The 288,358-nt window shown below is 43.4% G+C and overlaps 2 protein-coding genes across 4 annotated transcripts; one reads left to right on the top strand and one right to left on the bottom strand.

Annotated features, from left to right (window-relative positions):
* Positions 1–7,774: 7,774 nt before the first annotated feature.
* On the bottom strand, positions 7,775–9,936 carry helt (helt bHLH transcription factor). The gene is made up of 4 exons (XM_068028783.1): positions 9,910–9,936; positions 9,537–9,641; positions 9,302–9,398; positions 7,775–8,265 (listed from the first exon to the last, which is right to left on the bottom strand). The coding sequence occupies exons 1-4, from the start codon at positions 9,934–9,936 to the stop codon at positions 7,775–7,777; spliced, it is 720 nt and encodes a 239-aa protein (XP_067884884.1).
* Positions 9,937–80,486: 70,550 nt separating this feature from the next.
* LOC137368979 (long-chain-fatty-acid--CoA ligase 1-like) lies at positions 80,487–279,571 on the top strand. Of its 3 annotated transcripts, none has more exons than XM_068029399.1 (21): positions 80,487–80,591; positions 172,839–173,055; positions 195,998–196,112; positions 199,839–199,903; positions 201,503–201,604; positions 202,905–203,004; positions 208,281–208,459; positions 219,077–219,109; positions 224,287–224,338; positions 224,688–224,761; positions 227,119–227,196; positions 229,594–229,728; positions 239,467–239,601; positions 243,438–243,533; positions 247,644–247,716; positions 251,579–251,667; positions 260,091–260,207; positions 262,774–262,917; positions 266,524–266,625; positions 267,581–267,652; positions 278,051–279,571. In XM_068029399.1, exons 2-21 carry the CDS (start codon positions 172,861–172,863, stop codon positions 278,189–278,191), a joined length of 2,097 nt encoding a protein of 698 aa, XP_067885500.1. In that variant the 5' UTR covers positions 80,487–80,591; positions 172,839–172,860; the 3' UTR covers positions 278,192–279,571. The 3 variants fall into 3 exon arrangements, with proteins under 3 accessions (XP_067885500.1, XP_067885499.1, XP_067885501.1); XM_068029398.1 differs by lacking the exon at positions 80,487–80,591 and adding an exon at positions 167,877–167,984; XM_068029400.1 differs by lacking the exon at positions 80,487–80,591 and adding an exon at positions 168,062–168,085.
* The last annotated feature ends 8,787 nt before the right edge of the window (positions 279,572–288,358 follow it).

Here is a 288,358-nt window from a genome sequence, read left to right as displayed (position 1 = left end):
CCTCCTTTTTTAAATAGTGGGATTACATTAGCTACCCTCCAATCTTTAGGAACTGTTCCAGAGTCTATTGAATCTTGGAAGATGACCACCAATGCATCCATTATTTCTAGGGCCACTTCCATAAGTACTCTGGGATGCATAGCATCAGGCCCTGGGGATTTATTGGCTTTTAATCCATCAATTTCCCCAACACCATTTTTCTACTAATACTGATTTCCTTCAGTTCCTCTCTCTCACTAAGCCATGTGTTCCCCAACATTTCTGGTATGATATTTGTGTCCTCCTTTGTGAAGACAGAACCAAAGTATGCATTTAGTTGGTCAGCCATTTCTTTGTTCCCCATAATAAATTCCCCTGTTTCTCACTGCAAGGGACCTACATTTGTCTTCACCAATCTTTTTCTCTTCACATACCTATACATGGGCTGCTTCAGTAGCTGAGGAGTCACGAATGGTACTGAACATGGTGCAATCATCAGTGAACCTCCCCACTTCTGACCTTATGATGGAGGGATTGATGAAGCAACTGAAGATGGTTGGGCCTAGGACACTACCCTGAGGAATTCCTGCAGTGATGTCCTGGAATGAGACAATTGACCTCCAACAACCACAATCATCTTCTTTTGTGCTAGGTATGACTCCAATCAGTGGAGAGTTTCCCCCCTGCTTCCCATTGACTCCAGTTTTTCTGGAGGTCCTTGATGCCATACTTAGTCAAATGCTGCCTTGATGTCAAGGGCAGCCACTCTCACCTTACCTCTGGAGTTCAGCTCTTTTGTCCATGTTTGGACCAAGGCTGTAATGAGGTCAGGTGCTGAGTGGCCCTGATGATGTAGCATTTATAAAATTCATATACACGGTTCCTGATTCAGCACTCAAAGGCTGGAGCCCAGTTTACTGAGATGCATCCTGATGGCCGGATCTCATTTCTTAAGATCCAAAATCAGTTACATCTGGAAAACACAACACCTGACATCTACACTTAGTACACTAATATTAAATTAACTTTCCAAGAACAAGGGTAAATAATCTTTGGAGTAATGAAATCATAATCATCTGGTTTTCACCATTGTTCAGTAGAATACAGCTGGTACTTTTAATATAAACTCAAAATAAAACAGCACAATGTTATGATTGGTAACAGTTGCATTGACTAATGTTAGAATATTTTAAGATTATTTAAGAATTCAGTCTACCCAGCATTCATGTATTCTAGCATTTTTAGTGCTGCAGCAAATATGACAGAATGGGAACTTAATCTTGTCTACATATATATGAACAACAGGCCTAGGAAATGGGACAAACACTTGGCCTAAGCATTCACTGTACTATAAACAAAGCTTGCAGCACAAAGGCAAAGGCTGAAAAGATTATAAACTGAGGTCTCAGCCAAATGTACAAACAATATATTAAGTAAGCACAGGGCAAGGTTGTATTAAAGTATAATAGAACAACAACAATTTATATTTATATAGCACCTTTAAAGTAATAAAATGTCCCAAGGTGCTTTACAGGAACATTTTAAAACAAAATATGACACTGAGATACAAAAGGAGATATTAGGTCAGATGACCAAAAGCTTGATCAAAGAGGTAGGTTTTAAGGAGGGTCTTAAAGGAGGAAAGTGGGGTGGAGAGGCAGAGAGGTGTAGGGAGGGTATTCCAGAGCTTAGGGCCTAGGCAAATGAACGTGCGACCTTCATTGGTGGAGTGGTTAAAATCAGGGATGCACAAGAGGCCAGAATTAGGGGAATGCAGATATCTAGGAGGGTTGTGGGTCTGGAGGAGATTACAGAGATAGGTAGGGGCAAAGCCATGGAGGGATTTGAAAACAAGGATGAGAATTTTTAAATCAAAACACTGTTTGACGGGAAGCCAATGTAGGTCAAGAAGCACAGGGGTGATAGGGGACAGGACTCAGTGTGAGTTAAGACACTGGTAGCAGAGTTTTGGATGACCTCAAATTTATGGAGGGTAGAATGTAGGACACCAGCCAGGAGTGCAATGGAATAGTCAAGTCTAGAGGTAACGAAGGCATGAATAAGGGCTTGAACAGCAGGTGATCTAAGACATTTGAAGTCAAGTGATGTTACATAGGTGGAAATAGGTGGTCTTAGAGATGGCACAAATATGAGGTTGGAAACAGAGTAGCTTAATCTCAGACTGTTGCCAGGGAGATGAATGGAGTCAATAGTTAGGGAACGGAATTTGGAGCAGGGACCGAAAACAATGGCTTCAATATTCCCAATATTTACCCCTTTAACTTCATGGCATTCTCAAGGGTCAGGAGCAATGCAATGGAGGCAAGGATGCTTAGGTCCACTGAGTGGCTCCCAGTGCTATCCCATTTATCCCTCTTTGCCATTCGCCACAATGCCATCACCCTCCGTGAGATGGGAAAAAACCATGAGCAACACTAACCTTCCAATTCACAAAGACCTGAAAAACCCACGAAGAAAGTGTTTAACATTGCACTGGCCATTCTGGGAAACAGTAGCTAATATTCAGGCAGCTGATATCAATCCACTATCCAAATGGACGGAATCGTAGGATACATGCAGGAGAAAGAAGCCATACCTCATCACTGACCAAACAGCAGAGGTCCCTGGCTTTGACCCCACTCAAAGACAGTGGACAGCGCTCAAATGAATCTGCACAGGGCATGGACAGCGCATCTACCTGCTACATAAGTGGAAGGTAAGATGAGGGACAACCTGAAGTTTAACTGTTGCCATGAGTCCCAGACCATGGAACACATCACATCAACCTGCCTATTAAGATTGGTTACGGGAGGCACCTATTTTCTCTACTCAGGAGGCAATCAAATGGATAGTTGAGCTAGCCATCCATTATAAGCTTTTCACATCATATGAAAGTAGTTGTAGGAGCTGTGCAGCCACACAGAGGCCCTGGAGGGCACAGCTAGTCACTCCAGGACTTGTATTGTTCTCTGACATCAGAGAGTGTTCCCGGAGGTAGTCAGAGCCAGGGAATAAAGTTGTATTATTTGCATGTCATTTAATATAGATGAAGACCAAATTAGTCATTGTAATAAAGCTTGTTTTTATAAATACCACTCATGCGTGAATCATAAGCAGTTATTAGCCAGACTAACAACTCTTTATTGTGACAGTAACCACTAAAAAATCTATTATAACAACTAATGAATCTTATGACTAATACATCTCATGACTAATGTAGATGTGAAAACAAGTAGAACAACTTTTCAATTAGAGTGCACAGATATTAATGGTATTTAGAAGTAACTGTTGGTTCTGTGTTCCATTTATTTGTTTGCAGTTCTAATTATTGTAGGCCTTATAGTTTAAGCTTAAATATAGGTATGGAGCGAGCACAGTTGTGACTCCATAAAATATTATGTTTTCATTTACACGAACAGAAACCCTGATAATTGGGGAAGATGAGGGCAGAGAAGTGTCAGTTGTGCGCCCCTTGACAGGACAGAGCCCCAGCTCAGCCCAGCCTGTTCCATCTTTTTAAAAAGCCTGCAGAAGAAGGATAGAATTTCCAAGGAAGGTGAGAAGACCACAACCCAGCTCAGCTTTCCAGAATCTCTCTAAAAGACTCTGAGAAGTCCACTGTGTCAACTCATCTCGTCTCCTGTCTTTGAAGAAAAGTCTGCTAAATTAATTCTCAAAACTGCTTGAAAAGAACTGTCCTAAAAGATCTCAGGGACCCATCTACATGTACTCGGAGGCTAGACTGTATGTCAGTTTTGGAACACAACATACCTCATCTGCTGTTTTCTTCAAGAATTAGCAAATATTCAGCCCAAGTGTTTTTTTTGTCTGTAATCGAACTCTAAAAATCCCTTTTATTTTTTCCGGTTAACCGGTGTATGTGCGTGTGTGTGTGAATGTGAAGTGCTAAAGTAAAAAGGGAACTTTAAAATTTCAATCTGTGTGTTTATGCTTTACTTCATTACTGGTTAAGACTTGTTTTATTTATTTATTTATTTATTTTTATTTATTTAGAGATACAGCACTGAAATTATAATAATTTTATAATGAAATGATAACTTTGTTGTTCATTAAAGAAACCTGGTTAGTGTGTTTTATTCTGGGGAAAATAGAGTATATCATTGACCGTATCGGTAAGTGGGAAAATTTTAATATATGTTGTAACCTGTGGAGAAGTGGGATGAGAATAAACAGTGCACACCTCCCGCTTCGGTCGTAACAATGTACAGAAGAACCAATCACTGCATTCCTCATCCATCCTTTCCAAAGATTTTCTCTGAAATTATGAAATAATAGATGCCACCAGTCCTCTGGTACTTAGCCCAAATTACCATTCTTTGTTTATATTCTTCTTGATAGTGCTGCTGCAAGCTATTCTTCAACAAAAAATGGTCAGTTGACAAGGTGTTGGAGGGCTGCTGGTGCCTAGGGAATCATAGCTAAAATTAATTAGCATGTTCATGGAAGAAAATTGGGAGGGGTGAGTGAGAAATACAGCATGGGACTTCATTGTACATATTTGACTCAAGAACGTCCTTATCCAACAATCTACATGCACACTTTCCAGGAAAGGACACTAAACAGTAATTGAGGATGGGAATCTTGGTTAACTTTTCCCTCTCTAACCCTAGCTATAAACATAAATTGAAATGTCCTTTTGAATTGTCTGTGTTGAGATCAGCTAACTCAGATCAGGGATCAAACATAAGACCTTTTTGATCTCTATGGCTCAACACCACACCAAGCAATTTACTTTCCTACCAAGCCAAGAGAAAGAGCTTGTGTGTCACAATTAAAAAGTCCCTGATTGCTTGCTGTAGATGTGTGTATAAGTTGACTTCTTAGCACCATATAGTTTTTTGCAGTGCAATTTGTAACAAAGTCCTACCAATTTCAGCTGTACTTGAGATGAAACACAGTACTAGTCAGACAAGACTACCTTTTAGGAGCCCTCGACGTCAGGATCTGTGGCAAGGGGGCCTGAAGATGGCTCTGGATGAGGCCCACCATGGACCTCGACGCCAGCAGGGCCTGGCCCGATCTTCCCGGCAGTGGCGAGACACCGTGCCAGCACCCCCGCTGCTCAGCAATGGGACAACAGCACATGCAATTAATAAAAATAATAGATTTTCATATATTTATGTCTAATCTTGATGGCCTGCTGGGATCTTTGGCCCAGTGGCTGGCACCCCCATGCTTTTGGATCCCCGTCTACGGAAATGAGGCACCACACTGGTAGGGAGGGGGGAGGTAAGTTTATCAGTGTGAGGAGGAGGGGTAACGGGGTTAAATTAATGTCATGGGTGTAGGGGATGGTGGGAAGGGTTGTACTTTAAAGCAGCCCACTTGATTGGCACCCCATCCACAACCTTCAACATTCACTCCCTCCATAGTGGCAGCAGTGTGTACCATCTGCAAGATTCACTGCAGCAGCTCCCCAAGGCTCCTTCGACAGCACCTTCCAAACCCGCAACCTCTACCACCTAGAAGGACAAGGGCAGCAGTTGCACGAAAACACCACCACCTGCAAGTTCCCCTCCAAGTCACACATCATCCTGACTTGGAACTATATCGCTATTCCTTCACTGTCGCTGGGTCAAAATTCTGGAACTCCCTTCCTACCAGCACTGTGGGTGTACCTACACCACATGGACTGCAGCGTTTCAAGAAGGCAGCTCACCACCACCTTTTCAAGAGCAGTTAGGGATGGGCAATAAATGCTGGCCTAGCCAGCGACGCCCACGTCCCATGAATGAATAAAAAGATATAATTTTGCTCCGGTTGCTCGTTGAACTGAATGGCCTTGCATAAAATTGACAGCGTGGTGCCCTAAAGCTGCAGAACGTTATTTGAATTTAATTTTTCTTTGGTAATCGCTTCAAAAGATCGAAAAGATGCTTCCCATCTTCAAAGCAAAGACGTGAATAAAAGCAAGATCTATCTGTCGAATCTTTATCTCTAGGGGGCTTCGAAAGGTTGCTCCGGATAAAGGCTATTTAACTTAATTTTCTTTTACATGAGATTCCCTACCTGAAAGAGCCCAACATTCTGGCACCAAGAAGACACTTGGAGTCTGGATTGTCCTGATTCACCCACCTACAGATAAACTCTACCCCTCCCCCCGCTCCCTTCCCAGTGTCTTTTCAGGAAACTCTTTTAACTCTTGGAGAAGGGTTGATGCTTTGCATTTTGCCTGATTTTGTAAATATTAGTGGTGCAGCCTATCCAATCGTTGGTTCATGTGTAATGTTATCCATCAGGACAGAGTCAGACAGGTTAACTCCGATAATTATTAATTACCTAGGTCCACACACTCTTCAGGGACAGAGAGCGAGAAGAATTTGCTTTTAGATGGTAAAGCATGCAGCCCGCTTATCAAAGCTGCGGCCAGGCCGCTGAATGAGAGCAGGGTGCAAAAAGCAATCACCCTTTACCGGAGTGGCTGCACCAGATTTGCAAAGAGAGCTTGGATTTTTCCAGTATATTGCCACCCCTCCCACCCGCAAAAAAAAAACTCACAAAAATCAATCAACACGTAAAGTATGTTAAACGCAGACCTTGCGCGCTTTGGTTTGTTGGGGGGTCCAAACTAAATCGGGCGAGACATTTGATGTACTTCAAGAACGGCGGTGCTGTGGGGGGGGGGGGGGGGGGGCAACATCAAATAGAATGAGAATTAATCGTTGCCTTTGCCTTTAAAACTATGTTTCCAGTTATTAATTTCGTTCTGGACTATGTTTGCGTTATGAATGTCATTGAAAAGTGATTAATGGCCCCGAACGGTAATAGAGGATGTTTTATTTGTGTTTATCATGTCCATTTCCACAGTTCTGTGTTACAGAGCTGACCGTGTTGATCCACATTACCGCCGCAGTGGCTGTAAACTACATTATCTTTTACATGTAGATAAACCATTTAAATTCCGGAATACTTGAAGACTGAAATCGATTTATTTTCGGCAGTTGGCATCACAGACAGAAGAAAACGCTCTATTATAAGCGCGAGTTGGGTTTGCGCAAACATCCACCTTTCCTTCAGAGTTTAGAGCTGCACAGAATTGGGGGGAAATACAGCCAAGCAGGTACATGGAGGTCGGCAATACAGATTTTAAAATATCATGAGGAAAACGACAGTCTTTTACAGACATTCAAGTGTCCAAAGCCAACAATAAATAAAAACAAGTAAATAACTAAGACAGGGCACAATTGGAAGAATAAAACTGAACTCTTTAATTATTGTCCATTTTGCTATATTTTGTGAAAGCTGGTACGTGGTTTTTATATATGTATCTATTCAATGAGGCTTTCCCATCTCCAAATTCAAAGCAACGGAATTAAAAATATATTTCAGCCTTAAAGCATGATACATTTATACAAATTCAAAATAAGCAAGAATGACGTTTCAATTTTCACGAACATGCACTGAACGATATTAATTATCAAAATAGACATCACGGTATGGAATGTACAATATAACCTGTATATGCATAATAGGTACATGGGACGTCAGGCCGGAGATTGGAGACACTGCACCTGTCAAAAACCCATGTAAAACCCAATAGATTTCAGTGCTATTTCATAAATTGGCGTGCCATGACTCTGTAGGACCAATTCATAAACGGTTGATTCATACTGAATATGTATTCAACCTGATACCACGTTTTACAGGTGAACTCGAGAATAAATGGGTTTACCCCGGCTGCTTACAACTTGTGGTAGTCACAGAATGAATTTGATGGGTTCGAAGTGAGGAACTGCATTACATAGATCCATAGCACCGTCCCAAAGTCTTTTCTTTATAGGTTTGCATGCTGTGAGTTGTGTAGGGTAAAAGTATTTGGATGAGAATGTCCAATCAAGTTAATGTAATGGCGATCAATGCCCTGAACAGAGTGCAGGAAGTTGTGTTGCTGCCCTGGGTTTGCAATGGGCATAGTCGGACTCGGGATAAAAGGGAGCCCGGGACTCCGAGCTGAGCCGTGCCAATGCAATGGCTGCGTTCTTGCCATCCCGGCCCCTTGTTGTAATAATGATTCATTTAAACGCGAATTTGTAAACTCTGGAGCGGGGTGAAACTGGTACGAATATTCTGCGTCGTGAGAGGAGATTGGCCCGAATATGGGGTCTGTACATCGGCGAGCTTTGGACTGTAAGAAGGCGAGGATTCGGGCGTATTTGGTGTCCTTGGTCTCCATACGCTCCACCGTCGTCAAATAATGAACAAGGTTCTTCATACACTCGTGGTAACCAGCGTGGAAATAGTTCGCAAACTCTGCTAATAACTCGCCTACATTAAAAAAAAAATCCAGGTTCTGTGTTAACGCAACTATATTCTTACCATGAACGTCGAAAGCTTTGGCCAATATTGGACTTCCAAAACGCTGTCAGAGAAAACAGACCATGCTAATGTAACGACATGAACTTAGCTACATTGTTCGAAATGATGGTAGAAATATATACGCCGTCAAACATCAGTGCTATTCTTGAAAAATTATACCATGCGAATTATTGTTTCCAGCGGGGTGTATGGTAATTTAGAAAACGCATTCAAGTTCAGGAATGTGACGAAGATAGGCTATAGACCCATTTGAATTTGGACCAAGCCGCCTAATATTGATATTGCCATGTGAATTTTCTGATACTGGATGACAGCGTCTTCTTGTACTATTAAAGCAAGGCGTTGGCACAGAGTTTGTAAATGGCAAATGATATATTTTTTTTTTAAAAGGTACAAAGCGCAGATTTCAGGTACTTCCATCCAACGTGGAGTCTTGAGTAGTGGGGGGGGGGGGGAGGGCCGACTTTGACGTGTTTCACTTTTCCAGGTTGGAAACCTTGGTGAAATGGGGGTCGGAGAGTTCACCGACCACTAAAGTTTTTTTTAAATTTTATAAATCCCATGTGCTTAAATGCATCGGTAATCGGTAAATTACATGCGTAACGGCCCCAGAGCGCCACTTCAAACGTGCAGTCTGACGTTTCACTGAAAAGACCACCACTATCCTGTTTAGTCAACGTCGTTTCTTTGCTAGGAGAATGCTGAACGTTGAAGTTTTTTTTTGTTTGTTTTTGGAGTGGAAACACAGCGTTTTTTTTTAATGTGTACAGATACACACAGTGCTGACAAAGGTGAGAAATGGGCTTCAACAGTTGGGGGGGGGGGGGGGGGGGAGTGCTCACTTTTTTAAACTGATGTACACTTGTAAGCTTTCTGGCTCAAGCCTTGCAAGCACATTTCATACTTCACCCCCAGCTTACCAAAGCTAGTGCCGAAATGTTTTGAAGCAAGATTACTTTCTGATGTTTATAAGATGGCCCTTTACCTTTTTCTCTCCCTCTGGCGAAGTCAGCCGAGTGCAGAGCCCTTAAATACTGAACTGTCATTTCCAAAATCTCAGCCTTTTCCAGCTTCCCAGTGCCCTGAAATGAGATCACAACACAATAGCTGCAGGTAATAAACGTTCAGTCTGCTGTGCGCTGGGATGGCAACAGCACTGGTTTGAATAATTTACTGTTTTTCCCCCTTAAATACACGTTAAGAAAGTGTGGAGCAAGTACCTGCTTTGCCAGTGCCATTGGGACAGTTTTACCAAGTTCGTTCAGACAGCGATTGATCCGATCTCTGCGTCTTTTCTCAATCACTTTGTGGGACACTGGAGCAGTCTAAGAAATAACAAAAAAAGACTTGGTTACAGAGAGAAAAGGGGAATGGGAAGACGTAATTTTATTGGGGACACCCCTCCTTGAGAAGGTGGGCGAATTTTCATTGCACTCTACTAGAAACCTAGCTTTCAATAAAAAGGAGTGACAAAATGTACTGTATCAGCAGAAAAAAATAGGCTGGACTGTATTGTAATTTACACTGTTAAAAAACTGTTGCTGCAAAAGGCTAGGGAGAATGCACGAATTTAAAACATGGAGGTGCTCTTACCTTGCGCTGTTTCGTTTTGGAAGACATCTTCAGACAAAGAAGATAAACTGAGCAATTAGCAGCCAAACTTTTCCTCCATGTGTTTTCTGCAGTAAAATAAAACGCGACTGTGCTCCTCCCAGGCTGTAAGTGGCTCCTTATAAAGCGATCATTAAGGGGTCCAGTGCATTCATTGCCTAAATTATTCGACGGGATTAAAGAGCGGGGCATTGGGGAATATATGGTTAAAGAGGTGGCAGAAATCTGGGGCTGAGGTACTATAGACAGGGGTTAGCAGGGGGCAGTCCTGCTTTGTTAATCCACGTGGCTCTTCAAAAGACACGTGATCGCTTTCCGAATATCATTTGCATAGTAATAAAAAGGCGGGAAATGCGAACTAAGGCTGGTGTCTGTCCTGATCCATCAGGGCGCAGTGCGCACAAGAAAAGAAGAAAGGAGAAAGACAAAAAAAAAGTTTCTTTTTTCCCTCTTCCACCCCCCTCTCCCTTTCGATTTCGCCTGTTTACAAAACTCAAGCGAGCGATCCCAGCCCTCAAGCATGTCCGGAGTCATTAAAATAATTAAGTAAGCCTTTAATAGGCTGTTCCGCGAGTTCAAGGGAAGGGAAAGGCTCCCGTTTGTTCTCACACGACTTGGTGACACATCCATTTTATGGAAGATGGCAAGCTTTTGTTTCCACTCATTATTTATTGGAGACCTCGGCAGGTGTGGGACCGGGGCTGGCACACGAACATTGCCGGCTTCAAAACCAGCCCCAGCAGACTTTGGCACACGAGGCTACCCACCACTGGATTCGATTTGGTGGGCTCAATTTGTAGCCTATTATCCTATAAGAAAATGTCTATTGAAACGAATGAATAGTTTCGTTGGCCTAAATTTTAATAATGGGAGATCTTTAAGCATTGTGGGGGGAAGAGAGAGAAAGAAAAAAAAATCAAAGGGAAAATGCAGCTGGTCTAAAAGTGTATTATTCACTGTCACCTGCAAGAGGGAGAGCCTGGAGATCCCTATTCATTTGCCTAATTTTGATCAATTTAACAAACTTTGGGAAAAATTACTCTGGCATTGTTCAAGAGGGCAAAGCTTGATGATCGAATTAGCAGCATGTTCTGATCCGGTAAATGTCATTAGAGAGAAAGAGACAATCGCCTTTAAAATGGTCCCTTTAAATGCGCCAAGTGGAGAAGCCAGGGCGCTAATATTCTAAAGACAGCGCTTTGATATGATAGGCTACTTTGCATCCCGCTTTTGCAATATTATCATAACAAAAATATTTTAACATGCGACTAAGTTAAATGGGAACAAAGCTGCTTTTTTTTTTACAGCGGCCTTTTAAGCAAAGTTTACTTGGCGATTGTTTAGTCTGGTGGCGTTAGTTTAACAGACTCCCCTCCCCACCACATCATCACATCTTTGCGCAGGGGTTTTTTAAATTAAATAATAAAAATATGTTTTCACATTTTGTAAACAATAAACTTATAATTTGTAAAATGTGAAAGGAGCATTGTATTGTACCGCGGGCTGGCATCCGAGATTATGGATGACTTTTTAAAAAAAATGAAAGGAGATGAATATTTACACTCCTCTGTTTTAAAGTCACTTTTGGAGGTCACGGAAAAGACAATAATTTGGTTTGTTTCAGAATTAGCAAAACAAACAAACAATAAATGAAGATGTGGGCATATAAAGTTCAAGAAATACAGCGGACAAGAAAATAAAATGTGTTTCCAAATACTGTACATCTTAATATATAGATATATATATGATCAGATATCTGAAATAGTGGAGAGTCCTTTTATTGGTGATTTTAAATACTTCTCCCAAAGTTTAAAATTAAAATTAAAATCTACAGATTTGTCACATAAATGGAAATGCCCTGTGGAAAAATTCTGTACAATGTAAGTTGTTATTTGCAGAGAGTGATGCCCACGACCTTTTGACTTGCCACAATGTGGCTAGCATCAGTTTGTCAGACAAATCGGTTTAGCTGGGAGTAGTGGCCTTGGCGATGAGCTTTCAATGGGAAATTGTTCTGTTTGAATTAATCTTCAAGTGAAAAAGACGCAAGGTCACTCAAGCAACTCCGTCTTTACAATTATATGGAAAGCATATTTAATGCAGCGATTCTACCTATATACCGTTTACATTTCACTATACGTTAATGTATATTGCCTACTAACTCAAAAGCGAGCAGACTGCCCTAAATCACTGTCCCGTTTTGCTGAATATTTTGCAGTTTAAAAAAAAGACAGATCTTTGTTTTACTTTCATTCAGAGCTCTTTATTTTGCGAGGTACAAATTTCAGTTTTCGGTTTTGGTTACTACAGCCAACATTTTAAACATAATTTGGAGACGACTTTTTTTTTAATCTTTGCGCATGTGAATGCATTACCAGCTAAATTAAAAATATAGAATCCAATTTCTATTGTATATAAGTATGTCCATGACTATTTGTGAAGAAATAATCTATTGTAAAGTTCCCACAGACTGTTCCTTCTTTTTCACGCAGAGTGTGCTATGACAGTGGGACATACTCAAAGTGCAGCTAAATACAGTTTTTTAAGTGATGCTATTCTATTTAACGTGCGATGCACCCCGCGGGGTGCGTTTTGCTTTCCAAACTACACAGGATAAGGCGGCTGACAATTTTTAGCTCTCCAGTGTTCCTATAATTCCCCCATTCACTCCCATTGGTGCTTTTGGATTCTTTTTAGCAGTTGGAACTTTGCTTCAGCATGGCGAGAGAAAGCCACTTCGTTATAATACAGTGATTCTCAAGAGTTAGGACATAAAGGGCGCAGACGCAGGAAAAACTCGGTTGGGATTCACTCTGTTTTAGAGACAGTAGCGAAAGTGCATCTTAGTAACAGCAACTGCAATTTAGATTTATCAGTGTCCTTGTCAGCGCGTTTCTTAATGCAACGTTGAGATGATATCCAAAATGTGGAGCAGCGGAATGCCCAATTTATTCCACGGCTGATCGAGATCTCATAATAATCACAATAAAGTTGGATGGACTAACTTAGACACTCATGCTGTCATTTATGCAACTCTAAATAAATATAACATTTTAATATTTTTCATTAACAAATGTCCCTTTCTTTACAGGTTCCCCAAATCTCTTCCCATTCCATTCTGTGTGATGTCAATAAGTGCGCTGAAGTGATGCGAGACATTCAGCTGAACAGTTTTCCTTCTTTCCCTGTGAGGGAATGTCTTTCTCCCATGTAATACAACCCTGGTGCTCAGTTGAGATGATCTCATGAAAATCATGGAAGCAGACCGGTGTCGTATCTTTTCGTGGTGCAGAGTACCAGTTGCACAAATTAGCCAACGCTCAACTGTTTATGTTTGGCAGATGCAGCAAAGGCCGAAAGGGAGATAAGGAAAAAGGATCGTTCGTAAGTACAAGTAACCAAAGTAAGAATGGGGAAATAAAGCGTTGCATTTATATAGCGCCTTTTGTGACCTCAGGTCATTCAAAGCAGCTTTCTTTACAGTCAATAAAGTACTTTTGAGGTATAGTAATAGAAACATAGAAAATTTACGGCAAGAAGGAGGCCATTCAGCCCATTGTGTCTGTGCCAGCCGAAAAAGAGCTATCCAGCCTAATCCCACTTTCCAGCTCTTGGTCCATAGTCCAGTAGATTACCATACTTCAAGTGCATAAACAAGTACTTTTTAAATGTGATGAAGGTTTTGCCTCTACCACCCTTTCAGACCCTGACTTTCAGATCTCCACCACCCTCTGTGTGAAACATTTCTCCTTAACTCGCGTCTAATCCTTCTAGCAATTACTTTATATTTATGTCCCTTGGTTATTGATCTCTCTGCTAATGGAAATAAGCCCTTGGTACTCATACCATCTAAGCCTCTCATAATTTTATACACCTCTAGGCACTGCTGTAATGTGCACACAGCAAGATCCCATAAACTGCAAGGATATCAGATCATCTGTTTTAAGTGTTGAGGGATGAATGTTGGTCATGACAATGGGCCAGCTCCCTTGCTCTCATCTTCAAATAGTTCTGTGAGATCCTTTATGACTAGCTGAGAGGGAAGGTGTGCCTCAGTTAAACATCTCATTGGCAAGATGGTACCTCTGACAGTACATTGCTCTCTCAGTACTGGAACGTCAGCCTCAATTATGTGCTCACGTCTCTCAAGCTGGGTGTGAACCCACACCTTCTGACTCAGAGGTAAAACTGCTACTCTTGATACTGTGGATCGGAAGGACTTAGAGAGCCATAACCCATGGCTGACTCTAATCAATGTAAGGTAGAAACATAGAAAGATTTATAGCACAGAAGGAGGCCATTCAACCCATCATGTCTGTGCTGGTTGAAAAAGAGCTATCCAGCCCAATCTCATCTTCCAGCTCTTGGTCCGTAACCTAGTAGGTTAAGGAACCTCTAGTGCATATCCAAGTATTTTTTCAAATGCGATGATGGTTTCTGTATCTACCACCTTTTCAGGCAGTGAGTTCCAAACCATGATCAAGACGTTTGCAGATGCCACAAAGTTTGGCCTTGTGGTAGATAACAAAGAGGTTAGCTGTAAACTGCAAGAAACTATCAATGGACTAGACAGGTGGGCAGAAAAGTGACAAATGGAATTCAACCTGGAGAAGTGTGAGGTAATGCATTTGGGGAGGTCAAACAAGGCAAAGGAATACACAATTAATGGGTGAATACTGAGGAGGTGTAGAGGAGGTGAGAGACCTTGGAGTGAATGTCCACAGATCTCTGAAGGTAACCGGACAGGTTGATAAGGTGGTTAAGAAGGCATATGGAGTCCTTTCCTTTATTAGCCAAGGTATAGAATATGAGAACAGGGAGGTTATACTGGAACTATATAAATCATTAGTTAGGCCACAACTTGAGTACTGTGTGCAGTTCTGGTCACCTCATAGCAGAAAGGATGTAGTTGCACTAAAGAGAGTACAGAGGAGATTTACACGAATGTTGCCAGGACTGGAAAATGCAGTTATGAGGAAAGATTGAATAGGCTGGGGTTTTCTCCTTGGAACAGAGAAGGCTGAGGGGAGGTTTGATTGAAATGTACAAAATTGTGTGGGGCCTGGATAGAGTGGAGGTGAAGGACCTATTTAGCTTAGCAGAAAGGTCAGTGACTAGGGGGCATAGATTTAAAGTGATTGGTAGAAAGATTAGAGGGGAGATGAGGAAAAGTCTTTTCACCCAGAGAGTGGTAGGGGTCTGGAACTGAAAGGGTAGCAGAGGCAGAAACCCTTAACTCATTTAAAAGGAGTTTGGATATGCACCTCAAGTGTCATAACTTGCAGGGCTACGGACCAAATGCTGGAAGGTGGGATTAGGCTGGCTGGCTTGTTTTTCACCTGGCACCTACACAATGGGCCAAGTGGCCTCTTTCTGTGCTGTAAAACTTCTAGGATTCTATGATTCTGTAGTTTCTCCCTATCTACTCTGACCAGACCCCTCTTGATTTTGAACACCTCTATCAAATCTCCTCTCAACCTTTTCTTCTGTAAGGTGACTGGCCCCAGCTTCTCCAATCTATCTATTATCTGAAGTCCCTCATCCCTGGAACCATTCTCATAAATCTTTCCTGCATCCTCTCTAAAGCCTTCCCATCCTTCCTAAAGTGTGGTGCTCAGAACTGGACACAATACTCGAGTTGAGGTTGAACTAATGTTTTATATGGGTTCATCATAACTTCCTTGCTTTTGTACTCTATTCCTCTATTTATAAAGCTTTGGATCTTGTATGTTTTATTAACTGCTTTCTCAACCTGCCTTGCTACCTTCAACGGTTTATGCACATATAATGCCTGATCCCTCTGCTCCTGCAGCCCCTTTAGAATTTTACACTTTATTTTACATTGCCCATTACATTCTATTTACCAAGATGTATCCTTTCACTCTTCTCAGCATTAAGTTTCAACTGCCACATGTCTGCCCATTCCATCAGCCTATCACTATCCTCCTCACAGTTCACAATACTCTCAAGTTTTGTGTCATCCACAAAATTTTGAAATTGTGCCCTGTACATCCATCTAGGTCATTAATATATATCAAGAAAAGCAATGGTCCAAATACTGACCCTTGAGGATCCCCACTGTGTACCTTCCTCCAGTCTGAGAAACACTGTTCACCACTACTGTGCTTCCTGTCACTCAGCCAACTTCATATCCATGCTGCTACTGTCCCTTTTATTCCATGGGGCTTTAACTTTGCTGACAAGCTCTTGTCTTTCGGAAGTCCATGTTCACCACATCAACCGCATTACCCTCATCAACTCTCTATGTTACCTGTTACGAGTGCTTCCATTTTTTTGTTAAATTATGAGGATTTGTGTTTTAAAACTAAAAAAAAAATTCCACAGATGCTGGAACTTCGTGTTTTTTTTTTAAAAAGGTCATCAGAAGGTCTTTTGGACTGAGCTTGTAAACAACAGTTACTGGAAGGCACCTGTTTTCAGATAATTACCCAACAGGGTTTTTTTTTGACTTGGGGAAAGATGTTTACAAAGAAGTGACAGGCCAAGATTTATAGGGGTCAGGAGGCTTGATGTTTTTGGTTTCGCTTTGGACAAGCAGTTGGCGTATGGACAATGGTGTGAAAAGTAATTAAAGAATCAACCTGCCAAGGAAAAGGCCCAACTCAGCATGTTCAAGCCATTTGAAAAGCCTGCCACTTTTTCCATCTTTTCGAGAAACTCTGAGAAGCAAGTGTGAGAAACTGCCTGAAACCCCTATTGCTGAATTTTTACTGGAAAGCCTGCCCAAACTGATCTTCAACATCCCCAGACAAAAACTGTTCTAGGTGCATCCCAGTGACAGCAGTCTACGTGTATTTGGGATGCCAAACCAAAACAAAGGACATCTTTCCCTATCTTCTGTTTTTCTTCAAGAATTAGCAAGTATTTGGCCAAAATATTCTTTTTCTGTGATTTTTGTAGTAGAGCTCTAAAGAGTAAATCTATATTTTTGGTTAACCAGTGTATATGTATGTGTATGAGGAGCTAAGATAAAAAGGGAACTTTTATATTTCAATCTGCATGTTAATGCTTTGCATTGTTGCTGGTTAAGACTTCTTTTATAATAAACTGATAATTTTGTTCTTTATTAAAGAAACCTGGTTGGTGTATTTTATTCTGAGATAAAAATAGAGTCTATGATTGACTGTATCGGTAACTGGGAAAAAAATTAAATATATGTTGTGACCTGTGGAGAAGTGGAACTAGAAAAACAGTGCACTCCTCCCACCTCGATTGCAACATACCTCATCAAAAAATTCAATCATAGAATGGTTACAGCACAGAAGGAAGCCTTTCAGCCCATTGTGACCATGCCAGCTCTCTGCAAGAACAACTCACCTAGTCCCACTCCCCTGCCTTTTCCCCGTAGCCTTGCAAATATTTTCTGTTCAGATAATTATCCAGTTCTCTATTGAAGACTTCAAATGAATTTGCCTCCACCACACTCTCAGACAGTGCATTCCAGACACTAACCACGCGCTGAATAAAAAAGTTTTCCTCATGTCACTGTGGATTCCTTTGCTAATCATCTCAAATCGGTGTCCTCTGGTTCTGGATCCTTTGGCCAATGGGAACAGTTTTTTTCCTATCCACTCCAGCCAGCCCACATGATTTTGAACTCCTCTTAATTATCTCTTCTCTAACTGAACAGACCCACTTCCCCAATCTATCCAAGTAAATGGGCGGCACAGTGGCGCAGTGGTTAGCACCGCAGCCTCACAGCTCCAGGGACCCGGGTTCGATTCTGGGTACTGCCTGTGCGGAGTTTGCAAGTTCTCCCTGTGTCTGCGTGGGTTTCCTCCGGGTGCTCCGGTTTCCTCCCACATGCCAAAGATTTGCAGGTTGATAGGTTAATTGGCCATTATAAATTGCCCCTAGTATAGGTAGGTGGTAGGGAAATATATAGGGACAGGTGGGGATGTGGTAGGAATATGGGATTAGTGTAGGATTAGTATGAAAGGGTGGTTGATGGTCAGCACAGACTCGGTGGGCCGAAGGGCCTGTTTCAGTGCTGTATCTCTAAACTAAACTAAACTAAATGAAGTTCCTCATCTCTGGAACCATTCTCGTGAATCTTTTCTGCACCCTCTGTAATGCCTTAACATTCTTCCTAAACTGTGTTGCCCAGAACTGGACACAATACACCAGTTGAGGCCGAACCAGTGTTTTATACAGGTTTCTTGGTTTTGGTTTTGCTTGATTACTTGGTTTTGCACTCTATGCCCCTGTTTATAAAGCCCAGATCCCAAAAGCACTGAGAGGGAAGATGGGAGCTCAGTCCAGGAAGCAAGAAACAACAAGAGCAGCGGGGCTACAAACAGCGCTGAGAAAGAAGACAGGTGCTCAGTCCAAGCAGCGAGAAACAGCACGAGCAGTGGGACGAGGCTGTAACTAGGAGCCAGCCAGAGCCCAGATTCAGAAAGAAAATTGCGGTGTGATATCACAGTGAAGCAGGTGAGTATTTTGCTCGCTTATCTTTCAAAACTCAGATAATTTATTAGTAATTGTAAGGCTTTATTAAGTATTAGTAGGGATTATCAATATTAGTAAGGTTTATTAACAGCAGTAAGGTTTATTATTATTGGCAAAGCTTTATTAGCATTGGTAAGATTTATTCTCTGTAGCAAGGTTTATTAGCAGTAACAAGGTTATTAGTTAATAAATAAAACAATGGCAGGTCTGTTCCAACCTCAAGAGTGTATTTCCTGTGCAGTGTGGGAACTCCAGGACTCTTCCCAAGTCCTGGATAACCACTTGTGCTGGAAATGTCGCCAGTTGCAGCAGCTTGAGCTCCTTGTTTCAGAACTTGAGCAGCAGCTGGCAACACTGTGGTGCATCCATGAGGGTGAGAGCTTTGTGGATAGCACATTTATAGATGTGGTCACCCGACAGCATAAAGGAATGCAGGGAAACAGGGAATGGGTGACCATCAGACAGTCAAAAAGAAACAGGCAGGTAGTGCAGGAGTCCCCTCAGTGCATCCCATTCTCCAACCAGTATTCAGTTCAGAATACTGATGAGGATGTTGGTTCATCTGGTGGGTGTAGCCCGAGCCAAATCCATGGCACCACAGGTGGTTCAGCTGTACAGAGAGGTGCAAGGAAGACTGGGAGAACAATAGTGATAGGTGATTCTATAGTTAGGGAAGCAGACAGGCGTTTTTGTGATCACAGACATAAATCCAGAATGGTATGTTGCCTGCCTGGTGCCAGGGTCATGGATGTCACTGTCTGGCTGCAGAACATTCTGCAGGAGGAGGGTGAAGCTAGAGGTCATAGTCCATATCGGTACTAATGACAGGTAGCAAAAGGGATGAGGTACTCCAGGCAGAGTTTAAGAAGTTAGGAAAGACAAAAGCAGGGCCTTAAAGGTTGTAATCTCCGGATTACTCCCACTGCCACGTGCTAGTGATCATAGAAATAGGAGGTTAGAGCAGATGAAAGCATGGCTGGAGACAAGGTGCAGGAGGAAGAGCTTTAGATTCCTTGGGCATTGTGTCCCATTCTGAGGGAGGTGGGACCTGTACAAGTAGGATGGTTTGCAGCTCAATCGGGCCAGGACAAATATCCTTGCGGGGACGTTTGCTAGTGCTGTTGGGCAGGATTTAAACTGGTTTGTCAGGGTGATGGGAACCTGAGGGTGAATTCAGATGGGACAAAATCAGAAACGTAAATGGAAGGTAGAAAAGTAGTGAATGAGTCTGGAAGGTAGAGGAAACAAGGGTGAGAAAATGTTTTTAAAAGTTTGGCAGTGCTCAAGGGTATATACTTCAATGCAAATAAAACAGACAAACTGAGGGCACAGATAGACACGTATGATATCATAGCTATTACAGAAACATGGCTTAAAGAGGGACAGGAATGGCAGCTCAACGTTCCTGGTTGCAGTATTTTCAGACGAGACAGAAAGGGGGATAATAAAGGAGAGCGGTGGCAATTTTGGTTGAAGAAACAATTACTGCTGTGAAGAGGGATGATATGTTAAAAGGTTATCACATGAGGCCATATAGATTGAGCTAAGGAACAAAAAAGGGGCAGTCACACTACTGGGAATGTACTGTAGTCTCCCAAACAGTCAGAGGGAAATAGAAGAGCAAAAATGTAGACAAATCTCTGAGAAGTGCAAAAACAATAGGGCAGTAATAGTAGGGGATTTTAACTAACCCAACATTAACTGGGATAGTTTTAGTGTGAAAGGAATGGAGGGAACAGAATTTTTGAAGTGCATTCAGGAGAACATTTTTGGTCAATATGTAGCAAGTCCAACAAGAGAGGGCATGGTTTTGGACTTAGTTTTAGGAAATGTAGCTGGGCAGGTGGAAGGAGTAGTAATGGGAAGTATTTTGGGAGTAGTGATCATAATTCAGTTAGTTTTAACATAATTATGGATAATGACAAATAGAGAACAGGAGTTAAAGTTCTAAATTGGGGTAAGGCTAATTTTACTAAGCCAAGGAGTGATTTTTTAAAAATTCATTTATGGGATGTGGGCGTCACTGGCTATGCCAGCATTTATTGCCCATCCTTAATTGCCCTTGAGAAGCTGGTGGTGAGCTGCCTTCTTGAACCGCTGCAGTACATGTGAGGTAGGTACACCCACAGTGATGTTAGGAAGGGAGTTCCAGGATTTTGACCCAGCAACAGTGAAGGAATGGCAATATAGTACCAAGTCAGGATGGTGTGTGACTTGGATGGGAACTTGCAGGTGGTGGTGTTCCCATGCATCTGCTGCTCTTGTCCTTCGAGGTGGTAGAGGTCGCGGGTTTGGAAGGTGCTGTCTAAGGAGCCTTGGTGCATTGCTGCACTGCATCTTGTAGATGGTACACACTGCTGCCACTGTGCATCAGTGGTGGAGGGAGTGAATGTTTGTGAATCGTGTGCCAATCAAGTGGGCTGCTTTGTCCTGGATGGTGTCAAGCTTCTTGAGTGATGTTGGAGCTGCACCCATCCAGGCAAGTGGAGAGTATTCCATCACACTCTTGACTTGTGCCTTGTAGATGGTGGACAGGCTTTGGGGAGTCAGGAGGTGAGTTACTCACCTCAGGATTCCTAGCCTCTGACCTGCTCTTGTAGCCACGGTATTTATATGGCTACTCCAGTTCAGTTTCTGGTCAATGGTAGCCCCTAGGATGTTGTTAGTGGGGGATTCAGCAATGGTAATGCCATTGAATGTCAATTTAGCACAAGTGAACTGGAAACAGCTACTTCAGTGACAGAGCAGTGGGAGGCATTCAAAGGGGAGATTAAAGGCGTTCAGAGTAAACATGTTCCTAAAAAGAAAAAGGGGGGGACAGCTAAATCTAGAGCCCCTTGGATGCCAAGGAGCGTACAAGGTAAGATAAGGCAGAAAAGGAAAGCTTATGTCAGACACCAAGAACTCAATACGACATAAAACTGAGAGAAGTATAGAAAGTGGAGGGGTGAAATCAAGAAGGAAATTAGGAAAGCAAAGAGGGCATCAAAGAATATTGGCAAGTAAAATCAAGGAGAAGCCAAAGATGCTTTATCAATACATTGAGTATGAGGATAACTAAGGAAAGAGTAGAGCCTATAAAAGACCAAAAAGGTAACCTATGTGTAGAGGTGGAAGATGTGGGTATGGTTCTGAATGAATACTTTGTGTTTGTCTTTAAAGAGGGGGTGATGCAGATATTGCAGTGAAGGAGGAGGAGTGTGAAATATTGGATGTGATAAACATAGGGAGAGAGGAAGTATTAACGGGATTAGCATCCTTGAAAGTGGATAAATAACCAGGGCCAAATGAAATGTACCCCAAGCTATTAAAAGAAACCAGGGAGGAAATAATGGATGCTCTGACCATCATTTTCCAATCCTCATTGGATGCAGGTGTAGTGCCGGAGGATTGGAGGATGGCTAATGTTGTACCTTTGCTTAAAAAGGGAGTGAGGTAGAGACCAAATAATTACAGGCCAGTCAGTCTAACTTTGATTGTAGGCAAATTATTGGAATCAATTCTGTGAGACAGGATAAACTGTCACTTAGAAAGGCACAGATTAATCTAGGATAAGTCAACATGGATTTGTTAAGGGAAGATCTTGTCTGACCAACTTGATTGAATTTTTTGAGGAGGCAACAAGGAGAATTGATGAGGGTTGTGCAGTTGATGTAGTCTACATGGATTTTAACAAGGTCCCATATGGCAAACTGGTTAAAAAAATAAAAGCCCAAGCATCCAGGGGAATGTAGCAAACTGGATACAGAATTGGTTCGGGGGCAGGAAACAAAGGGTAATCGTTGATGGGTGTTTTTGCGACTAGAAGGCTGTTTCCAGTGGGGTTCTGCAGAGCTCTAATACTAGGTCCCCTGCTTTTTGTGGTATATAGTAACAATTTGGATGTAAATGTAGGAGGCATGATCAAGAAGGTTTGCAGACAACACCAAAAATGGCCCTGTGGTTCATAGTGAGGAGGGAAGCTGTAGACTGCAGGAAGATATAAACGGACTAGTCAGGTGGGCAGAAAAGTGGCAAATTGAATTCAACCTGGAGAAGTGTGAGGTGATGCATTTGGGGAGGTCAAACAAAGCAAAGGATTACACAGTAAATGGGAGGATACTAAGAGGTGTAAAGGAAATAAGGGACCTTGGAATGCATGTCCACAGATCCCTGAAGGTAGCAGGACAGGTTGATAAAGTGGTTAAGAAAGCATATGGAATACTTTCCTTTATTAGCCGAGGCATAGAATATAAGAGCAGGGAGGTTATGCTGGAGTTATATAAAATGCTGCGTGCAGTTCTGTTCACCTCATTACAGAAAGGAAGTGATTGCACTGGAGAGGGTACAGAGGAGATTTACAAGGATGTTGCCAGGACTGGAAAATTGCAGCTATGAGGAAAGATTGGATAGACTGGGGTTGTTTTCCTTGGAACAGAGGAGACTGACGGGAGAGTTGATTGAGGTGTACAAGGTTGTGAGAGGACTGAATAGCAAGGATGGGAAGGACCTATTTCCCTTAGCAGAAGGGTCAGTGACTGGAGGGGGGGGGGGCATAGATTTAAAGTGATTGGTAGAACGATTAGAGAGGAGATGAGGAAAGATTTTTTTCACCCAGAGGGTGGTAGGGGTCTGGAACTCACTGCCTGGAAGGGTGGTAGAGGCAGAAACCCTCAATTCATATGGATATGCACCTGAAGTTCTGTAACCTCCAAGGATGCGGACAAAGTGCTGGAAAATGGAATTGGGCTGGATGGCTCGTCTTTCATTAGGTGCAGACACGATGGGCAGAGTGGTCTCCTTCTGTGCCGTAAATGTTTCTACATTTTCTAAGTATTCCAAATATCGGTAGAGGAAGAATGTGCAGGGATGTGGGGAGATAGCAGGGAGTGGCAGTATGTGAATTGCTCCGTAGGAGGGTCAGCATGGACATGATGAATTGAATGACCTTCTTCTGTGCTGTAACATTTTTATGATTCTATGATACAACCTGCCCTGCAACCTTCAATGATCCATCTACTCCTGCACCCCCTTTAGAATTGCATCCTTTAATTTAATTAAGTTAGTTAAACAGATTTTTCCTGAACGAATCTGTGCTTACTTTCCTTAATTAATCCACATTTGTCCAAGTGACTATTAATTTTGTCCCAGTTGTTACGGAACTGTTTTTTTCTCCTCTGTTTAAAACAGTGTGCCTTTAAGATTCTGTTTAAAAACAGTGTGCCTTTAAGACTGAGCACAATGTGTCAGCAGCTGCACCCGTTTCCTAGGTCACAGCAGGAGAGAGAGAAGGTCACATGGTGTACTATAACTTTTAACTGTGGATAAAGACTGGCTTCAACCAGTCTGAACTAGAGACCGGCAAAGCGTGCTTCGCTGAAAGGACGGATCCCTCTCTCTTAGCAGGAAAATCTACATTTATCTTCAGGTTCTGTGTTGCCTAAGGAGAGAAAAAAAACCTGGAGAAAAAAAACATTTGCTTTCAAGAGGGACTCTCTGTCATTTGTTTGTGTTTGCTGCAATTCTCAGTGAAGTTTCTACTGAAAAACTACCAATTTTAGAATCCAAATAGACCTGTGGTTATACTCCTTGTTAAAAGAACTGCATGATGCCTGCTGCAACCAAAGTGCTTCGAATGACTATTAAAAAACTGTTTCGTTGAATTCACCTGGAGACTTTGAGTGGCATATGATTGTTCTAATCTGGGACACCTCACCTACCAGGAGTGTAACTCACCAGGACTTACAAATCAGCTACTTATTTATTTCCTAAGACATACTATTTTTAAAACGGGTTAACTGTTCTTAGTTTTTGAATGTATGTGTGTGAATGGGGGAGTAGAACCGGTTGTGTCACATCAATATTACAAACCTTATTGAGTTTTTCGAGAAGGTGACCAAACAGGTGGATGAGGGTAAAGCAGTGGATGTGGTGTATATGGATTTCAGTAAGGCATTTGATAAGGTTCCCCATGGTAGGCTATTGCAGAAAATACGGAAGTATGGGGTTGAAGGTGATTTAGAGCTTTGGATCAGAAATTGGCTAGCTGAAAGAAGACAGAGGGTGGTGGTTGATGGCAAATGTTCATCCTGGAGTTTAGTTACTAGTGGTGTACCGCAAGGATCTGTTTTGGGGCCACTGCTGTTTGTCATTTTTATAAATAACCTGGAAGAGGGTGTAGAAGGGTGGGTTAGTAAATTTGCGGATGACACGAAGGTCGGTGGAGTTGTGGATAGTGCCAAAGGATGTTGTAGGGTACAGAGGGACATAGATAGGCTGCAGAGCTGGGCTGAGAGATGGCAAATGGAGTTTAATGCGGAAAAGTGTGAGGTGATTCACTTTGGAAGGAGTAACAGGAATGCAGTGTACTGGGCTAATGGGAAGATTCTTGGTAATGTAGATGAACAGAGAGATCTTGGTGTCCAGGTACATAAATCCCTGAAGGTTGCTACCCAGGTTAATAGGGCTGTTAAGAAGGCATATGGTGTGTTAGCTTTTATTAGTAGGGGGATCGAGTTTCGGAGCCACGAGGTCATGCTGCAGCTGTACAAAACTCTGGTGAGACCGCACCTGGAGTATTGCGTGCAGTTCTGGTCACCGCATTATAGGAAGGATGTGGAAGCTTTGGAAAGGGTGCAGAGGAGATTTACTAGGATGTTGCCTGGTATGGAGGGAAAGTCTTACGAGGAAAGGCTGAGGGACTTGAGGTTGTTGGAGACAAGGAGGAGGAGAGGTGACTTAATAGAGAAATATAAGATAATCAGAGGGTTAGATAGGGTGGATAGTGAGAGTCTTTTTCCTCGGATGGTGATGGCAAACACGAGGGGACATAGCTTTAAGTTGAGGGGTGATGGATATAGGACAGATGTCAGAGGTAGTTTCTTTACTCAGAGAGTAGTAGGGGCGTGGAACGCCCTGCCTGCAGCAGTAGTAGACTCGCCAACTTTAAGGGCATTTAAGTGGTCATTGGATAGACATATGGATGAAAATGGAATAGTGTAGGTCAGATGGTTTCACAGGTCGGCGCAACATCGAGGGCCGAAGGGCCTGTACTGCGCTGTAATATTCTAATTCTAATATGTTAAAGCAATATTATCGCGGGGAGGAGGACAAGCCAGTACAGGTATGTCAGGTAATTGGGACTGTTGAGAAGGGAAAGGATAATGAGGATGAGGCAGAAGGAGGCCTAGGCTATTCTCAGATTGAACCTCCAACTATCAGATTCGCAAATACAGAATGGCTAGGAAAATTGGACAACATGCTTTTGCACTTAGAGGCAAAACAACGTGAAGACCTAACCAGGCTTTTCACAGCATTTCTAAGAATAAGCCAGGATGTACAATCTTAACTACAAATGATGGGGATAATGGGGAATCTGTTCCGTTAAAGCGACATCCTTACCGCTTAAGTCCAGACAAAGAGGCCCAAGTAAAAGCAGAAATCCAATACATGCTGGAAAACAGCTTGATTGACCCTAGTCAAAGCAGCCGAGTTCACCAGTAGTTCTAGTACCTAAACCTGACGGGTCAACCCATTTTGTACAGACCACAGAAAAGTCAATGCAGTAATGAAGGAAGGCTCGTATTCAATTCCACGTTTAGAAGACTGTACCGACAGAATGGGCAGTGCTAGATTTCTTACCAAGATCAACTTGTTAAAGGGATACTGGCAAGTTCCTTTGACTCCTCGAGCCAAAGAGATATCAGCTTTTGTAACACCTGACGGTCTTTATCAGTGCCGGATGATGCCAGTCGGCTAAAAAATGCCCCAGCCACTTTTCAAAGATTAATGAATTATGTGGTAGCCAGTGTTTGCAACTCTGTAGCATATCTCGATTATGTACGAATATACAGTAACACTTGGCAAGAACATTTAAACCAGCTAAAAATTCTGTTTAAAAAGTTGCAAGCAGCGGACTTAGTAGTAAGTCTGGCAAAAAGCAAATTCGGAAAAGCAAGAGTAACTTACCTCGGACACATAGTGGGGCAAGGACAGTTAACCATTGTTAGCTTTTGAATGTATGTGTGTGAATGGGGGAGTTAGGATAAATAAGAAGTTATAAGGTCTTTAGACATAAATTTATCTTAATAGTTTTTAAGACTTGGTTTATTAATAAACAATTAATTTGCTGTTGTCTAAAGATACCTGGTCTGGTGTATTCTGGGGTTTACTAAAGTGTTTAATTTGGCTAATTTCCGGTAGGTGGGAAAGCTTTAATAATATGCTGCGACCTGTGGAGTATTGGAATTGAATTGACAGTACATTACTCCCGCCTCGGTCGTAACACAGTCTATCTGTGCCTCAGCTCGTCTGCCTTATTCACTGGACTCCTTGCATCGAAGTATATACCATCAATCACTGAACAACTCCTTTGCTGTCTATTTTCTAGCCTTTCTTTCCTCAACATTCCATAGTTGCTTGTGAATTTTCTGCCTTCTATTTCCAGCTTTGTTTCTCTCTCTTCTGAATCTAAACTCAGGTGCCCAACCCCCTGCCAAACTGCTTTAAACCCTTCCCAACAGCACAAGCAAACCTCCTGCCACAATATTGTTCCCAGCCTTGTTGAAGCACAATTCATCTGGCTTTTACACGTCCCACCTCGCCCAATGCTCCAGGAATCTAAAGCCCTCCCTTCTGCACCATCTCTCCAGCCATGTATTTATCTGCACTATCCTTTGATTTCTGCACTCACTAGCATGTGGCACCAAGAGTAATCTAGAGATTACTACCTTTGAAGTCCTACTTTATAATCTCTTTCTGCCTTCATGTCAGTGCCAGCAAAAAAGAGCTATCAGCCTCATCCCACTTTCCAGCTCTTGGCCTATAGCTGTGTAGGTTATGGCATTTCAAGTGCATATCCAAGTACTTCTTAAATGCGATGAAGGATTCTGTCTCTACTGCCCTTTTATGCAGTGATCTTCAGACCCCTAAAACACACGTAGAGAAAATAATTGCTCCTCAACTCTCCTCTAATCCTTTTACCAATTACTTTAAATCTATGCCCCCTAGTTATTGATCTCTCTGCTAATAGAAATAGGTCCTTCCTATCCACTCTATTTAGGGCCCTCATAATTATATACAGCTCAAGTAAATCTCCCCGCAGTCTTCTCTGTTCGAAAGAAAATAATCCCAGCCTATCCAATCTCTCCTGATGGCTAAGATTCTCCATTCCTGGCAACATCCTCATAAATCTCCGTTGTACGCTATCTCCTAAGATCACATCTTTCCTGTAATGCGATGACCTTGTTAAATGGCCCTTACGCATTAGATGAGAAAAAGGAAGGGCCGTGGATCAATCCTTGGGTCAAAAGGTAATGGTGCAGTTATGGGAAGCAAAGCTATTGCAGGAAATTGTCCAGCTATGACTGGACAGATGACAATGGAACCAGGCGATGGCTTTCCCACCCAGCTGGATAACGGAGGAGAGGTGTTGCAAGAGTATGGTGTGGCAAACCATGTCAAAGGCTGCAGTCAGATCAAAAAGAATGAGGAAGGATAACTTACCTTGGTCACAGTTATATCGGATGTCATTTTTTAAAAATTCATTCATGGGATGTAGGCGTCACTGGCCAGGCCAGCATTTATTGCCCATCCCTAATTGCCCTTGAGAAGGTGGCAGTGAGCTGCCTTCTTGAACCGCTGCAGTCCATGTGGGGTAGGTACACCCGCAGTGCCGTTAGGAAGGGAGTTCCAGGATTTTGACCCAGCGACAGTGAAGGAACGGCGATATAGTTCCAAGTCAGGATGGTGTGTGACTTGGACGGGAACTTGCAGGTGGTGCTGTTCCCATGCATTTGCTGCCCTTGTCCTTCTAGTTGGTAGAGGTCACGGGTTTGGAAGGTGCTCTCTAAGGAGCCTTGGTGCATCACTGCAGTGCATCTTGTAGATGGTACACACTGCTGCCACTGTGCGTCGGTGGTGGAGGGAGTGAATGTTTGTAGATGGGGTGCCAATCAAGCGGGCTGCTTTGTCCTGGATGGTGTCGAGCTTCTTGAGTGTTGTTGGAGCTGCACCCATCCAGGCAAGTGGAGAGTATTCCATCACACTCTTGACTTGTGCTTTGTAGATGGTGGACAGGCTTTGGGGAGTCAGGAGGTGAGTTACTCGCTTCAGGACTCCTAGCCTCTGACCTGCTCTTGTAGCCATGGTATTTATAAGGCTATTCCAGTTCAGTTTCTGGTCAATGGTAGCCCCTAGGATGTTGATAGTGGGGATTCAGCGATGGTAATACCGTTGAATATCAAGGGGAGATGGTTAGATTCTCTCTTGTTGGAGATGGTCATTGCCTGGCACTTGTGTGGCGCGAATGTTACTTGCCACTTATCAGCCCAAGCCTGGATATTGTCCAAGTCTTGCTGCATTTCTACACAGACTGCTTCAGTATTTGAGGAGTCACGAATGGTGCTGAACATTGTGCAATCATCAGCGAACATCCCCACTTCTGACCTTATGATTGAATGAAGGTCATTGATGAAGCAGCCGAAGATGGTTGGGCCTAGGACACTACCCTGAGGAACTCCTGCAGTGATGGTGACTGATAAGGATTTGTGACTGATAAGGGCCATTTCAGTGCTGTCAACAGCAGACGGGTTCAAACGTGGAGATGCGGGAAAGATTGGCATGGATTTGGGAGGTGGCAGCTATTTTGAAGACTCTGAAGTGAGTGCACCCTCTAAACCAAGCCCTAATGAGTGAGAACAGAAAGTGCCAGAAATACTCAGCAGATCTGGCATCATCAATGCAGAGAGAAACAGAGTTAACATTTCAGGTCTGTGACCCTTCACCAGGCCCCAATAAACAGACCCAGCATCTATAAATTAAACCAGCTCGAATGGACTGGCGAGGCACTGATAAATTTAAAAAGCACCAATAAACTGACACAGCGCCAATTAACTAAAGCACCACAAATAAACTGACCCAGTGGCAATTAACAAAGCAAGCACAAATAAACTGACCCAGCATCAATAATGTGCCTTAGCATCTATAAGCTAAACCAGCACCATTAAATTCTCCCAGCATCAATAAATTATACCAGCACCAATAAACTAACCCAACATGTATAACTAAAGCAACATTATCCGAAACCACACCCAGCTCTACCTCACCACCATCTCTCTCAACCCCTCCATTTCCTCTGATTTGTCACATTGCTTGTGCAATATTCAGTATTGGATGAGCAGAAATTTCCTCCAGTTAAATATTTGATTCCTTGGGACCGACTCCATCTGTGCCTTTGTTACCTCCAAACTCAATTATTTCAGTGCTGTCCTGATCAGTCTGCCATTTTTCACCCTCCATAAACTTGAGCTCATCCAAAACTCTGCTGCACCAGGTCCCATTCACCTATCACCCCTATGTTTACTGACCTGCATTGGCTCCTGGTCTGGCAACACCTTGATTTTAAAATTCTCACCATATTGTCAAACCCCTCCATGGCCACACCCCTACCAATCTCTATAGCCTCCTCCAACCCTACAACCATCTGAAATCTCTGCGCTCCTCCAATTCTGGCCTAGTGGGCATTCCTGATTTTCTTCACTTCACTTTTGGTGGCCGTGCCTTCAGCTGCCTAGGCTCTAAGCCCTGAAATTCCCTCCCTAAACTTCTCCTCTCTTCCTCTCCTTCTTTCGAAGCCTCATTAAAATCTACCACTTTGACCAAGCTTTTGGCTACCTGTCCTCATATATCCTTATATGGCTCGGATTTGCTCAATATCACTCCTGTGAAGTGCCTTGGTTTGGATTACTAGGTTAAGGGCTCTATATATCTGCATGTTGCTGTTGACTTAGAATATAGTAGGTTTATGCTGATTCCGTTCACAAATACACCATATAGGCTGGAAATTCAGTGCAGTACTGAGGGGATACTGCATTGATGAAGGTGCCAACTTCGAATGAAATATTGAAACCAAGACCCTGTTTGCCCACTCAGGTTGATAGTGCTGTTGAAAGAAGAGCAGGGAGATGGCTGGGCCAACATTTAATGCTCAACTGGTCATTTTTTCTTCAACTAATAATTCTGTCCCATTTGTGCAACCTTGCTGTGTAATGCTTTTGACTGCATAACAATATTGAATGCACTTCAAAAAATGATTTATTGGCTGTAAGGTGCTTTGGGTTGTCCTGAAGACATGAAAGGGGCTATATAAATGCACATCCTTTCTTTAGAATGCTTGGTAGTCCTCTGGAAGTTGTACTGTTTTTGTATGGATGCACACCCAAAATCACTTTGCATTGTTGCAAAAGTGGCTGTATAAATGCAACCAGGGTGGCACTAGGTTGTCCTGTGGGATGGTGAATTCAAGAGATCAAAAACTCAGGGTTATCACTAGTTGCAAAGATTTTTTTCGCAAGGCAGGCAATTGGAATGAATGCTTTACTGCAAATGGCTATTGAGGAAAAGCTAAAACATAGTTGAAAGGAAATTAGATAAAGATTTGCAAATGAAGAGTGTAAAGTAGTATGAGGAAAGGGTAGGGAAATGGGCAAAAGAAAAACAGCTCTATATGAAGAGGATGGTGTCTGGCTTGGAGGGGAACTTGCAGGCGGTGGTGTTCCCTTGCAACTGCTGCCCTTGTCCTTTCGGGTGGCAGAGGTCGTGGGTTTGGAAGGTGCTGTTGAAAGAGCCTTGGTGAGTTGCTGCAGTGCATCTTGTAGATGGTACACACTGCTGCCACTGTATGACAGTGGTGGAGGAAGTGAATGTTGAAGGTGGTGGATGGGGTGCCAATCAGGTGGGCTGTTTTGTCCTTGATGGTGCCAAGTTCTTCAGTGTTGTTGGAGCTGCACTCATTCAAGAAAGTGGTGGTACCCAGGAAAGCGTGGGGAGCTTCACAGGAGCTTCTTAGGATAAATGCTGGCTCCACATCCCCTGCAAAATGATCTTTCAATGCAGAACATCCCATGAGCAGCTACATCCCAGAACAATGTTGTAAGATAGTATCAAATATAATCAGTTAACTTGGCATAGGTGAAGAGCAACATGGGATGGTTAGCATAGAGGAAACAGTAAAGGTGAAAGGGTGGAAATCACAGGTGTACATTAAGTGTGATTTGTTAGAAGGCTTCCAACATCTGGTTGGAAATAAGTAAAATACCTTAACAATACAGAAGTCAGTATTAACATCTCTGTATTATAAATTTATTCTGTGATACAGGCTAACACATGGATTCGACTAGGTTGTTAGAATTCTCTAAGCCAAAGCAAGGCAAGATTTGTTATAAAGTTTATAAAGCGCTGTGAGTGCCCCTCCTCAATGGGAGCACATGATTGGAGAATCAGCCCTAAAGTGCAAAATTCAAAAGTAAGATCTATCCTATCAAGTGGTGAGACAGAGAAAGCATCCAAGTAATTATTAAGAAAATCATTTGAACCCAGATCTCAGATATAGGAGGACAATGTTCTAACACTTTTCTCCACTCCACCCAATTCCACTTAGCAGTTGCCTTTAGCATAAATGCATGAACAAAATAACTATTGGAAAGTAGTGGGGGAAGTAAGATATATTAAACAGTTCCATTGTGAGTTTGAATAGTGCTTGCATAATATCTGTATAAATGTTAGTGTTCACTGGTTAAAATATTAACTGTTAAAGTATGTATAATCCGTTGCCTTTGTTCGCTCTAAACTTGACTATTCCAACATTCGACTGGCCAGCCTCCCATCTTCCACTCTCCACAAGCAAATCCAAAACTCCACTGCACACATCCTAATCAAGACGTAATCACCCATCACTCCTGTGCTCACTGACTTCCATTGGCTCCCGGTCCAGCAATATCTCAACTTTAAAATTCTCATCCTGTTTACAAATCCCTCTTGGCCCCACCCTTCCCTGATACTGTAACCTCCTGCTGATGAAGTGTTCTCATTGTAACAAACACCCTCTTCTACCAGAAGGAAAAATATAAAACCTCCTGGGTTATGTCATTGTTCAGGTCAAAGATCTAAGTGATGTCTGTATCATGTTCGCATGGCTGAAAATGATCTCCCCTGTCAGTTCCTGCTCTCACAACTCTCAAATGGCCAATGTTCCAGCGGAGGACAAAGAAAACGCTTCAAAGGCACTCTGAAGCTATCCTTGAAGCACAGCTGCATTAACCTTAACAATCGAGAGGAGCTTGCTACCAATCGCGCAGAAAGGCGATAACATGTCCATCAAGCTGCACCAGGCTTCGAGTCCCCACATCTTAATGATGAGGCAGAGTAATGATAGACAAGGAAAGAAAAGGAAGCAAATCCTTCACTCTGGACCCCACTACCTCATGGGACATCTTGCTCCATGTGCCCTACAATCTGCAGGTTGAAAATCAGCCTGCTCAGTCACATGAAGACCCATAGCATAAACTCGCGACACTGAGCAGGCGTTGTCCTCGAATCAAGGGACAACCAACACACTCACTGTAACTTCTTCTGGTCTTACAGCCCTGTGAGACCCCTGCACTCCACTAATTCTGGACTCTTGCAGATCCCTATTTTATTGCCTTCACCATTGGTCATAAGATCATAAGAACTAGCAGCAGGAGTAGGCCATTCGGCACCTTGTGCCTGCTCCGCCATTCAATAAGATCATGGATGATCTGATTGCGGCCTCAACTCCAATTTCCTTCCTGTCCCCCAATAACCGTTGACTCCCTTATAGATCAAAAATCTGTCTAAATCAGCCTTGTATATATTCAATGACCCAGCCTCCACTGCTCTCTGGAGAAGAGATTTCCAAAGATTAAAGACGCTCTGAAAGAAGAATTTTCTCCTGATCTTCCCTTCTTAAATGGAAGACCCCTTATTTTGAAACTGTGTTTCCTAGTTCTTGATTTTCCCACGAGGAGAAACATCCTCTCATCATCTACCCTGTCAAGCCCCCTCAGAATCTTATATGTTTCAATAAGATCACCTCTCATTCTTCTAAACTCCAATGAGTATAGGCCCAACCTGCTCAACCCTTCCTCCTAAGATAACTCATTCATCCAAGGAATCAGCCTAGTGAACCTTCTCTGAACTGCTTCCAATGCAAGTGTATCCCTCCTTAAGTAAGGAGATGAAAACTGTACACAGTACCCTAGGTGGGGTCTCACCAGTGCCCTGAACAGTTGTATCAAGACTTTCCTACTTTTATACTCCATTCTCCTTGCAATAAAGGCCAGCATTCTACTTGCCATCCTAATTACTTGCTGTACCTGCATGCTAACTTTTTGTAATTCATGTATGAGGACACCCAGATCTCTCTGTACTGCAGCATTCTGCAGTCTCTCTCCATTTAAATAATATTCTGCTTTTCTGTTCTTCCCGCCAAAGTGGACAACCTCACATTTTCCCATTATACTCCATCTGCCAAATTTTTGCCCACTCACCTAACCTATCTATATCCCTTAGCAGACTCTCTCTGTCCTCCTCACAACTTGCGTCCCTATCTATTTTTGTGTAGGAAAATCCGTATATGCCAAATGGGGCATATTAATTTCATCAGTTGGAAACTTACCTTAGACTTTGAATGGAAAAAAATCCTACAAGTTAACTTTTTTAAAAAAAATAGCAGCCAAGATGGTCACTGCAATTTACATTTGAAACACTGGAGACGATAGTCTAACAAGAAGCCCAGCCAGAACAATGCTTTGGCTAACTGAGTGGATTAGCCAAATGATCAACATTCGTGAGCCATTCAGTCATCCTGAGGCATTCATAAATGGAGACATCCCTTTGGGGGGTACACACTGACAACCACATAGGAGTTTTGGGTTTTAGACTTTGGACCTCATCAAAAACAAAGGGGATTGATAGAACCATGTGACTGCTTGCCCATCTCTGAAGAAACTGGAAGTTTTGTCACACAGACAGCAGACAGGCAATAACTGAGTATACAGCAACGAAGTAGGCAGCTGCTCCCCTATGTGTGTGCGTCTCTCTCTCCCCAGAAAATATCAAGAAAAGGACCGGCCACAACTGGGGATACTCCAAGCCTACAGACTACTACAGCCAGCAACCAAGAGAAGAGAATCAACTAGCAATTATGCCTTCAGGAAAACTCTGAGCAAAGCAAGCCAATCAAAGTGCATTTTGACCAATGAGGACTTTAAGAATACAGCTTCAGCCGATGACGACTAGATTCACAGACTGTATTTAACTTCCATTTATTCTGGACTTTATCCAACCACCAAATCTGTTTCTCTCTGTAATCTATTTGTGTGTGTGTGATTCTCATGTGAATACGTGTGTGAATGTGTAGCATATTTTTAGTATTTTTAAATCGGGTTAGAGCGCTAAGTATAATAAGCTTACCTCTTTCTTATTTAAACTCAATCACATTAGAGGAAAAAGGTAAAACACTCACTGAGGTGGTAAGCACAACCAGTGTTTTTAAAAAGGATAAATCCTGTTGCGGTCAAAGAAGAGGAAGGCTGAAAGGGAAGCCTGAGACCCTCTCCTCACCTTACCGAAACTTGGGGGCCATAGTCTGGGATCGTAACCCAATGACAAACGAGGAATTGGAAGTGGGAAACCAAATTGATCCCTATCAAAATTTTAAAAAACTTCAATACAGGTTTTCTTGTAGTTTTTGCTGCTAGAGTCTGACATATCCACATCTGAGGCCAGTACCTTCCCAAGCCAGGGTAAAGTAACTTGGGATGATGAGTTGAGAAATATAGTTGGGCAGTTTGGGATTACTTTCCGTGCAAAGGCTAATAAATCTGAAATCCTAAGATTTGTGGCCAACCATTTTTCACTTGAACCTGAAGATTCAGAAACAGAGTTAGAGTCAGAAACAGACAGAGTAATGTTAGCTAAAATTACAATTAGAACAGAGGAAACTCGAATTGGAATTCCAGAGGGAATATTGGGAAAAAGAGAGGGAAGAAAGGGAAAAGAGAGGGAAGAAAGGGAAAAAAAGAGAATTTTCCAAAAGGAGAAGGAGGGAAGAGAGCTAAGGCGGCTTGAATTAATTAGGGGGCAACGCCATACCCCCAGTGAAAGCATGGCCAGTGAGGGAGCTACCCCTAGCTCAGGGCCATGTGCTGAGCTCTTAAAGTTCTCCCAGTTAATTCCTAAGTTCAATGAGGGAGATGTGGAAGCATTTTGTTGTCACTTTTGAAAAACTTGCAAGACAGTTGAAATGGCTGGCCAAGAGCTGGACCCTACTGTTACAAAGCAAGCTAACAGGAAAAGCCCATAAGGTTTATTCACTATTGTCAGATGAAAGTTCATCGGATTATGAGTTGACTAAAAACGTTATCCTCAGGGTACATGAGCTAGTACTGGAAGCATACCGCCAGAAGTTCAGAACCCTCTGGAAGCAGCCTGACCAAATGTACCTTGAGTTTGAAAGAGTTAAATAGCTTGCTTTTGAACAGTGGCTAAGGACGCTTAAAGTACAGCCCACAGATGAAAACCTCAGAGAGGTGATTGTTCTCAAGGAATTTAAAAACTCACTTCCCCTTTCTATTAAAACCCATGTAGAGGAACAAAAGATTCACAGAGCCAGGCAGGCCGCAATTCTGGCTGATGAATTTGTTCTCATGCATAAGTCCTTATCCCAAGGAAAACTCTTCCCTAGTCACCCCCATCACCCTGAAAAAGATAAAAGGTGAGAGGGTGATAGGAGTCCGAGCAGTCCTGGGTCAGAAATGAAAGCTGGACACACAGGGGGCTCTCCTCAAGCCAAAAAGGATGGTGCTGAGAGCAGAAGTGAGACACGAAGACCTGTGTACTTCCACTGTAACCTCCAAGCTGACTGCTGGAAATTACAGTGAAAACCTATAGGATTAATCAGGACAGAAGATCATTCCTGACAGATGGATGTCTAACCAGAATATTCTGCATCAACACAACAAGCGTGCAGGAAAACATTGACTACTTGTGCAAGCAAAAAAAGGGCCAGGTATCTCATTATATCAGTTTCCAACATAGTGACCAGAAAGTAAGTCAATAAATTATTCTTCTCATTTAAAGCTTCTTCACAAAAATGCACCTGTGTTGTTATTTTGATTAATAGTAAGATATGAATTAGGAGCAGGAGTAGGCCACTCGACCCACTCGAGCCTGCTCCGCCATTCATAAGTTCATGACTGAACTGATTACTCCACATTTCCACCAACCCCCGATAACCTTCCACCCCCTTGCTTATCAAGAATCTATCTACCACTGCCTTAAAAATATTCAAAGACTTTGCTTCCACTGTCTTTTGAGGAAGAGAATTCCAAAGACTCACAACCATCTGAGAGTAAAAGTTTTTCCTCATCTCTGTCTTAAATGGGCGACCCCTTATTTTTAAAAAGTGACCCCTAGTTCCAGATACTCTCACAAGGGGAAACATCCTTTCCACATCCACCCTGTTAGGACCCTTCAGGATCTTATGTGCTTCAATCATGTCACCTCTTACTCTTTTAAATTCCAGCGGATACAAGCCTAGCCTGTCCAATTTTTCCTCGTAAGACAGGCCACCCATTCCAGGTATTAGTCTAGTAAACCTTCTCTGTACTGCCTCCAATGCATTTACATCCTTCCTTAAATAAGGAGACTACTACTGTACACAGTACTCCAGATGTGGTCTCGCTAATGCCCTGTATCGCTGAAGCATAACCTCCCTACTCTTGTATTCAATTCCCCTTGTGATAAATGATAACATTCTATTAGCTTTCCTAATTACTTGCTGAACCTGCATACTAACCTTTTGTGATTCATGCAGTAGGACACCCAGATCCCTCTGCATCTCAGAACTCTGCAATCTCTCACCATTTAGATAATATACTTCTTTTTTATTCTTCCTGCCAAAGTGGACAATTTCACATTTTCCCACATTATACCCATTTGCCAGGTCTTGCTCACTCACTTAACCTATCTCTGTCCCTTTGTAGCCTCCTTATGCTGTTATATGCCTCTTCACAAGTTACTTTCCTACCTATCTTTGTGTCATCAGCAAATTTAGCAACCATACCTTTGGTCTTTTCATTTATATAAATTGTAAAAAGTTGAGGTCCCAGCACAGGTCCCTGTGGCATCACCAGCCCACTATGTTCAGAGAAAAATTGTAATGTGGTCCCCCATGCGAAAACGTTGGACACCCCTGCTTCAAGCCTTTACCCTCATGTTTTAAAATAACCTGGCGGCTAGGTTATTTTAAAACCAAGTTTTAAAGGCTTGTTTTACGCTAACTCATTTTAAAAGAGGCAAAAGTCACTTAGGGAATGTCTCAATTTCTACTCTCTGGCACGCATTACCTTCACTTGGGACACAAGCTCAGTGACATGTTGAAAGTTGCTGGACTTTTACTTCTATATAAATGTTGCAATTCCATTGCTAGCCATTTGGAATCACATTGTTCCAGAACTTGTATTGAGAGGAAAACAGGCAAGAAAATCTAAGGAATCTCCAGAAGTCAGCACTGTAAGTTCCTCATGAATGCAAGAGTGTGGTGTAGTGGGGCTGAGTGATATTGGCAAAAACAGGATGCTGCTGATCCATATACAGTAATTAGTAGATGCCATGTTATGGGATAGTTTTATTAAACCTTAATCTATGATGAACTGGCTACAATTCCTTCACAAAATCTATGCTGCATTTGCAAGTTTTAGAAAAATGTTGTGAAGAAATAGTAAAAATTATCATGTTTCACTGACCATGTTAGAAACAGTCATTAACTGTTTCTTTTTTGCTGCAAATTGGATTAAAGGACAAGTTTTACAAGTATGTCAAAGATCAGTAACTACAATATGCATCATTTACTATCCAGTTTGAGGGCCTGAGTGTCATTTGAAAATTGTCTGTATCATATAATTACATTATGTTAAAAGTGCACTTTGCTAACAGATAGGAGATTTGGCTTGGACATAAATTGGTTAGTCTGGAGTACGTCTTACAGATAATGACTAAACATTTTGTAACCGAATAATACATACAGTAACAACTGCGCAACTTTTTGCTCATATTTTTATTAATAATTATCTTGTCAGAGCGGAATCAGAATCGACAGTGATAGACTGAGATATAGACATAAGTGAATTTAAGAGAATCACTTAATTGAAGGAACTGAAGGGCAGTCTTAATTTGTAATTGTGTTTATCTAATTCTGTCACCAGCTTTGGTGAGCAAATGACATTTTGTCCATGAGAGATTCTGTTGTTTTTGTATATTAGAATCCAGGACCTAGTTTAACAGCCTGTCAGGATGAATAAACTAGTCTACCTACCATTAATCTCTCTGTGCCTTCCTGTCACACTCTGCTGTTCTGTTTTACATGACTCTTCTCAAGTACTATCTGCTTTATCCTATAACATTCTCCTGATTTGGAGATCCCCACTGCCCTTTTGCTGACCGCCCTGTCTTCCGACACACATTACAAGCAGGTGGAGAAGTTGCACAAACATTGACCATCACAGGTTAAATTGTCTTGTGACAACAGCAGTGAAAGAAATGGCCTCACCTGAGCAACCACAATAACAATCCTCTCCTTGAGTTTCATGGTTTATTGGATGAATTTGCACTCTGAATACAGTGTGAATGCACAGAGGTCATCCGATAAGGTCCCTCTACCACACCGTGACATGATGTAGCTAGCTTAATTCTGCCAACAAAAATAATTGGCATTGGCAGTGCATAATATTTTGCATGCTAGCTAGCTAATACAGTTGTGCTGCTCTCCATTGACGTTTGTAAGCTTAGCTGCTTTATTTATAGGGAGAAATGTGTTTTAAATTGGACTGTGTTTTTATGGCATTAGATTGGCTATATACTTTAAATATCGGTTAATTGCCCCCATGTCCATGGCTGAGTCAATAACTTTGTCAAATGTCTGTGGTGCAACATGTCAGTGCCTATCCCTGACAGGACAGAAGAGCAGGTTGTGGGATCACTTAGCTTTGTTTATAGTGTGATGCTTCCCACTGTTTAGCATGAAACCTCGTCCTGCGTTGTAGCTTCACGAGGTTGACACCTCATTTTTAGGTATGCCTTGTGCTGCTCATGACATGCTCTCCTGCACTTCTCACTGAACCAGGGTTGGTTCCCTGGCTTGATGGTAATGGTAGAGTGAGGGATATGCTAGGCTATGAAGTTATAGATTGTGGTTGAATACAATTCTCCTGCTGCTGATTGCCCACAGCGCTTCCTGGATGCCAAGTTTTGAGTTGATAGATCTGTTCCAAGACTATCCCATTTAGCAAGATAGTGGTGCTACACAACACAATGGAGCGTGTCCTCAGTGTGAAGACAGGACTTCATCTCCACAAGGACTCTGTGGTGGTCACTTCTTCCAATACTGTCATGGACACTTGCATCTGCGACAGGTAGATTAGTGAGGATGAGGTCAGATAGGTTTTTTGCTTGTGTTGGTTCTCATATTACCTGCTACAGGACAGTCTAGCAGCTAAGTCCTTCAGGTCTCGACCACCTCGGTCAGTAGTGGCGCTACCGAATCACTCTAAGTGATGGACATTGAAGTACATTCTGTGCCCTTGCTACCCTCAGTGCTTCTTCCAATTGGTGTTCAATATGGAGTGGGGGGCGGTAGTTGGTAATCAGCAGGAGGTTTCCTTGCCTATGTTTGACCTGATGCCAGGAGACTTCATGGGGTCCGGAGTCAATGTTGAGGAATCTCAGGGCAACTCCCTCCCGACTGTATACCACTGTGCCATCATCTCTGGTGGGTCTGTCCTGATGGTGAGACAGGACATACCCAGAGATGGTGATGGAGGAGTCTGGGATATTGGCTGTAAAGGATGATTCATTCAGTATGAATATGTCAGGCTGTTGTTTGACTATTCTTTTGGACAGTTCACAATTTTAGCACAGGTCCCCAGACGTTGTGAGGCAGACTTTGCAGGATAGACTGGGCAGGGGGCGGGGGGCTTTGGTCGCTTCCAGTACCTAGGTGGATGGCAGGTAGCCCATTCAGTTTAATTCTTATTTAACTTTTCTGTAATGGTTTTCGTACAACTGAGTGGCTTGCTAGGCCCTTTCAGGCCAGTTAAGAATCAACCACATTGCTGTGGGTCTGGAGTCACACATAGGCCAGAATGTGTCAGGACAGGAGATTTCCTTCCCTGAAAGACATTAGTGAACCAGATGGGTTTTTATAATAATCCATTCATTTCATTGTCATCATTTATGAGACTGGCATTTTTAAAATTCCAGATTTATTAATAAATTGAATTTAAATTCCCCCAGCTGCCATGTTCGCACACCATTAGTCCAGGCCTCTGGATTACATTTATGGTATGCCACTCTGTGAACTGAGCACCAGTTCGGATCAGTTGCCTGTCAATATAGGACACCTTAGCACAAGCCAGTAATTTAAACATGAATACTAATCCAGGAATCCCCAAATTGAATTTTGTCAATCTTTTATACAATCTGTAAAAGTCCGTGATATATTCTTCCACAGAATGACCATCCTTTTCCCGAAAACTATCAAATTCTGACCACGCTGCATTGGCATTTAACAGATCATCTTTCTTGTCGACCTCATCTGAACTCTAATAGAAGGTGTAAATCTTCATTACTATGCAACTGATGTCCATCCAACAAAATACTTTACTTATGATTTTACTTCTTGTAGGAAGTGACAATGCCAAGGCCGTACCTTGTTTTCTCTTTGGTAGGGATGTAACCCGTGTCCACTGGTTATATGGTTCATACTTCGAGAACATTGCAGGGTAATCATAACCCGACAAGTTACACTTCCTTTCTGCCATTTTCTATAATGGCCACTAGGATTTTAGTTTTCTATCTTTTTTTTTCTTAGTTTCCAACCTTCACCTTTAGACAACCATTCTCTTCTTTGATAATGTTTGATAATGTGCATCCCGTGTAAATAAATGCTTAAATGTAAAGATTGATTCTAGCTCTATCCTTCAGCACCTTGCTTTCCGGAGTAGAACAACAATGCTATCCCCCATCTCTGCCAAATGTTTTCTGCTGAACTATTTTACTTATAAAGGAATGTTACCATCTTAGTGAGGAGTTTTCAAGAAGAATTACTTATTGGAAATTCTATGGAAAACTCCACTATGTCTGTTGCAGCATGTTACTTTAATGTATTTCTTTTTCTTGATATAAAAATACTCCTGGAGATGTGACCAGTTATGTCAGAATCAAACATGGCCACAGTGAAAAATAGTGGGAAGGGGACAAGTAATGTTAAAAAGACAAGCCTTAAGGTTTTGTGCCTTAATGCGTGGCGCATTCGCAATAAAGTGGATGAATTAATCGCGCAAATACGTGTAAAGGGGTATGATATCGCCGGAATTCGGAGACATTGCTCCAGGGTGACCAGGGATGGGAAATGAACATCCAGGAGCATTCAGTATTTAGGAAGGACAGACAAAAAGCAAAAGGTGGTGGAGTTGCATTGCTGGTTAAAGAAGAAATTAACGCAATCATGAGGAAGGATATTTGCTCTGACGATGTGGAATCTGTATAGATAGAGCTGAGAAACACTAAGAGGCAAAAAACGTTAGTGGGGGTTGGATTGGGAAACATTACTTAAAGGGATGATGGTGGATAGGCAATGGCAAACATTCAAAGAGTGCATGGATGAACTGCAACAATTGTTTATTCCTGTCTGGCACAAAAGTAAAACGGGAAAGGTAGCCAAACCATGGCTTACAAGGGAAATTAGAGATAACATTAGATCCAAGGAAGAGGCATACAAATTCGCTAGAAAAAACAACAGACCTGAGGACTGGGAGCAGTTGAGAATTCAGCAAAGGAGGACCAAGGGATTGATTAAGAAGGGGAAATAGAGTATGAGAGTAGGCTTGCGGGGATTATAAAAACTGACTGTAAAAGTTTCTACAGGTATGTGAAGAGAAAAAGATTGGTGAAGACAAATGTAGGTCCCTTACAGTCAGAAACAGGGGAATTTATTATGGGGAATAAAGAAATGGCTGACCAACTAAATGCACATTTTGGTTCTGTCTTCACAAAGGAGGACACAAATATCATACCAGAAATGTTGGGGAACACAGGGTTTAGTGAGAGGGAGGAACTGAAGGAAATCAGTATTAGTAGAGAAATGGTGTTGGGGAAATTGATGGGATTGAAGGCCAATAAATCCCCAGGGCCTGATCATCCCAGAGTACTTAAGGAAATGTCCCTAGAAATAGTGGATGCATTGGTGGTCATCTTTCAAGATTCTATAGACTCTGGAACAGTTCCTACAGATTGGGGGTAGCTAATGTAACCCCACTATTTAAAAAGGGAGGTAGAGAGAAAACAGGCAATTATAGACCAGTCAGCCTGACATTGGTAGTGGGGAAAATTCTAGAGTCCATTATCAAAGATTTTATAGCAGAGCACTTAGAGAACAGTGGTAGAATCGGGCAGAGTCAGCATGGATTTATGAAAGGGAAATCATGCTTGACAAATCTACTAGAATTCTTCAAGGATGTAACTAGTAGAGTTGATGAGGGGGAGCCAGTGGATGTGGTTTATTTGGACTTTCAGAAGGCAAAGTCTCACATTAGAGATTAGCGTGTAAAGGTAAAGCGCATGGGATTGGGGGTAGTGTATTGCGATGGATAGAAAATTGGTTGGCAGACAGGAAACAAAGAGTAGGAATAAACGGGTCTTTTTCCAAATGGCAGTCAGTGACTAGTGGAGTACTGCAGGTGTCCTGCTAGGACCCCAGTTATTCACAATATATATTAATGATTTCGATGAGGGAACTAAATGTAATATCTCCAAATTTGCAGATGGCACTAAACTGGGTGGGAGGGTGAGTTGTGAGGAGGATGCAGAGAGGCTTCAGGGTGATTTGGACAAGTTGAGTGAGTCGGCAAATGCATGGCAGATGCAGTATAATGTGGATAAATGTGAGGTTATCCACTTTGGTAGCAAGAACAGGAAGGCAGATTATTATCTGAATGGCTATAAACTGAGAGAGGGGAATATGCAAGGAGATCTGGGTATTCTCGTACACCAGTCGCTGAAGGTAAGCATGCAGGTGCAACAGGCGGTAAAAAAGGCAAATGGTATGTTGGCCTTTATAGTGAGAGGATTCGAGTACAGGAGCAGGGATGTCTTGCTGCAATTATACAGGGCCTTGGTGAGGCCACACCTGGAATATTGTGTGCAGTTTCGGTCTCCTTATCTGAGGAAGGATGTTCTTGCCATAGAGGGAGTGCAGCGAAGGTTTACCAGACTGATTCCTGGGATGACGGGACTGATGTATGAGGAGAGATTGAGTCGGTTAGGATTATATTCGCTGGAGTTCAGAAGAGTGAGGGGGGATCTCATAGAAACCGATAAAATTCTAACAGGACTTGACAGGGTAGATGCAGGAAGGATGTTCCTGATGGTGGGGGAGTCCAGAACCAGGGGTCATAGTCTAAGGATACGGAGTAAACCTTTCAGGATGAGGAGAAATTTCTTCACCCAGAGAGTGGTGAACCTGTGGAATTTGCTACCACAGAAAGCAGTTGAGGCCAAAACATTGCATGTTTTCAAGAAGGAGTTCGATATAGCTCTTGGGGCGAAAGGGATCAAAGGATATGGGGAGAAAGCGGGAACAGGTTACTGAGCTGAATGATCAGCCATGATAATAATGAATGGCAGAGCAGGCTCGAAGGGCTGAATGGCCTACTCCTGCTCCTACTTTCTATGTTTCTATGTCACTCATTGCATGATTTTCGGAGATAGCACACTCACCCCTGAGTCAGAAGGTTGTGGGTTCGACTCCCACTCCAGAGACTTGAGCACATAATCTAGGCTGGCACTTCAATGCAGTACTGAGGGAGTGCTGTCTTGGCGGAAGTTGTAAGTACATCTCTCCAGATAGCAATGATAAAGTAGAGGGATGCATAAATACGGAGACCAGGGAAACTTGTTGCAAAAACAGAGTTGTCATAATGGGAGATTTTAATTTTCACCAAGATTGGAAGAAGCAAAACAGCTCATGTACCAAAGGCAAGAAATTTCTTAAGTGCATCTGTGACACTTTTCTGGAACAATATGCTCTTGAACCAAAATGAGAACAGGCTACATTAAATTTAATATTGAGAAATGAGTCTGAATTAATCAATAATCTAATGGTAGAGGAACACCTAGCTAACACTGAGGGAATACAGGAAAAAGCTTTTGAGAGATATTATGGAAAAGACGAAAGGTTTTTACAAAGATATTAAGAGAAAGAGAGTGGATAAAAGTAATGTAGGCCCTTAATGACAGATGCAGGTGATACTGTAATTCAAAACCAGGAAAGAGCAGACATTGTATCGGGCCTCATAGCAGAGGATGAGGACAAAATATCGGAGATACAAAATAAACTAAAAATAAATCAAGGGGAATAACTAACCAGATTTAATATAAGTAAAAACATGATGATGAGAAACTAAAGCTAAGAGTGATAATCAAATCTCCAGGACCTAATGGCTATTAAAAGATGTAGGTGAGGAAATTGTTAGTGCGAACATACGTGTTAGGAGCAGGAGTAGGCCACTTGGCCCCTCAAGCCTGCTCCGCCATTCAACAAAGTCATGGCTGATCTGATTGTAACCTCAACTCCACATTCCCGCTTACTCCCGATAACCTTTCACCCTCTTGCTTATCAAGAATCTATCTACTTCTGCCTTAAAAATATTCAAAGACTCTGCTTCCACCACCTTTTGAGGAAGAGGGTTCCAAAGACTCATGACCCACTGAAAGAAAAAATGTCTCCTCATCTAAATAGTGACCCCTAGTTCTAGATTCTCCCACAAGGGGAAACATCCTTTCCATGTCCACCCTTTCAAGACTCCTCAGGATCTTATATGTTTCAATCAAGTCTCCCCTCACTCTTCTAAACTCCAGCGGATACAAACCTAGCCTGTCCAAACTTTCCTCATAAGACAACCCGCCCATTCCAGGTATTAGTCTAGTAAGCCTTCTCTGAACTCCTTCCAACTCATTTACATCCTTCCTTAAATAAGGAGACCAATACTGTACACAGTACTTCAGTCATGAACTTCCAAAACCCTTGCCATTCAAGAATTGTCCCCTTGGATTGGAAAATTGCCAATGTCAATCCATTATTTAAGAGGGGTAAGAAAGGTAAACTAGGAAATTATGGACCTATTTGTCTACTGTCAGTTGTGGGGTAAGTTACCAGAATCTGTTATTAGAGACACAGGGCGGAATTTTCTCACACCCGGGGGAGATGAGCTAGTAGGCGAGTGGGCCGACAAATAGTCAGGGGAGCGCATCAGGATGGAAGCCCGACATGCTCCCGCCGCTGTTGAAGTTTCCCGGAGGCAGCCATTGCAAGTATCAGCGTTTCAGTACACTGAGGGTGAGAGTGAATAAAGCAGGGAGTGACACAAGTTGGAGGCTAGGCAAACACGGCGAACACATCACAGGCATAAAGATTAACAGGTCACTCTGAGGCGCATCTTATGTCTGCAGAGTAAGTGGAGTAAGAGGCCTTAAGAGGTGAGCGCTGCAAGTTACATGCACTCCAGTTTTGAGACCTCCGGTGATGAGCATGGGAGAGTGAGAGAGGTGCAACCACAGGGAGTGGGGCTGCAGCACCAAGGGGCAGGAGGCTCATGATGGTGGAAGGGGGTATGGACTAGGAGGGCACAGAGGGGCATGCAACCAGCCTCGTGCTCAGAAGACACTACCCACCAGAGAACGTTTACCGACAGAGGTTTTGCTTCCTGCAGATGTCAGACCATCAGTGTCGCTGAAGCCCTCACCTGTCCAGGGAGGTGGTTACTGAGTTGTGTGTTATGATGGAGGAGGATCTGAATTCAATGGGAAGTGGTGGGCACTTATTGCCTATGGCTATGAAGGTCACAGTGTCCCTTACCTTATACCACTCAGGATTATTCCAGACAGCCTCTGGAAACATCTGTGCGTTTTCCCATTCTGCAGCCCATCGCTGCAGCAAGTTGGTCACAGATGCCTGTTCAAGAGGGCCAGCCAATATGTCTAGTTGAGAGAGAATAATAAATAAACAGTCTAAATTCTCTTCCTTCAGTTTAAATGGTCTGAGAATTCTCCTTTCAGGTGCTAACACACAGCTGTCTGTCAGTTTCTCTGTGAGTTAGAACAGTCTGTTTCCACTATAAGCCAGTTCAAAATTAAATTGTAACAACCTATCTCTTGATCTCTGGTCCTGAATGGCTGTATCCTGGGTAACGAGAATGCACTCTTTGTATCACAGTCTCCAAATGGCTGTATCCCGGGCAATGAGAATGCATTCTTTGACTCAGTTTTTGGAGCTTGCTGCCAAAAAGCAGTAGGCTCCTTTTCCAGCCTTAAAGGCACACTGCATTCTTCCAAAAAAAACTACAGGATCATAACATTTTGCACCGATTCAACCAGTCATGCAGAGAGGACGACAGGATATGGGACCATCACTGGATTACCCCAGGTGCAGGGTATAATCAACTGCACCCATGTGACCATCAAGTCTACTGTAAACCAGGCATCAGCCTGCATCAACAGGAAGGGCTTCCACTCGCTCAATTTACAACCGGTTTGCGACCACCACAAACAGTTCCTTCAGGACTGTGCAAAACTCTGGGGAAGCTGTCACAACTCCTACATTCTAAGATGCCAAAGCTTTTCGGCCACCTATGCACCTTTGGGGATGGATATTGGATCACAAGGGTTAGGCACTGAAGACTTTGCTCCTTATGCCTGTGCAGAATACCTGGCACAGATGCAGAGGAGGCACACAGCAGCTGCCATGCAATAGCAAAGGCAGCCATTGAGCAGGCCATAGGGCTTCTGAAAATGAGGTTCAGATGCCTTGATAGATCGGGTGGAGCCCTTCAATATACCCCAGCAAGGGTCTCACATATCATTGCGGTGTGCTGTGCACTGCACAACCTGGTGCTACAGAGGGGAAAAGCTTTGGAGAATGAGGACCTCCTTGAGCATGATGCCTCCTCCTCCAAGGAGGAAGATTTGGAGTGAGCTGTAGACCAGGTGGACAATGATGATGCACCCGAGGGACCACAGGCAAGTGGTAATGACTCGCGCCTGGGAGGCTTGCGAGTCATTTATACAGAGACATTTCTCCTGAGCTTTCCTTAGACACCCATGTAAACAATTCAGCCTTCTTGCTCCTGTAGCCCTGTTGGTCATTCCTTGCATGCCCTTACTATCTCATTGGACCTGTTGTAACATCAGGCCAAAGCATGTGTAACACATTGACCTCATGCAGTCCGTACCTTTCCATCACACCCTTCTCAAGAGCACTCCAGTTGTTAAGGGCCCGATAGTGCAGAAATGAGAGCTTTTGTGATGCTACACATCACCTTTCATTTGACACATTCAGACAACGATGTGACAGAACACAATAAACTATCACCCAGTGAAACCCAAGTGCAACTAGGTGGATTTAAGCGTGCACTTGTGGGTGCTCCTATGTTGTGTTCCCCTTACATAAGCAGCTGCTGTGGAGGCAGGCTGCTTGCCTGCCTACTTCATTGCTTCAGATGATTGTGGAGGTTGTCCTCTGGTTGCCTGACGCTTAGAGGGTCTGGCACATGGTGGGGCCTCCTGTATCCATGCAGGAGTCACCTCTGACTTCACAGCTTCATGAGGCGTGGGTGTCACAGTCAGAGGGTTGAGGGCCCACCATCTACCCCTGGAACAGCTTGAGAGGAGTCACCTGGGGCATCACACAGCCACTCCTTTACCCGTTCAGGGAACACTTGTCCCTCCCTGCTCACCTGAGGAATACGAGCACCTGGCGAGGATTTGAGGCCTCTCATGCCCCCCTCACCCAGCCATTGCTCCACAGAGCTCATGGATGAGGTGATGGCAAGCAGGTCAGCTTGCAGGTCAGCGCGTATCTCCCGTATCCACTGGATAGTATGCTGGATTTGGCTTTCCATAAGGGTTGCCAATCTCTCAATAGAGGAGGCCATCTGCGTATATGCCACAATTATGGCTGCACTCATGGATGGACTCCTCTGTCATCCGTGTGTGGGTGTGCAGAGTCTCTGAGATCTCTGACAGATGTGCACGCACATCACACTGCAGCTCCAGTATCTGCCAGCTCGTTAATGACTCCAGACGCATGCCACCAACCTAAACCTGAGCATCTCCGTGCCCTTCCACAGTCCTCCAAGTGGGAGTGGCCACAACTGTCACTGCCTCCATCAGCTGCTCGTGTGTGTCTGTGCTATGTTCACCAGATGGTGCCACCATTCCTAAGTGTGATCAAATGCCCACTAACATGAGAATATCTGTGCTGGTGGAGGGTGCACTGGAATGATGTGACACTGCCTCCTCCGATGTTGCTTCCTCCCTCTGAGGTGTCAAGTGCTTCCTCAGGCGTGGCTGCTGCCTCATTTTTTTACTTGACCTGCGAGAGAAAGAAGAGTGATGTGAGGACACTGCACGTTGCTACACTTCCTTCTGAGTGACCTATAACAGGAGCTCCCTGTGTTCAGTGTAGTGTTCATAGTATTGCTCGCCAGAAGGTTTAATGGCCTCTTCCATTAGGTTACTCAATGTCTCGGGGCTCCGCACCTGCCTCACCATCAGCAACAGGCTGTCTTGCTTCCAAGCCGCCTAGCTCCATTGCCTCCTCTTTCGCTGGAGTCAATTGGGTGAGAAAGGGCTCGCCTCCTCCTATCCATTGCCTTTCTCTGGCATTGTGAGTTCTCTTCTGCACACACAGAATACACATTGTCACTTGACCATCATAGCCATGTTGCACCCTGTGTTGGTGGCAGCCTCAATCTCCATCATAGCACCACCTGCTGTATTCGGCCATTCAGTATTGGCAATGCAGCGGACAACCCTGACTGACCGGGGTCCTCCACTGAGAGGCTGCCATGCATCTGACAGCAAAAGCTGGTGCCTGGTCATGGCCGATGCCTGGATGAACACTATGTTCTCACATTTCATATGCACTTTTTGTGACATTCAAGGCTGTTAGTGTTATGATTTCCACTCACTTTGCTAGACCGCATCAGATCATTGATCGGCTTCTGGGGCACTGCAACCACGTCTGTGGGACCACTCCGCAGCTGCTAACCTCCTCTGCAACCTGCAGCCATGCTCTCTTGGTCTGCCTTACAGGCCTCCTCCTGCCATCACATGGGAAGAGGACCTCCCTCCACACCTTGCTGCCGAGAGGAGCACCTCCAGGGAGGCCACCAAACCTCTAGCAGCTGCCATAGCATTACTGCCACCCTTGTCTGGCTTCCCTTTCAGTCTCCTCTGCCTCTGCTGCCTTACAACATAGTGCTGCCTCCCCTATAAATATGGTGCCTGCTTCTCAGGTGCTGGGGCTTACCCACACCCAGTCCCCATTATTGGCTGGCTCCCACTCCTGCCAGCCATTAAGTGGATGGCCCCGATAAAATTCCCTTTCACCTTCCGCTGCACGCCCATGCGGCCACATCACCCGCTTTGCGTCCCGACATCGGAACCCCGTCACTGGTGACAAGATTCTGCACAGTGACTGAGCAGTGGGATGAATATGAACTGACCAGAAGAGAGCTAACATGGATTTGTAAAGGGCAAGTCATGTCTAATGAACCTAGTTGAATTTTTTGAGGAGGTAGCTACAAGGTAGATAAGGAAGTGTATATGAATGTTATTTATATGGACTTCCAGAAGGCATTTGACAAGGTTCCACATAAGAGACTTACTAAAGTGAGAGCACATGGAATTGGTGGCAAACTGTTGACTTAGATAGGGAATTGGTTAGGAGGTAGGCAACAGACAGTAGGGAATAATGGATACGTCCTTACATTGGCAGGATGTGACTGGTAGGTCGGATTTTCATTACTGGGTCCCGATCTGGCCACCAACGTGATTTGTGGGTTGGGAACCCAGAAATCCTGGCAGCAGGACCCAAAAGGGCGCTTTTGGAAGAGGTGGCTAATTAAATGGCTGCCTCCAGGAGCCCCATCCAATTAAGGAGGGTAGGCGGGGCTCCTGAGTCTGGAGGGCCAATAGGAGGCTGTCCAGCAGTCATAGATTGCAGCCCCAATGTCAGAGGCGGGCGCTGATGAAGTATGTGGGGAGGCATGAAGGTGGTTTAATTTGTGGTCGCCGGCCATAAGAGTGGTAAATAAGAGAGCCAAAAAATTTAGGGCCATTGGACATGAGGGGGAAAGCCCCCCACAGTAACAGGTACTGCCACGGTTGAGGTCGATTTTTGAAGCGCCTCCAGCTCCGATGTCTACCCAGCCTGCCGCTGGGAGGCCGCCACTGTTTCACGGATGGCTTCCTGATGTGACAAGTACCCTGTACGTCGGCTGGAAAATCCAGTAGGCAGTGGGAGAGTGCCCTCAAGGGACTTAATTAGTTACCCACTGTTGAATGGATAACCATTCCCACCATCATCCCGCCTCCGGCATAATCCAGTGGAGGCGGAAACATGCCGTGGAGCCATCCCAACAGGATTTCCCTCCCATTTTAAGGACCATCCCCCTCCCCCCCACCTCCATGGGCCATTGAAAATTCAGCTCGTGGTGTCTCCCAGGAATCATTTTGGGGCCACTGCTTTTCCCTTCATTAATAAATGACTTGGGTGAAGGAATAGAGAGCCCTATCACTAAGTTTACTGATGGCACTAAGTTAGGTGGCACAGTAAATAGCGTAGATGGGAGCAAGAAATTGCAATGGGACATTGATACATTAAGTGTGTGAGCAAAACTGCAGCAGATGGATGTCGAATGTGGCAAGATGTGATATCATTCACTTTGGACTGAGGAAAGATCAGAGTATTTTCTAAGTGTGAGAAGCTAAGAAATTGATAATCAGAGAGATTTAGGGGTTTAAGTACAGAAATCACTAAAAGCTATTGGACAAGTACAAATTTTTTTTAAAAGGCTAATGGAATGTTGGCCTATATCTCAGGAGGGTTGGAATACAAAGGGATGGAAGTCATGTTACAGTTTTACAGAGCTTTGGTTAGGCCCCATCCGGAGCATTGCATTAGTTCTGGACACTGCACCTCAGGAAGAATATATTGGTCTTGCAGGGGGTGCAATGCTGATTCAGCAGAATGATACCAGGGTTAAAAGGGTTTAATTATGAGAACAGGTTGCAAAGACTAGGCTTGTATTCCCTTGTATTTAGAAGACTGAGGGGGTGATCCAATTGAAGTGTTTAAGATGATTAAAAGATTTGTTAGGTAGATAGAGAGAAACTATTTCCACTGGTGGGAGAGTCCAAAATAAGGGGCAGAACCTTAAAATTAGAGCTAGGCCATCCAGGGGTGATGTCAGAAGGCACTTCTTCATACAAAGGGTAGTGGAAATCTGGAACTCTGTCCCCTAAAAACCTGTGAGGCTGGGTCAATTGAAAATTTTGAAATTGAAATTGATAGATTTTTGTTGAGGAAGGGTATTAAGGGTTACGGAACCAAGGTGGATAGATGCAGTTAAAATACAGAACAAGCATGATCTAACTGAGTGGCTGAGAGGCCTACTCCTGTTCCTATGTCTTTCAGGTATGATATTAAACAGAGGCCTCATTTGCTTTGTCAGGTGAATGTCAAAGTTCCACGGCACCATCCCAAGAAGAGCAGGGGAGTTCTCTTGGTCAATATTTAGCCCTCAACCAACACCACAAAAAACAGGTTATCTAGTCATTTATCTTATTGCTGTTTGTGGGATCTTTCTATGCACACATTAGTTGTCACACTTTCTACTTTACAGCAGTGACTTCACTTAAACGGTACTGAATTGTCAGTGAAGTGTCTTGGGATGACCTGAGGCCATAAAAGGTGCTATATAGATGCAAATTATTTCTTGCTGTCTATAAAAATAAACTAGCAGGTTACTAATCACATTCTTTCACCTTACTTTAATGATCTTTCACTTAACTCTATCCAGCACTACAAATGGAGTAAGTCTGTAATAATATCAATTTCAATGTGGTCTTTGTGCATTTGTTAATTTTTTCAGTCAAGAAAAAGGACCCTCTTTCATGTGTTGCTCTGCTAACTGAAATATTACCTAACCAGAAACAGGAGCGACCATTGCAGCAACACAAGATGTGCCAACATTGAGCATGTTACCAAAAACCTCTGACCAAATTTGATGTTGGAAAACTCTATTCCATCAAAATAACCATAAACCCAGACTGTTCAATTAGACAGCCATACAAACCAAGTTTGATCCTGTTCTGACCCAATGCTAACTCAAAAGTGCCTTATAGTAGAAGTGTCAGTACCCATTCACGCATGGATCTCCAGAAAATATCGCAGGTCAAACCCATTTAGCTTTATAAGATACTGAATTGAAAAAAACAATGCTAAATTTCAAGCATTTTGCCTTTCTTCATGCCATGAGCTTGGAAGCAACATCATGTTTTTTAGATAATAGCCACAGACTCTATAGTGTGTAACTTCTGTGCACGAGACTATGTGAAAATGGAAAGAGTTACTCTTGGTGATATCAAAGTACTGCTGCAAAAAAACTTCCTAAAATATTTTTTCATCTGTTATTATTTATGTCAATTCATATTTCCAGTGCTCAGCAATGATCTTAAGCAGAAACCACTGCTGTGTTGTACAATTTAAAATTTTCAGTGATTTTGCATTATAAAGACATTTCTGACAGTTAAAAGTCCAAGTTTTGTTTTGGTACTGTGGCAGATTTACCTGACAGATCCAAACTGCAAGGGGGCTGGGAATAAAATGGAAAATCCACTTGTGTTACAAAGTTACAAATTCAGTGGAATGGGATTTGTGCACCCCCTTGTGGCATATATAAAATAGACCAATAGGCATGTCCAGCGTTGAAAGTTGCATGTCAATTACATTGCACACGTACATCAATGGTGTAACTTCTGCACACCATCACATCACCAGTTCCCCCAATAATAAAGCCACATAATCTCCTGAGAAAGCCAAAAGAAAAACTCAGGGGTAGGGGTGAGGTTGGGGGAAACCTTATGCCAATTAGAAAAATATTCTGGGAAATTTTTCTCTGATCCCCAAAGGCGAGAGGAGATGTCATTGGCTGGATGACAATCACCAATGACCCATCTTCAATCCATATGTAGCTATGCTTGTCACAAATTGAAAAGATTGAAGCATCCACCATTAAGATAAGGTACCAATTACACCATTTTCTTTTTGAAGTTATGCTATCTTTGCATTAATGTAAACTGTGCAAAGTAATTCAGGTGTAAAGTTACCTGAGTTGCATTTAGACAGGTGCCATGGAGGTAAGGAAGTATCTTAAGGAAGTAGTCTCATGCTACTTCAGCTTCACACCCGCTCCATTATAAAACTGTAACTGTGTAAAATTTAAACAGGTCGAAGGTGGTCCTTGAAACCACAGAGGTCCAACAAGGTGGCAAAGTTTTAAACCTTATTTTTTAAAAAGCACAGCATGTTGGGGAAACCATGGAGTGAAAGGGAGCTGGCCACTGAATTCCTGATCGCAGCCAGGTTGCGGTCCAGGTTGGATGGAGGGAGGAAAAATCAACCAATATCTGCGCCTGACTGTTTTTAAGTAGCTCCTGCCAGCTGGCTCTGAGGCAGAGGGGCCACACCATGCAGCAAGAGATAAGGGAAGGAAAATGGAAAGAAGATGCCCCCTATTGGAGAGTAACATAACTTAAGGGAGAAAATGGTGGGACCGGTACTTTATCTTATTGGATGTTTAGATTTTTTCCTCTTGTGGCAAACAAAGCTATGGGTTGTAGACGAGTCATTGGTGATTGTCACCCAGTCAATGTCATGTAAATATAATGATCTTTGGGGATCAGGGAGGAATTTCCCAGAATGTTTTCCTAAATTGGTTTAAGGATTTCTTTTTTCCACCTTTGCTTAGGCCCTCTCAGGAGATAGCGTGGCTGTATTGAGGGGGGCGGGGAGATGGTGTGAGGGTGTGCAGAAATAACCTTCTCAAGGCCAATTAGGGAGGGGGCAACAAATGCTGGCCTTGCCAGCAACACCCACATCCCGTGAAAGAATTTTTATAAAAATAGACTGTTTCGATGGCCAGCCTCTTACTGTCCTTTTGCATATGTTTATATACAATCTTGTATGCAAGAATTAAAATAGCCCGGTAATTTCCTGTGCCCACTAGTCTAAAATTGATGGATGCAAGGTACAGTTCACAGCTCATAAGACAATCGATAAACTGCATGGATATCAGTTGCTAAACCAGGACAGAGCTCTTGTGCATGCCAGTTTACATGCTGCCAGCTGATAAATTGTTAATGCTTTAAAAGCGCTGATGGGAGCTTCCATTGAACAGTGGGGTGGGAGGGGATGGGGGAGCCTGATAAATTTACAAAGTGCCCCCTGAAAATATTTTAAATCCAGATTCACATTGGACTGGAATTATATTTTTCACAAGTCAAAGCAGGGATTTCACACCAAGGCAATCCGAAGTTAGATGAGGACTTAACTTTGACATTATGGTGTAATTTTTATTGGAAACTGCTGGTGGTTCACTGTGCAAGGTATAACTGCACAATAATAGTGACTGGGGTATACTCAGGCTATTGACTGTGCTACTATATGAAATCAAATAATTTTACCATAAACTTGTACATATAGCAGGCTAACATGTAACATGCAGGGTAGGACATAAACATCAATCAATGCAGTTACCATATGGCCACTAGGGGCTGTTATATACTTTAAAAAGTACACTTAATCTCAGTTGGGAGTCAGTTGCCAGCGTTCGCCAGAGCTGGCGGGCAGCCATAAAGGTGGGGCTAAAGTGTGGCGAGTCGAAGAGACTTAGCAGTTGGCAGGAAAAAAGACAGAGGCGCAAGGAGAGAGCCAACTGTGTAACAGCCCCGACAAACAAATTTTTCTGCAGCACCTGTGGAAGAGTCTGTCACTCTAGAATTGGCCGTTATAGCCACTCCAGGCGCTGCTCCACACACCACTGACCATCTACAGACGCTTACCCATTGTCTCTCGAGACAAGGAGGCCAAAGATAAAATCTCAATAATTTACCTGGTAACATTTTCTCAAGTATAATTTTATCCAGTTTCAAGATGGTAACAGTACAAAATGTAAAAGAATATCTATTTGCATGCTCATCTCTTTCAAAGATGAAAATTCAAGTATAGAAACTAATTCCATCTTAGCGTTTGACTGCTTTCTTTTCATAATTTTCCTACGACATTCTGAAGATTTTAGTCAACCATTCATCTCTCCCTGTCTCATTTGAATAAATTAGAATTTATTTCTGGACACTGCAAGTACATTAATGGGTGTTTAGGAAATTCTTTTGTTTGCAATTTGAATTAAGGCACTAATCCATTTATGAACATTTTTATAAATATGTTTATTTATATCACACAATTTCACCTCATTTCAAAAAGGTAGACCACATTTTGACATTCTGACAAGAATTCCACTTTATGCCATTTTACATATTGCCACTGACTGTCCCACATGCTTTCTATCAATTGTTTTCTTATTTACCCCCTTCTAAAATGATGGCTTCAGACCTAAAGTCCTGAATTTATGGGATACTCATATATGGACTGTCTAAAATTCCTGTCTTATCTCACTTATCAAAGTAAATGAATGAACATTTTGACTAAAATACAAGGAATATAATTACAACATTACACAAACATATTAGCCTCCACGCACCTGTATTCTATAGTGTGATTTAAGGGCCAAAATAGTCATAATTTTAAAATACTTTATTAAAATATTTAATATTAATATGTAATACAATATTAATATTTAATTGTACTGGCACTAATCAAACAGAGGTGGCTTCAGTGGATCGTACATGTCTGCAGGATGGAAGATGGTCGCATACCCAAAGACTTTCTCTATGGTGAGGTAGCCGGGGCCAGATGACCAGTGTGGCACCCAAAGCTCTGCTTCAAGGCCCTAGATGTCGACTATTGGACTTGGGAGTCACCAGCTGATGAAAGAGGGAAAAGGTGACAAATCCTGTGGACTGATGTGCACTACCACAACAACCAGTTGCTACAGCAGCTTGGCACAGGTGCCAACGTCAAAAACAACAACTCACAGCATCACTTTGTAGCTTCACATGTGGCATTTGTGGCAGAACCTGCCTCTCAAGGATTAGCCTTCACAGGCATCAGCAAAGGTGCACCAAGAGAAGACACCCTACCTAAATGGATTAGTTGCTGCAGGTCTATTATCTTTTGTAGATGGAAGGATGCCAACCCCATTAATATTTAATATTGTATAAAAGGTTTCCACACTTTTTCAGGTCATGTTTTGACAGAGCATATGGTAAATCACAGATAACACAATACTTGCAGACATACAATGAGCATCATTTACAGTTACACCATTCTACACAGTAGTCCTCTGTAGTCACGCTGCATTTTTCAATGCACAGTGACAGAAGGAATTTCTCCACCTTTTTTTTCTATAATTCACTGTTAATAATAACTTGCTAATGCGGCAAGTCTGATGTCACAAAGGTCTTACATCACACTACAGCATTGTGATTACGGAGAATGCACTGAACTCCCCTCACACCCTCAATGTCAACAGGAAAATGCACTGTAAAGGTAAGAATGTATTTTATAAGAAAAGAATCAGTATTCTGTACAATGAATAAAACTTGATACTCCCCAGCGAATTTAAAACTTGTCTTGGTGATCAAATGCCTAACTAAATTGCTTCAGCTTATAGTTCATGACATTAGAAGAACTTCTTTATTGGATTGTTTTTTTGATTCATTGAGAGGCACCTAGTATCTTCAATCATTAACTAGAATATTTGATATTATTGTATTTTAAGAAATAGATTAAACATCAACATTAATGTTGTGGTCATTAGTAGTTTCTTTTATTTCATACGTGACCGAAGTTAAGTTGTAAAATGATAATCAACCCAACATAACGGGCAGTTAATGAGACTGATTGTGTCTCCCTTTGGTCACATCCCCAGTAACTCATGGAGCATTAACTCTAATCTAAGCAGTCATGGATAGAGATAAGAGCATATCTCCAATAGCGTTGTTCACAAGTAGTCTGGGATCTGCAGCACAGCTGCCTTTAAGGATCAGGACTGTGGCTTTGATTGTGCTCCACTGAAGACTAGAGCAGGGCAATGGAACTGATTGGATTGCTCTACTGAGAACCTGCATGGACTCAATGAGCTGAATAGCCCCCTTCTGTGCCACAATGACTCTATGACCAGGGACACCAGCGGTGCTTGGCTGCGCTGTGTTATCAGGAGTTTCTTGAAATTGAGGTGGTTTTCCTCCTGGGAGAACTCTTCCACAGGCTGCAATACCACTGCTGGTGGGTGTGGGTGTGTAGCCTGGCATCAACAGGTTCAACAGAGAAGATGGTTTTATGAAAGCCATGCTGCTTGTGCTGGGTCCTGGATCTGAGTGTCCATTGATCACTGGAAGTGTAGATCTGATTGTATCAGTTATATCCTGCAGACCCTGACAGTTTGTTCTCCAAGATTCTAGACAGAATCTAGAACTAGGGGTCACTGTTTAAAAATAAGGGGTTGCCCATTTAAGACAGAGATGAGGAGAATGTTTTTCTCTGAGGGTCATGAGTCTTTGGAACTCGCTTCCTCAAAAGGCGGTGGAAGCAGAGTCTGATTATTTTTAAGGCAGAGGTAGATAGATTCTTGATAAGCAAGGGGGGGTCAAAGGTTATTGGGGGTAGGCAGGAATGTGGAGTTGAGGTTACAAATCAGATCAGCCACGATCTTATTGAATGGCAGAGCAGATTCGAGGGGCCGAGTGGCCTACTCCTGCTTCTAATTCATATGTTCGTATTCTCGGAAGTCAATTTCCATCATACGCTCCAAATGGTTCCGCCCCTCCCCAGGACTGTAGGCTAGTGGTCAATTCATCATCCGCTTTGGATGCATTGACTGGTCTGGAGGCTTCTCAAGCAGAGATATACATGTGGACATCCCTCGTGCCACATCTCACTTCAGTTAATACTGCATTATGTTGTATCCTTCTCTGATATTGGCACTGTGGTTGGCAGTGGACTCCATCCTGAGCTTAGCCATCTGTCTCAGATCCTTCAAGGGGGTCCACAGTACCTACATGTGAGTGTGATGCTCAGCCAGCATCTTTGTTTTTAGGACAGGACACCAGAGATGTGAGTCCACCGGCTCTACAACCTGTGCAAAGTTTCCACTCCTCGCTGTCAGGTCTGCCTTAACATCTGACTTCTCCATCATCCTTGTGTGTTGAGCTTCGTATAGTGATAAACCCTCATCAGAACTATCTATATCCCTCCTGGGAAGATTCTCTGGCCTGGTAAGTGAGGAAGAGAAAGGGTAAAAATGTCATTTGTAAGGATGTGGCTGCTTCAACAAAGCTGAAGGCACACTCACCTCTTTTGTCCTCAAAGGCATCTTGTTGAGATTGATAGATTTTTGTTATGCAACAACAACTACTTGCATTTATATAGGCGCTTCACAGGAGCATTACAAACAAAAGTTAGCTACATAAGGAGATATTAGGACAGATGGCAAAAAGGTCGGTCAAAGACAGGTTTTAAGGAGTGTCTAAAAGGAGAGAGAGGCGAAGAGGCAGAAAGGTTTAGGGAGAGAATTTCAGAGTTTAGGCCCTTGGCAGCTAAAAGCAAGGCCACCAATGGTGGAATGATTAAATAGGGAATGCATTAGAGACCAAAATTGAATGAGCACAGTGATCGTGAAGGGTATAGGACAGGAGGAGGCTACAGCGATAAGGAGGGGCAAGACCATGGTGGGAATTGAAAACATGAATGAGAATTTTAAAATTAAGTGGAGCGGGACCAGGAGCAAATGTAGATCAGCAAGCAATGGGTGAACGGGACTTGTGTGAGTTAGGACACAGCTGACAGCATTTTGGATGAACTCAAATTTATTGAGGGTGAAAGTTGGAGCAGTGCCCAGGAGAGCATTGTAATAGTCAAGTCTAGAGTAACAAAAATATGAATGAAAGGGCTGATTTTTATGAGCTCTCTAGGGACAGGCAAGATGGCAGGGGGACCCCATAAAATTCCAAGGGAAGGTGCAGGGTGGAGTGCCTGTTGCCTTCCTGATGCCATTGAATTTAGTGCGGGACAGTGAAGGACAAGGATGGGCTTCCCGCCCAGAGGCCAATTGAGGTTTTACTAGCAGCGGGAGAAGGCCCTCCGCCACATGTGGAGGCCACCCAGTAACTTCAGGCGGCCTCCATATGGGCTGGTGGGAGGGGGCCCTCCTTCATGGGCAACCTGTGCACCACGGAGGGTCCCCAGCAGCAAAGACCACCCCTGTACCACCACCTACCCCACCCCTTGCCCTTAACTACCCATTTCCCCCGCCACACCCCACCCCCCCAACCATTCTCTCCTCGCTGAGGCCTGCCTGATTTACCTGCAATCTGAGGCTCCAGTGACTGCTGCAGTTCCAGCTGTGGCCATCGCTCCTGGTGGCGCTGCTGAGACTGCTGAGCTGCTGGTCCTCTGATTTGCCAGCAGCTCTTGGAGGTGAGATCCCCTTTCTGGACTCTGGCACCGGGCAATTAATTACTTGAATGCTGAAAAGTGCAGCTGGTGGTGCCGCAAATGACCGAGGTGGGGTTCCCCTTGCCTTTTCGGTCTGGCTTCAGGATTCCCACTGGCTACATAAAATCCAGCCATAGTTTCAATCGCAGAGGAACTGAGGCAGGGGTGGAGCCGGGTGATATTACAGAGGTGGAAATAGGCAGTCTTCGTGGTTGGAAGCTCATCTCACGTTCAAATATTGAGATTGTGAGTGGTCTGGTTCAGACTCTTGACAGTTGCCAAGGAAAGGGGTGGAGTCAGTTGCTAGGTACTTTGTGGTGGTACAGATCAGCCTTGATCTAATTAAATGGGGGAACAGGCTGGAGGGGCTGAATGACCTACTCATTTTCCTATGTCCTTACATTCCTATTTAGCAGAAAACAAAATGAAGAGATGTTGTATTAGGTGACTACCATAATGGTTCCTTTGAACTTTTTGAAGGTGCCCAATTATATTTCTTTCTAAAGTGTTTGCACGCCCAAAGCATTGTGGAGCCAAGCATAGTCCAAACAAATCTATAGCTGCTACTTGTTTCTATTGAGCACAGAGGTATAACTCTCTTAAGATCTCCAGTGCTTCTTCCTCTTGAGGAGTCAGATGTCTTGTGTGAGTGAGACCACCGTTTGTGGCTTGAGATTCCCGGACATTATGGGCCAACTTGTCCAGTGAAAGTGGATAAAAGTTTTTTAAATTCTTTCATGGGATGTGAGCATTGCTGGCAAGGCCAATATTTGATACCCATCCCTAATTACCCTTGAGGGGGTGAAGCTGGTGAGCCACCTTCTTAAACTGCTGCAGGTAAACCCACAGTGCTGTGAGGAAAGGAGTTCCAGGATTTTGACCCAGCAACAGTGATATAGTTCCAAGTCAGGATGGTCTGACTTGGAGAGGAACTTGCAGGTGGTGGAGTTCCCATGCATCTGTTGCCCTTGTCCTTCTAGAGGGTAGAGGTTACAAGCTTTGGAAGGTGCTGTTGAAGGGGGCTGGGTGAGTTGCTGCAGTGCATCTTGTCGATAGTACACACTGCTGTCACTGTGTGCCAGTGGGGGAATGAGTGAATACTTAGGTGGTGGGTGGGGTGCAGGTCAAGCAGGTTGTTTTATCCTGGACAGTGTCAAGCTTTTTGAGTGCTGTTGGTGCTGAATCAGCTACTGAGACTAGCTTTTTTTAAAAAAATGAATTGAAATTCCACCAGCAACCACAGTGAGATTTGAACGCATATCCCCAAAGTATTATAATAAAAGCAAAATACTGCGGATGCTGGAAATCTGAAACAAAAACAAGAAATGCTGGATTCACTCAGCAGGTCTGGCAGCATCTGTGGAAAGAGAAGCAGAGTTAACGTTTCGGGTCTGTGACCCTTCTTCGGAACTGCTGAGGGAAGATCTCCAGAGGAGATGAGGTCAGTGACAGTCCTTTGGACGGTGGCTTGATGTTCGGTGGTGGGGTCATGGTCCAGAGGGAGGTAGGAAGAGGTGTCTGTGAGTTGGCGTTGAGCTTCTGCAAGGTAGAGGTCGGTACGCCATACAACAACAGCACCACCCTTGTCTGCAGGTTTGATGACCATGTCGGGGTTAGACCTGAGAGAACGGAGTGCCTCAAGTTCAGAGGGGGACAGGTTAGAGTGAGTGAGGGGGGCAGAGAAATTGAGACGACCAATGTCTCGCCGACAGTTTTCAATGAAGAGATCAAGAGCGGGTAAGAGGCCAGGGTGAGGGGTCCAGGTAGAGGGAGAATGCTGGAGGCGGGTGAATGGGTCTGCTGGTCGGGGGGAGGACTCCTGGTCGAAGAAGTGAGCCCGGAGGCGGAGGCGACGGAAGAAGAGCTCAACGTCATGCCGAGCGCGAAATTCATTGAGGTGGGGGCGTAAGGGGATAAAACTGAGACCTTTGCTGAGTACAGAACGCTCAGCATCAGAGAGGGGGAGGTCAGAGGGTATAGTGAATACACGGCAAGGGGTCAGATCAGAAGGGGTGGGGTCAGAGGGAAGTGAAGCGGAAGGAGGATCTGGAGGGGCATTAGTCCCCATCAGCTGCTGGAGCTTGCGTTCCTTAACACCTGAAAGGAAGAAAAAAAGTTTTTTGTTAATGCGTCGGATGAGACGTAAGATGAGATGAAACTGCGGAGTAGAACAAATTTGAGATAAGGTGAGACGGTGCTGCTGGAGAGAGAGGTCCAGTGTGTGCATATGGCGGCGCATAGCACTGAGTGTGGATCTCAGGATGCGGCGAGAGTAGCAGTCCGAGGAACGTTGTATTTCTCGGAGATACCTGTGATCCTGGGTGGTTTCAAAGCATGATGGGTGAAACTGCAGTTGGAATCCACGTGGAATCAGTCGGAGCCGGAGACAGTCACTGAGGAAGGAGATGTGGCTGTGAAAACGGGTTTTGGTAGATACCTTATCAAACACCAGGAGGGAAATAGAAAGCAATGAAGGTGAACAAGGTAAAAGAGACAAACGAAAATCCCGTCGGAGAGAAGAGCAGAACTTCTTCAAGGTAGGCATTCCTGGAAGAGAAGTGGCAGTGAATTAAACACTAAAATAAAAGCAAAATACTGCGGATGCTGGAAATCTGAAACAAAAACAAGAAATGCTGGATTCACTCAGCAGGTCTGGCAGCATCTGTGGAAAGAGAAGCAGAGTTAACGTTTCGGGTCTGTGACCCTTCTTCGGAACTGGAGTTCCGGACCCAGTTCCGAAGAAGGGTCACAGACCCGAAACGTTAACTCTGCTTCTCTTTCCACAGATGCTGCCAGACCTGCTGAGTGAATCCAGCATTTCTTGTTTTTGTGTCCCCAAAGTATTAGTTGGATTTCTAGTCCAGCAACTTTATCACTACACTAACACCCCCTGCAAGAAGTGAGCCACCTCTTCTACAAAACCTTCAATTCTGGGTACTGCCTGTGTGGAGTTTGCAAGTTCTCCCTGTGTCTGCGTGCGTTTCCTCCGGGTGCTCCGGTTTCCTCCCACAAGCCAAAGACTTGCAGGTTGATAGGTAAATTGGCCATTAGCAATTGCCCCTAGTATAGGTAGGTGGTAGGGAAATATAGGGACAGGTGGGGATGTGGTAGGAATATGGAATTAGTGTAGGATTAGTTTAAATGGGTGGTTGATGGTCGGCACAGTCTCGGTGGGCCGAAGGGCCTGTTTCAGTGCTGTATCTCTAAACTAAAAAACTAAACAAATTTGATTCATAAAATTATATTGGGGACAGAAAGCAAGATTCGCATGGCGTTGTTAGGGAGGCTTGTTCATGCATGGCACACTCTGGTAGCATGTTAAATAGGATCAGAGAAGGAATCAGTGATTCAGAGAACAGCCCTAAAATACCGTGAGGATAATGAATGATTTCACATATCAAGAGTGTTACAACCAGGTGAAAAAGGTGTCTAGGGGTCCCTCTCAGCCTTCACCTGGTCTTACCGTAACAGTGTTTAATTTTAAACACATCGTGTTTTTAGCTCCCCCTTGGTAAATCCTTGTTCACCGCTTTCCAAATACACAGCAAAGATTTCAGCACAAACAGGTTTTCTTAGATTTAAAGAAGAAAAGTTGAAATTTATTAAGCTTGAACTTAAACTCTAATTCGGTTGACGCCTACGGATACACGACACGCCCACGCTAGCATGCATACGCGTCACACACATGCACATAGAGACAGGAAAGAGCAGAAGAAAAATAAAGTGGAAAAGTTTGAGGCAATATCTGAAGAGTTTTTGTTACGGTTTTTCGAGCTCACGGTAGAGTCCTTGATTGTAGGTAGATCTTGCTTTTTGTTGGGGCCCAGTATTCTTCTTAAACCTTGTTTGCTATAGAGACTTTTCTCTCTTGGGGTTCATGTGCCTTCAGTGGATTCAGAGGCTTGTGAGAAAGAGATGGGAGAATACATGAGAGATCTTCTCAGTCCAGGAGCAAACAGTCTTTCTCAGTTCAAACTCTCTGTGGCCAGTTCAAAAAACCCTGGAACAGCCAGTTAGTCATGTGACGAGCTGGTCCAACCAGTCCTGGACCCTGTGGATTGCATCACCCCAGCAAACCCTGGAATGCGCCTCCCCACCTCCTTCCTGCCCGGTGATCAACATCCATTGTGGGTTGAATGTGTCAGGGAATGGTCCTTTGTCTACACAAGCACCGTCTGTTAGTATGCAAATGTTTTTTCAGCCACAGCTGATCTGTTCAACAAGTCATTTCCTCACTCCAGCAATAGTTCAAAACCAACATCCATATGACAAAACCAATGTGCCTCGTTCTTGGCAGGTGGGGGCCCGCATGACAAGAGACCACCAGATAGGGTCATGGGGAGCAGGAACTTTACCTTGATTAATTTGGTGCGTTTAACTGAATTGGTAGGTGCTGTGCAAATGAGGTGGGATATTGTACAAGGGGGAAAAAAAGTTTATTTTGGTTCTCACAGCCCTTTGATTATTAGATTACAGTTACTGTGGTTCCTAATAAAACACTGGTTTATGTAAGATATTCCCTCTGAGCTCCAGAGATACTGGAATGGAAGTAAAAATCCAATCGGCAAACTTACTATTACTGCCCTACATCAATTATAACCCCACTGTTTACTTAGTTCCTGCCTGACTGTGGCTGTGAATCAGGATCCTATGATATCATTAAGACCTCAAAAGAGTTTTCCATTATGGATGCTTCACTCAATAAAACCTGATGGACACCCAATGAAGCTCATAGCAAGTAAATACAAAAAATATTTTTGTGGGGGCAACTGAAGTCCTCTTCCAGGCCCCACAAAGGAAATTTGAGCCATTCCCCCCACCCTGCCCCCACTCCACCCATGCCACTAAACCCACCTAAATCCTTCCCCCTTCCCAGAGACTTAGCTGGGTGCCTGTTGGGTGGCCACTAGTGGAATGGCTGTGATCCACTCCACATTGCAACAACAGAGAAGGACAAGTGTTTCTGAAGCATCCCTGCATGCACTATAGGCCAGTCTAACCATGCAGATGAGTCCATCTCCAATATTTGGGAATGACTTTACATCCTTGTGCATGGACAGCAAGGAGTTCTCTTCCATCACACTTCAAATAATGGAACGGACTCCCACAATTTCAGGCCCTTTGTTGCTGAGTCATACAGAGTAGGAAGGTGCCAGGTTCAAATCCAATCTGAGTCAATTAATCCAGCCTGCGTTATTGTTAGGGTGCTATAATTAGCTCCTCATTTAGGGCGAGGGATATAAGCTCGGGTTTCCACTTCTGAAATCTGACCCCTAATAGAAGTGCGTATGTTTGTACATCAAGTGAGAACATGCTTATAGTCAGCTGTAATACCAACATTCAGTGTTAAGATTCACAGATGAATGATTACCAGTTATTGAGGTGTACAAAGCCTGTGCAAATATAGCCCCATGAAGGACTTAATACCTTTAGCAGAAGAACTGGGTAGAGGAAAATTGGTAGGAAAATATGGTTAACTTAATCTAAACAGGAGCAATATTCAGTAAGTAATTGGCAGAAATTGAAACATATGTTCCAGGATTTAAATATTATCTAAATATAAGCAGACTGTGAATGTACCACCTGTTGCAGATAATGCACTGATCTTACATTATTCAAGTATATTTTCTTTTCTGAGGACAAATGCAAAAATTCTTGGTGACACTCAATAAATTTTGTTAGCAAAGAGAAAGATTGGAAAATTGTCTTTGGGGTCATTATTCATGTTTACCCCTATGTTAAGGATATAGATTCTGGCATCTGTAGGTTAGTTCCTAACAAAGCAATGACCGCACAGTCCTCCTCCCTTAAATTTCTGCATCTGTGAAATTTGTGGTGCCTCAACCATTTATGTAACAACAGAATGCAAATATTTCCTATGAAGGTTCCCAGAAGATCTCAACAGTAACCTTAGGACAGCAGTAGCAAAGAATGCCTCTGTGGATTCTGTTGCTGCAGTAGAAATGGAAGCCGATATGAGCAAAGCAGTGGATACCTGAGAAATAATTCTGGACATTGCTGACTTGTTTAAGCTTGTGGCTGCTCTGATTGAGGGTTGAAATGGAACACTTAAAGGAAGGCGGTTAGAATCTGGAATGCACTGCTTGAGAGTGTGGTGGAGGCAGGTTCAATTGAGGCATTCAAAAAATTGTTATCTGAAAAGGAAGAATGTGCAGGGCTACAGGGAGAAGGCTAGGTCGTGGCACTAGGTAAACTTATTTTTCGGAGAGCCAGCGCAGACATGATGGGCCGAATGGTCTCCTTCTGTGCTGTAACAATTCTGTGATTCTGTAAACTCAATGTGATATGGTGTGATGTGCATGAACCTAAGACTCGAGGGCCTAGAAATACAGTTGCCTAGTGTTCTCACACAGGGTGTGTAGAGTAGCAGTGACACTGCGGCTTCATGGAAGAGGCTCATGCTGTCCTTTCCTAGGATAACAACATGCTTGCTGCCCTGCCAGCCCTAACCCTGTTTCTTTATTGGTCCCACATTTTTGTTTTAATTTCCAAAATACACCTTATTCATAAAAAAACTGTAAAAAATACATTACCAAACAGTTCCAAAAAGCACAAAGTCAAAAAATACAAGGAGTGCGAAAGGGATCAGTTTCCTTCAATACAGGAGTGAGTTGCCTCACAACCCTTCCATTTCATTTTACATGCTATGTACATTTTACAGCAAAACAAATATTTCCTGGATACAGTTGAGTCCAGCCCCTCAGTTCACCTTGGTGGGGGTGCTTACACAGTGGTCTTTCCCCATTGAGCCTTTGCCGCGGCCGCCCCAAGCTTTAGTGCGTCCCTCAGCACGTAGTCCTGGACCTTGGAATGTGCCAGTCCACAACATTCGGTCGTGGACAACTCTTTGAGCCGGAAGACCAGCAAGTTTCGGGCAGACCAAAGGGCTTCTTTCACTGAGTTGATAGTCCTCCAGCAGCAGTTGATGGTTGTCTTGGTGTGCGTCCCTGGGAACAGCCCGTAGAGCACAGACTCCTGTGTTACAGAGCTGCTTGGGATAAACTTCGACAAAAACCACTGCATCTCTTTCCACACTTGCTTTTCAAAGACACATTCCAGAAAGAGGTGGGCAACCGTCTCTTCCCCATCACAGCCACTTTGAGGGCATTGTGCAGAGGGTGTGAGACACTGGGCGTGCAGGAAGGATCTGACAGGGAGGGCCTTTCTCACCACCAGCCAAGCTAGATCTTGGTGCTTGTTTGAAAGTTATGGTGATGAGGCATTCTGCCAAATGACTTTGGCAGTCTGCTCAGGGAACCATCTAACCGGATCCACCATCTCCTTTTCCCGTAGGGCCTTGAGGACATTCCGTGCAGACCACTGCCTGATGGATTGGTGGTCAAAGATGTTTTTCCGTAGAAACTTTTCCACAAAGGATAGGTGGACCAACTGGATGCAGCGTTCCGCAACAATGTGACTAGACCCATCCTTCGCAACACCGGGGACAGGTAGAACCTCAGCACGTAGTGACACTTGGAGTTTGCGTACTGGGGGTTTACGCACAGCTTGATGCAGCCGCACACGAAGATGCTCATCAGGATGAGGGCGGCGTTGGGTAAATTTTTCCCGCCCTTATCAAGGGGTTTGAACATTGTGTCCCTCCGGATTTGGTCCATTTTGGATCCCCATATAAAGCGGAAATTGGCTTGGGTGACCGCAACGGCGCATGAGTGGGGTATGGGCCAGACCTGCACCACGTACAGCAGCGTGAGTGCCTCGCACCTGATGACGAGGTTCTTACCCACAATGGAAAGAGATCGCTGCTCCCACATGTTCAGCTTATTGTGTATCCTGGCTACTCGCTCCTTCCATGTTTTGGTGCACGCCCTGGCCCCTCCAAACCATATCCCCAACACCTTCAGGTAATCTGACCTGACGGTGAAGGGGACAAAGGACCGGTCAGCCCAGTTCCCAAAGAACCGTGGTTAGCTTTGGCTCCCGAAGCCAGCTCGAACTGGTCGCAGATGCTCATCAGTCTGCGCACGGACAGCGGATCCGAGCAGAAGACAGTGACGTCATCCATGTACAGGGAGGTTTTAATCTGAGTGCCTCCACTGCCTGAGATTGTGACCCCTCTTATGCTCGCATCCTTCCTAATAGATTCAGCAAAGGGTTCAATACAGCAAACAAACAAGACAGGGGAGAGAGGGCAGCCCTGTCTGACTCCAGATTGGATCGGGAAACTTTCTGACTCCCACCCATTGATTGAGACTGCAATACTGATGTTGGTGTACAGCAGTTTGATCCAATTGCAGATTCTCTCCCCAAACCCCATTTTGGAGAGCACGTCCATCATGTAGGTGTGCGATATCCTGTCAAAAGCCTTCTCTTGGTCCAGGCTGATGAGGCAGGTAGGTGAGCACCCTCCTGTCCCGTACATAGGCGATCGTATCCCTGAGTAGTGCGAGACTATCAGAGATCTTCCTGCCGGGTACAGTACAGGTCTGATCAGGGTGAATCACCAACTCCAGAGCAGACTTGACTCGACTGGCTATGACTTTGGACAGAATCGTGTAGTCAACATTAAGCAGTGAGATAGGCCGCCAATTTCTGATTTCTGCCCTCTCCCCCTTCTGCTTGTAGATGAGGGTGATGATGCCTTTCCTCATGGATTCTGACATGCTGCCGGCCAGGAGCATACTCTTGTATACTTCCAGCAGGTCTGGGCCGACGCAGTCCCACAGGGCCGAATACAACTCAACCGGTAAGCCATCGCTTCCGGGAGTTTTATTCGTTTCGAAGGACTTGATGGCCTTTGTCAGCTCGTCCAGGGTTAACGGCTAGTCCAGTCTCTCCCTCATGCTGTCATCCAAGACCTCTGTGATAGATGACAGGAAGGACTGGGAGGCTCTGCTGTCTGTGGACTTCGCGTCATACAGCCCAGCATAAAAAAATTTGCTGATCCTTAGTATGTCGGACTGCGAAGACGTTACCGAGCCATCTTCTTCCTTCAGGCTGCTGATAACAGAGCTCTCTCTGTATACCTTTTGAAAGAAGTAACGTGAGCACATCTCATCCTGCTCAATGGAGTGGACTCTGGACCGGAAGATGATCTTGGAGGCCTCCGTGGCAAAGAGCGAGGCCTGTTGGCTCTTCACCTCATGGAGGTCCTCCTTGACCTCGACCCCCATCGACTGCAGCCGGAGCAGATTTTGCATACGTTTCTGGAGTAGGGACATTTCTCTCTGTCTCTCTCTCATCCTCTGAACACCTTTGAGGATAAAGAACCTCTTGATGTTCTCCTTGATTGCTTCCCACCAGTGAACTGGAGACTCAAAGAGGGGTTTCACGATTCTCCAACCTTTGTAATCCCTTTTGAGTTCCTCAATGTTCTCTTGGATTAGCAGTGTAGCATTGAGCTTCCATGTCCCCCTGCCAACCCGTTGGGTTGGTCCCACATGGCCAGCTGGCCCAGACTGCCCCGGCTACGCAGAGACACAGCAGCCAGGCCCTGAAGGCCCAGAGCTGCTCGAGGTCACTCATTATGGTCATCGCAACTGCCATCAATGGATAATCAGCAGCTTCTGACTTCCTCAGCTGTAGCCAATGAGGAAACACACAAGCACTGAGGCCAGACACAAAGGGATTGCAATAAGGAGACTTAATTTCTATACAAAGACAAGGGAAATGTTCTAAAATGCACAATGCACACAATGTAATGAGTTTTTGTTAGTTAGTCTTCATATTTGTAGTTAGGCAGCAGGAAGACCAATGAGATAGTGGTGTTGGAGGGTGTCTGATTGTATATCCAATGCTGAATTGGCGCTTGAAAAATTGTCAACACATAAAGGAATTTTGTACAGTGTTCACTAACACTGCCCATGTAGAGTACAAAACAATTTTCCAGTTTTTCACTAACATTCGTGAATAGAGGAAAATATATCTCATGGTAATTATTGTCAATTAACTAGACAATTCAAAATGGCAGCTTTAATGCTGCTATTCTTTGTCCTGCTTCTTGATCAGGCTTTTAGAATCCCCGGCCAGAGAATGTGAAAGGAAAATACAGAAGTCCATTTACTCATTTCTCATTAGGTTATGGGACTTGAGTGCTTCTCTAAGCCTTTTCAGCTGTTCAGCAAAAATCGATCCTCTTTCTTTGTCCCATCAGTCTAGCTATAGGTGGATAAAAGGTCAGAATTAATTGCTAGAAGCAGCACACTGGTTAAAAAAAGATCCGGAATATTGGAGAGTGATACTGATTGGATTAAACAGAAGATTGTGCGAAGGTGCACTTTGAAGTTAGGGAGTGGTACGATTTTTTAAAAATGTGGTAATACAATTGGCTCTGCCTGCAACATTTCAATAAGGTAGAGCTCACAAAGTTTCAACATGGATGATTATTATTAAAGTTCTGAACTGCAATTATACAGGTGAGTTAAATACAAATAATATAAACAACTTATAGAGTTAACGGTCAAATTAATTTCTGCTGCTATTCACATGGGCAAGTATATGTTTCTTTTACACAAAATGTATGAGGAGAAATAAAAATCACTTTATAAAAATAGGGCAGCATGGTCACAAGGTACTGAGGTACAGAGTGTTTTACTACAACTTCAAGGCTCAGGTTCAGGAACAGGGTCAGACTTGGGTTCAGGATCAGGTTCTGGTGCCCAAAATTAACTTTAAGTTCTTTAAAGCACTTACCCTGATAGATGTGTTATAGAACTCGATATTGAACCAAAAGCAAAATACTACCGGAAATCTGAAATGAAAACAGAAAATGCAGGGAATATTTAGCAGGTCAGGCAGCATCTGTGGAGAGAGAAACAAAGTTAACCATAACTGAAAGGTCATTGACCTGGAATGTTAACTGTGTTTCTCTCTCCACAGATGCTGCCAAACTTGTTAAAAGTTTCCAGCATTTTCTGAAGATGTTGAACCATATCTTAAGTTACGCATAAGATGTGGCTCGATAAATGAACCCTAGTTTTAACTCAGGATGTGAGTGCGGCATTGAAAGGGAGGGGGCATGCGGAGGAGGAGCAAAGAAGTGCCATGCCAGCGTGAGGTCCGGGCCATTTTAACTCCCAGACCTCATTGCCTTGTTTGACGTGAAGTTCCCATTCAAACCCAGCTAGAATCACTAGTCTGGCCTGCTGATAGGAGAGATATTTCTGGTGGCCGATGGCTCCAGATAACAGATCGTGGGAGGCAGATAGGTGGGTCGGCCGCATGGAGGGGAGTTGGGATGGAGAGGTCCAGTGTCATTTGCAGTAGTTGGGTAGGTTGAACAGATTGGGCCTGTACTCATTGTAGTTTAGAAGAAAGAGAGATGATCTTATTGAAACATTTAAGATTCTGAGAGAGCTTGACAGGATCGATGCTGAGAGGATGTTTCCCCTCATAGGGGATTCTAGAATTAGGGAACACAGTTTCAGAATAAAGGGTCTTCCATTTATGATGGAAATGAGGAGGAATTTCTTCTCTCACAGGGTCGTTGACCTTTGGAATTCTCTACCCCCAGAAAGCAGTGGAGGCTGAGCCATTGAATATAATCAAGGCTGAGTTAGACAGATTTTTGATGTACAAGGGAGTCAAGGTGTATGAGGTTGGGGGAGAGGGAGGAAGGAAACAATCAGATCAGCCACTATCTTAAGAATGGTGAAGCAGGCTTGAAGGGCCGAATGGCCTACTCTTGCTCCTATTTCTTATGTTCTTAAGGCAAGACCAGGGCAGGGGAGGCCCATGTTTTTTATGGAGCTCAAAAGAACACACCAGCCCCTCCTGGCCTACAAGGAAACCATTAAAGAAATGTAAAACTCTCTGGCCTCAATCATGCTTTCTGCCAACTTTCTCAGGATAGTCCAGCACTCAGCAAGGGTCATGCGACTGTGTACTAAAGTTGCATTGAGGTCCTATTTGCCTGATAGGTTCCCGATTTTTGCATATTTGCAAGGCCTTCGCCAGCATGCGGTGAGCGACTCACACTTCTCCTGAAACCCTGAAATTAAATTGGATGTGAGCGGGAGTGTGGCTCATCCCCTGCTTTAACCATTCGCACATCCTGTTCATCCTGCACATCTTGGGTGCGGGGAGTGGAGGGTTAAAATCGGGGCAATATTGTGGGAGGGACAGTTTCAAATTCTTGGCTCACTGGGGCTACTTCTCGAAGAAGAGTAGGATTTCTCCCAGGTGCAGCTTTCACCTGAACCAAGGAGGCATATTCACCTTAGCTGATAACATAATTAACAACAGCTAAAAGGGCTTAAAATTAGGGAAACTGCTGGAGGGATTAACACTGTTGATCATCGAATAGGAAGGAGTTACGTAAATACAGGAAGGATGAATTACGATGTATTGATATGAATACCAGCAGCATAAGAAATAAAATGGTTTGGTTTGATATGATGGTGCAGAGGGAGGTAAAATATATTAGTGACGGTACTAAAATCATGGCAGGGGGGAGGAGGGGGGAGTTAATTTTTGACTTTACTGTCTGGGCAACAATCTAGGTCGAAAAGAATCTGTTGAATCTCTTGCTTAAAGGAAGAACATGAGCGAGGCACAAAACTGCAGGGGGATGTGTGCTCCAAGAAGCATAACTTCAGGAAGCATAAGTTCAGGAAGGAAAGAATATGGGTTGGTAACTATTGATCATGAAAGGTTTATATGCTGCTGGCAGGAAGGATCTGAGTATTGGCTCAGAGTCTGCATGGGAGAATTTAGAAGATGGAAAGAAGGGAAAGGCAGTGTAGGATTGTGTTACAGGGCACCATCAAATAAAAAGAAGGTAGATGTACTTCTTTGGGAAGCAATTAAAAAGATCATTGCTAAAGCTTAAATCGTTTTGAACTATAACCGTCCTGACATGGATTGCTAGTTAAATTGGGATAATCTGTATCTGTGAGGGGTTTATTGAAGTTCTCTAATACAATTTTCTTAAACAAATGGGGAGGGAACTCACAAAAGGGATGGCAATATTAGATGTTTACCTAAATAATGAGTAAGTAATAAGCTGAATTGAAGTAGGGGAACATTTGGGATCTATTCATCATAATGTTGTTAGCCCCAAAAATCCCACAGCTAGCTGAGTGGACAGTAACCTTGATAGCAGTCTGCCTGACAGCAGGAAACTAGGCCAAGAACCACTTAGAGTGAGCCCTACCTCGTGCAGGGGGAGCCTTCACCTACTCAAGGAGGAGAGAGACAAGGTGAAGTTTAGAGAGGGAATTCCAGAGCCTAGAAATTCAAGGCATGCTAGGGTAAATGAGTATTAGAGGGCACAGATGGAGAAAGACAGAGGTTTTTAAATTCTTTTTTATGGGATGTGGGCATCACTGGCAAGGCCAGCATTTGTTTCCCATCCCAAATTGCTCTTGACAACTGAATGGCTTGCTAGGCCATAGTTAAGAGTCAACCACATTGCTGTGGGTCTAAGGTCACATGTAGGTCAGACCAGGGAAGGAGGGCAGATTTCCACTAAAGGACATTAGTGAACCAGATGGGTTTTTACGACAATCGACGATAGTTTCATGGCACCATTACTGAGACTAGCTTTCAATTCCAGATTTTTATTAATTAATTGAATTTAAATTCCACCAGCTTCCCTGGTGGGATTTGAACCCGTGTACCCAGAACATTAGCCTGGACCTCATGATTACTAGCTCAGTGACATTACCACTACACCACCATCTCCCCCATGTCCTTGGAGGATTATAGGGATGGAGAATTTACAGAAATAGGGAGGGGTGGAGACATGAAGGAATTTGAGCACGAGGATGACAGTTTAAATTTGAGGTGTCGAGGGACTGGGAGCCAATGTAGGTCAGTGAGCACAGAGCTGATGGGTGAGTGGGACTCTCAGAAGGTGAGAATATGGGCAGCAGAGTTTTGGATGAGCTGAAGATTACAAAGGGTAGAGGATTGAGACTAGCTAGGAGAACATTGGATTAGTCAAACTTTGAGGTTTTTGGCAATAGATGGACTGAGACAAGGGTGGAGGCAGGCAATGGTATGGAGATTAAAGTTGGCAGTCTTTGTTATAGCGACACTATGAAGTCAAAAGTCCAGCTTGGCAGTGAATAGGACACTGAGGTTATAAGCAATTGTCTTCAATTTGAGACAGTATCCAGGGAGGTGGGTGGAATTGGAGGTGCGGGTATAGTGTTTGTGGCAGGGTTGAAGACAATGACTTCAATTTTCCAATGTTTATTATGAGTGAAATGTATTGGAAAGTATGAGACACAATAGCAAAGTATTTTTAAAGTATACCAGGAGCAAGAGAAGCGTACAGTGGAATTCTAGACCATTCATCAGTGGCTGTGGGGATCTGATGTCTAAGAATAGAGAAGTGGCAGAATTTTTAAAAATCATTATTCTGTGACTGTTTTCATCATTAAAGAGAGATGGAAGAGATAAGCCTGTTGAGAGAAAATCATAAAGGAGAGCACAGATTGGAAATGATTAGTATCATAAGGGAAAGCACAGTGGAAAGTTTACATGGTTTAAAAGAGACAGCCCTGGTAATTATAGACCTGTGAGCCTTACTTCGGTTGTGGGTAAAATGTTGGAAAAGGTTATAAGAGACAGGATTTATAATCATCTTGAAAAGAATAAGTTCATTTGCGATAGTCAGCACGGTTTTGTGAAAGGTAGGTCGTGCCTCACAAACCTTATTGAGTTTTTCGAGAAGGTGACCAAACAGGTGGATGAGGGTAAAGCCGTGGATGTGGTGTATATGGATTTCAGTAAGGCGTTTGATAAGGTTCCCCACGGTAGGCTATTGCAGAAAATACGCAAGTATGGGGTTGAAGGTGATTTAGAGCTTTGGATCAGAAATTGGCTAGCTGAAAGAAGACAGAGGGTGGTGGTTGATGGCAAATGTTCATCCTGGAGTTTAGTTACTAGTGGTGTACCGCAAGGTTCTGTTTTGGGGCCACTGCTGTTTGTCATTTTTATAAACGACCTGGATGAGGGTGTAGAAGGGTGGGTTAGTAAATTTGCGGATGACACGAAGGTCGGTGGAGTTGTGGATAGTGTCGAAGGGTGTTGTAGGGTACAGAGGGACATAGATAGGCTGCAGAGCTGGGCTGAGAGATGGCAAATGGAGTTTAATGCGGAGAAGTGTGAGGTGATTCACTTTGGAAGGAGTAACAGCAATGCAGAGTACTGGGCTAATGGGAAGATTCTTGGTAGTGTAGATGAGCAGAGAGATCTTGGTATCCAGGTACATAAATCCCTGAAAGTTGCTACCCAGGTTAATAGGGCTGTTAAGAAGGCATATGGTGTGTTAGCTTTATTAGTAGGGGGATCGAGTTTCAGAGCCACGGGGTCATGATGCAGCTGTACAAAACTCTGGTGAGGCCGCACCTGGAGTATTACGTGCAGTTCTGGTCACCGCATTATAGGAAGGATGTCGAAGCTTTGGAAAGGGTGCAGAGGAGATTTACTAGGATGTTGCCTGGTATGGAAGGAAGGTCTTACGAGGAAAGGCTGAGGGACTTGGGGTTGTTTTCGTTAGAGAGAAGGAGGAGGAGAGGTGACTTAATAGAGACATACAAGATAATCAGAGGGTTAGATAGGGTGGATAGTGAGAGTCTTTTTCCTCGGATGAGGATGGCAAACACGAGGGGACATAGCTTTAAGTTGAGGGGTGAAAGATATAGGACAGATGTCAGAGGTAGTTTCTTTACGCAGAGAGTAGTAGGGGCGTGGAACGCCCTGCCTGCAACAGTAGTAGACTCGCCAACTTTAAGGGCATTTAAGTGGTCATTGGATAGACATATGGATGTAAATGGAATAGTGTAGGTCAGATGATCGGCGCAACATCGAGGGCCGAAGGGCCTGTACTGCGCTGTAATATTCTAATTCTAAAAAAAAAATAAACAGGGCTCCAAGATCTGACAGTTTCCTTTCAAAGGAGTTGGCTGAAGATATTTCAAATACCTTCAGTTAATTTTTCAAAGCAGATAATATCTGAATTGTTTGGAAAGTACAACCATTATCCCCACCTCACGCATCTTTCCCCCTCTCCCCCTCTCCCCTCCACACACTGCCCCATCATTAAACAGTGGTAATGGACTAACAACTGAGCCAATTGTATTAGAAAGTGTTTGAGACTTTGATGTGGGATACCATAAAGCATCATCCAGTAGGGCAGGTTCTGATTCGAAAGAGAGCCAAGCTGGGTTAAGGAGGGACTGGTCATGTTTGTCTAAACTCTTGTATTTCTTTAAGGAGGTTTCAGTTCTGGTCAATAAGGGTAAGACAGTGGATGCTATCTGACTGGATTTCAAAAACACATTTGATAGTAAGTTATGTATGTATTAGTTTATTAGCTCCTCTGAAATTAGACTCCTGTGTCCCTGTTATGCATTCCCAACTGTGCTGCAAACAGTTCAAGGCTCAGTGAATAATATATTGTACCTTTTTTGAGAAGCAGATAGCACACAGCTGCTATGCATTACACAGTTGTGATCCATAACTGGATCCATAATGATATTATAGCTATTACCATATTCAACTCTAAAGCGAATTAAGGGATGCAGCCCTTGGCAGGGATTGGAGGGGAGCAGGAATTGCATCTGCAATATGTTGATGGGTATCACTGCAATAGCAGTTCAAAAATACATTTTAACCTTTAGCCTACTGAAAATTCTATTTGAGTACACAGTAAAATATTTGTGTGTAGCAGGGTATGATTTAATATGGCACACAAGTTTTACTTTGGTGCTTCCTTGTGCACCTCCTCCTCACCCATGTATCCCTATAGAATCCCAAAACATTAAGAAGCGTGTTGTCTATTCTTGAAAATTGATATCCTTTCCCCATCTTGGGTGCGAATGCTTTTGCAATATTGCTTACATACCCTTTTGGATTTTAGCTCCCTGATATAGTTCTCTCATGTGTTTTTTCACCTTGCTACATAAATGAATTAATCTGTCATGAAAATCAACCAATTAAGAAAACCTACTCAATAATACATTCTTAACAATTCTAACAGTAGAATAGTGTAATAACAGCTAACATTTTCAACTTAACTTAGAATTTTTTCATTTTCCCATTACAATCTAACCTCATTAGTCTTGTTACACACGCACAGTACTGTAGGCTGGTTACGATGTTTGGCTCTGAATATGACTTTAATCACGAGACATAGAAGAGTTCTACTTTGTTGACTGTCAATTCTGTAAAGATATGTAAGTGAACTTGTTACTGGTATATTTATAAGCATTGGGCCTCAGTTGGGTAAAGATCAAGGGGCCTATTTTTGGACTTAAGGCACTTCAAACAGTTACGCAGCAATGAGTGCACATACTTACAGCACAGCCATTAAAACTTCATATTCCACGAGATAGCATCTTGACATACCAGTGGTAAGTCAAGTCATCTACTCAAATGGTTTTTTATATCAAGTTGAAGCATTAGTGCTAGGGAATGGATGCTTTCCAGTTCAGGTGCCCAACAGCAGCAACAAGGCCCTTCTCCGTGCAACCCCCTGATAATCTCAGTGTACCCTCTCCCCTCACTTTCCACTAATCACCACCCCTCCCATCATCCCCCACTTTTGGGAACTGTTACTTGCCACTTATCAGCCCAAGTCTGAATCTGGTCTAGGTCTTGCTGCGTATGGACACGGGCTCCTTCAGTATCTGAGGAGATGCGAATGGTACGGAATATCATACAATCATCAGTGAACATCCCCACTTCTGACCTTATGATGGTGGGAAGGTCATTGATGAAGCAGTTGAAGGTGGTTGGACCTAGGACACTACCCTGAGGAACTCTTGCAGTGATGTCCTGGCACTGAGATGTCCTGGGGCTTAGATGATTGGCTTCCAACAACCACAACCATCTTCCTTTGTGCTCTATATGACACCAACCAGTGGAGAATTTTCCCCCTGATTCCCATTGACTTCAATTTGGCTAGGGATCCTTGATGCCACACTTGGTCAAATGCTGCCTTAATATCAAGGGTAATCACTGCCACCTCACGTCTTGAGTTTCAGCTCATTTGGACCAAGGCTTTAATGAGTGTCTTAAAGGAATAAAGTGAGGTAGGGAGGCGGAGAGGTGCAGGGAAGGAATTCCAGAACTTAGGGCCTTGGCTACTGAAGGCACAGCCACTAATGGTGGAGTGATTAAAATCAGGGATGCTATACAGGTCAGAATTTAAAAAGTGCAGATTTCTCAAGGGGGAAGTGGGGCTGGAGGGAAATTACTGTGATAGAGAAGGGTGAGGCCATGGAGCGATTTGAAAACAAGAATGAAAATTTTAAAATCAAGACGGTGCTTGGAAATGTAGATCAGCGAGCACCGGGATGTTGGGGAACAGAAATTGGTGTAAGTTAAGAACTATTTCTGCATTGAAGGCCTGCTACTGCTCATTTAAAAAAATTCATTCTTGGGATGTGGGCTTTGCTGGCTAAACCTGCATTTATTGCCGATCCCTAATTGCCCTTGAGAAGGTGCCTTCTTGAACCACTGCAGTCCATGTGGGGTAGGTAGACCCACAGTGCTGTTAGGGAGTTCCAGGATTTTGACCCAGTGACATTGAAGGAACTGCGATATAGTTCCAAGTCAGGATGGTGTGTAGCTTGGAGGGGAACTTGCAGGTGGTGGTGTTGCCATGCATCTGCTACCCTTGTGCCTAGGTGATAAGAGGTCGCTGGTTTGGAAGGTGCTGTCTAAGGAGCCTTGGTGCGTTACTGCAGTGCATCTTGTCGATGGTACACACTGTTGCCACTTTGCATTGCTGCTGGAGGGAGTGAATGTGGATGGGGTGTAATCAAGCGGGCTGCTTTGTCCTGGATGGTGTCAAGCTTCTTGAGTGTTGTTGGAGCAGCACCCATTCAGGCAAGTGGAGAGTATTCCATCACACTCCTGTCTTGTGCCTTGTAGATGGTGGACAGGCTTTGGGGAATCAGGAAGTGAATTACTCGCCTCAGGATTCCAAGTCTCTGATCTGCTCTTGTCGCATGGTATTTTTATGGTTACTCCAGTTCAGTTTCTGGTCAATGGTAACCTCCATGGTATCTTGACAGTGATGGTTAGATTCTCTCTTGTTGGAGATGGTTGTCACCTGGCACTTGTGTGGTGCGAATGTTACTTACCACTTATCAGCCCAAGCCTGGATCTTGTCCAGGTCTTGCTGTATTTCTACACGGACTGCTTCAGTATCTGAGTCGTTGTGAATGGTGCTGAACATTGTGCAATCATCAGCGAACATTCCCACTTCTGATCTTATGATTGAAGGAAGGCCATTGATGAAGCAGCTGAAGATGGTTGGGCCTATGACACTACCCCGAGGAACTCTTGCAGCGATGTCCTGCAGCAGGGATGTTTGGCCTCCAACAACCACAACCATCTTCCTTTGTGCTAGGTATGACTCCAACCAGCGAAGTGTTTTCCCCTGATTCTCATTGGCTTCAGTTTTGCTATGGCTCCTTGATGCCATACTCGGTCAAATGATGCCTCACCTCTTGAGTTCAGCTCTTTTGTCTATATTTGAACCAAGGCTGTAATGAGGTCAGGAGCTGTGTGGCCCCGGTGGAACCCAAACTGAGCGTCAGTGAGCAGGTTATTGCTGAGCAAGTGCCGCTTGATAGCACTGTTGATGACTTCTTCCATCACTTTACTGATGATTCCCTTGGCATTTCTTCGCCGACGAAGATTTTGGGAAGGTTGGAGTCATTGGTTGCAAGTCTGCTGGTGGCTAGTCAGGCCTATCCGTGACCAGCAGATTCTCCCACAGCAGGTACAAGTGAAGGTGTAGTCGCTCCGGGGGGTAATTGGATCTATCCTTTCCCCCCTTTTCTCTTTCATGCCGGTTCTTTGCTCAGTCTCAAAGGTGTCTGTAGATCATTGAAAGTAGGCTGATGGGGCGGTAATTGGCTGGGTTGGACTTGTCCTGCTTTTTGTGTACAGGACATACATGGACAATTTTCTGCATTGCCGGGTAGATGCCAGGCATCATTTACTGTTTTCTTGGCCAACCTTTGCTTCCATCCCACCTGAGCTTGATCCTTTCTCAAATCCCTGAAATTGGCTCTCTTCCAGTTAGAATTTTCAGTTTTGGATTATCTTTGTCCGTTTCCAAGTACTTTAAATCTAATTATATTATGAGCACTGTTACCCAGATGTTTTCTCAATGGCATACAGTTTACCTGCCCGACTTCATTCGTCAGAATTAGGTGCAAAGCTGATTTCAATCCTGTTAGGTTAGAAACAGACTGACTAATACCAACTTTAAAATCCCGAAAAACCAAAAAACAAAATGCTGGAAATACTCAGCAGGTCTGGCAGTATCTGTGGAGAGGGAAGCAAAGCTAACGTTTCAGGTCAGTGACCTTTCATCAGAAATCTCGAGTTGGCTTCTGCGCAATATTGTTCATCGCGCCAGAGGAAGTTCGCGCGTGGAACGAAAGTGTTTTTTTTTTACCACTTCCTCACTCAGAAAATGTTCTGCTCTCCGGAGAGTGAAGGGACTCTTAAATGAATACATAGTATTCAACTGAACATGCGCAAAATTCTGCTCCCCCTAACTTCGTACCGTCATTGTTAACAAAAACAGCGTTGCCATCTAAAATTGTATTTTGTTGTTGCATCAAATAAAGTTGACTCTTGCATCGCGGCGGAGAGAGAAAATGTTCCTTTAAACTGTGAAAGATATTAACCAAAATACATAGGCATTCGGATGCAGAGAGGCAGGGTGAGAACTTTGATCTGTCGGGCAGCAGGACCGCGCGGAATCGTCTCGGCGCTGAAGCAAGCGATTGGTTGCAGCTGCCTGGAAGCTCTGTGAAGAGTATCAGGCTGAACCCTAGCGTGGATAAATAATTGAGGTGCCGGAGTGTTGTTCCAGTGAGCAAAGGTCTGTGTGTATGTGGGGATTCAAAAAAGAAACATTTACAATTCATGATTAGAGCCGTTAGCAACTGGTAGGGCGGCTGAACGTTTGCTCCATTTTCTCCCGGTAACTCTACGCGTGAAAGTAGACGGCGAATCCGGTGGCGGTTTGTTGCCTTCTGCGCATGTGCTGGGGAGTTGCAGTGGCCAAGTGGACCACTCGAGGTCTATGACGTAGGATTCGGAGCGGATTGTTACTAATGTATCCGACAGCCATTCAGAATGTGAAGTAATCAAATGTTTCTTTTTCAGAAGTATTAAAATTCTTGTCCTTGTTGAGACAGAGATAGCGGGCTGTAGATGTAGCAGAATTGGCACTAGAATGCTCTGAGACTGTCGACCGTTTTTGAACCCTCTCCTATTAGATGAGTCATAGACGAGAAAATCCCATTCGTCTAAGGGAACAATTCCAATTCCCTAACTCTCCCGTTATAGTATCCAACCTCATTCCTGAATATTGGTACAGTTTTGTGTCTGCTGCTGGACATGTAAGATTTTCAAACATAAACTATTTAAGCTGAGAAATTTTTCCCCATGTATCCAGTTTACACTTACTTTCAATGTGTATCCGCATATCTTTCCCCGGCTTAATTTGAAGTGAAATTATGGGTTTACTTTATGTCTTCCATTTTATATTTTCTATAATTGAGATGCTCCCCTTTAGTTGTCCAGAAAAAAAAGACTAGAGCAGAATTACTGAAATGGTAGGTAGTAAATACGAACTTTGTGATTTATTTGGTCTTGGCTAGTTTTTCTCTGTGGCTGCTGCCCTCAAACAACAAAAACTTGGATTTAGATAGCCTAGTAAAATAATGCCAAGATGCTCCACAGGTGCATTAACAGACAGAATTTGACACAGAGCCACATAGAGAAATGCCAAAGTGCTTCAAGGTAACATTAAAAGACGGAATTTGACTTCAAGCCACAAAGAGATATGAGGATATATGACCAAAAGCTTGGTCAAAGTGAAAGGGTTTTGAGGAGCTGTTTAAAGGAAGGGAGAGAGGTGGAGAAGTTAGGGCCTAGGCAACTGAAGGCACAATTGATAATTAAAGAAATTGGGGATGTGCAAGAGGCCAGAATTGTAGGAAGCCAGATTTCAGAGGGTTGGAGGAAGTTTTAGTGATGGAGAGGGATTTGAATGGAAAGATGCAATTTTTTTAAATTAAGGTGTTGCTGGATTGGGTGTCATTGTAGGTCAGCAAGCACAGAGGTAATGGGTGAGTGGGACATGGTGCAATTTAGGATAGCAGAGTTTTTGATGTGGATGGTAGGTGGGCAGCCATAAAGACGGGGCTAAAGTGTGGCGAGTCGAAGAGACTTAGTAGTTGGCAGGAAAAAAGACAGAGGCGCAAGGGGAGAGCCAACTGTGTAACAGCCCCGACAAACAAATTTCTCTGCAGCACCTGTGGAAGAGCCTGTCACTCTAGAATTGGCCTTTATAGCCACTCCAGGCGCTGCTTCACAAACCACTGACCACCTCCAGGCGCTTATCCATTGTCTCTCGAGATAAGGAGGCCAAAGAAGACTGGTAGGTGGGACTCAGTGGCCTCCTTCTGTGTGATTATCATTTTATGATCCTGTTGTCACATTAATTCATTTTAAAAGTACTAAATGAGGATTTTGAGTTTGATGCATTTTGGGAACAGGTTCCCAGTATTAGTCAATGGGGAAGTGGGTAATGGGCAAGCAAGACAGTGAGGGACAGGATACAAGTGGCTGAATTTTGGACAAGTTTGAGTTTGAGGAGAATGAGAGACTGGCAAGGAGGATAAGACACTTGAATAACTGAATAGAGGCGATGAAAGGGTTTCATGTGGATACGAGTTTTAGTGGCAGTGGGAGAGAAGTAGGAGCACCTGTGAGCAATATTACTGAGGTGGAAATGTGTTCTTGGTGATGGGTAGGATGTTTAAAATGAGTGCAACATGACCCCCTAGGTTTTGTGCACTCTGGACAGATGGCCAGGGAGTGACAGAAAGCAAAGGCTTTGGTCTTCTGAAAATTTCTGCTCATTCACGGTGATGCTAGAGAAACTATTGGACAGCGTCGAGATGATTGATGGAAGTAGCGGAGAGGAAGTTAACACTATGTTATTGTGCAAGTTGTTGTTGAAGAATTCTAAACTGAAGTGGAATCTTACAGTTTGAAATGTTATAAATAGTTAGGTTAGACTCAGACCAAACAGGTTGCAACATTCCAAGCAGAAGGGCCGCCCGCGCATCAACACGAGCAGAATTTCTCATCCACAGCTGTTACAAAAATTTCTAAATTCACTTGTAACAGCCATTCAAAACACTCCCACAGGGGATACTGAGACCAAGTGGGCCCACATCAGAGACGCCATCGATGAGTCAGCTTTGATCACCTACGGAAAATGTGCGAAGAGAAACGCAAACTGGTTTCGATCTCACTTTGAAGAGCTGGAACCTGTCATAGCCGCTAAGCGCATTGCACTGCTGAACTACAAGAAAGCCCCCAGCGAGTTAACATCCGTAGCACTTAAAGCAGCCAGAAGCACTGCACAAAGAACAGCCAGGCGCTGCGCAAATGACGACTGGCAACACCTATGCAGTCATGTTCAGCTGGCCTCAGACACCGGAAACATCAGAGGAATGTATGATGGCATTAAGAGAGCTTTTGGGCCAATCATCAAGAAGATCGCCCCCCTCAAATCTAAATCAGGGGACATAATCACTGACCAATGCAAACAAATAGACCGCTGGGTTGAGCACTGCCTAGAATTGTACTCCAGGGAGAATGTTGTCACTGAGACTGCCCTCAATGCAGCCCAGCCTCTACCAGTCATGGATGAGCTGGACATACAGCCAACAAAATCGGAACTCAGTGATGCCATTGATTCTCTAGCCAGCGGAAAAGCCCCTGGGAAGGACAGCATTTCCCCTGAAATAATCAAGAGTGCCAAGCCTGCTATACTCTCAGCACTACATGAACTGCTTTGCCTGTGCTGGGACGAGGGAGCAGTACCTCAGGACATGCGCGATGCCAATATCATCACCCTCTATAAAAACAAAGGTGACCATGGTGACTGCAACAACTACCGTGGAATCTCCCTGCTCAGCATAGTGGGGAAAGTCTTTGCTCGAGTCGCTCTAAACAGGCTCCAGAAGCTGGCCGAGCGCGTCTACCCTGAGGCACAATGTGGCTTTCGTGCAGAGAGATGGACCGTTGACCTGCTGTTCTCCCTTCGTCAGATACAGGAGAAATGCCGCAAACAACAGATGCCCCTCTACATTGCTTTCATTGATCTCACCAAAGCCTTTGACCTCGTCAGCAGACGTGGTCTCTTCAGACTACTAGAAAAGATCGGATGTCCACCAAAGCTACTAAGTATCATCACCTCATTCCATGACAATATGAAAGGCACAATTCAACTTGGCCCCTCATCAGACCCCTTTCCTATCCTGAGTGGCGTGAAACAGGGCTGTGTTCTCGCACCCAGACTTTTTGGGATTTTCTTCTCCCTGCTGCTTTCACATGCGTTCAAGTCTTCAGAAGAAGGAATTTTCCTCCACACAAGATCAGGGGGCAGGTTGTTCAACCTTGCCCGTCTAAGAGCGAAGTCCAAAGTACGGAAAGTCCTCATCAGGGAACTCCTCTTTGCTGACGATGCTGCTTTAACATCTCGCACTGAAGAGTGCCTACAGAGTCTCATCGACAGGTTTGCGGCTGCCTGCAATGAATTTGGCCTAACCATCAGCCTCAAGAAAACGAACATCATGGGGCAGGACGTCAGAAATGCTCCATCAATATTGGCGACCACGCTCTGGAAGTGGTTCAAGAGTTCACCTACCTAGGCTCAACTATGACCAGTAACCTGTCTCTAGATGCAGAAATCAACAAGCGCATGGGAAAGGCTTCCATGTCCAGCCTGGCCAAGAGAGTGTGGGAAAATGACGCACTGACACGGAACACAAAAGTCCGAGTGTATCAAGCCTGTGTCCTCAGTACCTTGCTCTATGGCAGCGAGGCCTGGACAGCGTATGTCAGCCAAGAGCGACGTCTCAATTCATTCCATCTTCGCTGCCTCCGGAGAATACTTGGCATCAGGTGGCAGGACCATATCTCCAACACAGAAGTCCTCGATGCGGCCAACATCCCCAGCTTATACGCACTACTGAGTCAGCGGTGCTTGGGTTGGCTTGGCCATGTGAGCCGCATGGAAGATGGCAGGATCCCCAAAGACACATTGTACAGCGAGCTCGCCACTGGTATCAGACCCACCGGCCGTCCATGTCTCCGCTTTAAAGACGTCTGCAAACGCGACATGAAGTCCTATGACATTGATCACAAGTCATGGGAGTCAGTTGCCAGCGTTTGCTAGAGCTGGCGGCCAGCCATAAAGGCGGGGCTAAAGTGTGGCGAGTCGAAGAGACTTAGCAGTCGGCAGGAAAAAAGACAAAAGCCAACTGTGTAACAGCTCCGACAAACAAATTTTTCTGCAGCACCTGTGGAAGAGCCTGTCACTCTAGAATTGGCCTTTATAGCCACTCCAGGCGCTGCTCCACACACTACTGACCACCTCTAGGCACTTACCCATTGTCTCTCGAGATAAGGAGGCCCAAGAAGAAAATAGTTTGAGATAATGATTTGTCCTGTACAAACATACCTATTTCCCAAAACTCTCAGCAATGGCCCACAGAAATTCTAAGAAAATAATAACTGGTTAAATGCATGCTGCCTCCTGGAAGCTAATTCCACATCTACGGACCATGTCACCAGAGGGCAGCGTGGAGAAGGGGAGAACTAAGTTATAAATTTTGGTGTCAATTTAATTCAAAATGGTCTTTTTTAAAAAAAACTCTCATATTATAAATTGAGATTCTATCTGCACAGTGACGCAGTGGTTAGCACCGCAGCCTTACAGCTCCAGCAACCTGAGTTCAATTCTGGGTACTGCCTGTGTGGAGTTTGCAAGTTCTCCCTGTGTCTGCGTGGGTTTTCGCCGAGTGCTCCGGTTTCCTCCCACAGCCAAAGACATGCAGGTTGATAGGTAAATTGGCCGTTATAAATTGCCCCTAGTATAGGTAGGTGGTAGGAGAATATAGGGACAGGTGGGGATGTGGTAGGGATATGGGATTAGTGTAGGATTAGTATAAATGGGTGGTTGATGGTCGGCACAGACTTGGTGGTCGAAGGGCCTGTTTCAGTGTTGTAGCAATAAATATAAATATTTCAATGACTCAATACACTAACCAGGAGGCAGCATGCATTTAACCAGTTATTATTTTCTTAGAATTTCTGCGGGCCATTGCTGAGAGTTTTGGGAAATAGGTATGTTTGTACAGGACAAATCGTTATCTCAAACTATTTTATAACATTTCAAACTGTAAGATTCCACTTCAGTTTAGAATGCTTCAACAACAGCTTGCATTTATATATGCCTTTAACCTAAAAACGTCCCAAGGCACTTCACAGGAGCAAACACAATTGGACACCGGGCCACATATTGAAATATTAGGACAGATGACCAATGAATTGGTCATAGAGATACATTTTGGGGGATGTCTTAAAGGAGGAGAGAGAGGTGGAGAGATTTAGTGAGGGAATTCCAGAACTTGGGTCTGAGACAGCTGAAGGCCAGTGCTGCAGCGATGGAAATCAGGATGTGCAAGAGGCCAGAATTGGAGGAGCACAGGGATCTTGGAGGGTTGTTGGGCTGGAGGAGATTACCGAGGTCAGGAGGGGTGAGACCATGTAGGGTTTGTACACAAAGAGAATTTTAAAATCGAGACATTGTTGGACCAGGAGCCAGTGTATGTCAGTGAAAAGGAGTGATGAGTGAACAAGTCAGTATATGGGCAGCAGATAAGATCAGGTTTAGGGAAGCTGACCAGGAAAAGGTTGGAGTAGTCAAAACTAAAAATAGCAAAGATATGGGTGAGGATTTCAGTAGCAGATGAGCTGAGGCGGGGTAGAGACGTGTGATGTTACAGAGGTGGAAATCGGAGGTCAGTGGTCGGAAGCTCATCTTGGTCAGATCTCGCACCAAGCTTGTGATTAGTCTGGTTCAGCTTCAGACTGTGGCCAGGGAGAAGAATTTGTGGGGTGATTGAAGTCAGTGGCTTTGCTCTTCCTCATGTTTAGTTGGAGGAAATTTCTGCTCCTCCGGTACTGGATGTTGGACAAGCAGTGTGACAAATGGAGAGGTTGAGAGGGGTGGTGGTGAGGTAGAGCTGGGTGACATCGTGTACTTGTGGAACCTGATGTGTTTTTCGATGTTTACATATGAAATCCAGAGATATAAATTTGTATTAGCCAGCTGTCAAAAATATTATGTAGGCTGGTAAACTTAAAATATTTTAAGCTTGGATTTCAGTCACTTTCATCATGTGGAGATTGTTACTGTTGCAAGAAAGATTTACTTGATATTTCATTGAATCATAGACATTTTGGCAGAGAAAGGGGCCATGCAGCCCATCCTACTGTGTTTGTTCTACATAGAAGCTAATCCACTCTTATCCCATTTTTCTCCTCTTTACGAACACTTAATTTTTTTGTGTTTATCTATTTCCCTTAATATCTTATAGCTAGTTGCAGTAATTCATTTTGTTGAATAGCCATTGGCATTCTGTTTTAAGATTATTGCGAATCTCCTCCTTCATGCCTCGAGTACTAATCCTAAAATAGTGCCCCTGCCAAACTAACTATACAAAATCAAGTATCTTGTCTGGTGAGTCTGTGTGGCAAGTTGTGAAATATCTGATTGTACTGGTATATATGTACTTTGGAAACAGATTCCTTCGAAGGAGACTACATTTTATCTCTTAACTTTAACACAGTGGAATGCAATAAGCTTATAAACACTTGAAAGAAAAGCTATTTAAATCCCCATGTCAGTATGAACTTCTAACAATATTTACACTTTCAAAATAATTGCTTTGCTGCACTCAAAAAACCGGCAAGCCTTGTTGGCTTCTGTGACCTTGCAATCAGGCCGATGACCTATTTTAACGTGGTGTTGTATTTGTTCTTGCACAATGGTCAAGGATTAATAGTTTAGTATGTAAAGTTAAATATTTGGACTCTGAGCCCCAGGACCACTAATGTTAATGGTCTGTAGTCAAAATAATTGATACTGGTTTTACCATAGCTCTTGGGGATTAATTGTACAAGTCCAGTGAGTTGGGGAGGGGGCAGGGGTGGGGGGGGGGGGGGGGGGGGGAAATTTCAACAGACCTTGTTTCTCCTTTACAAAGTGCATGGGGTGGGGACTAAAATTTATCATTCCCGGTGTGGTTGCTGGGGTGTTTATCCAAGGAATTACAATCACACCATGCAGCCTCCCCATCAGGTGGGATATCTCCCAGGGGGATGGACAGCCAAATGGTTTTCAGCCCCAACAACAAGGTGGGCAGGCAATCACTCGAGCTATACTTTCTTTTCTGTAAACATTTTCACCTTTTATGCTTCCCTCCTCTCCTGTACATTGTCCAACAGGTCTTCCTTAACATGTGAACACAGTCACTGAAGAGCCAGCAGACCTTTTGACTGTGGTGACAGTCAGTGGTGACTCTGATCATTATTGTCGTTTCTGTTGATATGCACTCTTCAGATGCAGTCAGGTACAGCTATCTGCAAAAGCATGGAGTGAAGGGAAGAAGGATTGGTGTTGGAAGTAGGGTAGAGAAAAAATGCAAGTTTGGAGGTGTATTGCCCACTTATTGGGAGGACCCATTTTGGTTTTCCTTTATCCTTGCACCATTCCTCTATTGAGTTGATAACGGGAGATTCTCTCTCATACTCTTCCTGCACCAATGCTCCCTCCAGACACTGGGACGACCTTGTAGGATCATACAGTGTCCCTGAGAGATGTTACTACCTGAGCACAATGTGAGGCCTGTTGAAAGCCCCCATGCCTCTTTCTCAGTCATTCTCTTTGATCATTTATGTGGCTTCTTGACTAGGCCACAAGTGCACATGCTGCTGGAAACAATTTCTCTGCTGTTTGCTGCCTCACTGCTTTTGGCCAGTGTGTGTGTGTATCTGTGTGAGACCTGAAACCACCTGTGCAGGCAGAGCTGTCCTATTGAGCAGCTATCACTGTCATCCAATGCACCTCTCAATCTCGGTTATAACTATCAGGAAATACTAAAAAGGCCACCAGGCTTCTTTTTTTCCAGAAAAGAGAAGACTGAGGATTGACCATTGAAAATGGTAAAGGGGTTTGATAGAGTAGATTTAGGGAAGATGCTTCTGCATGTGAGAGAGACCAGAACTAGGGACATCAAATGTAGGATAGTCACTAATAAATCCAGTAGGGAATTATTAACTTGAGTTTACAGAAGGTGGAACCCGAGCCAGGAGAACATTAGAATAGTTGAGTCTAGAAATAACAGATGTGGGTGAGGGTTTCAGCAGCCGATGAGCTGAGGCAGGGATGGAGATAGGTGATGTTACAAAGATGGAAGTAGGCGGTCTTGTGATGGGGGAAGATATGGGGTCGGAAGCTCAGCTTGGGGTCAAATGAATGCCAAGTTTCCAAAAGGTGGTGTCAGCTACCTAAAGGAAAACGGTGTTTCTGTTGCCGTACACATAAGAATATTTAGTCCCAATAGTAATGTACTATCAGCAAGATATTTGATATTGCTTGGACTCCTGTTTGATAACTTGAGCTGTAAAGTTGTGTTTGCAGCCTATTACTTCAAATCATCTCTTATTCTCCATAATGAAAAGTTCAATTTATAGCGCTCCCAACTTCTATTACAAGTCTGATGATCCTGCTGCCTGTTTTGCTGGGTTCTTTGTTGAGCATTCCTAACTGCAGAGTAGCAGCTGAATCTTACGTAATGTGTCAGGAAGTAATTTTACTGGAAGCCTGATGGTCACATGCATTTGACTGGTTCCTTTTGTTAACAAATACATTTTACCATGGTGTTTTTGATTTCCATTTTCTTTTGGCATTACTTCATTTTTTAAGTTGCACACTGATTCATAGAGCAGATCTTTTGCTGCATGTTTTGAAGATAGAACTTCTGACTATTAATTGCAAATAATTTTTTGATTTCGCCTCCAGGAATGTCTATTTCTTATACCTTTAGTGCGAAGATCAGATGGAGAGCAATTTGTAGTTTACACTCAACTGCTGTAGATAGTGCAACAGAAAATATACTCTTCAGGTTAAATTAAAGAAGCCAAACAAAGCATTTTTAGCTGCTGATTGCTTGACCTTATTTTTGAGCATATTTGTTCACGAGTGGTGCCTCTGCTTGTGCACTTATCTAAAAAAAATGCCGTAAGGAATTAAACTAGCAGGCCAGCATAGCAGATTGAAAAGCGGAAAGGCAATCCCAGAGGCTGCTTCCAGAACACAGCATTCCTTTCCAAGCATGGGTGTGGTTGTGCAGTGGTTATGTAATCCACTAGAGTCTGGTCTGGACTAATATTCTTTGGGGTTGCAAGTTCAAATCCCACCATGGCAGTTTGGGAATTTGAGTTCAGTTTTCAAAAAAAATCTGGAAATAAAAAGCAGGCGTCAGTAAAATGTGACCATAAAGCTGTCATGTCATGTTGTAAACAACCAACTGGGTCACTAATGTCTCATTTAAGGAAGGAAATCTGCTATCCTTACCTGGTCTGGCGTATGCTTGAGTCCAGTCTCTCACCAATGTGGTTGTCTTTTAACTGCCTTTCTGAAATAGACTGGCAAGCCAATTCCATTGTATCAAGCCACTATGAAGAATTCAATAAGAAGGCTCACTAGATTAGCAACTAGTGATGGGGAGTAAATGCCAGTCTTGCCAATGATGGCCACATCCTGCGAATGAAGATGAATAGAAAACACAAACTCCCTCCTTCTGGCTACTTCTACCTGAAGGGCAGGGTGACCGTCAGCAATCTTTGCCTCTTGCAAGCCAGCATGCCATCTTAAGTTTCACAGAATTTTCGAAGTTGACTGTTATAGAACATAGAACATAGAACATAGAAAATACAGCACAGAACAGGCCCTTCGGCCCACGATGTTGTGCCGATCCTTTGTCCTCTGTCAAGGACAATTTAATCTATACCCCATCATTCTCCTTTATCCATATACCTATCTAAAAGCCGTTTGAAAGTCCCTAAAGTTTCTGACTCAACAACTTCCCCAGGCAAGGCATTCCATGCCCCGACCACTCTCTGGGTAAAGAACCTTCCCCTGACATCCCCCTTATATCTCCCACCCTTCACCTTAAATTTATGACCCCTTGTAACGCTTTGCTCCACCCGGGGAAAAAGTTTCTGACTGTCTACCCTATCTATTCCCCTGATCATCTTATAAACCTCTATCATGTCACCCCTCATCCTTCTCCGTTCTAATGAGAAGAGGCCTAGAATGTTCAGCCTTTCCTCGTAAGACCTATTCTCCATTCCAGGCAACATCCTGGTAAATCTCCTCTGCACCCTCTCCAAGGCTTCCACATCCTTCCTAAAATGAGGCGACCAGAACTGCACACAGTACTCCAAATGAGGCCTTACCAAGGTCCTGTACAGCTGCATCATCACCTCACGGCTCTTAAATTCAATCCCTCTGCTAATGAACGCTAACACCCCATATGCCTTCTTCACAGCCCTATCCACTTGAGTTGCAACTTTCAACGATCTGTGCACATAGACCCCAAGGTCTCTCTGCTCCTCCACATGCCCAAGAACCCTACCGTTAACCCAGTATTTTGCATTCGTGTTTGTCCTTCCAAAATGGACGACCTCACACTTTTCAGGGTTAAACTCCATCTGCCACTTTTCAGCCCAGCACTGCAACCTATCCAAGTCCCTTTGCAGACGACAATAGCCCTCCTCGGTATCCACAACTCCACCAACCTTTGTATCATCTGCAAATTTACTGACCCACCCTTCGACTTCCTCATCCAAGTCGTTAATAAAAATCACAAACAGGAGAGGACCCAGAACTGATCCCTGCGGCACGCCACTGGTAACTGGGCTCCAGGCTGAGTATTTACCATCTAAGACCACTCTCTGCCTTCTATCAGTTAGCCAATTCTTAATCCAACTGGCCACATTCCCCACTATCCCATGCCTCCTGACTTTCTCCATAAGTCTACCATGGGGGACCTTATCAAATGCCTTACTAAAATCCATGTACACCACATCCACTGGTTTACCCTCATCCACTTGCTTGGTCACCTGCTCAAAGAATTCAATCAGGCTTGTGAGGCAAGACCTACCCCTCACAAAACTGTGCTGACTGTCCCGAATCAAGCAGTGTCTTTCCAGATGCTCAGAAATCCTATCCCTCAGCACCTTTTCCATCAACTTGCCTACCACCGAAGTAAGACTAACTGGCCTGTAATTCCCAGGGTTGTTCCTATTCCCTTTCTTGAACAGGGGCACAACATTTGCCACCCTCCAATCACCTGGTACCACCCCCGTCAACAGAGAAGATGAAAAGATCATTGCCAGCGGCTCTGCAATTTCATCCCTTGCTTCCCATAACATCCTTGGATATACCCCGTCAGGCCCGGGAGACTTGTCTATCTTCAAGTTATTCAAAAACCCCAACACATCTTCCCTCCTAACGAGCACTTCCTCGAGCTTACCAGTCTGTTTCACACCGTCCTCTTCAGTAATACACCCCTTCTCATTCGTAAATACCGAAGAGAAGTACTCATTCAAAACCTCACTTATCTCTTCCGGCTCAACACACAGTCTCCCGCTATTGTCCTTGACCGGACCTACGGTCCCCCTAGTCATCCTCATATTTCTGACATACGCGTAAAAGGCCTTGGGGTTTTCTTTTATCCTACCCGCCAAGCATTTTTCATGCCCTCTCTTAGCTCTCCTAATCCCTTTCTTCAGATCCTTCCTGGCCATCTTGTATCCCTCCAGAGCTATGCCTGTGCCCTTTTTCCTCAACCTTATATACGCATCCTTCTTCTTCCTAACAAGACTATCAACCTCTCTTGTCAACCACGGTTCCCTCACATGACCATCCCTTCCCTGTCTGACAGGGACATGCTTATCAATGGCCCCTACTATCTGCTCCTTGAAAAAGTTCCACATTTCGACCGTGCCCTTCCCTGCCAGCATATGCTCCCAACTTATGCTCCTCAGTTCCTGCCTGACAGCATCATATCTACCCTTCCCCCAATTGTAAACCTTGCCCTGTTGCACATACCTATCCCTCTCCATTACCACAGTGAATGCTACAGAATTGTGATCACTATCTCCAAAGTGCTCGCCCACCAACAGCTCTATCACTTGCCCTGGTTCATTACCTAGTACCAAATCCAATATTGCCTCCCCTCTGGTCGGGCAGTCTACATACTGAGTCAGAAAAGCTTCCTGGACATACTGCACAAACACTACCCCATCCAAACTATTCGATCTAAAGAGTTGCCAATCAATATTTGGGAAGTTGAAATCCCCCATAATTACTACCCTGTGACTTCTGCTCCTTTCCAAAATCTGTTTCCCAATCTGCTCTTCCACCTCCCTGCTGCTATTGGGGGGCCGATAGAAAACTCCCATCAAGGTGACTGCTCCTTTCCTGTTCCTGACCTCAACCCACAGTGCCTCAGTCGGCAGATCCTCCTCGAAAATTCTTTCAGCAGTTGTTACACTATTTCTAACTAACAATGCCACCCCCCCACCTCTTTTACCACCATTCCTAATCTTATGAAAACATCTATAACCAGGTACCTCCAAGAACCATTCCTCCCCCTCACCTATCCACGTTTCAGTGATGGCCACAACATCGTAGTCCCAAGTGCCCACATGACCTTGGATAGTTCCAGACTGCACCCTTGAGGGCCCCAATGCTACTTGGCCTTCTTCAGGTCTTAGTTTGGAGCAAGCACTTCCCACTGCCTCTCTCCAGAGGTGTTCCTAAAGCAAAGTTTGTATTCACCAAAGTTTTCCAAACTCTCCATACACATGAACTGAATCTGTTATATTCCCTTCCACACATATTTAGTTGCTGGACCAAACCTGAGCTTCTCTGCCTCTCCATATGCCTCTTTGCTGTTCTCATACATTGACATCTTCAGCCTTAGTGAAACTTGGTTTAATGACTGGTCCTCTCTCAGGCCAACCTGACAGGCAACCAGTTACAGTTCTTCATCCTCCATAAAGGTGTAGCACTCTTTGGTTTTTATCTTGGGCCTGTCCATGTAATTCCTCTGATACTTCACTGTGTTCAAACACTTCTCTCTATGACACTTCCTACCTCTTTCAAGATCCTTCATTTTTACCCTCAATGTCCCAAGGTCGTCTTCCTGAAATCTCTTCCCTACTGTCTTTTCTTGGTGCTTGTATTCAATATCTCATAAACGTCCCAGCCAGAGAATCTCCTGCAAAAGTTTATTTTCCCCCTCCCACACCATTACCTGGTGTACTCCAAAGATCCATCCTTGGTCCTGTCTTATTTGACCCGAATCTGAACTGGCTGGGCAACAGGAGACAGAGAGTAGCAGTGAAAGGGAGTTTCTCAAAATGGAGACGTGTGACCAGTGGTGTTCCACAGGGATCCGTGCTGGGACCACTGTTGTTTGTGATATACATAAATGATTTGGAGGAAAGTATAGGTGGTCTGATTAGCAAGTTTGCAGACGACACTAAGATTGGTGGAGTAGCAGATAGCGAAGGGGACTGTCAGAGAATACAGCAGAATATAGATAGATTGGAGAGTTGGGCAGAGAAATGGCAGATGGAGTTCAATCAGGGGAAATGCAAGGTGATGCATTTTGGAAGATCCAATTCAAGAGTGAATTATACAGTAAATGGAAAAGTCCTGGGGAAAATTGATGTACAGAGAGATTTGGGTGTTTAGGTCCATTGTTCCCTGAAGGTGGCAACGCAGGTAAATAGAGTGGTCAAGAAGGCATACGGCATGCTTTCCTTCATCGGATGGGGTATTGAGTACAAGAGTTGGCAGGTCATGTTACAGTTGGATAGGACTTTGGTTCGGCCACATTTGGAATACTGCGTGCAGTTCTGGTCGCCACATTACCAAAAGGATGTGGATGCTTTGGAGAGGGTGCAGAGGAGGTTCACCAGGATGTTGCCTGGTATGGAGGGCGCTAGCTATGAAGAGAGGTTGAGTAGATTAGGATTATTTTCATTATAAAGGCGGAGGTTGAGGGGGGACCTGATTGAGGTGTACAAAATCATGAGAGGTATAGACAGGGTGGATAGCAAGAAGCTTTTTCCCAGAGTGGGGGATTCAAATACTAGGGGTCACGAGTTCAAAGTGAAAGGGGAAAAGTTTAGGGGGGATATGCTTGGAAAGTTCTTTACGCAGAGGGTGGTGGATGCCTGGAACGCGTTGCCAGCGGAGGTGGTAGATGCGAACACGATAGCGTCTTTTAAGATGTATCTAGACAGATACATGAATGGGCAGGAAGCAGAGAGATACAGACCCTTAGAAAATAGGCGACATGTTTAGGTAGAGGATCTGGATCGGCGCAGGCTTGGAGGGCAGAAGGGTCTGTTCCTGTGCTGTAATTTTCTTTGTTCTTTGTTCTAACCCCATATCCTCACCACCAAGACTGCCTACTTCCATCATCGTAATATCTTCTGTCTTCTGCCCCTGGCTCAGCCCATTTGCTGCTGAAATCTTCATCCATATTTTGTTATCTCTAGACATGTCTATTCCAGTGCTCTGCTGGCTATCCTCCCATCTTCCACCCTCTGTAAACATCAGCTTATCGAAAACACTGCTGGTCATATCCCAGCTCACTCCAAGTCCTGTTCACCCATCATCCCTGTGCTCGATAACCTACATTGGTTCCCAGTCCAGGAACGCCTTGAGTTTAAAATTCTCCTTCTTGTGTTCAAATCCCTCCATAGCTATGTCCCATCCCATCTCATTTATCTCCTGCAGCCCTACAACTATCTGAAAACTCTGCATTCTTCAAATTCTATCCTTCTATGCATCCCCAATTTCCTTCCATCCACTATTGGTGGTTGTGCCTTCAGCTGTCTAGACTCTAACCTTTGGAATTCCCTCCCTAAAACTCTCCGCCCTTCTTTCCTCCTGATGAAAGGGACCTGGAACATCGACTATTTCTCTCTCCACAAATGCTGCCAGACCTGCTGAGTATTTCCAGCATTTTCTGTTTTTATTTCTGCCCAAATGGAATTCTCTCCCCAAATTACTTTGCCTTATTATTTCCCAACCAGCCTTCCAAAAGATCTGAAGATGTTTTCTTTTACAGTGCCTTTCGTCTTCTCCCTTCTTAGAATTTTCCTGTTTGAGGTTCACCTTAAGTGTTCTTGGGCGTCTTGACCAACGTAATGACTAGCTCTCTAAATACACTTGCTATATTTGGATACATGGGAGTGGTTACAGGGCTGTGGTCTAATATTGGGATTTGGATAATTGCTTTAAACTGCTGAAGTGGTTTCATGGCTAATGATTGATGTCCTCTGAAACCCTGAATTGGATTGCACTGTAATTTCTTCCATATATCCATTGAAAGCAGATTACTGATGTATTGTAGTATCAGTGTGCCCAATTTTAAACATGCTTCATAAGTATCTAAAGATGTTGGAGAAATGTATCTTTTAACTTCAGAAGAATTTTAATTTCATTTCCAATGTACTATGTGCACATTTCCTTTGCTGGAGGATTAGGACACCCTTTTTCAGCTTTCCAAACTCTTGAATTCTGTTTTTGTTGTACCCCTGAAAATGGTATATATCATAAGGAATTTTTAAACTACAGTGAGCACTAAAGTGGTGTAGACCACATTAAATTGATTTAACCAAGCTATGCAAATACTATTTTCTCCTTTTGAATGTTGTAGCTGGTATTGTTCTTAAAACTAGACCTCCTTTAAGTGCACTGTTCAGAAGACTGATGCTTTGACTCTAATGATAAATGATACTTCCATTCAGAGTTGTTGGCAGCTGTGAGTGATTCATCAGATGATGTGTCAGACTGTGCTACTCTTACACATTGGGCATGGTGTGAATTAGATGCAAGAGGTTGAAAAAATCACATGTTTGAACCTTTGAGAAGAATGTGGAGAACACAATAGTAGTGTACCTGGAGCTCAGTGCTCCAGAGTGATAGTTTACAGGTTCAGGTTCCACTTCAGATACTTCCTTCATGGGGCCTGGGTCGAAAAAAAACAACCCTTGTCACCAGCATTCTTGCAAACTACCGTCCCATCTCCAGACTTCCTTTCCTCTCCAACATCCTCCAATCAGGTTTCTGTCCCTGCCACAGTCACAAAATTGCTCTCAAAATCACAAATGTCACCCTATGTGATCGTGACAAAAGTATGCTATCCTTCTTCGTCCTTCTCAACCTGTCTGCAGCCATTGACATGGTTGACTACACCATCCTCCTCCAACACCTCTCCACTGTCGTCCAGCTGTGTGGGACTGCACTCTTTTGGTTCCACAACTATCTATCTAATCACAGCCAGAGTATCACTTGCAATGGCTTCTCTTCCTACTCCTGCACTGTTACCTCTAGTATCCCTAAGGATCTATCTGTAGTCTCCTCCTATTTCTTATCCATGTGCTGTCCTTGGGTAACATTATTCGAAAACACAGTGTTAGTTTTCACTTGTACCCTGACGACAATCAGCTGTACTTCCCCACCACCTCTCTGGACTCCTCCACTTTTGCTAAATTAGCAGACTGCTTATCTGACATCCAGTACTGGATGGATAAAAATTTGCTCCAATTTGGGAAGACTGAAGCCATTGCCTTTGGACCCGCTACAAACTCCATCCCTCTCCCTGGCGACTGTCTGAGGCTGAACCAGATTGTTCGCAGTCTTGGTGTCATATTTGACTCTGAGATCTGTGCCATCAGTAAGACTGCCTATTTCCAACATTGTAACACCACCTGACTCTGCCCTTGCCTCAGCTCATCTGCTGAAACCCTTATCCATGCCTTTGTTACCTCTAGATGTGACTATTCCAATACGCTCCTGGCTGGCCTGCCACATCCTACCCTCCATAAACCTGAGGTGATCCAAAATTCTGCTGCCTATGTCCTTACTCGCATCAAGTCCCTTTTACCCATTATTCCTGTGCTCGCTGACCTACACTGGTACCCAGTCAAGCAACACTGCAATTTAAAAATTTTCATCCTTCATTTTCAAGTCCCTACAAGGCTTTGCCCCTTCCTATCTCTCTAATCTCTTCCAGATCCACAACCATCCGAGATATATGCATTCATCTAATTCTGGTCTCTTGAGCGTCCCCAATTTTAATTGTTCCACCATTGGTGGCTTCATCAACGACCTGCCTCCATCATAAGGTGAGAGGTGGCGATGTTCGCTGATGTTTGCACAGTGTTCAATTTCATTTGCAACTCTTCAGATAATGGAACAGTCCATGCCCGCATGCAGCAAGACCTGGACAACATTCGGGCTTAGGCTGCGAGATGGTAAGCAACAATCCCATCAAACAAACGTCATGCAATGACTGTTTCCAGCAAGAGAGAGTCTGACCATCTACCCTTTTATATTCAATGGCATTACCATGGCTGAATTCCCCACCATCAATATCCTGGGGGTTACCATTGATCAGAAATTGACCTGAACCAGCCACTACATGTGGCTACAAGAGCAGGTCAGGGGCTGGGTGTTCTGTGGTGAGTAATTCACTTCCTGACTCTCAATCCTTTTCACCATCAGATGGCACACGTCAGGAGTGTGATAGAATACTGACCAGTTACCTAGATGAGTGCAGCTCCAATGACATTGAAGCAGCTTGACACCATCCAGGACACAGCAGCCCGCTTGATTGGCAACCCATCCACCACCTTAAACATTCACTCCCTCCATCACTGACATATCATGGCTGCCATGCGTACCCTCTACAAGATGCATTGCAGCAACTTGCCAAAGCTTCTGTGACAGCACCTTCCAAATCAGTGACCTCTATTGCTTCAAAGAATAAGGACAGCAAACACTTGGGAACACCACCACCACAAATTTTCCTCCAAGTCATGCACCATCCCAACTTGGAAATATATCGCCATCCCTTCATCATTGCTGGATCCAAATCCCTACCCACAAGGGCTGCAACAGTTGAAGAACATTTGAACATGCGAATTAGAAACAGGAGTAGGCCACTTGACTCCTTGAGCCTGCCATTCAATAAGTTCATGACTGAACTGATTACTCTACATTTCCACCTACCCCCAATAACCTTTCGCCCCTTTGCTTATCAAGAATCTATCTACCTCTGCCTTAAAAATATTCATAGACTCTGCTTCCACTGCCATTTGAGGAAGAGAATTCCAAAGACTCATGACCCTCTGAGAGAAAACATTTCTCTGTCTTAAATGGGTGACCGCTTATTTTTAAACAGTGACCCCTAGTTCTAGATTCTTCCACAAGAGGAAACATCCTTTCCACATCCAGCCTGTCAAGACACCTCAGGATCTTATATGTTTCAATCAAGTCACCTTTTTTCTAAATTCCAGCAGATACAAGGCCTAGCCTGTCCAACCTTTCCTCGTAAGACAGGCCACCCATTCCAGGTATTAGTCTAGTAAACATTCTCTGAACTGCCTCTAACGCATTTACATCCTTCCTTAAATAAGGAGACCACTACTGTACACAGTACTCCAGATGTGGTCTCACCAATGCCCTGTATAGCTGAAGCATAACCTCCTTACTTTGGCATTCAATTCCCCTCATGATAAACAATAACATTCTATTAACTTTCCTAATTAAGTGCTGTACCTGCATACTAACCTTTAGCGATTCATGCACTAGGACGCCCAGATCCCTCTGTGGCTTACCACCTCAATCAGGTTCTGATGAAAGGTCTCAGACCTGAAACATTAACTCTGCTTCTCTCTCCACCGATGCTGCCTGACCTGCCGAGTATATCCAGCACTTTCTGTTTGTAAATGGAGTTAAGTTGCAGATCAGCCATGATCTAAATAAATGGTGGAACAGGTTTGAGGAGCGGAATGGCCTCCTCCACTTCCTATGTGATAGATTATGTTGGGGACTTCAATTGGTTTAATTTGAAGTGATGCTTAAAATTGCCCTGGTATGTCCTGTACACGAAAAGCAGGGCAAATCCAATCTGCCAATTACCATCCCATCAGCCTATTCTCGATCATCAGCAAAGTGATGGAACTGTCATCGACAGTGCTATCAAGCGCTACTTAAACAGCAACAACCTGTTCACTGATGCTCAGTTTGGGTTTCACTAGGGCTACTTGGCGCCTGACCGTATTACAGCCTTGGCCCAAACATGGACAAAAGAGCTGAACTCAAGAGATGAGGTGAGAGTGATTACCCTTGGTATCAAAGAAGTATTTTACCGAGTGTAGCATCAAGGAGCCCTAGCTAAATTTAAGCCAATGGGAATCAGGAGGTAAACACTCCACTGGTTGGAGTCATACCTAGAACGAAGAAAGATGGTTGTGGTTGTTGGAGGTCAATCATCTGAGCTCTAGGACATCACTGCAGGAGTTCCTCAAGGTAGTGTGCTAGGCCCAACCATCTTCAGTTGCTTCATCAATGACCTTCCCTCTTCATAAGGTCAGAAGTGGGGATATTCGCTGATGATTGCTCAATGTTCACCATTCGCGACTCCTCAGCTACTGAACCATGTCCATAAGCAGCAAGATTTGGACAACATTCAGGCTTGGGCTGATAAGTGGCAAGTAACATTCATGCCACACAAGTGCCAGGCAATGACCATCTCCAACAAGAGAGAATCTAACCATCTCCCCTTGACATTGAACGGCATTACCATCGCTGAGTCCGTCGCTATCCACATCCTGGGGGTTACCATTGACCAGAAACTGAACTGGACCAGCCACATTAATACTGTGGCTATAAGAGCAGGTCAGAGGCTGTGAAAGTTGCGGTGAGCAACCTACCTCCTGACTCCCCAAAGACTGTCCACCACCTACAAGGCACAAGTCGGCAGTGTGATGGAATACTCTCCACTTGCCTGGGATGAATACGGCTCCAACTGCACTCTGGAATCTTGCCGCCATCCAGGGCAAAACAGCTCATTTGATCGGCACCTCATCCGTCACCTTCAACATTCAGTCCCCCACCACTGATGCACAGTGGCAGCAGTGTGTGCCATATACCAGCTGCACTGCAGAAACTCACCACGCCTCCTTTGTCAGCACCTTCCAAACCTGCAACCTCTACCACCGAGAAGGAGAAGGGCAGCAGACACATGGTAACACCACTATTTGCAAGTTCCCCTCCAAGCCACACACTATCCTGACTTGGATAGATCCTTCACTGTCGCTGGATCAAAATCCCAGAACTTCCTCCCTAACAGCATTGTGGGTGTACTCGCACCAGATGAACTGCAGCAGTTTAAGAAGGTAGCTCACCATCACCTTCTCAAGGGATGGCTTTGCCATCTCATGAAACAAATAAAAAATGTACAGTTGCTTTCAGTAACTTAAGCCCTTGCACTATTGTGATTATGTGTAGGGGTTTTTTGTGCTGCTGTTTAGTTTAGACTCATTAAGAATACATTCATTGTGAAAATCTAATTTTATGGAGCTGGGTGAATCTCTCGGTTTAGCTTTCTTGAGAACAGCCGAGATGATAGAATAACATTACTTGAACTCTTGTAGAGGAGACAATAATGTAACACCAGCATGTCTCTATGTAGATTGAAACCCCCTATTTATTTTTATTTTATTTAGAGATACAGCACTGAAACAGGCCCTTCGGCCCACCGAGTCTGTGCCGACCATCAACCACCCATTTATACTAATCCTACATTAATCCCATTATCCTCTCACATCCCCACATTCCCTCAATTCCCCTACCACCTACCTACACTAGGGGCAATTTATAATGGCCAATTTACCTATCAACCTGCAAGTCTTTGGCTGTGGGAGGAAACCGGAGCACCCGGCGAAAACCCACGCGGTCACAGGGAGAACTTTCAAACTCCGCACAGACAGTACCCAGAATTGAACCCGGGTCGCTGGAGCTGTGAGGCTGCGGTGCTAACCACTGTGCCGCCCATGATTCTGACCCTCTGCGTCTTTGATATGAAAAAGAACAAAAGATTTGCATTTCTATAGCACCTATCATGACCTCAGGACATCCCAAAATGCTTTACAACCAGTTAAGTACTTTTGAGGTGCAGTTGCTATTGTGTGTTGGGGGCTAAAGATGAAAGGTCTTGTGCTGACTGCTGCAGTTGTGGTTACGTCTGTGCACATCCAGTGAGGCTGTGTGGACTGGTGTACAGCAAGTAGAGTTTACCAGCATGAATTAGATGTCCCTTTCTTATTTTTTTCTTTTGCTTCATTTTTCAGTCTCTTTCTGAAGGCGTTGGTTTGTGCTGGAATTGAATTTCATGGTTGCCAACTGCCCTCCATGTTTTAATCAAATAGCCGTTTTTGATATGTGAGCCTGGATAGTGAGCATCAATCCTGTCCTCCTTGATCACCTGGAATCACTTTTTTTTAAAAAAAGATCAGAAACTAAGATCTAGGCCCCGATTTTAACTCCAGGCAGATTTTGGATCATTAGAACAACTCTTCCCCCAGTTCTGGAAATGATGCCATTATTTTAACTCCATGGCCTCACTTAAATCCTAAAATTAAAGCAAAATACTACAGATGCTGGAAATCTGAAATAAAAACAAAGTGCTGGAAATACTCAGCAGGTCTGGCAGCATCTGTGGAGAGAGAAGCAGAGTTAACGTTTCAGATCAGTGACCTTTTATCAGAACAGGGTGGCGCAGTGGTTAACACCGCAGCCTCACAGCTCCAGCGACCCGGGTTCGGTTCTGGGTACTGCCTGTGTGGAGTTTGCAAGTTCTCCCTGTGACTGCGTGGGTTTCCACCGGGTGCTCCGGTTTCCTCCCACAGCCAGTGACTTGCAGGTTAATAGGTAAAATTGGCCATTGTAAATTGCCCCTAGTGTAGGTAGGTGGTAGGAGAATTGTGGGGATGTGGTAGGGAATCTGGGAATAATGTAGGATTAGTATAAATGGGTGGTTGTTGGTCGGCACAGACATGGTGGGCTGAAGGGCCTGTTTCAGTGCTGTATCTCTCTATGACTCGAAATGGCAAAGGTTAGAAATGCAATGTATCGGTGCCGGTTCCTGCTCCTGCCCCGAACTGGAAAACTTTATCAACTTTGCTTCTAATTTCCACCCTTCTCTCACCTTTACATGGTCCATCTCCAACACTTCCCTTCCCTTCCTCGACTTCTCTATCTCCATCTCTGGTGATAGGCTGTCTACTCATATCCATTATAAGCCCACCGACTCTCACAGCTACCTCGACTGCACTTCTTCACACCCTGCCTCCTATAAGGACTCCATTCCATTCTCCCAGTTTCTCCGTCTCCGACGCATCTGCTCTGATGATGCTACCTTCCTTGACAGTGCTTCTGATATGCCTTCCTTTTTCCTCAACCGAGGATTCCCCCCACTGTGGTTGACAGGGCCCTCAACCGTGTCTGGCCCATTTCCCGCACCTCTATCCTCACCCCTTCCCCTCCCTCCCAGAACCACGGCAGGGTTCCCCTTGTCCTCACTTCCCACCCCGTCAGCCTCCATATCCAAAGGATCATCCTCCGTCATTTCCGCCACCTCCAGCGTGATGCCACTACCAAACGCATCTTCCCATCCCTTCCCCGTCAGCATTCTGAAGGGATTGTTCCCTCCGTGACACCCTGGTCCACTCCTCCATTACCCCCACCACCTCGTCCCCTTCCCACGGCACCTACTCCTGCAATCGCAGGAGGTGTAATACCTGCCCATTTACTATTCCAGGCCCCAAACACTCCTTTCAGGTGAAGCAGCGATTTACTTGTACTTCTTTCAATGTAGTATACTCTATTCGCTGCTCACAATGTGGTCTCCTCTACACTGGGGAGACCAAACGCAGACTGGGTGACCGCTTTGCGGAACACTTCCGCTCAGTCCGCAAGCAGGGCCCCGAGCTTCTGGTTGCTTGCCATTTCCACACTCCCCCCTGCTCTCATGCTCACATCTCTGTCCTGGGATTGCTGCAGTGTTTTTAGTTTTAGAGATACAGCACTGAAACAGGCCCTTCGGCCCACCGAGTCTGTGCCGACCATCAACCACCCATTTATACTAATCCTACACTAATCCCATATTCCTACCACATCCCCACCTGTCCCTATATTTCACTACCACCTACCTATACTAGTGGCAATTTATAATGGCCAATTTACCTACCAACCTGCAAGTCTTTTGGCTTGTGGGAGGAAACCGGAGCACCCGGAGAAAACCCACGCAGACACAGAGAGAACTTGCAAACTCCACTCAGGCAGTACCCAGAATTGAACCCGGGTCGCTGGAGCTGTGAGGCTGCGGTGCTAACCATTGTGCCATCATCCAGTGAACATCATTGCAAGCTCGAGGAACAGCATTTCATTTACCGATTAGGCACACTACAGCCTGCTGGACTGAACATTGAGTTCAATAATTTCAGAGCATGACGGGCCCCCCATTTTACTTTTATTTTTAGTTATTTTTCCTTTTTCCTTTTTTAAACTTTTTGTGTTTGTTTTATTTTATTTCATCTTAGTTTGTTCAGTTTGCTTACCCACTTTTTTTTTCATGTTCTTGCGGCTGTTCAATATTCAGTCCATTAACACCCTATCTGTACTAATGCTTTGTCTTTCAGCACACCATTAACATATTGTTTGCCTTTGCTCCACGACTTTCTGGTCAGCTATTCTGTGACCTTGTCCTATTTACACCTCCTATGTTATCTCTTGCCCCACCCCCGCTTTACTTGCTTATAACCTTTTACATTTCTAATATTTGCCAGTTCTGAAGAAGGGTCACTGACTGACCTGAAACGTTAGCTCTGCTTCTCTCTCCACTGACGCTGCCAGACCTGCTGAGTATTTCCAGCATGTCTTGTTTTTATTTCAGATTTCCAGCGTCTGCAGTATTTTGCTTTTATTTTAGAAATGCAATAGGTTTTAAGCAAATAAAGCGGGGGTGAGGAAAAGAGAACAAAAGGGAAGGTGTGTTGTAGGACAGAGGGTCACAGAATAACAGACAAGGAGGTCATGGGGCAAAGGCAAAGAGAGTGTGCTAATGGTGTGGTGAAAGACAAAGCATTGCTGCAGAGAGGGTGTTAATGACAGCCAAAAGCACAAGCATGAAATAAACAGCGGGCAGGCACACGGTAAAAACAAAATGATGAAACAAAATAAACTAAAAATAAAAAAGGGCCAGTCATGCTCTGAAATGATTGAACTCAATGTTCAGTCCGGCAGGCTGTAGCGTGCCTAATCGGCAAATGATGTGCTGTTCCTCGAGCTTGCGTTGATGTTCACTGGAACACTGCAGCAAGCCCAGGACAGAGTGTGGGCATGAGAGCAGGGGGGGGCGGGCGGTGTTGAAATGGCAAGCAACCGAAAGTGCAGGGTCATGTTTTCAGACTGAGTGGAGGTGTTCTGCAAAGCGGTCATCCAATCTGCTTCTGGTTTCCCCATTGTATAGGAGATCGCATTGTGAGCAGTGAATACAGTATACTAAATTGCAAGAAGTACAAGTAAATCGCTGCTTCACCTGAAAGGAGTGTTTTTTGGGCCTTGGACAGTGAGGAGAGAGGAGGTAAAAGGGCAGATATTACACCGGCACTGATTGCAGGGGAAGGTGCCGTGGGAAAGAGACGAGGTGTCGGGGGTAATGGAGGTGTGGACCAGGGTGTCGCGGAGGGAACGATCCCTTCGGAATTGACGGGAAGGGAGGGGAAGATGCGTTTGGTGGTGGCATCACGTTGGAGGTGGCGGAAATGGTGGAGGATGAGCCTTTTGGATGTGTAGGCGAATGGGTGGAAAGTGAGGACAAGGGGCACCTGTTGCGATTCTGGGAGGGAGGGGAAGAGGTGATGGCAGAAGTGCGGGAGGGCTCTCCGCTTCGTTCTGAACAGAGGCCCAACCAGTCTCCATCCACCACCACCCTCCTCTGCCTGGCTGAACTTGTTCTTTCATTGAACAATTTCTCCTGCAACTCCACTCGCTTCCTTCAAATAGAAGGTATTGCTATGGGTAACCGCATGGGTCCTAGTTGTGTCTGTCTTTTTGTGGGATATGTCGAACGTTCCTTGTTCCAGTCCTACTAAGGCCCTCTTCCCCCAACTTTTTTTTCTGGTAAATTGATGACTGTTTCAATGCCATTTCCTGCTCCTGCCCCGAACTGGACAACTTTATCAACTTTCCAAGCTTCCAATTTCCACACTTCTCACCTTTACATGGTCCATCTCTGGTACTTCCCTTCTTCGACTTCTCTGTCTCCATCTCTGGGGATGGACTGTCCACTAATATTCATTATAGGTTCACCAACTCCCACAGCTACCTTGAATACACTTCGTCACACCCTGCTTCCTGTAAGGACTGTATTCCATTCTCCCAATTTCTGCCTCTCCGATGCATCTGCTCTGATGATGCAACCTTCCAGAACAGCACCTCTAATATGTCTTCCTTTTTCCTCAACCGAGTATTCCCCCCCCCCCCCACACTGTGGTTGACAGGACCCTCAACCGTGTCCGGCCCATTTTCTGCACTTCTGCCCTCACCCCTAATGCTTTGTCTTTCATCACACCATTAGTGCACTTTCTTGTCAGTTATTCTGTGACCCTCTGTCCTATCAACACCTTCCCTTTTGTATTGCTGAAAATAAGGACATGTTGTTGAAGCTTTTCATCTTGCACTCATCAGGACAATTGTAAGGATAACCAATGTAAGGGAAAACGACAACGTATCCTGCATGAGAGGAGAGTGCTGATTGGTTGGCAGGTAAACTCTGATTGGTAGAGGTGTTGCCATGGTGAATGCACCAGTCTATGGTGACTAACAGTTAACTGCCAAGCTTTGCTTAAAATTTTAAACCAGGCAGCTTGACTCTGGTCAAGGCATTGACCTGAGGAATGAACCAGCGAATGGCTGTCAGTTATTTTGTTCAGCTGAAACAGGTGCAATGTTTGTACATATTTCTGTCGGCAAAGAACAGGGCCCTGTGTATTAATATATGTCGCTTCTAGTACGCACAAATGCACCACAATGCGAGCCCTACTGACAATCTTAAATTGGTTGGAAATGTGTCTTTGATGGAATGACACCTAACCTCCTAACTCTGGCATATTTCTGATATGTAAATGTTTGCTATATTTGAATCCACAGCTGCAAGCAATAATTTCCTTACACGTCTTAATGGGCTGCAGCCTGTGCTCAAATTCACCTTTGAAATGAGCTCCCTTTCTTTGACCTACTAGTTGAGAAATCTGTTCAGGAGTTCTCTAATATAAAATAAAAACAAGAAACGTTGGAAATACTCAGCGGGTCTGGCAGCATCTGTGGAGAGAGAAGCAGAGTTAACGTTTCAGGCCAGTGACCCTTCTTCTGAACCCCTTCTGTTCAGAAGGAGTTCTCTACCTTGGTCTACCGCAAACCTACCTTCACTGGTCAGTACGCACGTTGGGGTTCTTAAAGCTCCACACGATATAGGATTTGCCCTTATTGGCAACCTCATAAATAGGCCCTGAGCCATTTGCTCACCATGCAAGCTTGATGCTGAAATAGGGCGAATCAAAGACATCCTGCATGTCAACGGCTACCCATATCAGATCATTTCTCGCTGTATATTGTGCAAACTTATGGGCCTAAGGCCGTCTTTTTCGGCCCTGAAAAGTGCCCAGTCTACTTCAAATTACCCTGGAAGGGTAGTGTATCCCAAAAATTTGAGCAACGAGCTGTTTCACGTTGCTACTTTGCAGTAGCAACACATGTGGTGTTCACCACTAACAGGATGCTGCCGTCAAGCCAAAAAAACATTCTGCCTATCACAAAAGAGTAATGTGATACATCAATTTCGATGCCAGTGTGATTCTAGGTATATAGGCCGTACACCCAAAGACTGGCTGATCATATCAAGCAACATGTCCCTTCTGCTGTTCGCAACGGGCAAGGTACAGGCCGTACCCAACCAGCTTATGCTTGCAAAACTAAAAACACAGTGTCCAACATTAGATGTGATTCCTCAATTGGGTTAATGCACAGTGAGATGTTGAACTGAACCATGTTGATGATGCTTGATCCATGGTCTTTACTAAGTTAACCAATCTCAGCCAGGATCATTGCCCTGGGCTGGGTTTGGGTGAGGCAGAAACTGACTAGGTTACCAGTTGTTGATCACTAATTGTAACCCCGCCTCCATTTGTGTAAATCTTGGGTCACCATAGGATCAGGCTCATTTACGATGGTTCCTCATATTTGAAATAGCCCAGGATATCCACAGTTTAGGTTCCAACACGAAGTATGTCCACCGAGTTTGGAAAAAACTGCCCAAGAATGATTGTCGTCGTGTTGCAGCCTTCAGCTGAACTGTGGTTTTGTTGCCTTTCCTCCGGAGCAGCACCACCTGTTCTACAAAACTAAATAACTCTTTCCGAAGAAGGGTCACTGACCCGAAACGTTAACTCTGCTTCTCTCTCCAGATGCTGCCAGACCTGCTGAGTATTTCCAGCATTTCTTGTTTTTATTTCAGATTTCCAGCATCTGCAGGATTTTGCTTTTATTTAATTAAATAACTCTTCTGTTGTTCAGTATGCCACAGGATCTTGCCTTTCTTTGCTAAATGATTGCCCCTGCTGTCTGTCAATTTACACAGTGGTGACAATATTATTGCAACCCTGGCTAAGGTAGTACAAATGGACGATTAGTCACTGCTTTTGGGGTTGGGAAGCAAGAGAAGAGTCAAGAGATTCGATTTACTTTGTTATCCTACAAAATGTGCACCTGTTCCCAAGTCAAGAAGGCAGGTGCAAGTGACTTTCTTAAATGTGCAACGCTGATCCAACAGTAATTATCTGGTCAACGTTACTGGAGGAGTTATTACATTTGCTAGCAAAAACTGAAATATATGCAAAACATAGGGGAAGGACTTGCTTGCGGCATGTTACGGACAGAATTGAAAGAAACCTCAGTTCTTTTGCCTTTACTGTTGTCATGCAGGCCCAACCTGCCAAGAATGAGGCACATTAATTTCGCCACGTGAACATTAAGTTTCAAATTGTTGCTGGGAAGAAGAGAAGGCCTGTTCCAAGGGGTTGCCAGACCCCTGGCCTGAAAGACATTTTTGCATATTAGCAGACAGTGCTGGAACAAAGGAGCTATCCCCTGCTCCAATACAATACACAAACCGACCTGGTCAAACCAGTCGGTCATGTGACTGGCCTGCTTGGCAGTCTAGGTGTTTTTCTGAGTTATATAGTAGTTTGAACTGAGAGCCGAGCAGAAAGCTGTTTGCTCCTGGATTGAAAAGACCTCTCCTGGCTGGCTCACCACAGCCTCTCCTGTCTGTTCCCGTCTCTTTCTTACAGAACTCCAAAAACTCACTGGAGACACATGAACCCCAAGAGAGAAAAGTCTCCTACAGTGAACAAGGTTTAAGAAGAATACTGGGCTCCAACGAAAAGCAAGAACTACCTACAAAAGGACTCTACAGTGAGCTCGAAGAACCGTAACAACTCTTCAGATATTGCCTCAAACTTTTCCACTTTAATCTCTTTCCTGTCTCTATTTGCATATGCGTATCGCTTATGCATGCTAGCGTGGGGCACGATGTGTATCTGTAGGTGTTAACTGAATTAGAGTTTAAGTTTAATAAATTCCAATCTTTCTTCTTTAAACCTAAAAAAACCTGTCTCTGTGTGTGTGTGCGCTGCTTTCTTTGCCTTATAATTGGAAAGCGGTGAACAAGGGGGAGCTAAAAACACGGTGTATTTAAAATTAAACCCTGTTAAAATAAGACCAGGTGAAGGCTGAAAGGGAACCTTAGACCTCTTTCTCACCTGGTCGTAACACTGTCCATAACCAGTGTGCTTTTGGCAAGGAAGATGAGTGTGTTTCTTAACCATTGAGTGTATGGCCAATTTGAATAACCAGCAACAAGCTTTTTGTGGGTTTAAATAAAGAGGATTATCATTTATTCACACATTCAACCAGAAAGTCTAGCACTACGATACGCACTCACCACTGGCTCGCTCACTCACTCTCTCACTCTCTTGCGCACACACACACACCCACTGGGCTGAATTGTACTAGCCGTCTGGCGGCAAGGATCGTGGTGGGGGGCCCGGAACATTCTTCTGGCCCCCGACGCTGAGAAGGCCCTGCCGTATTTTACCAGCGGCAGCGAGTCCTCGGTGTGGCACCCCTGGCGATTGGCGGCGGGGCCTTCATTTCAATATGTTAATAAAGATTGATTAATGCAGATGAACTCACCTTTCCCGGCGGCTGTCCCACGCTGATATTCCGGCTGCCGGCCGGAACTCCCGCGCCTTCAGAGCTCCGTTTGGCGAGACACTGGTGGGGAGAGAGGAGTGAAATTATCAGGGTAGAGGGCGCAGGAAAAACTCCTTGTATTGGCTGTGGGGATGGTGGAAAGGCGTAGGATGGTAGGGCAAATGTGATGAGGTTGGTGGGGGGGGGAGTTCGGGTTGGGAATAAAGTTAATTTTTGTAATATAGGCCAAAAGAAAAACATTGTGGGGGAGGTGTTGGGAAAGGGCCTCCAGCAATTTTTTTTTAAAGAAAAATATCATTTATTTTAATAATATTTAACTTTTTAAAAATTCAATTTTTTTCTAAGGACTTGAAGCCCTTTAAAAATGGCGCCTGATTGGTGGTGCCGGACGCCGTTGCTGGGGACGGAGCTGCTGCCCCCAATGATATCATCGAGGGCGGCCGTTCCACCCCCTCCAATTAAATGAGCCCTCGCGTGAAATATTGCAGGGGCTCAGCAGCGCACCTTTTAAGCTCGCTGCCGACAGCAATACCCTGGGTTTCTGGGTTACTAGTCCAGTGATAATACCACTACGCCACCGCCTCCCCCAGCTACAACCCAGGACTACTTGTGTGCCAAACTGCGTAAGCCCATTAGCAAGAATTGCTAATGTTGTCCCCTTGTTTAAAGAATTGCTAATGTTGTCCCCTTGTTTAAGAAGGGTAGCAGGGATAATCCAGGTAATTATAGACCGGTGAGCCTGACGTCAGTGGTAGGGAAGCTGCTGGAGAAGATACTGAGGGATAGGATCTATTCCCATTTGGAAGAAAATGGGCTCATCAGTGATAGGCAACATGGTTTTGTGCAGGGAAGGTCATGTCTTACCAACTTAATAGAATTCTTTGAGGAAGTGACAAAGTTGATTGATGAGGGAAGGGCTGTCGATGTCATATACATGGACTTCAGTAAGGCGTTTGATAAGGTTCCCCATGGCAGGCTGATGGAGAAAGTGAAGGCGCTTGGGGTCCAAGGTGTACTAGCTAGATGGATAAAGAACTGGCTGGGCAACAGGAGACAGAGAGTAGCAGTGGAAGGGAGTTTCTCAAAATGGAGACGTGTGACCAGTGGTGTTCCACAGGGATCCGTGCTGGGACCACTGTTGTTTGTGATATACATTAATGATTTGGAGGAAAGTATAGGTGGACTGATTAGCAAATTTGCAGACGACACTAAGATTGGTGGAGTAGCAGATAGTGAAGGGGACTGTCAGAGAATACAGCAGAATATAGATAGATTGGAGAGTTGGGCAGAGAAATGGCAGATGGAGTTCAATCAGGGCAAATGCGAGGTGATGCATTTTGGAAGATCCAATTCAAGAGTGAACTATACAGTAAATGGAAAAGTCCTGGGGAAAATTGATGTCCAGAGAGATTTGGGTGTTCAGGTCCACTGTTCCCTGAAGGTGGCAACGCAGGTAAATAGAGTGGTCAAGAAGGCATACGGCATGCTTTCCTTCATCGGACGGGGCATTGAGTACAAGAGTTGGCAGGTCATGTTACAGTTGTATAGGACTTTGGTTCGGCCACATTTGGAATACTGCGTACAGTTCTGGTCGCCACATTATCAAAAGGATGTGGATGCTTTGGAGAGGGTGCAGAGGAGGTTCACCAGGATGTTGCCTGGTATGGAGGGCGCTAGCTATGAAGAGAGGTTGAGCAGATTAGGATTATTTTCATTAGAAAGACGGAGGTTGAGGGGGGACCTGATTGAGGTGTACAAAATCATGAGAGGTATAGACAGGGTGGATAGCAAGAGGCTTTTTCCCAGAGTGGGGGTTTCAATTACTAGAGGACACGAGTTCAAAGTGAAAGGGGAAAAGTTTAGGGGGGATATGCGTGGAAAGTTCTTTACGCAGAGGGTGGTGGGCACCTGGAACGCATTGCCAGCGGAGGTGGTAGATGCGGGCACGATGGAGTCTTTTAAGATGTATCTAGACAGATACATGAATGGGCAGGAAGAAAAGAGATACAGAACCTTAGAAAATAGGCGACATGTTTAGAGAGAGGATCTGGATCGGCGCAGGCTTGGAGGGCCGAAGGGCCTGTTCCTGTGCTGTAATTATCTTTGTTCTTTGTTCTTTGTTCAACATGCAATAGACAGAGCTAAGCGATCCCATAACCAAAGGATCAGATCTAAGCTCTGCAGTCCTGCCACATCCAGCCATGAATGGTGGTGGACAATTAAACAACTAACTGGAGGAGGTGGCTCCACAAATATCCCCATCCTCAATGATGGAGGAGCCCAGCACATCAGTGCAAAAGATAAGACAGAAGCACTTGCAACAATCTTCAGCCAGAAGTGCCGAGTTGATGATCCATCTCGCCTCCTCCTGAAGTCCCCAGCATCACAGATGTCAGAATTCAGCCAATTCGATTCACTCCTTGTGATATCAAGAAACGACTGAAGGCACTGGGTACTGCAAAGGCTATTGGCCCTGACAATATTCCGGAAATAGTATTGAAGACCCATGCTCCAGAAGTTGCTGTGCCCCTAGCCAAGCTGTTCCAACACAGCTACAACACTGGCATCCACCCGGCAATGTGGAAATTTGCCCAGGCATGTCTTGTACACAAAAAGCCAATTACCGCTCCATCAGTCTACTCTCAATCATCAGTAAAATGATGGAAGGTGTCATCAACAGTGCCATCAAGCGGCACCTACTTAGCAATAACCTGCTCAGTGATGCTCAGTTTGGGTTTCACCAAGGCCACTCAGCTCCTGACCTCATTACGGCCTTGGTTCAAACATGGACAAAAGAGCTGAACTCGAGGTGAGGTGAGAGTGACTGCCCTTGACACCAAGGCAACATTAGACCGATTATGGCATCAAGGACCTTAGCAAAACTGAAGTCAATGGGAATCGGGGGGAAACTGTCCGCTGGTTGGAGTCATACCTAGTGCAAAGGAAGATGGTTGTGGTTGTTGGAGGTCAATCATCTGAGCTCCAGGATATCATTGCAGGAGTTCCTCAGGGTAGTGTCCTAGGCCCAACCATCTTCAGCTGCTTCATCAATGACCTTCCTTCAATTATAAGGTCAGAAGTGGGGATGTTTGCTGATGATTGCACAATGTTCATCACCATTCGCAGCTCCTGAGATACTGAAGCAGTCCGTGTAGAAATGCTGCAAGACCTGGACAATATCCAGGCTTGGGCTGAGAAGTGGCAAGTAACATTTGCGCCACACAAGTGCCAGGCAATGATCATCTCCATCAAGAGAGAATCTAACCATCTTCCCTTGACATGCAATGGCATTACCATCACTAAATCCCCCACTATCAACATCCTAGGGGCTACCATTGACCAGAAACTGAACTGGAGTAGCCATATAAGTACCGTGGCTACAAGAGCAGGTCAGAGGCTAGGAATCCTGCGGCGAGTAACTCATCTCCTGGCTCACCAAAGTCTGTCCGCCATCTACAAGGCACAAGTCAGAAGTGTGATGGAGTACTCTCCACTTGCCTGGATGGGTGCAGCTCCAACAACACTCAAGAAGCTCGACACCATCCAGGACAAAGCAGCCCGCTTGATTGGCACCCTGTCCACAAACATTCATAGAAAAAAGGAGCAGGAGTCGGCCTTTCGAGCCTGCTCCGCCATTCATTATGATCATGGCTGATCTTCCAACTCAATAGCCTGTTTCCGCTTTCACCCCATACCCTTTGATCCCTTTAGACCCAAGAGCTATATCTAACTCCTTTTTGAAAACATACAATGTTTTGGCCTCAAATGCTTTCTGTGGTAGCAAATTCCACAGGCTCACCACTCTGAAAGGTTTACCTCGTATCCTTGGACTATGACCCCTGGTTCTGGACTCCCCCACCATCGGGAACATCCTTCCTGCATCTACCCTGTCGAGCCCTCCACCACCATCGCACAGTGGCAGCAGTGTGTACCATCTGCAAGATGCACTGCAGCAACGCACCAAGGCTCCTTAGACAGCACCTTCCAAACCTGCAGCCGGATTGTCCAGCTGCGTTAATGGTGCTGTTGAAGTCACTGCCTAGAATGTTGCAGTCAGCCGCTCGCAGCATTGAGCCGGAGCGTAGACGTTGATAAACCGGAGCAGAGCATTGTTGTAGATTACATCTGCTACGAGGAGGTAACCGCCTCCCACCTCCTTCGGAGATGATGAGATTGCCTCCCCGCAGCAGAATACCCAGGCTGGAGAAACGGGAATCATTTCCCCCTGATGTTACAGTCTCCAGTTCTTTTAAGGCACAATGGTACTGCTTTGTCTGCTTTCTGCTTTTTTTCTGCAGTCTGTATTTTCAAGATTTTTAAAAGGAGACCATCATGATTGCCCCACCATGTGACATCTCACAGTTCCTTTTCCAAGTATGGTGGGGGTCTAGATTGATTAGCCCCATCCTGGTTTATTGTTGTAAGATGTTCATCCTGAGAAGGGTTAAGACAATCACCTTCTTTGTTTCAGGAGGAACCCATTCAATTCAGGAATGTCTCCTGTTGGTTTCAGGATTAGCATTGATGAAACCTCTTAGTCTGGGAGGTATTCTTTTGTCCTTTCAGACACTGAGTCAGTTTTTGAATACACAAGTCATCTGACCTTTGGCAGCCATCTTTACAGCCCGTGTCCACTTTTAATGTTCATTGTGGTTCATTTAAAACAAAAGGAAAATTAAGTCCCAGAAGATGCTGAATATAGTCCATGTTTAAAATTATGAATAGGTCATACCTGTACTGGGCATGACCAGCACTTGTGTAAATAACGCTATTCTTTCTGTACATCTTATCACAGCTAACTTAAAATATGTAGGGTGATACAGTAATTGTAAAATTCCATGCAATACCTGGAAGATTGCTTGTAATTTTACACCATTAAATTATTGTAATTAGTACTAAGCCAAATAGATTGGAAAGGTGCTAGGTTCAATTCCCTGGTCAATGCTGTGTCATCAGTGTTGTGTATTCAGAGTAAAACTACATGATGTCATAACTAGGAACAGCCATGTTGGAAACTTTATTTACCTCCCAATAGAGAGGCAGTATACAGAAGATAATACAATCTAATTGCAGTTTAATACAGTATACTACACTTCCTCCCCACTTTACCATTTTACACTTACTGTATAATTTTTTTAATTTCCCAGAATACAATAACAATTGAAATTTAATATGTTGCGTTGCATACTTGTTACTGTAATCACAAGTAAAACATCTATAACCAATATTTCCAGAGTCATTTACATGTTGATTCACACATCGTAATTCATACTAGTATGTCTTTATTTCTTGCCAAAACTTGCAAAAGCAACAACTTATTTCTTAGAATCATAGAAAGTGTAAGGTACAGAAAGAGGCCACTTGGCCCATCATGTCTGTGCCGGCTGAAAAACAATTCACCCATTCTAATCCCACCTTCCAGCATTTGGTCCGTAGCTCTGCAGATTACGGCACTTGTGGTGCATATCCAGACTTCTTTTGAATGAGTTGAGGGTTTCTGCCTCAACTACCCTATCAGGCAGTAAGCTCCAGATCCCCACCACCCTCTGGGTGAAAAACCTTTTCCTCAACTCCCCTCTAATTTTTCTACCAATCAGGGCGGCACAGTGGCGCAGTGGTTAGCACTGCAGCCTCACAGCTCCAGGGACCCGGGTTCGATTCCGGGTACTGCCTGTGTGGAGTTTGCAAGTTCTCCCTGTGTCTGCGTGGGTTTTCTCCGGGTGCTCCGGTTTCCTCCCACAAGCCAAAAGACTTGCAGGTTGATAGGTAAATTGGCCATTATAAATTGTCACTAGTATAGGTAGGTGGTAGGGAAATATAGGGACAGGTGGGGATGTTTGGTAGGAATATGGGATTAGTGTAGGATTAGTATAAATGGGTGGTTGATGTTCGGCACAGACTCGGTGGGCCGAAGGGCCTGTTTCAGTGCTGTATCTCTCTCTCTCACTTTAAATCTATGCCCCCTCGTCACTGACCTCTCTGCTAAGGCAAATAGGCCCTTCACCTCCACTCTATCCAGGCCCCTCAAAATTTTGTACACTTCAATCAGATCTCCCCTCAGCCTTCTCTGTTCCAAGGGGAACAACTCCAGCCTATCCAATCTTTCCTCATAGCAGCATTTTTCCAGTCCTGGCAACATCCTCATAAATCTCCTTTGTCCCCTCTCTAGTGCAATTACATCCTTTCTGTAATGAGGTGACCAGAACTGCACACAGGACTCACGTTGTGGCCTAACCAATGAGTTATACAGTTCCAGCATAACCTCCCTGCTCTTATATTCTATACCCCGGCTAATAAAGGAAAGGATTCCATATGCCGCCTTAACCACCTTATCGACCTATCCTGCTACCTTCAGGGATCTGTGGACATTCACTCCAAGGTCCCTCACTTCCTCTACACTTCTCAGTATTTTCCCATTTGTCGTGTATTCCTTTGCCTTGTTTGACCTCCCCGAATACATCACCTCACACTTCTGGTTGAATTCCATTTGCCACTTTTCAGCCCATCTGATCAGACCATCAATATCTTTCTGCAGCCTACGGCTATCCTCCTTACTATCTACCACACGGCCAATCTTTGTGTTGTCTGCAAACTTCTTGAACATGCCCCCTACATTTACGTCCAAATTGTTAATATATGCCACTAAAAACAGGGGACCCAGTACTGAACCCTGCGGAACGCCACTGGGAACAGCCCTCCAGTCGCAAAAACACCCGTCAACAATTACCCTTTGTCTCCTGCCATTGAGCCAGTTTTGTATCCACCTTGCTGCACTTCCCTGGATTCCATGGGATTTTTTTTTAACCAGTCTGCCATGTGGGACCTTGTCAAAAGCCTTGCTAAAATCCATGTAGACCACATCAACTGCACTACCCTCATCTATCTTCCTTGTTCCTTCTTCAAAATATTCGATCCTGTTGGTCAGACAAGATGTTCCCTTAACAAATCCATGTTGACTATCCTTGATTAAGCCTCACAGCTCCAGGGACCCGGGTTCGATTCTGGGTACTGCCTGTGTGGAGTTTGCAAGTTCTCCCTGTGTCTGCGTGGGTTTTCTCCGGGTGCTCCGGTTTCCTCTCACAAGCCAAAAGACTTGCAGGTTGGTAGTAAATTGGCCATTATAAATTGTCACTAGTATAGGTAGGTGGTAGGGAAATATAGGGACAGGTGGGGATGTTTGGTAGGAATATGGGATTAGTGTAGGATTAGTATAAATGGGTGGTTGATGGTCGGCACAGACTCGGTGGGCCGAAGGGCCTGTTTCAGTGCTGTATCTCTAATCTAAACCTGTGCCTTTCTAAGTGACCGTTTATCCTGTCTCTCAGAATAGATTCCAATAATTTGCCCACTACTGAAATTAGACTGACTGGCCTGTAATTATTCAGTCTATCCTCGCTCCCTTTATAAACAGCGGTAGAACGTTAGCAGTTCTCCAATCCTCTGGCACCACACCTATATTCAGTGAGGACTGGAAAATGATGGTCAGACCTTCTGCTACCCTGATTTTTGACTTTGACTTCCAACTCCCTGTAATGGTTCAGACTGTGAAATTGATTGATTAGTATTAATCAAAGACTCTGACTCACTTTGCTCTACCGGTGGATTCTGTGATACCGGCAAACTTTCAGTTCCTTTGTGACTTTCACCTGGAACTGTAGGAAGTTTCTCATGCTCTTCCTTCATCAGATTTCCTCTTTCAAGCAAATGATCGACATGAGACTGACTGAGTCACTCATCAATTCTCACCAGATATGTGAGGTACACCTCGTCTTTTTTTTACAGCAACTCCAAACACGTACTTCTCCTTATCACCTCAGTGGTTTTTCACCATTACTTTCTAAGTTTTCTAAGCATTGAACTCTCTAAGTTTAATGCCCAGAGTATCATGACTCATCTTCACTCTGCCTTGCTTTTCTCTTACCTTGCTATTGATGTCTGGCTTAAGCAAACTAAACTTGTCCTAGGAGCGTGTTTAAACATTAACTTGTAACCTGAACTTGCTGTAGATTGTGGGGTTATTCTGTAAGAAAACTGAAAATTATCTAGCCTGTGTCGAAGAGAAAATGGACTTTACTGCCTAGCTTGTCACCAAGTAAATACTTCTGCAAAGACCTCTTCACTTTCTGCAGCACCGTTCAATGCTGGGTGATATGGTGGTGTTAGGATGTGTTTAACTCCCATTCTTACTCAGATATTTCAAACTGTTGGACGTAGACTGTGGACCATAATGTGACACCAACACTTCTGGCAGTCCATAAATTGCAAACCAGCTTCTCGAAAGCGCAATAGTTTTGGCACTGGTGGTATTGGGCATAAACTGAACATTTATTCTCTTGCTGTAGCTCTCGACCAAAACAAAATATTCTACTTTCCACTTGAAAGAAATTGACATGTACTCGTTCCCAAGGTTTTCTTGTGTTTGACCATGGAATGAAAGGAATCTTGGTTGGATCATTTCTCATTCTGAGACACACTTTACAACTTTTCACCAACTCTTCAATATCTCTATCTACCTTTTGGATACCAAAAATAGCTTCTCGCTACTGCTTTCTTATGAACTATCCCTGAGTGCCTTTGAAGTTCCTTCAACAATCTCTCCTTAAACCTTGGCAGAATAATGACTCTTAAACCCCATAGGAGACAAACTTGATCTAAACTTAGTTCATTTCTTTGTGTGAAATACTCCTGCAATTTCTCAGTATTGCACTCTTTAGACCAACCATTCATGATGTAATTTAGTACTTTATTGAGCACATATCCTTGCAGTTTCCTTCACAAATTTCTCTGGCAGACATTGGCCTGTCATTTGTGTTTGTGAAGTAATTTATAGGTACCACATGGGCTAAAAATGAATCAGACTTCACTTCATCAATGTCAGATGTATTCTTACTGATCCCTACTGTAAATAACTCAGCCCAGTTTAAATGTATGTTCTTAAGCCAATTTCTTCCCATCGGGAGACTTTGTTCTCTCCTGTTACTACCAATGGCAAATAAAAGGATACATCATTGTATTCCACCTTAACACTCACTTCACCTAACACTGGAATACGGTTGTTGGAATAACTAGTTTTTCATGAGGGAATGTGACTTAGAGACTTCTTGTATTCTCCTTCCTACAGGTGCGGCTATATCAACGACAGAAGTAAATTGTGAATCTCCGATTTTCATTTTTACTGTGGGCACTGGAATTAACTCAGCCCTTTTTCTCTCAACTTCTATATTCTGTTTTTCTTGCTCTCTGAGTACAACACTTGATCTTCCTGCTCGATAACATCATCATCTGTGTCCACATCTATCATATGCATATTTGAGGACTTCCAGGAGCCTGATCTAGCTTTAGGTCTTCCATGAGCTCAACCTGGTGCATTTCTGCGACCTGGAGCATTACTGTTTACCTCAACTCCTGCATGCAGTCTGGACATGACCGACTTTCCCACAGGCATAGCACTTTGACTGGAAATAGGAGCATTTAGATGGTTGGTGGCTACCATGGCAACGATAGCATCTAAATTTCTGACTCTGAATCTGTGATCTTGGTTGCCTAGATCCTGCTGAAATCCAGTGGACCTCCCCCGCCAGCTCAGGAAAATAACCTCCTTGCAATCTTCAGCTATCTCTTCCTGCATTTTCCATGGCTGTGGCCTTATCGCAGGCCTCCTTCAAAGTTAGCTTATTGCCTTTACACAGAAGCTTGGCCTGAATTATGCTGTTCTTCAGACCTCCAACAAACGTGTCTCTAAAGTAGACTTCTAAATTGGCACTATAACCAAAGTGACGAGACAGTTTCTTTAATTGAAGATTATAATCTGCCATAGACTCATTTGGCAATTGCTTCCTTCCACGCAATGTAACTCACAGTGCAATTTCGTTCTTAGTCGAGCCATAATATGAGTCCAGAATCCCATTAATTTCCGAATAGTCCAAAGTACTAGGGTCTCATGGGCAGCATTGGTTAAACACCACCTCAAAAGCATCCGGCCCTACCATGGTGAGGAAAAAATTCACATTATCCTGATCTCCAGTTTTTTCAGCTTTCAGCCAAATACAGTCATAGAGAGATACAGCACTGAAACAGGCCTTCAGCCCACCAGCTCTGTGCCAACCAACAACCACCCATTTATACTAATCCTACATTAATCCCATATTCCCTACCACATCCCCACCATTCTGTGTAACTTTAGTTCATAATTGCACCAGTTCTCTTTGTTAGGGTTGAATTCCTCCATTGTCCCAAAATATGTTTTCAGTATCATATTTTTAAATTACGTACTCGTTGAGTTGTAGCTGAACACGAATTGCAGACACGTGAAGCAATCTTTCAAATCGGTCAAGTTTCCTCAAAATCGTCTTTGGGAGTTCCAAAAAGTGTGCCCTGAAGAATATTCTTCAGACTGTAATCTCTGGAATGAAATGTAAACAAAAAAAATCAATCCCATCCTTTCGTCATCATGTTTCTGTTGCATATTCAGAGTAAAACTACATGAGGTCTTATCTGGGAGCAGCCATGTTGGAGACTTTATTTACACCTCCCAACAGAGAGGGCAGTAGAGAGGCAGTATAAAAAAAATTATTACAATACAATAAGCCAGTATACTACGATTGGAGCTTAGCTCGGGCAATGGAGGAAACACTACTGTTAGCCTCAGTGCTTCCTGTGCTTTTGGGAAAAAAACAGCTGGGGCTCATATGTCAATCTGCACAGGAAAGTTTAATCTGTGATGTTCCTTACAACTGACTAGCTTGTGTACTCACTATTCAGTGTTACAAATGAATAATGGTCAATTGGACATGCTAGCACAAGGCAGTCACGAGTGAAATACATAGAAGCTACAACACGAGAGCAGGCCATTCGGCCCCACCAGTCTGAGTTGGCGTTTATGCTCCAGTCGAGCAAATGGTCCCAATCACTCTTACCTGTCCATATACTTTCATCTCCTTTTCCTTCTTTCCCTTTGTGCCTGGGGCACTAACTCCTGAAATACATTGCACAGCCTCACAACTCTGTCTAAAGAAATGTCTCTTGCTATCTGTCTTAAACCTCTTGTATTGGTGGCTTTTCATTCTAGACCTCTCAACTACTATCTATCTTGTCAGGCCCTTTCATAATTTTAAAGACTTTTAATCATATTGCCCAATAATCTGATTGTTCTAACAGAAATACTTTGCACTCCCCAGGAATGTGCACTTTCAGGAGTAAATGGGTAATGAAAACCAGAAAAGAAAAGTGTCACAATAAATAGGAAAGAATTGAGTAATATGTGCGTATGTTAATTTAGTAAGTTTTAGAAATGGAACTTGCACTAATAGTAGCTGTTGGGGATGGGGGAGGCATATTTGGAGTGCAGTTCCAATGTTTGCACTTGTCATAAATGTGTGGACATTGCTCATTGCATTTTAATTAAAACTCAGATGGTGACAGCAGATCAAGAGACCTAAAAGACACTTGGATTCTTTGTCATATTGCCTTATTGAAATAACTTTGATTTTTTTTTAAAAGCTAGGATTTCCTAATTGGATGAATGAGATTTTTGTTTTGCTTTGTGCATTTATTATTTTTACATATATCTGGAAATACAGAGGAAAGAAATATATTTATATCGTGCCTTGTATAATGTTTGGACATTCCAAAGTATTTCAGAGCCAATGAATTACGTTTTCAAGTGTATTTACTTTAGTTATGTTAGGGAAGTGTGGCAGCCAATTTGCACACAGCAAGTTCCCACAAATAGCTATGAGATAAATGAATAGATATTTTAGTGATGTTAGTTGAAGGATAAATGTTGGTCAGGCCACCAGGAGAACTCTGCTGCTCTTCCTCGAATAAGTGCCATTGGGATCTTTTATGTATGCCAGAGAGTGCAGACAGGGTTGATTATGAATGAAAGTTTGAACAATCCTGGAGTTGATCAGATATTCTGGTGACTATTTTGGTTTTGAAATATATTCTAGAAATGATGAGTTGCAAAATATGTTACTGAAAGTGGTATGAGAGGACAAAAACAAATGAAATTTGTTATTCAGTGGGTATTTTTCAGTATCAATAACTTTCTATACCTCATAGTTAGATTACTAATGTTTTATATTGTAGGAAACTGAACTTCATATTTTAATTTTGTTTGTTTTAGCTTGTGAAGTCTGGGTTTGTTACCTGCTGTTTGTAGTAGGCTTGTATGAGACATAATCATTCACAAGCACATTATTGCAAGTATAATAACTACTAATCCTAAAGTCTCTCAGCTCTGCAACCACAGATTACTGAAAAAAAGTTTCTGAATTACATGGGCCAAGGTCCAGTTTATAGGATTTGCTGTGAAATTATCAGAGAGAGAGAGAGTGAGCAAGAGAGAGAACCTTTTTTTAAAAATTAGAAGCAGAAGACATGGGGCCAAATTCCGACAGCCAGCTCTCTCTCTCTCTCCATCAGCTCTCTCGACCGTCCACTGCCTCTGTGCTGTCTGACTGCTCGCCTGGCATCTCTTCTTGGATGAGACCAGTTTCCTCTGTTTCAAGCATAGTCTTTGACCCATGCTACAAACTCTGTACGTTTGCCACCGACTTCTTCCTCCCCAGCAGCTGTCTCAGGCTGAACCAATCTAGTTGCATTCTTGGTGTCCAATTAAATTCTGAGATGGTCTTCCTCTCCAACACAAAGACTGTCAGCTGCACCTGCCTTTGTCCCCACAACATCAATAGTTTGTATTTATATAGCACCTTTAACAGAGTAAAATGTCCCAAGGTGCTATCAAACAAAATTTAGCACCAAGCTACATAAGGCACTACATAGGGCAGATGACTGAAAGCTTGCTCAAAGAGGTAGGTTTTAAGGAGCGCCTTAATGGAGGAAACCCCTTGCACATCCCCTAAATTCCACACCTACCCCAATTTCAGAGCTTCCCTTTTTAGTGCATTGGAACTTCAGGCTGCCCAGTGTTTATAGCCTCTGGATGCCCCTCAGCTAGTCCTGTCGTAATACTACCAGACTCTGGGTCCCCTTCCCAATGTTCTCTCATCCCAGGGATGCACGCCCCTCAGTGAATCAGTGGCATGACATTTCTATTTATAAAACCTCTGAATTGCTCTGAGTCATCTCCTTGAGGGATCTTCTGGCAGAAAATATTTTAATCCAGCACTTGTTTGGGTTTGATATTGGCAAGCTTCCAGCAACTAATGTACTCTAAATCTTTGATATTGAGTGAATGTTAGTACACATAAGCAAAGGTTAATAACTTTCTTTGCAATTACATGACTAGTCCATATTGATATAATATGAATACAAAACAAGTTTGCAGTGCAATACTGATGAACAATAAATAATTATCTCTCAAAGTGTGGAACTATAAGCTCATGTTTCAGGAAGCTATACTACATTTTTATAATGAGAGAGTTTAAGGCTACTTAAATCTTTTGCATATGGCATTTTTTCTTGATAGACTAGCAAAGGTTAAATGGAGATTTAGTCGAGGTGTTTGGAATCATGAAAGGTTTTGATTAAGAAAGGAGAAACTTGAGTATTGCTGAAAATAGAGACCTGTTGTCGAAGCTTTGGGTCCTTCACTCATCAGGACAATCGCAAGGCTAAAGGCCTGCTCAGGTCGGGAAAAAGAACCCGACCCGAAACCAACCGATCCGCAGCGGACCCGAGCCTGCCCCAACTCGACTCGACCCGACCCGAGCCCGACCCAATCATCCCTTTACTTACCTTCCGACTGGGAAGCTCCACGAAGCTGCAGTACATGCGTAATGACTTCATAGTGACATCACTCACTCACTGCGCAGACTCAGTTTCGTCCCGAAATCCCAGCTCAAGTAAGTTTTTTTTTAAAGGATAACAACAACTTATACTGCATGAGAAGAGAGTCCTGATTGATTGGCCAGTGAACTCTGATTGGTAAAGGCATTGCCATGGCGAATGCAGTAGTTTACAGTGACTTAAGGAGTGTCTTACAGGAGGAAGGTGAGATAGAGGTGGAGAGATTTATGGAGGGAATTCCAGAGCTGACGTCTCGGGCAGCAAAAGTCATGGCCACCAGTGGTGGGGTGATTTACATTCGGGGATGCTTGAGGCCAGAATTAGAGCAGCTTCCATATCTTGGAGGGTTGTGGGGCTGGAGGACATTACAGAGATAGGGAGGGACTAGGCCATAGATGGATTTGAAACCAATGATGAGAATTTTAAAATTGAGACACTGCTTAACTGGTAGCCAGTGTATATCAGTGAGCACAGGGTGTTGGGTAAACAGGATCTGGTGCGAGTTAGGACATGGGCAGCAGAATTTTGGATGATCTAATACATTTTTTACATTTATGGAGGGTGGAACCTGGGAGGCAGGCCAGGAGTGTGTTAGAATAGTCAAGCTAGAGATAACAAATTCATGGCTGTGGGTTTCAGCAGCAGATGAGCTGAAGCAAGGGCAGGAGTTGGGCAATATTATGGATGTGGAAATAGGTGCCTGGTCTTAGTGATGGGAAGCTCATCTCAGGGTCAGATATAACACCCAGTTTGTGAACAGTCTGGTTCAGCTCAGACAGTTGCCAGGGAGAGAGATGGAGTTAGAAGCAAGGGAGTGACGTTTGTAGCAGGTACCGAAAGGAGATATGGGCCGAATGGACTCCTTCTGTGATGTATTGTTCTATGATTTGAAGAAACCAACCTTTTTTAAAAATCTGGCAGATGAACTGCTTAAGAGGTTGGATTTACAGTGCTGAGTGCTGCTACAATGACGCAACTGTACCACCAAACACTGACCATCCTTCATTTTAGAAGGGATTATGGGGCGGGAGCATTGACTTGCATTCTTTTGGCTGTATTCCCATTTCCTGTGAACTGCTGGTATCTAAAATAAGGCAGTTTTAGCACACATCAACTGGGGAGTTGATTAGCTGCCTGTCTTACTGTATTGTGACTTCTTAAGCTGTGTGATGTCATGTCTTTCTGTATTTGTGTGTTCAAATTTGTGAGTAATCATGAAAGAAACTTTAAAGGTGGAAGTTTGAGGTGGTTATGCTAAGTGTTCGTTTCAAATGTTTGTTGTAATACTCAATGGTGCAAATGAGAGTCTGTACACGTAGCAGCATTTGCACAGCCCAAATGGGTGTATTATCTTTTGATTTTAAGACATAGTATAATTACACCTACGTATTCTCTCAAAACCCAATAGATCATAAAATACCTTGTTTATTAACATGTCCTAGACCCAAACATTTACCTGCAACACAATTGCCTTTTAATCCTCTGTGCAAGATTGAGATTTTGTGCATTTGCATTGATTGAGTAGTGAGCTGGCATTGAAAGAAAGACTTGCATTTTTGTAGTGCCTTTCAGTACCTCAGGATGTCCCAAAGCACTTCACAGCCAATGAAGTACTTTTGAAATGTTGTAATGTAGGAAGGACAGCAGCTAAATTGCATAATGCAAGCTCCCACAAACAGCAATTTGGTACTGACCAAATAATCTGTTTTTATTAATGTTGATTCAGGGATAAGTATTGGCCAGGGCACTGGGGATAACTTCCCATTCCTCTTTGAAATAGTACCATGGGATCTTTTACAGCCACGTGACAGCAGATGGGGCCCCGCTTTAATGTCTCTTTGACAGTGCAGTGCTCTGTTGGTACTGCACTGGAATGTCAGCCTAGATTTTTGCGCTCAAGTCTCTGGAGTGAGACTTATAAACCTACAACTTCCTGACTCAGTTGAGAGTGCTACACACTGAGCCATGGCTGACCTTCTGACACTATATCATGCTTCTGTGGTATCCTAGGTTACAGCACAGAAGGAGGCCATTCAGCCTGTCGAGCCCATGCAGCATTCTGCAACAGCAGTTTAGCTAGTCCCGCTCCCCCTGTCCTTTCTCTGTAGCCCTGCAAATCTTTGCCCTTCAGGGGCTTGGCCAATTCATTTTTGAAAGCCACGATAGAATCTACCTCCACCACACACTCAGGCAGTGCATTCCAGATCGTAACCACTCACTGCATAAAATAAGATTTTCCTCATGTTACCTTTGGTTCTTTTGACAGTCACCTCAGATCTGTGTCCTCTGATTCTTGACCGTTTCTGCCAATGGGAACAGTTTCTCCCTATTTACTCTGTCTAGACTCATGATTTTGAACACCTCTTATCAAATCTCCTCTTGACTTTCTCTTGCACAAGAGCAACTGCAGTCTCTCCAATCTATTCACATCACTGAAATCTCATATAAAAACAGTTTTGTTTCGCATACCCTATTTTTATGAAATCCCAGACCAGCATAAAATACTGTATCACTGTTAAAAATGGATCCTGCTGCAAAGATGAAATCTCTGAAAGTCTTTACAGCACTTTGTGATTCTACAGGTGAATTCCTATAGATAATGTGCTTCTACATAACATTTTATTACTCTATTAGTCCTTAATGTGAGCTATCATTAACTATAGGCCTGTCTTAAATGATGGCGGTTTCTTCACAGCTAGTGTAACTAATTGGATGCATCGAATGATGATAGCAATGAGGCCTGAAGTATTATGTTAGTTCCTGTTAGTCATACTTTGGACAGAACAAGAAGGCAGGAAAATCTCATGTGTAGCAATTTCAAAAAATAAAAGCCCATCTCAATCATTGTAATTTACAAGGCATGAAGGAAAAAGAAGAGAGAGGTGATTCACATCTTCTAGAAGGAAGCAGTTTCTGCAGAAATCCTATTTTTTTTTTTGAAGAAAATTTACATGGAGAAGGCAGGAGCAGTTAAGGATCTACACCCCTTGAGATTCTAAAGAATATTTATTCAGCAGCTGAATCCATGTCGTCATACTTGGTGCAGGAAGAAAGTATCAATCATCTCCTCCTTGGTCGTGGGGAATAGCCTTTGACGGTGCAATGATGTGCTTCGACCCTTGAAACTTACTTGGGCAAGGTTACATTAAATAGGTTGTGACTATCTGTCCTGATTGTCAGACCCCTTGCTGCTTATAGAATGAGATGAGATGGCATCTTTGCTTGTTTGGGACACTCTCGTTCAGCTGCTTAGGTTTTCTTCGCTGATGTAAGGAGGGACATATTAAATTCCAAGGGGAGGACCCACCACCTGTGGTTAACTAAAAAAGTTAAAGATAATATCAAACTTAAAGAAAAAGCATATAATTCCGCAAAGATGGGTGGCAGGTCAGAAGATTGGACAGTATATAAAAAGCAGCAAAGAACGACTAAAAGATTAAGAAGGAGGGAGAAATTAGAGTACGAGAGAAAGCTGGCGAGAAATATGAAGACAGAGTTTTTATAGATATTCAAAAAGAAAAGAATTAACAAAGTAAGCATTGGCTTATAGAAAGTGAATCTGGGGGATTAATAAGGGGAAATAATGAGATGGCAGATTAATTGAACAGGGTATTTTGAATCGGTCTTCACCACAGCGGATACAAGTAACATTCCAGAAATAGCTGTAAATCAGGAAATGGACGTGAGGGAGGAACTCAAGAAAATTACAATCACCAGGGAAGTGGCACTGAGCAAATTGTTGGAGCTGCGGGCTGACAAGTCCCCGGGTCCTGATGGACATCATCCTAGGTTCCTAAAAGAAGTGGCTAGTTAGATAGTTGATGTGTTGGTTTTAATTTTCCAAATTTCCTAGATTTGGGGAAGGTTCCATTAGATTGGAAAATAGCGAATGTAACACCTTTATTCAAAAAAGGAGGGAGACAGAAAGCAGGAAACTACAGGCCAGTTAGCTTAACATCTGTCTCAGGGAAAATATTGGTAGCTATTATTAAAGACGTTAAAGCAGGGCACTTAGAAAAATTCAAGGTAATCAGGCAGTCATTGTGGTTTTGTGAAAGGGAAATCATGTTTAACCAATGTATTGGAGTTCTTTGAAGAAGTAATACATGCTGTGGATAAAGGGGAACTGATGGATGTACTGTACTTAGATTTCCAGAAGGCATTTGATAAGTTGCCACATCAAAGGTTATTGCAGAAAATAAAAGCTCATGGTGTCGGGGGTAACATTGGCATGGAAAGAAGATTGGCTAGCTAACAGGAAACAGAGAATAGGCATAAACGGGTCATTTTCTGGTTGGTAGGATGTAACGAGTGGTGTGCCACAGGGATCAGCATGGGGCCTCAACTTCTTACAATTTATATAAATGACTTGGATGAAGGGACCGAAGGTATGGTTGCTAAATTTACTGATAACACAAAGATAGGTAGGAAAGTAAATTGTAAAGAGGACATTAGGAGGCTATAAATGGATATAGATAGGTTAAGTGAGCGGGCAAAGATCTGGCAAGTGGAGTATAATATGGGAAAATGTGAAATTGTCCACTTTGGCAGGAAGAATAAAAAAGAAGCACATTATCTAAATGGTGAGAGGTTGCAGAGCAGAGATCTGGGTGTCCTAGTGCATGAATTGCAAAAACTCAGTTTACGGGTATAGCACGTAATTAGGAAAGCTAATAGAATGTTATAATTTATTGTGAGGGGAATTGAATACAAAAGTAGGGAGGTTATGCTTCAGCTATACAGGGCATTGGTGAGACCACATCTGGAGTACTGTGTACAATATTGGTCTCCTTATTTAAGGAAGGATGTAGATGTTTTGGAAGCAGTTCAGAGAAGGTTTACTAAACTAATATCTGGAATGGGCAGGTTGTCTTATGAAAAAGGTTGGACAGGCTAGGCTCTTATCCGCTGGAAGAGTAAGAGGTGATTTGATTGAAACATAGAAGATTCTGAGGGATCTTGACAGGGTAGATGTAGAAATGATGTTTCCTCTTGTGGGACAATCTAGAACTAGGGGTCACAATTTAAAAATAAAGGGTCGCCCATTTAAGACAGATGAGGAGAAATGCTTTCTCTGAGGATCGTGAGTCTTTGGAACTCTATCTTCCTCAAAAGGCTGTGGAAGCAGAGTCTTTGAATATTTTTAATGCAGAGGTCGATAGATTCTTGTTAAGCAAGGGGTGATAGGTTATTAGGGGTAGGCGGGAATGTGGAGTTGAGGTTACAATCAGATCAGCCATGATCTTGTTGAATGGCAGAGCAGACTCTAGGGGCAGAGTAGCCTACTGCTCCTGATTAATTTGTTCATATGTTCTAATACTATGGAAAGCTACTGGAGACTTAATGGACTATAACTTGTAAGGCCTTGGGTCAAATATAACAACAGTTGGGATGAAAGTATCCTTTTCTGGTTGTAAGGGTCTCAAGAAACGTCTCTGCATTTGGAGTTTGGTGGACATAATGTAAAAACTGTCCCTTATTTAATTCTAATTGCCACTAAATGGGCGGCACATTGGCGCAGTGGTTAGCACCACAGCCTCACAGCTCCAGCGACCCGGGTTCAATTCTGGGTACTGCCTGTGTGGAGTTTGCAAGTTCTCCCTGTGTCTGCGTGGGTTTCCTCCGGGTGCTCCGGTTTCCTCCCACATGCCAAAGACTTGCAGGTTGATAGGTAAATTGGCCATTACAAATTGCCCCTAGTATAGGTAGTGGTAGGGAAATATAGGGACAGGTGGGGATGTGGTAGGAATATGGAATTAGTATAGGATTAGTATAAATGGGTGGTTGATGTTCGGCACAGACTCGGTGGGCCGAAGGGCCTGTTTCAGTGCTGTATCTCTAAATACAAAAAATAAATAAATAAATTGCCAACTGCCTTAATTGCTCCAACTTAGCTAGTGTGAGGAAATGGGGAAAATGGCACTCTGGTGTAGCAGAGATAATGAGATTATGGAAGTGCTCAATACTGATACTGGATGCTTGAAATGCAAGTCATTGCTGAGCTCTTGCATCTGTCACCTGACAGCATAAAACGTATTGAGCTTTTAATTTTGTTATGATCATGTCCAGACTGAAATGGCCATTAATTGCAAAAATCAACAATTTAAAAAAAAACTGGATGTTTGGGATGAGCATTTGTCAAGTTCCATAAATGAGATATTCTAGCATCTTGAAGCTGTGAAGTGAAAATGAACTTCAAATACAAAAGCAGCTACTTATTCGTTTTAAATGTAAATCATGCCAAGAAATGTTTTAACTTGCATCTTGCCAAGGTTGCCGATGCATTACTTCACTGGATAAAGATGCATGTAGGATGGAGACCTACTTCTGCATTTTTCAAATGGTTTAATGTATCATACATAACAAAGCATCATAATTTTTTCTGTGGTCTGTTATGCTTTGGAATGTGGAAAACAATTTTTCTCAAAGAAAGGAAGGATTTCAAGGGGGTGAGGGGAAATGTTACATAGAGTCATGGAGAGATACAGCACTGAAACAGGCCCTTCGGCCCACCGAGTTTGTGCCGACCAACAACCACCCATTTATACTAATCCTACATTAATCCCATATTCCCTACTACATTCCCACACTTCTTCTACCACCTACCTACACTAAGGGCAATTTACAATGGCCAATTTACCTATCAACCTGCTAATCTTTGGCTGTGGTAGGAAACCGGAGCACCCGGCGGTCACAGGAAGAACTTGCAAACTCCGTACAGGCAGTACCCAGAACTGAACCCGGGGTCGCTGGAGCTGTGAGGCTGCAGTGCTAACCACTGCGCTGCCCGTTTAAGGATTGTGTTTTAAGCCAAAGTGCATTCACATTCTCAAAAAAGCTGCTAAGTTGGGAGGTGGTTAAATGCAAATTATACTTGGACTGTAAAAGAATATATAATTAATTAGTCAGTAATCATTGAAATGCCACACCCATTGCCTGGCACAGGCTCACCCCTTGGGTTGTGAGCCAAGAAAATTGAAATAGACAAAGGCAGTAAGTAACAGGAAGCAGCAAGGACAAGCTTGACTTGCGTCACGTAAGATGGCACACTGATGCGGGGAAGCATAGTGTGTTCAATATTTTGTATTATTACACAACAAGTTGTGAATATGATCATAACAGTTGGCTCAGTGTGTTCACTTATTATTGTGAAAGAAAGTAGCTTCAAGATTCTATTCTGGCCCCGTCTTACCAGCTGTTTTCTTGGTCAACCAAAAAGGATTGGAGAGAGATGTGCAGACAGATGTGAAAGTCACAAATATCCCAGATCGCAAGGGGTTAGATTACTATTATTACATTATGGTATACCTAAATATTGGGTACCAAAAGTCTACTCTGGCATGTAAGGAGCACGGAATTCACTTATATAGGAGAAACTGATGCCATTGAATTTGAGAATGTGCCAATGGCACACCCTAAGCTAATGACGTATATTATAGTGGGAATGGCAGCATCATGATTATGTTACTGGACTAGTAGTCCAGAGGCCTGGACTAATACTGCAGAGACATGAGTTCAAATCCCAGCTGGGAATATAAATGCAATTAATTAAATAAACCTGGAAAATAAAAAACTTGTCTCAGGAATGGTGACCATGAAACTACTGGATTGTTGTAAAATCTATCTGGTTCATTAATGTCCCTGAAGGAAGGAAATCTGCCATCTTTACCCAGTCTGGCTTACACGTTACTGCTGGATGGTCTCCCACATTCTACCCTCAATAAACTTGAGGTCATCCAAAACTCTGCTGCCCATGTCTTAACTCACACGAAGTCCCGTTTCCCTATCACCCCTGTGCTTGCTGACCTACATTGGCTTCTGGTCAAGCGATGTCATGATTTTAAAACTCTCATCCTTGTTTTCAAATCCTTCTATGGGCTTACCCCTCCCTATCTCTGTAATTACCTCCAGCCTTGCAACCCTTTGTGATATCTGCACTTCTCTAATTCTGGCCTTTTGAGCATCCCTGATTTTAATCGCTCCACCGTTGGTGGCCGTGCCTTCAATTGCCTCGGCCCTAAGCTCGGTAATATCCTCCCTACAGCCTCTTTACCTTAATTTGGGACACTCTTTAAAACCTACCTCTTTGACCAAGCTTTTGGTCATCTAACCTAACATGCCCTTAGATGGCTCGGTGACACATTTTGTTTTATCGTGCTCCTGTGAAGCACCTTGGGACATTCTATTATGTTAAAGTCACTATGTAAATATAAGTTGTTGTTGGTTGTTGATGTTTTGACTGTTGCTGCAGGCTTTTTAAATGTCAGCTGTGGCACATTTGCAAGCATTCTATCCTCTTGTGGGTTCAAGTCCTACTCCAGGACTTCACAGAAATCTCGGCTGACGCTCCAGTGCAATACTGAGGAAGTGCTGGATGAGACATTAAACCAAGCCCCTGTCTGCCCCCTCAGGTGGATGTAAAAGATTCCATGGCACTATTTTGAAGGAGAGCAGCAGAGTTATCCCTGGTGCCCTGGCCAATATTTATCCCTCAATCAACATCATAAGAACAGATTATCTGGTCATTATCACATTGCTATTTGTGAGAGCTTTCTCTGCACCAAATTGGCTTCCGTGTTTCCTACATTACAACAGTGACTGCACTTCAGAAGTGCACCATTGACTGTGAAGTGTTTTGAGAGGTCCTGCAGTCATGAAAGGTGCTATATAAATGTAATCTCTTTTTCTTTGCGGTCAGTTTTACTATATTCCCAATTTAGGAGGAGCATGCATCATAAAAGATGGACATAAATTCTTAATAAAAATTAACCCATGTGGGGGACGCAGAGGGGCGCTGAGGCTCACCAGTACATTTCATGCTTATTGGCTATGTTCAGTTTTATATTGTGCTACTATTTCCTAAAACTTTAAAGTAATTGCCAAGCTGAATGTGGTTTTTATATTCTGAATAGTTGTGTATCTTTTCCTAATCATCTTGGCTTGTGAAACCTGGTGCGTTCATTGCATCTTTTTATGTAGTGCCTTTCGCGACCAGCGGAACGTCTCAAAGTGCTTGACAGCCAATGAAGTAATTTTTGATGTGTAGTCACTGTTGTAATCCACGAAAAGTGGCAGCCAGTATGTGTACCGCAAGCTCCCACAAGCAGTAATGTGATAATGACCAGATAGTCTGTTTTTGTGATGTTTATTTGAGAGGAAAGTATTGGCAGGATACTGTAGATAATTCCCCTGCTCTTCTTTGAGATAGTGCCATGGGATCTTTTACATCCACCTGAGTAAGCAGATGAGGGGGCCTCGATTTAACGTCTCATCCGAGAGACAGCACCTCCAACAGTGCAGCGCTCCCTCAGTATGGCACTGAAGTGTCAACCTTGATTTTATGCTCAAGCCCTGGAGTAGGACTTGAACCCGGAACCTTGTGACTCAGAGGTGAAAGTGCTACCAGCTGAGGCACAGCTGAGAGAATAACAGTGAAACTACCAATTAGAATGCCTTTAGCAAAGTGGCAGCTATCAACTAGGCAGCGATTTTAAGGTAACTTGCCTCTTGCCAAAATAAATTTCAGATAAAATTTTGTAGAAGAGTGAAACAGTTTAAACTCATTGATTCCGTACATGACTATGTTATCATATCAACTGTAATTCCCTATTTCTCCTGGGCGGCACCATGGCGCAGTGGTTAGCACTGCAGTCTCACAGCTCCAGCAACCCGGGTTCGGTTCTGGGTACTGCCTGTGTGGAGTTTGCAAGTTCTCCCTGTGACCACGTGGGTTTCTGCCGGGTACTCTGGTTTCCTTCCACAGCTAAAGATTTGCAGGTTGATAGATAAATTGGCCATTGTAAGTTGCCCCTCATGTAGGTAGGTGGGAAGAGAAGTGTGGGAATGTAGTAGGGAATATGGGATTAATTTAGGATTAGTATAAATGGGTGGTTGATGGTTGGCACAGACTCTGTTTCAGTGCTGTATCTCTCTATGACTCTTGTGTTCTTGTTCCCAGTGTAAATTCATTGCATGGTATTTGCAATATAGTCGGAGTAGAGACAGCATTCCTGCCCGTGTCTGGAACTTTGAAGCTAAGCTGTCGGTACTTGTAAACCCTCACCTGGGAGGAACTGATCTGTTGACAAAATCTCAATTACACATTTTCTCCCAAGAATTCAGTTAAATTCTTTCAAGCCTACGTATATAGGCTTGTATGAACTCAAAAAATGAAAAGGATTTGACTTGCCTGGCCTTCCCTCCCCATGAATAAAGCAGCTGATAGTTGTGTGGATAGAAACCCCAAATCATTAATAAGGTGCAAATGAATACCTGCCTGGTCTAGAATAGGATTAAACAGTATAAATAACTGTTATTACTAAGTGTGGTTAATGGTATTGTATTGGGTAGATTAAAGGAGGTTTTACACTGTGGCTGACTTGGCAACACGTGTCCTTTTTTTTTATTTGTTTCATAGAATGTGGGTGTCGCTGGACAGGCCAGCATTTGTTGCCCATCCCTAATTGCCCTTGAAAAGGTGGTGGTGAGCTGCCTCCTTGAACTGCTATAGTCTCATCTGGAGCGAGTGCACCCACAGTGCCATTAGGGAGAGAATGCATGAACATGGAACACAAAATTCAGTTGTTCCACCCCTTCCCCACACAAAAAAAATAGTTTGAGGCAGCTGTCATGGATTTTTGCCTGTCACACAGTTGTTCTGTGATCTATATGTTTACATCAGTTATGCTGTGGAACAGAGACCAGGGAATGATAGTGTGGAATTCAGCCAGTCAGAGTTCAGTACTGCAATTGTAACACTAGATTGATATCGTGAACCTTTTCTTTTTTTTTTAAGTAGGTCAGGGAGAAATTTCACAACAGCTTCTATTGGATGTTCTGTGTGTAGTTATTCATTTGTCAGAAATGGTTTAATTAGTGAGGTAAAGGTCATCGCATGGTCAACTGTACATGGTGTTTGAAGGAATAGGCCTCATTGGTCAAATGCAGTGACAGTAGAGCACATTTTAATGTGTTGTCTTTACCTTGAAAGTGTCAATTAGAGAAATTTGTAATATGCTGGAGTTCAGTCTTAACCAACGCCTATATACAGTGCTGCCAGTCTATCTTTTGCAGTTTGCCAACTACGTTCGGTACTCCAATCATTAATTTAGCTGTTGCCAAATGATGCAAAATCCTCGGCATTGTCTTTTTAGCTGCTTCCTGTAGCAGGCATGGTTGAGCATGACCTAAGACGCATCTGTCATCCTAATGCGAAGTGGTCTTGTTTCTTTTGTTAATCTGAAGATTAGTCAGAAGAACTTGGCACTGTATTTTCTGCCACTTACACAGCACTTTTCAATTGAGTTTCTGCCCCTGCTATAGTAACAAAACTTCTCTTATCAAAGACACAAATGACTGTTGTGTGACTGTGACAAAGGTACGCTATCCTTCTTCATCCGTTTCAACAAGACTGTTATCTTCGATATGGTTGGCTGCACCATCCTCCTCCATCCCCTCCCCACTGTCATCCAGCTGGGTGGGACTGCACACGCCTGGTTCCATTCTTATCTATCTAACTGTAGCCAGAGTATCACTTGCAATGGCATCTCTTCCCACTCCCACACAGTCACCTCTGGTGTCCCTCAAGTATTTATCATTGGCTTCCTACTATTTTTCATCTACATGCTGCTCCTCGGTGTCATAATCTGAAAAAACATTAGTTTTCATGTGTATGCTGACAACACCTATCTCTTAATTCACCACCATCTTTCTGGGGAGAAAGTGGGAACAGGTTACTGAGTTGGATGATCAGCCATGATCATAATGAATGGCGGAGCAGGCTTGAAGGGCCGAATGGCCTGCTCCTGTTTTCTATGTTTCTCTTGCCCTAGCTCTCACTCACCATCACTTCTCTCGCCTTGTCCACTGTTGCTAAGTTATCAGACTTCTTGGGCTGAAATTTTCGCCGCCCCAGCAGGTCGGATGGTGGCATGGGAGCGGCATAAAATTGAGCGGGAGGCTCCGGGAGCCTACCCGCCCCGCTTCCGCCTCCGGCCAAGTTTACGGCATCGGGCGGGGGGTGGGAGACGGCCCGTCTGCCTGCGCCCAATCAAGGCCCTTAAAGTGGCCACTTAGCTGCCACTTAAGGGCCCTTGCACGCCTCCACGGGTATTTTACCCATGGCAAGTGGGCATGCTGGGGACAAAAGGCTGTGCAGCAATAGCTGCCGGCCTTTTCGCGGCCCGAGGGTGGGGGTGTGGGGGGGGGTGGCATTGCAATCAGGCAGAGGGTGCACGATTGAGGTCCAACCCTGCCTCCCAATCCACCCCCAGACCCAAGACACCTCCCTCCCACCCACCCCCCGCCCCCACAAATGACTACACCAGCCTCACCAAGGAAGGACCGATCCCCCTAGTGAGGCATGCCCCGACTTGCCTTCCCTCCTGGATTCATGGCTTCGGCTGGGCTGCAATCCAGCAGTGGCCACCGCTCCCGTTGGCGCTGCTGGGACTAAGAGCTGTTGGCCCGCTGATTGGCCAGCAGCTCACTGAGGCGGGACCCCCTCCCTCAAGTGGGTGGGTTCCACCTCAGGACAGTTAAAGCCCCGGGAGCCGTAAAATGCGGGACGGATCCCTGGGCTAGGCGGAAGCGGGTTCGCCACCGACTTTCACGGTGGCAAATTCCCGTCCGCCTAAGGTAAAATCCAGCCCTTTGTCTGTCATCCAGTATGAGATGAGCAGAAATTTCCACCAGATAAGTATTGGGAAGACTGAAGCCATTGTCTTCGGTCCCCGCTACAAATTCCATTCCCTAGCTACCGACTCCATTCCTCTCCCAGATAACTGTCTAAGGCTGAACCAGACTGGGCGGCACAGTGGCGCAGTGGTTAGCACTGCAGCCTCACAGCTCCAGCGACTCGGGTTCAATTCTGGGTACTGCCTGTGTGGAGTTTGCAAGTTCTCCCTGTGTCTGCGTGGGTTTCCTCCGGGTGCTCCAGTTTCCTCCCACATGCCAAAAGACTTGCAGGTTGATAGGTAAATTGGCCGTTATAAATTGCCCCTAGTATAGGTAGGTGGTAGGGAAATATAGGGACAGGTGGGGATGTGGTAGGAATGTGGAATTAGTGTAGGATTAGTATAAGTGGGTGGTTGATGGTCGGCACAGACTCGGTGGGCTGAAGGGCCTGTTTCAGTGCTGTATCTCTAACTAACTAACTTTTCATAATTTGACCCCAAGATAAGCTTCTGACCCCATATCTGCACCATCACTAAGACCCCTCTTTCCACCTCTATAACTTCACCCGACTTTGCCCCTCCCTCAGCTTGGCTGCTGCTGTAGCCCTCAATACTGCTGTTACCTCTAGAAATGACTATTCCAACGCACTCCTGGCTGGCCTCCCACATTCTACCCTCCATAAACTTGAGGTCATCTAAATCTCTCCTGCCCATGTCCTTACTTGCACCAAACGCCGTTCACCCTTCACCCCCTGTACTTACTTACCTACATTGGCTTCCGGACAACCAGCACCTCAGTTTTAAAATTCTCCTCTGTTTTTAAGTCCTTCCATTGCCTTTCCCCTCCCTCTTTTTAATCTCCTCCAGGTCCACAACCCTCAGATATCTACACTCATCTAATTCTGGCCTCTTGATCATCCCCAAATTTTATTCTTCCACCATTGGTGGAAGTGCCTTCAGCTGTCTAGGCCCCAAGCTCTGGAATTCCCTTCCTATACTTCTCTGCCTCTCTTTCCTAATATCTGCCCTAATATCTCCTTATGTGACTCTGTCGTATTTTGCTTTATAATGCTCCTGTGAAGTGCCTTGGGTCGTTTCATTACATTAAAGGAGCTGTTGTGAAACAAGTGGGTTTCAATCCTGCCTTTTTATCCTGGATGGGATATTGAAGCCATCTTTTATTTTCTGGTTGAGCTTCTTTTAATTGAAAACATTATCAGCATTTGGAAGCTGATAACTTCTACTCTGTGCATGAACTTGAGCACTGATTGAACTCTGTTCCACCAACCTCCTCTCCACCCCCCCCCCCCCACCCCCTGCCAAACGGGTCTCATTGGTGGACTGTGCAATTGATGGCATCCTGCATGTATAGTTGCTTTGATGGCATCAATATTGTCCTGGCAGCACCATATGGAGGCAGATTTGCAATGACTCAATACACTTCAGCTTCATTATGTTATGAAGATTTGAAATCCATAGTAAATTATTTGAAATATCGAAGCATTGACTTACTGGCTGTGAAATAGAATGTTGCAGTTATTGGTTTTGTTTTAGTTAATGCAGCCAACCAGTCCAGCTCCCAATGATGGCTCATTTGATTCAATACAGCCAAGAAGATCCCAGGTTTAACCTGATGACAGCTGGGACAGCAAAGAGGACAATAAACGTCAGTTGACTATTTGATAACGGGAATGTCACAAGCGTGCCCAATTATTATCCTTGCCTGATAATTGTAGGTGAACATTTGAATTGGATTGGAAATCCTATCTGATAAATTCCCCTCCCTCTTCTGTCATTCTCCCTGAGCCTGTCAATATAAAGGCCAGTCAGTTGTTGTACCTCCCATGGCCTGCCTTGTTCAGTATCACACCATGTGGCGTGTTTACTCATGAGACATTGCTAAAATGTAAGTTTGAATCCAATAAAAACTCATTGTGTCTCATTAACATTCTTTTTAATCTTTGTTGTGCTCTTTGTAAGAACAATGTCCGTGATATCTAATGGCAAAGAAACTGGTCTGCACTTTGAGAACAGAAGATCAGTGTTATTTGACAATTGGCAATGCATGCCTTGCAATCTGCGTAAGTTGATTTAAACCAAACAGTTTTGTGTAAGCAGATTTAAGCAGTTTTGAATTTCCAAAACTTTGTTGACTCTTTAGCTCTGTGTTCCAAGAGTTCAGACCTTGAAATTGCAAAATGATGCTTTGATTAGTGGTGGCGCTTCCTTCACATCAACCCGCACCACCATCCCCCAGACATTTAGACACAGGAGCAGCTTGTGAGCAGTGTTCATTTCTGTGCTTGTATTTTAGAACAACACCACATGCAAAACCAAATTTTCAAGCTATAATCCAATTCTCACCGTATCGCTATAGCCTCTCCAAATTTTCTAACCCCTTGAATGGCGTTTTGTTATAATTGTGTGGCATTCTTCTGCCAAATATTTTGTGCTTCAATTACCTCATTCGTTTAAAATGCTTTAAAATCATATAAGGATCGAAAAAGGCAGGACAGTGAACCATTTCCAATTTTGCACTTAACTGTACTGTGATCAAAGTGTATAATGCTTCCGGTGATCCTGATTAATGCTCATTTGCAGTGCTTTGCTTCATTAGCTCCTTTTGAATGGACTGTCTTTTGGAAACTGGAGGGTGTCCTGTTTTCAGTGTGAATCCAGTTTCTCTTTCCATGCATTAATGCCTGAAGTTTAGCATTGGCTGTGAAGTGGTTTTGGACTTGCATCAACACAAAAATTGTGGTGGATAATCTGGGTGTGAAGGCAGAAACTGATCCCTTCCATTCTCAAATTGTTAGCTGGTCTCACAAAATTCAAATGCAATTTGAAACTCGGGATAGCTGCAAGTTTAAGGAATCCACCTTATTTGTGGGTGGGGGATGGGGGGCGCATTATATGACAAGTTGTCATAACGATTAGAGCTATCGTGGTGATCTATACCATGTATGTGTGAAATTCAGAATGTGATTACCCCCGGAAGAGTTTGCCAGCAGCACAACTCAGTAAATTATAGGCAGTTTAAGGCAGAACATGGGCTGAAATAAAACTATCTTTGATGACTTGCCCCTCCCAGCAGTTGTATAACTAAGGAATTTGATTCTAGAGTCTAGTGCAATCATCTCACCGGCCATACTTCACTGCAGAGCAGTACATTACTGCAGTAGAACTCGCTTTGTGTTTTGAAGAAAACGTGTGATAGGCTAAGGTAGTCAGACGACTTCTCATGGATGCAAGTTTTTTTTATTGTGGTAAGAGGAAGGGACTTGCACAAAGTCAAAGCGTATGTGCTATAAATACCTCTTTGATTTCAAAAAGCACAGGGATCTCTCTGGACTGATAATGTTCTACATAAGTTAATGTGCTGTGAAAAGTAATTAATTGTTTTAAGTGCTTTGACATGTTTCCCTCTCCCTTTTTGTTTTGGTCTAGAAATCATTAGATGCAGTAGTTGTTTGTAAGATTGTTACTCTGGAAACATGCACGGTAGCATAGTGGTTATGTTACTCGGCTAGAAATCAAGAGGTATGAGTTCAAACCATGACAATTGGGGGACTCGGAAAGGTTCTGATGAAATGTCACTGATCTGAAACGTTAACTCTGCTTCTCTGTCCACAGATGCTGCCAGACCTGCTGAGTATTTCTAGTATTTTTTGTTTTTATTTCAGATTTCCAGCATCTGCAGTATTTTGCTTTAATTAAAGGATTCCATATGCCTTCTTAACCACTTTATCGACCTGTCCTGCTACCTTCAGGGATTTGTGGACATTCACTCCAAGGTCCCTCACTTCCTCTACACTTCTCAATATTTTCCCATTAATTGTGTATTCCTTTGCCTTGTTTGACCTCCCCAAATGCATCACCTCACACTTCTCCAGGTTGAATTCCATTTGCCACTTTTCTGCCCATCTGACCAGACCATCAATGCAGCCTACAGCTATCCTCCTCGCTATCTACCACAGGGCCAATCTTTGTGTTGTCTGCAGACTTCTTGATCATGCCCCCTACATTTACGTCCAAATCGTTAATATATACCACAAAAAGCAAGGGACCCAGTACTGAGCCCTGTGGAACGCCACTGGAAACAGCCCTCCAATCGCTAAAACAGCTGTCAACAATTACCCTTTGTTTCCTTTCACTCACTGAGCCAATTTTGTATCCACCTTGCTGCATTTCCCTGGATCCCTTGGGATTTTATTTTTTTAACTAGTCTGCCATGTGGGACCTTGTCAAAAGATTTGCGAAAATCCATCTAGACCACATCAACTGCACTACCCTCATCTATCTTCCTTGTTACTTCTTGAAAAAATTTCATCAAGTTGGTCAACCAAGATCTTCCCTTAACAAATCCATGCTGACTATTCTTGATTAACCTGTGCCTTTCTAAGTGACAGTTTATCCTGTCTCTCAGAATAGATTCCAATAATTGGCCACCACTGAGGTCAGGCTGATTGGCCTGTAATTATTTGGTCTATCCTTCGCTCCCTTTATAAACAGCGGTACAATGTTAGCAGTTCTCCAATCCTCTGGCACCACAGCTGTCTCCAGTGAGGACTGGAAAATGATGGTCAGACCTTCTGCTGTTTCCTGTCTTGCTTCTTTTAACAGCCAAGGGTACATTTCCTCTGACCCTGTGATTTATCAACTTTCAAGGATGCTAATCCCATTAATACTTCCTTTATCCCTATGTTTATCACATCCTATACTTCACATTCCTCCTCCTTAACTACAATATCTGCACCATCACCTCTTTTGTGAAGACAGATGCAAAGTATTCATTGAGAACCGTACATACATTTCCAGCATTTTCTTTCTTCCACTCCTACACATAGGTTACCATTTTGGTCTTTTATGGGCCCTACTCTCTTAGTTATCCTGTTACTCTTAATGTATTGATAAAACATCTTTGGGTTCATCTTGATTTTGCTTGCCAACATTCTTTCATACCCTGTCTTTGCTTTCCTAATTTCATTTTTGATTTCACCCCTCCATTTTCTATACTCCTCTCGGCTTTCTGTAGTATTGAGTTCTCGGTGTCGGATATAAGCTTTTCTTTTCTGCCTTATCTTGCCCTCCAGGCTCCTTGACATCCATGGGGCTCTAGATTTGGCCGCTTCACCCTTTTTCTTTGTGGGAAGTATGTTTACCCTGAACCCCCTGAATCTCCTCTTTGAATGACTCCCACTGTTCTGACACTGATTTACCTTCAAGTAGCTTTTTCTAGTCCGCTTTCGCTAAATCATTCCTCAGTTTAGTAAAATTGTCCCTGCCCCAATTGAGAACTCTAACTCCTTTTCTATCTCTGTCCTTTTCCATAATTATGTTAAAACTGACTGAATTATGATCACTACCACCAAAATGCTTTCCCACTCCTTCCACCTGCCCATCTTCATTTCCAAAAACTAAGTCTAAAACTGCTCCCTCTCTTGTTGGACTTGCTGCATACAGGCCAAAAAAGTTCTCCTGCATGCACCTCAAGACGTCTGCTCCCTCAATTCCTTTCACACTAAAACTATCCCAGTTAATATTGGGGTAATTAAAATCTCCTACTATTACTGCCCTATTGTTCTTGCACTTCTCAGAGATAGGGCGGCACAGTGGCGCAGTGGTTAGCACCACAGCCTCTCAGCTCCAGGGACCCGGGTTCGATTCTGGGTACTGCCTGTGCAGAGTTCTCCCTGTGACCGCGTGGGTTTTCGCCGGGTGCTCCGGTTTCCTCCCACAGTCAAAGACTTGCAGGTTGATAGGTAAATTGGCCATTGTAAATTGCCCCTAGTGTAGGTAGGTGGTAGGGAATGTGGGATTACTGTAGGGTTAGTATAAAATGGGTGGTTGCTGCTCGGCACAGACTCGGTGGGCCGAAGGGCCTGTTTCAGTGCTGTATTTCTAAATAAATAAATTTGCCTACATATCTGCTCTTCTATCGCCCCTCTGATGGTTTGTTTGGGGGTCTATAGTACACTCTCAGCAGTGCAATTGCCCCTTATTTGTTCCTTAGGGCATTAGGGATTAGATCATTCTCACAATGACTTTATACTTCCCTGAGGTTGGTTTCATAAATTAAACAGAATTGTTAGTGGTGGATAGCTATTACCATTTGCATCTTATGTGATTAGTTATCTTTATGCAGTAGTTTAATGTTTATTGCAGGAATTGAACTAACTAGTTTTTATATTGAGCTTATTGTCAATACTAAATTCAATAACTTTACCAATGTACTTTTTCACATTACAAACCAAGAGGAGACTTATTGTAGAATCCATTTCAGTATTCCTGTCTACTGATTAGCTATGTTTTTTTTTGAAAAAATGTATTCTCATTTGGTGGTGAATTAAATCAGTCTGTAAAATTACAGAATGCTTTCAGTTTCCTGTGTAATGACATTTAGTGAAACTCTTGGAACTATTAATTGAACAAAAAGCAAATTATTTGATGGATCCTTGCTGAAATCTAACTTGACGAACAGCAGTACAGTGCAGTGCAACAGTACAATTCAGTCTCTGCTCTCTATTCATGCAGCCTTGGCTCCTCTGCGCACACGGGTAGCACATAGCAATCACCAGGCGTACTCGCTGACCTTTTACCACACTGAACTGAGTTCATTGTGAGTTTTGAGAAGAGTGGGAGGAGCACAGCCACCAATCTGGCTCCTAGCCAAAGAGACAATTAAGTGGTTGACTTCAGGGTTACTACAGTGCACAAGCTCTGGTTTGAAGTGTTGAGCTCGAGCTGTATAATATGTCTTTGAATTGAACAGCTGTCTCTGTTACCAAAGTCCTGTTGCCCAGAAATTCCTGTTTTCAAAATTCCATTGACAAATATTACTATTATTGAGAAGATAGCGTGTTGAGAAGTCACAAAGATGTTGTCTGGTGCTCTGTTTAATATTCTTTTAGCTGTTGAATTCATCAGATATATTTCATTTGTGGCCCTGTTGGCTTATGAAACTGTGTGTGTGTGTGCCGTCCTTTTTGTTTTAGTCTCTTTCATTAAGGCTTCCCAAAATGTGCAAAACTGGCCACCTGAGAATGTGATCCCATTTACGCCTGGATCAGTGGCTAGTCGTCTTTCCAGATGAAGAAAGAAGCACCAAGGAAAATGCATCATTCCCTGGGGAAATCAAGGGGCGTGCCACTCTTGTACACCTTTGCGTTCTGGCCGAGTGAGAGAGGCCTCGAAGATAACAACTAGCCCACCATAACAGAAAATGCTAGAAATACTCAGCAGGTCGGGCAGCACCTGTGGAGAGAGAAACAGAGTTAATGTTTCAGGTTAATAACCTTTCTTCAGAACTGGAAGAAGTTAAAGCTGTAACAGTTTTTAAGCAAGTGCAGAGGCAGGGGAAGGAAGAGGGAGGGAAAGAACAAAAGGGAAAGTCTGTGATAGGATGGAAGGCAGGAGAGATAAAATGACAAAAGGGATGATTTGTGCAAGGCAAAAGGAAATAGAAATGGGACAAGACACAAAAGATGCGTTTAAAGGAGATGTAAATGAGATAACAATCATCACTAGCTGCTGTCGGCAAAATGGGGCAGTGGCTGTCATCTGAAATTGCGGAATTTAGTATTGTGTATGGAAGGTTGTAAAGTGCCTAATCGAAAGGGGAGGTGCTATTCCTCCAGCTTCTGTTGAGTTTTATTAGAGGAGGCCAAGTTCAGTGAAGTCAGAGTGGAAGTGGGGCGGGATATTAAAATGACAAGTGACTGGAAACTCAGGATCGTGCTTACAGATTGAACAGAAGTGTTCTGCAATGTGGTCACCCAATCTGCATTTAGTATTCCTCATATAGAGGAGACTGCATTTTTTTTGGTACATTTCCTGCTCTCGCTCTGAACTGGAAAATTTCATCAACCTTTTTCCGATTTCTATTCTTCCCTCGCCTTCTTTAGGTCCACCTCAAATTCCTCCTTTCCCTTCCTCGACATGCCCATTTCTGGGAATGGGCTATTGACTAATATCCATGATAAAGTCCACTGACCCCCACAGCTACATTGATGACACTTCCTCACATCTCGCTTCCTGTAAGGACTCTCTACCATTCTTCTATTTTCTCCATCACCTCTGCATCTGTTCTGATGACTCCAATATGACTTCCTTTTTTCCTCAACCCAGGATTCCTCTCCACCGTGGTGGACAGGGCCCTTGACCGCGTCAGCCCCATTTCCCACACTTCTGCTCTCACCTCTTTCCCTCCCCACCGCACCCCCCCCCCCCCCACAGAATCACAATAATGTTCAATAGTGTTCCCCTTGTCCTCACTTTCCACCCCACCAGTCTCCACATTTAAATGGATCATCCAGCACCATTTCCACCATCTCCATTGTGATACCATGACCAAACACATCTTTCAGCATCCCAAAGGGACTGTTCCCTGTGTGTCACCTTGGTCCAATCCTCAATCACCACCAACACCCCTTCCTAAAACACTTTCCCTTGCAAGTACAAGAGATGCAACACCTGCCCTTTTAGCTCCTGCCTTCTCACTATCCAGGGCCCCAAATACTCCTTGCAGATGAAACAGTGATTTACTTGTGCTTTGTTTAGTTTCGTATTCACTGCTCATGATGCAGTCATGGAGGTCAACATAAGCTCAAGGAACAGCCTTCCTAACTTTTTCTGGTGAGTTTTATTTAAGATTATAGGTTTGTGTGGGGGAATTAATTCAACATGCTAATTACTCTGCATTCAAGAATTTTTTTTCTAATCTCTTGGCGGAATGAAATCTATCAATTTTTTGACATCTGTGCAAACATATTAGTATTATTAGCACCCACAAACACATTTAGTTTATGGTTGTTTGGTAGTACAGAACTTGAGCATTGCTGAAAACAGATATTTTGCCGAAGCTTTTCGTCTTGTACTCATCAGCACAATTCGCAAGAATACCAATGTAAGGGAAAGCAACAAATTTATACTATGTGAGAAGAGAGTGCTGATTGGTTGGTTTGCAAGTGGATTCTGATTGGTAGAGGCGTTGCCATGGAGAATGCACTCAAATTTGTTGCTTTCCGTTACATTGGTATTCTTGCGATTTGTCCTGATGAGTGTAAGACGAAAAGCTTTGACCAAATGTCTCTGTTTTCAGCAATACTCATTTAGTTTGCATAAAGTTATCATCTGAATCAAAACTGATTCCAATACTGCCAAAAATAATCAAGTATTTGTTTTCATGTAATTCATTTAGTTTTTTTTGTTCGATTGCTATTTAATGCAGCAGCTGAGTGAGACTGTCCTGGCTGGGTTCCGCTTCGACTTATCAAGTGGTAGCCAGAGAAGCTCTTGCAATCATTTTTCTTCCTGTCCCTGCATTGTTACCTCTGGAGTCCCCCAAGACCTCTTGGTGACATCATCCAAAAATACCCTTCCCCCTCTCTGATCATTCTTTCTAATCTGAGGTACCCAGAATTGAATACAATACTCGATTTGTAGCCTAATCAATGTCTTTTACAAGCTCAACATAATTTCCTTGTATTTAATAAACATCTATTAAAAGCTCAAATCACATTTGTATTTTTATGCTCTTTTAAATCTGCCCTCCCACCTTTGAAGAATCACCTGCAATGGCTTCTCTTCCTAATTCTGCACTGTTACTTCTGGTGTCCCCAAGGAGCTATCCTTGGCCCCCTCCTATTTCTCATCTACATGATGCTCCTGGGCGACATCATCCAAAAGCACAGTGTTAGTTTTCACATGTATGCTAATAACACTTAGCTCTACCTCCCCACCACTTCTCTCAACTCCTCCACTGTTGCTAAATTATCAGACTGCTTATCTGACATCCAGTACTGGAAAAGCAGAAACTTCCTCCAATCAAATATTGGGAAGACTGAACGAATTGTTTTCAGTCTGCACTCCAAACTCCATTTTTTAGCTACTGACTCCATCCCTCTACCTGGCAACGATCTGAGATTAAGCCAATCTGTTCACAACCTTGGTGTCACATTTGACCCCGAGATGAGCTTCCGACCTCATATTTGTGCCATCTTTAAGACCGCCTATTTCCACCTCCATAAAATCGCCCGACTTTGCCCCTGTCTCAGCTCGTCTGCTGCTGAAACCCTCATTACCTCTAGACTTGACTATTCCAATGGATGTCTGGCTGGTCTCCCAGATTCTGCTCTCTCTAAACTTGATATATCCAAAACTCTGCTGCCCATATCTTAACTCGCACCACGACCTGTTCCCCTATTGCCCCTGTGCTCACTGACTATATTGGCTCCCAGTGAAGCAAAGTCTTAATTTCAAAATTCGCATCCTTGTTCTCAAATCCCTTCATGGCCTTGCTCCTCCCTATCTCTGTAATCTTCTCCAGCTTCACAACCCTCTGAGATATCTGTGCTCCTCTAATTCTGGCCTTTTGAGCATCCCCAATTTTAATCTCTCCACCATTGGCAGCTGCACCTTCAGTTGCTTGGATCCCAAGCTCCAGGATACCCTCCCGACACCTCTCCACCTCACTTTCCCTCTTTAAGATACTCCTTTAAACCTACCACTTTGACCAAGCTTTTTGTCATCTGACCTAAAACTCCTTTTGTGACTCGGTGTCGTACTTTGTTTTATAATGTACCTGTGAAGCACTTTGGGCAGTTTTATAACATTGAAGGTGCTATATAAATATAACTTAAGAACTGTGTATTTGCACTCTAGGTCTCTAGTTTCCTCCAGTCTATTAGGAATCTTGCTGTTGAGGGTGCATTCCTTTCAACGTTGTTACTTCAAAATATTAGTTTTTTTCTACATTGAACTACATCATGCACCTGTCTTCCCATTCTGCTAATCCGTTTGTTTTTTTTGTACTTTTCCTCACAGTTTGCCATGCTCCTGAATTTGATAGGGTCAGTCTTCAAATCCTTTGTACCTGTATCCAACGTCATTTGTATAAATAGAAAATAAACAGATCATTTTCAATCTGAAAAAAATCCAGTTACCCCGACCCTTTGCTTTCTGCTCCAGAGCTATGTGGCTGTGTTCTCTTTGTTATAGTGTGCCTTAATTTTTGTAACTAGTCTTTTACCTGACACCTTAACAAGTGAAAATTGATATATACAATGTACTTTGCAGTTCCTCGTTTATATACTCTGAATCTTTTGGGGGAATTAAAATTAAATTTTCTTCATTATGTGCTGAATATTTCTGATTTATCCCACATCATTCTAATCTCTTATAGTAATATGGACTCTAGGGTATAGAAATTGTATTATTCAAAGTCTGCTTTTTAGGCACTGCATGGACACCTAAGGCCCCAAAATGGTAGGCAGGAACTGCGTGCACAACCATGGTATGAACTAAGTGCATTTATAATTTTTTGGCCTCTTCTTTTCCCCTTTCTTGAACAGCTTTTGACGTATTTCCCATTTAAAGTCATAGAGTCATAGAGTTTTACAGCACAGAAACAGGCCCAACGCGCCTGCGCCGACCATCAAGCATCCATCCTAACTAATCCCATTTCCCTGCACTTGGCCCGTAGCCTCGTCTGAGCTCCAGGACATCACTGCAGGAGTTCCTCAGAGTAGTGTCCTAGGACCAACCATCTTCAGCTGCTTCATTAATGACCTTCCTTCAATCATAAGGTCAGAAGTGGGGATGTTCGCTGATGATTGCACAATGTTCAGCACCATTCGTGGCTCCTCAGATACTGAAACAGTCCGTGTAGAAATGCAGCAAGACCTGGACAATATCCAGGCTTGGGCTGATAAGTGGCAAGTAACATTTGCGCCACACAAATGCCAGGCAATGACCATCTCCAACAAGAGAGAATCTAACCATCTCCCCTTGACATTCAATGGCATTACCATCGCTGAATCCCCCACTATCAACATCCTAGGGGCTACCATTGACCAGAAACTGAACTGGAGTAGACATATAAATACCGTGGCTACAAGAGCAAGTCAGAGGCTAGGAATCCTGCGGTGAGTAACTCACCTCCTGACTCCCCAAAGCCTGTCCACCATCTACAAGGCACAAGTCAGGAGTGTGATGGAATACTCTCCACTTGCCTGGATGGGTGCAGCTCCAACAACACTCAAGAAGCTCGACACCATCCAGGACACAGCAGCCCGCTTGATTGGCACCCCATCTACAAACATTCACTCCCTCCACCACCGATGCACAGTGGCAGCAGTGTGTACCATCTACAAGATGCACTGCAGCAATGCACCAAGGCTCCTTAGACAGCACCTTCCAAACCCGCGACCTCTACCAACTGGAAGGACAAGAGCAGCAAATACATGGGAACACCACCACCTGCAAGTTCCCCTCCATGTCACGCACCATCCTGACTTGGAACTATATCGCCGTTCCTTCACTGTGGCTGGGTCAAAATCCTGGAACTCCCTTGCTAACAGCACTGTGGGTATACCTACCCCAAATGGACTGCAGCGGTTCAAGAAGGCAGCTCACCACCTTCTCAAGGGCAATTAGGGATGGGCAATAAATGCTGGCCTGGCCAGTGACGCCCACATCCCATGAACGAATAAAAAAAATGTTATCGTGTTTCAAGTGCTCATCTAAATATTTCTTGAATGTTGTGTGTTGCTGCCTCTACCACCCCTTCAGGCAGTGTGTTCCAGATTCCAAACACCCTCTGGGGGAAAAAATTCCTCCTCAACTCACTTCCTCCTTCTCTTCCCCTTGCTGTGTACTCTTCTGTTTCTGAAGCCCTTCAATACCTTCCCAAGCTGCCATCCTCCATGAATTAGCCTAGACAATGTGTATTTGCAGGCTACTCGACCACGCTGGTTGAGGGTTGAGAAGAGTTAAGCATCACAGCTAAACTGGATCTTGCCTGACCTGACTGCGTTTCCAACAAACAACGCTTATATTTATAGAGTGCCTTTAACAAACAAAAATGTCGCAAGGCACTTCACAGTGCTACTGAGTCACGGAAGAAGATATCAGAGGGATGACCAAAGCCTGATCAAAGACATGGATTTTAGGAAGGCTCTTAAAGGAAGAGAGGGGAGTGGACAGGCAAAGGGGTATACGGAGGCAATTCATAAACCTAAGTGGCCGTAGGCATAGTCACCAAAGCTGGGGTGAAAGCGAGGAAACAGAGAGGCTGGAATCAGTGGCCTAGAGAGTTCAGGTGGGATTAGTAGCAGTGAAGGAGGTTACAGAAATAGGGAGCCTCCAAGGCGATAGAGTGATTTAAACACAAGGATGTAAGCTCTAAATTTTATGGTGTTAGGGGACTGGCAGCCAATAGGGGACAATTAGGACAGGCATGAGGAGTGAGCATTTTTTGGTGCAGAGTAAGATACTGGCAGAGCTGAGGGACACCATGTAGCATATAGGAAAATATGGTTAGAAGTGGCTACCAATAGTGGAAAAGATGTATGTTTTATGAAGAGAATTCCAGAGTGTAGGGTCTGGTGGCTGAAGGCAATGCTGCTTATGGTGGGATGGATGGGGACTGAAAGATAGTTGTCATGCTCATGGGAAGTGCTGCGATGGAAATATAAAATAAACCAGAGTTATAAAAAAAAAAGAACAATTTAAAAAGACTGGTACACTTGCCTTCAACAAGATGGAGGACAAAGTCACATGACACATACCTCCTCCTCCAGTGAAATACACATCCATGTTTGCTAGACCTGAAACTCATTAACCCCATCTGCATTGAAATTAAACAACATCACTCCTGGATGTGAGTTATCCACAAAGTGAACTAAAACAAGGCATTAGCAGACTCTCTGTCTTCAGCTACAATCACTACAATGAAGTGTGAACATCCCTCATCTTATCAAAATGGGCTGAGATCAGAAGCCATTGTACAGCCCAGTGGTGTCCACCTTTTCGCATGGGGAGCCACATTACAATTTTTGTCCTACATAGGGGGCTGGGGAGAAAATTTCAGAAAGATAAAGGCATTAAAAATTTATCTTGCTATTAATCAAAGCATTCTAAAATGCAGTAATAACAGCATCTCTCATTGACGATGTCATTTACTCACCAAAGCTAGTGACAAAATTAGATAAACACAATTACAAATAAATATTTCCAAGATTTTTTTGGAAAGTATCAGAAACATAAATGATAAAAATAGGAGAATTATTTTCCTGATTAAAGGATTATTAGAATGGTCTAAAATAAAAGCAAAATACTGCAGATGCTGGAGATCTGAAATAAAAACAAGAAATGCTGGAAATACTCAGCAGGTCTGGCAGCATCTGTGGAGAGAGAAGCAGAGTTAACGTTTCAGGTCAGTGACCCTTCATCATAACTGAAGAAGGGTCACTGACCTGAAACGTTAACTCTGCTTCTCTCTCCTCAGATGCTGCCAGACCTGCTGAGTATTTCCAGCATTTCTTGTTTTTGTTATTATTATTAGAATGTTCACCGCCTTATCACAAGTGGCTATTGAGGTAGAACTAATCACTGCATTTAGGAGGGATTCAGAGAAATAGTTGAAGAAAAATATGGCTGGGTGTGGAAAAAGAGGAAATTAGGTTTATCATTAATAACTCCAATGGTGGTGCCTGCAACAGTCCAGATATGATGAGCCAGAAACTCTCCTACTGTACTTAAATTCCTATGCTTCTATGTGAAAGAATAAACAAAACTAGACAGTGTGGGACCCACACTCTGATTTTTTTTTTTACCCCTGAAGCATTTCAGTATGTAAATTAGACAGAGGTACATGCTTTTTTAAGTTGCAATGTTTAGAAAGTAGTGCACTCAAATTCTTGATTCTAGACATCTTCAGATTGGATTTAACCATTAATGTGAACAGTTGTGTTGCAGAGTTTCTCCTTTTGAATTAGGCTCAGCATGCTGCATATAGTATGATTGCCTTTAAGAGTGATGTCCCCTTAAGATCCTAGTATGCTAATGAGCCAAGTACCAGGATGCAGTCATGTGCCACAAGCCTGAGTCACACTGTAACTGAGGAAGGTTCTGTAAATAGTTAGTTCTAATATGTTTGTTAGTTTATCTGTAATAAACCTGTTTGAGATCTTCAACCAACTGGACTCCATGCATCCATTTATGTTGCATCAGACAACACAAAAAAGAACTCATTATATGGTAGCAGCTCCTTATTACATAGATTAAATGCAAACTGAAGGAGGATGGAGCAACCAGTGTATGTCTAGATCTGAGACATCAAAGCCTCTCCCTGAAGAGATGCTCCCACAAGATTCTGACAGAGGAATTGAATCCCAAGTTCACAGGAGGTAAATTCTTCTCCAATTTGGAGGTGAAACATGGATATTGGTGCACCTAGCTAAGGAATCTCAAGAAGTCACCACCTTCAGGACACCATTTGGTTCCAGATACTACCCTTCGGCTTGTCTGTCAGTCAAGATCTGTTTCAGCAAAATATGGACAGAATTATAGAAAACGTGCCTGGTCGCATTGTCGATTACGTTATAGTAATAGGCAAAACCAAAGAAGAACATGATCAAAATCTCCATTCACTGATGGCAGTTTTTAACAGCAAGAGGTGCCAGGTGAATGTAAGTCAGATCAATTTCTTTGGCTCCATCTATTCAGATTGCAGAATCTGTCCTGACCCAGGCAAAGTTGAAGATGTAGGGCATAGATGGGCGGCGCAGTGGTTAGCACCGCAGCCTCACAGCTCCAGCGACCTGGGTTCGATTCTGGGTACTGCCTGTGCGGAGTTTGCAAGTTCTCCCTGTGACTGCATGGGTTATTGCCGGGTGCTCCGGTTTCCTCCCACAGCCAAAGACTTGCAGGTTGATAGGTAAATTGGCCATTATAAATTGCCCCCAGTATAGGTAGGTGGTAGGGGAATTGTGGGGATGTGGTAGGAATATGGGATTTGGGGATGTGGTAGGAATATGGGATTAATGTAGGATTAGTATAAATGGGTGGTTGTTGGTCGGCACAGACTCGGTGGGCCAAAGGGCCTGTTTCAGTGCTGTATCTCTAAATAAATAAAATAAATATATGCCTACCCCACAAGACAAGGAAGCCCTCCAGAGATGTCTTGGATTTTTCAACTTCTTGGTTGCATACATTCTAAATTTTTCTGACAAAGCATCATCACTGAGAGAGTTCTTATAGAAAGACGCACCATTTGTATGAAAGGAGAGCCATCAGCATATGTTTGAATCTTTCAAACAAGCGTTGTCCGCAGAAACCTGTACCCTGCAGAACTATGATCCGAGGAAGAAGACAATCCTGGAAGTCGACGCCTCACAGAAAGGTTTAGGAGTGTGCATCCTACAGGATGGCAAACTAATTGTATTCGGGTCCAAATGTTTATCCTCAGCACTGTCCAGTTACTCAAACATAGAGCGTGAAACACTTACTCTGGTGATTGGGATCACAAGGTTCCATACTTACCTGTTAGGTAAGCAGTTCACTGTGGAAACGGACCACAAACCACTGGAGATGATCTGGCACAAACCATTGACAAGTGCACCACCTTGACTACAGCGACTTTTAGTGAAAGTACGTGGGTACGACTTCAATATCTGCTACAAACCAGGTACAAAAATGGTTGTCATGAGTACGCTGAGCAGATTGCCAAACTCGAGCAAGAATGAAGAAGTTCCACTGGATTTACAAGAAGACAGCATGGACATCAAGGTGGAAGATGTGTTCCAAATCGATTTATTGCATTTTGGTTAGCATAAATATGACCAACTACAATCAGAAACAGCCAGTGACCCACAAGTGAAGGCCTTCTGGAGAGTTATCATACAAGGTTGGCCTGACACGGTAAAAGAGATGCCAGACACCCTCAGATGCTTTTGGCCTTATAGAGATGAACTCGGTGTCACGAGAGGCGTCACCGTCAAGGGAAAACAAGTGATTGTGCCCAAAGCTGTCCGACAGGACATCTTGGCACTACCTCACCAAGGCCATATGGGCATAGAGCGAACAAGATGACTGGCACGAGATACTGTTCATTGGCCAGGGATCAATAATGAAATAGAAAGGTTAGTGAGGATGTGCGAGGAATGCCAGAGCCATCAGCCACAACAACACAGAGAGCCTCTGCACCCTCAAGAGATTCCGTCAGTCCCTTGGTCCAACATTGCCACTGATCTATTTTCTGTTAATGGAGAAGACTTTATCTTAGTCACTGACTATTTCTCCAAATTTCTAATTGTCAGACAGGTAAAAGACACTTAAAGTGCCGTTGTCACAGGCACATTGAGTGCTATATTCAGTCTATTCATTACACCTGAAGAAATAATTTCTGATAATGGACCACAGTATATGGGCAAACCTTTCAGAGATATGTGCGCCAAATGGGGTGTAAACCATGTGATGTCCTCCCCACATTACCCTAGATCTAATGGTCTCGCTGAGTGAATGGTTTGCATAGTCAAAGCACTTATCCTGAAGTGTAGGACAGCAAAACAAATTTTCGTGTTGCAGTGCTCCACCTCAGAGCTACACCTATGGATACGGGCTTACCATCACCAGCACAGATCATGTTTGGCAGACAAGTATGAACAACTCTGACAAGCCATCGTCTGTCCAAATTCTCTGAGATGCAGCAGACACTGGGAGATACAGGGGCGAATGAAGATGGTGCATGACTGACACACGGGTGGTACTACTTCAGCTACATGTAGGACAAAAGGTCAGGGTCCTACACCCCGCAATGAGAACATGGTTACCTGCTGACTTATCCAAAGTATGCAGTGAGCCTAGGTGCTATGAGATTACAACATCTAGCGGAGCGGTGTTGTGAAGGAACCAAAGCCAACTGAGAGAGGTGTGCAGCACTCCAATTGCGCGTGGCAGACTAGAGGGATCATGCTTCAACGGTGGGAGTGTGACAGAACAACAGGATGGCAGCCGATGCATTGACAACATGCCTGCAAAGCCAGGACAGCCAAGAATGAAATCCACATCCCCAGTAGGTTATACCATAACCAGATGTGGAAGAGTTGTCAAACCACCAAAATGATATATGGATTTTTAAGCTTCTGTATTTGTAAAGTTTATAATCTCCATCCTTGTATAAATAATTTTGATATCAAATTTTATGTGTTTTTATGTAGAGCATAAGAGACATATCTTTGGAAAGAAAGGGGATGTTGTATGATTGCCTTTAAGAGTGATGTCCCTTTAAGATCTTGGTATGCTGATGAGCCAGGTACCAAGATGCAGTCATGTGACCACAAGCCTGAGTTATTCTGTAACACATAGAGGAAGGTTCTTTATAGCTCTGTACTGTATATATTAGTTTAGCTGTAATAAACCTGTTTGAGATCTTCAACTGGACTCCACGCATCTAATTTATGTAACGTCAGACAACATAAAAAGAACTCATTATGTGGTGGCAGCTCCTCATTACGCTGCCTTTCCATTTGCTCACCAGGATTCATCGCAGAAATGTTTGATGAGAAAATTATTTGAACTTGTTACATTGTGCTTGGTCAGACAGCAGGAGAAATAACAGTAGACTGTTTTCAGAACATGCAGCATTGTAGAAAGAACTTGTATCCATATTTTCTAATTGTAAAAATGATTTGATATAAAGGGGTGGTGTATCTTGCCATTGGTATACAGCACTTTTGCCTTGCAATAACTTGCACTTTGAATGTAAATGCAGCCTGTAAGCGGAGGCAGGATATAACCCAAAGCAAGTATCCTTGGAGAGGGATCTTGCAAGAGGGATTTGGGCCTTAACTCTGGATTTGTATGACACCAAGATTTAGTATAAATCAATAGTGAATTTTTTGTCCGGGATTAGCCTTCTGTTCCAATCTCCCACCCTGTCATGACTTACCTACTTGCTAGTTATGTCTCTGAATTGCTAATATAACCAGCAAATAATTGAAACTGGAGTCTTGCTTATACAAGCACTTAAACACATAAATGTGATGAAAACACGAGTGTTTTATTGCACCTTTTTAACTTCCTCCATTTTCAAGACAGCACATGGTATAGTATAGAGAAACAAAAATCAGTCTGTCACCCATTTGGGTCTTCTGCTTGAAACATTGACTGACTTACTGACTTCTGTTTCTTCAAAGAAGATGTCTGATCTGAAAATGCATTGCTTATTCTAACAGTACTATGGTTGAACACTACTTCAGAGCATACGTTTTCAAATGATGGTATATGAGAAGATGACAGAGTCACTGAGATCACTAGGTTCCTGCATTTGCTCGCTCCATAGCAGGTTATTTCTGTTTGAAAACCATTGCTCATGTGTAGATTTGCTCAGTTGCTATAATGTACAGACCACAACAGATATTAAGATAGTTAATTATAATTAACTCATTAAAAAGAAACATTATTGATATAATGTAAAGTATCCATTTCAAATTTAACTGATTTTTGAGTTTGTGCTTGTAAATTGTACTTTAAAAAGCATTTTTAAAATGCAATTTGTTACGACCGACCGCTCCTGTCAAAGCCCCCAATCAAAATATACGATTCTGATTGTGGTGGGACCAACACATTGTTAATTCAATCCTGTTGTTCCACAGGTCGGCTAATATATCATTTAAAACTTTCCAAATTAAAGAAAGACCCAACCAAATTGTACCATCTATTAACCCCCCGAATGAGGCTAATCAAACCAGGTGTCTTCAAATCAACAAATTAACTCTTTAATTAGAAGAACTAAATTCTTAAACACTATGAAGATATAAACAACATTTACAATAGAAAAAATTAGAGTCCTTGCAAATTTACAGTCCAGTGTTGCTCGAAGTTCTCACAGTATGTTGCTGGAAGTCCTCACAGGATGTTGCTTTCCTTCTCCAGCGAATTTCAACAATTAATGACTTGCAAACAGTTCCAACAGAATCAATTTGACTAGAGTTTTTGAGGGTTAAAAGATTGTCACAGTCTGACTTCCCTTCTTCAGTTTAAATTACCAAAGATCTCTGTCTTGGCTTGACTTTTTAGAGTTTTGAGAGATAATAATTAAACAGACTAAAATCCTATTCCTTCAGTTTAAATGGTCAAGAGCTCTTTTTCCAGGCTCTGACAGCACAGCTGTGTCCTCTGTCTGTGTGTTCTGTTAGGACAAACTGTCTTCAACTAATAGCCAGTTCAAAACTGAATTGTAACAAATGTATCCAATCAGGCTCACTCCCAGTGGCTATATCTATGGTATCGAGAATGCACCCTTTGAAACGCAGTCTCCAAATGGCTGTTTCTGAGGCAACGAAGATGCACCTTCCTATAACTCCTGAGGCTTGCCGGCTCTTAAAGCAATACTGATCCCTTGCAAGCCTTAAAGGCAAACCACATATTCCGAAAAAAAAAACTACAGGACCATGACAATGTAAATGATTCAATTTAACTTACTCCTGTGTTGTTTTATTTTTGTTTTCAGCTTTCCAGCACCAGCAGTATTTTGATTTTTTTTATTACATTTTGAAGTATCCTTCAGAAGGATGGGGGTACATTTGATTTATAAGTTAAACATTTCATGATTTTGCCTAAGGATGTTCCTTAAGGCTGGTTTTGTACAGTGCCTTAATTATAGATATCCTTATCGTATATGTAAACGAGATGCCATTTGTAAATTTTTCCAACAGTTCCCAGTAAAGCAATTTCAATCCAGCTTCATATGTAAGCCAGCAAATTTTAATAGCATTTGAGTCATCCTACATTTAAAAAAAAATGCTCCTTGCAACATTCACAAGCACAATCTAAATAAAGAATGGGCTAAATTTGAAACTGATACTTTGCATTGCCACAGCAATGGATTTTGTTTGAAATGTGTTTGTAAATTATAACAGCTTCTGTTGTTATTCGTGTATACAACAACTGAACAGAGTTATGTGTTAGCAGTGGTTTTCAATCTGAAATAATGCGCTGTGAAGTCAGCAAATGCAGATAACTGGTGACCTCACTGGCCATTGTCATCCTCTTGTACACCATAATTTGAAAACCAATGCTCTAGAGTGATCCTTAGCCATACTACTGTTACAGAGTAAGGAGTGCATTTGCTTCTTGGATGCAAGACTTTTATCCAGCCTTTGACTGACTGACACTGATTTCCTGGGATGAACTCGGTGGTATTTCTTCTGCTGCTGGGTGGCCTGCCTCATTGGGGTGGAAGGAAATTTCCGGCGTAGTGTGGTTGGTATTATAGACCACATGATATTGTTTTTTAATAAATGTTTACATAGGATGCAACCCTGGTGTTGTATTTGACCCCGAGATGAGTTTCCAACCACATATCCACCGCCTATTTCTACTTCCGTAACATAGCCTGACTCCGCCCCTCAGCTCATCTGCTGCTGAAATCCTCATCAGTACCTTTGTTACCTTTAGACTTGAGTATTCTAATGCACTCCTGACTGACCTCCCACATTCTGCCCTCCTTAAATTTGAGGTCATCCAAAACTCTGCTGCCCGTGTCCTAACTCACACCAAAACCCGTTCACCTATCACTGCTGTGCTCACTGACCTACATTGGCTCCTGGTTAAGCAATGCCTGTTTTTAAATTCTCATCCTTGTTTTCAAATCCTTCCATTGCCTCAGTCCCTCCCCATCTTCAGCCCACAACCCTTGAGATTTCCACGCTCCTCTAATTCTAGGCTCTTGAGCATCCCCGATGTTAATTGCTCTGCCGGAACCACTCAGCAGGTCTGGCAGCATCTGTGAAAAGAGAAGCAGAGTTAACGTTTCGGGTCAGTGACCCTTCTTCGGAACTCCTCCTGATAAAATTCGGAACTCCTCCTGATAAAATTCGGAACCCTCCTGATAAAATTCAGCACGTGCCATCTATTTCTGATAATTCAAAGTTGTTTCATGCTTTTAAAAAAAAGTTGATGGACATTTGTATCAAACAATGCAAATAACACAGTAGGAGTGGGTATTGGTGCTGAGCACATTATTTCTATTTAAAAACTTGGAACTAAGAGGTACAATAAGGGAAAGATACACATTCTGAAACCCCAAAGTAAAAACTAACTACTGGAAATAGAGAGGTGGTTAGTCAGCACTTTTAAAGAGAAAATGAAGTTTATGGCATTTTGGGTGAAGGGTACACACCCTGCAATCCTTCAATTCTGTCTTTTTACAGACACAAACTGATGTATTGTGTATTTCCAGCATTTTGTTTCTTTGTCAACTAAGAGCAACAGACTGTATTGCACCAAAAAATGATATTTGATCAAGAATTGACGGAGAAATTAAAAAAGGAGAAAATAGTAGCAATTTGTGCATGTCAATTGTAATGGGTTACAATGGTCATTTTACCCTTGCTCATAATCCCAAATGTTTGCGCTATGAGCATGATATATCCTTGAAAAGGAAAATTACAATACTGAAATGAAAACACACCATTTAGAAATATAAAATGCCAGTCAACATCCATTATAGATAATGCAGATGCTGGAAATCTGAAAACAAAAATAAACAAAATCCAGAAATATTCTGGTCAGACTGCACCTATGGCGAAACAAAAGTCAGTCAAATCAACGTTTGAAGTCTCAGGACAGGAAGGAAGGGTCTTGGAACTGGACTGTTGACAGACTGGCTTTTGTTTCTCCACACTTTACCATGAACTGGCTGGGCAATGAAGGCAGATAGTCGGTAAAAGGAATTTTAAAATGCCTTTTTTATCGTGCTTGCATTTAAAGTGCTAATATTGGCAAGGGTAGCAGGACTTCAGTTTCAGTCATGTACTAATTATCATGTTAGCAACTCGGGCATAACAGGTAAACAAGGAACGTAGTGTCTTAGGAGAGGGCAGATGAACAGAATAGATAGCGAAGTACAGCAATAATATCTTACTCCAACTTTGGAGGCTACAACATTCTAGGTCACTGCAGACTTTGAGCAGTGATGCAAAAATGGACTTTGCCTTAAACTGTAGCCTAACTTTCTGACAAAAAAAACACTTAAATAAGCATTATTTGGATAAATATTTGAAAGACATTAAAAGGCACAGGGAAATTAGATTGTAGTAGTTGGCTCTGATGGTGAGCAGGAACTGGTATACAATGGGCCTCGTACATTGGAGTACGCTGAATTTTAAGAGCGTTTTCTAAGGCATGGGTAATTGAGATCACGATGTTCCTTATGAAGTTTAATATTCAAGTTGTTGGTGCTGGGACACATGCAATGACCTCGTCTGATTGGATTTAAAATAGGAATACATGCAAAAGTATTATCTGGTGTATACAATTCAGATGTCTGCTTGTGGCCATCGTGTAGTACATGTGATAAATAATTGTGCGGAGATGCGTATTTTATTTTAAAAGACAAGTTGACCATTGGCCACCATACACTGTAAAATAGTTATTAATTATTCTGCTATCTTGTAACATATGGTTAAGACGTCAGCCATTCCTAGTTTGAGCTAGGATGCTCGGCTTGCTCGCTCTCCCTCCCTCCCCTCCCCAGTTATCTTTGTATAACCCTAATGGTCTGTCTGTAAATGTAAAACAAACATCTGCTGGTTTCACTGTTTGGCCCAGGGGAGTATTCTGGGTACAGAGTTGAATTATAACTGTGGGGAATTTTGAAGGCTATAATCCAGTCAAAGTGTTTTGGTGTTGTAGCTATTAGGTGAGCCTCACTGGGTTGAAAGTACTGGCTTGCTGCTAGATGTGATTTCTGAGATTTAGTCTAATCACTGCTGTAAATCAATCGAACGTCCACTGCCTTGTGATTGCCATCTGAACTCCTTGATTAGATTATTGCTAGCTAACTGCATGCCAGTAATATTCTTCATCTTTCTACCTGCTGGCTGCTCATTCTAGCAAACGGTTTTCTGCAGGTTTTGCCGCCTTTTATTAAAAAATAACTAAAACTGTCCTAAATAGGATTACATTGAAAAAACATAATAAAGCAAGTTCTTTTTAAGTAATTTAAAGTATAATTACACTAAACATCTATTGGGAGTATATATTTTGGCTCCAGAAATCCATGGACCATTGATCCTGACCACTGACTCTGACAAAGTATCTGGGGTCAGAGGGAGGTTCTTGTCTTAAGTATTTTTGGCGGGTTCTCGCGCTACTGGGCATATCTAAGGCAACCACTATTAGCATGGAAGAAACTGGAGAAGCCACAGAGGCCCACTGCTGCTCCTGCTGGCAGTGACAGCCTGGCAACACTTCAAAGAGCTGATCGGCCTGCAGGCTTTGAAGATTCGAGTCAGGACACAGTCCTGGACTCCCAGGTGGACCCTATGTCTGTGGGTTGGGAGGGTGGTATATTGTTTTCTTGGACACAGCTGCTGCCTGCAGACTCCATACCAGCGCCAAGGAAACTTGGCTTGGGAATCCTTAACAAACCAGCCTTCTCCTCCATCAGGACCCACTGCAAAGTCCGTGAACTTTCAAGGCCTAGAATAGGAGAGGGCAGTGTAATGCAATCTCATTAGAACTAATGTAAAACTTGAAAATAATCTCCAGAGAGGTGATTAGAACAAATTCTGTAGGTGGATTTCTTTAAGTGACATGAGAACATAGGTAATATGGCAACCTTTTTGTTTTTAAAAACTCGTGGAGAAATTGTGTACAGAATGATTTGACATTTCTGTTGAGTGTGAAACACATGATTGTAAAATGGGAGGAGGAACTTCCTGGGAAATATAAAGGGAGAATTGTTCACTACTTGCAAAATCCTTCATTTCCGAGCACAGTTTCCACATTATACATCCAAAACAAAGTATGCTGCCAAATTCTAAGTTAAGAAACCAAGATGATCAAATGCCACTTTCTTAAAAGCCTATAGTGCTGCAGTTTCAAACGGGGAAAACTTGGTGACATTTCAAACTTGAAGAGAAGGCCCAATCAGAAGTGTGTGCTGCTTCTTTGGTGAGTTCCTCATGTCATCTGGGCGACCAGGTGGAGGGTATCCAATAATTTTTTCCCATGCAAAATGGGCAACTGGCATTCTTTTGTTCACCTCCCAAAATAATTGGCAGAAACTCTGGGGATTGGATCAGAGGTGCTTAAGAGGGGAAAAATCATCAATTCAATCCGATCATGGCTGATCAGTACCGCAACTCCATTTACCTACCTGCTATTCCTTGACACAGGTATATCCTCTACACAAAAAGCAGGATAAGTCCAACCTGGCCAATTACTGCCCTATCAGTCTACTCTCAATCGTCAGTAAAGTGTTGGAAGGTGTCGTAGATAGTGCTATCAAGCGGCACTTGCTTAGCAATAACTTGCTCAGTGACACTCAGTTTGGGTTCCGCCCGGGCCACTCAGCTCCTCACCTCATTACAGCCTTGGTTCAAACATGGACAAAAGACCTGAACGCAAGAGGTGAGGTGAGAATGACTGCCCTTGAAATCAAGGCAGCATTTGACCGAGAATGGCATCAAGGAGCCCCAGCAAAACTGAAGTCAATGGGAATCGGGGAAAACTCTCCATTGGTTGGAGTCCTACATAACACAAAGGAAGATGGTTGTTGTTGGAGGTCACTCATCTTAGCTGCAGGACATCACTGCAGGAGTTCCTTAGGGTAGTGTCCTAGGCCCAACCATCTTTAGCTGCTTCATCAATGGCCTTTGTTAAATCATAAGGTCAGAAGTGGGGATGTTCGCTGATGATTGCTCAATGTTCAGCACCTTTTGCAACACCTCAGATACTGAAACAGTCCGTGTAGAAATGCAGCAAGACCTGGACAATATCCAGGCTTGGGCTAATAAGTGGCAAGTAACATTTGTGCTACCCAAGTGCCAGGCAATGACTATCTCCAACAAGAGAGAATCTAACCATCTCCCCTTGACATTCAATGGCATTACGATCGCTGAATCCCCCACTATCAACATCCTAGGGGTTACCATTGACCAGAAACTTAACTGGAGTAGCCATATAAATACCTTGACTACAAGAGCAGGTCAGAGGCTGGGAATCCTGCGGCAAGCAACTCACCTCCTGACTCCCCAAAGCCTGTCCATCATCTACAAGGCACAGTCAGGAGTGTGATGGAATACTCTCCACTTGCCTGGATGGGTGCAGCTCCAACACTCAAGAAGCTCGACTCCATCAAGGACAAAGCAGCCCGCTTGATTGGCACCCCATCCACAAACGTTCACTCCTTCCACCACTGACACACAGTGGCATCAGTGTGTACCATCTACAAGATGCACTGTAGCAACGCACCAAGGCTCCTTAGACAGCACCTTCCAAACCTGCCACCTCTACCAACGAGAAGGACAAGGACAACAAATGCATGGGAACGCCAACACCTGCAAGTTCCCCTCCAAGTCACACACCATCCTGACTTGGAACTATATCGCTGTTCCTTCACTGTCACTGGGTCAAAATCCTGGAATCCAAAATCCCTTCCTAACGTCCTTGCCTGTCAAAAATCTATGGATCTGCCACATGGAGTCTTTTTTCCTTCATTCTACCCATGGTGTTTTCACTGCCAAATTACTCTTAATAACCTTTCTTTCTATTGCTGTGGTTTTTTAAAATCAATATTGTTATCTCTCCCAATTTTGCTGTACTTTCTAAAGATCCTAGAGCTTGGAAGATTTAGTTCCATCATGCCCAGCTTTTAGTCAGGTCTCTCCTAGTGGCTACTCCATCACACCCTTTAGGTTGAATACCTGCTTCCAACTCATTTGTTTTATTTCTTGTGCTTCGAATGACTGTCCGTACCCTACCCAGATAATGCATTTCTCATTCATTGACTTTTGCACTTTTCCTTGCTGTTGTTTTATATAATTTGCTATACAGGCAACTTAATGTTATTTTTCACATCAGATGCTTTATTTTTAACAGGTATTACATCCGATAACAGATACTGCAGCAGCAGAATAAAATTATCACATTTTGTACACTGACCTTTGTTCTTATCCCTTCTTTATCTTATCATTTACATAGGAACATAGAAAATAGGAGCAGGAGTAGGCCATTCGGCCCTTCGATTTGCTCCGCCATTCATTATGATCATGGCTGATCATCCAACTCAGTAGCCTGTTCCGGCTTTCGCCCCATACCCTTTGATCCCTTTAGACTCAAGAGCTATATCTAACTCCTTCTTGAAAACATGCAATGTTTTGGCCTCAACTGCTTTCTGTGGTAGCAAATTCCACAGGTTCACCACTCTCTGGGTGAAGAAATTTCTCCTCATCTCAGTCCTGAATAGTTTACCCCGTATCCTGAGACTATGACCTCTGGTTCTGGATTCCCCTGCCATCGGGAACATCCTTCCTGCATCTATCCTGTCAAGTCCTCTTAGAATTTTATAAGTTTCTATGAGATCCCCTCTCACTCTTCTGAACTCAAGCGAATATAATCCTAACTAACTCAATCTGTCCTCATACGTCAGTCCCGCCTTCCCAGGAATCAGTCTGGTAAACCTTTGCTGCACTTCCTCAGATAAGGAGACCAAAACTGCACACAATATTCCAGGTGTGGCCACACCAAGGCCCTGTATAATTGCAGCAACACATCCCTTCTTCTGTACTCGAATCCTCTCGCTATGAATGCCAACATACCATTTGCCTTTTTTACCACCTGTTGCACCTACATGCTTACCTTCAGCGACTGGTGTACGAGAACATACAGGTCTCACTGCATATTCCCCTCTCTCAGTTTATAGCTGTTCAGATAATAATCTGCCTTCCTGTTTTTGCTACCAAAGTGGATAACCTCACATTTATCCACATTATACTGCATCTGCCATGCATTAGCCCACAGTACAGGGCCAGCTACCAAAATTTATCACTTCACACTTCTCTGCATTAAATGCATCTACCATGTATCTGCCCATTTCACCAATCTGTCTACGTCCTCCTAAAATCTACTATCCTCCTCATTGTTACTATATTTCTGAGTTGCCAGTCATCTGCAAGCTTTTACATTATGTCCTGTATACCCAAGTATATCAAAAAGAGCAGTGTGGAACATCAATGTATACCTTGCTCAAGTCTGAAAAACATCCATTCACCACAAAACTCTGCTTTCCATCTCTTAACCAATTTTATATCCATGCTTCCACTGTCCCTTTATTCCCCATGTGCTTTAATTTTGTTGGCATGTTTATTATGCGGTACTTTGTCAATCACCTTTTCAAAATCCATATCAACACAACATCAGCTGCTCTAACCTCATCAGCCCTCTCCATTACTTCATCAGAGAATGTCTTTGAATCAGTGCTGTGGGATATTTTGCATCCACCTGAGAGAGAGACAGGGCCTCAATTTAATGTCTCATCCGAAAGACGGCACTGCCAACAGTGCAGCACTCCCTCAGAACTGCACTGGAGTGTCGAACTGTATTTTGTGCTGAGAATGGGGAAGTAGCTTGAGTGTGAATTAAGGAAGTAATTATGAGAGGAACTGCAGGTTCTTCATTGACACCAGGCGAGTTGAGCACGCTGTTATTGGAAGCACTGAAGCCAGTAAGGCGCAGGTAAAAGGCTTTATATAGCACCTTTCACGATGCAGTGTGAAAATAAGCAGATCGTTTTTTTAATATAACGATGTTGGTTGTGGACATCGAGGAGAACTCCCCTGCTTATCGGATTTTTTATGTTCACCTGAGAGGATAGTTGGGGCCTCAGTTTAGCGTCTCATCCAAAAGCTAGCACTCCTTCAGTACTGCACTAGTGTCAGCTTAGGTTTTTTTTCAATATTTCATGGATATGTGTGTCGCTGGCAAGGCCAGCATTTCTTGCCCATTCCCAATTCCCCATGACAGCTGAGTGACTTGCTAGGCCATTTCAGAGGGCAGTTAAGAGTCAACCACTTTGCTGTGGGGCTGGAGTCACATGTAGGCCAGATCAGGTAAGAATGGCAGATTCCCTTCCCTAAAGGACATGAGTGAACCAGATGTTTTTTTTTTAAGACAATCAATGATGGCTTTGTGACACCATTACTGAGACTAACTTACAATTCCAAATTTTTTACAAATTAATTAATTGAATTTAAATTCCACCAGCTGCTATTGTGGGATCTGGACCTGTGTCCCAGGACATTAGCCTGGGCCTCTGGATTACTTGTCCAGTGACATTACCATTATGCCACCATCCCTTGGAGTGGCTCTTGAGGTCATGATTTTCTGGCTTAGAGGCAAGAGTGCTACCCAGTAAAGCCACAGCTGACACTGAAATACTTTTCGGGGGGGTGTGTGTGTGTCTGTCATTGCCTCCTTTGGTGAGAGCTGTGATTTTATTTATTCGTTCATGGGATATAGGTGTCACTGGCTAGGCCAGCATTTATTGCCCATCCCTAATTGCCCTTCAGAAGGTGGTGCTCAGCTGCCTTCTTGAACCGCTGCAGTCCATGTGGTGTAGGTACACCCACAGTGCTGTTAAGATGGGAGTTCCAGGATTTTGACCCAGTGACAGTGAAGGAACGGCGATATAGTTCCAAGTCAGGATGGTGTGTGACTTGGAGGGGTACTTGCAGGGGGTGATGTTCCCATGCATCTGCTGTCCTTGTCCTTCTAGTTGGTAGAGGTCGCAGGTTTGGAAGGTGCTGTCCAAGGAGCCTTGGTGCGTTGCTGCAGTGCATCTTGTAGATGGTACACACTGCTGCCACTGTGCGTCAGTGGTGGAGGGAGTGATTGGCATCCCATTCACAAACAATCAAGCGGCTGCTTTGTTCTGGATGGTGTCGAGCTTCTTGAGTGTTGTTGGAGCTGCACCCATCCAGGCAAATGGAGAGTATTCCATCACACTCCTGACTTGTGCCTTGTAGATGGGGTGGACATGCTTTGGGGAGACAGGAAGGGAGTTACTCGCTGCAGGATTCCTAGCTTCTAACATGCTCTTGTAGCCACGATATTTATATGACTGGATATTGTCCAGGTCTTGCTGCATTTCTACACGGACTGCTTCAGTATCTGAGGAGTCGTGAATGGTGCTGAACATTGTGCAATCATCAGCGAACTTCCCACTTCTGACCTTATGATTGAAGAAAGGTCATTGATGAAGCAGCTGAAGATGGTTGGGGTGCAGGGGTGATAATGGCTCTGAAGGTTGGAGGAGGGAGCCGAGGGACTGAGACCAGGTGCAGCGTAAGAAATGGAGATGGGGAAAGGAGGAGCTGTACTCTCCTTTTCTGATCCTTTGAGTTCCTTGAATCTCCTGCACTGTATCCAGCTCCTTGGGGAGATGTTTGTGAAACTCAGTTGATCTGCCCCTCTCTTTGGGTTTTTTGGGTGAAGCTATTGAGCATCTTCTTCCCACTTAGTGTGAAAAGCAACTCCCTCCTGGTTCTATGGTCCTAACCTCTGCCAACAACACCTCCAGAAATTCATCTGAGAACTTGGGGGCAATCTTTCCCTCTCATCACCATGTTCACCACACCCAACAGAATCAAATTCTGAACTCAATGTATTGATTAAATTCAATCAATGCAACCTCCCTTTAAATGGCGCATTTGCCATTTGACTCCAGTGTCCCATGGGAAATTCTGCAGAAGGGCTGGGTTGCTGATGTGATCAGTGTGGGCTGTCCCCGGCCATATGATAAGTAGATTCGGCAGTTAAAATTGGCCAGATTTCATGCCAGTGATGTTCAGGTGTGCTGCTCAAGCCACCTGCGTGGATCTTGCTCTCTGTTTAAATCAGCATTCCACCCCTCACCCCCACAACACCACGGCCGAGAATGTGTAATGGAGAAGAAGCTATAATTTATATAGGGGAGCCAGAAAATCTTAACCAGGAGCTGCAAAAAACAATATTACTAATGCAAGCCACATTTTTGTCCAATGTTGACTTAGTCTTGGTAATGCTTCATTAAAGTTCACTTTATTGTGCTGTTATCTTGTGCAGAGCTGCTTGAATTCATAGTGTTTAAACAATTTTATTTTGCTTTTATTTTTATGGGTCAGTATGGATACAAGCACGAAGCATAACTTTGTTTGGAGTGTTTCTGTATATTTGGAGAAAAGTGACAACATATTTGTTAACCTATGCTGTAAAACATCTGACAGGTGCTTCCTGCTGAATTTTAAAAGTGAAGAAGGTCCTGGCAAGGCTTCAAGTTTTCAGAATCTAACAATGTTGGGCGATTTTAGTGCATTACATTTACCAGACACACTTCTAAAAATGGAGTGACATTGAGATGCCAGTCTGTTTTTCTATTGGTATCTTGTCTGCACAGGCCAACTAAGGCCTGTAATTTGTAGGCTTTCACCTTTGTCCCGCTAAGCTGGAGCTTGGGCACAGAGTGACTAATTCCCTCCAAGATCTTGGCTACAGAAAACTCAGCAGCTCATAGAACAGGATTTTCCACCCTTCCACTGTATGCTTGGTTCTTGAGAGTGAGGAATTGTACAGGCCGATGGTGAGTGGGTTCCGAGGGATTCTTTGTACTACGTGCTTAAGCATTTGCTGCTATTTACTCTATTTGCTACTGCATTTGCTGTTCGGGTTTTCTTAATTCTGTTTTTTAAAATTTTTTGAAACCATTTAGATATCTGAGCTGAGTTGATACCCTGGAATGTTATCATCACTTGTAAACCTGCTAATATTTGCCTCCAGTGCACTACATATTTCAGGAATCTGAAAGTAAGTTTTACTGCTATCTGGTGAAAGGTCTGGAAATACTATTAGATACAGTGAATTGCACACCAGTTTTGCTAGTGCTATCTCCTAATATTAACAAAGAATAGTTAACCTGCAGTATGACCTTTGAAAATGACATTGTTGACTCTAAAGTGGTCTCATGATTTGGCTGCGTAGAAGGTGGTGGTTGAGTACACACTGGTCAATTTTTAAAAGTTCTATCTAGCCTTCAGGTTCATTATAAGCTTCTGATAGTCTGCTGTACAGTAAGTTTACAGGACAGTGTGTACCACAGGTCAGTGTTTTTAAAGTGCTCATTTTGATTAGTTTGGTGGTGAAATGACTTGACGCTCCAGCAGTTCATAGTAGTTTGATTATTATTTTTACCTTTCAGCAGTGAGTCTGAAGTTTTGGATCTCAAAAGTTACTGTCAGTTTTTTCATGTGGTCAGAGTTGTTCTTTTAACTTCTGGTTCAGTGTTTGCCAGAAGTTAGACAGCTAATGTGTCATTTTAGTTTAGAAACTGGCAGCTGCACTACTTTTTGCAGAAGGTGGTTAAATTAATCTAGGCAGTATTGGCACCGTGGAACATTTGATAAATTCTGCATTTGTCTGATCGCAGTTACAGGAGGACGTTTTAATGAGCACTTTTTAAAATTAATTCCTGGGATGTGGGCATCACATATATTGTCTGTCCCTAATTGCCCTTGAGAAGGTGGTGGTGTGCCACCTTCTTGAACCACTACAGTCCGTGTGGTGAAAGTATACCTACAGTGTGCTGTTGGGTAGGAAGTTCCATGATTTTGACCCAGCGATGGTGAAGGAATGGTCAGTATGGTGTGTCACTTGGAGTGGAACTTGCAGGAGTTGGTGTTCCTATGTGCCTGATGCCCTTGTCCTTCTAGGTGGTAAAGATTACGGGTTTCAGAGTTGCTCTAGTGCATCTTGTAAATGGTACATGCTGTAGCCACTGTGCGTAAGTAGTGGATGAAGTGAATGTTTAGGGTGGTGGATGGGGTGGCAGTCAAGTCGGCTGCTTTGCCTTGGATGTTGAGGAGCTTATTGAATGTTGTTGGAGCTGCACTCATCCAGGTAAGTGGAGAGTATTCCATCACACTCCTATCTTGTACATTTTATAGATGGTGGAAAGACATTGAGTCAGGAGTTGAGTCACTTGCTGCAGAATTCCAAGCCTCTGACCTGCTCTTCTAACCACAGTATTTATGTTTTTTTAAATATTTGTAAATGGGATGTGGGCATTGCTGGCTAGGACAGCATTTATTGCCCATGCCTAATTGTCCTTGGGAAGGTGATGGTGAGCCACCTCCTTGAACCGCTGCAGTCTTTGGGGTGTAGGCATACCCACAGTACTGTTAGGAAGGGAGTTCCAGGACTTTGACCCAGTGACAGTGAAGTGGCTGGTCCAGTTCAGTTTCTGATAGTGGTGACCTCCAGGATGTTGATGTTGGGGGATTTGACCATGGTAATGCCATTGAATTTCAAGGGGAGGTGGTTAGACTTCCTCTTATTGGAGATGATTGTTGCCAGGCACTTAGGTGACAAGCAACATTCGTGCTACACATCAGCCCAAGCTTGAATGTTGTCCAAGTCTTGCATGGAAGTTAAATGGTCAGAGTAGCAGTTTGCACCTGGCATTGTTATTGGGCTTTGTCCAACACTCATCCTATTAGGGAGGTGTCATTATTTTATTCCCCTCCCCCACTCCGTTGCCATTGCGCGAATGAATCATATGAGGGACGTCTCCATATGGAATCTTGGTCCAATGCTGTCACTGACAAAATGTTCCATTGTTTACTTGAAGGCTACTTCTCAGATTCTACATTGCTTTGTGTTGCAAATTGTAGCAACAGCAGTATTATTGAAGCTAATTGCCATACTGAAAGGGAAATTGTTAATTTTTTTTTAGGGGGGGAAAGGTGAAGATGTGAAGACTCACATGTGTTAACCTCCTTTATCAACCAAAAGGTGGGGCAGGAAGCCTTTTTGTGAATAGTATTATGTCAAAAGTTGCAAAATAACTGGCGTCGAGGGGTTGATTTATTCACGAGAGAAATTTTGTATTATTAGTGAGCTGAAAATATCAGTTATATACCATACTCAATCTAGATCCAAGAACTATGTATTCCTCTTACTCGTCACACTGGCAGGCGGTCTGCTTCCTTGGTGTTGAGCTGTTTTCTATTCCTGGCTGCTGGGGAGCCTGCTTTACCTTTTCGTTTTTCCCTTTTTCACTGTACTGCCTCACTTCCCATGCCCTACTGCCTCAGCTATTCACAAATTCTCTATTTTGTAACTTTCTTGAATTTTCCTCCTTATGCCTCTAATTTTCTCTGATGTTACTTCAGACATTTAACCATCTCCTGTTTTCTACTTGAGCAGCCTTTCTGCTTCTCCTGTGTGCAAGCACGCGTGTGTTCCTCCTGCCCTCCTCCCCGCCCTACATTTGTTTTGTTGCTTTTTTCAATGTTCATTTGCACTTTTTTCCTATATTTCTGTCTTCCTCTTTTGCTGTTCTTCCAGTTCTGATGAAGCATCTATACTTGAAATAACTTGTCTCTTTAGGGTTGATGACTGATATGGTCTGCGTTTCCAGCATTTTCTGCTTTTGCTACCTTGAGGGTTTTTTTTACTCTGCTGCAACCCCAACACGGCTCGTAGCGAGTGTTACGACCGAGGTGGGAAGAGTGCAGTGTTTATTCTTCAATAAATAGTCCCACTTCTCCACAGGTTACAACATATATTTAAATTTTCCCACTGACCGATACGGTCAATCATATACTCTTATTTTTCCCAGAATAAAGCACATCAACCATAATAAACAACAAAATTATTATAAAAACTGCTTTAACCAATAATGAAGTAAAACATACACACCCATTGAAATATTAAAGCCCCTTATTTATCTTAGTCACTCACACACTCACATACGTACACCCGGTTAACTGGAAAAGTAAAAGGGATTTTTGTTTCTAGCGCAGTTAGAAGGAAACAAAAAACGACACTTAGGCAGAATACCTGTCCTTGGTTTTGGTTTGATGTCCCAGATGCATATAGACAGCTGAAACTGTGGATCTTCCTAGAACAAGTCTTTCGAGGCCATGTTGAAAATCAGTTTGGGTAGGCTTTCCAAGAAATGAAGCTACAGAGGCTTTAGATAGGTCTTGCAGCAGAAATGTGGCAACAAGGTTTCAGTTCCCACACATTCGATACACAGGGTTTCTTCAAATACACTTGGAACTAGGAAATTGACATACTGTATGCAGGATTTCTTTTCAAGAGAGAGAGAGAGAGCTGGGTCATCTTCTTCAGCAGGCAAAAACCAACTGTCTGTTGTAATAGTTTAAACTGAAACTAAAAACATTTCAGAAGTCGAGCCTCCTGACCTCTATAAATCTTGACCTGTCACTTCTTTGTAAACATCTCCCCAAGTCAAAAACAATCCTTGCTGGGTGATTATCCACAGACAGGTGCCTTCCAGTAAAACTTGTTTGCAAGCCAAATCCAGGAACCTTCTGGTGACTTCTTTGAAAAAGAAAACACAAAGTTCAACATCTCTTCAAGATTCCAGATGAATCCACAATTCAACTATAAGTCCTTTAAAATATATTTTGCAAAAAAAAAAAGAAGCAATCTTGTAACACAAGTATGGGACAAATCTGTTCCAGATCAAGTTTGCTTAGTTTTGGGTTTCAGTTTAATGGTTAGTACAAATTAATGTAACAGACCTGAAGAGCCTGGTGCTAGTTCTGTTTTGTAATTTCATATTGTACAGTTGCCATTTGCTGCTGCACACCATATAAATGAAATGCCATGTCCATTATTGCAAGAAAGGATTGTAACATTGGAAATGGTCAATCAAAGTTACTGCATGAAAAAATGTGAACTCGGGGAAATTTTTACCAGTTAGAATGACTGACCTCTTTCACTTGGGAGGCTATTTGTGAGGGAGGAATGGAGAATATAGTCGTCCATCTGACACGCTGCAGTTACACACTTTAGCAGTACTAATTTGTGCCTTAATTACATCATTGTCAAGTATGTGGTTGTAGCTTGACAAATTTCAATGCAGAACTTTCAAAGAGTTTGTGTAAGGTCTCATTGCTTGGGTGGGTGGTTTGAAATGTGAGAAATCTAAATCAATTTGGGCAGAAATCGTTCACCAACATTACAGCTCCCACCCAATCTTAATGTTCTTGTACAATTGTCTTAGGGAAAGAGAAGTCTTGATACCACTCCACAGCGGACTGATTCACCATGCAGACTTGCCAAGGAAACTTGGGAAAATTTGAGTGTGTTTTTCAAATCGTCTCTGATAATCATGTCCTACTTTAAAGTTACCATGCAATATATGGAAACAAATTCATTGGCATTCTGTACGAAACAAAAGTGAATGGTAATTATAACAAATTTGCAACTGTTCCTGGTACTAATCATCGTCTCCTCCAAATGTGTGTGGGGAAATGAAAATGCCGCAATGATGCAATAGGGCTTGGGGCATGCTATTGAAGCTGGCATGTGGAAAGTACGTTAGTTGATGTAGATTTAGCTTTGCCCCTTTAACCTGTAATCTATTGGAAGGGCTTGATGGCTAAAGCGCGGCTACGCGACCCGAACCAGACCAGACCCGACGACATCTGTCGGGTTCGGGTTCGGGTCGGGTCTCTCTTCCGGGTCCAGCATTCGGGGTCGGGTCGGACTGGATGTGGACAGTGCTGCCTTGCTCCAGGAAGTAATCTTCAAATGAACATTCAGGTCCTCAAGGTGGGATACTTGCAGTCCAGACTCCACATTCTGCAGCAAAGCCTGGCTATCCGACCAAACCCAAATACATGTGTCGGGTTCGGGTCGGGTTGGGCATTTAAAAAAAATTAAATGACTCGGGCCTGGGTCGGGTTCGGGTTGGCTGTTGTCAGGTCGGGCCCAGGTCGGGTTTTAATTTTATACCCGAGCCAGGCTTTAGTACTGGCTACCAAAGGTGAAGGACAGAGTAGAACTTCTGTTTCTTCAGCAGTGTTTTTTTTATTGAATTTCAATTCCTCAAGGAATATAGTATTGAAGAATGTCAGTTGCATTTCTTCTTCCATCCAGTGGATATTACTTATGTCTGTTCTGCTTTTCACTGCCACAGAAGTGAAGATCCCGCGACAACTATGCAAGCACATGAGCTGTTGACACATCTGCGTATTCCAGAACTGGGGGAAGTCCGGCAGTTCATACACTCTCTTCCACCATCCACTCTAATAGGCATTGGCACCATTGCAGCACTTGTAACGTACTGGTATGCCACAAGACCCAAGGCACCGAGACCACCCTGTGACCTGTCGATGCAGTCCGTTGAAGTGGAGGTAAGATTTGAAATAGCATTGCTTTTAGAGTATTATGAAGTAATGATGAAGTTTGTTTGCAAAACAACTTGTGTAGATTGATAACTTTGCTTCTTATTTGTCAGGACGAGTTGCTTCCAAATGATAAAACAAAAGCAAGATCCTGCAGATGCTGGAAACGTGAAAAACAAACAGAAAATGCTGGAAACACTTAGCAGGTCAGTTCTGATGAAAGGTCATCAATCTGAAACATTAACACTGTTTCTCTACGGATGCTGCTCGACCTGCTGAGTGATTCCAGCATTTGCTGCTTTCAAATAATGTTGATGTGGATTTGCAAAGAGCTTGTGACTTTTTTTTGGATGGACTGGAAATGCAAAATAAAGTTGATATCCATTGCATTAAATCCAACCAGTAGAGAATGATACTGAAGGATTTGCTTTTTATTGTTGTGATTGCTTTTTTTAGCTAGGGTATCTGTTCTGTGTGGTTACAGCAGAAATTTCATGAGGCGCATTGACATTTTTTTGGAATATTCTACATTCCTGACTCTATAAGCTACTGGGTCCTGCCAATCTTATAGATTGATATAAATAACCCAGTATGCTTGGAAACCTTGCTTCAAAGCTTCTGTTCAAAGCTAATTGCTTTCTGCTTTGGCACCATGGCCACCAGAGGAACTTATTGTGTGGGACAGTCCTATGCAGTTGCAGTGCTATGTATTTATGCACCATCATTCTTTATTTTGTTCTTTACAATCTTCTACTGTGTGCTTTAGATATAATTTATTCTAAGCTTCATCACACCCATGTAAAATGAAATACTGGGCTGAATTTTACCAGCCCTTTGACACCGTGGGTCATGGCGGGGCTCCTGTAAAATTCAGCGGGGAGAGACCCGCCTCGATCCCCGACGTCGAGAAGGGCCTGCTGCATATTACCAGCGGCGGGGGGACCTCAGTGCGGCCCCCCTGCCGCTTGACGGCGGGGCCTTCATATAAATACTTAAATGAACAATAATCAGATTTAAATTAACTTACCTGCAGGCGGCATCTGTTGCACGCCGATTTCATGGTCACCTCACGCCTTAGTTCCTAGGTGCGAACCTGGTGGGGAGGGGGAGAAATAAAATTTTCAGAGCAGAAGGCGTGGGGGAGTGGGGAAAGCAATTTTTATTGGCTGTGAGGTTGGTGGGAAGGGGTTGAGGGTCAAAGGGAACAAATTTCAGGGGGGAAAGTTCAGGATATTAATTAAAGTTTATTATGGGGGGAGAGGGCAGTTACTATATAATTTACCCATTGGGGGGGTGGGAGATGGGATTTAGAGTTAAAATTAAATTTAATTTCATTTCCCGGAGATCGGGGCCTTTAAATTTTAAAATGTTACTGAAGGGCTTGAAGCTCTTTTAAAAATGGCGCCGCGCTTGCGCAGTTGCGCCAGATGCCCTCGCCGGGGACGCAACGACCGCCCCCTCTATGTCATCGGGAGCGGCCACTTCGCCCCCTCTATTTAAATCTGCCCCCGCGCATAATATCGTAGAGGCTGTGCGGCGGCACTTCTGTGTCAGAAGAGCGTGGCGTGCGAATAAAATCCAGCCCACTGTGTCCATCCATGGATACATTTTGGCTGCCATTCCGGATCCTAAATCGTTTCTTGCATCTTCCCTTTTTTACCCCCTCTTCTCATTACTCCTATTGAACCCACCTCCACTGTCTCCTCCTTTCACTGTCACCCCTTGAAGAATTTTGCCCACTCGCCATATCCTTACCTCAACCTTTCACTATCCTTTTTCTTCCGGCGCCCCTCAGTGCCTTTTCTGGTATTCCACAAAGGGCTCATTGAGAAGCCCATCACTGTCTCCTTACAAGCTGCAACATCAACCACCTAATCCTCTGTCTCCGATCTTGCCACACAGCATACCTGCTGCGGGAAAATTTCTCTGACCTCCAATCCTTCCTGTGCATGTCCTACCACTGACTCTTGGGGCCTGATTTTACCTCACTCTACCACCCTTCCCAGCTCCTGCCCAACTTCTCTGGCACTTTTTCTTCCTTTGAGTATCTCATCTTGTTCTATCCCTCTCACCTCTCCTTTCCAATCCTCCTTTTCTACCACTCAACCAAGCCCCACCCTTAGTTTCTCCTTCATTGCCTGACCTCGTGACCCACCTCTTTTCTTTGCCCTCACATGGCTCTAGTTCAATAACCTACATTAGCTCCTTGTTCCCCAAAGCCTCCAAATTGAAATTCACATCCTCATGTTCAAATCATTTTATGGCCGGGGTGGGGGAAAAGAATCAAATGATCGAAGTATTAGTTTTTCTAAATTGGAAATCTGCTGTGACTAGCTCAAAGTTAGAAATCATTTTTCCTGTAATGTGGGCCAATAGTTGAGGAGTTTAATTTACACATTCAAATCAGAGGTTGGAATGGATAAAATACCCATAGCTGATACACGCACGCAGTCAGTAAGCACAAGTATCTGCCATTTATGCAGATCAGATATTCACTGGTTATGTAGAACTACATAGTATTTATGCAATAAGTTTGATTCCTGACACCTGAATAAGGTTTACAATGTTTCTCCATTTATTGTATCTGACCAAGACCAAATATACACACAATCTTTAAACAATAGACATACAGAGAAATAACCCATACAATAACCCATATTCTCTTTCCCCCAGTAGAGGTGTAACCTTGTGATTGTTCCTTTCCAATTCGGACTCAATCTACAACTTGTTAAGAAAATAGAGAGATCTTTACACTCTGGTTTCTCTCAAACCCTGTCATTGCCAGTTCATTATGGCATAACAAGTGTTATTTTGAACAATGTATTTCCTTCAAAACAACAGATTTTTTTCATCATGTTCTCCCATTGTTCCATTTCTTATCTCAAAACAGCCTTGCCTAACTGTTTGCCAATGGGGCCATGAAAAAAATGTTGAGAGATGAATTTTATACGTCCTGTCATTTCAGCAAATGCCTAAATCACAGTGCCAGCTAAAAGCCCTAATCAAGCCCTCAAGCACCATGGGAATTGAACAAGTTTTAATTTCATGAATTAAAAAGAAAACAAATCTTTAATCATAGGAGATCCTACATATATATATATATATATATATATATATATATATACACACACAACTAGGGTATTTAACATTTATACCACAGAAACAGGCCATTTTATGTGCGCACACACACCTCCTCCCATCCATCTTCTTCTAACTATATCAGTATAATCATCTATTATTTTCTTGTGCACTTATCCAGCTTCTCATCGCATGCATTACATATTGAGTGGAATGGATAAAACTGTAAAACCAGGAGGGGAGCACAAAGTCTCCTGAACTGTCTGGATAATAGCAACAAACTGCAGAGTAGGACAGCAATCAAAACCCCTAACTTTGATTGTGTTGCAGCAACAGCTGCTTTCTTAATTAGAACAAGAATTCAGAATTAAGGAAATAATGGCACTTTTGAAATTTATTCCAGAAGCAGAATATTTGCTGTGGGCAGGGTGGCCTTTGTAACACATTGTCTATGTGCTCTAGGACAAGCTAGCCTCAATTTTATAGAATTGCGTAGAAAGTACACCACAGAAACAGGCCATTCAGCTCCACACGAGCCTACTTCACCCAACCCTATCATCTGTTTCTTTCTCCCTTGTGTTTTATCTATCTTGCCCTTAAATATGTCTGTGCTATTTGCCTCAACTGCTCCCACGTGGTGGCTAGTTCCACATTCTCACCACTCTGGGGAAAAAAAGTTTATCATGAATTCCTTTTTGAATTCATCATTAATCACTACCTTACATTGCATACAGTCCTGCAGCAATTGGAATTATTTTACAGCTGGCTGAGATTCTCTTAACGTTGTCCTCCGTTTTATTGTAAAATGTCTGCTTTAAGGAGAGCCGTTCTAAGTGATCTGATGTGAGCGGAACATCAGCTAGGTGCACTGAGGAGGAGCTAGAAGCATTAAATCGATTGGCTGAAGCAGACTTGCTGAGCTGGGGTGATTTTTAAAAAAATGATTTCTTCCACAGGTTTGTCAACACCTTGTTTATCACGCTGTGTATCTTTTCACTTAAGGTGAAATGCAAATTCAAAAGAATTTCTGAAAAGTAGCAATATAACTAACTTGTATGCAACAATGTCACGAATAAATGTCATCGAATTTAAGGTTCGATGCTAAAAGTTCGTCATCTCAGGATGGTTGGAGTAGTGTTTTTGCAAGCAATGTGCTTGTTCTATGCAGATCCTGCAGTCAGAGCTGATGAAAGGTATTTAGCTGTTTGAGGAATGAGCGACTTTGCATTCGTTGAATCTGCATGATACTGTCATAATTTCTGCCAATGTGTCTTGAAATGTCTTGAAACAGTCATAGGTGTGTGGTACTTGCTGTCTTTACCCTTTACATAGCCAGAATTGTTCAAAGTAGTTGATGAAATCAAATCAGTAGAGAAACCTGTTTAAGACACCCACACCTCTTAATATCTGAAAAGGTGTGTCAATTTTTTCAATGATTAATACTCCTGGTCTCTGGATTTTGTTGCTGAAAAGCTGCAAGTCACTGATGCAATGTAAAACGAAACTAATCCTTAATTGGCTAATTACATAAGACACAATGCATATAGAATTTGATTTTTAGGTTTGAATACAAATAATCAGTGCAAGGTGGACAATAAAAAAAAGTTTCAAAGAGCTTGGGGTGAAATCTTATACAGTGGAAATTCAGACCATTGTTAATGGAGATTATGTATAGAATAACAAAATGTGAATGCCTCTTAAATTAGTACCGCAAACTCACCACAGATTCTTTTCATTGTGGGAGTGAAATTCAGGTGGTTTACAGACCTTCACACCCCAGGATTGAATTCCAGCCTTGAATTTTCTTCTTTTTCCCTCTTTGCTTACCCCAATAGGCTTTGTTCATTTTTGTATTATGTGAGTGCTTCTATTTTTCTCTGTAATTGATTGTAATGGAACCATTGTAATGGACACTGGAATCTTGAAGAGGCTGAAATTTGTAATTGTTTTTAAAAGAAGTTACCAGAAGGGTTGGACTGAATGTAAACAAGTTTTACTGGAAGGCACCTGTTTGCAAAGAACCCAGCAGGGGGTTGTGTTCTGACCTGAAGGGACAGATATTTACAAGGAAGTGACAGTCCAGGATTTATGGTTGTCATAGGACTTGTTTCGGGAAAAAGTTAGTTTCAATTTGAACTGTTAAAAAGCCAGTTGGTATTTTTCCTGAAAAACAGAAGAAGTTTGCTTCCTGACCTGCCAGAAGAAAAACAGCTAGTCTTTCTCTTGAAAAGGATTCCTGTGTCATGTATGTTTCTTGTTGCCTCCTGTGTTTGAAGAAATACTGCCTGTTTGTGGTAACCTTGCATTTTTGAAGGAACTTTGCATCAAATGTGAGAGAATTGAAACCTTTGTTGCTGCACGCCTGATGTAAGACCTATGTGAAGCCTTCCATAGCTGCATCTTGAAAGCCTACACAGACTGATCTTCAACATTGCCTGGAAGGGATTGTTCTGGGAAGATCCTGGAGGCAGCCGCCTATTCGCCTTTGGGACACCTTAGCGAAACAATGGACTTCCTTCCATACCTTTTCTTCTGTCTGTTTTTTTTATTCCTTCTATTTCTTTGTAACATCCGTAAACAAAAATCCCTTTTTTCCCCCAGTTAACCGGTTGTGTATGTGTGTGTGCGCGTTAGGGCTATCACCAGTAAGGGGCTTTATGATTTTAATTCGCTCGTATATTTACTTTATTATTGGTTAAGACTTGGTTTATAATGAACAGATAATTTTGTTGTTTATTGAGGTAACCTTTTAAGAAACTGCTTTATTCTGGGGAAAAGTAGAGTATATAGAAAGATGGAAACATAGAAAAATAGGAGCAGGAGTAGGCCATTCGGCCCTTCAAGCCTGCTCTGCCATTCAATACGATCATGGCTGATCATCCAAACTCAGTAACCTGTTCCTGCTTTCTCCCCATATCTCTTCATCCCTTTAGCCCCAAGAACTATATCTAACTCTTTCTTGAATATATTTAATGATTTGGGCTCAACTGCTTTCCGTGGTAGAGAATTCCACAGGTTCACCACTCTCTGGGTGAAGAAATCCCTCCTCATCTCAGTCCTAAATGATTTACCCCTTATCCTTAGACTGTGACCCCTCGTCCTGGACTCCCCTACCATCAGGAACATCCTTCCTGCATCTAGTCTGTCCTGTCCTGTTAGAATTTTTTGGTTTCTATGAGATCCCCTCTCATTCTTCTAAACTCGAGCGAATACAAGCCTAATCGACCCAATCTCTCTTCATAAGTCAGTCCTGCCATCCCAGGAATCATTCGCTTCGCTGCACTCCCTCCACAGCAAGAACATCCTTCCTCAAATAAGGAGACCAAAACTGCACACAATACTCGAGGTGTGGTCTCACCAAGGCCTTGTAAAACTGCAACAAGATATCCCTGCTCCTGTACTCAAATCCTCTCGCTATGAAGGCCAACATACCATTTGCCTTCTTAACTGCCTGCTGCACCTGCATGCTTACTTTCAACGACTGGTGCACAAGGAAACCCAGGTCTCGTTGCACGTACCCCTTTCCCAATCTATTGCCGTTCAGATAATCTGCCTTCCTGTTTTTGCCTCCAAAGTGGATAACCTCACATTTATCCACATTATACTGCATCTGCTATGTATTTGTCCACTCACTCAACCTCTCCAAATCACACTGGAGCTTCCCTGCATCCTCCTCACAGCTCACATTCCCACCCAGCTTTGAGTCGTCTGCAAACTTAGATATATTACATTTAATTCCCTCATCTATATCGTTAATATGTATTGTGAATAGCTGGGGTCCGAGCACTGATCCCTGTGGTACCCCACTAGTCACTGTCTGCCACTCAGAAAAAGACCCGTTTATTCCTACTCTTTGTTTCCTTTCTGCTAGCCAGTTCTCTATCCATGTCAGTACCTTACCCCCAATCCCATGTGCTTTAATTTTGCACGCTAATTTCTTTTGTGGGACCTTATCGAAAGCCTTCTGAAAGTCCAAATACACCACATCCACTGGTTCTCCCTTATCTATTCTACTAGTTACATCCTCAAAAAATTCCAGTAGATTTGTCAAGTATGATTTCCCTTTCGTAAATCCATGTTGACTTTGTCCGATCATGTCATTGTTTTCCAAGTGCTCTGCTATTCTTCTTCTTCCTCTTCCTCTGCCTCCTCCGTCGTGGTTTCTGCAGCAGTGCCTGGAGTGGCTATAGAGGCCAATTCTACAGTGACAGACTCTTCCACAGGTGCTGCAGATAAAATTGGTTGTCGGGGCTGTTACACAGTTGGCTCTCCCCTTGCGCTTCTGTCTTTTTTCCTACCAACAGCTAAGTCTCTTCAACTCGCCACTCTTTAGCCCCGCCTTTATGGCTGTCCGCCAGCTGTGGCGATCACTGGCAATTGACTCCCATGACTTGTGATCAATGTCACAGGACTTCATGTCGCGTTTGCAGATGTCTTTAAAGCGGAGACATGGATGGCCGGTGGGTCTGATACCAGTGACGAGCTCGCTGTACATTGTGTTCTTGGGGATCCTGCCATATTCCATGCGACTCACATTGCCAAGCCATTTCAAGCGCCACTGGCTCAGTAGGGTATATATGCTGGGGATGTTGACCGCCTCTGCTATTACATCTTTTATAATGGACGCTCGTATTTTCCCCACTACTGATGTCAGGCTAACTGGTCTATAATTCCCTGTTTTCTCTCTATCTCCTTTTTTAAATAGTGGGGTTACATTAGCACCCTCCAATCTGTTGGAACTGTTCCAGAGTCATAGAATTTTGAAAAATGACCAGCAATGCATCTACTATTTCTAGGGCCACTTCCCGAAGTACTCTGTGACATAGATTATCAGGCCCTGGGGATTAATCGGCCTTCAATCCCATCAATTTCCCGAACACCATTTCCCTGCTAATACTGATTTCATACAGTTCCTCCTTCTCACTAGACCCTGTGTTCCCCAGAATTTCTGGGAGGTAATTTGTGTCCTCCTTTGTGAAGACAGAAACAAATAATGTGTTTAATTGGTCTGCCGTTTCTTTGTGCCCCATTATAAATACCCCTGTTTCTGACTGTAAGGGACTCACATTTGTCTTCACTAATCTTTTTCTCTTCACATATCTATAGAAGCTTTTACAGTTAGTTTTTATGTTCTCTGCAAGCTTACTCTCATATTCTATTTTCCCCTTCTTAATCAATCCCTTTGTCCTCCTTTGCTGAATTCTCAACTGCTCCCTATCCTCAGGTTTGCTGCTTGTTCTTGCCATTTTCTATTTCTCCTCCTTGGATCTAATACTGTCCCTAATTTCTTTTGTAAGCCACAGTTAAGCTACCTTTCCTGTTTTATTTTTGAGCCAGACAGGAATGAATAATTGTTGCAATTCATCCATGCGCTCTTCAAATGCTAGCCATTGCCTCTCCACTGTCAACCCTTTAAGTAACGTTCCCCAATCTATCATAGCCAACTCGCGCTTCGTACTTTCATAATTTCCTTTATTTAGATTCAGGACTCTGGTCTCAGAATCAACTCTCTCTCTCTCTCCATCTTAATGAAGAATTCTATCATTTTGTGGTCGCTCTTCCTCAAGGGACCCCGCACAACAAGATTGTGAACTAATCTTTTCTCATTAAACAATACCCAGTCTAGGGTGGCCTGTTCGCTAGTTGGTTCTTCAATGTATTGGTCCAAAGAACCATCACGTACGCACTCCAGGAATTCCTGCTCTACAGTATTATTGCTAATTTGGTTTGCCCAATCTATACGTAGATTAAAGTAACCCATAATTACAGTTGTACCCTTATTGCATGCATCTCTAATTTCCTGTTGAATGCCAATTACACCTTACATCTATTTATTTATTTTATTTAGAGATACAGCACTGAAACAGGCCCTTCGGCTCACCGAGTCTGCGCTGACCAACAACCACTCATTTATACTAATCCTACATTAACCCCATATTCCCTACCACATCCACACCTTTCTCCTACCACCTACCTACACTAGGGGCAATTCACAATGGCCAATTTACCTATCAACCTGCAAGTCTTTGGCTGTGGGAGGAAACCGGAGCACCCGGCGAAAACCCACACGGTCATAGGGAGAACTTGCAAACTCCGCACAGGCAATACCCAGAACTGAACCCGGGTCGCTGGAGCTGTGAAGCTGCGGTGCTAACCACTGCGCCACTGTGCAGAGGTCGATAGATTCTTGATAAGGAAGGGGGTAAAAGGTTATCGGGGTAGGCGGGAATATGGAGTCAAGGTTACAGTCAGATCAGCCATGATCTTATTGAATGCCGGAGCAGGCTTGAGATGCCGAGTGGCCTACTCCTGTTCCTAATTTGTCACTTGTATGCTCTCTGGGGAAGAGAATTCCAAAGATTAACGACCCGCTAAGAGAAATTTCTCTTCCTCTCTGTCTTACATGGGAGATCACTTATTCTGAAACTGTGCCCCCTAGTTTTTTTATTCTTTCATGGGATGTGGGCGTCAGTGGCTGTTAGGGAGTATCTATAAATAGCTGGGTGAGTACACTACTGTTGGGGTACGTGTGTAAATAGCTACAAATTTTTTAAAAACTTCAAATTAAAATTTATGTAATTACCTTATAATTAATTTAGGCACACAAGCAGAAGGGAAATGCTGGTGAGTTGACTTCTGTTTTATTTTAAAGCAGTAATGTTTATAACTGAGGTTAGTACTACTATTGGTAATATTTTAGTATTAGTAGGGTATATTTATAGTGGTAAGGTAGATTAGTTTCGGTAAGTAGACATCAGAAGGAAGCAGGTAGGTGATTGGCTGGGTGAGACTTTGGAGCTACAAACAGCACGAGAGCAGAGAGAGAGCAGCGAGTCACAGGGAGCTAGTTGGTGAGTATCTGGTGGGTTTTTTCTTATTTTCTTCTGCTGAATTTTATTTTTTCTCTAACATTTAAGTCTATCAACTAAGTAGAAGTTAAAATACCAGTAGTCGATATGTGGTTACCCATTTGTTGGTTCTATTTATAAGCCTTTTATTGTGTTTATTTAACTTCCAATTTTTAGTGCAGTAAATATATAATTTGAGGTATGGCAGGGCTACTCACACCCATCCTGTGCCGTGTTTTTTTTTTTATTCGTTCGTGGGATGTGGGTGTCACTGGCTAGGCCAGCATTTATTGCCCATCCTAATTGCCCTTGAGAAGCTGGTGGTGAGCTACCTTCTTGAACCGCTGCAGTCGAGTGAGGTAGGTACACCCTCAGTGCTGTTAGGAAGGGAGTTCCAGGATTTTGGCCCAGCGACAGTGAAGGAAGGGCGATATAGTTCCAAGTCAGGATGGTGTGTGACTTGGAGGGGAGCTTGCATGTGATGGTGTTCCCATGCATTTGTTGCCCTGGTCCTTCTAGTTGGTAGAGATCGCGGGTTTGAAAGGTGCTGTCTAAGGAGCCTGGTGCATTGGTGCAGTGCATCTTGTAGATGGTACACACTGATGCCACTGTGCATCGGTAATGGAGGGAGTGAATGTTTGTGAATGGAGTCCCAATCAAGTGGGCTGCTTTGTCCTGGATGGTCGAGCTTCCTGAGTGTTGTTGGAGCTGCACCCATCCAGGCAAGTGGAGAGTATTCCATCACACTCCTGACTTGTGCCTTGTAAAGTGGTGGACAAGCTTTGGGGAGTCAGGACGTGAGTTACTCGCCGCAGGATTCTGAGCCTCTGACCTGCTGTTGTAGCCACAGTATTTATATGGCTACTCCAGTTCAGTTTCTGGTCAATGGTAACCCCTTGGATGTTGATAATGGGGCACTCAGCAATCGTAATGCCATTGAATGTCAAGGGGAGATGGTTAGATTCTCTCTTATTGGAGATGGTCATTGCCTGGCACGTATGGCACAAATGTTACTTGCCACTTAACAGCCCAAGCCTGAATATTGCCCAGGTCTTGCTGCATTTCTACACAGACTGCTTCAGTATCTGAGGAGTTGCGAATGGTGCTGAACATTGTGCAATCATCAACGAACATCCCCACTTCTGACCTTATGATTGAAGGAAGGTCATTGATGAAACAGCTGAAGATGGTTGGGCCTAGGACACTACCCTGAGGAACTCCTGCAGTGATGTCCTGGAGCTGAGATGATTGACCTGCAACAACCACAACCATCTTCCTTTGCGCTAGGTATGACTCCAAGCAGCAGAGAGTTTTCCCCTGATTCCCATTGACTTCAGTTTTGCTGGGGCTCCTTGATGCCATACTCGGTCTAATGCTGCCTTGATGTCAAGGGCTGTCATTCTCACCTCACCTCTTGAGTTTAGCTCTTTTGTCCATGTTTGAACCAAGGCTGTAATGAGGTCAGGAGCTGAGTGGCCCTGGCAGAACCCAAACTGAGCTTCAGTAAGCAAGTTATTGCTAAGTAAGTGCCGCTTGATAGCACTGTTGATGACACCTTCCATCACCAGGCTAAGAAATACCAAGGGGCAGAAAACATTGGTGGGGGTTGTCTTTAGGCCCCCAAACAGTAGTGTAGATGTAAGGGATAACATTAAACAGGAAGTTAGAGATGCATGCAATAAGGGTACAACTGTAATCATGGGTGACTTTAATCTACATTTAGATTGGTCAAAACAAATTAGCAATAATACTGTGGAGGAGGATTTCTTGGAGTATGTACATGACGGTTTTTTAGACCAATACGTTGATGAACCAACCAGAGAACAGGCTATCCTAGACTGGGTATTGTGCAATGAGAATGGATTAATTAACAATTTTGTTGTGCAGGGCCCCTTAGGGAGGAGCGACCATATCATGATAGAATTCTTCATTAAGATGGAGAGTGAAGTAGTTGAATCCGAAACTAGGGTCCTGAATCTAAATAAAGGAAACTACGAAGGTATGAGGCGCGGGTTGGTTGTGGTAGATTGGGGACCTTTACTAATAGGGTTGACGGCGGATAGGCAATGTATAATATTTAAAGAACGTGTGCATGAATTACAACAATTGTTCATTCCTGTCTGGCATAAAAATAAAACAGGAAAGTTGGCTCAACTGTGGCTTACAAAAGAAATTAGGGATAGTATTAGATCCAAAGAGGAGGCATATAAAATTGCTAGAAAAAGCAATGAGGATTGGGAGCAGTTTAGAATTCAGCAAAGGAGGACAAAGGTTGATTAAGTGGAGGAGAGGAGAATATGCAACGAGACCTGGGTGTTCTCATACACCAGTCACTGAAAGCAAGCAGTTAGGAAGGCTATTGGTATGTTGGCCTTCATTACAAGAGGATTTGAGTACAGGAGCAAGAATGTCTTACTGCAGTTATACAGGGCCATGGTGAGACCACATCTGGAGTATTGTGTGCAGTTTTGGCTTCTTCTCTGAGAAAGAATGTTCTTGTTGGAGGGAGTGCAAAGAGGATTTACTAGGCTAATTCCTGGGATGGCAGGATTGACATATGAGGCGAGATTGGGTCGACTAGGCCTATATTCATTAGAGTTTAGAAGAATGAGAGGGGATCTCATAGAAACCTATAAAATTCTAACAGGACTAGACAGGCTAGATGCAGGGAGGATGTTCCAGATGGCTAGGTAGTCCAGAACCAGGGGTCACAGTCTCAGGATACGGGGTATGCCATTTACAGCCAAGATGAGGAGAAATTTCTTCACTCAGAGGGTAGTGAACCTGTGGAATTCACTACCGCAGAAGGCAGTGGAGACCAAGTCATTAAATATATTCAAGAAGGAGATAAATATATTTCTTAATGCCAAAGGGATCAAGATATATGGGGAGAAAGCAGGAACAGGGTACTGAATTAGATGATCAGCCATGATATTTTTTGAATGGTGGAGCAGGCCGAATGGCCTATTCCTGCACCTATTTTCTTTGTTTTCTATGTTTACTGATGATTGAGAGTAGACTGATAGGGCAGTAGTTGGCTGGGTTGGACTTATCCTGCTTTTTGTGTACAGGACATCCCTGGGCAATTTTCCACATTGTTGGGTAGATGCCAGTGTTGTCGCTGTATTGGAACAGCTTGGCTAGGGGCACGGTAAGTTCTGGATCACAGGTTTTCAGTACTATTGCTGGAACATTGTTAGGGCCCATAGCCTTTGCAGTATCCAGTGCCTTCAGTCGTTTCTTTATATCACGTGGAGTGAATCGAATTGGCTGAAGTCTGGCATCTGTGATGCTGGGATCTTCAGGAGGAGGCTGAGATGGATCATCCACTCAGCACTACTGACTGAAGATTGTTGCAAATGCTTCAGCCGTATCTTTTGCACTGATGTGCTGGGTTCCCCCATCACTGAGGGTGGGGATATTTGTGGAGTCACCTCCTCCAGTTAGTTGTCTAATTGTCCACTACCATTCACAGCTTGATGTGGCAGGACTGCAGAGCTTAGATCTGATGCGTTGGTTATGGGATCGCTTAGCTCTGTCTATTGCATGCTGCTTATGCAGTTTGGCACGCAGATAGTCCTGTGTTGTAGCTTTACCAGGTTGACACCTCATTTTGAGGTATGCCAGGTGCTGCTCCTGGCATACCCTCCAGAACTCTTCATTGAACCAGGGTTGGTCTCCTGGCTTGATGGTAATGGTAGTGTGGGAATATGCCAGGCTTCTCTCACACACTCAACGGGCAAAACAATTACAGATTGTTACAGATTGTGGTTGAGTACAATTCTGCTGTTGCTGATGGCCCACAATGCCTCATGGATACCCAGTTTCGCATTACTAGATCTGTTCAAAATCTATCCCATTCACACAGTGGTAATGCCACACAAGACGATGGAGGGTATTTTCAATGTGAAGGCGGGATTTCGTCTCCACAAGTACTGTGCGGTGGTCACTCCTACCAATACAGTCATGGACTGCTGCATCTGCGGCAGGCAGATAGGTGAGGACAAGGTCAAGTATGTTTTTCCCTCTTGTTGGTTCCCTCACCTCCTGCCACATACCCAGTCTAGCAGCTATATAGTGGTGCTGCCGAGCCAATCTTGGTGATGGACATTGAAGTCCCCCACCCAGAGTACATTCTGTGGCCTTGCCAGCTTCTGTGCTTCCTCCAAATGGTGTTCAACATGGAGGAGTACTGATTCAGCAGTTGAGGGAGGGCAATAGGTGGTAATCAGCAGGAGGTTTCCTTGCCCATGTTTGGCCTAATGCCTTGAGACTTCATGGAGTCTGTAGTTGATGTTGAGGACCCCCAGAGCACCTCTGTCTTGACTGTATACCACTGTGCTGCCACCTCTGCTGGGTCTGTCCTGCCAGTGGGACAGGACATACCCGGGGATAGTGATGGCAGTGTCGGGGACTCCAGGACCCTACCTATGTCCTGGACAACTCCATGTGCATAAAGTGTCACAAAATGCAAAAACCTGAGTGCCGAATCTTGGAACTCAAGGAGCAGTTGGTGTCACTAAGGTGTATTCACGAGGATGAGAGATACGTGGATAGCACGTTTAAGGAGGTGGTCACCCCACAGCTTAGGAAAGCGCAAGCAGCGAGGGACTGGACTACAGACAAGAAGGACAAGGCAGGTAGTTCTGGAGTCCTCGGAGGGCATCCTACTTTCTAATCGTTATTCAGGTCTGAGAGAGAGTGCAGCAGTAGTCATGACCAGAGCACCATGGGTGGCTCAGCTGTGCAGGGAGGGAGGAGAAAAGACAGGAGAGCAATAGTGGTAGGGGATTCTATAGTTAGGGGAACAGATGGGTGTTTCTCTGGTCGCAGACGTGATTCGAGGATGGTATATTGCCTACCTGGGGCAAGGGTCATGGGTATCACCAAGCGGCTACAGGGCATTCTGGAGGGCGAGGGTGCACAGCCAGAGGTCGTGGTCCACACTGGTATGACCGATGAGAGGTATAAAAAGGGATGGGGTCCTGCAGGCTGAGTTTAGGGAGTTCGGAAAAAGATTAGCAAGCAGGACCTCAAAGGTAGTAATCTCCAGATTACTCACAAGGCCCTGTGCTAGTGAATATAGAAATAGGAGAATACACCGGATGAATGCATGGCTGGAGAAATGGTGCAGGAGGGAGGGCTTCAGATTTCTGGCACATTGGGACCAGTTCTGGGGAAGGTGGGACCTGTACAAGCCGGGTAGTCCTGAACAGGACTGGGATGAGTATCCTTGCAGGAAGGTTTGCTGGTGCTGTTGGGGATGGTTTAAACTAGTTTGGCAGGGGGATGGGAACCTGAGGGCAGTTTCAGATATGACAAAGTCAGTGCAGGGAACGAGAGGCAGAAAATTAGCGAGTGACTCCGAAAGACAGAAGCAGCAAAAGTTAACAAGTGTGCAGCACAGAAATTTGGCAGTGTTAAAAGGTATTTCTTTAAATGCAAAAATATAGCAAATCAAACCGATGAGCTGAGGGCATGGATAGACACTTGGCAGCAAGATATCATTGCTATAACGGAAACTTGGCTTAAAGAGGGGCAAAAATGGCAGCTCAACATCCCTGGATATAGAGTTTTCAGGCGGGTTAGAGAGGGAGATAAAAATGGAGGGAATGTAGCATTATTGGTTAAGGAATCAATAACCGCTTTGAAGCCATATGGGTGGAGCTCAGAAATAAAAAAGGGGCAGCCACACTACTAGGAGTGTACTATAGACCCCCAAATAGTGAGAGGGAGATAGAAGAACAAATATATAGGCAAATTTCTGAGTGCAAAAACAATAGGGCAATAATAGTTGGGGATTTCAACTACCCTAATATCAACTGGGATACAAGGGCACAGAGGGCACATATTTCTTGAACTGCATTTGAGAACTTTTTTAGCGAATATGTAACAAGCCCAACGAGAGGGGCGCAATTCTAGATTTAGTCTTCGGAAATGCAGCTGGGCAAGTGGATGAAGTATAGTGGGTGACCATTTTGGAGATAGTGACCATAATACAGTTAGTTTTAGCATTATTGTGGAAAAGGACAAAGATAAAACAGGAGTAAAAGTTCTAAATTGGGGGAAGGCAAATTTTATGAAACTGAGAGGTGATCTGGCGAAAGTGGACTGGATATGGGTACTTGAAGGAAAATCAGTGGCAAACCAGTGGGAGGTATTCAAAAGCGAGATACTACTACACAGTGTAGACATGTCCCCACAAAGATCAAGGGTGGTACTGCCAAATCTAGAGCCCTCTGGTTATCTAGAAGCATACAGGGTACGATAAAGCAGAAAAAGAAAGCTTATGTCGGTCATAAAAAACTTAACACTTTAGAAAGCCTATAAAAGTATAGAAAGTGCAGGGGTGAAGTAAAAAAGTAAATTAGGTAAGCAAAGAGAGGATAAGAAAAATTATTGGCAGGTAAAATCAAGGAAAACCCAAATATGTTTCATCAGTACATTAAGAGCAATAGGATAACTAAGGAAAGGGTATGGCCTATTAGAGATGTACAAGGAACTTATGTGTGGGTGCAGAAGATGTGGGCAGAGTTCTTGATGAGTTTTTTGAGTCTGTCTTCACAAAGGAGAGGGGTGATGCAGACATTGTAGTAAAAGAGGAGTGTGAAATATTGGATATGATGAGTGTAATGAGAGAGGAAGAACGAGAGGGTTTGCCATCCTTGAAAATGGATAAATCACCATAGCCGGACGGATTGTTTCCCAGGTTGTTAAAGGAAGCCAGGGAGGAAATAGTGGCGGCTCTGAGGATCATCTTCAAATCTTCATTAGGTACAGGCAAGGTACCAGAGGATTGGAGGTCTGCGAATGTTGTACCATTGTTTAAAAAGGGTGCGAGGGATAGGCCAAATAATTATAGGACGGTCAGACTGACCTCAGTGGTGGGCAAATTATTAGAATCAATTCTGAGAGAAAGGATAAACTGCCACTTAGAAAGCCATGGATTAATCAGGATAGTCGGCACAGTGGCGCAGTGGTTAGCACCGCAGCCTCACAGCTCCAGCGACCTGGGTTCAATTCTGGGTACTGCCTGTGTGGAGTTTGCAAGTTCTCCCTGTGTCTGCGTGGGTTTCCTCCGGGTGCTCCGGTTTCTTCCCACATGCCAAAGACTTGCAGGTCGATAGGTAAATTGGCCATTATAAATTGCCCCTAGTATAGGTAGGTGGTAGGGAAATATAGGGGCAGGTGGGGATGTGGTAGGAATATGGAATTAGTGTAGGATTAGTATAAATGGGTGGTTGATGGTCGGCACAGACTCGGTGGGCCGAAGGGCCTGTTTCAGTGCTGTATCTCTAAATAAATAAAAAAAAACAAAAATAAATTTGTTAATAAAAATGTCTTACTAACTTAATTGAATTTTTTGAGGAAGTAACAAGGAGGATTGATGAAGGTAGTGCTGTGGATGTTGTCTACATGGATTTAGTAAGGTACTTGACAAGGTCCCACATTGCAGACTGGTCAGAAAATAAAAGCCCATGGGATACAGGGGAATGTGGCAAGTTGGATCCAGAATTGGCTCAGGGACAGGAAACAAAGGGTAGTGGTCGGATGTTTTTGCGAATGGAAAGCCCTTTCCAGTGGAGTTCTACAGGGCTCAGTGTTGGATCCCTTGCTGTTTGTGGTATATATTGATGATTTGGACTTAAATGTGGGAGGTGTGATTGGGAAGTTTGCAGATGACACAAAAATTGGCTGTGTGGTTGATAGTGAAGAGGATAGCTTTAGACTCCGGAATGAAATTGATGGTTTAGTTAAGTGGGTGGAAAAGTGGTAATTGGAATTCAATTCAGAGAAGCGTGAGGTAATGCATTTGGGGAGGGGAAACAAAGCAGGGGAATACGTAATAAACGGTAGGATATTGAGAGAGGTAGAAGAAGTGAGAGACCTTGGAATGCGTGTCCACAGATCCCTGAAGGTGGCAGGGTATATAAAGTGGTGAAGAAGGCAGATGAAATGCTTTCCTGTAATGGCCGAGGTATAGAATACAAAAGCAGGGATACCATGCTGGAACTGTATAAAATGCTGGTTAGGCCACAGTTGGAGTATTGTGTACAGTTCTGGTCACCATGTTACAGGAAGGAAATAATTGCTCTGGAGAGAGTACAGAGATTTACAAGAATGTTGCAGGGGCTTGAAAGTTGCAGCTATGAGGAAAGATTGGATAGGCTAGAGTTGTTTTCCTGAGAACAGAGGAGGCTGAGGGGTGACTTAATTGAGGTGTACAAAATTATGAGGGGCCTAGATAGATTAGACAGGAAGGACCGGTTTCCCCTAGTGGAGAGGCCATTTACCAGGAGAAACAGATTTAAGGTGATTGGTAGGAGTCGAGGAGACATGAGAAAAAAACTTCTTCAGAGGGTGGTGGTGTCTGGGATTCACTGCCCGTATCAGTGGTGGAGGAAGAAACCCTCAACTCATTTAAAAGATACCGGGACCTGCACCTGAAGTGCTGTAACCTGCAAGGCTACGGACCAGGTGCTGAAAGGTGGGATTAGATTGGGTGACTCATTTTTTCAGCCAGCGCAGACACAAGGGGCTGTATGGCCGCCTTCTGTGCTGTAACCTTTCTATGGTTCTACAATTTCCCTTTCATAAAATCATGGTGACTCTGCCTGAATGCATTATGATTTTCTAAATGGCTTGCTGCTACTTCCTTAATAGTGGATTCTAGCATTTTCCCAATGACACGTTAAGCTAACTGTGGCCTATAGTTTTCTGCTTTTTGTCATCACCGCCCCCCTCCCCCCCCCCCCCCACCGACCCTTTCTTGAATAGAGATGTTAAATTTGCAGTTTTCTTATGGTGGGACCTTTCCAGAGTCTAGGGAATTGTGGAAGATTGCAACTAATGTATCCACTATCTCTACAGCCACTTCTTTTAAGACCCTAGGATGCAGGCATCAGGTCCAGGTGACTTGTTAGCCTTTAGTACCATTAGTTTTCCCGGCACTTTTTTTCTAGTGATAGTGATTTGTTTTAAGTTCCTCTCTTCCTTTTGCCTCTTGATTTTCTGCTATTCTTGGGATGCTTCTTGTGTCTTCTACTGTGAAGACAATTACAAAATACTTGTTCGAAGACATCCAGCCTGTTTGTACTTCCTTGATAAATACAACCTCACAGTTCTGCTATCATCTTTGTAAATCTTTTTTGCACCCTCTGCATTGCCTCTACATCCTGTTGCGCAGTGGTTAGCACCGCAGCCTCACAGCTCCAGCGACCCGGGTTCAATTCTGGGTACTGCCTGTGTGGAGTTTGCATGTTCTCCCTGTGTCTGCGTGGGTTTCCTCCGGGTGCTCCGGTTTCCTCCCACATGCCAAAGACTTGCAGGTTGATAGGTTAATTGGCCATTGTAAATTGCCCCTAGTGTAGGTATGTGGTAGGGAAATATAGGGACAGGTGGGATGTGGTAGGAATATGGAATTAGTGTAGGATTAGTAAAAATGGGTGGTTGATGGTCGGCACAGACTCGGTGGGCCGAAGGGCCTGTTTCAGTGCTGTATCTCTAAACTAAACTAAACTAATATGACATCCAGAACTGTACACAGCTCTCCATGTGTTTTTGAATTAGATTTGGCTACACCATGGAATCTAAGGGGTGAGGGAGACTACAACAATTACTGAGGTCACAATAGTCGAAAGCTGGGAAAGAACAATAAATCTCAGCTTGTGCTTGATGAGGGATAATCTTCATCCAGCAGCGTAACATTATGACATGGAATCTATATATCAGTTGTCAGTCAGGTTGTCAGCATTTTGTAAGAGTAGTCAGTTTTTCTCACTGAAATTGGAAATTGGATTGCTTCATTACCAACATACCATCCTGACTTGGAACAATATCGTCATTCCTTCACTGTCACGAGATCAAAATCCTGGAACACCCTCCCTAACAGCACTGTGGGTGTACCTACACCACAAGGACTGCAGCGGTTCAAGAAAGCAGCTCCCCACCACCAACCCAAGGGCAGTTAGGTATGGGTAACAAATGCTAGCCTGGCCAGCACCGCCCACATCCCATGAAAGAATTTTAAAAAGCAATCAGTTACAAATTCTTTCGCTTGCTGTTGGCTGTGCATGAGCTTGAGGTTAATTGTTTTAAAATAAGCAGGTAATTCCTGAGCATCACAGTTACAGGTGTGTTTATTTCGTGTTTGTCCTCCAATAAGTTTTTTATATATATATATATATATATATATATATATATATATATATATATCATTCTTTTTGAAACTTGCTTTACTGTGGGACCTGTTCTGCAGCCTGCCTGCCTGTTGTCTTATGTCAAGGGTTATTTCCTTCAAAAGCTATTTGCAGCTGGTATGAATGAATTAGCTGGCTTCACATGAGCATTGCTCTCACTAGACCTCTGGAATTATCAGAGATTGACTTCTGCACAGTCCAGTATTGTGCTTTCCAGTTGACCCGTTGTGTCCGTGCCAGCTCTCTGAAAGAGCTGTTCAATTAGTCCCGCTCCCTTACTCTTTCCCCATAGCTCTGCAAACTTTTCCTTTTCAAGTAATTATAATCTGGGGTTCTCAACCAGGGGTTCTATGATCCCCTAGGGGTTTGCGACTCCCTTAGGGGTGCAGGAAAAGGTTTCAAGCAGTCTGCGAAAAGTTTAGCCCATTGTCATCGCGTTTCCGCCTATTCTCAACGTCAGCATCATGAGTGGATGACCACATGGCTTGGTTTCAAGAAAGAAAATAAATAATGACCATGCAACGATGGACATCTGTGAAGGAAGTATGTGTGAGAAAATGGAGGAAGACGCCAGCAAGATATGGGAGATGAAACGGACAATAACATGGATCTGGATGAACCTGGGCCGGATGGGTTTTCCTCTCTCTAACAAGATAGCCAGAGGGTGAACGGATCCAGGGGTGGATCAGAGGGGCCCTACACAGCAATGGAGGTCCTGCATGTTGAAGGAGAATGTGGTATGTGGCTGGACGGGCTAGGGTACATCTGGAGATTCCAAAGATACATTCACGGCTTGACACAGTTGTTGCACAGTACCAGCAACAAGTTTCACATTAAGTAAAACAATAAATACATATGTTTAATTGTGTAATTAATTTTATACAGAAAAGAACTTTTGTTACAGGGATTCATGGAATTTTCATAACATGGAAGGGAGGGTCCCATGAGCAAAAACGTTGAGAGCCCCTGATTTATCCAATTCCCTTTTGGAAGTGACTATTGAATCTGCTTCCATCACCTGTTTAGCTGTGCATTCCCGATCATTACCACTCACTGCATGTAAAAATAAATGAATTCCTCATCTCTCCTCTGGTTCTTTTCCTAATTGTTTGCCCTCTGGTTACTGACCCTTCTGCCACTAGAAACTATTTCATCTTACTTACTCTATAAAAACCCTCCATGAATGCCTCTATTCAATCTTGCCTTAACCTCCTCTGCTCCAAGGAGAACAATCCCATTTTCTCCAGCCTCTCCATCTCGCTGAAGTCCCTCTTCCTTGGTCTAGTAAATCTCCTCGACACCCTCTCCAAGGCCTTGACATTCTTTCTAAAGTGTGGTCCACAGATTTGGATGCAATAATCTAGCTGAGGCCTAACCAATCATTAATAAAGGTTCACCATAATTTCCTTGTTTTTGTGCTCGATGCCTTTATGAATAAAGTCCAGGATTTCGTATGATTTTTTAACAGCATATCAACTTGTTCTGCTGCCTTCAAAGATTTGTTAATGTGAGCTCCTAGGCCGTGAAATGGATTTGATTTAGAGTGTGAACAGAGCACTGCCCACAAAGATAAATCATGTACCTTAATTGCCACTATTGCCCTTAAATAATTTCTAAAATCCCCAATATTGCAAACTCTGCTTTGACATCCTTTTCCGCTCCAAAAATTGATTGAGAGTTGGGGATAATTTGCAGCTTCATTTATAATGACCACTAGATCTTCAGTCTAAATCCTTGTCTCCACGTGTCATAGAGGGCAATCTGTGGCCCACAGAGGACCCCAGCTGAAAACAATCCACTTCCCTGAAACCCCCTACTCTGCACTCAACGTCCACCCTCCCTCCCCCCATTGCTGGGGCCTGCTGGACTGGTCCTGGCAACTCTGCCTCGCGTACCTTGGGTTTGGGTCTCCGGTGCTGGGCTTCCAGTGATGCTGCTAATACTACTGCCCTGTGGAGAGGCTCACCCTCCAGTGAACATACCCACTGGCCATAATTGGCCAATTCAGGGAATATCACTGCCAGTTGACTGCTCCCAACACAGCATGGGGTCAGGACCCCCATTTGACTCCGATGTCTTGGTCCCAACTCAAAACCCAAAGTCCTGCTCCAGATCTGTGTAGAGTACTCCAAGTGTGGTCTAACCGAGGTTCTTTACAAGTTTATCATAACTTCTCTGCTTTTCAATTCTGTCTGCCTAGAAATGAATCAGAGTTTGTTTGCTTTTATTTTAATGGCCATATTACACGCCCATTCTGTGAGTTTGTTAATGTCTTCTGGCATTTTTTTGCAGTCATCCTCTGTGTTAGCTACACCTCTCAATTTGGTGTCATCTGCAGATTTTTAAATAGTACTTCCAATTCCTGAGTCCAAATAGTTTATGTAAATGTTGAACATCAATGGTCCCAACGGTGATCCTTGTGGAACATCACTTCCCCCCATTTTCAATTGAGAAACTATCTTTAATCCCTTCTCTCTGTTTTCTGTTTTGTAACAAGCTTGCAGTCAATTCTGCTACTTATCCCCTGACTCCACATGTTCTGACCTTAGTCAATATGCATGATAAAGGAAAATCTGTGAGCTATGGGGCAAGAGCAGGTTAGTGGGACTAATTAAATAGATCTATCAAAGAGCTGCCACAGGCAGGATGAGCTTCTATGCTGTTAGATGCTGTCATTCTATAATCATTCTCCAATCTGAAACTTCTAGAAATCAACCCAAAAATAATGGCTCACTGTAACTTTGTTTTTAAATGTGGTTTTATAATAGTACCATTTGGGCATATACTGAATTTTTTTAATTGCTTCTAATGATTGATGTATTTCAGGGTGGTGAGTATGCTCGGAGAAGTGTGCTACTTGAAAGTGATGAGCTGATGACTTTCTACTATCTGGACGTAAAAACACTGTATGATGTGTTAAGAAGGGGTTGGATTGTATCGGGTAAGTATTTCCTAATATGCTATTCTTTGGGTGATAACAGTGGAAGTCCATATTTTGCAGCAGAGATATAACTATAGCAAAATTCCAATTATCAGTAGTCATTTTCATCATGTCCAGTTTTGATGTGTGCAGTAGAGATGAAGCCTTTTTCCTCAAGTAGATTGCACATGAAATTTTGCTAACTGGCTACAGTACACCACTGACTGAGCTGTGGGAGGAGTATGTTTGCCTGCCTTGATGGCGAAGGAATGGTGAGAACTACGAAGGAACCTGCAGTGCAGAATACCCTTTTTTTTTGTAGAAGGGAATGAAAAGATTTGGAATTCTCCACCCCAGAGGGTTGTGGATGCTCCATCATTGAGTATATTTCAGGCTGAGATCGGCAAATCCTTGCTCACTCAGGGAATCAAGGGATATGGGGAGTAGGTGGGAAAGTGGAGTAGAGGCAGAAGATCAGCCATGGTCGTATTGGATGGCGCAGCGGGCTCGAGTCCAGGCCTGCTCGGGTCTGCACATGAGACCCGACCTGAGCCCAACAGAACCCCATCCGACCCCGAGCCCGACCCGGCTCGAGTCCTTCCATTTTTTCCTGCCCCCCAACCCGGCCCGACCCGACCATCAGTTAACTTACCTTCAGTTTTTCACTTTGTTCCTTACCTGCACAAGCTTAAAATAACTGTAACAAAACTACCTTTAAAGTCCAAAAAGTAAGTTAACTTTAGAGTCACTTACCTGAGGTGGTGATCGAGCGTGTCTGATCTGGCCCAACCCGACTCGAGCCCAGATGTGCGACCCAACCCAAACCCGACACATGTTGTCGGGTTCGGGTTGGGTAGCAGGCCTTTAGACTCAAGGGATCGTATGGTCTACTCCTGCTCCTACTACTTATGTTTTAAGAGCAATCCAGTTTATTTTTGCAACTGCAATTTAAGATGAAGCTGTAAAATCTACCCTATTCCAATCTGATGTCCTCGTTTTTGAACTAAATTTTCCCCTTTCTATTTAGACTATAAAAGCTTATATTATGGTCACACACCCCAGGTGCTCATCTACATCTGGTTACTGTACCAGATCAATTTCATTACTGATAACTAGATCTAGCAACACCTTTTGTTTTTGTTTATTTGTTCATGGGATGTGAGCGTTGGTGGCAAAGCCAGCATTTATTGCCCACCCCTCATTGCTCTTGAAGATGGTGGTGAGCCACCTTTTTGAACCGCTGCATTTCATGTAGTGTAGGTGCACACACACTGCTGTTAGGAGGGAGTTCCAGGATTTTGATCCAGTAACAATGAAGGAACGACAACATATTTCCAAGTCAAGGTGGTGCGTTACTTGGAGGGGAACTTGCAGGTGGTAGTGTTCCTATGCATTCGCTGCTCTTGTCCTTCTCTGTGGTAGAGGTTGCGGCGCAGTGGTTAGCACCGCAGCCTCACAGCTCCAGGGACCCAGGTGCGATTCTGGGTACTGCCTGTGCGGAGTTTGCAAGTTCTCCCTGTGTCTGCGTGGGTTTTCACCGGGTGCTCCGGTTTCCTCCCACATCCAAAAGACTTGCAGGTGATAGGTAAATTGGCTGTTGTAAATTGCCCCTAGTGTAGGGAGGTGATAGGGAATATGGGATTACTGTAGGGTTAGTATAAATGGGTGGTTGTTGGTCGGCACAGACTCGGTGGGCCGAAGGGCCTGTTTCAGTGCTGTATCTCTAAATATAAATAAGGTGCTATCGAACGAACCTTGGTGAGTTGCTGCAGTGCATCTTTTAGGTGGTACGAGCTGTTGCCAGTGTGTGCTCGTGATGGAGGGAGTGAATGTTTAAGGTGGTGGATGGGGTGGATCAAGTGGGCTGCTTTGTTCTGAATGTTGTCGAGCTTCTTGAGTGTTGTTGGAGCTGCACTCATCCAGGCAAGTGGTGAGTATTCCATCACACTCCCTTTTTAGGCATGCAAACATAGTGCTTAATAAGGAGCTGTGTACACATTTCGGTTCTTTTTTTTCAATGCTTATTCTCTTTCCAATCAATGAGTGGATATGAAAAATCTGTGCAATTGGTGTCTCCAAGTAACTGAAGTCCCTCATCCCTGGCACCATTCAATAAATTTCTTCTGCATCCTCTGCAAGGCCTTCCTGAAGCATGGTGCGTAAAATTGAATGTAGTACTGCAGCTGAGGTTTAATCAGTGTTTTATAAATGTTTACCATAACTTTCTTGCTTTTATACTCCATGCTTTTTATTAATAAAGCCATGGATCTTGTATGCTTTTTTAAAACAGCCTTGTCAACTTGTCCTGCCACCATCAAAGCTTTTGTGTACCTATACCCCCAAGTCTCTCTGTTCCTGCACCCCTTTAAAATTGTACCTTTTAGTTTATATTGCGCTGCCTCATTCTTCCTACCAAAATCTTCACCCTTCTGTGCATTAACTTTCATCTGCCATGTATCTGCCCACTTCACCAATCTGTTTATGTCCTCCTGAAGTCTATTACTATCCTCCTCATTGTTAAACTGCATTTCTGAGTTTCGTGTCATCTGCAGACTTTGACAGTATGCCCTGTGTGCCCACGTCAAGATCATTAATATATAATCACTAGAACAGTGGTCCCAATACCTACATTTTCTGAATGACTTATCCAAATTCGTCGTCGAATCCCCAGTCTAGTTCAAGTCCCATTATGGCAATGCTACCTTTTCTTTATTCCAACCCACTGCCCCACCTACCCTGTTCTCTTTTTCCCCCATACTCCGTTACCAGCTCACTGGTTTGCTCTTCATTTGAAGAATGCAATGTTGAATTCCTGCAATAACTTGGTTTGGTGACAGTTGGAGTATTGTGTACAGTTTTGGGCACATCATTATAGGGAAGATGTACAAGCAATGGAAAAAGTCCACTGTCGATTCACCAAAATGTTACCAGAGAAGGGAGAAAGTTCTGGAGAGAAACTTTTTTTTCACTTGAGCGGAGAATGTTATGGATTCTTCAAGATTGTGAATGACGAGGTAAATAGTGATGGTCTCCACTAGTAGTAAGAGGGCTCAAATTTATGGTAATCACAAAGCACTAAAAGGGAGATTATCAAAAGTTTCTTTACAAAGAGCATTGTTACAATGTGGAATTCTCTGCTGCAAACTGTCGTTGAGGCAGAGCTCATAAATTCTTTTGAAAGGGAATTAGGGTTGTTTCTTGAAAAAGATGTATATTTAAAAGGAAAGTGGAGCAAACTTGTAGAGTGGGTTAGACGGCATGTGAGGGGAGAAGAGGATGCAGACTCGCTGGGCTGAATGTCCTATTTTTGTGGTGTAATGTTCTATGATTCCATATTATTCATCTCATCATTGTGTGATTCCAATACTAATGGTGCAGATTTGTCACGCTGATGAGAAGATAATCCATGAAGTGCCTTCAGGTGCAGACTAGATTCTCTTGATGTCTGTTTGAAGGTGGTTGTCAAACAGAGCTAATGAGCTGCTTGTGTGCATATTGTGTGTGACAGAGAGAGTGCAACTAGGCCTTGAAGTTAATATACAACCCCACTTGCATTTATGTAGCACTTTAACAGCGTAAAATGTCCCAAATGATTTTTCAAGCAAAAATTATGCTTGTGGAATAGCAATATGGATGAACTTATTGTTTAACACTTGAAATTTGCTGTGAATCATTTTTAAAGGACAAGGTGGGTGAGGATCTTTTATATGCAAAGAGTTAAATTTTGCTTTTTGTTTTTTTTGTAAGGTAATGGTCCCTGTTTGGGTTTCAGAAAGCCAGGTCAGCCTTACCAGTGGATATCCTACCAAGAAGTAAGTAACCATTTATTCTTTATCCTACAAGGATATTATTGAATATGTGGAATTGCAGAGTCTGAAAACTTTTTGCAGGTGTTGTTTGTTTCAAAAAACCTGAAGAAATCTGTGGACTGTGGGCCATACTTCACATTTACGATAACATTGGAGGTGAACTGTTGTTGATCCATCAGAGAACTTGTGCGAGAAAAATGAATTCTGGTGTCAGTTTGTTTTAAATCCGACACATCCTCCTCCAGTGCATCCCTTTTACTGTCCATCATACTTGGTTCCACTTTTAATCACTCTTTACCACAGCATCTCAGAAATGGTTTCTCTCAGCATCCCGGCACCATTACTTCTAGAGTCTCTCAAGGATCTATCCTTGGCCGCCTTCTTCTTTATCTTTATGCTGCTCCTTGGTGACACCATTGAAAAACATGGAGTCAGCTTCTGTATCTACTCTGACGACGCCCAGCTCTACCTCTCCTGACCCCTCCACTGCCTTTGTGCTGTAAGATTGCTTGTCTGATAGCCATTTTTGGATTACCTTCAATTTCCTCCAGTTAAACATTGGGAAGAATGATTTGCAACCTCTGCTTTGAGTTGAGGTTCTAACCATCTAGTTTTCTCCATCACAGACTGCATCCTTCCACCTTTGTAACATTGCCCCCCTCCACCGCTGCCACAGTCCATCCAGGTTTTATCACAAGTGATATAGAATATAAAAGAAGTAACAAAGAACCTATATAAAACGTTAAGTCCTCAGTTAGAGTACCGTGCGCATTATTGGTCTCCATACTAAAGCAATAACAACAATTTGAATTCATGTCCCTCCTTTAACGAATAAAGCATCCCAAGGTGCTTCACTGGGGTGTTATCAAACAAAATTTGACACCAAGCCACAAAGAGATATTAGGACAGGTGACCAGAAGCTTGGTCAAAGAGGTAGGTTTTAAGGAGCGTTGTAAAGGAGGTAAGAGAGGCGGAGAGGTGTAAGGAGAGAATTGCAGCTGTTGGGAGTCTAGGCAGTTGAAGGCTGCTAATGGTGGGCGATGGAAATCGAGGATGTGCAAAAGGCCAGAATTGGTGGAGTACAGAGATCGCAGAGAGTTATAAGGATGGAGGCGATTACAGAGGTAGGGAGGATGTAGTTTCAATGATCCATAAAATGTCTGTGTCCCAATTTTGGTTTGTAACCAAAAGTCTTCAAATTATATTCTGGTATTTGTTTAGCTTTATTGGTATCAGATTTGTTGTCTGGATAAATTGTTGAAATGATCATTGAAGTTATCATTTACTTGCAGCCTTTTTATTCTTTCAATAATTTAGGTATTCTCAATTTCATTTATATTAATGAGATTGATTTTAAAATCTAAATCTTAGCTTGTATACTTTGTGAATTCCACTTTGCATACAAATCTCTGCATCTAACCACATAAAATAAAAATAATTGAAACCTGGGATAATAGACTAAACTATAAACTATATTGAGATCATGATGTTTTTGGGGAATTGGATCTTACTGAAGTAATTTTTCTTTTCTCTATGTTACATTACTGAACATGAAAATGAGATGGTTATATTTGCATTCATGTTCCTCACCTTGTCTTTTAGGTTATAAACAGGGCAGAATTTGTGGGTTCAGGATTATTCACTCGAGGGTACAGACCAGGAAATGATCAATTTATAGGAATATTTGCGCAAAACAGACCAGAGGTGAGTTTTTTTTTGGAGCTTATGTTTTTTTCTCACAGTCAAGACAAATATATAGCATTTTGGTCATTTGTGAATCAAAAATATATTGAACAATTATCATGCCCTTGGCATGTGACATTGAAATATACTTGCATGCTCTTTAATTTCTGTTCTTGCAATGCCTGGTGTTAGGTTTCCCATCCTGGGTGTTGCCTATCAGCATGCAGAGGTGGTAGCTTTATATATCCAAGCTTCACAAGAAAATACTGCATGGAAATCTGCCAGCTGCCTATTTTAAAAAAATCTGTCTCTGGCTGATTGCATATACAATGAGCTGACCCACATGGGCCTAAAGTGAAAAAAGGGTTTCTGTTCTGAAAGAGAAAAGCTGATGTTTGAAAGCCAGCAGACCTCTTCCTCTTGTTCTCGTTCTCCCTTCCCTACAAGATGAGACCTGGGGTCAGACCAAGATCAATTGACCACTCCATGCGGCTCCACTCATACCCTTCCAAATGCAATAACTTGCATTTCCTTTTCTTTATGGCTGATAGCGAACTAATATTCTTGAACATTCTGGCGTTCAACCATCTAAGCAAAAGGATAAAACAAAAAAGAGCAAGCAGATGTAACCTTTCTGCAGGAAACCCACCTTGTTTTCTCACCGCATGCCATTGCAGCGGTTCAAGAATGCGGCTCAAGGGGAATTAGGGATGGGCAATAAATACTGTCCTAGCCAGCAATGGCCACATCCCATGAATGATTTAAAAACTCTCATGAGACTGGGTGGGCTAAATGTGGTAGCCTCATTTTCTGTACAAGGTTGGCCATTTTAATCAGCACACATCTACTGTCCATCTTACTTGGATACAGTGCAGATGGTCAGTCCAGGGGAAGACGGGTGAATAGCTGGTGAGGTGATAATGTTAAGTGATTGTGCCCCAAACATAGTTGCTCCTACATTTCCTAAATACATTATGCAGAATAATTATTCCACAATATTAACATTTTCCCTTGATCTGCATGAAATTTATCCCAACAAATTCTCAAGGTGCAGTGTTGTACCGCAGATATAATTTTAATTGGGAGAATCCAGATTGCAGTTGCCTTCTGCATGAAAATGATCTTCCACGTTCTACTTGACCAATGAGAATTAGCTGAATGACTTGCAAATATATTGAAACTCGGGCACTTTTTTCGTTTTTATGGCGAAATTGTTAAATTGACCTCTCATTCTGTGATCTAACTGTATAATCAGTCAGCTGAATGTTAATGTAGCTGAGCATGTGTTTCAAAATGTTAAACATTCTCCCACCCACTTCAGTGGGTTATTATTGAACAGGCCTGTTATACCTACTCCATGGTGGTGGTGCCATTGTATGACACATTGGGAGCTGAAGCTATTTCCTTTATCTTAAACAAAGGTATGTTTTGTTTTAACAAATAAGTTAAATTAATTTGTTGCACTTCTCCATATTTTTTTTCCTTCACATTTTTCATTTTTGACTCTTTCTACAGCATAAGCCCATTTGGTGCATTCATGTCTGCCAGAACTATGCTATAACAAGTTGGAACTAAATCCCACTTCCCTCTCCTTTCCCTATAGCTTTGTGTGTGTGTATGTGTGTGTGTGTCAAATATTTGTGCAATTTTACCTTAATGCAACAGTCTCTGCCCCAATTACTTCTCGCTGCATGCTTCAATTCTGTGCATAAAGAAATCTCACCACACAAAATAATGTTTCAAACTACAGTATATTTTTGTGGCCCTCTGGGTGGAAGTTCCAGAAGCCAGGGTGTTAAATTTGAACAAAGGAAATTACGAAGGTATGAGGAGCAAATTGGCTGAGCTGGATTGGGAAAATACATTAAAAGGTATGACAGTACATGGGCAATGGATTGTCTTTAAAGAAATATTGCATAGTTTACAGCAACTGTACATTCCTTCAAGGCACAAAAACCCCAAAAGTAAAGGCAGTCAACTGTGGTTAACAAAGGAAGTTAAGGATTGTATAAGATTAAAAGAAAAGGCCTAGAAAATTGTCAGAAATAGTAGTAAACCTGAGGATTGGGAGGATTTTAGAATACAGCAAAGGAGGACCAAGAAACTGATAAAGGAAGCATAGAATATAAATGTAAACTAGTAAAAAACATAAAAATGGACTGTAAAAGCTTCTATAGGTACGTAAAAAGGAAACGTTTGAATAAGACAAATGTGGGTCCATTACAGACAGAGTCAGGATAATTTATAATGGGGGATAGAGAAATGGCAGAGAAGCTAAATGATTACTTTGTTTTCACTGAGGAAGGTACAAGAAATCTCCCAGAATTAGAGATCCAAGGGACTACGGGGAATGAGGAATTGAAGGAAATTAGTACAAGTAAGAAGGTTGTATTAGAGAAATTAATGGGGCTGAAGGTTGATAAGTCCCCAGGATCCGATATTCTACATCCCAGTGTGTTGAAAGAGGTAGCTATGGAGATAGTGGATGTATTGGTGATCATCTTCCAAAATTCTATGATTCTGGAATGGTTCCTGCAGATTGGAAGGTAGCAAATGTCACCCCACTATTTAAGAAGGGATAGAAAGAGAAAACAGGGAATTACAGACCTGTTAGCCTTATCTCAGTAGTTGGGAAAATGTTAGAATCTGTTCTAAAGGATGTGATAAATGGACACTTGGATAAAAGTCAACATGGATTTATGAATGGGAAGTCATGTTTGACAAATATGTTGGAGTTTTTTGGGCATGCTACTAACAGAATGGATAAAAGGGAGTCGGTGGACTGAGTATACTTAGATTTTCAGAAGGCTTTTGATAAAGTCCCCCACAGGTGGTTGATTAGCAAAATTAAAGCACATGGGATAGGAGGTAATAAACTGACATGGATTAAGGATTAGTTAATGGGCAGAAAACAGAGAGTAGGAATAAACGGGTCATTCTCGTGTTGGCAGGCTGTGACTAATGGGGTACCACAAGGGTCAGTACTTGGGCCCCAATATATGTCAATGATTTGGATGTGGGGACCAAATGTAATATTTCCAAGTTCACAGATGACACAAAACTGGGTGGGAATGTGTGTTGTGAGGAAGATGCAAAGTGGCTTCAAGGGGATTTGGACAGAATTGGTGAGTGGGCAACAATGTGGCTGATGGAATTTAATGTGGAAAAATGTGAGGTTATCCATTTTGGTAGGAGGAATAAATGTGCGGAGTATTTCTTAAATGGTAAGAGATTAAAAAGTGTAGATGTACAAAGGGACCTGGGTGTCCTCGTCAAAAGTCACTGAAAGCTAACATGCAGGTACAGCAAGCAATTAAGAAGGCTAATGGTATATTATACTTTATCGCAAGAGGATTTGAGTACAGGAGCAGTGAAATCTTGCTTCAATTGTATAGAAACTTGGTTAGACCGCACCTGGAGTACTGTGTGCAGTTTGGGTCTCCTTACCTTAGGAAGGATATTATTGCCATAGAGGGAGTGTAACGAATGTTCACCAGATTTGTTCCCGGCAAGGCAGGACTGTCCTATGAAGAGAGATTAGGGAAACTGGGCCTGTATTCTCATAGCGTTTCAAAGAATGAGAGGTGATCTCATTGAAATCTACAAAATACTTAAAGGGTTAGACGGGTAGATGCAGGTAAGATGTTTCAGCTGGTTGGGGAGTCTAGAACCAGGGGACACAATTTCAAAATAAGGGGGGAGCCACTTAGGACAAAGATAAGGAGAAATTTCTTTACTCAGAGGGTTGTGAATCTTTGGAGTGCTTTACCCCAGAGGGCTGTGGAAGCTCAGTCATTGAGTATGTTTAAAGCAGAGATTGACAGATTTCTAAATACCAGTGATATGAAAGGATATGGGGATAGTGTCGGGAAAAAGGCATTGAAGTGTATGATCAGCCATGCTCATATTAATGACAGAACAGGCTGAATGGCCTACTCCTGTTCCTATGTCCATATATAGCAAGAGCTGGACAACATTCACACTGATAAATGGCAAGTGACATTCGCACCACAAAAGTACCAGACAATGACCATCTCCAACAAGAGAGAATCTAACCTTTCAGTAGCATTGCCATCGTTGAATCCCCCACTTTCAACATCCTCGGGGTTACCATTGACCAGAAACTGAACTGCAGTAGCCACATAAATACTGTGGCTACAAGAGCAGGTCAGATGCTGGGAATTCTGTGGCAAGTAACTCATCGCCTGACTCCCCAAAGCCTGTCCACCATCTACAAGGCACAAGTCAGGAGTGTGATGGAATACTCTCCACTTGCCCAGATAAGTGCGATTCCAACAACACTCAGGAAGCTCGACACCAACCAGGACAAAGCAGCCTGCTTGATCGGCACTCCATTTACCACCTTAAACATTTATTCCCTCAACCATCGATGAGCAATGGCAGCAGTGTGTACCATCTACAAGATGCACTGCAGCAACTCACCAGTCCTCCTTCGACAGCACCTTCCAAACCCGCGACCTCATCCATCTAGAAGAACAAGGGCTGCAGACGTTTGGGAGCATCACCATCTGCAAGTTCCCTGCTAAGCCACGTACCATCCTGACTTGGAAACATATCACCATTCCTTCACTGTCGCTGGATCAGAATCCTGGAACTTCCTCCCTAACAGAACTGTGTGTGTACCCACACCAGATGGACTTCAGTGGTTTGAGAAGGTAGCTCACCACCACCTTCTCGAGGGCAATTAGGGATGGGCAACAAATGCCAGCGACACCCACATCCTTTGAAAAAAAAGTCAAAAATGTACTCCACATGAGCCTCCTCCCTCCCTACGACACCCACCTAGCGCCATCAGCTATTGTTTTCTCCCTCATGTAGTTAATCTGGTTCAGTTTAAATACATCTATACTTTGCCTCAACTACCCCTTGTGATAGCAAGTTCCACATTCTCACTACTCTCAGTAAAGAAGTTTCTCTCCAAGTCTCTATCAAATCCCATCATAATTTTAAAGACATCTACATGTAAGCAGGGACAGCAAATAAGCATCTGTAAAAGCGATTAAAGTCAAACACTTATAACTGCTGATCAATAATAGCCACTGCCTGGTTCCAGAAGCCACATTGAGCGAGAAGTTATGACAGGAATGAACTTTAGCATGTCATCATAGCTCAGTAGGTAGCACACCCGCCTCTGAGTCTTAATGTTGAGAGCTGAAGTCTCACTCCGGGACTTCACAAAAATCAAGGCTGACATTCCAATGCAGTACTGAGGGAATGCTGCTGTGTGCCGTCTTTTGTGTGAGACATTAAACTGAGGCCCTGTCTCCCTCCGTCCGGTGGACGTAAAAGAACCCATGGCACTATTTTGGAGAAGAGCAGGGGCATTGACCCCAGTGCTCTGGCCAATATTTGTCCCTCAATCAACATCGCAAAAACATATTAGCTGGTCATTATCGCATTGCTGTTTGTGGGAGCTTTCTGTGTACAAATTGTCTGCTGTGTTTGCTACATTATAACAGTGACTACACTTCAAAAGTATTTCATTGGCTGTAAAGTCATTTAAGACATCTGGTGGTCCTGGAAGGCTCTATATAAATGCAAATACTTCTTTTATCAGGGAAGAGAAGAAAGGATTATTTTTAGGCCATACTACATTACACTTATCCCATTGAAGTTTCAGTATGATTGTCAAATTTACCACAAGTGATGAACTTGAGATACCCTTGCATGGGTTCAAAGGACTCGTGGGACCCTTTCCTCCTGTTCTTGCAGTTGCATATATGTAACATTGAATTTCACCATGCCTTTCTCTACATTTCACTTTAACATATATATTATATATGTATAAAATAAAAAAAATCTGTTTTTGTTTGAAGATGTTATGTATATTGCGAATGACCACAATCGGTAGCTGGGTTTCAGAAGAGTCTGGAATGACGTGCCACTGCCAAGTGCAGAGTTCCCCACTTAAGAGCATAGGAACAGAAGTAGACCATTTAGCCCCTCGAGCCTTTTCCGCCATTCAGTGAGACCATAGCTGTTCCGCAACCTAAATTCATGTTCCTGTCATTGTCCTATATTCCTCAATACCTTTGTTTAACAAAAATCTATTAATCTTAGAGATAAAATTAACAATCAACTTGGCATCAATTGCCATTTGTAGAAGAGAGTTCCAAACTTCTACCAGCCCTTGCAGATAAAAGTGTTTCCTAACTTCACTCTTGAAAAGTCTGGCTCTAATTTTTAAACTATGCCCCCCAGTCCTAGACTCCCCAACCAGCAGAAATAGTCTCTCTCCATCCACTCCACCAGTTCCCCTTAATAACTTGAAAACATTTGCCAACTTCAGTGTTGGACCCAGAGCTGACTTGCAATGAAATTATAATTTACATTTTTTTGTAACAGTTTCTAAAAATGCTACCAAGATAAAATTATGCTTTCAGTCATCCATCAATTGAAGTTGATTAAACTATTGTGAACACCATTACAGGAACTATCCTGTTGCAACATTGAAAAGTGGTAGGTTGAAATTAAATTTCACATGGCACACCTGTCAGTTCACAGAGAGGGCCTACATTTCCATGCCCGAAGCATTCCTTTACTTCACAAAGAATCATTCAATATGTGTGACCCTGGAGCATAATCTAATATATTTTTTAAAAATACAGTCTTATTGCAAGTTTTAACTAACCTTGTAGTTAAATAAGAAATTAATCAGATGTCTCCTTATTCATAGCGGATATTGCGGTTGTATTCTGTGACACAGCAGTCAGAGCAGAAGCTGTATTACAGAATGTAGAAAATGGGCAAACTCCAGACATTAAGACCATCGTTGTCATGGACCCTTTTGGAGCTGACCTAAAAGAACGAGGAATTAGTCGCGGAGTCGAACTTGTTTCTTTAAAGGCAGTAGAGGTGAGGTGTCCAAGAACAATCCCATGTTCATGTTTGCTGGCTGACTTTTGTACAAGGCACGCATCATTCTAGTTTCTAGCACCATAGAGAATAAGGATATAAACTGTCTTTATTTGACATTTCTGTGTACAACCACTCTGTCTCTTGCTTTCACATAACTATTTGCAGTTATGGGTGCTCAGTATTTCAAATAATGGATTACAACAACAACAACTTGTATTTATATAGCAACTTTAACATGGTAAAATGCCCAAGGCGGTTCACAGGAGCATTATAGAATCACAGAAGGAGGATATTCGTCCTGTCGAACCTGTGCTGGCTCTCTGCAAGAGCAATTTAGCTAGCCCCACTCCCGGGCTCTTTCCCCGTGGCCCTGCAATTTTTTTTCTCTTCAAGTGCTTATCCAATTTCCCTTTGAAAGTCACAATTGAATCTGCCTCCATCACCCTTCCAAGCAGTGCATTCCAATCACTAGCTGCGTAAAAATACTTTTCCTCATGTCGCCTTTTGTTCTTTTGCCTAACGCTTTAAATCAGTGTCCTCTGGTTTTCGACTCTTGCGCCAATGAGTATAGTTTCTCCCTATCTACTCTGTGCAGTCCCCTCATGATTTTGAACACCTCTATCAAATCTCCTCTCAACCGTCTCTTTAAGAAGAACAACCCCAGATTCTCATAAATCTTTTCTGTATCCTCTCAAGTCTTCACATCCTTCCTAAACTGTGGGGTCCAGAATTGGACACGGTACTCCAGTTGAGGCCAAACCAGTATTTTAGAAAGGTTCATCATAACTTGCTTTGGTCTCTATGTCTCTATTTGTAAAGCCCAGGATCCTGTATGCCTTTTTAACCATGTTCTCAACTTGCCCTACCACCTTCAACAATTTGTGCACATATATCCCCAGGTGTCTCTGTTCTTGCACCCTCATTAGAATTGTGCCCTTTAGGTTTCACTCTTCATATTAAAGTGTATCACTTCACACTTCTCTGCGTTAAATTTCATCTGCCACGTAACTGTCACATTCCACCAACCTGTCTATGCCCTCTTGAAGTCTACCACTATCCTCACAGTTCACTATACTTCTAGGTTTTGTGTAATCTGCAAATTTTGAAATTGTGCCCTGTATATTTAAATCAACATAAATCAAGAAAACCAGTGGTTCTATTACTGATACCTAGGGAACCCCACTGCACATCTTCCTCCAGTCTGAAAAACAACTGTTCACCATTGCCCTCTGTTTCCTGTCACTCAGCCAACTTTATATTCATGCTGCCACTGTCCCCTAAGCATATTATGTTACAATTTATTAAAGGCTTTCTGGAAGTTCATGTTCACCACATCAACTTGATTACCCTCATCAACCCTCTCTGTTACCACGTCAAAAACTCAATCAAGTTAGTTAAACATGATTTGTCTTTAACAAATCTGTGCTGGCTTTCCTTAATTAAGCCACATTTGTCTAAGTGACTGTTAATTTTATCCAGGATTATTGTTTCTAAAAGATTTCCCACCACCAAAGTTAAACTGACTCACCTGTAGTTGCAGGATTTATCCTTACACCCTTTTTGAACATTAGAATTCTCCAGTCCTCTGGCACCATCCCTGTATCTAAGGAGGGTCGGAAGATTATGGCCAGTGCCTCCGAATTCCCTCAGCATCCTTGGTCCTGATGACTGATGAACAGCCAACTTCTAGTACCTCCTCTTTATCAATCTCAACAACCTCCTTTTTCATTGGCTTTGGCAGCATTCTCACACTTGGTAAAGATAGATGCAAAGTACTTAGTTAATACCTCAGCCATGCCCACTGCATCTATACGTAGGTGTCCTTTTTTGCCCCTATTCGACCCCATCCCTCCTTTTACTACACTTATTATTTACAAGCCACATGGTGAGATATTACAGCAGATAACCAAAAGCTTGGTCAAAGAGGTAGGTTTTAAGGAACATCGTAAAGGAGGAAAGAGAGGTAGGGAGGCAGAAAGCTTTAGGGGGAGAATTCCAGAGCTTAGGGCCTCAGCATTTGAAAGCACCAATGGTGGGGGGATTAAAATCAAGGATGCTTAAGGGGCCAGAATTAGTGGAAAGCATGGAGGGTTGTAGGGCTGGAGGAGATTATGGAGATGGAGAAGGGCGAGTCCATGAATGGATTTGAAAAAAAAAATGAGACTTTTAAAATTGAGGCGTTGCTTAACCGGGAGCTCGGCGACGGGAGCCAAGTTGGCATAGGGAAATGTATTTATATCAATGAATTAAGTATTTACCTGCTCCAGCCATCCATTCCGGTGCCATATTGGTTCCGATGGCTGGCACTTCCGTGCCTTCGGATACCCGTCCGGCGATCTGATGCGGGACACTGGTGGGGAGGGGGGAGTAGGTAAGTATCTCAGTGCGGGTGTGGGGGGCAGTGGGGTCAAACTGCTGCGATTAGTGTAGGGGATGGTGGGAAGGAGTAAAGATTGAAGTTTGTGAACTGTCAGTGGGGGGGAAAAGGGTCAGGTGCAGAAGGTTTGGTGGAGAGGGCAAGGGATGAATTCTGTGGTTATTGGGGAGTGGGAGAGGGCTAGAAACATTTCATTTTGTTGATTCTATTTTAATTAACTATATATTTCAATATTTAAATGAAGTGGAAGGGCTTGAAGCTCTTTTAAAAATGGCGTTGACACCTGCGCAGTGGTGCCTGACGCTGTTGCTGGGGCCAGACCACCCACCCCTTCCATGTCACCCAGGTTGTGGGCGGTGGTGAGGTGCAGTTCGCTCTGGCTATTTAAATGAGCCGCCGTGTTTAATATCGCGGTGGCTCCACGATGTGCAATCCGTGTGGGTGGACCGCCGTTTTGTAAAATCCAGCCTTCGGCTTCAGTCTTCCCACTATTTAGTTGGAGAAAATTTCTGATGATTCAGGAGTGCATGTCCTTGTGGAAACTTCTGCTGTGTTTTTGAATGATGTTGCCGAGGGGCAGTGTGTAGATTATTCCACTTTTTTCCTGCTAACGTTATTTCTCTGAGATTACTCAATAAGGATTGGTGGGTATCACTTTTGAAATAAAAGAAATATGTTTGCTTTCCTCCTTGCAAAAGTTATTGTCCAATGCAATGTTTTTTATTTCCGATAAATGTACAAACAGCAGTTCATCTATTGAATAGGATTGGAATAATGAAACTAATAGCCTGGAGTCAGGTTAATGTATTACATACAAACATACGAATTAGGAGCAGGAGTGGGCCACTCGGCTCTTCGAACCTGCTCCGCCATTCAATAAGTTCACGGCTGAACTGATTATTCCACATTTCCACCTAACCCTGATAACTTTCCACCTCCTTGCTTAGCAAGAATATATATCTACCTTTGCCTCAAAAATATTCAAAGACTCTGCTTCCATCACCTTTTGAGGAAGAGAATTCCAAAGACTCATGACCCTCTGAGAGAAATTTTTTTTCCTCATCTCTGTCTTAAATGGGCAACCCCTTATTTTTAAACAGTGATTCCCTAGTTCTAGATTCTCCCACAAGAGGAAGCATCCTTTCCACATCCACCGTCAAGACCCCTCAGGATCTTATATGTTTCAATCAAATCGCCTCTTACTCTTCTAAATTCCAGCGGATTCAAGCCTAGCCTGTCCAGTCTTTCCTCATAAGACAGCCCGCCCATTCCAGGTACTAGTCTAGTAAACCTTCTCTGTACTGCCTCCAACGCATTTACATCCTTCCTTAAATAAGGAGACTAGTTCTGTACACAGTACTCCAGATGTGGTCTCACCAATGCCCTGTATAACTGAAGCATAACCTCCCTACTCTTGTATTCAATTCCCCTTGTGATAAACGATAACATTCTATTAGCTCTCCTAATTACTTGCTGTACCTGCATACTACCCTTTTGCGATTCATGCACTAGGACACCCAGAACCCTCTACATCTCAAGAGGTCTGCTATCTCTCACCATTTAGATAATATACTTTTTTATTCTTCCTGCCAAAGTGGACAATTTCACATTTTCCCACATTATATTCCATTTGCCAGATCTTTGCCCACTCACTTAACATATCCCTTTGTAGCCCCCTTATAAGAACATAAGAACCAGGAGCAGGAGTAGGCAATTCAGCCCCTTGAGCCTGCTCCGCCATTCAATACGATCATGGCTGATCTCATCTCGGCCTCAACTCCACTTTCCTGCCCGTTCTCCATAACCCTTCAACCCGTTACTAATTAAAAATCTGTCTATCTCTTCCTCAAATTTACTCAATGTCCCGTCATCCACCACACTCTGGGGTAGTGAATTCCACAGACTCACGACCCTTTGAAAGAAGTAATTTCTCCTCATCTCTGTTTTAAATCTGCTACCCCTTGTCCTAAAACTATGACCTCTCATTCTAGATTGCCCCACAAGAAGAAACATCCTCTCTACATCTACTTTGTCAATCCCTTAATCATCTTACATACCTCAATTAGATCTCCTCTTATTCTTCTAAACTCCGGAGAGTAAAGGCCTAAACTGCTCAATCTCTCTTAAGACAAACCCTTCATCTTGTAATCAATCTAGTGAACCTCCTCTGAACTGCCTCCAATGCAACGACATCCCTTCTCAAGTAAGGGGACCAAAACTGTAGCAATACTCCAGATGCAGTCTCACTAATGCCTTGTACAGTTGCAGCAACACTTCCCTACTTTTATACTCTATTCCTTTAGCAATAAATGCCAAAATTCCATTTTCCTTCCTTATTACCTGCTGAACCTGCATACTAGTTTTCTGCGATTCATGCACGAGGACACCCAGATCCCTCTGCACCGAATCACTCTGAAGTTTCTCTCCATTTAGATAATTTGTCTTTCTATTCTTCCGACCAAAATGGATAACCTCACACTTGTCCATGTTAAACTCCATCTGCCAAATTTTGGCCCATTCACCTAACCTATCCATATCCATTTGTAAATTTCCTATTTCTTTATTGCAACTTACTATCCCAACTATTTTAGTGTCATCTGCAAGTTTGGCTATAGTACCTTCTATCCATGTATCCAAGTCATTAATATGGATTGTAAATAGTTGGGGCCCGAGGGCAGAACCCTGTGGCACCCTACTAGTTACATCTTGCCAACCAGAAAAAGACACATTTATCCCGACTCTCTGTTTTCTGTTGGTTAGCCAATCCTCTATCTGAGCCAATAAATTGCCGCTAGCCCCATGTGATCTTACCTTGTGTATTAACCTTTTGTGCGACACCTTATAAAATGCCGTCTGGAAGTCCAGATATACTACATCTACAGGATCCCCATTATCCACTTTGCTTGTTACATCTTCGAAGAGCTCTAGCAAATTAGTCAAACACGATTTACCCTTCATAAAACCATGCTGACTCTGATGGATTGCATTTTGACTTTCTAAATGTCCTGTTATTACTTCCTTAATTCTAACAATTTCCCAACGACAGATGTTAAACTAACTGGTCTATAGTTTCCTACTTTCTGCCTCCCTCCCTTTTTGAATAAGGGTGTTATAGTAGAATTTTTCCAATGCACTGGAACCTTTCCCGCATCCAGGGAATCTTTATTTATTTATTTATTTCGAGATACGGCACTGAAACAGGCCCTTCGGCCCACCAGGTCTGTGCCGACCAACAACCACCCATTTTTATACTAACCCTACAGTAATCCCATATTCCCTACCACCTACCTACACTAGGGGCAATTTACAACAGCCAATTTACCCATCATCTGCAAGTCTTTGGCGGTGGGAGGAAACCGGAGCACCCGGTGAAAACCCACGCGGTCACAGGGAGATCTTGCAAACTCCGCACAGGCAGTACCCAGAATCGAACCCGGGTCCCTGGAGCTGTGAGACTGCGGTGCTAACCACTGTGCCGCCCATTTTGGAATATTATAACCAATGGATCCACTATCTCCGCTGCCACTTCCTTTAAGACCCTAGGATGTAGGCCATCAGGCCCTGGGGACTTGTCTGCCTTCAATCCCAATAGTTTGCTCAGTACTTTTTCCCTAGTGATGATGATTGTTCTAAGTTCCTCCCTTTCTATAACCTCTGCATTTCCTGTTACTATTGAGATGGTACTCGTGTCCTCCACCGTGAAAACTGAGGCAAAATACTGATTTAGTGTCTCCGCCATTTCTGTGTTCCCCTCTATGAACTCCCCAGTCTCATCCTCCAAGGGACCAACATTCACTTTATTACCCTTTTCCCTTTTGTATACTTTTAGAAGCTTTTGCTATCCGTTTTTATATTTTGTTCCAATTTTCTTAATTTACCTTTGCTGTTTTTATTACTTTTTTAGTAACCCTTTGTTGATCTTTAAAAGTTTCCCAATCTTCCAGCCTGCCACTGGCCTTTGCAATATGGTATGCCTTAGTATTTGTCTTTATGTTATCCTTAACTTCCTTGCTCAGCCACGGATGTTTTTTCCTCCCTTACAATTATGTCCTCTTCACAACTTACTTTCCTACCTATCTTTGTGTCATCAACTATACCTTCGATCCCTTCATCTAAGTCATTTATATAAATTGTAAAAATTGAGGTCCAAGCACAGATCCCTGTAGCACACCACTCGTTATATCTTGCCAACCGGAAGATTATCCATTTATGCCTACTGTCTGTTTCCTGTTAGCTAGCCAATCTTCTATCCATGCCAATATGTTACTCCCTACACCATGAGCTTCTATTTTCTGCAATAACCTTTGATCTGGCACCTTATCAAATGCTTTCTGGAAATCTAGGTACAATATATCCACCGGTTCCCGTTTATCCACAGCACATGTAACTCCCTCAAAGAACTCTAATAAATTGGTTAAACATGATTTCCCTTTCACAAAACCATGTTGACTCTGCCTGATTACCTTGAATTTTTCGAAATGCTCTGCTATACCGTCTTTAATAATAGCTTCTAACATTTTCCCTAAGACAGATGTTAAGCTAACTGGCCTGTAGTTTCCTGCTTTCTCTCTCCCTCCCTTGTTGAATAAAGGAGTTACATTTGCTATTTTCCAATCTAATGGAACCTTCCCCGCATCTAGGGAATTTTGGAAAATTGAAGCTAACGCATCAACTATCTCACTAGCCACTTCTTTAACACCCTAGGGTGAAGTCCATCAGGACCCAGGGACTTGTCAGCCCACAGCTCCAACAATTTGTTCAGTACCACTTCCCTGGTGATTGTAATTTTCTCAAGTTCCTCCCTCCCTTCCATTTCCTGACTTATAGCTAATACTGGGATGTTACTTGTATCCTCAATAGTGAAAACCGAAGCAAAATATTTGTTCAATTCATCTGCCATCTCCTTATTATCAATGATTAATTCCCAGACTCACTTTCTGCAGGACCAATGCTCACTTTAACTCTCTTTTTAAAATATCTATAGAAACTCTTACTATCTGTCTTTATATTTCTAGCTACCTTTCTCTTTCAGTCTTTCTAATTTTACCTTCCTTATCAATCTTTTAGTCAATCATTCTTTGCTGTTTTTTATATTCTGTCCAATCTTCTGACCTGCCTTCCATCTTTGTGCAATTATAGCCTTTTTCTTTTAAGTTTGATAAGTTCTTTAACTGTTTTAGTTAACCACAGATGGCGGGTCCCACCTGTGGAATTTTTCTTTCTCATTGAAATGTATCTCTGCTGTGTATTCTGAAATATCCCCTTAAACGTCTGCCACTGCATCTCTAGAAACTTATCCCTTAACCTGATTTGCCAGTTCACTTTAGCTAGCTATACTTTCATGCCCTCATAATTGCCCTTATTTAAGTTTAAAATGCTAGTCTTGGACCCACTCTTCTCTCCCTCAAACTGAATGTAAAATTCAACCATATTATGATCGCTGCTACCGAGATCATCAATTATTCCTATCTCGTTGCACAATTCCCGGTCTAGTATAGCCTACTGTCTGGTTGACTCCAGAACGTATTGTTCCAAGAAATTATCCTGAAAACATTCTATGTACTCCTCATCTAGGCTACCTCTGCCCATCTGATTTTTCCAGTCTTTATATAGGTTAAAATCCCCCACAATTATCGCTGTACCTTTCTGACAAGCTGCCTTATTTCTTCCTTTATACCCTGTCCTACAGTGCGGTTAATGTTAGGTGGTCTGTACACCACTCCCACAACTGATGTCTTGGCTTTATCCAAACTGCTTCTGGTCTCCTGCATCCTGGTCTTCTGAACTTAGGTCATCCCTCTCTATTGTGCTAACACCATAATTAATTAACGGAGCTACCCCTCCACCTTTTCCTACCTTCCTGTCCTTCCTAAATGCCATACACCCTTCAATATTCAGGTCCCAATCTATGTCATCCTGCAGCCATGTCTTTGTAATGGCTATCAGATCCTACTTATTTATTTCTATTTGTGCTCTTATTTCATTTGTTTTGTTTCGAATGCTACGTGCATTCAGATACAGAGCCTTTAGTTTTGTCCTTTTATTATTTTTGTAACCTGTAATCTGCTGATTTACTCTTAGATTTGTACGCTCTGTCCCTTCCTGTCACAGTCTGCTTATCATTTCCCATTTTAATACCATTTTCTCCTGCCTTGTCTCTTCTCCTTGATTCACCATATCTTCCCAAATTTGATCCCTTGCCTCCACTATTCAATTTTAAACCCTCTCTACTTCCCTAGTTATGCAGCCATCTAGAACACCGGCCCCAGCATAGTTCGGGTGTAGACCGTCCCAACGGTACAGCCACCACATTCTCCAGTACAGGTGCCAGTGCCCCATGAACCGGAACCCACTTCTACACCAGTCTTTGCGTCACGCATTAATTTCTGTAATCTTACTTGCCCTATGCCAATTTGCACGTGGCTCAGGTAATAATCCAGAGATTATTACCTTTGAGGTTCTGCTTCTTAATTTGGTGCCTAGTTCCTCATACTGACTGTGCAGAACCTTTTTCCTTGTCCTGCCTTTTTCATTGGTATCTACGTGACCACAACGACTGGATCCTCCCCCTCCCACTGCAAGTTCTTCTCTAGCCCTGAGCAGATCTCCTGAATCGTGGCACCGGGTAGGCAACACAGCCATCTGGACTCTTGCTCTTTGCTGCAGAGAACAGTGTCAATCTCCCTAACTACACTGTCCCCTACTACCACTACATTCCTTTTTTCTCCCTGCACTTGAATGGCTTCCTGTACCATGGTGCCGTGGTCAGGTTGCTCATCCACCCTGCAGCCCCCACTCTCATCCAAACAAGCTGACAGAACCTCAGACCTGTTGGACAATTGCAAAGGCTAAGGCTGCTGCACTCCTGCCCTCTGGGGCCCCCTTACCTGCCTCAGCTGCAGCCACACTCTCCTGTCCCTAACCACTGACCAAATCAGAAGACCCTATCCTAAGGGATGTGACCGCCTCCTGATACAAAATGTCCAGATAACTTTCCCCCTTCCTGATGTGTCGCAGTGTCTGCAGTTCGACCTCCAGTTCAGTGACTCTGAGCCAAAGCTCTTCGAGCTGCAAATACTTACTGCAGACATGTTTGCCCTGGGATCACGCTGGCACCCAGAAGCTCCCATATGCTGCAACTGTGAGACATCACCTGTCCTGCCATCCTTAATATGTTTTAATTAACTACTTAATTATCTTATTCAATTCTTTATTTTATTTTCCTTTTTTTATATATATTTTATAAAGCTTACCACTAGTTCCTTTACTATTTTAAACATTAGGATTAGAATGGACCATAATCACTTGTCAGATACTCGCCAAACAGGTAGCTTCTTCCCAAACCAACCACCTACCCGCTTGCCTATGATGTTTGATGCTATGTTTGATTTAAATTAAATTAAAAGCTTAGCTGTATGCTCGCCCTGGCGGCTCTCTGTTTCCCTGCTCTCACTGTTGATTGTGATGTCGCTCTGATTTTTCAATTTTTTTTTTTCCTGCTGCGCTCCCGCCGTGCTCCTCTCTCTCTCTCACTCTGTCTCTGGTCTCCGGCTCTGGGCTTTTGGCATGCTTTTAAAACCTCCGCTCCCGCTGTGCTCCTCTCTCTCTCTCTCTCTCTCACTCTGTCTCCAACTCTGGGCTTTTGGCATGCTTTTAAAACCTCCGCTCCCGCCGTGCTCCTCTCTCTCTCTCACTCTGTCTCTGGTCTCCGACTCTGGGCTTTTGGCATGCTTTTAAAACCTCCGTTCCCGCCGTGCTCCTCTCTCTCTCTCACTCTGTCTCCGACTCTGGGCTTTTGGCGCGCTTTTTAAACCTCCACACCCGCTGTGCTCCTCTCTCTCTCTCTCTCACTCTGTCTCTGGTCTCCGAATCTGAGCTTTTGGCATGCTTTTTAAACCTCCACACCCGCTGTGCTCTCACTCTGTCTCCGGTCTCCGACTCTGAGCTTTTGGCATGCTTTTTAAACCTCCACACCCGCTGTGCTCCTCTCTCTCACTCACCCCGTCTCTGGTCTCCAACTCTGGGTTTTTGGTGCGCTTTTTAAACCTCCGCACCCACCGTGCTCCTCTCTCTCACTCGCCCTGCCTCCGGATCAGGTTCCACAAGCACAATATCTTGCTTATATAGCAAATATATGTAATATAAATCTTACCTATTGAATTTACTTGATTTGCATACCAGAACTAAAATGGATATGTATGTTGCAAATTTATTGTTCGTTTCTATTTTTCTTCTAGAATGCAGGAAGCTTGCAGAAATGGAAGTCAAAAGTAAGTAAACCTTGTTTATCCCCAGTGTTCATGATTAACCTAAAAGCTGCTAATGACCAAATAACAGTCTGTGGTTTTTAAAGACATATATCCACATCCCTAAATACTCAACCTTGCATTTTCAGGAGTGTGATTTTTAAATTTGTTTCTTTTCATTCATGAGATGTGGATGTCACTGACAAGGCCAGCATTTATTGCCCATCACTAATTGTCCTTGAGAAGGTGGTGGTGAGCTGCCTTCTTGAACTGCTGCAGTCCATGTGGTCTAGGAACGCCCATAGTGCTGTTAGGGAGGGACTTCCAGCATTTTGACTCAGTAACAGTGGAGGAATGGCAATTATATTTCCAAGTCAGGACAGTGTGTGATTTTGGGGAGAACTTGCAGGTGGTGGTGTTCCCATGAGAATGATGCCCTTGAACTTCTAGGCGATGGAGGTTTTGCATATGGAAGGTGCCTTGGTGAGTTGCTGCAGTGCAACTTGTAGATGCACTGCTGCCATGCTGTGTCACTGGTAGAGGGAGTCAATGTTTAAGGTGGTGAATGGGGTGCCAATCAAGTAGACTGCTTTAATAAAAGCAAAATACTGCGGATGCTGAAAATGTGAAACAAAAACAAGAAATGCTGGAATCACTCAGCAGGTCTGGCAGCATCTGTGGAAAGAGAAGCAGAGTTAATGTTTCGGGTCAGTGACCCTTCTTCGGAACTGACAAATATTAGAAAAGTCACAGATTATGAGCAAGTGAGATGGGGGTGGGGCAAGAGATAACAAAGGAGAAGGTGCAGATTGGACCAGGCCACATAGCTGACCAAAAGGTCATGGAGCAAAGGCAAACAATATGTTAATGGTGTGTTGAAAGACAAAGCATTAGTACAGATTAGGTGTGAATACACTGAATATTGAACAGCAGCAAGTGCAAACCTGAAAAAAACAGTGGGTAAGCAAACTGAACAAACTAAGATGAAATGAAATAAATGCAAAAAAAGATTGTAAAAAATGTAAAAAAGAATGTAAAAAAAGGAAGAAAAAATACCTAAAAATGAAAGTAAAATGGGGGGCTGTCATGCTCTGAAATTATTGAACTCAATGTTCAGTCCGGCAGGCTGTAGTGTGCCTAATCGGTAGATGAGATGCTGTTCCTCGAGCTTGCGTTGATGTTCACTGGAACACTGCAGCAATCCCAGGATAGAGATGTGAGCATGAGAGCAGGGGGGAGTGTTGAAATGGCAAGCAACCGGAAGCTCAGGGTCCTGCTTGCGGACTGAGCGGAGATGTTCCGCAAAGCGGTCACCCAGTCTGCGCTTGGTCTCCCCAATGTAGAGGAGACCACACTGTGAGCAGCGAATACAGTACACTACATTGAAAGAAGTAGAAGTAGATCGCTGCTTCACCTGAAAGGAGTGTTTGGGGCTTGGGACAAGTCCCCAGATGTTAGTGACAAAGACTATGCAGTGACTCCTGGGCAGGGTGTGCTTTTTGTCATATATGGTGCCTAGGTCGATGCCAGGTGGTCCGCCCAGTTTTATTATTCTTCAGCTTTTCTGTAGCAGTTTGATACAACTGAGTGGCTTGCTAGGCCATTTCAGAAGTTAGGTAAGGTCACCACATTGCTATAGACCTGGAGTCAAATTCAGACCAGACTGAGTAAGGACAGAAGATTTCTTTCCCTAAAGGACATTAATGAACTCCCAGATTTTAAGACAATTTGGTAGTTTCATGATTATTACGGAGATTAGCTTTTTATTCCAGATTAACTAAATTTAAATTACCCCAGCTGCCATAGTGGGATTTCAATTTGGGAAGAGTTTGAGTCCTGGGTGAACAAGGATTGGCTGAAACAGCACAACAGCAGTCAACTAAACTCTTTATCACTCCACCCCAAATGTAAATAACTCATAAGATAAGATTTATTGAAGTGTTCAGGTATGTAAAAGGCAGGGGTGTAAATAGAGACATAGGAACAGGCGGAGGCCATTCAGCCCCTTGAGCCTGTTCTGCCTTTAAATTGGATCATGGCTGATCTGTATTGTAACTCCATTTACCCACCTTTGTTCCATAACCCTTAATCCCCTGGAGCATTACTGCTATGGATTACTCATCCAGTAACATTGGCACTATGCTATTATTCTCATTACAATTTTCACAATAAATTGAGGCGCAATGTGGACATTTGGACAGATTTTTATCCAGTAACTTTGTTCTCTGCATCACTGGTCCTTAATCTTCCCTTCGGACCCCACTGTGCTCCTAAGCTCCCAGCTCCATAACTCAGTTGAACCATGGGATGGCTTCTGCCCTGTTAGTAAGCAATAATACATAAAGCACTGAACAGTGTTAGGCCCTCAATGCACATATCTAAAAGTCTTGCTAAATTTGCATTGTACAACAATGCACTACTCCCAAGAAAAGCTATAGATTTTGTACAATCATTTTGCGTGTCCTGATATTTTAATCTTTTCAATGCTGAACAATTTATCAATTCTTTTCAAATATTCAGGATAATCACCTTGAAGCTTTTACACTAAGAATAAGTCCAACTGTCTTTATAATTCTTCATAACCTAGAATCCTCATACCTGTAATCATTTTGGCTGCTCAGCTGAAGTATTATTCTTCCTATGATTAGAACTATTTAGTAATCGAGATGGGATCTGTCCAACCCTTTAATGGAAGTAATATGCAACACCTATGCAGTCATATTCAGCTGGCCTCAGACACCGGAAACAGCAGAGGAATGTATGATGGCATTAAGAGAGCTCTTGGGCCAACCATCAAGAAGATCGCCCCCCTCAAATCTAAATCAGGGGACATAATCACTGACCAATGCAAACAAATGGACCGCTGGGTTGAGCACTACCCAGAACTGTACTCCAGGGAGAATGTTGTCACTGAGAATGCCCTCAATGCAGCCCAGCCTCTACCAGTCATGGATGAGCTGGACATACAGCCAACAAAATCGGAACTCAGTGATGCCATTGATTCTCTAGCCAGCGGAGAAGCCCGTGGGAAGGACAGCATTACCCCTGAAATAATCAAGAGTGCCAAGCCTGCTATACTCTCAGCACTACATGAACTGCTTTGCTTGTGCTGGGACGAGGGAGCAGTACCTCAGGACATGCGCGATGCCAATATCATCATCCTTTATAAAAACAAAGGTGACCGCGGTGACTGCAACAACTACCGTGGAATCTCCCTGCTCAGCATAGTGGGGAAAGTCTTTGCTCGAGTCGCTCTAAACAGGCTCCAGAAGCTGGCCGAGCGCGTCTAACCTGAGGCACAGTGTGGCTTTCGTGCAGAGAGATCGACCGTTGACATGCTGTTCTCCCTTCGTCAGATACAGGAGAAATGCCGCAAACAACAGATGCCCCTCTACATTGCTTTCGTTGATCTCACCAAAGCCTTTGACCTCGTCAGCAGATGTGGTCTCTTCAGACTACTAGAAAAGATTGGATGTCCATCAAAGCTACTAAGTATCATCACCTCATTCCATGACAATATGAAAGGCACAATTCAACATGGTGGCTCCTCATCAGACCCCTTTCCTATCCTGAGTGGCGTGAAACAGGGCTGTGTTCTCGCACCCACACTTTTTGGGATTTTCTTCTCCCTGCTGCTTTCACATGCGTTCAAGTCCTCTGAAGAAGGAATTTTCCTCCACACAAGATGAGGGGGCAGGTTGTTCAACCTTGCCCGTCTAAGAGACAAGTCCAAAGTACGGAAAGTCCTCATCAGGGAACTCCTCTTTGCTAACGATGCTGCTTTAACATCTCACACTGAAGAGTGCCTGCAGAGTCTCATCGACAGGTTTGCGGCTGCCTGCAATGAATTTGGCCTAACCATCAGCCTCAAGAAAACGAACATCATGGGGCAGGACGTCAGAAATGCTCCATCCATCAATATTGGCGACCACGCTCTGGAAGTGGTTCAAGAGTTCACCTACCTAGGCTCAACTATCACCAGTAACCTGTCTCTAGATGCAGAAATCAACAAGCGCATGGGAAAGGCTTCCACTGCTATGTCCAGCCTGGCCAAGAGAGTGTGGGAAAATGGCGCACTGACACGGAACACAAAAGTCCGAGTGTATCAAGCCTGTGTCCTCAGTACCTTGCTCTATGGCAGCGAGGCCTGGACAATGTATGTCAGCCAAGAGCGACGTCTCAATTCATTCCATCTTCGCTGCCTCTGGAGAATACTTGGCATCAGGTGGCAGGACCGTATCTCCAACACAGAAGTCCTCGAGGCGGCCAACATCCCCAGCTTATACACACTACTGAGTCAGCGGCGCTTGAGATGGCTTGGCCATGTGAGCCGCATGGAAGATGGCAGGATCCCCAAAGACACATTGTACAGCGAGCTCGCCACTGGTATCAGACCCACCGGCCGTCCATGTCTCCGCTTTAAAGACGTCTGCAAACGCGACATGAAGTCCTGCAACATTGATCACAAGCCGTGGGAGTCAGTTGCCAGCGTTCGCCAGAGCTGGCGGGCAGCCATAAAGGCGGGGCTAAAGTGTGGCGAGTCGAAGAGACTTAGCAGTTGGCAGGAAAAAAGACAGAGGCGGAAGGGGAGAGCCAACTGTGTAACAGCCCTGACAAATAAATTTTTCTGCAGCACCTGTGGAAGAGCCTGTCACTCTAGAATTGGCCTTTATAGCCACTCCAGGCGCTGCTCCGCACACCACTGACCACCTCCAGGCGCGTATCCATTGTCTCTCGAGATAAGGAGGCCAAAGAAGAAGAAGAATTACTTGTATTTTGATGTGTACCCTATCCCTCAGTCACTACTGTTATGTAGGTGGCTAAGTTGCACACAGCAAGGTCCTAGAAACAGCAGTGAGATAAATTAGCAGCTAGTCGTTTCGACCCACCTGAACAGGCAGACAGATGGGGCCTCAGTTTAATATGCCATCCAAAAGGTGGCACCTCCAACAGTGCAACCTTTCTTCATTACTGCACTGAAGTGTAAGCCTACATTATGTTCCTGGAGTGATTTTCTAATTCAGTGGCAAGAATAAATTGTGGCAAACTGACACCTAGTGGCTCAAATATCTTAATTTTCAGACTCTTCTGAATTTGGGTGCGTTATTTGCTTTTCCCCTTTTTGGCATCATTATCTGTGAGATTGGAGATTTTCTTCAAAGACATTTTTATATATAACCTGTTATTTTCTTTCATTACAGCCACCACAGCCTCGTGACTTGGCTGTTATTTGTTTCACTAGTGGAACCACAGGCAAGTACTTGGGAGTCATTTTCACCTTTTTTAATGCATATTTCTGGTTTCCCATGGTGGAATACTAATCGCCTTTTTCTCTGACAACAAAAACCACAGATCCGTATTCAGTGTTAAACGGTATGACTGTCCCAGTTGTATTTCATTCTTCACCCGAATTAGTTTCTGACTGAAAAATGCAGAAAATTTACTGTATGTCTTATTCATTTGTGTGAGATCAGCTGAATGAGTTTTCTCTGAAATCACTTTAAAATTGCATATGTTTGTATTTTGTCATATTTAACTCTGATAATGGACTGATGCTGGTTTACAATGGGTTAATTAAACTTGTTTACTGTTGCTTTTTCAGGAAACCCCAAAGGGGCAATGCTGACTCATAGAAACGTTGTGTCTAATTTCTCTGCTTTTATGAAAGTCACAGAGGTAAACACCAGGTGCTATCATCATGTCCTGTATTTCCAAATGGCATTGTACTTTATGGGCTGAATTTTGTTGCAGTCCTGGCGTCGGGATCTGTGGCAGGGTGGGGGTGCGTGACTGGAAGATTGTAACGGCAGCGGCGCTCCATGGAGCCCGAAGCTGGGAGTGCCAGGCCCAATCTTCCCGGCGGCGGTGGGGCTCCATGGCGTCCCCATGGCCGCTTGGCAACAGGACTCGCCTTTTGAATATTTAAATAAGGAGCATGAATACATTTAAATGAAATTGACAACTATCTTACCAGTTGTCTGCTATCTTGCGTGCGGCAGCTGGCACTCACGCGTCTTCACTTTCCCGTCCAGGGAAAGCTGGCGCCACTGAAGTGGGGAAGGGGGAACCTAGGATATTTAGTGTAGTGGACAGGGTTACGGGTCCAATCAGCATGTGTAGTGTGTGGGGGTGGGGGGTGTGGTGGTGGGTGACATCTGCACTTTGAACAGTTGGGGATGGGGGGATGGTCAAATCATCCATCTCAGTGTTTTTGGTGGGGGTAGGGGGAAGGGAGGGCAACTATTATATGTAAGTGTTATTGGCGCGGGAAGGATGATATTTTTTTTGCAGTGTACTCGGTGGCGGGTGGGGGTACAGGTTTAAATATTTAAATTTAGCGGCAGGTCTGGCTGCCCTTTAAAAATGGCACCAACGCCTGCGCAGAGGCAGCTGACGCCATTGCCGGCATCGCAAAGACTGTCCTCACCACGTGATTGGGGGAGGCGGCGATATGGCATGCCTGCCGCTGCTCCTGAAAGTGGGAACGTTAAATCCAGCCCTATGTCTTTGCTTTGATGTGCAGCAGTCAAGCAAGTTGATTCTTTAGGTGTGATATTTTCTAAGGGAGCATGAGGAATAATACCAAAATCTTTAGATGAAAATGATTTTATATTGCATTTATAAAGTGCCTTATCACATATCTCTGACATTTAAAGCATGTGCACTTCATTAAGAGCAGTTATTTTTGCTTTGTACGTGACTGTTGCAGTCATTTTATCAATAGCAAAATAGCAATGTCCCACAAATGGCAATGACATGAATTATTAGATTATCTATATATTCTTTTGGTGCTTGAGGGCAGGATGTTGATCTGGACACTGGGAGAACTTACTGCTCCACGTGTAATGTCAAACCAAAGTGGTGTGACTAACCCTCCAGGGAGTCTGTTGTTGCTTTTCTGTAGATCCAGAACAGGCCCTGATTCTGTTTATACTCCAGAAATAATTCATGGCCAAGATGTTCAAATTTAAAGCAAAAAGATAATACCAGGTATTCCATCCTGAAATTGGCGAGAACTGTACTGACTTTCACTTGATCTCAGCGTATTTTGCGAGCAGCTTCATTTACCTGGATAGCCACAGGGCGCACTTGAGCAGCGGCCTTAAAGGGACAGGCTACATTAGCAGTTAAGTGTCATAATACTGCAAATCCCAGATGACAGGAAATTGGTTAGTATTTAAGTATCTGTTCTGCTTTCTGACCAAACTCAACATGATGGCCTCTTACAAGGCAGTGTATCAATTGTGCCCATATTACAATCTTTACAATCCTACTCAGTCTCCTGTGGCATTAAATATTTAATGAGTTGCTTGTTTTATGCGATGCTCTTTTAAAAATCTAGCAGCATTATTCATAGAACTTCAACATTAGTATTATAGCAACTTGGATGAAATTGCTGCCAACTACACTTGACACCTCTGATGAGGGTATTCACACTTTGAGAGGTTTTGATAAAATCTATTTCTGCTGGTCAGTGGTGACTAATATGCATAAGTGGCTAAATATTTAAAATGTATGGGAAATGGAATGAAATAGATCTCTGTTTCAGAGAGCTACTACGGCTGTGATGGACTAAACACCTTTCTGTGCTGCGGAATTGTACGATTCTAAGTACACCTGTACAATTTTGTTGGAAATAGACAATAGCGGTAGTTTATACATGTATAAAAAGTCAGATTTTTTTTTAGCTTTTAATATTCTCAGGTTATTGGTGAATAGAACTCCTGAGCTTTTAGTGATTTAACAATGCAAATAACAAGAATGGAGAGCTTCAGATGATGTGATGTCAAAATCTCCTTTTTCTGTAATTTGATCTTTTGCTTTCAATTAAAACATGTATTCATCTCTCATATCTATCTTCTTTCCTCTCACTTCATTGTCTGTCTTCCTCCATGATCATGCAGAATGTGAACGTTCCTATTCCTGATGATATTCTAATCTCTTTCTTGCCTCTGGGTCATATGTTTGAAAGATTGGTGGAGGTAGGTCCCTTTGATCAACCCAAGCCTGAGTTATGTGTTGTGTTTTTACAGGGACATTGGGTGGCAACACCCTCTGACGTACACATTTCCTTTTTACCACTTGCACACATGTTTGAACGCTTGGTGGAGGTAAGATGCAGAATTTCAAGACCTTAAGCTGTATTTCAAAATTCAGAATGGTTATGAGGGTCTAATTCGCTGTAACAGTTATTGATATTAAGATATTTGCATAGCATGGTAACATTTTTGATTTTCATTTCGTAGCCACAGTAAGTTGCCAAACTTCAACTTTACGGTGTTTTGAATCAATAGTAACAGGTCTCTACAGTGATTTCATTGATGCCATGTATCATTTAATACCTCTGATGTGTAGCTCCAGTGAATTCCCTGTATGGTCAAAGATCAGTCAGGCCACCATATGAGGAAAGAAAATTCACGATTACGCTTTTGCTGTGTGAATAGAATACAGTATAAAATTGAAGGTTTGATATCCTTACAAAATATTGGTCCATTCACTTAAAGCATTTTGTTTGGCGGACTGTTCAAATATCATGCATTTTACATTTTGTGTCTATTAGATGTTGAAAGAATTTGTGCAAGTGTTTGTCCGTTATCTTCAGGGCAGATGGAAGATAATTTTAGGTGACACTTTTTGTTTCAAATTGGCCAAGATTGTTAATAAGGTAAAGTGTAATTACCGCTGGATGAAGTTTGTCAAATTGTAGAACTTAGAACATTAATACTGTATGAAATCTGGAGAAAGAAATCCCTTCATCTTGAAAAGTGAACAGATAAGAGGGCTTCACAAGTTGAAGGAATGGTGCCTTTTTAGGGAAGCTTAGGATAATTGGCGTCATTAATGGTTTGCTTCTTGAAGTCTTATAGCTTCTTCATCTTAAAAACTAATTTAAGAAGGATAAAATTTAACCCCCTGCCACACCCTGTCTGGCTAAAACTGGGTAGGGCAGGGGTTTAAAATGGAGTGGGTGACATCCCCATTGCATTTCTGTCCTATATGGCATAGGGGGCTAAGGTACCCACTGAAAACGGAGCAGACTCATTCTTTAGATCTGCAAATCAAACTGTCATTACATCATCAGAGCCTACTAGCATATTTTTTTAAGTGGCTTCATTGCCAGGCCAAAGCTGTTGGGAACTGCGTGGAAAGTCAGAAATGGCCCAGAATTTTTTTTTAAAGAAATTTACATTTCCTTATTGGCCAAGAGGAGCAGGAGTGCTCAGGACCTCACCAGGAGGAAACCTTGCTCCTTCCCTACCCCGGGCTTCCCTGTTTTTCTTGACAAGCCCTTCTGATCTATTTACCTTGTGTCAGGGACAGTTCCCGTGGGCAACAGCCCCCTAGCTGTTCGGTTTCAGTAGGCATTTGCTACCTACTGATTTTCCACCCATTTTGGTCAGGAAGTCGGCAAGCTGCATGCCTAATGAGGCACAGGTGATAAAATTGACTGAGCTGTCCTGCTACCACTGCTGGACAGAGAAATTGAGATTTTTTAAATAACTTTTTTTAGTTGAGTTTTTGATTTTTGCCTTCACTTTCTTCTCGCTTGCAGTTTGCAAATTGCTGAAATGTTGCCCCAGCTGTAATCATCTGTCCCTGTAATGAGAATAAATACAAAGCAATGGTTGTCACAGAATTACTTTGTTCCACAAATATTTTTGGAAGGCAAAGATTTGCAGTAAACTGCAACTGTTCAGTCAATGGAGCTAAGCAGCAGGGAAACATTTGTGCTAAACTGAAAGGTTTTAATTTTGTATGCCGAAACCATAGTTAATGTAGAAATGCTAAATGCTTATGGTAAATGGTAATTGTATATTCATTGTGTTTAATTGTATCCAGGTGGTGGGCATTAACAGGGAATTCACTTGTGCTCCTATAAATAGGAACAGATTGAATATGGAGTTGTTAGGTTAGGAGGTGCATGTTTTGCAATGTATGTCCTGAGTCTTTGAAACTCTCTTCCTCAAAAGGCGGTGGAAGCAGAGTCCTTAAATATTTTTAAGGCAGAGGTAGAGAGATTCTTGATAAGCAAGGGGGTGAAAGGTTATTTGGGGGTAGGCGGGAATGTGGAACTGAGGTTACAATCAGATCAGCCATGATCTTATTGCATGGCGGAGCAGGCTTGAGGGGCCAAGTGGCCTACCCCTGCTCCTAATACGTATGTTCGTATCTCTGTAAATAAAAGGCTATAAAAGTGTGTAAAGATTGGCAGGACTTTCTTGAATAGAGCAGCAGAAGCCACCAGAATTTATAGGAACCAAAAACAGGAAGTGTGGGAAATGCACAGCAGCTTCAATCAGCATGTGTAAAAAGAAAAGATCAGTTAATGTTTCAGGATAACCCATTTTCAGAACCCCAAAAAATACCCTGTCTCTTCTCTAACCCATTGTGTATTCCAGCAATAGTTGTTCTCCCCACCCCCCCCCCCCCCCCACCCCCACTTAGTTTGTAGAAGTTTTTATGAAAATCATGTGATTTTTATGCTGATATTTGGATTTTCTTTGCAGACAGTGGTTCTCAGTCACGGTGCACAGATCGGATTCTTTCAGGGAGACATCAGACTGCTAATGGATGACATCAAAGTTTTGCAGCCAACTATTTTTCCTGTTGTTCCCCGTCTGCTTAATAGGATGTTTGATAAGGTATGCCTGATTTCTTTCTGTAACTGTTAGTACTGGAATTTTCAAGTCTGAATGTTTTGCATTTCTTTAAAAAATGAATCAGGATATTGATTTTTTTTTTGAATCACCACATGTGGATAAGGCTACTGATTTATTACTGGATATTTTCCCAAAAAGTAAATCATGGGACAGTTGCAGGTAAAATTGGGAAAATTATACTCTGAAAGCCAGGTCCAAGTAGAGCTGAGTGTCAGTGTTTGATGCTGCTATATTACAGCCTCTTGCATACTGCAAAGCAGCTCAGTAAATTATCACACCAAGCTGTCAGTTCAGCTCTGTCTCATCCATTGACAAAAATGCCAAAAGAGTTCTCAAATAGGTTTTACATAGAATTACGTAGAAATTGCAACACAAAATTTATTTGTATTAATGATCTAGACCTTGGTGTACAGGCACATTGCACATGTTATGAAACTTGGAAGCATTGTGAACTGTGAGGGGGATAGTGTAGAACTTCAAAAGGACATAGACAAGTTGGTGGAATGGGCAGACAGGTGGCAGATGAAGTTCATTGCAGAGAAATGTGAAGTGATTCATTTTGGTAGGAAGAACATGGAGAGACAATATAAAATAAAGTGTACAATTCTAAAGGGGGTGCAGGAGCAGAGGGACCTGGGTGTATATGTGCATAAGTGATTGAAGGTGGCAGGACAGGTTGAGAGCGCAGTTAATAAAGCATACAGTATCCTGGGCTTTATTAATATGGGCATAGAGAACAAGAGCAAGGAAGTTATGTTGAATTGTATAAGACAATAGTTTGGCCTCGGCTGGAGTATTGTGTCCAGTTCTGGGGGCCGCACTTTGAGAAAGACATGAGGGCATTGGAGAAAGTATAGAAAAGATGCATGAGAATGATTCCAGGGATAAGGAACTTCAGTTATGAAGATAGAGTGGAGAAGTTAGGACTGTTTTCCTTAGAGAAGAGAAGGCTTAGAGGTGATTTGATAGAGGTATTCAAAATCATGAGGGGTCTGGACAGAGCAGATAGAGAGAAACTGTTCCCACTCGTGAAAGGATCAAGAATAAGAGGGCATAGATGTAAAGTATTTGATAAGAGAAGCAAAAGTGAGATGAGGAAAATCTTTTTCACTCAGCGAGTGGTTAAGGTCTGGAATGCACTGCCTGAGAACGTGGTGGAGGCAGGTTCAATTGAAGCATTCAAAAGGGAATTACAGTTATATGAAAAAGAAGAATGTGCAGGGTTACGGGGAGAAGGCGGGGGAACGGAACTGTGTGAATTGCTCTTTGGGAGAGCCGTTGTACAGCGATGGGCCGAATGGCCTCCTGCACTGTAACGATTCCGTGAAAAACAGTTATTTTATCCAAAGAGTCTGCATTGGCGTCTGTTCGTTATACGAGCAGTAAACCTAACTCCATATACCCGTTCCCATGAACCTTTATCCCCTCTCCTTCAACTACCTATCTAATATATTCTTGTATTGACATTGTCTTTGCTTCAACCACTAACCCTGGTCATGCATTCTACAACCTATCAACACTCGACGAAACAAAAGAAGAATTTTTCCTGCTCCATGTCCCATACCTCTTGCATATTTTAATTTGTATCTCTGTCCCCTTGTTCTAGAACTCTGTGTTTCTATCTAGCCAGTCCTTCTCCATCATAATTTTAAACACCTCAATGAAATCATCCTGTAATCTGCTTGGTGCTCTTTCTTATCTGTTGTTTCTCTATCTGCCTGTCTCTTTTTACACCCCCCGCCCCCCCCCCCCCCCCCCCACTCCCTGCTGTGTTGTTCCTGGGTCCTGATGTGGCTTCTGCTACAAGAAGAAAATGATATTGAGCGGGGCTTCTTAAAGAGGTCATCAGGAAAGACCCTGTGATTATTTTTAGAGCCATCGAGTTATACAGCACCGAAACAGGCCCTTTGGCCCAACGCGTCTGCGCTGACCATCAAGCACCCATCCAATCTAATTCCATTTTCCAGCACTTGGCCTGTAGCCTTGTATGCTATGGCGGTTCAAGTGCTCATCTAAATACTTGTTAAATGTTGTGAGGGTTCCTGCCTCTACCACCCCTTCAGGCAGTGTGTTCCAGATTCCAACCACCCTCTGGGTGAAAAAACTTTTCCTCAAATCCCATTTAAACCTCCTACTCCTCACCTTAAATCTATGCCCCCTGGTTATTGACCCCTCCGCTAAGGGAAAAAGTTTCTTCCTATCTATCCTATCAATGCCCCTCATAATTTTGTATACCTCAATCTGGTCCCCCCCTCAGCCTTCTCTGCTCCAAGGAAAACAACCCTAGCCTATCCAGTCTCTTTTCATAGCTGAAATGCTCCAGCCCAGGCAACATCCTGGTGAATCCCCTCTGCACCCTCTCCAGTGCAATCACATCCTTCCTATAACGTGGTGACCAGAACTGTACACAGTACTCCAGCTGTGGCCAAACTAGTGTTTTATACAGCTCCATCATAACCTCCCTGCTCTTACATTCTATGCCTCGGCTAATAAAGGAACGCATCCCATATGCCTTCCTAGCCACATGTGCGGCTGCCTTCAGTGATCTATGGATAAGTACACCAAGGTCCCTCTGACCCTCTGTACTTCCTAGGGTCCCACCATCCATTGTCTACTCCCTTACCTTGTTAGTCCTCCCAAAATGCATCACCTCACACTTCTCAGGATTAAATTCCATTTGCCACTGCTCTGCCCATCTTACCAGCTCATCTATATTGTCCTATAATCTAAGGCTTTCCTCCTCACTATTTACGACACCACCAATGTTCATGTCATCTGCGAACTTACTGATCATACCTCCTATGTTCACATCTAAATCATTAATGTACACTACAAACAGTGTACCAATCCCTACGGTACACCACTGGTCACAGGCCTCCATTCACAAAAACGGCCCTCGACCATCACCCTCTCTCTCCTTCCAGTATTCCAAATTCCAAATTGCCCTGGATCCCATGGGCTCTTACCTTCTTAACCAATCACCCATGCGGGGCCTTATCAAAAGCCTTACTGAAGTCCATGTAGACTACATCAACTGCTTTGCCCACATCTAGTCACCTCCTCAAAAAATTCAGTCAAGTTTGTTAAACACGATCTCGCCCTGACAAAGCCATGCTGACTATCCCTGATTAATCCCTGCCTCTCCAAGTGGAGATTAATCCTGTCTCGGAATTTTTTCCAATAGTTTCCCTACCACTGATGTTAGACTCACTGGCTGTTTTTTTCTCTGCTACCCTTCTTGAAAATGGTACCACATTCGCTGTCCTACAGTCCTCTGGTACCTCTCCTGTGGCCAGAGGGGATTTGAAAATTTGTGTCAGAACCCCTGCGATCTCCTCCCTTACCTCACATAGCAACCTGGGATGCATCTCATCTGGGTCAGGGGATTTATCCACCTTTAACCCTGCTAAAACAGCTAATACTTCCTCCCTTTCAATGCCAATATGTTCAAGTATATCACTATCCCCCTCCCTGATCACTACACCAACATAGTCCTTCTCCATAGTGAACACAGATGAAAAGTAATCATTTAAAACCTCACCTCCGGCTCCACACAGATTGCCACTTTGGTCCTTAATGGGCCCTACTCTTTCCCTGGTTATCCTCTTGTCCCTAATATACTTATAAAACGCCTTGGGATTTTCCTTTATCTTGTCTGCCAGTGTTTTTTCATGCCCGCTTCGCTCTCCTAATTACTTTTTTAAGTACCCCCCCTACATTTTCTATACTCCTCTAGTGCCTCCACTGTTTTCAGTGCTCTGAATCTGCCAAAAGCCTCCTTTTCTTTCCTTATGCAATCCTCTATATCCCTTGACATGCATGGTTCCCTGGACTTGTTGGTCCTACTCTTCACCTTTACAAGAAAATGTAACATAAGAAATAGGAGCAGGAGTAGGCCATTCAGCCCCTCAAGCCTGCCCCGCCAGTCAATAAGATCATGGCTGATCTGTCCCAGGCCTCAACTCCTCTTTCGGGCCTGCTCCGCCTAACCCTCGACTCCCCGAGATTTAAAAAATCTATCTACCTCCTCAAATACATTTAGTGACCCAGCCTCCACAACTCTCTGAGGCAGAGAATTCCAGAAATTCCTTTGCACCTGAGTTTTAAATGTGTGTCCCCTAGTTTGAGATTCTCCCACCAGTGGAAACATATTCTCAACATCTACCCTGTCATGCCCCTTAGAATCTTATATGTTTCAATAAGATCACCTCTCATTCTTCTAAACTCCAATGAATAAAGGCCCAACCTGTTTAACTGTTCTTGATAAGACAACCCCTTCATCCCAGGAATCAGCCTAGTGAACCTTTTCTGAACTGCCTCCAATGCTAGTATATCCTTCCTTAAATACAGGGACCAAAACTGTACATAGTACTCCAGGTATGGCCTCACCAGCACCCTGTACAGTTGTAACAAGACTTCCCTATTTTTAAACTCTAACCTCCTAGCAATAAAGGCCAAAATTCCATTTGCCTTCCTAATTACTTGCTGCACCTGCGTGCTAACTTTTTGTGTTTCATATACAAGAACCCCCAGATCCCTCTACTGCAGTATTTTGTAGTCTTTCTCCATCTAAATAATCTGCCTTTTTATTCTTCCTACCAAAGTGCATGACCTCACACTTTCCCACATTGAACTCCATCTGCCAAGTTTTTGCCCACTCACTTAACCTACCTATATCCCTTTGCAGATTCTTTGTATCCTCATCACAACATGCCTTCCCACCTATTTTTGTGTTGTCAGCAAATTTGGATACATTACACTCTGTCCCTTCCTCCAAGTCATTAATATAGATAGTAAATAGTTGAGGCCCGAGGACCGATCCTTGTGGCACCCCAGTAGTTACGGCTTTCCAACCTGAAAAAGACTCATTAATCTGACTCTCTGTCTTCTGTGTGTTAGCCAATCCTCAATCCATGCAAACACATTACCCCCAAAACCCTGAGCTGTTATTTTGTGCAATAACCTTTTATGTGGCACCTTATCGAACACCTTCTGAAAATCCAAAGACACTGCATCTACTGGTTCCCCTTCATCCACTCTGGTTGTTATATCCTCAAAGAACTCTGAGAAATTTGTCAAACATGATTTCCCTTTCATAAAACCATGTTGACTGTTTGATTGCATTATGTTTTTCTAAATGTCCTGCTATTTCTTCGTTCATAATCAACTCTAGTATTTTCCCAATGACAGATGTTAAGCCAACTGGCCTATAGTTTCCTGCTTTCTGTCTCCTTCCTTTCTTGAATAGGGGCATTACATTTGCGGTTTTCCAATCCGCTGGCACCCCACCGGAATCCAGTGAGTTTTGGTATATTATGACCAATGCCTCCACTATCTGTGCAGCCACTTCTTTTTAAAACCCTGGGATGCAGGCCATCAGATCCTAGCGACTTCTCTGCCTTTAGTCCCATCAGTTTGTCCAGCACCTTTTCCCTCGTGATTGAGATTGTTACAAGTTCCTCCCTCCCATTTACACCTTGCTCATCTATTATTGTTGGGATGTTTATAGTGTCCTCCACCGTGAAGACCGATGCAAAATATTGGTTTAAATTATCTGCCATTTCCCTGTTCCCTGTTGTTAATTCCCCAGTCTCATCCTCTAAGGGTCCCACACTTACTTCAGCTACTCTTTTCCTTTTTATATACCCGTAGAAGCTCTTACTGTTTGTTTTTATATTTCTTGCCAATTTACTCTCATAATCAGATTTCTCTCTCTTTATTAGTTTTGTAGCCATCCACTGCTGGTTCCTAAAAATAAAAAAAAAATTCCCAATCCTCTGGCCTATCACTGACTTTCGCTGCTTTGTACGCCTTTGTTTTTGATTTGATACTCTCCTTAACTTCCTTTGTTATCCACAGGTAGTTCATCGTTCTCATCGAGTCCTTCCTTCTGACCGGAATAAATGTTTGCTGAGCGTTATGAAATATCTGCTTAAAAGTCTGCCTCTGCTCATTTACCGCCGTTCCCTTTAGTCTATTTTCCCAGCCCGCTTTGGACAGCTCTTTCTTCATACCTCTGTAATTTCCCTTGTTTAAGTTGAAGACTCTGGTTTGCTCACCCTCAAACTGAAATTGAAATTCTACCATGTTATGATCGCTTCCCCCTAGAGGGTCCTTAACTACAAGATCTCTTGTTAATCCTATCTCATTACACATTACCAAATCTAAAATAGCCTGTTCCCGGGTAGGTTCTGCAACGTTTTGTTCCAAGAAACAATCCCTGATGCACTCTACAAATTCGTCTTCCACGTTACCCTTGCCAATTTGATTTGTTCAGTCTATTTGCAGATTAAAATCACCCATGATAATTGTTATTGCCTTTCTTACACGCCTCCATTATTTCCTGATTCATACTTTGTCCTACAGAGGGGCAACTTCTCGGGGCCCTATAGACCACTCCCACCCATGTTGGACCTGAACTCTCACTATTTCCTTTCTGAATGACTCCCACTGGTCTGATGTAGACTTTCCTGCAAGAAGCTGCTCACAGTCCACTTTGGCCAGATCCTGTTTTATCATATTGAAATCTGCCTTCCCCCAATTTAGTACTTTTATTTCTAGTCCCTCTTTGTCCTTTTTCATAACTACCTTAAATCTTAGAGTTATGGTCACTATCCCCGAAATCCTCCCCCACTGCCACTTCTACCACTTGTCTGACTTCATTCCTTAGGATTAGGCCCAGTACCGCCCCTCCTCTTGTAGGACTTTCTCCGTGCTAGCTCAAAAAGCTCTCCTGAATGCACTTTAAGAATTCCACCCCCTTTAAGTATTTTGCACTAAGACTATCCCCTCTAATATTGGGGAAGTTGAAATCCCGTACTATTATTACTCTATTATTTTTACACCTCTCTGAGATTTGCCTACATATCTGCTCCTCTATCTCTCCCTGACTGTTTGGAGGCCTGTAGTACACTCACAGCCAAGTGATTGCCCCCTTTTTGTTTTTAAGTTCTACCCATATGGCCTCATTTGAGGAACCTTCTAAGATATCATCCTTCCTTACTGCAGTAATTGACTCCTTGATCAACAGTGCAATGCCACCTCCTCTTTTACACCCTCCTCTATCACGCCTGAAGATTCTATACCCTGGGATATTGAGCTGCCAGTCATAGGAACATAGGAAGATAGGAACAGGAGTAGGCCATTCAGCCCCTCAAGCCTGTCCCGCCATTCAATGAGATCATGGCTGATCTTCGGCCTAACTCCGTATACCTGCCTTTGGCCCATATCCCTTAATATATTTGCTTAACAAAAATCTATCTATCTCAGATTTAAAATTAACAACTGTTCTAGCTTCAACGGCTGTTTGTGGGAGGGAGTTCTAAACCTCTACCACCCTTTGCGTGAAGAAGTGCTTCCTAACATCACTCCTGAATGGTCTGCTCCTAATTTTTAGACTATGCCCCCTAGTTTTAGAATCTCCAATCAGTGGAAATAGTTTATCTTTATCTAGCCTGTCTTTTCCTGTTAATATCTTGAAGACTTCAATCAGATCACCCCTTAACCTTCTAAATTCTAGCGAAAACAGGCCTAATTTCTGTAATCTCTCCTCGTAACTTAACCCCTGTAGTCCAGGTACCATTCTTGTAAACCTATGTTGCACTCCCTCCAAGGCCAATATATCCTTCCTAAGATGTGGTGCCCAGAACTGCTCGCAGTACTCCAAGTGGGGTCTAACCAGGGTTTTGTACAGCTGCAGCATAACCTCTGTGTCTTTATACTCCAATCCTCTAGATAGAAAGGCTAGCATTCCATTAGCCTTTTTGATTATTTTCTGCACTTGCTTGTGGCATTTTAAAGATCTATGCACCTGAACCCCCAGGTCTCTTTGGACATCCTCTGTACTTAACCTCTTCCCATTTAGAAAGTACCCTGCTCTATACTTTTTTGGTCCAAAATGGATGTCCAAAATGTGATAGAACATAGAACATTACAGCGCAGTACAGGCCCTTCAGCCCTCGATGTTGCGCCGACCTGTGAAACCATCTGACCTACACTTGCCCGCATTGAAATCCATCTGCCACAGTTTTGCCCACTCACCTAGTCTGTCAATCTCTTTGCAATTTTGTGCTGCCCTTCCCTCAACCATGGCAATAATATCATATTCCCATGTGTTATTAAACGCCCTCAATTCATCTGCCTTACTAGTAAGACTCCTTGCATTAAAATAGATTCAATCCAGCCTTGTATTATTCGCTTGTGCCTTAACAGGTCTATATTTGCTCTGCCTTCCAGACTGATGTAGTTTCTCTTCATCACCCCCACTGTACCTCCACTCTGTATCCCATCCCCCTGCCAAATTAGTTTAAACCCCACCCCTCCCAACAGCACTAGCAAACCTCCCAGCAAGGATGTTGGTCCCGTTCCGGTTCAGGTGCAACCCGTCCAACTTGTACTGATCCCACCTTCGCCAGAAACAGACCCAATGATCCAGGAAACTAAAGCCCTCCCTCCTGCACCATCTCTTCAGCCATGTATTCATCTGCTCTATCCTCCTATTCCTATACTCACTAGCACGTGGCACTGGGAGTAATCCAGAGATTTACAACCTTTGAGGTCCTGCTTTTTAATTTGCTACCTAGCTCCCTAAATTCTTGGTGCAGGACCTCATCCCTCTTTCTACCTATGTCATTGGTACCAATGTGGACCACAATCTCCGGCTATGCACCCTCTCCCTCCAGAATACACTGTAGCTGCTCGGTGATAGCAATAACTCTTGCACCAGGGAGGCAACATACCATCCTGGAATCACATCTGCAACCACAAAAACGCCCATCTGTTCCTCTAACCATAGAATCCCCTACCACTATTGCCCTCTTGTCCCTTTTTCTCCATCCGAGCACAACTGAGTCACTCATGATGTTCCAGTCATGACTCTCATCTCATGACTTTTCTAAAGAATAGAGATTGTGTATTGCTTTGGTATCTAACAGTTATTTAGCACCCTTGCCAAATTGTTTAAATTTGCTGAACTGCCAGATGAATAGTTCGAAATCATCTAGGGATTGGGGTTTACAGTTGTGAAGCAAGACTTGAGAAGTGGGGACTTCTCTTTCTAGAGTTGGAGATTAAGGGATAATCTGGTGGTCAAGATTAAGAAGAATTTGGTGAGGAGTGTTAGTGACAGAATATTTCCACTGATCAGCAAGACTGTAATGAGAGGGCACAAATTTAAGATAGTCACAAAACAAATTTAATGGGAGGCAGATTAGAACATTGAATTCTCTGCCAGAAACAGTTAACTGATTCCATAAATAATTTTGAGAGACAATTAGATATTTGCTTGAGAAAGAGGAATATAAAAGGGTATGGGACTGAGCAGGAGCATGGGGTTAGACACGGTGGTTTGTGGGGAATAGCAACACCCCAAACTTGAAAGGCTTAATGGCCCATTTCTGTGCTGTAACACTTTATAATTCAATGAAAAAGATGAAGTAACTGATTGTGTTGCCAAAATTACATTTCTCAATGTAAAGCAAATGTAAAATGTAAAACAAATGTAAAGCAAAAGTCTTTGTCATTGATCCACATGACAAGCCCTTCGTTCTTTGACTTGCTTTGATTGTGTACTATTGCCTAAATTGGGAATGGGATGAAAATTGGATTAAATAATTCTTCCCAATTGATTGTCATTTCTAGATTTGGAAAAGAACAAATTCATAGTTTGTTATAACTTCATTGTTTGCTTCTTTGATTATTTAACACGAGTTTAACTTGTAGGTCCATAGCCAGGCTAACACTTTTATAAAACGGCGGATATTGGGACTTGCTACTTGGAGAAAAACAGCAGAACTTCGAAAAGGGATAATGCGACGCAACAGCATATGGGACACGTTGGTCTTTCATAAAATAGCGGTATGTGTCATGCATGCAGGTGATATCTAGAGAAATTAAAAAGCTTTATCCAATAATGACTGTTTAACGTTGAACCCTGATATGGTAGTACTTGCGTCTTTTTCAATGTGTAAAGAATTTGTATGTGAGAGAGGAAGAGGTTTTATTTCAGGCACAGTCTTTTTAAAATTACAGTTAATTGGTGCTTCAATGAATCTATCCAAATACATTATTTATTTGGTATATCTGGTACATTATTTATTTATTTTTGTGTTCCTAGTTTTTAAACAATGTAAGTATATTGGAGTAGGCTAGCAAAACAGTGAAGAGTTTTTCCTCATTTATTTACCCTTCACAAAAGAGTTGCTGTTACTTGATCGAGGAAGGCAGGAAAAGGAAAGGCAGGAAAATCGCTGCTCTGCTATACGATGTCTCACTTGAGACTGGTTACCTTGTTTTGAGTATTCTAAGCTTTTCAATTATAGTTAAATTGAAAAATTTGCGTATCTGTATCATGGTTGCCTCAGGCCCACTCAGATCTCAACTTGGATAACCTGAACCTGATGGCTGGTGGTTAGTATTGGTTTCAAAACTCCCTTTGAATGCTATGGATTCTAACCATCTTCACACAATTTGATTGGACAGCCTGCTCATTCCAGACGTCAATGAGGATGATTCCAGACGTCAATTGAGTAGAACGGGCCTATATTCTCTGGAGTTCAGAAGAATGAGAGGAGGTCTAATTTTTGAAACACAAAATTCTGAGAGGATCTGACAGGGTAAATGCTAAGTGGCTGTTTCTCTGGCTGTTGTGTCGAGAACTGGGGATCGTAGTCTCGGGATTAGAGTTTGACCATTTAGGATTGCGATGTGGAGAAATTTCTTCACTTAGAGGGTTGTGAATCATTAGAATTCTCCATCCCAGAGAGCTGTGGATGCTCAGTTGTTGAGTAAATTCAAGACTGAAGTTGATAGATTTTTGGACTCTTGGGGAATCAAGGGATATGGCAATAGAGTGGGAAATTAAGTTGAGGTAGAAGATCAGCCATGACCTTATTGAATGGCGAAACAGGTTCCAGGGGGTCGTCTGGCCTACTCCTGTTCATACTTGTTATGTTCTTATGTTCTAATTTTGTCGTAGTGTGGTGCATGCTTCACACTCTGCATACAGGTCTTTGTGCTCTTACAGTAGTTGGTAGGAAATACCGTATCCTCAGTATATTCCTCCTCTTTCTGCCTTAATGCATCAGTTTGGTCTCCTTTACTCTTTGGTTGTCAGAATTTAAACATCAAGCTGGGATGATTTTATGGAGTACTGTGTGGGCCAGAGATACTTTACTATCTTAAAGATGAAAATGTCATGCCGGGCCGCAACCTGCCAAGAATGAGGCACATTAATTTTGTCATGAACATTGATTTTAAACTGTTACTGGAGTGAAGAAAGGGCTTGTTAACCAGATCAGAGGTGGCTGGAAAAGACATTTGGATATTGACAGTCAGTGTTTGGAAGGACAAAGCAGCCATTCCCTGGCACATTCAACCCACAATGGATATTTGATCACCAGACTTTCAAGGTGGGGGAGCTCACATTCCAGGTTATCTGCTAAGATGGCCGAATACACAAACGGACATGGTCAAACCAGCTAGTCACATGACTAAAATAAAAGCAAAATACTGCGGATGCTGGAAATCTGAAATAAAAACAAGAAATGCTGGAAACACTCAGCAGGTCTGGCAGCATCTGTGGAAAGAGAAGCAGAGTTAACGTTTCGGGTCAGTGACCCTTCATCGAAAGGGTCACTGACCCGAAATGTTAACTCTGCTTCTCTTTCCACAGATGCTGCCAGACCTGCTGAGTGGTTCCAGCATTTCTTGTTTTTATTTTAGTCACATGACTAACCTGCTGGGCAATGAGTTTTTTGAATCTGTACAGCTTGGGCAGAAAGTCTGTTTGCTCCTAGACTGAGAAGATCTCTCTCCTGTCTGCTCCCATCTCTTTCTCACAAGCCTCTGAATCCACTGAAGACACATGAATCCCAAGAGAGAAAAGTCTCCGACAGCGAACAAGGTTTAAGAAGAATACTGGGCCCCAATGAAAAGCAAGGTCTACCTACAATCAAGGACTCTACAGTGAGCTTGAAGAACCATAACAACAACTCTTAAGATATTGCCTCAAACCTTTCCACTTTATTTTTCTTCTGCTATTTTCTGTCTCTATTTGCATGTGTGTATCGCGTATGCATGCTAGCACAGGATGCGTCATTTATCTGTAGACGTTAACCGAATTAGAGTTTAAGTTTAATAAATTTCAGCTTTTCTTCTTCCAACCTAAGAAAGCCTGTTTGTGCTGGTTTCTTTGCCTTATAATTGGAAAGCGGTGAACAAGGATTCAACAAGGGGGAGCTAAAAACAAGGTGTGTTTAAAATTAAACTCTGTTACAGTAAGACTAGGTGAAGTCTGAAAGGGAACCCTAGACCTCTTTCTCACCTGGTCCTAACAAAAAGTATTTAGAACGAACAGCGTTGCTATAGTCCTGCTCTTATTTGTCTTAGCGCCAATACATCCTCCTGCCTGATCATATGTTAATGATCTCTGCTTCCTCCTGTTCTGTCTTGTAATGGTATGTTCAGGAATATTACAGAGAAGTATTGCTACCTGAGCCCCTCCCCCACCCCAATTCCCTTCTGTAATATGAAACCTCTGGGAACTAAATAAGTTTCAGACTAGAGGAGAGGCTAAGAGACCCTTGTTGATGAACTTTCTGAGAGCAGAAGGAAGAATGTACATTACTGAGCGCATAAGCAGATGGGTGTTAAGAGACTCTGACGTGCACAAGTTGGGAAGAACTAGTGATTATTTTAGGCTCTTGTGGAATTTAATGTAGCTTAGGCCAAATACAGATTAGTCAGGGATGTGGATAGGGATAGTTAGATCATGATGCACATGATGTGGTCTGTTGAGGGCTAGTACTTTTCTTTCATATGCCCTGAAGCAGCAGAACCTGATAACAAAGATTAGTGAAACTTGGACATGGAGTTCAAAATCAGAGTATGGATCAACAGTCCTGTGCTTTTTAGCTCACTATCCAGATGGGAGGGGCTGATTCGCTTTCATTCAACTTTTTCTCCAGTGGAAATCAGGCACCAAGAAGAATTTCCAGGTTAAGCTAATTATCCTTTGCTTTGTCCCTGGTATAGGAATGCCCCTGGGAGTGGGCGAATGCTCAAAATCGGGTGCAGAAATTTGGCTTCTGTTGCAGGCTTAGAGCAGTACTAATAGTTGCCATCTTTAGGCCCTCCTAGCTGCTGGCCAAACAGCAGTCATAAGTATGGCCTCCTGACCCTTCTGTGGCTGACTGGCTCACAAGAAGACTAAACTTTACTGACTAGAAATGAGTAGAAATTGCTGCCACTTTTCAGAGTCTCCTGTGTGAAGGGACTAGGTGCAGTCTGCAAGACCCATCTTCACCAGCCACACCACCAGTTGGGTCTCTGCCAAGTGGAGACCAAGGAAAATGAGACCGGAAAAGATTTGTTTTTTTTAACAGCACTCCCATGTTATTTAACACTTAATTTAGTTGTTCCACCAATGCCCAGGTACTTCCTCGGAAATGCATGTGAAACTCAAAAAGGGTGGCAATCAGTTTGATAGATCTCCATCTTGTTTTCCCCTTGAGTTGCGCCATGGAAACGGGAGCTCACTGAATACATAGTAAAGGGAATGGTGTTTTATGTATAATTCCAGAACAAAAATATTGCTCCTCTACTTTAATAAATCTTGAAGAAATATTGAAGTTCAATATTTGATATTTGAATTTTTTTAATATTCTAGTTATTAATCCACTTTCTGTCTACAGGACAGTCTTGGTGGCCAGGTAAGATTAATGGTAACCGGAGCTGCTCCAGTGTCTGAGACCGTGCTTACCTTTATCAGGGCAGCCGTAGGTTGTCAGGTAAGCAGAATTTTTAATTTATGTTCATAATTGAATTTTATTAATTTATCTTTTTTCTATAAGAGATTCTTGAGGGAAATAAGTTTATCTAGTTTCCTGCGTCCGCCTTCCAGTCTTTTTTTAATGCGCAGTCATAAGTCAGATTCTTTAGTGGCATTAGTCAGTACTGCAAGGAAGTAACCATGACAGGAGCAGTCATCTGTTCAGTTGCTGGTGCCTTCTGTCTCACACATCGCCAGTTCTCTTCCCAAATCAGTCTACTTCCCTTTTCAAATCCCCATAGTTCATAAAATACTGGCCAAAGCCACTAACAAAGTTTTTATGACAACAACCATGGTTCCTCATTCTTGACTTCCTTCTTAATGCACAGTTAACAACTCCATTCTCCATTGCTCTCTTCTAGTTCCAATCCCATCTGTACCAATTCAGGCATTGGGACTCTGAAATTCTGCAGGGCTTCTCTCCATCTCCCACTATAATTCTGGCTAATCCCCCAAAGACAAGACAGAAACTTAGTGGAACCCCTTTGGAATTTCAGGATTCGCATTTCCTTAAATGCTTTCTTCTCCTGCACCTCATAGTCACTTATGTGCTTCAAGGCTGCACATGTGACTTCCCTCTTTTTTTTTTAAATCATCTGCATGCAATCCCTTGTCGCCAACATTCATAACATGGGGTCAGCTTTCGCATAAGCTGGCAACACCAACTTTCCCTGTCAGCCACTGTCATCAACGTGCATTCCGAAACTTTTGAACTGACTGCTTCTTAGATGTTCAAGTCTAGAGTTTTGGGCCTGTATTTCATAGGCTCAAATTTTAAAAGAAGGCTACTTGTAGAGAATAAAATGGTGCTGGGGATGGTGTCTGACACAGTGCAACAGATGATGGGTCAATTAGACAAGTCCACCAACACTTCTCTGACATGCGCTCAGATACCTTCTTTCTTTCATGGGCAAGGGATTCTTTAGGGAAACTGGAGATGGGAGGAACTTTCATTTCATCAGTAAGTGCAATACTGGTAACACTCAGATTCCCTTCATAACCAACTCACTAATAATCTATATGTAACTGGTAGTGATAGGTGTAATTTTTTAACCTGCTGATATTCACCCTGTAATTACAGCCAGAATCCTGCTGCACTGCACTTGTGGTCAGACTCTCAGTTGGTGCTGCTTTTAACAGGTCCCATTATCTCCCTATCTCCTTGGACTCTGGTTTTGTATGAAGGAGACAACTGAACAGGGAGTCTTAGTCAGAGCCAATCTGTACTTGGTCTTCATACGTCAAACTGAACCTGCACAGACTGACCTGCACCAAACTGAGAAATTGCACAAAGGGCAGTGGGCTTGATGTTTGGGGCACTTCTCACATGGCGATTCATCCTAAACTCAGCTCAGCACCAACACTTGTAAACCACTTAAGTCAATAAAAGAGAGTTTTTTTGGAAATTGGAGCAAAGGAGGAGGCCATTCGTCTTCCAGTACTGGCGCTCTCTCCTGTAACCACATTCTTTCCAGGTTGTTTTACATTCTTCCTTTTCAGATACCTATTCCATTCCCTTTTAAATGATGTTTTGGTCTCTACTTCAATGGCCAGCTTTGGTGAAGCATCCCATGGTCGAATAGGCTTCTGTTTAAATCCTTTTTTCTCCCTTCCCCCTTGGTTCTTTCAGTGAGAACTCTAGGTCTCCACCCCCTTGTTCCTCGTTCGCCCTCCAGTGGGAGCACTCTTGTGCTGTTTTCCCACACTAAAGTCCCTATTTACTGGATGCTTCTCTCTCAGGCTGCTGCTGCTTATGGCTATGCAGGGAGTACTGGGCCCCACACCCACCCTATTCCCTGACACCCAGTCCCATGTCTCCATCTCCCCATTGTCACTCTCTGCTGGGCCCTGATCCCCAATCCCTTGACTGCCCACCTCACCAATCCTTGTTTGCTCTATTCCAATCCAGCCCTGTACCTCTCTACTGGCCCCCCACCCAGACTCTCTGCTAATTCTCCAATAGCCAGTCCTTTTTCCAGTCACACCTAAGCAGGGGCCAACTCTCTACAGTGGAATTCTTGGTCTACTCAGTTACAAAATTGCATCCTCGTGTTGATATAGTGCGTTTAATGGTCCTATGCTGCTCTCATGTGGTGCTATGGTTCTGTTCTCTTGGCCCTGACAGCCATCTGCTACTGTTACCCAAGTAGCCGTTGTTCATACTCGAACTTCAATGAATGTTCGACCAAGGGAACATAAGAACAGGACTAAGCCCTTCAGTCCCTGAGCCTCCCCCACAATTCAGTTAGATCATGGCTGATCTGTACCTCAACTTCATTTACCTGCTGTTGCTTCACCTTTCCCTCGATACCAATACCGACCAAAAATCTATTATAAAGTCAGAGAGTCATGTCGATCTTTTTTCAACTGACCCAGTGTCAATAGCCTTTTGAGGGAGCTTGTTCCAGATTTCAACAATCCTTTGTGTGAAGAAATGCTTCCCGATTTCATTCCCAAATGGCCTAGCTCCAATTTTAAAATGCTGCACCCTTGTTCTGGATTGCCACCCGCCCCCACCCCGAACCCAGTATCCAAGGGTGGGATCATAGCTGAGCATATTTTTAGAACAGCATTGAGTAATCCTGGGTGGGGATTTTGTGCTTTTGTTTTTGTGTGTTCTCCAAAATAGCATTCTCTGGAATGTAATTAGAGTCCTGAGCTGAGATGTACTGCAGTAATATGCTAGTATGTTACAGTGTCCATCTTCTGAATACAGAACAGCACACTACTGTAATAAATGTCACATAGAGCTGAAAGTACTGTCCCTATTCCTGCATTATGTTTCTATTATTTGCTATGTGGGTCAATTCAAAAAATGCCAACTGGGGCAGTTGCTGTGACTATTCAGATACGTGGAGCTAAATTTTACCAGCCGTCCGACATCGAGGTCATGGCGGGGAGGCGCGGAAAACTCTTGCGGGAGAGGCCAGGAAGGCCCCGCTGCATTTTACCAGCTGTGGCAACCCTCGATACGGCACCACCCTCCCCCCAACCACTGCCTTCATTTAAATATTAAAATGAAATAAAAATTAATGCAAGTTCTTCCTGTGTCTGCGCAGGTTTCCTCCGGGTGCTCCGGTTTCCTCCCACATGCCAAAAGACTTGCAGGTTGATAGGTTAATTGGCCATTATAAATTGCCCATAGTATAGGTAGGTGGTAGGGAAATATAGGGACAGGTGGGGATGTGGTAGGGATATGGAATTAGTGTAGGATTAGTATAAATGGGTGGTTGATGGTCGGCACAGACTCGGTGGGCCGAAGGGCCTGTTTCAGTGCTGTATCTCTGAACTAAACTAAACTAAAATCACTCACCTTGACCCGATGGCCGTCCCACACTGATATTCCGGCCGGTGGCATTTACTCCCGCGCCCTCGGATCTTCGTTTGGAGATCTGAGACGTGACACTGGTGGGGAGGGGGGAGGAGTGAAACTTTTGGCGGGGGAGCGGAGAAAACTGTTTCCATTGGCTGAGGGGATGGTGGGAAGGGGTTAAAGGGCAAAGGTGACTAAGTTCGGTGGGGAAAGTTCAGCTTGGGAATAAAGTTTTTATTTGTTGCTGGGAAAGGCCCAAAAATAAAGCATGTGTTCATTGTGATGGGGGTGGGGGGAAGGGGTGGTAGAGGAGCTTTCAGTTTTTATTGAATTTTTCACAATCAATGTGATAGCAATGTATCTTTAATAATGTAAATTTGGCTTAAGGGCTTGAAACCCGTTAAAAATGGCACCTGCGCGGTCGCGCCAGACGCCGCTGCCAGGGACAGATCAGCTGCCCCCTCCACGTCAGGGCGGTCATTCCGGAATATCGCAGGGGCTTAGTTGCACACAAGTCGCGCGTACGCCACGCCTTCTCACAAGCTCGCTGCCGAGAACGGCGGCAAGCTTATAAAATTCAGCTCATGGAGTGAAACATTTGTCACTGCAGACTTCAGATTTTTATTTTATTTTGACCTTAGCTGCCAAATGCTGAGGGATAAATCCTAATGGTGTTTTTTTTTTGCGAGGTGGATCTTCTGTTTAGTGTATTTCAGTTTAAAAACAGTGCACCTTTGTATTGGTTATCTTTTACAGTTTTATGAGGGATATGGACAAACTGAGTGCACAGCAGGCTGTTCAATGAGCATTCCTGGAGATTGGTCAGCAGGTAAGGCTTTTTTGTTTCCTACCTATCCTTTAAATTCAATGCTTCAGTTGGTTTTACAAAACTTGAGGGCTGAATTTGACTCGGTCTGTCTAGCATCAGTGCTTACTGCTCTCAGCCTGCAATCTCCATTTTGTTTGGGACCCTCGCCAGGGCGGCCCATGTGTTTGCCTGAAACCGGTGGCAGCTCATTGCAGTATGAAGGTCAGGATTCTAAGTCGGAGAGTATACTGCTCACGCTACGGCCATTTATACTGGATGCTGAGCGGCTTTAGCAGCAGTCCTTAAAGGGTGCATTGGTGGCAAATCAGAAAATGGATTAAGAAGTATCTGATGTATTAATTCCGATGCCAAGAGGACCCACAGTCTGCCTGTCCGACTCGTGTATGAGAGCTAGACAATCTCCCATCCTCCTAGAACTGGCAAGCTGCAGTGGGACACCTGGCAACTCACTGATGGAATGTAATAGAGGCCTGGTCATGTAAGTGGCTTGGTCTTCCCACCAGCACAAAGGCAGCAGCAGGTAACACCCCACTCGTCCGTTCTTTACCAGCATTTAAAACTGACTCTTTGGTGTCTAATTGACAAGTACACTGGTGACTTTTTTCCGCTACCATTGAGCATTTTTTCAGTTAATCCTGGGTGTAAAAATTGCTTTCTCTTTTCTGTGCTGTTTTTTTTAAGTGTAATGAAAAGTTGCAAAATAAAAGATAAAAATGCAGGCAAATAACTTCTACTGTTTGTATGCTGTGGAAGACTAATTTATCAAGTTGAAGATTGGGGAAAGGAAAGGGAACATTTTTGAATAGCTGGAGAATTGAAAATTCAAACTGCAAAGAAAGTGCTGAGGATATTACTTTGCTGATCCAGTGAAGCAACTTTTTTTTTTAATGTTTTTTTTTAAAGAAGAACCTTTTGGTTTGAACAGCATGGTCTTCACAATCTTATTGTTGTAGACTTTTTATTCTCCCAATTATTCAGAAAGAAAATCCAGAAATTCCTCTTTCTTTCCCTCTCTTTTTCTCATTTCCTAACCTAAACTGTTGACGTATCTTCTGGGCCATGTTTGGTCTGGAGTCACATATAGGCAGACCAGCTAAAGATGGCAGATTTCCTTCCCTAAAGGACATTAGTGAACCAGTTTCATGAAACCATTACTGAGACTAGTTTCAATACCAGATTTTTTTTTTATTATTTGGATTTATTAATTAATTGAATTTAAATTCCACCAGCTGCCATGGTGGGAATCTTGAGTTTAAACTATGTTTTCCACTGTAAAACGAGAGCATTTTAAAACCAATTTCTCTTTTCTTTGTTAAAAATGGATTTATTTGAAGTGTATAGTTTAATGCTTATTATGTCACATGCGCTCCTTTCTCACTCTTTCATCATAGAAATCCTGACTTCTTGGTGCTCCTTCATGTTAGGGCTAGTCTCTGTATTTTTAGCTCTAACTCAATAGGGACATGTCACTTGCTTTCAAAATATCTGATAAACATTGTGTGTGCGCATGTGTGTGTCAAAAACAAAAAAATCTCTTTCCACATCAGTTTCATTCACTATGCCACACATACACATATAAAGGTGTTCCTATGACGTCTATGTACATGTCAAGAGGGAGAACTAGTTCCAATCATGTTATCTAAAAGATAGAGAAAAAATTGTTATTCATACAGAGACAGCAATCCATCTTGTCTAAACAGGATGTTTGACCATATGTTCCTTTGGTTTCATTTCAATGTTGCTGCTTCCTTTAATAACTCTTTCTGAAATATTGCTGTGGATTCCAGAATGCCCTACATTTGTTACCATTTCTCTGCAGTGCCTTTGTATTAGGGTTGGTACTGGAGCTCTCAGGAGATTAAGTAGTTTGAATGGAGGATTGTACAAAAATGACTACTCCAAAACACCTTGCCTATCAATACATGTATTAGGCAGGCTTTCATAGTAACAAGAGTATTCAGTATATAAAACAAACTGCTGTATTTTTATCTCTTAACTTCTTTTCCTTGCTTTCCCTTAGAAATCACTTATCTGTTCAATATACCTCCTCTAGCCATTTTTTTTGTGATTTAGACAGACTGCCACATTATGAAATTTGCTAACACATATTTCTGACTTCTGTTGTGAAAACAGGCTACAAAATAACTTGCGTGCAATTAAAATATGTATTGATAGTGCCCAAAGCCTAAAATACAATACAACCACCCCCCCCACCCACCACCAGATTGTACTGTGAACTCTGTTCCTGTACTAATTCCACTGATCTGTGATTTCCTGTAATTTTAAGTTAAATTACATCAAAGTTGATTTTTTTTCACTGCAGTTTTGTAGTTAATGTGTTTTTAGTGTGTGTATAACCAGAAACCCTCAAACTTGAGTGTGATGTATTCCCAGTACAGTCACTGGCAAGATGCGTAATTGTAACCTGTGCTTCAAGTAAATTTAGTGATAGAAAGTATCTATAACATTTAGGTCTTGGCAAATATTGTAATGTTGGTTGAAAATGTTTAAAAGGAGGGAATAACTAGTTAAGCTGGTATGAAAAGTACATTCTGTAATTTTGCTCTGCAACACTAAATCAGTACAGAATACTCAAATATATATATTTTCTTGATACTGTTACGACCAAGGCGGGAATAATGCATTGTTAATTCAGTCCCACTACTCCACAGGTCACAGCATATCAAGAAAGTTTCCCACCTACCGAAGGATATCCAAATTAGACACTCTGTCCCCCAGAATAAAGCACACCACACCAGATTTCTTTGAACAACAACAACATTAACTATTTATTGGAAAAGAAATAATAATTCTTAACTACTAATGAGATAGGTCTACATATATGAAAAGCTCCTTAGTTCCTTACCCCTCATGCACACACACATACATTCAAAGAAAAATGGTTAACCGAGGAAAAGGATTTTTGGTTTACAGCTGTTTCTTAGGAATAGAAAAGAAAAAAGAAAATGATTGAGTTTCACGTTCTGGTAGGATGTTTTCGGTGCGGTGAGGTGTCCCACAGTCAAATAGTCAGGTGCCGCTCAAAGTCTCTCCAGGCGAGATTGATGAACAGTCTGTGATGGGTAGGCATTCAAGGCAATTTGTCTGAAGCAGGCTTCACATAAGTCTTTCAGCAAGGGTGTAGAAACAGGTCTGCTTGTGTTTTAAAGCAGCAGTCTAGCAATAGAAGCTTTCTTCTGATTTCAGTATCTCCCAAAACACAGGAGGCAACAGGAACCACTCTTAATGCAGGGATTCTTCAAAGACAGAAGGCAATAGGAATCTGCTCCCTCTGACATACAGGGGTTTCTTCTCCCTCTGACATACAGGGGTTTCTTCTCTGAAACATTTTTTTTCTGGGTCTTTTCTCTCTCTCCAGGCAGGTCGCAACCAAATTCCAAATGCCTGCACCTTGTCCAACTCACTGGTCCTTTACAATCCAAAAGTGAAACTAACTTCAATAATCAAGTCACATAACAATCATAAATCTTGAACAGTCATTTCCTTGCTGAGTTGTTTGAAAACAGATGCCTTGCAGTCTGTGTATTTCACTCAGTCCAAACCAAGTTTCAACAATCAATGTCCACAGAAAAATCCTTTCCTCTGTTTTTAAAAACACATAGAATTCTAAGCGTTCAATGCAAAAACAAAACTCTTGTAACAATACCATATTGGCTGGGATGAGATCCAATGAAAAATAATACTTTTATGGATTTTAAAATAAACATGTTGAATGAAGCAATTTAAGCTAAAATACTGAATATTTTTACTTCAAGCAAATTCCTTTTTACCATTGAAACAGCTTCCCTGTTAAATATGCAGGTTAGCTCCTTCATTGCTGTTTCTTCTTTATCATCTATAGGCCATGTTGGAGCTCCAATGCCTTGTAATCTGATTAAACTTGTTGATGTAGAAGAGATGAACTATTTTGCAAAAGAAGGGGAGGGCGAGGTAAGTAGAAAATGTTTGATATTCTTGCATAAAAATAATAGCATGTTATAAAGATTTGCTTTTAGATCTGAATATTACACTGATGCAATTGTACTGACGACTGAAAAACAGCATTAATCTCTGAAATCCGTATACTGGGAGTTTCAAAATTGGTTACAATGGGAATGTTCTACAAAGAGAGAATTTGCCAGTTTAGCAGTCTGACTTACCTTCGACATATGGTTCTAAGATTCAATTTAACTACAATAGGGTGTAGAATAAGACTTTTTTTTTAAAGCTTATTATTGTATTTGATAATGAAATTCATAATAATTCATGTGTATGTTCCAGTAAACAGTAATGATTTGCATTTATATAGCACCTTTTAATGTAGAAAAAATCCCAAGGATTCACAAAGTTGTGATTATTTAAAAACAAAATGGACACCAAGCCAAAGGAGGACATACTAAAAGAGACCAAATGCTTAGTAGAAGAACTGGGTTTTAAGGAGGATCCTTAAATGAGAGGGCAGTGGAGGGGTTTAGGGAGGAAATGGAGATCAGATAGCTGAAGACCCAGCTGTCAGTGGTGGGACAAAAGAGAAGACTGGATCCAAAACAGACTAGAATTTTAAGTGGACAAAATATAGGACTGCAGGAGATGTAGGGAGGAATGAGAGATTTGAAAAAAGGGTGATTATTTGAAATTTGAGGAGTTGAGGTACCAGGTCTGAGGACATGGATTATTGGTAAACTGGGCTTGGTGTAGTAGAGTTTTGGATTGAGCTGCAATTTCGAGGATAGGGCAGCAGCCAGGAGAATATAGGATTTTGGAGGTGACAAAGGTATGGATGAGGGTTTCAGCAGCAGAAGTTGATGAGATTACAGAGGTAGAAGTTTGAGTAGATTTGAGGTCAGAAGCTCAGCTTGGGGTCAAATAGGACACCGAGGAAAAAGAAGGACCTGCATTTATATAGCATCTTTCATGACACCGGGCGTCCAAAGCTCTTCACAGCCAATTTAAGTATTTTTGAAGTATTGGGAATAGACACATGGCAGCCAATTTGAAAACAGCAATGTGATAATAACCAGAATATATGTTCTTTATTGGTATTGGTTGAGGGATAAATATTGGCCAGATAACCACAGAGAAATCCCTGCTGTTCAAAATAGTGCTGTGGGAGTGTTTATATCCCCCAAAGAGGGCAGACGTGGCCTTGGTTAATGTTTCACCTGAAAGGCAACACCTTTGAGGATTGGGAGGATTTGAGAATACAGCAAAGGAGGATAAAGAAAGGGAGAATAGAATATGAATGTAAGCTCGCAAAAAATATAAAAACGGACTGTAAAAGCTTCCACAGGTACGTAAAAAGGAAACGTTTGGTTAAGACAAATGTGGGTCCATTTCAGGCAGAGTCAGGAGAATTTGTAATGGGGGATGGAGAAATGGCAGAGAAGCTAAATGATTACTTTGTGTCTGTCTTCACTGAGGAAGATATAAGAAATCTCCCAGAATTGGAGATCCAAGGGATATGGGGGAATGAGGAATTGAAGGAAATTAGTATTAGTAAGAAGGTTATATTGAAGAAATTAATGGGGCTGAAGTCCCCGGGACCTGATATTCTACATCCCAGAGTATTGAAAGAGGTAGCTATGGAGATGGTGGATGCATTGGTGATCATCTTCCAAAATTCTATAGACTCTGGAACGGTTCCTGCAGATTGGAAGGTAGCAAATGTCACCCCACTATTTAAGAAGGGAGGGAAAGAGAAAACAGGGAATTACAGATCTGTTAGCCTTATATCAGTCGTTAGGAAAATGCTAGAATCTATTCTAAAGGATGTGATAAATGGACACTTGGATAATAATGATCTGATTGGGCATAGTCAACATGGATTTATGAATGGGAAATCATGTTTGAAGAACCTGTTGGAGTTTTTTGGGGATGTTACTACAGGATTGAAAAAGGGGAGTTGGTGGATGGAGGAAGTGCTTGGGCCCCAGCTGTTCACAATATATATCAATGATTTGGATGTGGGGACCAAATGTAGTATTTCCAAGGTCGCGGATGACACAAAACTAGGTGGGAATGTGTGTTGTGAGCAAGATGCAAAGTGGCTTCAAGGGGATTTGGACAGACTTAGTGAGTGGGTAAGAACGTGGAAAAATGTGAGGTTATTCACTTTGGTAGAAGGAATAGATGTGCAGAGTATTTCTTAAATGGTAAGAGATTAGAAAGTGTAGATGTACAAAGACACCTGACTGTCCTTGTCAATAACTCACTGAAAGGTAACATGCAGGTGCAGCAAGCAATTAGGAAGGCTAATGATATGTTAGCCTTTATCGCAAGAGGATTTGAGTACAGGAGTAGTGAAGACTTGCTTCAATTGTATTGATCCTTGGTTAGACTGCACTTGGAGTACTCTGTGCAGTTTTGGTCCCCTTACCTTAGGAAGGATATTATTGCCATAGAGGGAGTGCAGCGAAGGTTCACCAGACTTGCTCCCAGGATGGTGGGTCTGTCCTATGAAGAGAGATTGGAGAAACTGAGCCTATATTCTCTAGAGTTTCGAAGAATGAGAGGTGATTTCATTGAAACCTACCAAATACTTAAAGGGATAGACAGGGTAAATGCAGCTAAGATATTTCCCTTGGTTGGGGAGTCTAGAACCAGGGGGCACAATTTCAAAATAAGGGGGAAGCCACTTAGGATAGAGATGAGGAGAAATTTCTTTACTCAGAGGGTGTGAATCTTTGGAATTCTCTATGCCAGAGAGCTGTAGAAGCTCTGTCATTGAGTATGTTTAAAACAGAGATTGACAGAATTCTAAATAAAAATGACATAAGGGGATATGAGGATAGTGTGGGAAAAAAGGCATTGAAGTGGACGATCAGTCATGATCATATTGAATGGCGGGGCAGGCTTTATGGGCTGAATGGCCTACTCCTGCTCCTATGTTCCAATATTTCTACCTCAAACAGTGCAGCATTCCCTTAGCACTGACCTGAAGTCCAGCCAAGATTATGGAGAGTTTTGATCTGGTCTGAACTGACACTATTTTCAGGCCATAGTGGTCAGCAGCATTTTTTTTTGTATGGATGAGGTGAGCGAATGCATAAGAGAAATTCACTTTATCATTTATCCTATATTTCATGAACAGCGAAAAGAAAAATCTTTGGATGGGTATAATTAATATAGAAGCCGGAAGGCTATTACAAACATACGAATTGGGAGCAGGAGTAGGCCACTCGGCCCCTCAAGCCTGCTCTGCCATTCAATAAGATCATGGCTGAACTGATTGTAACCTCAACTCCACATTCCTGCCTACCCCCAATAACCTTTCACCCCTTTTCTTATCAAGAATCTATCTATCTCTGCCTTAGGCGGCACATTGGCGCAGTGGTTAGCACCGCAGCCTTACAGCTCCAGGGACCCGGGTTCAGACCCATTGTGTCAGCCTGCTCCTGCCCCACTGAACTTATTTCTTCCTATCTTGACTCTATCTTTTCTCCGCTGGTCCAGTCTCTTCCCACCTACATCCGTGACTCTTCTGACGCCCTATGTCATTTTGACAATTTCCAGTTTCCTGGTCCCAACCGCCTCCTCTTCACTATGGACGTCCAATCGCTCTACACCTCCATCCCCCACCAAGATGGTTTGAGGGCTCTCCGCTTCTTCCTGGAACAGAGGCCCAACCAGTCCCCATCCACCACCACCCTCCTCCACCTGGCTGAACTTGTTCTCACATTGAACAACTTCTCCTTCAACTCCACGCACTTTCTTCAAGTAAAAGGTGTCGCTATGGGTACCCGCATGGGTCCTAGTTATGCCTGTCTTTTTGTGGGATATGTCGAGCATTCTTTGTTCCAGTCCTACTCAGGCCCCCTCCCCCAACTCTTTTTCTGGTACATTGATGACTGTATCGGTGCCGTTTCCTGCTCCCGCCCCGAACTGGGAAACTGTATCAACTTTGCTTCCAATTTCCACCCTTCTCTCACCTTTACATGGTCCATCTCTGACACTTCCCTTCCTCGACTTCTCTGTCTCCATCTCTGGGGTTAGGTTGTCTACTAATATCCATTATAAGCCCACCGACTCCCACAGCTACCTCGACTACACTTCTTCACACCCTACCTCCTGTAAGGACTCCATTCCATTCTCCCAGTTTCTCCATCTTCGATGCATCTGCTCTGATGATGCTACCTTCCATGACGGTGCTTCTGGTATGACCTCCTTTTTCCTCAACTGAGGATTCCCCCCCACTGTTGTTGACAGGGCCCTCAACCGTGTCCGGCCCATTTCCCGTACCTCTGCCCTCAACCCTTCCCCTCCCTCCCAGATCCGTGACAGGGTTCCCCTTGTCCTCACTTTCCACCCCATCAGCCTCCATATCCAAAGGATCATCCTCCGCCCCTTGTCCTCCACTTTCCACCCCATCAGCCTCCATATCCAAAGGATCATCCTCCGCCATTTCTGCCACCTCCAGCGTGATGCCACTACCAAACGCATCTTCCCCTCCCTTCCCCTGTCAGCATTCCGAAGGGATCGTTCCCTCCGCGACACCCTGGTCCACTCCTCCATTACCCCCACCACCTCGTCCCCATCCCATGCCACCTTCCCCTGCAATCGCAGGAGGTGTAATACCTGCCCATTTACCTCCTCTCTCCTCACTATCCCAGGCCCAAACACTCCTTTCAGGTGAAGCAGCGATTTACTTGTACTTCTTTCAATGTAGTATACTGTATTCGCTGCTCACAATGTGGTCTCCTCTACATTGGGGAGACCAAGCGCAGACTGGGTGACCGTTTTGCGGAACACCTCCGCTTGGTCCGCAAGCAGGACCCTGAGCTTCCGGTTGCTTGCCATTTCAACACTCTCCCCTGCTCTCATGCTCACATCTCTGTCCTGGGATTGCTGCAGTGTTCCAGTGAACATCAACGCAAGCTCGAGGAACAGCATCTCATCTACCGATTAGGCACACTACAGCCTGCCGGACTGAACATTGAGTTCAATAATTTCGGAGCATGAAACGTTAACTCTGCTTCTCTTTCCACATATGTTGCCAGACCTGCTGAGTGGTTCCAGCATTTCTTGTTTTTATTTCAGATTTCCAGCATCCGCAGTATTTTGCTTTTATTTTAGGTGGTAGGGAATATGGGATTACTGCAGGGTTAATATAAATGCGTGGTTGTTGGTCGGCACAGACTCGGTGGGCCGAAGGGCCTGTTTCAGTGCTGTATCTCTCTATAAAAAAAAATTCAATGACTCTGCTTTCACCGCCTTTTGAGGAAGAGAGTTCCAAAGACTCATGACCCTCTGAGAGAAAAAAAATTCTCCTCATCTGTCTTAATTGGGTGACTCTATATTTTTAAACAGCGACCCATAGTTCTAGACTCTTCCACAAGAGGAAACATCCTTTCCACATCCACCTTGTCAAGACCCCTCAGAATCTTTTATGTTTCAATCAAGTCTCCTCTTACTCTTCTAAACTCAAGCGGATACAAGCCTAGCCTGTTCAACCTTTCCTCATAAGACAACCCACCCATTCCAGGTATTAGTCTAGTAAACCTTCTCTGAATTGCTTCCAACGCATTTACATCCTTCCTTAAATAAGGAGACCAATATTGTACACAGTACTCCAGATGTGGTCTCACCAATGCCCTGTGTAACTGAAGCATAACATCCCTACTTTTGTATTCAATTCCCCTTGCAATAAATGATAACATTCTATTAGCTTTCCTAATTACTTGCTGTACCCGCATACTAACCTTTTGCGATTCCTGCACTAGGGCACCCAGATCCCTTTGCATCTCAGAGCTCTGCAAATCTCTCTCCAATTTAGATAATATGCTTTTTTAATTCTTCCTGCCAAAATGGACAGTTTCACTTTTTCCTGCATTATACTCCATTAGACTTTGATTCTGAGCACAAACCTAATGGGCAGAAGTATAAAATGCAAAGCCATTATAAATCACTTGTTAGGCCCGATTTGGAGTATTGTGTCTAATTGTTTTCACCACACTTTAGGAAGGATGTCAGGGCCTTGGAGTGGGCACAGTGGAGATTTACCAGAATGGTACCAGGGATGAGGAACTTCAGTGAAACAGAGAGAGTGGGCTTGTTCTCCTAAGAGTAGAGAAGGTTAAGGGGAGATTTAATGGATATGTTCAAGGTCATGCAGGGTTTTGATAGAGTAAATAAGAAGCAATTTTCTAGTGTCAGAAAGGTTGGTAACCAAAGGACACAAATTCATGGTAATGAAAAAGAACAGGAGGAAATACTTTTTTACGCAGTGATTTGTTGCGATCTGGAATGCATTGCCTGAAAGGGTGGTGGAAGCAGATTTAACAGTAACTTTCAAAAATGGATTGGGTATATAATTCAAGTGGAAAATTTGCAGAGCTATGACAAAGAGCAGGGAAGTGGGACGAATTGGATAGCTCTTTCAAAGAACTGGGATAAGCATGATGGGCCCAATGGCCTCCTCTGTGTTGTATCATTCTATGAATGAATTTAAGTCTGAACTGAAGATTAGAAGATCGTCCTCATGTGTACCATGCATATTTCAATAGGTTGTTGATTTTACTTTTTCCAAAAGGTTGAGGTGAGAACGCAGCCCTAACATAATCCGGTTATGAATTTGAAAGGCTCAGAGGTTACAGTCAATGTGGACCCAGCTGCTGGTGTGGACTTAAAGTTCTCGGATACCTAGAGATTCTAACAGGAAACATAGGCGCTCTCTATTCAATGTATCAAAAGCTTTTTTCCAAACTTTTGTAGGAAACATGTTGTATTTGCATAATTTGGCTGCCACCTGCTGTAGTGTAAATATCTGTTCAACGGTTGACCTATTCTCTGTGAAGCCAGGCTGCTGTTTGCAGTGTTTGAATCTGAGTTGTTGATGTGAGCAAGTGTCACCCAAGCAAGTACTTCAACAGCTATTGACAATAGGGTGATACTGCTGTAGTTTCCGCAGTCTGTTTTAGATCCCTTGTCTTTATTTGTTCACGATTTGTGGGCATTGCTGGCAAGGCCAGAATTTATTGCCCAATCATGAATGCCATTGAGAAGGTGGTGGTGAGCCATCTTCTTGAACTGCAGCAATTCATGTGATGTAGGTACACCCACAGTGCTGTTGGGGAGGGAGTTCCAGGATTTTGACCCAGCGACAGTGAAGGAACGGCGATATATTTCCATGTCAGGATATGGTACGTGAATTGGAGGGGAACTTGCAGGCTGTGTTCCCATGTGTCTGCGACCATAGAACAGTACAGCACAGTACAGGCCCTTCGGCCCACGATGTTGTGCCGACCCTTTAACCTACTCTAAGATCAAGCTACCTACATACCGTTGTCCTTCTAGGTGGTAGAGGTCTTGGGTTTGGAAGGTGCTCTCGAAGGAGCCTTGGTGGGTTGCTGCAACGCATCTTGTATATGGTACACACTGCTGCCACTGTGTGCCAGTGATGGAGGGAATGAATATTTAAGGTGGTGAATGGTGTGCCAATCAAGCAAGCTGCTTTGTCCTGGATGCTGTCGAGCTTCGTGAGTGTTGTTGGAGTTGCACTCATTCAGGCAAGTCTTGCGTTCCTACATTCCAGTCCATGGGGTCATGCATCCGTAGCAGCTTGATTTCTGCTGATAATTTCCATAACCATTTTTCCAGCAGACTGCTTAGGTGAATGGCCCTGTACGATGGATGAGTTAAGGGTTCCCATGAGCCATTGTGCCAGTGAGAACAAATACAGAATCTGCAAATTAGGCCTCTCTCTCCGCACACTCTAATGAACTAGTATGCCATCGCCAACTCCTCACAGACTTGTCCACTTTGGTTGAACCTGCATGGCATAGGTCTGTGACCCTTCACTGGCAGTTTCCTGTTCTGCACTGCTAAGAGGTGTGACCAGTTATCTTATTAGAAAAATCCAGGCAGGAGAACAGAATCTTTCCTCTGGAGCCTGAGATTAAATAGGTAGGGGAGAGGCCATGATCAGATATCTAATTTCTATGCTCTGGGAATCTGAAATGATTGAAGGGGTGACTTGTATGTGGGTTATCAATTTATTTTTTTCCCAGGCTTTTTGACTGAAAAGTAAGGAATTGTATTGTATGGTGGTTGCCTTGTACACTGTTTTATTTGGTGTGCTATACATCATTCAAAAATGTCAAATTGGGTGCAAATCTGTTTTTATTTGGCATTTGCCTACTGAGTATTTTGTAACCCCAACTCATTGTTGTGAACAAGGATAGAGTATAAATTACATTCAACAGATGCACATCTTGGGGCCAGTTTATATAATTAACATGATACATTATTAGTATTGGGAGTTTTACTTTTAATTAGGAAATAAGTTGTGAAAACAAAATGTGGAGATGGTATTTTAGTTTTTATTATCAACACTTTTCTCATGGTGTCGGAAACACTCTTTGTGTTTCATCTTTCAGGTTTGTGTAAAAGGGACAAATGTTTTCCGTGGTTACCTAAAAGACCCTGAGAAAACAGCAGAAGCCCTGGATGTTTATGGCTGGTTGCACACTGGGGATATAGGAAAATGGCTGCCGGTAAGGAAGAAACTATTCTGATCGTATCCTGGTACAGTCCAAGTACAATTGGCTGGTAATACAAGTATGTTGTTATAGGACCATGAGTGAGTCCAAAGGATCCAGAAGTAACCTCATATTTTGTAAATATCAATTAGAATGCACTATTTATTTTCTTTACTTTTTCGCTAGCTTACTTTGTTACCAGTATCCGTCTCTTTATTTTCTGTAGATGCAGGCTTCTTTTTAATATTGTACTCTACGCAATTTTTAAATACTTGAACATTTTCAAGCTTTCATGAACTCTGGTTCTGGTACCTCAGCCATTTTCATGTGTGACCCTCAATCTCAAGTGGTTAGTCAAAGGGATGGGGTGCCGCAGTGATCTTGTCATCACTTGGAACTTCTTTTGAGGTTTCTGGATAGCAATCAGGAGTGGAACCTGAAATGGACATTGGGATATTTATCTGACTGTTCTGATTGGTGACACTGAATCTCCATACAAATTAGGAGCAGGAGTAGGACATTCGGCCCCTTCGAGCCTGCTCAGCCATTTAGTAAGATCTTGGCTGATCTGATTGTGGCCTCAACTCCACTTTCCCGCCTACCCCCGATACCCTTTGATTCACTTGTTAGTCGAGAATTTATCTACCTCTGCCTTAAAAATATTCAATGACCCCTGCCTCCACCACTCTCTGGAGAAGAGAGTTCAAAAGACTCTCAACCCTCTGAGAGAAAATATTTCTCTTCATCTCCTCCGTATTAAATGGACAACTTATTTTTATACTGTGTCCCCTAGTTCTAGTCTCTCCCACAAGGGGAAGCATGCTTTTAGCAATCCACCCTGTCCAGTCCCCTCAGGATCTTGTATGTTTCAATAAGATCACCTCTTATTAATTTGGAAAGCTTCCCATTGCATGATACTTTTACATGCAGTAACATGAGTGTGAATAGAAATAGGACCTGTGTTTCGGGTCAACTGATGACAGAATAGAAATCCTATAGGTATTTTTATCTGCCTCTGGAAATTTGAAATTTAATTACATAAACAATATGGAATATTATATGATATTATATTCGTTGCTGCAGATGCAGTAATTCAGAAGCAGTTAAAACAGTTGAATTATTAAAAATACCAATTTTTAATCATTTAAAATTCAGGCAGAATTGCTGAGGAATTGAATATTTTCCAATTTCAAGCATTCTTTGTGTCAAGAACAGCTGGGATTAGATGTAGTCTTAGGTTTCCTCTACTCTTCCCCAACAACATGCCTCGGCTTCTACCTGTGAAAAATATCTCCTGCTGCATATCACGCTAGCTATCCCTTTGGTTCCTCTAAGTGAGATTACCAGTCAGTGCCAAATTAAGGAGTAGTTTTGTGTTATGCATCCATTGCCATTAGGAATTCGAATGAGATTGCTCAAACTCATTTAACATAGAATCCTTAAAACTAGTAAATTTTTATCCTATTGATATGGGCTGTATTCAGACCCAGGTCTCAGTGGTGATAGGACACTGCATATCCACTCTGCTACTCAATCTGGCAAATGCCCACCGATATCTTCTAAACATGAGGCCTTATAATATGTGTGAACTAGACATGGACCTCTGTAACTTGGTAGAGTAATATTGTACCTCATCATCTATTTGGTGCTCCAAACATTCAGCAGTATAAAAACAAGAGGGAACCTGCATAATACAAACATGTTCGACAAACTTTTTATCAGATCTTTCCTTCACGCTAGCAGAAGTTTAAATCCTATTTGATCACACTTCACTACTGTAGCTGCCAAAGGTGCAAGCTTATTGGTGCACTAAAGCCCCATTGCAGAGAAATAGAATCAGTTTTCCCCTCCACCACACATCCCTTGCATGTCAGGTTTTAGTGGATTAATACCTTCTAAGGTACATGGTTGGAAGAAAAGATAAAATTCCAAAGGCTGGCTTATCTGCTAACTAATATATAGCCAGCAGGATGGGGAAAAAGTCTTAGGAAGTGATGATGAGCTTGTGCAAAGCACTGGTCTGTTCCCCTGCCCCCACACCCCGTCAGTGGAGCACTGTTCTGGGTGGTTCAAGGATGTTAAAGTAGGGCTTTGGAATAGGTCTCTTGTGATGTTGGTCGTGATGCACTGGCCTGAAAAGGGTTTAAGGAAAAAATAATAAATGGTTGGTGCCCACAGAGCTTTGAATGTCTAAATTTGACAAAAAGATGCAATAGATTATAACTTACATTGGCACACTTGTATAGTCTGCAGTAATGGTGTAATTGCAGTCTGAACAGATACTTACTGTGTGATCTCATCACTCACTGAGCTCCTGTCCCTACTGCTTGGCTTGAAGGCCCAACAGTCAGCCCCTACTGATGCCACTCCAGTTTACTGATGACCCATTTTTTCCCCTTTCATCTGCAATCTGCCTCTGTAACGACCAAGTAAGAAAGGAACGAGGAACCCTACTGCCATACAATCACACAGCTGTAAAATCTTTTAATAAATGGCAAGATTTGATTTATGTAAGAAATATATAGCAGCTTATGACTTAAAAAAAACGGGAAGCTGAACAAAATTTGCTTTGCTCAAACAGAATGGCACTCTGAAGATAATTGACCGAAAGAAGCACATATTCAAACTGGCACAGGGCGAGTACATTGCACCAGAGAAAATTGAGAACATCTATGTGCGGTCTGAGCCTGTGGCCCAGGTGTTTGTTCATGGCGACAGTCTGCAGGTAATTCTAATCTCCAAACTAGACAATAGGGGTCATTTAAATTCTGGCAAACTCAGTTGTGGCTCCTTAGGGGTGAATTTCAGTTTGCGCGGCAACGAGAAACAGGCTGTTGGTTCACTGTCACCCATTTTCTATGAGTGCATAAGATCATCTTGTGTCCGCACTCTGTCAAGCGATTGTTTAATGAGTGTATATTGCAATAAAACTAATTAGTGCAAGTTTTAGTTAAGCACTAGCATGACTTGGAAAACACCCGAATGTAGGCCTGCCAGATATTTGGAACAGTTCCCCTAAAAGAAGCCTAAGTGCACATCTTGGGCCTTATGAATCTGTCTTGTCAGCTTTGTATTTTGGCACCTCTAGGCTGGTGTAACTGGCTGATACATATTAATGATTTTATTTACTTATAAAAACTGTTTGATGTGATTACTCTTGGGAACTTCCATTCTATCCATATTTGCCAACGTAGCCATTTAAATCATTACAGTAGCATTGCTGTTTCTGTGTGTTTTATTCTGTTCTCAATTCTTTATTGTTTTATGTAAGAAAATTTACAGGTGTTCTCAGGTCATTGGTAAAAAGTATGTGCTATATGTGAGGGGTAGCATGGTGGTGGTTACTAGACTAGTAATCCTGAGGCCTGGCCTAATGATCTGGAGACAGGAGTTTAACTCCTACCATGGCAGCTGGGGAATTTGAATTCAGTTAATTAAGTAAAAATCTGGAATAAAAAGCTGATATCAATAATGGTGATCATGAAACTACTGGATTGTCATAAAAACCCATTTGGTTCCCTAATGTCCTTACTTGGTCTAGCCTGGCCTACATGTGATTCCAGACCCACAGCAATGTGGTTGATTCTTAACTGCTCTCTGAAATGGCATAGCAAGCCACTCAGTTGCATTTGAGAGGCAGTTCACTACCCCCTTCTTAAAGGCAATTAGGAATGGGCAATAAATGCTGGCCTTGCCAGCAATGTCCACATCCTGCGAATGAAGAAAAAAAATTACAGACTGTAATATTTTTAGGTATGAACATTGAGTGCCATGCATAGTTGCACAGTTTTGTAAATTAGGGTGGGACTGCTTGGTGACCAGGCTGAGATGTTTCCTGGCCAAGGAGCTTGTAGGTTTGTGTATAGAATTACATGGAATATACTGCACAGAAACAGGCCATTTGCCCAACCAGCCCATGCAGGTGTTTGTGAGGAGTTTGGACATTGAGTTGAGACAGATTGATGAGGGAAGGGCTGTCGATGTCATATACATGGACTTCAGTAAGGCGTTTGATAAGGTTCCCCATGGCAGGCTGATGGAGAAAGTGAAGGCGCATGGGGTCCAAGGTGTACTAGCGAGATGGATAAAGAACTGGCTGGGCAACAGGAGACAGAGAGTAGCAGTGGAAGGGAGTTTCTCAAAATGGAGACATGTGACCAGTGGTGTTCCACAGGGATCCGTGCTGGGACCACTGTTGTTTGTGATATACATTAATGATTTGGAGGAAAGTATAGGTGGACTGATTAGCAAGTTTGCAGACGACACTAAGATTGGTGGAGTAGCAGATAGTGAAGGGGACTGTCAGAGAATACAGCAGAATATAGATAGATTGGAGAGTTGGGCAGAGAAATGGCAGATGGAGTTCAATCAGGGCAAATGCGAGGTGATGCATTTTGGAAGATCCAATTCAAGAGTGAACTATACAGTAAATGGAAAAGTCCTGGGGAAAATTGATGTCCAGAGAGATTTGGGTGTTCAGGTCCACTGTTCCCTGAAGGTGGCAACGCAGGTAAATAGAGTGGTCAAGAAGGCATACGGCATGCTTTCCTTCATCGGACGGGGCATTGAGTACAAGAGTTGGCAGGTCATGTTACAGTTGTATAGGACTTTGGTTCGGCCACATTTGGAATACTGCGTGCAGTTCTGGTCGCCACATTATCAAAAGGATGTGGATGCTTTGGAGAGGGTGCAGAGGAGGTTCACCAGGATGTTGCCTGGTATGGAGGGCGCTAGCTATGAAGAGAGGTTGAGTAGATTAGGATTATTTTCATTAGAAAGACGGAGGTTGAGGGGGGACCTGATTGAGGTGTACAAAATCATGAGAGGTATAGACAGGGTGGATAGCAAGAGGCTTTTTCCCAGAGTGGGGGTTTCAATTACTAGAGGACACGAGTTCAAAGTGAAAGGGGAAAAGTTTAGGGGGGATATGCGTGGAAAGTTCTTTACGCAGAGGGTGGTGGGCACCTGGAACGCATTGCCAGCGGAGGTGGTAGATGCGGGCACGATGGAGTCTTTTAAGATGTATCTAGACAGATACATGAATGGGCAGGAAGAAAAGAGATACAGAACCTTAGAAAATAGGTGACATGTTTAGAGAGATGATCTGGATCGGCGCAGGCTTGGAGGGCCGAAGGGCCTGTTCCTGTGCTGTAATTATCTTTGTTCTTTTAGAAGTGGGTGGTGGAAGAGGATGGGACATTCGTGTACACATTTTATTCCTGCTTCAGGCTTCTGAATAGAGCGTCTGGGGCCAGTGAAAACTGAGTAGCTTTGCCCCCCACCTTGGATTTAACTCCATGCATACTCTGCCTGCTGCCAACAGAATAAAGACTCCTCTTACTTTCATGCTTTTGCAGCAAGTGTGTGCATTCTCCCACTTTGGGGTAACCTCTACTACAAACTTGGACAAAGCACATATGAGTCATTTGTCAGTCAGAACAAGTAATGTGCAGGTTGCGCATGGAACTAGGAAAACACCAAGAGGTAAAGGGGCCTTTCCTGCAGGCCCGCCTTCCACTCACTCCAAGGCAGAGTGATGCTAGAGCTGATGCTATAATGAGATGGATGTTGTACATTATGAACACACAATTATTAGTTTGCATGTAAAGCACAGGCATAATATTTCAAATGTTATTTGTCATATTTTACTGTTACACACGGAGTACAAATTTCATATATACAAAGTGTGCATTTGTTTTTGTGATTGTCCGATAGCTGATGAAAGGAACATGATTCACTTTAAGATTCTGCTATTCATCAACGTTGAAGAAAAACTGGAAAACTGTTACATATTGCTCTAAACACTAGCTTTTTATAGGTACCTGTGGATGATTCAGGGGCATGCTACAGAGATGCAGGTACAATTATCCCAACTCTATCCTCTGATCTCAACCACAGGAAGATGCCACAAAATGTGCTAGTACAAAAGGAAAAATAATTCTTCTGCATTGTTTGAAGTTAAAGGAGGTCATTAGAGGGCAAGAAATTAAAATATGTTACATCTTAGGCTTGCTCTTTACAAGTAGACATTGTTTAACAAGTTATTGCAGTCAACTCTTTTCAAATGTATGTTTGCATGTGTATTAGGAGGGGGTAAGTTTTCCTACACTTTTCTCACAACTTTTGTCCACATATCCAATGGAAAATTATTTGCACTTTTATTTTCCCTCAAAGTTTTAAATGATGCTATTTGAGAAATCCTTTATGAATTAACCCTATACGTCTCTAACTTCAAGCAAGGACGACGATTCTTAATGGTCTGTTGTATTATGTAGTATAATAATTAGTCTAAGTCTTATCTCACATTGAATACCATATTCTTGTATTACAGGCCTTTCTGGTGGGAATTGTAATACCTGATCCTGAAGTGTTACCTGCCTGGGCACAACGGAGACATATTAAAGGGTCATTTGAACAATTGTGTAAAAACAAGGCAAGTCTTGTCTGTTTTTAAAGCCATTCGTACAGACTGAGTATTGAACAGCAAATATTTGCATGCAGGTTACATTATTTTCATTGGCATGATGTAGTTGTTATAGGTAGGGGAAATTTGAAAAGGAAAGGTAGTGCAGTGTATGTTACATATATTTATGTATTCTGTTTACTATTCAGAACATGATGGAAAAAGAGAACTTGTAACATCAGGGTGTCCTGTAGCACTTCACAGCCACTGAAGGGAATGTAGTTACTGTGATCTAGGCAGTAGCCAATTACCACATGGCAAGGTCCTCCAAACAATAGTGAGATAAATGATCAGTTAATCTGCCTTGTTGGTGTTGGCTCAGGCATAAATGTTGATCAGGCCAACAGAAGGACTCCTCTGCTGCACTCCAAATTCTGTTCTGAGCTTTTATGTCCACCTGTATAGGTGTACAGGTCCTCAGCTTAGTGTTATCTGAAAGGCAGCACCTCCGAAACTGCAGCAGAGTCAGTACCAAATGTCAGCCTTGATTGTGTGATCAAGTGAAACTCTGACCACGTGACTTTGAGGCAAAAGTTACAATCACTGAGCCAAGCTGGGGATTGGTTTTAGAAAAGTTCTGTTCAATGTTCCCTTTAAGCTACACGGACATGCAGCAATCTGCAAGTCCCCGTGCAGGCTGCGCTCAAGTCAGCCCTTTGAAATTATTGCAAGTGCGCAGATGAGCAAAAGATTTATCGAGGGTGGAGACTTAAAGAAATTGCCCGTGTTCACAACAAAAACTAGAGGGAACATTGGTTCTGTAGCAAAAATTTGGTTCAGAACTTTTTATTATGTTGGTTAGAATACTTTTTTCTGTAATCTCGTAATTAAAATTCTTAGCTAAAATTCTGAGTGTTTTTCCTACACTTCTCTTAGCTTTGTTTATGTATCCAATGGAAAATTATTTGCACTTTTTTTACTCTAGGTTTTAAAGGATGCTATTTTAGAAAATTTGATAGAGATTGGAAAGGAAGCTGGACTCAAGTCATTTGAACAAGTAAGCAAGTAACTGGCTGTGTGCCACATCTTTTGCCTGCTGTTCATCTGTTTCCTTGTCTTTCTTCCTTCCTTCAAACTAAATGACTATCCCCCCCCACCCTCCATTGCTTCTGTGACCACTTGCTGCTGAGTGTGTATTAAGATTCTTCATGTCAACCCATTCAACATTGCTGATGAGAATAACAAGACATTTTTGTTTTTAAATAACTTCAAAGCTGACAAACCACTTTGAAATCACAGCTCCAAGAAAAAGCAGACAACTCGAGAAACAAAATTAACATCACAAACTAGAATTCAGTAATAGGCTCTGGATATAACCATTAACCCAGGCCTCTCCATTAAGGGGCAGAATTTTCCTTTTTGGGTCAGGAACCTGACATTGGGATCAAATGTGGGTTCAGACCCTGACCCATGTCGGGAGCAGTCACATAACTTCGACTTTTGTCTGGATTGGCCCATTAATGGGCAGAGGGTGCACTTGCCGTCCAATTAAGGACAGGTGGGTGGGCTTTTGAAGATGGAGGGCCAATAAGAGGCCCTCCAGCACTGAAGGAGCTCCAGCATGCTGTTCGAGGTAAGGGGGAGAGAGAGAGAGAGCCTCCATCTTGAGGTGCCTTCTCAGCACTTTTTAAAGTATTTGAAGTAAAAAATTGCCGCAGCTGCAGGACTACCATTTTGGAGGGGGATCCGCTTTACAGGGCCAGGTATGCTGGGAGAGCTCAAAATCACCCTGAAAATTTCTTTCAGCCTCTGACCTTTGGCCTTAATTGTCCTTTTTAATTACCTTAACAAGCTACCCACTGCTATGGGGGTGTTCACTGCTGATTGCACAGTTCTATTTGCATTTCTGCACATAATGATGCAGTCTGTGCCTGCATGCAAAAGACATGAACAATATCCAAGCTTGGTGGCAAGTGGCAAGTAACATTCCTGCTACATAAGTGTCAGGCAATCACCATCTCCAACAGGAGAATCTAATTACCTTGACATTCAATGGTATTACCATTGCTGATTCCTCCACTATCAACATTCTGGGGGATTGACCATTGACCAGACACTTAACTAGACCAATCACATAAATACTGTGGCTACAGGAGCAGGTCAGAGGGTGGGCATTCTGCAGCAAGTGACTCACCTGACTCCCAAAGCCTTATTAACAGCTACAAGGCGCAAATCTGGAGTGTGATAGATTTCACTTAACTTCCTTGGATGGGAAACAGCTCCAACAATGCTCAAGAAGCTCCACACCATCCAGGAAATGAAAACCTGCTTGATTGGCACCTCATGAAATATTCACTCCCTCATCCGCCAGTGCACCGTATCTGCAGTGTGTGCCATCTACAAGATGCACTGCAGCATCTCACCGAGGCTTCTATGACAGCACCTCCCAAAACATGATCTCTACCACTTAGAAGAATAAGGGCAACAGGCTCATGGGAAGACTACCACCTCTAAGACACACATCATCTTGACTTGGACGTATATTGCTGTTCCTTCATCATCACTGGGTCAAAAGCCTGGAACCCCCTAACAGCGCTGGGTGAGAGTACCTTCACCATACAGACTGCAGTACTTCAAGAAGATGGCTCACAACGACTTTCTCAAGGGTAATTGAGGATGGGAAATAAATGCTGGCCTTTCCAGCGATGCTCATATCCCAAGAATGAATAAATACAAAAATAAATGTTTCTCTCTCTCTCTCTCTCTGTCGCTGTACAGGTACTGCCCTCCAATACCATTCACCACCATTCTGGTGTTCACTGCACTCTCGGGGGGGGGGGGGGGGGGGGGGGGGGGGGGTTGAGAAAGGTCAGGCCTTTTCCCAGTAAGGTGGATCTAGTGGCCCCTGTATCCCTGGGAATCATTATGGGCTTGCTGCCTCACTTGAGGGGTATGGGGTTACTTTCCCTTCAGACACAAAACCTTGATAACCCTCAGGAATCCTATTAAATTTTCCTGCACTTGCAGCCGTAAGCTTCCTGGGTCTCACTTACTGCAGTTAAAGCCACAGCTTGTTCTGCTGTGCTTTCCATCAGGATCCCGTCTTCACTGAGCAGGTGCGTCCTGATTAACCCTACAGATTTTCCCTTTAGTTTCCAGCAGTCAGCTCTTAAATGCCCTGCTTCATTACTATGGAAGCACACAGGTCTCCGGGTCTCACTCTTGCTAACAGCACCTTCCTTTTTGGCTAGAGGAGGGCCCCCTGTGTCTCCTGCTTTTCTTCCTCTCCCAGGACTGCTTGGGCTTCGATCACCTTCCCACCCTTTGTCCCTTTCAAATTTTTGGGGGTGACTAGGGAATGTTCTCCTCTGGGAAACCGACATAAATTAAAGCAGACTCATCGGCCAGAACAGCTTGCCGGGCTCTCTGGACCCACTGCTCCTCTACATGGGTCTTAATGGAGAGTGGGAGATAGTGTTTAAATTCCTCTAACAGAATTAGTTCTCTGAGATTCTCATAGCTGAGCTGTACTTTAAGAGCCCTCAGCCACTGGTCAAAAGCCAGCTGCTTACTTCTTTCAAATTCCGGATAAGTTTGATTAGCTTGCTTTTTGGGGGTTCTAAACTTTTGACAATAGGCTTCGGGTACTAATTCATATGCCCCAAAGATAGCACTTTTTGTCAGTTCATGATTTGATGAACTCTCATCTGGCAACAGGGAATAAATCTCATGGGCTTTTCCAGTTAGCTTGCTTTGCAGTAAAAGAGGCCAGGTCTCAGCTGGCCATCTTAGCTGCCTTGCCAGTTTCTCAAAGGATACAAAAATCTTCTACATCTTCCTCATTGCATTTTGGAATTATTTGAGCTAGTTTTAACAATTCTGTACCCAGCCCTGAATTACACTCCTCCATATTGGCCTTGCTTTCACTGGGGTTACTCTGTCGCACAGCCCCCCCTCCCCCCACCCCAGTTAACTCGAACCACTTCAGCTCTCTTTCGTCACATTCCTTCTGGAATATTCTTTCTCTCCTGCCTTTCATTTTCTTCACGTTCCTTCTGGAAGGCTCTCTCTTTCTCCCTCTCCTACCTCTCTCTTTCTCTTTCCCTGTCTTCTAATTCAAGTTCCTTTTGTTCCACTTGTATCTTTGCTAATAATACCCTGTCGGAGTCTGCTTCTAACCTTGTTTCTGCTTCTTCAGATTCAAGGGAAAAATGGTTGGCCACTAGTCTTAGGAGTTCAGACTTCCTAGCCTTGCCACGTACAGTGATCCCACACTGCTCAGTCATTTTTCTCAGCTCCTCCATAGACAGTGCTTTTAACTTAACCCAAGTTACTTCACCCTGGCTTGGGGCGCCACTAGCTTCAGTTGCAGACACGTTAGCATTCAATCACACACAACCACAAGAAAACCTGTTTTGAAATCTTGCTCTTTTTTGATTGGGAACAATTTGGCTTCCCACTTCCATTTCTCTCATTTGTCTGTTGGTAAAGTTCCGGATGGTAGCACCCTAATTTTTGTTATGACCCGGTGAGGAAGGTCTCTGGGGTTCCCTCTCAGCCTTCACCTTGTCTTACTGTAACAGGGTTTAATTTTAAACACACTGTTTTTAGCTCCCCCTTGGTGAATCCTTGTTCACCGCTTTCCAATTATAAGGCAAAGAAACCAGCACAAACAGATTTTCTTAGGTTTAAAGAAGAAAAGTTGAAATTTATTAAACTTAAAACTCTAATTCGGTTGACGCCTACGGATACACGACGTACCCAGGCTAGCATGCATACACGATACACGTGTGCAAATAGAGACAGAAAAGAGCAGAAGAAATAAAGTGGAGAAGTTTGAGGCAATATCTGGAGTTTTTGTTATGGTTCTTCGAGCTCACTGTAGAGTCCTTAACTGTGGGTGGTTCTTGCTTTTCGTTGGGGCCCAGTATTCTTCTTAAACCTTGTTCATTGTAGGAAACTTTTCTCTCTTGAGGTTCATGTGTCAGTGGATTCAGAGGCTTGTGAGAAAGAGATGGGATCAGACAGGAGAAATCTCAGTCCAGGAGAAAACAGTCTTTCTGAGTTCAAACTCTCTGTGGCTGGTTTAAAAAATCCCTTGGAACAGCCAGTTAGTCATGTGACCAGCTGGTCCAACCAGTCCTGGATTGTATCACCTTAGCAGTCTCTGGAATGCTCCTCTTACACACAATACCTGATGATAAAGGTCCATTGTGGGTTGAATGTTTCAGGGAATGGCACTTTGTCCTTCCACATACTGTCTGTTAATAGGCAAATGTGTTTCCCAGCCACGGCTGATCTGTTTAACAAGTCATTTCCTCGCTCCTGCGACAATTTAAAATCAATGTTCATGGCAAAATTAATGTGCCTCATTCTTGGCAGGTGGGGGCCTAGCATGACAAGTTTTACTTCTGTTTTCACAAAACTGTAACTTAAAAAATTTAAATGGGCCTGAAGGGTTTGAAGCCCTTTTAAAAATGGCACTGGCGCATGTGCAGTGGTGCTGGACGTCATTGCTGGGGATGGAGCGCCCGCTCCCTCTACGTCATTGGGGGCGGGCGTTCTGCCCCCTCCATGTAAATGAACCACCATGCTAAATATCGCAGCAGCTCCGTGGGGCAAATCCCACGTGTGCACTCCACTGCTTTTGACCAGGAAAAATCCAGCACATAGTATAGAGTTCCCATTAGTTCAGGGAATTGCATACACTAGTCTTTATCGCAGCACTTCATAGTTAATTAATAAGAAAAATTGCATGAAGTATCTTTAATGCTCGTGGGATATCCCAAAGCGATTCACACCCATTGAAATACTTTTGAAGTGCTGTCATTGTTTTTAATGTAGATAAATATGGAAGCAATGTGTACGGTCTCATAGTGGTTCTGAGCTGCCTTGTTGAATCGCTACTGTCTGTGTAGTGAAGATACAGTACAGCTGGGGAGGAAGTTCCAGGATTTTGACCCAACAATGATGAAGGAATGGCAATATATGTCCAAGTCAGAATGGTGTGTGACTTATAGATGGTTGGCTTCCCACGTATCTGCTGCCCTTGTCCTGGACTAATAATCCAGAGAAGTGAGTTTAAATCCCACCATGGCAGTTAGGACATTTAAATTCAGTTAATTGAATAAATCTGGAAATTAAAAAGCTAGTATCCGTAATGACACTACCAGATTGTCATTAAAAACCCATCTGGTTCACTAATGCCTTTTAAGGAAGGAAACCTGCTGCCTTTGCCCATTCTGGCCTATATGTGATTCCAGACAGACGGCAATGTGGTTGCTTCTTAGCTGCCCTCTGAAATGGCCTAACAAATAACACTGTTGTATTAAGTGTTCTGAGAAACTTTAATCCAGCAGTTTAAGAGCACAACTCACCACCACTTTCTCTAGGGCAATTAAGGATGGACAATAAATGTTGGCCTTGCCAGCGGTGCACACATCTTATGAATGAATGAATTTAAAATAGCCAGTTTGCATACAGCAAAAATACATGAACAGCTCGAGATAAATGATCAGATAATCAAGGCTGACACTGAGCACAACTGAAACCACCCTAAGGTTTTCATATGTTTCCATCCACATATTATAAAAAACATGTACAATTTAAATATTGCAGTTCTCTGCCCTCCATTCTTTAGCATACTTGAGATGGCTTGCTGTATATCCAAATTTCTAAAATTTAACAATTAGTATATTCTTTCTTTTTTTCTTCTTTTGGGCCTCCTTATCTCGAGAGACAATGGATACGCGCCTGGAGGTGGTCAGTGGTTTGTCAAGCAGCGCCTGGAGTGGCTATAAAGGCCAATTCTGGAGTGACAGGCTCTTCCACAGGTGCTGCAGAGAAATTTGTTTGTTGGGGCTGTTGCACAGTTGGCTCTCCCCTTGCGCCTCTGTCTTTTTTCCTGCCAACTACTAAGTCTCTTCGACTCGCCACAATTTAGCCCTGTCTTTATGGCTGCCCGCCAGCTCTGGCGAATGCTGGCAACTGACTCCCACGACTTGTGATCAATGTCACACGATTTCATGTCGCGTTTGCAGACGTCTTTATAACGGAGACATGGACGGCCGGTGGGTCTGATACCAGTGGCGAGCTCGCTGTACAATGTGTCTTTGGGGATCCTGCCATCTTCCATGCGGCTCACATGGCCAAGCCATCTCAAGCGCCGCTGACTCAGTAGTGTGTATAAGCTGGGGATGTTGGCCGCTTCAAGGACTTCTGTGTTGGAGATATAGTCCTGCCACCTGATGCCAAGTATTCTCCGAAGGCAGCGAAGATGGAATGAATTGAGACGTCGCTCTTGGCTGGCATACGTTGTCCAGGCCTCGCTGCCGTAGAGCAAGGTACTGAGGACACAGGCCTGATACACTCGGACTTTTGTGTTCCGTGTCAGTGCGCCATTTTCCCACACTCTCTTGGCCAGTCTGAACATAGCAGTGGAAGCCTTACCCATGCGCTTGTTGATTTCTGCATCTAGAGACAGGTTACTGGTGATAGTTGAGCCTAGGTAGGTGAACTCTTGAACCACTTCCAGAGCGTGGTCGCCAATATTGATGGATGGAGCATTTCTGACATCCTGCCCCATGATGTTCGTTTTCTTGAGGCTGATGGTTAGGCCAAATTCATTGCAGGCAGACGCAAACCTGTCGATGAGACTCTGCAGGCATTCTTCAGTGTGAGATGTTAAAGCAGCATCGTCAGCAAAGAGGAGTTCTCTGATGAGGACTTTCCGTACTTTGGACTTCGCTCTTAGACGGGCAAGGTTGAACAACCTGCCCCCTGATCTTGTGTGGAGGAAAATTCCTTCTTCAGAGGATTTGAACGCATGTGAAAGCAGCAGGGAGAAGAAAATCCCAAAAAGTGTGGGTGCGAGAACACAGCCCTGTTTCACACCACTCAGGATAGGAAAGGGCTCTGATGAGGAGCCACCATGTTGAATTGTGCCTTTCATATTGTCATGGAATGAGGTGATGATACTTAGTAGCTTTGGTGGACATCCGATCTTTTCTAGTAGTCTGAAGAGACCACGTCTGCTGACGAGGTCAAAGGCTTTGGTGAGATCAATGAAAGCAATGTAGAGGGGCATCTGTTGTTCACGGCATTTCTCCTGTATCTGACGAAGGGAGAACAGCATGTCAATAGTCGATCTCTCTGCACGAAAGCCACACTGTGCCTCAGGGTAGACGCGCTCGGCCAGCTTCTGGAGCCTGTTCAGAGCGACTCGAGCAAAGACTTTCCCCACTATGCTGAGCAGGGAGATTCCACGGTAGTTGTTGCAGTCACCGCGGTCACCTTTGTTTTTATAGAGGGTGATGATGTTGGCATCGCGCATGTCCTGGGGTACTGCTCCCTCGTCCCAGCACAGGCATAGCGGTTCATGTAGTGCTGAGAGTATAGCAGGCTTGGCACTCTTGATTATTTCAGGGGTAATGCTGTCCTTCCCAGGGGCTTTTCCGCTGGCTAGGGAATCAATGGCATCACTGAGTTCCGATTTGGTTGGCTGTATGTCCAGCTCATCCATGACTGGTAGAGGCTGGGCTGCATTGAGGGCAGTCTCAGTGACAGCATTCTCCCTGGAGTACAGTTCTAGGTAGTGCTCAACCCAGCGGTCCATCTGTTTGCGTTGGTCAGTGATTATGTCCCCCGATTTAGATTTGAGGGGGGTGATCTTCTTGATGGTTGGCCCAAGAGCTCTCTTCATGCCATCATACATTCCTCTGATGTTTCCGGTGTCTGAGGCCAGCTGAATATGACTGCATAGGTGTTGCCAGTAGTCGTTTGCGCAACGCCTAGCTGTTCTTTGTGCAGTACTTCTGGCTGCTTTAAGTGCTGCGGATGTTAAATCGCTGGGGGCTTTCTTGTAGTTCAAAAGTGCAATGCGCTTAGCGGCTATGACAGGTTCCAGCTCTTCATTATGAGATTGAAACCAGTCTGCATTTCTCTTCGCACTTTTGCCGTAGGTGGTCAAAGCTGACTCATAGATGGCGTCTCTGATGTGGGCCCACTTGGTCTCAGCATCCCCTGTGGGAGTGTTTTGAAGGGCTGTTACAAGTGAATTTAGAAATTTTTGTAACAGCTGTGGGTGAGAAATTCTGCTCGTGTTGATGCGCGGGTGGCCCTTCTGCTTGGAATGATGCAACTTCTTTGGTCTGAGTCTAACCTTGCTGCACACCAGGGAGTGGTCGGTGTCGCAGTCCGCACTGTGGAAGCTGCGTGTGATTTGAACACTGTTTAAGGCGGCTCGCCTTGTGACAATGAGGTCTAGCTGGTGCCAACGACGTGATCTTGGGTGCCTCCATGAAACCTGGTGACAGGGTTTAGTGTGAAAGAACGAGTTGGTGATGCAGAGGTTATGATAGGTACACAATTCAAGCAGTCTCTGCCCGTTCTCATTCATCCTTCCAACGCCATAGCGCCCAAGGCAGGAGGGCCATGAGTCATGGTCGGCCCCAACCCTGGCATTAAAGTCCCCCAGCAGGAATAGGTGTTCGGTGTTGGGGATGCTGCTAATGATGTTATGGAGTTGTTCATAGAACTGGTCTTTAGCTTCAGGTGCGGAACAGAGTGTTGGAGCATAGATGCTGAGTAGGTGTACTGGACCAGAGGTGGTGAGCAGTCGGATGGACAGTATGCGTTCCGAGCCATTTGAGGGAGGCTCTATCATGCTGAGCAAGGAGTTTCTGATGGCGAAGCCCACTCCATGCTGTCTTGGTTCTTCAGGATCCCTGCCCTGCCAGAAGAAGGTGTAGTCTTGCTCTGCTAGAGAGCCACTCGCGGGGAGGCGAGTCTCCTGAAGTGCTGCAATGTCCACATTGAGTCTACTGAGCTCGTTGTTAATGATGGCGGTCTTCCGAGAATCGTTGATTTGTGTAAGGTCTTCCGACAGGCCAGGACACATAGTTCTGACGTTCCAGCTTGCAAAGCGAAGGGCTGGTACCTTCTTTCCTTTTTTCATGTTGTTTGGTGCGGTGTATCAGTCCACCTTTCGGGCAATGACCCTGAGCTCCAAGCACCCATTGAAGCAGGCAGACTGTGGCGGGACAGAACCTTATTGACCGGGGGCTGCCCGGTTTGAGGCGGGCGGTAGCTGTCCAGTGAGGTGCAATGACCTCTCCCACCGACAAAGGCAACCCGTGGCGCCCAGTTTCTACGCCAATTTATCTGGACTTATAACCCGTAACTGCTGCCTTCCGTGTTGTTTCAGTCGCTGTGAGGCAACTATGGAGTGACCTCTCCATGGCGCATGCCTGGGCAAATTTATGGAGGTTGAGAGTTGCCCAGTCGTCAAAACCCCCCTCTCGGCCTTTCTGGTGGGGTCCAAAGGAGTGCAGGACACGACGTTTGGCACCAGTATGGCTGCAGGAACTGCCGGAAACATGCCAAAGGTGACACATGACCGCCTACGGGGTTCCGCTCCGGATTTTCTGTTAGGGTTTACTCCCTTAGCCTTGGTCTCTCACGAGACGCCCACAAGGCAGTGGGGTTGTTGGGGCCCCTACACAGGTGTAGGATGGTGCCGGTGGGAGGAGGGGATGCAAGGGGGAGGGGTAGAGGGAGGGTATATTATTTATTATATTATAATTAGTATATTAAAGCGACTTTATCTCTGATAAAGAGCATGTGGGATGAGACGAACACTGAAAAGTAATGATATCAGAAACAAAGAAATGTCAGGGTTTTTTTAGAATCATATAATGGTTACAACACAGAAGAAGGCCATTCAGCCCATTGTGTCTGTGCCAGCTGGCTGTAAGAGCAACTCCGCTGCGTAGGTTGCCTTTGGTTCTTTTGCAGTTCACCTTAAATCGGTGCCCACTGTTTCTTGACCCTTCCACCAATGGGAACAGTTTCTCTCTATCTACTCTGTCCAGACCCCTCCTGATTTTGAACACCTCTATCAAATCTCCTCTCAACCTTTTCTTTAAAGAGAACAGCCTCAGCTTCTCCAATCTAGCCTCATAACTGAAGTCCCTCACCCCGGAACTATTCTTGTAAATCTTTTCTGCACCCTCTCCAATGCCTTCACACACTTCCTAAAGTGTGGTGCCTAGAATTGGACACCGTACTCTCGCTGAAGCCAAACCAGTGTTTTATAATAACCTCCTTGCTTTTGTACTTTATGTCTCTATTTATAAAGCCAGGATCCTGTATGCCTTATTAACCACTTTCTCAACCTGCCCTGCCACCTTCAATGATTTGTGCACATATACCCCCACATTCCTCTGCTCCTGCACCCACTTTAGAATTGTATCTGTTATTTCATATTGTTGATATAAAATGAGCAAATAGGACCATGCTGCTCTTGACTTGAGCAATACATGTGTCTCTACCAGTTACTATGAGGATTATGATTTCTTTTGTAGAATATATACACACAGACAAATTTACATTAGAATTGAATTGAGCCAGAAGACAATCTGACTTGTTAATCATGTACTCTTTTCATTTTGAATAGGTGAAGGACATCTCTCTATATCCTGAGATGCTAACTGTTCAAAATGGCCTTCTGACGCCAACATTCAAGGCAAAGAGAGCAGAGCTGAGAAAATTCTTCCGTTCACAAATTACTGAACTTTACAAAAACAACACTGCATAAACAAATACATTTCTTTGAAGCAAATCTAATTAATGGCCTTGTTCATTTGATAATGATAAACTGTTAACAGATGCTTTGCAATGATCTCCTACAAGAGTATATATATATATATTCATATTTTGTACAACAAGCCTTATGAGCCAAAAATATCGGAACAGATCACTGTTTAAATCTATGGATTTCCAAAATGCCTTATGTTTGAAACATTCGTCTCTTTCATGGGGGAATGGTATAACAAACTTGAAATGAAATGGAAGCACAAATTAAGTTGCACTTGGGTGAAAGGATATACGATTGTCTCAAATGCACTATTGAGTAACATTTTTATATCTATGTACACAGCAACTGTTGCACAAATGTCTAAAGATGAAATGAAGGTTAACACTGAAAGCTTTAACAAGATTAAATATTTAATTTATAATATCTCCCTAAGGTTTAATATTTGATGTATAAGAAAAAAAGGCTTGGCATTGTAAATGTTTTTGTACACAAAACCAAAAGAGAATTTGCAAAATTGTCAGTGAAATTAAAATAAAAGTATGTTTTGTGTATTTCGGTTCATCATTGCAGTAAATTCTATGCATTGATCACAAAAATGACTCGCTGTGTTGAAATGAGATGGATATAGAAACCTTGTGAAGTATGTTATGTGACCCTATTCACTGCATGCTGAATGGTACTTGATCATCTAGCCACAAAACCTGTTTCAACACTATATGTAGCCAGTTCTATAGTAGTTGGCGTCTTCTGCACTCTCAATCATCTGCAGTCTTTCAGTGGAGGAATTGCAAATAAAGATCCGTAACTTAGAGCTCCAGAAATAGTTCTTTCGTCCAATTGGGAACATGCAGCATATTGTGCTGTGCTGGTGTACTCTAAAGTTTCAGAATTAAAGAACACTAACTGTAGCTTGCTAACTGCATGATTTTTTTTCCTACACAACAAACCCTTTATTCTTGGAGGGTGCCACTTTCACATTACTGGAAGAGGAAAAAAATCTGAAATCTAATTTTCCCGTTGTGTGTTCTGAAGATTCTGCATTAGCAAATGCAGATTATTTTTAACATATTCTTGTGCCTCCAAAACTGAGTCTGAATTATGCATAGGTGCTCTGAAGTCAAGTGACCAATGCTTATTTAAATATTTTACCTATCCACCATACCCATCTTAGTATACTGAAGTCTATTCATTTTAGTAAATGAAAGGAGGTGTTTTATGTTTTCTACTAAATTATCATATAAGGGAACAAATGGCATAAATAAGATTGCTATTTGGTGAACATGTGCTGTTTATGAACTGTGGTGTCTTAAATGTCATGTTGAATCATCCATTATTATATCTTAAATATATTGATAATAAAAGTTTTACATTTAGTCCACACTTCTCGTCTATCAGGATTTAATGTTGCACTTTTTTTGTCACATATCACGCTTTTTCTATTGTGCAGCAAGTCTGTTTACGCTGAGCTGTGATGTAATGCTGATTCAGTCCTCCTTGTTATGGGTCACTGTTGGACTAACTTATTGCTGGAATTGATCATATTGCTCTGTGCCTCCCTGCTGAAAATCCCCCTCATCACTGCCTGTTCTTCCTGTCGCTTCCATTCCCAAATGCTACATGTCTGCTGAAGCCTTGAAATTTGAGGTTGTGGACTGCCTGCTGCCTGCTCAATACTGGGAAAATGGGTCTTAGCGGGAGAGGAAAAAGCAGTGGTGGAGAAACCGTGTGGTGATGGTAAGGAGAAGAGAAAGGATGGGACTGTAGTGGGGGAGGAGGGGATGTAACCCTGGAGCCAAATGCAAGTGCAATGTAAGCACTTTCTAAAACAAACCCAAATTTGGGGAGCTGAGGGAGAAAGAGGATGAGCTGGTAAAGCTGGTGTGAACGGTGGGAGTACTTCAGTGGAGGTGGTGAGATGAAGTTTCCACCAAAGATGCCGCTTCAAAACTCATCTGGCTAGATTTTAAGAGCGCACCATCGCTCATGGCGGAGAGCTCAAAAAATGGCGGCACGCCGAGGAGCTGCTGCGATCTCCCACGCGGCGGCTCATTTAAATAGCCGGGGTGGCCCACCTCCCCAATCACATGGAGAGGGTGAGCTGGCCATTGCCGGCAATGGCATCAGCTGCCTGTGTGCAGGCGCTGGCACCATTTTTAAACAGCAGCCAGCCCTGCTGACAAATTTGAATTTTTAAAGTGAACCCCCCAAAATTTATAAAATAAAATTGTAACTCCCCTTTTCGACCCCCCAATTAAATTACAGTTAGTATTTCCCTTTCCCCCCGCCCCAAAAAACACTTGCCTTTGAATTCTGACCTGCCCACCCCCCCAACCCCGAGACTGCATAAGGTTGAAGGTTCACCCCTTCACACCAACCACTACACTGATATGTATTTGACCCCCTTTCCCTCCCCACCACCCCCCCACAGTAAAAATCTTAGCTCATCCCCACTGCCCTCCAGTGTCACACCTGCTTTCCCCAGATGGGGAATGCCGGCCACTGTGCCAATGATTGCAGCAGGCCCAGAAAATTCAAGGTAAGTTGATTTACATTTATTCAGCTCTATTTAAATGTAGGTCCCGTCATCTAATGGGGGGGGAGGGTGGTGCCGCCACAGAGCCTCTGCCTCAACCATCTTCTGGCCCCCTCCACCATTGAGCCCAACGTCAAAGACTTGGTAAAATCCAGCCCATTGTCTCCACTTTTTTTTTTTAAACGTCCATTTTGAGTATCATTATTTCTCTGATATTTGATTTTCTTTTTAATACAACCCACTGTGTTTGTGTTTCTTCTGGTCCTGCACCTAGCTTTTGTTTATTTCTAGAGCTGTTCCCTATGTTCATGCTTGTTCTGTTCCTACTACCATTGTGTGTGTGTGTGTGTTTGTTTTGGTTTGGCTCCCGATTAGTGTTTTTTATAGTCCTGCATCTACTGTTTGTGCATTTTCTGTTTCCATGCCAAAATAAAAGCAATCTTCCGCCCAGGACAGGAACTGTGCAACTATAAAATTCTGTAATTTTGTTACGTCTACAGAGAAAATACTCCCCGCAATTAAACATACAAATGGTGAAATACTCATCACACACTTTACAGACACGTTACATAAATACATTTTTACATTTCACAATTAATTCCCATTCTTTTAAATCATAAACTTCTACAGTTATATATATTTTCCCCAAATTTCATGTAATTTTTAATTCCCTTCCATTTACTCTTATTTTTAGTCAGAACATCTAAAAATGCATCAGCAGAATAAAACATTTTTGATTATGGCAACAGCAGCTTTCATTTATATAGTGCCTTTAATGTAAGATGATAATCCTAGGCCAGGACAATATTGGAATAATCAAGTCTCGAGGTAACAAATGCATGGTTGAGGGTTTCATCAGTAGATAGCTGAGACAGGTGATATAAAAGCAAAATGTTGCAGCTGCTGGAAATCTGGAATAAAAACTAAGTGCTGGAAATACTCAGCAAGTCTAGCAGTATCTGTGAAATCACCGACCGGAAACTTTAGCTCTGTTTCTCTCTCCACAGATGCTGCCAGACTTGCTGAGTATTTCCAGCACTTTCTGTTTTTATTGGAGACAGGCGATGCTTGGGAGGTGGACATAGGCAGACTTTATGATGGAGAGGATATGGGGTCGAAATCTTAGCTCGGGGCCATAGAGGACACCAAATTTCTGAGCAGTCTGATTCAGCTTGAGACAATGGCCAGGGAGATAGATGGAATCGGCAGTAAGGTCACAGTTTATGATGGCAGCTGAAGATAATGGCTTTGATCTTAATATTTAATTGGAGAAATTGACAGCTTTTCCAGGACTGGATATCTGATGAGTAGTCTGACAACATGGAGGGGTCGAGAACTGATAGCAAAGTAAAACTGGATCTTGTTTGCATGTTTGAAACTGAATATGTCTTTGGATGATGAAGCTGAGGGGCAAAATGTAGGTGAGCAATAGGGTGCCAAGGATAGATCCTTGAGGAACTCCAGAGGTAATGGTGTATCTGCACCCAGAACACTTGTCATTTATGTGCTTGGTTCCCATTACTCAGCAACAGTTCAATCCGTGTCAGCATGTTGCTGCCAACATTATACATAATTTTCTCAATGAAGCATAGAATCGTAGAGAGTTTACGGCACAGAAAGAGGTCACTTGATCCATCTTGTCTGTGCCGGCCGAAAAACAATCCACCCAGTCTAATCCCATCTTCCAGCATTTGGTCTGTAGCCCTGCACTTGAGGTGCATATCTTGACCCCTTTTGAATGAGTTGAGGGTTTATGCCTCAACTACGCTTTCAGGCAGCGTGCTCCAGACTTCCACCACCCTCTGGGTGGAAAGATTTCTCCTCATCGCCCCTCTAATCTTTCTACCAATCACTTTAAATCTATGCCCCATAGTCACTGACCTCTCTGCTAAGGTAAATAGACCCTTCACCTCCACTCTTAGGGGAGGCAGTGGCATAGTGGTATTGTCACTGGACTAGTAACCCAGAGACCCAGGGTATTGCTATGGGGACATGGATTCAAATCCCACCACAGCAGAAGGTGGAATTTGAATTCAATTAATAAAAATCTGGAGCGGAAAAAGCTAGTCTAATGGTGACCATGAAACGATTGTTGTTGAAAACCCATCTGGTTCACTAATGACCTTGTGGGAAGGAAATCTGCTGTCTTTACCCGGTCTGACCTACATGTGACTCCAGAACTCTCTGAAATGGCTGAGCAAGCCGCTCAGTTGTATCTAACCGCTACGAATTCAATAAGGAATGAAGCTGGACAGAACACCCAGCATTGACCTAGGCACCGGAAACAATGGCAAATCCAGCCCTGTCGACCCTGCAAAGTCCTCCTGACTAACATCTGGGGGTTTGTGCCAAAGTTAGGAGAGCGGTTCCATAGACTAGTCAAGAAACAGCCTGACATAGTCATACTCACTGATTCATACCATACAGACAATGTCCCAGGCACCACCATTACCATCCCTGGGTATGTCCTGTCCCACTGGCAGGACAGACCCAGCAGAGGTGGCGGCACAGTGGTATACAGTTGGGAGGTAGTTGCCTTGGGAGTCCTTAACATTGACTCCAGACCCCATGATGTCTCGTGGAATCAGGTCAAACATGGGCAAGGAAACCTTTTGCTGATTATCACCTACTGCATGTTGCAAAGCACTGAGGGTGGCAGGGGTGCAGAATGTACTCTGGGTGGGGTCTTCAATGTTCATTACCAAGAGTGGCTCGGTAGCACCACTACTGACAGAGCCGGCTGAGTCCTAAAAGACATAGCTGCTAGAGTGGGTCTGCGGCAAGTGGTGAGGGAACCAACAAGAGCGAAAAACCTACTTGACCTTATCCTTGCCAATCTGCCAGTCACAGTTTCACCTATCCATGGCAGAATTGGTATGAGTGACAACTGCACAGTCCTTGTGGAGACAAAGTCCCATCTTCACATTGAGGATACCCTCCATCGTGTTGTGTGGCACTACCACTGTGCTAAATGGGATAGATTTCGAACAGATCTAGCAATGCAAAACTGGGCATCCGTGAGGCGCTGTGGGCCATCAGCAGCAGCAGAGTTGTACTTAACCACAATCTGTAACTCGTGGCCCAGCATATCCCCCACTCTATCATTACCATCAAGCCAGGAGACCAACCCTGGTTCAATTAAGAGTTCAGGAGGGCATGCCAGGAGCAGCACCAGGCATACCTCAAAATAAGGTGTCAACCTGGTGAAGTTACAACCCAGGACTACTTGCATGCCAAACAGCGTAAGCAGCATGTGATATAGACAGAGCTAAGCGATCCCACAACCAACGGATCAGATCTAAGCTCTGCAGTCCTGCCACATTCAGTCATGAATAGTGGTGGACAATTAAACAACTAACTGGAGGAGGTAGCTCCACAAATATCCCATCCTCAATGACAGGGGAGCCCAGCATATCAGTGCCAAAGATAAGGTTGTAGAATTTGCAATAATCTTCAGCCAGAGGCGCTGAGTGGATGATCCATCTCGGCCTCCTGCTGAAGTCAACAGCATCACAGATGCCAGTCTTCAGCCAATTCAATTAACTCGCCGTGATAGCAAGAAACGGCTGAAGGCACTGGATACTTCAAAAGTTATGGGTCCTGACAATATTCCGGCAATAGTACTGAAGACCTGTGCTCCAGAACATGCTGCACCCCTAGCCAAGCTGTTCCAGTATAGCTACAACACTGGCATCTACCCTGCAATGCGGAAAATTGCCCAGGTATGTCTTGTACACAAAAAGCAGGACAGGTCCAACCCGGCCAATTACCGCCCCATCAGCCTACTCTCAATCATCAGTAAAGTGATGGAAATGTTGTCAACAGTGCTATTAAGTGGCACTTGCTTAGCAATAACCTGCTCACTGAAGCTCAGTTTGGATATTGTCCAGGTCTTGCTGCATTTCTACACGGAGTGCTTCAGCATTTGAGGAGTCGCGAATGGTGCTGAACGTTGTGCAATCATCAGCGAACATCCCCACTTCTGACCTTATGATTGAAGGAAGGTCGTTGATGAAGCAGCTGAAGATGGTTGGGCGTAGGACACTACCCTGAGGAACTCCTGCAGTGATGTTGTGCAGCTTAGATGATTGACCTCCAACAACCACAGCCATCTTCCTTTGCGCTAGGTATGACTCCAACCAGCAGAGAGTTTTCCCCGATTCCCATTAACTTCAGTTTTGCAAGGGCTCCTTGATACCATACTCGTTCAAATGCTGCCTTGATGTCAAAGGCAGTCATTCTCACCTCACCTCTTGAGTTCAGCTCTTTTGTCCATGTTTGAACCAAGGCTGTAATGAGGTCAGGAGCTGAGTGGCCCTGGCGGAACCCAAACTGAGCATTACTGAGCAGGTTATTGCTAAGCAAGTGCCGCTTGATGGCACTGTTGATGACACCTTCCATCACTTTACTGATGATTGAGAGTAGACTGACGGGGCGGTAATTGGCCGGGTTGGACTTGTCCTGCTTTTTGTGTACAGGACATACCTGGGCAATTTTCCGCATTGCAGGGTAGATGCCAGTGTTGTAGCTATACTGGAACAGCTTGGCTAGGGGTGCGGCAAGTTCTGGAGCACAGGTCAGAACTATTGCCGGAATATTGTCAGGGCCCATGGCCTTTGCAATATCCAGTGCCTTCAGTCATTTCTTGATATCACGCGGAGTGACTCGAATTGGCTGAAGTCTGGCATCTGTAATGCTGGGGACTTCAGGAGGGGGCCGAGATGGATCATCAGCTCGCAGTTCTGGCTGAAGATTGTTGCAAATGCTTCAGCCTTATCTTTCGCACTGATGTGCTGGGCTCCCCCATCATTGAGGATGGGGATATTTGTGGAGTCACCTCCTCCAGTTAGTTGATTAATTATCCACCACCATTCACGACTCGATGTGGCAGGACTGCAGAGCTTAGATCTGATCCGTTAGTTATGGGATCGCTTAGCTCTGTCAATTGCATGCTGCTTATGCAGTTTGGCATGCAAGTAGTCCTGGGTTGTTACTTCACCAGGTTGACACCTCATTTTGAGGTATGCCTGGTGCTACTCCTGGCATGCCCTCCTGCACTCTTCATTGAATCAGGGGTGGTCTCCTGGCCTGATGGTAATGGTAGAGTGGGGGATATGCTGGGCCATGAGTTACAGATTGTGGTTAAGTACAACTCTGCTGCTGCTGATGGCCCACAGCGCCTCATGGATGCCCAGTTTTGCATTGCTAGATCTGTTCGAAATCTATCCCATTTAGCACAGTGATTGTGCCACACAACACGATGGAGGGTATCCTCAATGTGAAGGTGGGACTTCGTCCCCACAAGGACTGTGCGGTGGTCACTCCTACCAATACAGTCATGGACAGAAGCATCTGCAGCAGGCAGATTGGCGAGGACATGGTCAAGTATGTTTTTCGATATTGTTGGTTCCCCCACCACCTGCCGCAGACCCTGTCTAGCAGCTATGTCCTTTAGTACTCGGCCAGCTCGGTCACCAGTGGTGCTACCGAGCCACTCTTGGTGATGGACATTGAAGTCCCCACCCAGAGTACATTTTGTGCCCTTGCCACCCTCAGTGCTTTCTCCAAGTGGTGTTCAACATGGAGGACTACTGACTCATCAGCTGAGGGAGGGCGGTCGGTGGTAATCAGTAGGAGGTTACCTTGCCCATGTTTGACCTGATGCCATGAGACTTCATGGGGTCCGGAGTCGATGTTGAGTACTCCCAGGGCAACTCCCTCCCTACTGTATACCACTGTGCCACCACCTCTGGTGGGTCTGTCCTGCCGGTGGGACAGGACATACCCAAGGATAGTGATTGCAATGTCTGGGACATTGTCTGGAAGGTATGATTCCGTGAGTATGACTATGTCAGGCTGTTGCTTGACTAGTCTGTGGGACAGCTCTCCCAACTTTGGTACAAGCCCCCAGATGTTAGTAAGGAGGACTTTGCAGGGTCGACAGGGCTGGGTTTGCCGTTGTCATTTCCGGTGCCTAGGTCGATGCCGGGTGGTCCGTCCAGTTTCATTCCTTTTTATTGACTTTGTAGTGGTTAGGTACAACTGAGTGGCTTGCTAGGGCATGTAAGAGTTAACCACATTGCTGCGGGTCCGGAGTCACATGTCGGCCAGATCAGGTAAGGACAGCAGATTTTCTTCCCTCAAGTAATTAGTGAACCAGATGGGTTTTTACAACAATCGACAATAGTTTCATGCCCATCATTAGACTAGCTTTTAATTCCAGATTCATTAATTAAATTCAAATTCCACCTTCTGCTGTGGTGGGATTCGAACCCATGTCTCCAGATCAATAGAGTTATAGAGAGATAGAGCACCGAAACAGGCCCTTCGGCCCACCAAGTCCACACTGACCGTCAACCACCCATTTTATACTAATTCTACATTAATCCCATTTTTCCCTCTCACATCCCCATCTTCCCTCAATTCTCCGACCACCTACCTACACTTGGGGTAATTTATTTTACAATGGCCAACTTACAGATAAACCTGCAAGTCTTTTGGCATATGGGAGGAAACCGGAGCACCCGGAGGAAACCCACACAGTCACAGGGAGAACTTGCAAACTCCGCACAGGCAGTACCCAGAACCGAACCCGGGTTGCTGAAGCTGTGGGGCTGCGGTGCTGACCACTGTGCCACCCCCCTATACCCCACTATCCCCAACTATCAACATTCTGGGGGTTACCATTGACCAGAAACTGAACTGGAGTAGCCATATAAATACCGTGGCTACAAGAACAGGTCAGAGGCTAGGAATCTTGCGGCGAGTAACTCACTTCCTGATTCCCCAAAGCCTGTTCACCATCTACAAGGCACAAGTCAGGAGTGTGATGGAATACTCTCCACTTGCCTGGATGGGTGCAGTTCCAACAACACTCAAGAAGCTCGACACCATCCAAGACAAAGCAGCCCGCTTGATTGGCACCCCATCTACAAACATTCACTCCCTTCATCACCGACGCACATTGGCAGCAGTGTGTACCATCTACTAGATACACTGCAACAATGCACCAAGGCTCCTTAAACAGCACCTTCCATACCCACGACCTCTACCACCTAGAAGGACAGGGCAGCAGATGCATGGGAACACCACCACCTGCAAGTTCCCCTCCAAGCCACTCACCATCCTGACTTGGAACAATATCGCCGTTAATTCACTGTTGCTGGGTCAAATTCCTGGAACTCCCTTCCTAACCGCACTGTGGGTGTACCTACCTCACATGGACTGCAGCAGTTCAAGAAGGCAGTCCACCACCACCTTCTCAAGAGCAATTAGGGATGGGCAATAAATGTTGGCATAGCCAGCGACGCCCACATTCCATGAACGAATAAACGAATTTTAAAAGCTCATTCCAGACCCCTCAAAATTTTGTACATTTCAATCAGATCTCCCCTCAGCCTTCTCTGTTCCAAGGAGAACAGCTCCAGCCTATCCAATCTTTCCTCATAGTTGCATTTTTCCAGTCCCAGCAACATCCTCGTAAATCTCCTCGCTACCCTTTCTAGTGCAATTACATCCTTTCTGTAATGAGAACTGCACACAGTACTCATGTTGTGGCCTAAACAATGATTTATACAGTTCCAGCATAACCTTCCAGCGCTTATATTCTATACCATGGCTAATAAAGGAAAGGA

This window comes from Heterodontus francisci, chromosome 4, assembly GCF_036365525.1.
Source record: "Heterodontus francisci isolate sHetFra1 chromosome 4, sHetFra1.hap1, whole genome shotgun sequence".
Classification (NCBI taxonomy): Eukaryota; Metazoa; Chordata; class Chondrichthyes; order Heterodontiformes; family Heterodontidae; genus Heterodontus; species Heterodontus francisci.
This window is presented reverse-complemented; position numbering and strand designations above follow the sequence as displayed.

What these genes read in the sequence shown, in the direction of transcription:
- helt (XM_068028783.1), bottom strand. Translation starts at nt 9,936, where the DNA reads ATGTCTTCCAAAACGAAACAGCGCAAG. An exon ending in CAATGGCACTGGCAAAGCAG is followed by an intron (nt 9,399 to 9,536) that starts GTACTTGCTCCA and finishes ATCTCATTTCAG; the next exon opens with GGCACTGGGAAGCTGGAAAA. An exon ending in CGCCAGAGGGAGAGAAAAAG is followed by an intron (nt 8,266 to 9,301) that starts GTAAAGGGCCAT and finishes TTTTTAATGTAG; the next exon opens with GCGAGTTATTAGCAGAGTTT.
- LOC137368979 (XM_068029399.1), top strand. Translation starts at nt 172,861, where the DNA reads ATGCAAGCACATGAGCTGTTGACACATCTGCGTATTCCAGAACTGGGG. An exon ending in TGCAGTCCGTTGAAGTGGAG is followed by an intron (nt 173,056 to 195,997) that starts GTAAGATTTGAA and finishes GATGTATTTCAG; the next exon opens with GGTGGTGAGTATGCTCGGAG. An exon ending in TTCCTTTATCTTAAACAAAG is followed by an intron (nt 203,005 to 208,280) that starts GTATGTTTTGTT and finishes CCTTATTCATAG; the next exon opens with CGGATATTGCGGTTGTATTC.